Here is a 244,640-nt window from a genome sequence, read left to right as displayed (position 1 = left end):
TTAAGCCAATACTTAAAGCATAACCAACTGATGCAAAATAAAATCTAATACCATACATAGCATCAAGAACACGATTTTCAAAGGAATCCATTTCAAAAGGATAACAAAAAAAATTAAAACAAAACAAAGAAAAATAGCTTGGTTTGGGTTAGAGTTCAGTTTGATTTCTCTCTCTCTAATTCTAGTTTTTGGTTTAGTTTACTTTTCATGCGTTCGTGATAGGTAATGACAATCACATATCAATGAGACTCAATGATAACTTGCATGAGTTATAGATAAGGTATCACTTCTTTTCTCACGGGTGCCTTTTGACCATAGAGGTACACCTCAATGTCAATGTCTCTGATGCGAATTTGACAATACTTTGTGTGAAATGCAACTATACTTTTACTCTATCATATGGCGTTTTTTGTGGCAAACTTGTACCTGAATCCTTTATACACTTAACTTAAATTTCCTAGATTAGGGAAGACTTGTGTTTGCAAGGAATCAATGCAGGTACACAGTCCTAAACTTGTTTAGTGTTAATCTGCAGTGCATCGTGTTTATTATATCATCATCAATCATGTGGAGATTCAAATAGTTCATGCCTAAGGAACAAACAGGTCTTGAAGGGCGCACTATCAATATTGGCAATTTGAAAGTTCACATTCGTATTGCCATTGCTGAGGGCGAATTTTCTTGTGTTTACTTAGCTCGGGATGCAGTACATGGCTCGAAGTAGTATGCATTAAAGCACATCATATGTAACGATGAAGAATCTCCAGAAGTTGCAAGGAAAGAAATATCTGTGATGAAATCTCTTAAAGGATATCCTAATGTTGGCACACTTTATGCACATACAATCTTTGATATGGGGCGGACGAAAGAAGCTCTCCTTGTGATGGAATATTGTGAGAAGTCCCTGGTCAGTGTGCTGGAAAGCAGAGGATCTGGATATTTTGAGGAGAAGCAAGTCCTTGTAATTTTTAGGGATGTCTGCAAGTCAGTCTTTGCCATGCATTGCCAATCACCCCCCATAGCTCATCGGTAAGGATAACAATAATTGGTTAATTTGTTTAGCCTTCATTGTTTCAGTTGATTCTTAGAATCTTTCTTTTGCATTCTTGATGGATTTTCTAGCTGTATGAATCCTCTTTTAAGAAATACCCAACGTGTCATTGTCTAATGCAGCTTTACTGCAAGTATTATTAGGAAGAAGGAAAACAATTATTTGCATTGCAGGGTCGCATAATGCTAGTACATCAGCTAGTTTACTATTTTGTTAAAAATTCCAGCATTAGATTTGCTGAGGTTCAGAAGGCATAAATAGTATTTGATTGAGCTAATTAAGCTATTTTATGTCTGCTTCATTTTTTAGTTAAATAAAGGTACTCTTTATACTGAAATTCTGTGATGATGGAATGGTTTTAATTGCTTGTTTGTTTTTCTTCATTGCGTTCTCTAGAGATTTGAAGGCTAAAAAAATCTTCTCTTAGGGTCTGATGCATTATGGAAATTGCGTGATTTTGGAAGTACCTCTACCAATCACAAGCGGTTTGAGAGGCCTGAAGAAATGGGCATAGAAGAAGACAACATCAGGAAGCACACAACACCGGCCTATAGAGCCCCCGAGGTTGAATGTATATTGTTTTTTTCATGAATAACATGGATCCAAGTGATACAAATATTGATACCTGTCTCTTTCCTTTCTTGAGTTAGATGTGGGATCTGTGTCAGGAGAGAACTCGTAAATGAGAAGGTGGATATTTGTGTAAGTTTTGGATTGTCGGAAATTGGTGTGATAAATCTGAAAAGTTGTAAACAGCTTGACTTTATATTTTTGCCTTATGGGATTAAGCTCTTGAAAATTTAGGTAGGGGCTGAAGCTAATTTTGCTAATTTTGTTGTTCTGTAGGCCCTTGGGTGTCTTCTTTTCCGCATATGCTACTTCAAGTCTTCATTTGACGGGGAATTGAAGCTACAAGTTCTAAATGGGAATGCTTTCAAGGCATAGGTTGGATGGCAAAAAGACAAGCGATATGCCAGTGCAATTCTATGGATCATGAGTTCGATTCCTCCCCTGCGTATGCACAACGCGCAGCCTGCGATTTACCTCCCTTTGTGTAATCGAGAACACGACCACAAGGGGCTGCGCAAGGATAGTCATCCCAAGTTCTAAATGGGAACTATTGCGTACCAGAATTACCGAGATATAGCCCATCCATTACAGATCTACGAAGAGATATGCTTCAATCTTCACCAGATTCTCGACCTGACATCATGCAGGCAAGCGCTTTGCTTGATTGGCCATTCATCTCCATGAATTTAGGTTAGTTTTAGATTGTAACTATTCTAGCAATGGTAGGGTCCTCAAACCATCTGTATGCCTGCTGACACCCTTTATCTTCTGTTTGGTGGCAGGTGTGGTTTCATTGCCTTTATTGATTGCTTATAACCCTACTTTTAAGTTCAAGCATTTTGATACTTATAGGTTATTCATCAGGAATTCAAAAGCCTGCTAATAAAACTAATCCAATGCCCAGTAGAAGTCCACCACCCTCACCATCTACAGAAACTACTTGGAGTTCATCATCACCAGTTAATAATTCTAGGGCCAGTGGAGGTGGGGGTGCACTTGGTGCTTTTTGGTCCACTCAGCATGCCAAGGACTCATTTAGTGCAGAGGACAAAGTAGCAGTTAAATTTGATGAAGAACCAAGAAAACAAAACACAACAAGACTAGAGCAGCAAAATTTTTAGCCATGATGCTAGCCCATCAAAAGAGGAGAAGATTCGCTCCCAGCCTGTCACAAAAACAGTGCATGCAAACTCTGTTAACAGAGCCAGTGATAGCTTGTCACAGGACTTTGGAATAAATTTTTTTATGGATGATTCAGGCCAGGCTACTGGAAGGCCCAAAGCATCAAAATCGAATTCTGAGAGCACAAATGCTTTTCAAAATGAGGCATTCAACTGCTTTGTTGCTGATTTTGATACCAATTATCTTAGCCCTGGAATCAGCAGTAAAAATTCAGGGAAGGAAGAAGAGCTGGAGGCTGAGGTAGAAAGGCTGAAAGAACAACTGAAGCAAGCTAACATTGAGAAGGCTAAAAATAACCTCCAAATATGAAAAGCTTTCTGCCATTTGCTGATCGCAGAGGCAGGAGATACAAGAGCTTAAGCAAGCTCTGGGAGCTAGAACTTCACCAAACAGAGGAGTTTCAAAAGATAAAACATCTCCTGGAGTTCAACCTTCTGCGACCATGCAGGCATGTTATACTTGTCTACTCATGGTTCATCTTCTCAAAATTTTTCTTTGCGTCTTATCTGGTGATCGTTTTTATTCTTTTTTCAGCAGAGAGAGAAAATTGAAGGAACAGTTTGGGAACTTCAACAAAGATTTTTTGACAGCAATACCCCGAGTCCAGAATGTAAGCCATGGAATGCTTTCACCGAAGATGCCGAGCCACAAAAAATGTCAACAGATAGTACTCCCAAATCTGTTAGGACGAGGAATGGTCACCAGAACAAACAGGCTACTCCAGCAGTCCAGAGGCAGACTCATGGGGTTTTGGAACCGACAACTTTACAGCAGTTTCCACAGCTTCCTCCCAGATGCCTGTATCAAGTAAGGAATTAAAAACTTCTCAGCGCTATGGTGAGTTGAAGAATGTAAAGAGTGAATCAGTTTTCCAACCTGCTGGCTGGGCTGGTTTCTGATGTGCATGGTGGGCAAAATAAAGGTATTTTGGCCTGATCTGTTACTACTTTTGCTTACTGCTTGAAGTATGACGATAGAAGGAAAAAAGATGGGATGGATGTATATGGCTTTATGAGCTTGTTTTGTATGGCGCCAACTACTTTTTCTGTAGATTTGGCTATGAAATAGAATACTATTGTCGGCTTCTTCAGATTAGTTACTGGGTGAAAAAGCTTACAAATTTCTTGTATGTTTGTGTTCACCAATCCGAAAATAAAATGATACATATTTTTCCTACTGAGTTGCTCCTAGGTTGATAGCATTTATGATTTTGTATATGCTTCTGATCTAACCTTTCGCCTATTCCCTTGTCTTCATCTCTTCTTTTCCTTTTTTTTTTTTTTCCTTGAAACAAGAAGGGGAAGGACGTTTGGCTGTGTTTGAAGGATTAAATTAACATCAATGGATTATGTAACAGTTTGTATTATGTAAGCCTGAATCTTAATAAATTATTAGCTAGATTTAGGAAATTAAGTTTGGTGGCCATTAAAGGATTTTAGCTTATAGAAGGTATGTTATCTTAATAGCAATTGTGCAGGGCCAATATCATATCATGAACTTCTAGGCTTTTTCTCAGGTATGAATTCTTTGTTCTTGGATAAACTTTGCTTTCTTGCGAGTCAAGTTGGCTTCTTTGTTATGAAATAGAACACTATTGTTGGCTTCTTTTGAGAAATACCCAACGTGTCATTGTCTAATGCAGCTTTGGAACACCGGCCTATAGAGCCCCCGAGGGTGAATGTATATTTTTTTAAGAATAACAATGATCAAAGTGATATTAATATTGATACCTGTCTTCTTCCCTTATCTTGAATTAGATGTGGGATCTGTTCAGGAGAGAACTCATAAATGAGAAGGTGGACATTTGGGTAAGTTTTGGATTGTCAGAAATTGGTGTGATAGATCTGAAAATAGCTTGACTTTATCTTTTTGCGTTATGGGATTAAGCTTTTGAAAATTTAGGTAGGGACTGAAGCTAATTTTGTTGTTCTCTAGGCCCTTGGGTGTCTTCTTTTCCGCATATGCTACTTCAAGTCAGCATTTGCCAATGAATCGAAGCTACAAGTTCTATATGGGAACTATCGCATACCAGAGTTACCGAAATATAGCCCATCCATTACAGATCTAATAAGAGATATGCTTCAATCTTCACCAGACGCTCGACTCGACATCACGCAGGCAAGCGCTTTGCTTGATTGGCCATTCATCTCCATGAACTTAGGTTAGTTTTAGATTGTAACTATTCTAGCAATGGTAGGTCCTCAGACCATCCGTATGCCTGCTGATACCCTTTGTCTTCTGCTTGGTGGCCAGTGTGGTTTCGTGTTATTGATTTATTACCAGATGGATTACAGAAGTCATTGTCTGACAGACCACCAGAGATGCATCAACCACGTGCTGACATTCAAGAAGGTGAGACATCATAGCTCCAATTTGTAAAGGGAGATTTTACCATTATCAAAACAATACAATAGGTTAGTATTAAAAACAATAGCGGAAGGTTAGTATTAAAAATAATAGCGGAAGATTTACAAAACAATAGGTTAGTGCAAGATTAATTGAAATAAGAATCGAACGAAAAATACACAAAATATTAATGAAAAACTCCCTAGCAGTCATGATGGAGGCATTCAAGACTCAGATCTAGGCAATAAAATCACCACTTAAGACAACACCGAGAATAGAATCACCAAGCCTCTACAAAGCCCAAACCCAATCGATTCACCCACCCAAGAGGAAGTGGATGCTCTACATGAAGTGGAGTCCACATAGAAACAAGAATTACAAAGATAAAGTGAGAAGCTGAGAATGGATCAAGATCGCAAAAGCTTACCTCCCAAGGCTCGACCATACTGAATATATAGAGAGGGAAATTGATGAGGTGCGGTCCAAGAATGGCAAGGAGATCACCGCACAAATTAGTAAGGAAACGTCACACAAAGCGGCAAGGAAAGTCGATAAATGAGGAGGGGACATCGGTGCCGACAAGAGAAGAGGGAGAGAGAGAATTGAGTCTCCAAGGGACAAAACATCATATATGACGGAAGCTAGGGCAAGACAAACAAATAAGCTTACATAAGTAATGGGCTGGGCTTCTCATTTCTTGAGCAAATGGGCTAATGGCCCAATTTCTATTTTGGGTTGTCAATAAGTGGTGATAAGGGTTATACTTCAATCATGGGCCGAAACCTATAAAAATTAGACCCACCTGAAACATCTTCATCGCCTTAGCCTTATTGGGAAACACAAAACCAACAAAAACTAAGGGCCTGTTCTCTGTGCCGTTTTCGGCCCGTTTTGAGTTTTCAATTTCTCAAAACACTGAAAATGCGTTTACTTTGTTATTTTCAAAAACGCATTTTCGAAAACAAGAAAAAAATTTGTAAAGGAAACCCAAAACAACATTTTGTTGTTTTGGGTGTTTTCAGTGAAAACCCACCCAAAACACTAAAACGCGTCCCCTCTCCCCACTGTGCAAACTCACTTCAAAGACCAGATTTATCCTCTCTCCTCTCTTTTCCCATATTCTCTTCTGGCTGTCGACCTCATCTCTTCCCTTTTGCTCGTCGACTGCCACTGCCATCGCCATCACCGCCACCGCCACTGCAACCATAGCTGTCGATCGCCACCGCTATTGCAACCCCTTGCATCGCATCCCCCGTCGACCGCCCCTAGTCTCCTTTCTCTTCTCTTCTGGCCCGCCACCGCCACCGCCATCGCCATCACCGCCGTTGACCGCTTCCACGACCATCGCCGCAAACCCTTGCATCGCGTCCGCCGTCGACTGCCCCCATATCTTTTCTTCTCTCTTTTTTTCTGGCCCGCCATCGCCATCACCGCCGTCGATTGCTTCCGCCACCACCACTACAACCATTACCGTCGACAGCCCCCCATCGCAAACTCTTGCAAGCCGTCCGACTTCATCGCCCCCAACCGTCCGACATCACCGCCCCTTATCGCAGATTGCAAACCCTTCTGCAATTTGATTTTCTGTGTTTTGTTTTGTTTTGTTTTATTTTATTTGAATATTAAACTAAAAATGTAAAATGATTTTTTTTATATTAATTTTTTTAAAGATATATTTTTAAGATTTTGGATTATACCTATGATAAATTAATATTATGTTATTTTGTAATTTTAGTCATTTATTAATAGATGTTTAAAATTTGTTATTAGATTTTAATGTTTAAAGTCTGATATTTTTAAAGATTTTAATTTTTTTTGTTATTTTGTTATTAGTTATCAATTGTATTATAGGTTAAAGTCTTTTGAATTAAATTTATAATTTATTAATAAATATTTATAATTTGCTTTGAATCAAATTTATTAAATAAAATATCATAAAATATTTTTTTTCAAAATCTCGAAGAGAACGCGTTTTTTAATTTTTAGTTTTAAGAAACATTTTTTCAGAATGACAAAAAGAATGCATTTTCAATAATCTCAAAACAGACACTCAAAATACAAAACTGAAAATGAATTCAAAACTCAAAACTTAAAACTGAAACACAAAGAGAACACCACCTAATTGCTTGAACTCCTAAGGATAGACCTCATCCTTGGAAGAATGGTAAAGAGAATGCCTTCCTCTGTTTCTGATCAAGCTGCTCCTTCTTTGATTGAGTTACTCTTGGATTCTCCCGTTCCTAACATGTCTGTTTGGCTTTTATATTAACCCGGCATATTAAATCAACTACCTAAAATTTCTTGGGCAAATAATGGAATTCACTAATGTAAACGTTGTTCTGAATCCTTAAGTGACAGAGGTACGCAGACGTTGGAGGCACTAAGACAGTAAATTGATGTCCAGAGACGTCTATACGAACAATTGGAGGTTTGCAGCTGTTTTTCCTTCTTTCTGAACCATGGATCCGAAGAAAATTATGATTGTCTTTCCCTTTAATACTTCAACATTTCTGTTTGCTTTGGATGGTTCAGGGTCAAAGAAGTTTACAGTTGCGGATTGAAGAGCAAGGAAAGCAGTTGAAGGAGGTGTTCAATCACCCTACGAGAAAAAATAAAACCTCAATTCATGATGCCAAAGATACAGTTGAATCAAAGTCATCTACATCATCGAGACCATTCGAGAACTTGTCAGACAATTGTAAACTGATAAATTATGTGAAAGACCCTCACGGGGCTTAATTCCTTTTTTACACTGTGTAGTCTCTCAATTGTTGAAATTGTTGTTGGCAACTAAACAATAAGTTGCAATCTCACATACTTCTTGTGAAAAATTTATTGCAAATGATTGAAGTGTGGCACCATAGTTTACCGTAAAATACTTCATCTTCAAGAGAAAAAATTGTAACAGTTGAAGAACAGGGTTATGACGCAACGTGCACTGTCTCTTCAAACATCTAAGGCTAATTTAAGCTAAACCCAACAAGAAAGATCAGGAAAAGTTCATTTTGCTTCAAGTGGATGACATGTATTCTTAGCACAAGAATTGTCTTTGTCATTTAGGAATTTTTCTTGAACTGTAAGTTGAATAGAGAGAAGTTGAGTTGAGCCTGCAACTCTCAAAGTATTTGGTAATTAGGCATCTCGTTGCAATTCTGTATTCTCAAAGGCCCAGTGTCTTAGCTGAGCTGAAATTATGATCGTCTTCATGTATTCTTGCAATCATGCTTCTTAAGGCTAAATCCAAGAGCACGGCGAATTTTCCTGGAAAAGGGTGGAAAAGGAGTGAAAGTTTGAAGGTTTTGGCAATGGTCGGTTGCATATCTTTCAAACCCCCAACTCTTCTAACCCATTATTGCATCAAAGTTTCTGTTCTTCGCTGTAATGAGTATTTTTCCCCCCTTTTTGCAACTTTTATTAACTAATCATCTATACCTTTTATTTACCGGCTTTCTTCGATACAGATTCATAAGAAAATTGTAGCTTCAGCTTGAAGAACAAACAAGAGGGAGGTATCATAATTAATCACATTCTACCATTCTGATGTGGAAGAATTCTGAAATGGCCATTTTGTGTCAAAATTTCAGTTTGTACTCAGAAAAAAGGCGTACTTATGTGCTAACAAGCAATCCTCAAGGGCAAAAAGAAAAGGTAACTGAATTGAATTCATCTGCAAGTCTTAACACATAGGTACAAAATCTTGTAAAAGAATTCAATCCTTTCCTCATTGTTTTTACTCCCATTGATTCCAAACAATACAATCACAGAAAAAAAAAAGAAAATGCGATACAGCCAGTGCTTGTAAGAGGGGTTTCTATCAAATTGAAGGAGAAATTAAAAGAACAGAAACCCAAAAGAAAAGGGGGAAAAATGGAGTGAGGTCTCATCCAAAACTGGATGAAGATGAATATATGAGAAGTAAAACAATTTGAAACCCGAGAATTTTCCCCGAAAAAGAAGTGGAAACTGTTACCCAGAAAAACATGAACAAACTACATCAACTTGTAGTAACAGTTCCTCCCAGAGAGAAGAATCTGATAGCCCTTGCCACAGGGACACTTGATGTGGATGATCAAGCAATTCCCAGCTCTCTCCACACTCACAGCTTCCTCATTTTCTTTCTCGGATTCATCCTGCAATTGCAAAGAAGCAAAAATTTTCATCAATTAACAGTCCAATCAATAAAGGAAGAGTCCAATACATATATGTGCGCGCGCGCGCGCGCATTTAATCTTCAAGAATGGAGAAGCTTAATTATATCTTGGCTCAACGAACACGAGAAACAGACCTTTGCGGCGCCGCCCACTGCAACTCCAGAGCCACCATCTTCTTCATCTTCCTCTTCTTCTGCGCGCAGGACTTCAGTCCACCACTGGCTCATCTCTTTCATGCGATCCTTCATTCTCTTATACCTCTGCAGAGACCCAACAAATTCAGAGATATATATAAACAGAAACGCTAAAAAATGGAGGTCTTTTGACTTCTTACCCGGTCGGCAGAGGAGTTAGGGTCCGAGACGGATCGCCGGAGAGCCTGCGGGGAGAAAGTTGTCTTCGCCGGCGACTGGGTAACTGCCGAAGTATTATTAATCTTGGCGTTTTCCGGCGAGAAAGGGTTCAAGATAGAACCCGCGGGCCCGGAAATTTCATTTCCGGGGGAGTTGATGGGGTCGGAGACGGAGCGCCGCAGAGTCGGCGGCGGCGGGGTGGTGGAGTCCCAGACCATCGGAGAATAGGGCGGAAGAGGAATCTTGGTGAACCCACGGAGGCGGTGGCCGGAGGAAGGATGGAGAGTGATTTTCTTGGAGTTGGGCTGCAGGGGAGAGGAAGACGACGGTGTGGGTCTCTTCATGGCTCCGCCGCAGGGGTTGCATTGATCGACGGAAGGGACTACGGCGTCCGCCGCGGCGGCGGAGGAGAAGCTGGTGAGGCGGAGCTTAGAGAGGAGATTGACTGCGTCGCCGGTTCCTGTGCCGGTGTCCAAGCCGCCGGCTTCCTCGGTTTCTTGGAAGTCCATCGCCGGTTCTCGGTCGTTAATTTCAGCGCTCGGAAACTTCTGTGTTCTGTTCAATAATGAGAGATGGCGGTATTATTTGCAAAATTTCACCTTTTATGGTCGTTGGGAGTTTTATTTTTCAGCTTGTTTCACTTTACGCCCCCATCTTGTGAATACTACATTTAGGCCCTAAATGTAGTATTTATTTGCAAATATACCGCCATCTCTCATTATTGAACAGAACACAGAAGTTTCCGAGCGCTGAAATTAACGACCGAGAACCGGCGATGGACTTCCAAGAAACCGAGGAAGCCGGCGGCTTGGACACAGGCACCGGAACCGGCGACGCAGTCAATCTCCTCTCTAAGCTCCGCCTCACCAGCTTCTCCTCCGCCGCCGCGGCGGACGCCGTAGTCCCTTCCGTCGATCAATGCAACCCCTGCGGCGGAGCCATGAAGAGACCCACGCCGTCGTCTTCCTCTCCCCTGCAGCCCAACTCCAAGAAAATCACACTCCATCCTTCCTCCGGCCACCGCCTCCGTGGGTTCACCAAGATTCCTCTTCCGCCCTATTCTCCGATGGTCTGGGACTCCACCACCCCGCCGCCGCCGACTCTGCGGCGCTCCGCCTCCGACCCCATCAACTCCCCCGGAAATGAAATTTCCGGGCCCGCGGGTTCTATCTTGAACCCTTTCTCGCCGGAAAACGCCAAGATTAATAATACTTCGGCAGTTACCCAGTCGCCGGCGAAGGCAACTTTCTCCCCGCAGGCTCTCCGGCGATCCGTCTCGGACCCTAACTCCTCTGCCGACCGGGTAAGAAGTCAAAAGACTTCCATTTTTTAGCGTTTCTGTTTATATATATCTCTGAATTTGTTGGGTCTCTGCAGAGGTACAAGAGAATGAAGGATCGCATGAAAGAGATGAACCAGTGGTGGACTGAAGTCCTGCGCGCAGAAGAAGAGGAAGATGAAGAAGATGGTGGCTCTGGAGTTGCAGTGGGCGGCGCCGCAAAGGTCTGTTTCTCGTGTTCGTTGAGCCAAGATATAATTAAGCTTCTCCATTCTTGAAGATTAAATGCGCGCGCGCGCGCGCACATATATGTATTGGACTCTTCCTTTATTGATTGGACTGTTAATTGATGAAAATTTTTGCTTCTTTGCAATTGCAGGATGAATCCGAGACAGAAAATGAGGAAGCTGTGAGTGTGGAGAGAGCTGGGAATTGCTTGATCATCCACATCAAGTGTCCCTGTGGCAAGGGCTATCAGATTCTTCTCTCTGGGAGGAACTGTTACTACAAGTTGATGTAGTTTGTTCATGTTTTTCTGCGTAGCAGTTTCCACTTCTTTTTCGGGGAAAATTCTCGGGTTTCAAATTGTTTTCCTTCTCATATATTCATCTTCATCCAGTTTTGGATGAGACCTCACTCCATTTTCCCCCCTTTTTCTTTTGGGTTTCTGTTCTTTTAATGTCTCCTTCAATTTGATAGAAACCCCTCTTACAAGCACTGGCTGTATCGCATTTTCTTTTTCTTTCTGTGATTGTATTCGTTTGGCATCAATGGGAGTAAAAACAATGAGGAAAGGATTGAATTCTTTTACAAGATTTTGTACCTATGTGTTAGACTTGCAGATGAATTCAATTCAGTTACCTTTTCTTTTTGCCTTTGAAGATTGCTTGTTAGCACGTAAGTATGCCTTTTTTCCGAGTACAAACTGAAATTTTGACACAAAATGGCCATTTCAGAATTCTTCCACATTGGAATGGTAGAATGTGATTAATTTTGATACCTCCCTCTTGTTTGTTCTTCAAGCTGAAGCTGCGGTTTTCTTATGAATCTGTATTGAAGAAAGCCGGTAAATAAAGGTATAGATAAATTAACAAAATTTGCAAAAAGTGGGGAAAAAATACTCAGTGACAGTGAAAAACAGTAACTTTGATGCAATACTGGGTTATAAGAGTTGGGGGTTTGAAAGCTATGCAACAGACCATTGCCAAAACCTTCAAACTTTCATTCCCTTTCCACCCTTTTCCAGGAAAATTCAGAGTGTTCTCGGATTTAGCCTTAAGAAGCATGATTGCAAGAATACAACCCTGAAAACGATCGTAATTTCAACTCAGCTAAGACACTGGACCTTTGAGAATACAGAATTGCAACAAGATGACTAATTACCGAATACTTTGAAAGTTGCTGGCTCAACTCAACTTCTTTCTATTCAACTTACAGTTCAAGAAAAAATCCTAAATGACAGTGATAATTCTTATGCTGGGAATAGCATGTCATCCACTCGAAGCAAAATGGCTTTTTCTTGATCTTTCTTGTTGGGTTTAGCTTAAACTGGCCCTTGGATGTTTGAAGAGACAGTGCACGTTGCTTCATAACCCTGTTCTTCTTCAACTATTACAATTTTTTCTCTAGAAGATGAAGAATCTCAGGGTAAACTGTGGTACCATACTTCCAGTCATTTGCAATAAATTTTTCACAACAAATATGTGAGATTGCAACTTATTGTTTAGTTGCCAACAACAATTTCAATAATTGAGAGACTACCCAATGCAAAAAAAGGAATTAAGCCCCGTGAGGGTCTTTCACATAATTTATCAGTTCACAATTGTCTGATAAGTTCTCGAATGATCTCAATGATGTAGATGATTTTGATTCGACTGTATCTTTGGCATCATGAATTGAGGTCTTATTTTTTCCCATATGGTGATTGAACATCTCCTTCAACTGCTTTCCGTGCTCTTCAATCTGCAACTGTAAATTTCTTTGACCCTGAACCAGACAAAGCAAACAGAAATGTTGAAGTATTAAAGGGAAAGACGATCATAGTTTTCTTTGGATACATGGTTCAGAAAGAAGGAAAAACAGCTGCAAACCTCCAATTGTTCGTATAGGCGTCTCTGGACATCAATTTGCTGTCTTAGTGCCTCCAATATCTGCGTGCCTCTGTCATTTAAGGATAGAGAACAACGTTTACATTAGTGAATTCCATTATTTGCCCAAGAAATTTTAGGTAGTTGATTTAATATGCCGGGTTACTATAAAAGCCAAACAGACATGTTAGGAACAGGAGAATCCAAGAGTAACTGAATCAAAGGGGGAGTAGCTTGATCAGAGACGGAAGAAGGCATTCTCGTTACCATTCTTCCAAGGATGAGGCCTATCCTCAGGAGTTCAAGCAATTAGTTTTGATAATGGTAAAGTCTGCAGCTTGATCAGAAACGGAGAAAGGCATTCTCTTTACCATTCTTCCAAGGATGAGGCCTATCCTCAGGAGTTCAAGAAATTTTTTTTGATAATGGTAAAAGATTTTGACATCTCTGATTGCATCAATCCAAACAATGTGCAGCTTACATTTTTGGATCAAGTTGTGGCATTGAATGTAGGCAATCTGTCCTCTCGATTTTCTCTGCACAGATAACAGATCATGCAATCATTTAATAAAACATAAAAAAAAAAATGATAGATGTGTTTTAAGCATCACAAAGCAGTTTTTCTTGGAAAGAAAGCCTCAATGCGCAAGCCACAGACTTATTGATAACATTCCAAAAATATTTATTCTGCTCAGCAATGAATCATTTTGCTATTTTATTATGGACCAGACAGCAACATCTACTTCTCAAAGCAAAAAGGTAGCAGAGTAAAAGTGGATTTTGTTTGGTTTATGACAAATGCTATTGATACTTCACGCAGAGCAGTCATTTATATCAACTCATTGCTGTGAAAAGATGAAAAAGAGGAAAGAAGAACTCAATTTACTAAGCATGGTTACATTTGTATCTCATGAAAATTGTCAGATAAGATCTGTAGTACAAGGAGGAGCACTTTTAATTATGAAGATAAGTTCAACAGGCCATAGCAGAGATATGACAAGAATTTACCTTCAGTAGATCCTGGTATGTGCTTTGTTGTGCGAAACTTCTGAAACAAGAAAGAAAGAATCAACAACAGATAAACGTATAAAATGAGGATTGATGTAAATGATATCCAAATTCAAGTACATAACATGAAAACCTGCAAATGGCTTTTCACATGAAAGATGGTCAATCCCTTGGCATTCATTAGCTTAAGGATCCTCTTAGGAGTTGCCTCTGAAGACAATCAACAACCAAAATATCAAAAAACTCGTAAATACCTCTTCAACTTGAAGAATATTACCGCTATGCTTACTTTCAGCACCCCCAAGGCGATTTACGCATTCCACAAACTGCTCGTGAAGAGCTTGATTCCAACGAATGCGGGATTTGTTTGGGATTGCTGCACTTGAGGATGCAGAATTACAGGGGGAAAGAGAGAATGCATTAAAATGATCTTGTAGCTGCTTCTCTGGATGAAAATGCATAGTTGGCTCCATAGAGCTGACCTGATTGAATCCAATCTGTAATGAAATTATATGTCAAATAGCTCACGCTCCAAAGCAAAAACTCCTAAATAGTTCTGAAGAAAAAGAATCCTAAATAGGAAAAAGCACCATGTAAATAAATCGCATAAGAGAGTTCGAAAAACTCACCCTGTGATTCTGATGTCCCTGAAAACTGAGACAGAGCTGCCTCTGGTTTGGCATGGCATTCATGGGTGCACAGTTACGTTTCAGGAGCATTAACAATTTCCTATCCGGCAAATCTTCAAGAGCAGCAAGGACAGAATTCTTGGAAGATGTATATCTCTGCTTGTTACCAGAACTGAATTCTACAGGCGACTGCAAGGTCGAGCAATTGTGAAGATTGGAATAGTTTTGCCATGCTGAATCAACTTTCAAAGTTTGACATGATGGGGAAATTGAGCTCAGCATGTTTGACACTTGAAAGCATGGAGTTGCCGGTCCAAATTGGTTGGCAATGGTACCGGATAATTCATCAGTGCCAATTCTTGGTTGGCTTGAACTTTCCTTGAGGGCCCATAACTTAGGCTGCTGAGAGGAAAAATTTTCAGTGGAGAATCTTGATATTCCCTCCATGTAATTGTTCAAGATCCATGGTTTTGATCCTGGACCCTGATCTCCTGACTCATAATTTTTAGATAGCTAAAAATTTCAGGAATGTAATACAAAGACAGCAGCAAGAAAATAACAATAAGTCAGTTTTCAAGCAAGCAGAACTTAGTCGTCTTTGTTTCCAGAATTTGTTGATTATCAGGACTGAAGTAGCTTTTTCACTTCTTTCATGGAGGACAATAGTGGCTGCTAAAACTAGTGAGGCATGAAGAAGATAACCAATGAAATAAAGAATTGGAATATCTGTAGCTAGGAAGGAGGATCTCTCCTAATTGCACAAGCCTCTATCTGGCAATTTGAATGTATGAGCAAACTCAAGAAGGCTATTAATAATATGACAGATGGATAGAGATGAACAATGATAGGTTGATACGCCCAAAGTCAATTATATTTGGGCAACTGGAGAATGTAAATTCTTCCTGATGGAGACATATGCAACTCAGAAAAGAAAAAAAGAAAGAAAAAGTGATTCCAGCAAGAAGAATGATATTTCTACAAAATTTTTGTATATAGAATACCACCAAAATAATGTATTACTAGTATTTTTGTAATTGAAAATCAACATGATTGATTATATTTGTATGGTGATATCTTTAATTATTTATACCAAGAATGGGTTTATAATTTGTCCCGAACAATAAAGATTGCCACTATCATGGTCCTCTATCAACAGGAGGGTAGAAACATGGTGTTCTTCTGAAATTTCTATGACATGAGTGCAAAGTTATCATTAAGGTGCCTTGTGGGCCTGCAACATTTGAAGTAGCCCTTGAAACTGCATTGTTTCTTGTAGCTATTTCTCCCTTTTTCAGCTTCAACACTTTCCCTCAGTTGGACAAGTTTAACTTGCTACAAATTTATCTTTGTCATGTGCAAAGTATACACATTACATAGCCAAAATCAGAACCAAGAACTCTTTCTGATTAGCTGACTCAGAAAAAGGTGAACTGCAATTTTTTTTTTTTTTTTTTTAAGACTTAGAATGCATCTGCGGCCCACGAAACTCAAATTTGAGACCTTAACGACCTATCACTAAGCTATCACCCCGATAAAGTGAAGTGCAATTTCTTGAAAGACCTTTTATTTCCAATTACTTTGTAGTATTACCTACCATCCAAGTAAATAAATCAAAGGTAAAATATAGAGCTAATCGTGGAAAGCCCAAACAGGGAGTGGGCAAGAAGTGTACGCGGCTAAAGTGCATGATTGTGAATAGCAGCAACCTCCACAAGGATTCGATATTTACAAAAGGCCCTCTCGTTGGCATTAAAACAAACACGTACTGGCCATTATGAATTCATTAATAATAATAATAAATAAATAAAACATTGTTTTGGTCGGTTGGTTGCATTCTTGTGGGGTTTAGCATCAAACTGACCTTTGGGTTCGCGAAGTGACGCAGCCCATTATCTTGAAGAGAGCACTTTGGTATCTTTTTCCTTCGATCACTACAACTCTTGCATCCAAACAAAATAGTTGGAGCCTTGGGAGGGAAAGCTAATAATTACTCAGCCAAACACAACCTAACTTGCGACTTTGTGAGATACACTATGCATGATTGGTAAATTTATTATTCGATTATTGTAATTTTTTCAATTGATAAAATAAAAATAAACTAAAGATTCAACTTCAATGAGTAACAACAAAAGCAATAAATTGATATTTGGTTGCTCATTTTTTTGAGTTTTAAAATAAAGAAAAGCATCCTTATGATTTTATTTTAAAATAAAGAGAGTAAGCCAATGTTAATTAGAGGTAACCAAAAGTTATTCAACACCATGTTAAGTTTATGAAAGTAAAAACTAAAGAATAGAAAGTTTTTGAGATAAATTTTAACATTTGAGGTCTTGTGCAATTTTTTTTTCTCTTTCAAATAACCATTTGTGTTAAAGTCAAGCTATCAAAAACACTATAATATAGTATTATATATATATTTTACTTCAACTCCTAAAGTTTCATGTAGTTTAAATTTGCAAAATGTTTTGAGTCTTAAAGACAAGGACATTATTTTGATAAATTTATTTATTGTGTTAAACTATAAACTAACAAAAGGCACTATTATTAATAATAAAAAAAAGCAAAATTTCAAATAAATTATTGTATTTTAACTCAGGAGCTTAACCAACTATTGCACTCTAAAAATAAGCAAAAAAAAGTCATCATACTTTTATACACGAGATCAAATTAGCCACCATTTGAGACCCATATAAGGCTTTCTAATTTTAAATTTGGGATTCAATTTGGGCATTTGAGACTCTGTAAAATTCTTTTAATTGAAGATAGAATTTCGACGCGACGTTATATAATTAAAATGCCATCTCACCTTAAGATGATATTTACCGTAATTACTAATGTGAGCCCTTATAAATACAATTGCCCGTTTGATCATTTTTGAAGTATAATGACTACTTTGACCCTAAATATAAAAATACAATGATTTATTTAGCGCCTATTAAAATATAATCGTAAATTTAACCCTAAAACCAAACTATAGTAACTTATTTGGCGCTTCACCCAAAAATAAAATAGAAAGATTTCAAATGTTAATTTTAAATTATTCCAAGGGAAACTTGCTGGAATTTTTGTTGAACTAAATTTGACTGGCATGAAAGCAAAGTTTATCCAAGAACAAAAATTCATACCTGAGAAAAAGCCTAGAAGTTCATGATATGATATTGGCCCTGCACAATTGCTATTAATCTTTTAATGGCCACCAAACTTAATTTCCGAAATCTAACTAATAATCCAATAAGATTCAGGCTTACATAATACAAACTGTTACATAATGCATTGAAGTTAATTTAATCCTTCAAACACAGCCAAACGTCCGTCCCCTTCTTGTATCAAGAGAGAAAAAAAAAAAAGGAAAAGAAGAGATGAAGACAAGGGAATAGGCGTAAGGTTAGATCAGAAGCATGTACAAAATCATAAATGCTATCAACCTGGGAGCAACTCAGTAGGAAAAATATGTATCATTTTATTTTCTGATTGGTGAACACAAACATATAGGAAATTTGTAAGCTTTTTCACCCAGTAACTAATCTGAAGAAGCCAACACAATAGTGTTCTATTTCATAGCCAAATCTACATAAAAAGTAGTTGGCGCCATACAAAACAAGCTCATAAAGCCATATACATCCATCCCATCTTTTTTCCTTCCATCGTCATACTTCAAGTAGTAAGCAAAAGTAGTAATAGATCAGGCCAAAATACCTTTATTTTGCCCACCATGCACATCAGAAACCAGCCCAGCCAGCAGGTTGGGAAACTGATTCACCCTTTACATTCTTCAACTCACCATAGCGCTGAGAAGTTTTTAATTCCTTACTTGATACAGGCATCTGGGAGGAAGCTGTGGGAACTGCTGTAAAGTTGTCGGTTCCAAAATCCCATGAGTCTGAGACTGCTGGAGTAGCCTGTTTGTTCTGGTGACCATTCCTCGTCCTAACAGATTTGGGAGTACTATCTGTTGACATTTTTTGTGGCTTGGCATCTTCCGTGAAAGCATTCCATGGCTTAGATTCTGGACTCGGGGTATTGCTGTCAAAAAATCTTTGTTGAAGTTCCCAAACTGTTCCTTCAATTTTCTCTCTCTGCTGAAAAGAGAATAAAAACAATCACCAGATAAGATGCAAAGAAAAATTTTGAGAAGATGAACCTTGAGTGGACAAGTATAACATGCCTGCATGGTCGCAGAAGGTTGAACTCCAGGAGATGTTTTATCTTTTGAAACTCCCCTGTTTGGTGAAGTTCTAGCTCCCAGGGCTTGCTTAAGCTCTTGTATCTCCTGCCTCTGCGATCGGCAAATGGCAGAAAGCTTTTCATATTTGGAGGTTATTTCAGCCTTCTCAATGTTAGCTTGCTTCAGTTGTTCTTTCAGCCTTTCTACCTCAGCCTCCAGCTCTTCTTCCTTCCCTGAATTTTTACTGCTGATTACAGGGCTAAGTTTATTGGTATCAAAATCAGCAACAAAGGAGTTGAATGCCTCATTTTGAAAAGCATTTGTGCTCTCAGAATTCGATTTTGATGATTTGGGCCTTCCAGCAGCCTGGCCTGAATCATCCTTAAAAAAATTTATTCCAAAGTCCTGGGACGAGCTATCACCGGCTCTGTTAACAGAGTTTGCATGCACTGTTTTTGTGACAGGATGGGAGCGATTCTTCTCCTCTTTTGATGGGCTAGCATCATGGCTAAAAATTTGCTGCTCTAGTCTTGTTGTGTTCTGTTTACTTGGTTCTTCATCAAATTTAACTGCTACTTTGTCCTCTGCACTAAATGAGTCCTTGGCATGCTGAGTGGACCAAAAAGCACCAAGTGCGCCCCCACCTCCACTGGCCCTAGAATTATTAACTGGTGATGATGATGAACTCCAAGTAGTTTCTGTAGATGGTGGGGGTGGTGGACTTCGACGGGGCATTGGATTAGTTTTATTAGCAGGCTTTTGAATTCCTGATGAATAATGTATAAGTATCAAAATGCTTGAACTTAAAGTAGGGTTATAAGCAATCAATTAAGGCAATGAAATTTTGGGTTTGTCTATTAATTTCTACAGAACAGTAGAATTGTTTAATTAAATTAGGCATTTTGCTATCAGAGATTTCCATTTTCTGACATGATAAACATATGATATTTAGGTTAGCCTTTCCTTTTTATTGTTAATGCAGAAAACCTGTAATAAAGCAGCGATGTCTCACCTTCGTGAATGTCAGCACCTGGTTGATGCATCTCCGGTGATCTGTCAGGCAATGGCTTCTGTAATCCATCTGGTAATAAATCATTAACACGAAACCACACCTGACACCAAACAGAAGATAAAGGGTATCAGCAGGCATGCAGATGGTTTGAGGACCTACCATTGCTAGAATAGTTACAATCTAAAACTAACCTAAATTCATGGAGATGAATGGCCAATCAAGCAAAGCGCTTGCCTGCGTGATGTCGGGTCGAGCATCTGGTGAAGATTGAAGCATATCTCTTATTAGATCTGTAATGGATGAGCTATATTTTGGTAATTCTGGTATGCGATAGTTCCCATTTAGAACTTGTAGCTTCGATTCCCCGTCAAATGCCGACTTGAAGTAGCATATGCGGAAAAGAAGACACCCAAGGGCCTAAGAACAACAAAATTAGCAAAATTAGCTTCAGTCCCTACCTAAATTTTCAAAAGCTTAATCCCATAAGACAAAAAGATAAAGTCAAGCTGTTTTCAGTTTTACCACACCAATTTCTGACAATCCAAAACTTACCCAAATGTCCACCTTCTCATTTATGAGTTCTCTCCTGAACAGATCCCACATCTAATTCAAGAAAGGGAAAAAGACAGGTATCAGTATTTATATCACTTTGATCCTTGTTATTCATAAAAAAAAATACACATCCAACCTCAGGGGCTCTATAGGCCGGTGTTGTGTGCTTCCTGATATTGTCTTCTTCTATGCCCATTTCTTCAGGCCTCTCAAACCGCTTGTGATTGGTAGAGGTACTTCCAAAATCACACAATTTCCATAATCCATCAGACCCCAAGAGAAGATTTTCAGCCTTCAAATCTCTAGAGAACGCAATGAAGAAAAAACAAACAAGAAATTAAAACCATAACATCATCACAGAATTTCAAAATATAACGAGTAGCTTTATTTAACTAAAAAAGGAAGCAGACATAAAATAACTTAATTAGCTCAATCAAATACTATTTATGCCTTTTGAACCTGAGCAAATCTAATGCTGGAATTTTTAACAAAATAGGAAACTAGCTGAGGTACTAGCATTATGCAACCCTGCAATGCAAATAATTGTTTTCCTTCTTCCTAATAATACTTGCAGTAAAGCTGCATTAGACAATGCCACGTTGGGTATTTCTCAAAAGAGGACTCATACAGCCAGAAAATCCATCAAGAATGCAAAAGAAGAAAGATTCTAAGAATCTACTGAAACAATGAAGGCTAAACAAATTAACCAATTATTGTTATCCTTACCGATGAGCAATGGGTGGTGATTGGCAATGCATGGCAAAGACTGCATTGCAGACATCCCTAAAAATTACAAGGACTTGCTTCTCCTCAAAATATCCAGATCCTTTGCTTTCCAGCACACTGACCAGGGACTTCTCACAATATTCCATCACAAGGAGAGCTTCTTTTGTCCGCCCCATATCAAAGATAGCATGTGCATAAAGTGTGACAACATTAGGATGTCCTTTGAGAGATTTCATCACAGATATTTCTTTCCTTACAACTTCTAGAGATTCTTCATCATTACATATAATGTGCTTTAATGCATACTGCTTCGAGCCATGTACTGCATCCCGAGCTAAGTAAACACAAGAAAATCCACCCTCAGCAATGGCATTGCGAATATGAACTTTCAAATTGCCAATATCGACAGTGCGCCCTTCAAGACCTGTTTGTTCCTTAGGCATGAACGGTTTGAATCTCCACATGATTGATGATGATATAATAAACACAATGAACTGCAGATTAACACTAAACAAGTTAAGAACTATATACCCAGATTGATTCCAGCCAAAGTTGCAAAAAAGTACTAATAAGCTAACAATTTATAACATGGTTTGCACATTCAAAAACAGGGCTTATTTTCATTAGTCTTTACAGATCTGCAAAGTTAACAATCCAAAACAGTCCCAAAGGTGTTTTCACAGTTATTTCTTTACAGGATTGAGGCCAAGTTGTGGTAGCAGCAGTAAGGTTACCCCGTTGATTTGAGTTGTAGAAACAGCCTCTTTGCAAAAAAGATAAATACATAAATAAAACAAAGGAAAGGCCAAATACGATCCTTCCCCAACCCTTGTAAAACAGGGAACCTTGTGCACTAGAGATTTCCGAACTCTTTAAAAGGATTTCTTAGGAGCTTAAATAAAAAATAATGAACTAAATTCTAAAAAGAGTAGATTATTGGAGAACAAAACTTTAAAAAAGTGTCATGTTCTCTAAGAATGTGTTTCTATTTAATTACTTTCAAGAAAGAAACTATTCTATAGTATCATTTGATAGATAATTTTAGTAAGGAATTGCATTAGAAAAATCTTACATTTAATGATAGTCTATACCCACCTACTCCTATTACACCAAATCATATAATAGTTGCATATCACATTCTCATTCCCATTCCATGTACCAAGAAGCAATATGCTTTATGGGTAACATAGGTTTGACTAATTGAATTTGTTTAAGAAATTTTAAATATTATGAGCTGGATCTTAATTTCTCATGGTGCCATCAAAGAGTAAACTCTAAGGATTACTAATCAAGAACTGCAAGACTTCAAGGTTTTGGACCGAATCTAAAATATAGCGGCCACTTTTAGAGTGTGTGCCAGTCACAAACACTTGCAAGTGGCAATTGTGGCGGATTACACTCTTGACAGAAATAAGTTGATTCCCCGACAATAAATTCTGAACTTTTAAGCATATGGCGGACATACCCTGAGCTTTCTTGGACGCATTTCCACATTCCAATACAGGAAGGGATACAATAGAAAAAAGAGTCCATTTATACAAGAACATTTCTCAGATAAAAATATGTAAGAGTTTTGTTAGGGTTTCAACTGCCAGCCGATGGATAAGGAGAACTGGAGTACTTATCCGGTATCAGTTCCAATCTTGCAGGGATCAGCTTTACCTGCTTCAATGCTTGCTCTTAATCCTCTCCACGACAGGACATATAAATACTAATTTACACAACAAGATATGCTTACCCACATTTGCTAATGGTGAATACAATAGATATACTCGCTCTACAATTAAAGTAGTAGCATCATACAAAAAAAGACTTAATCAAGCGCAGATCCATATAAAGAATGCCTCAGTTCTAACATTCACGCGAGATAGACATCCAAGATTTACTCGTATCCAGATCGAACGAATACAAGAACAACCAAGCCACCAAATAACAACATCAATAAAATCAAAATTCGTTTCAAAACTAAAGATCTGAGATCCACAAGCAAAATCCACGTCAAATTAGGTATCTAAAAACTACGAGTTCAAACCAGTACTGACAATCAAGCTCGAAGACCAAGGCAAGATCAAGATCAAGATCCGGGACTTCTTATACATACATTTATCAGAAAATTGAATTAATTCCGGGGCTAGCCAAGATTGCGTACCTGCTACAGAACCGAGCACCAATCAATAAACAAGCGAGAGTATGAAATCAAGAAGCCCAATTAAAGCTCCTAGGATTCGCCCAAAAGCCTTGTCGGCAGGCGAGAGATCTGAGAAAAAGCCTTTCGGCGCGGCGAGATCTGAGAAAAAGTGAAGTTATCTTCTCTGAGCTCTCGACTCGTCGCTTGGAGGGGACGATCAACCTTCTTGGAGAGAGAGAGAGAGAGAGAGAGAGAGAGGGGGGATGAGGAGCGTTGATTGCTTCATCCGGCTTTGATGTATATATATAGAGAGAGGTGGATATGATAGAGGGCACGTTGCTTTTGGGCCCCTATTCAATTGAAAACTCAGCCCTACCTGATTTTAATTCAGATTAATAAATTGGATAAAGATAATTACAGGGAGTATTTTTTTTACATTTGAAAAAATATTGTGAATATTTTTTTATTTCAATATTACATCACACTTTTTTCTTTATTATTAATTAATCTCAATTAAATATTTTAAAATCATCAAAATACTCTTATATATTAAAAATCCTTATTTTTCTCCTCTTCTTTCTCCATCATTTTTGACTCGCATCCACACAAAGTCTTAAGTTGAGTTTTCTTTGTTATTTTTAAATTATTTTTAATTTTTAATTTTTTAAAACAATAAAAATTCGTTTACTTTATTATTTTTAAAAACAAGAAATTTTTTTATAAAAAAACCTCAAAACAACAAAATATTATTTTAATTATTTTCAACCAAAACAATCTATAAATCCAAAACATGAAAAACACAATGTATTTTTCATGTTTTGCCTCTAAAAAGGAAAAAGAAAAAAAAGAAAAGAATAAAGAAACAAAATTTATTCTTAAATTTTAAAAATAAAATTATATATTTATTTAAAATTTAAAAAATATAATATATTTATATTATAATTAAAATTTCGAGATAACATATAATATATTATTAAGTATATTACACATATTATGTATAATAATATTTAATATAAATTATCATTTAGTAATTTATTAATTAAATTTATTATTTTATTTTAATAGTAAAATTTTATTAAAAAGAGTTAATTTTATCATTTAATAATTAAATTTATTAAATAAAATATTATAAAATATTTTTTTCTCAAAATTTTAAAGTAAACGCGATTTCTAATGATACAATCTTATAATTTATAATCACATTATATAATATTAGTTTACGTTTTTAATTTTTATTTTAATACTTCCTATTTATAATCATATTATGATGACACTTGTTATTTTTTTCAAGTTAATTTATTTATTTATTCAAAATTAAATAGTTTTAATTTTTTGGATAATTAAATTTATTTAGTAAAATATCATTAAAATTTTATTTTTACAATTTCAAAAAGAACACATTTTCTAGTTTTCTGTTTTGAGAAATAGTTTTTTAAAATGACAAAGAAAACAAATTTTCTATTTTTTGAAAATAGACTACCAAAATAAAAAATTAAAAATAAATTAAAAACTCAAAATTAAAAATTAAAAAAAAAAAAGAACACAACCTTATTTTTTTCTTTCGTTTTTGATCAAATGTTAATGATAGGTTCTCTTTTATTTTTATCAAACATCAACGACATATTCTTTTTTCTCCCACTTTTTCTTTTGTTCCCCTTCTTTCTTCCTCATTTCCAAAAGCAATTTTTTAGTTTGGGAGCATTGTGAATCTCATTGAGTGTGGATTGAATCTAATCAACGTGGATGTAATCCCTTCACCCCATGCATTGTCATCTCAATAAATTTCTCTCTCTTGTTCTTTCCTTTATTTTGTTTTGGGTTTTATCAAACCTAGATGTATATAGAGTTGACAATTTCTCTCATTTTCTTTATGTTTTGTGTTTGTTGTGTTAGATATAAGTCCTTAAGAACAGTTATAGTGACACAAAGGACTTTATCTTCTAATTCTTTAAATTTAATTTAACTGCAAGTTTTATGTTTAATTTAAATTGCAATATAGTTTGAATTAAGCATATAAATGTTCTTCAGTATAATAAATAGTGGATACCATTCTTAAATGTTAAGAATAGTCGTGACGGTTAATCCACAGTATGTTCTGCTATAAATGAGTTTCTAGTCATAGAGTTTCTGACCTGGATATTAGCAACTCGAAAAGGCCGATACATCATCTTGCTCATTGTTCTGTATAAGATACTGAAAAATAAAGTTAATGAGATATAAAAGGAAGATAAGTAGGTACTCGTTATAGGAACGAGTTTACTGAACGTGACTGTTAACATTGAATTACATGGGTCTTATCTCACGTGTCAATAATTAAATGTTAATTACGAATTTGTAAATGGTCATTAGACCTGAGATGACATGGATATCCGTGTGTTGGTGGATTAGAATATCAAGAATATTATATGGTTGTTTTAATCAGGGACAACCATGCGTATCTACACTACAACAAAACAATCTTTTCGCTATAATTTTGTTAAAATGTTAACATTTTGCTACGAAACTATTAACTTGTAGACAATTCAAAGGAGTTAAAATTTTTTCCACTAAGTATAGTTTTTAGCTATGAAAATTTTAACTACGCTATAAATTTCATAGCTAAAAGTTAATATTTTGCTACATAATTATTAAATTATAGATAATTTAAATGAGCTAAATTTTTTACCACAAAATATAATATTTTAATACCAAAGTTTTATCTACGATCCTAAATTGCGCAACTAAAAAATAAGATTTTGCTAGAAAATTATTAAATTGTAGTTAAATGATAAGTTTAATTTTTTTAAATTAAAAATAATGAAAATTAAAAAATATAAAAAAATGAGCCGGGAACATTTGGTGGCACAAAATTTTCACTATGCAAACTCTAAATATTAGCCTCCAAACACTTGAGTTTTTATTGTAGTGCAAACTCTCCCTCTCGTGCAAACCCACTCCAGAAGGCAGAAGCCTTCGAGTCAAATCCTTAGGGCAACCCAGTTCCGTTTGTCAATTCTCGTCAAATCCAAATCCTTAGAGTAACTCACGCTGCGATTCTGTACGTAAGCCCACTCCAAAGCTTCAATCCCAGCAAAGAACAACCTTTATCCCCGCCAAATCCAAAGCCTTCAATCCTAGTGAAGAACAATCTTCATCCTTGCCTAATCCAAAGCCTTCAATACCAGTAAAGAACCAACCCTTCATCCCCACCAAATGCAAAATTTTAATCTCATTGTAGGGAATCTATTTATTCCCTAAGACAAACCCACGACGCGACAATTTGGTAGTTCAAACACCTCTGGTACATCAATCTGGTCAATGAAGAATCAACCCTTCATCCCTGCCAAATCCAAAACCTCATTGCAAGGATGTCAATCTATTTCTTTTCCTAAATTGGTTTTGCCCTTATTGTTTGGATTCATTGGTTATATTTTTACTGTACAACACACCATATGTTTGATAAAATGCCTAATAAGTGATTTGACCACTGTAACGCCCCGCTTTCTCGAGCGCGTTACAACTTGGGACAATTTCGGAACAATAAAATTTTTCTTTCAAACACTAAAGCTAAACCACATCATTCCTTGAATCCGTCCCAGAATTCCCATACATTAATCTCGAAAGAGAATCATTATACACATCAAATGCGGAAGCAAAGATCGAAACCTGATATCTTAACATTAATCATAAATAAATTCAACATTCCTCAAAACGTTCAGAATTCAAAGTAGCAGAACTTAAATACATGGGCTACATAACATACATTTTATTCTTCATGCACCCTGCTAAGTGCCATTTCATACCTCATTTATCATTGAATCTGCTACAATTTCTACCTGGAACGTTTGAATATTCCAGGGGTAAAACCCAAGTTAGATGATGAATAATCTAAGTAAGGGTACATAATGTTATGTCATGTGTGTATGCAATATCTTACCTCGTAGGTGTCAACTACACCCCTCATGCTACCTACCATTTTTGCAGCCATCTCTTTCGAAGCCGGGGTGTATGGGTGCACCCTTGGTAAATCATCGGTGCCAGTTCGTACTCCCTACGGCCTCAAATGCGTGTGGTCAATGATATCAACATGTATTTATGCATTTCATAATCATACCATGGATGTAGTCTACGTGTTGGGTACATATCATAGTATGTCAATATGATGAAAGCATTCTCGAAGATAAACATTTATAATCGTACTAAGCTTGAAACGGTACACTTACAAATCAAGCATTTTCCATAAAATTAAATTCAGTTGGGAAGTACCACTTACCTTCTCAAGCTTATCGGGCTACCTCGATATCCGTGTCTTACCTCGTGCATCACCTCGATTTGCGTGCCAACTTCAAAATTTGCACCAATAACTTCAACTTAAACCTCAAAACATCCTAATCACCATAGGTATTTAAATAAATATTAAAACCTATTTTTTCATAATTTCTGGCATTTTCTTTAATTTACTTTCTATTTCTTCCTAATTTTCCTCAATAAATCCAAACTAAATATTTCTGAAATATTTTCTCAAATATTTCATTACGACAATTCATAAAATAATATTCTTGAATTTTTGAAATTTTCTAAGAAATTTTACTCACCTTAACTTAGCATCTCTGACTTCCTCTGTATGCGTGCCATATTCTCGAAATGCGTCCCCGAACCCTTTTTCTTGCTAAAATCTCCAGGATATTACTGAAATATAGAATTTTTCTAGATTTTTTTCTACTTATTTCATATTTTTTCCTCTATTTCTTTTCTTTTCTTCCTTTTTCTTCTTTTCTTTTCTTTTTCTTCCTTCTTCCCATTCATCTTCTCCTTCCTCTACTCCTTCTGCAACCCACGAATAGCCACTTCTTCCTTCCTTTATTTTTTTTTTCTCTTTCTTTCTTTTCTTTTTCCTTCTCTTCTTCTTCTTCTTCTTCTTCTTCATTCATTCTCTGCAACTGTCGCGCGAACCAGTCTTCATCTGCCGCTGCTCACCGCGATCCCAGCCTTGCCGTCGCCTGCTCAGGCCTCCACTGGCCTGGCCGCCCTCGCCGCCACGCATGCTGGCACCCCGCGAGCTGACTGCACTCTCACTCTGCAATTAAAACACAATAAAAACAAATCATAATAAAACTTATATATATATTTTTTATTTTAGTGAGAGGTTTATACTCGTCAGTGTACGAGTGCAGTTGTAGTTCAAATTTAAATTTATATTTTCTGGATGAATTCAGGTCGTCCACTGAGAGATTTATTTATGGCAAAAGAAAAAGAATGTCACACACACGCACATGCATTTAGACAAATTGACAACAAGGTTTTTTATGGGTTTTTTTTAGACAACAGATACTAGAAAATAAAGTAAGGCAGCAATTGAAATAAACATTAAACGTAAAAATATGAATTTGGATAGTGCTTGATTTAAGACAATTTCAGTACCAACTCGTTGATTTCCAAATTTTAGCATAAAAGATTAGCAACATTAATTTAATTTCAAATATGAGGGTTTGTTATTAAATGCAATTAGAGATGATGATAGTTCTAGTTTAAGCAATCCCATACATGATATGCGGGATTCTAATTTAAGCAACTACCATAAATCTAATTGCAATTAATATACAAAACAACTAAATTAATCATCCGGGTTTGGGTATGATAGCGTTTCCAGTTCTAGTAACTCTCATACATGGCATGAAAGCTCTAAGTTAGGCTTACGCTCCAATCCAAACCTAGTGATTTCTTAATAATTAAGACACACTCATACTGAAATTTAAATTAATGTTACTCATTTAAAGCGCAGCTTTCTTTGGGAATCATTGGCGTTGAATACTGTCATTGCCTTAACCCAAGATTAGATTTAGCTATTCATCTCCATTTATAAATTAATCGACAAGAATTTAAATGACATAATTTGAATAACATAATTTAAATGACGGGAATTAAAATAGTAGAAACTAACCGGCCATTTAGGCGGTGAACATTTAAATGACAAGAATTAAAATTACAAAAATTTAAAGGCATAAACTAACCGGCCATTTAGGCGGTGAATAATTAAATGACAAGAATTAAAATTGCAGAAATTTAAAGGCATAAATTAACCGGCCATTTAGGCGGTGAATAATAAAGTAATAATAAATGACATAAGAATTTAAAAGAAGAAAGGAAGTAAGTAAGATCACAAGAGAGAATACTAAAGAAAAGGGGAAAGAACAAGAACAATTCTCAAAGAGAGAATTATAAGGAAACAACTAAACTTTGATTCAAGAATAATAATCACACTTATAAATGCAATCAAGTGAGCTATTTATAGGCCACAAGATGCAATACAAACCGCACAATTTCAATTATTCAATCAGACATAATTATATTTAATGGGCACTCACACACTTAAAGTTAAATGGATTTTAGCTATAATACACACCTAATATTAAATGGATTTTAGCTAAAATACATACCTAATAAAACACTCATAAAGTTAAATGGATTTTAGCTATAATATCCACCTAATAGTTAAATGGATTTTAGCTAAAAAATATACCTAATAAAGCTCTCACATAAAAAAATAAAAATAGATTTCTATAAATTGGTTTTTAATCTTCATTAGGATTAAAAATAATCCTTGGGCCTTCTCCAAATAATATCTTCCATGGGTTGCTTAAATTGGGCCTTAATTCTTTATGGGCTTGAATTCTTCATGGGTTTGAATTCTTCATGGACTTTAATTTTTCATGGGCTTGATTTCTTCATGGATTTGAATTTTTCATGGACTTTAAGTCTTCATGGGCTTGAATTCTTCATGCTTAAAAAAAAAATAATTTAATGTTATTAATAAATTATATATTATATATATGTATTACACATGGCACATATATATATATTAGATTATATTATATATATATATTACATGCATGCATATAATGATGTATATGTATTATATATAATTTTATATATTATTATTATTATTATTAAATTTTACTTTAAAATTTCATTTCATTCATTTTTCAATTTAAACTTGCATATAACCATAAAATATATATTAATATCTAATTTAAACCATTTTTAAGATCAAAAGAAATGTGTAATTATAACATAATTTTTACAAAATTAACCACTAATCACGAGCCGCTGGCCGTGGTTGGTTGCTTTTTGTTGGTTGCGGCCATGGCTGCCATGGCCATAGCCCACCTCCCTTCCAGCTTTCTCTCTCTCTCTCTCTCTCCCTTGCTTTGATGCTCTCGGCCACAATTCTCTACAACTCTTATTCTGATCTCTCTTGCTGCTTCTCCATTGACCAAGATTCCTGCCAATTTATAGGCAGCCATTGCGTGTATGTATATATATATATTGTACATTATTAATTACATAATCCCTTAAATCTTGCTGCCAATCTTCCTTAAATCTAGCTGCAATTATCGTCCTCAAATCCTGCTGATATTATCTTCCAATTTGTAGCCACAATCTAGGCCATTAAAGCTTCACAGAAGCTGGCCATCCATTCACGCCCACTAGCCATTCACGCCCACACTATATATATAATTATATACTACACTATAATTGAGAAATTACACAATTACATCTCAAATTTTGTCTCTATTACACTTGAGCAATTCCTTAATTACAATTATGCCCTTAAACCTTAAATTAATTTGCATTATAATACCGAAAATTCACAATTAATAACTTAAATTTTACTTGATATAGACGATTTTGCCCCAATATCGACACCGGGCCATCGATTGATCCCGAAACTACTGAAGGGTTGATCCTTACGCAAAACTGGAGCCCCCTTAGGGTTCCGTTGATTTTTTGAAAGTCCCCTACGACAATTCGATTTTACAGCCTAAATAACAGTTGTATTTTAGCTGTACCGAAAATTGTTCTCAATCCGATTTCTTTTGATACCATAAATCCTATCTCGGGATGCTCATTAATACCATATCATTTTCTTTAGATAATTTCACTCCGAGACATTCCCTGCAGTCGATTTGGTACTTATAACTGCTATCAATTCAATTTTTTAATATTCTAAATGCATCGAAATTACTTGGCAACATCATACGAACATGGGGTATTACATTCTCCCCTCCTTACAAAAATTTCGTCCTCGAAATTTGCCATATGTCCTAAATCTCAAAATTTCATTCTTGAAATTAACACCTGACTGACCGAATAATTAGGGAAGATTCTACCTCATTTTCTTATCTCAAATAATCCTGCTAAAGCTATTTACAGTGATCTTATCTCTAGGACAACTATACCGTCTATAACCATCTCTTAATCACCAGACCTCTAGCATGTATATCTTATTCGAAACTTAAGAACACCATCATACATATAAATCAGAACCCTTGGGCTGACCATGCCCATTAATCCCTAGACAAGTACACTTGTCAACCATGCATACCCTTCAAATCACAACTGCATAACTTGGTCATTGGGCCACGAATCTTAACCTAAACTCATATCCAAGTCGGTACACACATCATTATAATGAGCCCGCGGCTCTCATATCCAAAACATCAATTCTTAATTTGCTTTTACTAAATCATCCAATCTAATTCTTGTAGGTATTCATCGCTCGATATAACCTTGACTTTCCTTCTATTGCCCACAATCATCTTCTAATTATGTCATATAACTATTTCCTTAAGAAATCTTTATAACTTACTGATAGATTATATTTGTCTCCAATTTTCCCTCCGTAACTTAACTTTTAATATCAATCGAAATCTAACGTTGTCTTCCAAATCTAGCAATATTAATATCTATTCACCCATAACTCAAATAAGTCATCGCATTCTTCAAAGTGAACCTCAAATAACATTTTATATCGTCAATTTAACCATTTGATCCTCTAATTTCTTGAATTAATCATCGAGTGATAATATTTCATATCAACCGACTCTAAATATGCTCAATCCTTTTCGGAGCTAATTACTCAGGTTACCGACCTTTGCTTGAACCAACCTTTACTCAAAACATTTGGCTCGTCTCCTGAAACCTACCGGGATATCTGACTTTTCAGAACTTTTGATCCTCGACCTTGATTTCACGTTCCCGACACGGAGCCTCATGCTCTCATCATTTCTTTCTCGATTTGCTCACGACCTAGCAAGCAAATCTCAGTCTCAACATCTATCATGACGTTCCCTAACATTGTCCTCAATGTTTCTCATGCGTCTCCCTATCTGAGGAGTACACCAATATATCCTCGATAAACACAATCACTAAAGCGTCTTCAATGTAGATGGTACTTTGGTCAAATCATCAAATCATGATTCTATTGCCGATTTTCGGAATGCCGATTTCCCTCGATCGCACATCAATCTTGGAAATATCTCAGCCTCTTGCAGTTGTTTTATAATTCATCAAGTTTGAGGTAAAGATATCGACTCTTAATTATCACCATTTTCAAACCCCGATAATTTACGTCCTCAATCAAGCTATTTATAGTTAAGCATCTAATAACCTCAAGCTATTAGAAATAATCCCAATAAATGTTTCAAGAGCACATTCTGATATTTCTCTCATTTCCTCAACTTGCTCACGGTTTTTCATTAACCACAAGTGCTCGTACCACATATTGACAGGCCCTTATTTTCATAACTTACTTACATCACTTTAGTGATCATCTAGCTACACATCTCCCGATTTGCCCATCAGAGTTATCTAGACTAACCGTTTAGCCTAACAGGAGTTCCATTCTCCCAAAATTGAAAATTCTAGTTCTCCAATAGATCTTTATTAAGAACGCGGCATTTCCTATTACAATCTGACACCCTAGCATATTTGTCATTATCTGTATCCCTCAAGCACGCCAAAGGTTCTCAAAGACATCTATTCGTAACCATCTCGCTAACTAGAATGGGTAGGTACTTACGTCTCCCATGGTACTCCAATCCTTAGGAAAATTCCTCGAAAATGCCAAATTGATTCATCTTTGAAGATCGCTATTCAGATCATACTACCTGGTTCCAATTATCTTCCGAGAACTCTATTTCCTTGCAATTATGGCTCTCAATCCACTATTTATCATGGCGCTTTCGAGTTCTCTTTGTCGGGTCGATCACCGACAACTTTACTTGATTCCGCAAGTCTATTTGACACACTAAACCATAGTCACAACCTCCATTGACTAGGTCTCCTTATCATTCCTTTAGGGTTGATATGACATATCAAGCAACTCTTTCATTTTTCGGTACCCGAACTCTACTTTGAACCGAGGTTTCCATCTCACTACTCATCGTCAAAGTTTTAGACTAGCCATGGTCCATTACCTGAAATCTCATTTATCGAGAATCCACTGACTCTCGCATCCCGTTCTTCAGATCCAGTTGTCTATCATGATCTCACTAGATACCGAGGTATTCTACTTCTTAAGCTTCGCACTGTTCGTCATGTCACCCACTCCCAAGATGACCGCGAACCCCGATACAATTCTTTAAATATGACACTCAGTCCATATTCAATCCATTTAATTTCAGGTTAATTCCCTAGGCTTCCGGGCTTAATCAATCACAGCTAGTGGCATACCTTGCATCCTAGACCATTGGAAGTTAGACCCCACACATTATTAGGATTTCTTGTCCCATTTTTGTGAGTCGCATCGGTTGCACCACCGTCACCTTATCAATTGGTGCAACTCTTACGTCATCACTTGGCCATCTTCGGCCTCTTAACCAAATTCGTTGGATCCCTGATCTTTACATCTGATTACCGAGACACTAAATGATCCTTGAAAATATTTATCATTTGATCCTAACTCTTTAACTAGGCTATGTCACATCAGACTAATTATTCTTGATTTTAATCATCCTTGATAACCATCAGTTATCTTATCTTTCATTGTACGAATTCTGACTAACGACCTCAAATCAACATTCTCTAGATCTCTCAAATCCATAATCATGGTTACCGAGTCAACCTTACACCCGAATCATATCATTGGATCCTAACTTCAATAGCTAGATCATTGTATTAGCTTCTATCAAGCTTTACTATTCATCATGAATAGTAATCGTATACTGGAATAGTGTTTGTACGTGAATAGTATACCAGGTAAGTTCCCAGGAAAGAGAGGTGGGTCACAAATGGACACACTTAAATACCAAGTATTTTCTTAGCCAGTATTTCCTTAGCCAGAACTTTCCTAGACATGTACTTCCACTACACAACACTTAAATCCAGTAACCTCTAAGCTTTCAACCGACAATCCCCAAATTTTCAAATAGGGATCTCGTTTTACGATCCATGAATTTCTTTCCCTTAAGCCTCTACTTGGGGGTCCTACTAACTGATTCTGTCAACATCGGATCCTTCCAATTCGCTCTTCCCTAATTTCCAAATAGGGTTTAACTCTAATTTCAACTATATCCGAGTCACTTAGGGCTTCCAATAAACTTAAGCTCTGATACCAACTGTAACGCCCCGCTTTCCAGAGCGCGTTATAACTTGGGACAATTTCGGGACAATAAAATTTTTCTTTCAAACACTAAAGCTAAACCACATCATTCCTCGAATCCGTCCCAGAATTCCCATGCATTAATCTCGAAAGAGAATCATTATACACATCAAATGCGGAAGCAAAGATCGAAACCTGATATCTTAACATTAATCATAAATAAATTCAACATTCCTCAAAATGTTTAGAATTTAAAGTAACAGAACTTAAATACATGGGCTACATAACATACATTTTATTCTTCATGCACCCTGCTAAGTGCCATTTCATGCCTCATTTATCCTCGAATCTACTACAATCTCCACCTGGAACGTTTAAATATTCCAAGGACAAAACCCAAGTTAGATGATGAACCATCTAAGTAAGGGTACATAATGCTATGTCATGTGTGTATGCAATGTCTTATCTCGTAGGTGTCAACTGGACCCCTCATGCTACCTACTATTTTTGTGGCCACTTCTTTTAAAGCTGGGGTGTATGAGTGCACCCTTGGTAAATCATCGGTGCCAATTCGTACTCCCTATGACCTCAAATGCGTGCAATCAATGATATCAACGTGTATTTATGCATTTCATAATCATGTCATGGATGCAGTCTACGTGTTGGGTACATATCATAGTATGTCAATATGATGAAAGCAATCTCGAAGATAAACATTTATAATCGTACTAAGCTTGAAATGGTACACTTACAAATCAAGCATTTTCCATAAAGCTAAATCCAGTTGGAAAGTACCACTTACCTTCTCAAACTTATCGGGCTACCTCGACATTCGTGTCTTGCCTTGCGCATCACCTCGATTTGCGTGCCAACCTCAAAATTTGCACCAATCACTTCAACTTAAACCTCAAAGCATCCTAATCACCATAGGTATTTAAATAAATATTAAAACCTATTTTTCCATAATTTCTGGCATTTTCTTTAATTTACTTTCTATTTCTTCCTAATTTTCCTCAATAAATCAAAACTAAATATTTCTGAAATATTTCATTAAGAAAATTCATAAAATAATATTCTTGAATTTTTGAAATTTTCTAAGAAATTTTACTCACCTTAACTTAGCATCTCTGACTTCCTCGGTATGCGTGCCATATTCTCAAAATGCGTGCCCGAACCGTTTTCCTTACTAAAATCTCTGGGATATTACTGAAATATAATTTCCTATTTTTTGGAATTTTTCTAGAATTTTTTCTATTTATTTTCTATTTTTTCCTTTATTTCTTTTCTTTTCTTCCTTTTTCTTATTTTCTTTTTCTTCCTTCTTCCTATTCATCTTCTCATTTCTCTACTCCTTCTGCAACCCACGAACAGCCACTTCTTCCTTCGTTTATTATTATTTTTTTCTTTCTTTCTTTTCTTCTTCCTTCTCTTCTTCTTCCTTCCTTCTTTGCAACTGCCGCGCGAACCAGCCTTCACCGGCCACTGCCCGTTGCAATCCCAGCCTTGCCGTCGCCTGCTCCGGCCTTGCCGCCCTCGCCGCCACGCATGCTGGCACCCCGCGAGCCACTGGCCGTGGCTGGTTGCTCCTTGCTGGTTGCGGCCATGGCTGCCATGGCCGCGACCCACCTTCCTTTCAGCTCTCTCTCTCTCTCTCTCCCCCTTACTTTGATGCTCTCGGCCACAATTCTCTGCAACTCTCATTCTGATCTCTCTCGCTGCTTCTCCATTGGCCAAGATTGCTGCCAATTTATAGGCAGCCGTTGCGTGTATGTATATATATATATTGTACATCATTAATTACATAATCCCTTAAATCTTGCTGCCAATTTTCCTTAAATCCAGCTGTAATTATCTTCCTCAAATCCTGCTGATATTATCTTCTAATTTGCAGCCACAATCTAGGCCATTAAAGTTTCATAGAAGCTGGCCATCCATTCACGCCCATTGGCCATTCACGCCCACACGCGCACACACTATATATATAATTATATACTACACTGTAATAGAGAAATTACACGATTACATCTCAAATTTCATCTCTATTACACTTGAGCAATTCTTTAATTACAATTATGCCCTTAGACCTTAAATTAATTTGCATTATAATACCAAAAATCCACAATTAATAACTTAAATTTTACTTGATATAGACGATTTTGCCCCAGTATCGACACCAGGCCATCGATTGATCTCGAAACCACTGAAGGGTTGATTCTTAAGCAAAATCGGAGCCCTCCTAGGGTTCCATTGATTTTTTGGAAGTCCCCTACGATAATTCGATTTTACAGCCTAAATGACAGCTGTATTTTAGCTGTACCGAAAATTGTTCCCGATCCGATTTCTTTTAATACCATAAATCCTATCTCGGGATGCTCATTAATTCCATATCATTTTCTTTTGATAATTTCACTTCGAGACATTCCTTACAGTTGATTCGGTACTTATAATTGCTATCAATTCAATTTTTCAATATTCTAAATGCATCGAAATTACGTGGCAACCTCATACGAACATGGGGTATTACAACCCCTCTTGTACATTTTGTGTACAAGAGTTTAGTTAATTTAATACTCTGTGTGAGTACGTGTATATATATACAAACACATGCATATTCCATCAAATCAGTGACACATGGGGTATGTGCATTAGACATGGAATCTATCACTTCGAGATATTCGATAAGGATATCCTATGTGATCCAGTAATCACTTGATGATAAATCATTGACCGAGATAATATGACGATGAAATATGTGTTCCATAAAGGTTGTGTCATATTAGTCAAGATTGATTTTGAATTTGGTCATATGACGAAATTAAGAGATTTGACCTACTAGTCATGATCTCGTATCTTATCGGGATATAGGATGATAGATGGACCTTATTGCATGGCATCATAGTGTAAGGTTCACATTACCTGTTTCACTTTAAATTAAGTAATCATAACAAATTAGTAGATGTCACTCATGATTTACGAGAGTTAATAATTGATTAATTCTCGTTGTCAATTTAATTCTGAACCCAGAAAGTCTCACTCAATAAGAAATCTTTTTAAAGAGAAAATGACAATTTAGTAATTATGGAATTACTAAATAATGGTGCAATTATTTATTAAATAAATAAGGATAATTAAATGATTAATATGTTAATTATTTAATTATCAAGTCGGACTGGGCTTCTTATTAACACATCAAGCCCGGTCCAATTGCACTTAGGTTTTCTAAGGTTTGCTTATAAATAGGATATTAAGCCCTTGAATCCCACACACAACGCAATCAATTGTATCCAAATCAAACGAAAATTTTAGAGAAATTTCTATGTCATTTTCTCTTAAAGTCTCTTGGAGTCTTGGTAATTTCGAGTGGACTGACTTGGCATCTCACACGTGAAAGATTATATGGTGGGTTATTTGCAACAAATTTTCGTTTTCGTCTTGAGATAACTTTTTGTTTATGTGTTCGATTTCTAAATTGTATGTTTTGAAAAACGTGGTACCTTTAAAATCAAATTTTGTTTCTGCTGCGTATGATCAGATAATAATTTTCTAATAGTGGTATCAGAGCCATCATTTTTCAAACTTATGGTTTTGTTTGTGTGATTGTTGGACATTGATTTCGTGTCTAGAAAATCAAAACTGTTTATATATATATATGTGATATATATGGTTTTGGAGTTTGTTGGAAATTAAGAAAAATTAAAAAAGGTAAATAGTTTGCAAGAGGAAGATGATGATGTGGACAGATTGCTGCTACAAGTCATCACTATTGGTGGCGAGAGGGACAACATCGCTACCATCGTCGCCAGCGATGGCGATTTAGGAGGCACCAGAAGTGATGATCGGCTCCATTGGAAAACCGATGACCAAGGATAAGCCACGCTATTGGGCAATGCGACTGCTATTGTTGTTGTTATTGATGGCGATAGTAATGGTGACTGCTGGTGATAACCGACGAAGGTGAGGTAGCCGCTAGGCGACCACCGGATGGGGAGCCATTGCCTGGGGCAGTGGGATGTGGGCACACGACACAAGTATGGTCCATGGCTGCCTTGTGTGGCATGCACACTGATGGGTGTTGAATCCAACAAATAATACATTCTTGCTCTTAAAAATGTAAATTATAATAATGATGAGTAAGGTCGTATCCATAGGGATTGATTAGATTTATTCCTTTGAAAAATTAAAATAAATAGAAGAAACAATTAGGGGGGGGGGGGTTTAAAATGTGGATCTAAACAACTAAAAACAAAATTATTATTCTAAATTAATAAGGCAAATCATAATGTAAAAAGATTAAAGTAATCAATGGAAATACTTTCGGTAGAAGGGATTTATCCACCAATGGTTATGATACTGATAATTGATACTAAAGTCACTAATTTTTCTTGAATACTTGGCCTTAGAAGGAACAACAAACTCTGTTCATTCAATGTTTCCTTTAATTCTTAGTTAATTAAAACAAACTCTTCAATTAACCCTTACCTTTAAAAAACCCTAGAACATGCTCTTTAGAATTTAATTCAAAGGCATCATTAAACTTTGTGGAAACAAGATCAAATTTGAATAGTGAACACACAAGCTCAGTTTATTTAATTTAGCACATGTACTCCCTAGGAATTGAACGAAAACTTGTCCATAATCATCAACCCTAGTTGCTACTTATGAAAGAAAGACCAAACAATTAAGGATTTGGTATTCAAGCTAGCAATTGATCATGCACTAAGAATTGAGTAGCGGTCGTCTATGCAATCAAAACACACAATCATAAACATTAAAATTAGAAGATACATGAATATTCAAGAGAAAATCAAATTGCAAATAAACTCAAAAAGATCTCACAGTGTTCTTCACCATGGCTTCAAAATATCCTTCTACTGAAAAATCAAAGTTTAGCCACACATAATGAGAGAAAGTACACAAAAAAAAAAAATAATATGAATGATGCTTCTTTCTCCTCTTGGATGTGGTTCTCTGCCTCTTTTTCTTCCTGAACGTTCCCTCTTTCTCTAACTTGGTTCAAGACCTTGAATAGCCTCCCACAAAGAATCCAAATCAACAAAGAATTAGGGTTTCCTAGACTCCTGTAACTTATGAGCCCATTTTGGGTAAGATAAAAAGCTTTTTGGGCTTCGAACCCTCTTAAGAATTTTATTTCAGAATGTGTAGATGAATTTAGGATTTTGAATTACTCAATTTGGACATCAGAAGCTCAAGTTATGTCATTTTAAAGATTCAGTGTTCGTGTAGAATTCTAATCTGATTAAGATTTGGCCTAGCTTTTTGGCCCTAACGTTGAAGCAATATTTGGAGGCCCAAACGAATTTAGATTTGAACAAATATTACCATTTTGGAAAGCCCAATAAGTCCTCTACAAAAGATTTGAAGACCTCATTCATGTTCTTGAACTCTAGCATGGTCAAAATTTTGCAAGAAGCCAAAAAAGTCAAAATATTAAAAAACTAAATTTTTCTAAGTAAAAGCCCAATTTATTCTAACCTATCCAAAATTGCCTTAACCATAAAAATAAACATAAATCAACACAATAAAGCATAAAGCTTACCCAAAAGATCATATGTAAGGGAAATAAATATATGAAATTATGTACTCATCAAATTCCCCCACACTTAACTTTTGCTTGCCCTTAAGCAAAATTAGACTCACAACAAAATCAAGAAATCCCAAATTCGTAAAATCTCGACCCATGACATCATATTTACTACAAACCAAGAACTTAAGTGACATGTCATGACAATCTGAAAATCACAAGACAAGATAAACTTATTCTATCATGGCAATCTTATCCAAAAGTGAGCATAACAAGATTCGTTAAAAAATTTTCCACAAATTTAAAAATCTGAAATTTCAAAAAACAACTCCTTCTCATGCAATTCTCAATTGAACATTAACTCATAAGTAAAAGGCAAACACTATCAAACTAAAGAGAACTAAGCACACTCACATCATGTTTGCATATCCATACACACTTTTTAATCAAATTTATAGACTTTGCAACCAACATAAGTGATTTATGCTTTACCAAACCTAAAATAATCCCCCTGTCTCCTACTACAAACAAGGTAGCAAATGAGTTTTTTTTTTTTTTTGTGTGTGCAAATAAACAAGTGTATTTTATGCTTCATCTCGTTCATATTTTCCTTTTTTTCTGCAAATAAATGAGTGCATTTTATGCTCCATCTCGTTCATATTCTCCTTATTTACTTAAACCTTATTTAGGACTAGAAGTAGAGGGAACAATCTCAAGAATGATACAACATTCACCACTCGTGCCAATCATATCATCCACAAAAATTTTTAAGACATATGTACTTTAATGTTACTATGACACAAATGTGCATAATCCAATTTAATGAGATATTGCTCAACTTTAACTCAAGAATCACGCTGAAAGATAAATCACACAAGAGTTCATCATGTTTTCATAAAAACAACAAAATTGAAGGGTGCCAAATTTGCATTCTCACTCTCAAACTTGATCAACCATGATAAAATCCACTTATGCAGCAAGTTATCTCAACTAAAATATGCTTGAATCCTCATTTTTAATCAATCACAACTTATAGCAAATATGACCTCCAAAATTCTCGAGAGAAAGAATTATCCAAGACACACAAAACACACTAAAAATGACGCATGAAAATTACAAAGAACACCCATGAAAATGAAACCTAAGTCCTCCCCCCACACTAAAATCTTACATGACACCCAATGTAAGCCCGTCATGCAAAGAAGAGTAAAACTAAACACACAAAGAATAAAGGAAAATGATAGAGTACAAATCTGATTGTGGTTCTTAAACCACACTTGGGTTGCCTCCCAAGAAGAGCATTTAGTTAACACTACAAGAAAAATAGGTTTTAGTGATGAAATTTAGTGACGGAATTTTTGTCGCTAATTTTTTAAAATATTTTTTTAATTTAACGACGGAAAACCCGTCACTAAATTTAGCAATGGAAATTTTGTCGTTAAAAAATAAAAAATTTAAAATTTAGCAACGGGACCAATCTTGTCGCTAAAAAAAAATTAAATAAAAAATTCAAATTTAGTGACGGGTCAAATCTGTTGCTAAAAAATAAAAAAAATTAAATACAAAAATTAAAAGTTAGCCCCCATCGCTAAAAAATAAAAAAAATTAAGTAAAAAAATTCAAATTTAGCGATGGGGTCAAACCCATGGCTAAAAAATTAAAAAAATAAAATAAATTATTCAAATTTAATGATGGGGTCAACCAATCGCTAAAAAATAAAAAAAATTAAATAAAAAAAAATTAAAACTTAGTGACGGGACCAGTCTCGTCGCTAAAAAATAAAAAAAATTAAAATTTAGCAATGGGGTAAAAAATAAAAAATTAAAAAAAATTCAAATTTAGCAATAGGATCAAACCCGCTGTTAAAAAATAAAATAAATAATTCAAATTTAGTGATTAGGTCAACCCTCGTTGCTAAAAAATAGAAAAAAATTAAGTAAAAAAATTAAAATTTAGTGACGGGGCCAACCCCGTCGCTAAAAAATAAAAAAATAATTTAAATTTAGCTATGGGGTTACCCGTCAGTAAAAAATAAAAAAAGTTAAAAATTTAATTAAAAATTTTACATTTAAACATACATAATAATTTTTACTAACATTAATATTAGTAAAAATTAAACTAATATTTTTTTAAATATATTACAAATTAATAAATTTTTATTTGAATTAATAATGAAATAAAATTAAAATTTATATTTCCTTTACTATCATTAATATTAAAATTAATATCATTAAATAAGTTTGAGAAATTTTGGTGTATAAATATAATTCTGAAATATTTGAAAGAGAATTTTTAATTGAGTATTCTTTTGATATCAAAATTCCAAGTATCTCCTTAGTCAAGTATATCTTTCTCTCAATTGACCAATGTATTTTTGTTAATCGAGTATCTATATATGTTAGTCGAGTAAAAATTGGATGGAATCTAGCTAAGTCTCTAATCTTAAATGTAATCGAGTATCAAATATTTGTATTCAAGTGAATGCTTTTATTATTTGAGTTAGCTTAGCCCTGTAATTGAGTGCCTAATGCTTACATTCATAATATGCATATGGTTTATAACAAATTCGACTATTATTGGTCAAATCAAATAAATTGTGAGTGTGTGCAGGTTTCAATGCTAAATACTAGAGCCTTAAGCTTCTATTTAAGGTTAAGTTCTTCAAAGAGGTCATTGCTGTTGAGATAGTCGATGAGTGGGAAAGCTTAAAGCTATTGTGAAAGCATTGCAAGTCGAATCTTGTCTTAACACAGCTAGCAAATTCTAGTCGAGCAAAAGCTCACTACTTGAGTGATAGTGCTTCATATATTCATTCTTCTTCACTCAAAGTAATTATCTAGTAATGTTCTTATGTAAATATTTTATACCAAATACTAGTTTAAAAGAGTTGAGTGTTTTATTCATTTATTCATGTAATTCTTTTTTGTTGAAGAGAATTTTTTGTATCATTGTATATCTTATATTTCTCTCTTGATAAATCTTTTCACAATTCTTTATGTAACTCTCATAAAGGTTATGCATGCACCTTGAAAGGTAATATCTTAGTTGTGACTAAGCCAAGTGTGAAAAAGTCTCATGTAAAAGGTTACTGCTAAGCCCATAAAAGCATGAGTTTTTACTTAGCTTGTGAAAAATGGACATTACTGTTTAGCCCGTAAAAGTGGAGGCTTTAGTTAAAACTATAAAAATTGCGTATGGCTTGTAGTTGATTCCTTAAAAACTAAATTTCTTAGTGGATGTTTTTTAATTTTTTAATGAGGAACTAAGATAGTGGACTAGGTAGTTGGCTGAACCACTCTAAAATTGTTGTGTTTATGTTGCTTGTTTTCATCCTTTTACATAATTATTCTTCATTTACCATGCAAATGTTCTTATACATATTTACAACTCATAGCATTATCTTTTCAACTATCACTCAAATGCTTTTTTGTTTGGAATCATCTAAAAATTATATTCTTTCACATCTTCGTAATGGTTTCTCTTATTCCTTCCTTTAAATGTTGCACTTCATTGTTTTATAAATATAAATATTTTATGTTTAGAATAAGTTTTTCATTTGACATTACACAAAACATTCTTTTTATCCTTTGCAATGTATTCTCTCTTTTTGTCTCAATTATCATTAAGCATTATTGTTTCAATTTAGATGTCATGCACAAAAGTTTTTCATATATCAGTTTTTCATTGCTTGCATAAAAAGTCTTTCAAACATTAATTTTCATTACATACATAAAAGTTTTTCAAATCTATTTATATATATTCTTATTCCTCAAATACATACTTTGATTTTGTGTATTTCAAAATGTCTATTACTATTACAAAAGAGTTTTCTTGAATCTCTTACTTACATATATACATTCTTATATTAATATTTTCATATACATTAAATGATTAAAGTTACTTTAATTAATCTTATTGAAAAATATTTTACATTCATGCATATTATATTCATTGTTGCAAATGTTTATAGTTTAAGAAAAATGTTATCATCAAATAACTTTACTACATCATATTTCAAAATACTTTCAATATTTTCAAAAAGTATCTAAAACACCCAATTCACCCCCCTCTTTTTGGGTGATCTTTCAATAATCTTTGTAGTTCCTTTTCCAATGCCTGTCTTTGTCGCAGTAGAAACACTTTCTCTTGTCAGCAACAGTTTTACCCTTCTTCTTACTTATTCCTTTGGATGCCCTCGGTGCTTGAGTTTCATTTTTCTTACCTTTCCTTTTCTTAGTCTTACTAGAAGAGGTAACAACCATCACAACACTCGTCTTCAAATTACCTTGCGCCATATTAAGCATGTTCAACAGCTCGGATGAAGTGCACTTTATCTTATTCATATAGAAGTTTGAAATGAAACTTCCAAATGAATCTAGTAAAGATTAAAAAATCAAATCAATTTGAAGGTCAACATTAAGCTTAACCTCCAGATCCTTCAACTTTTCAATCAGGGAGATCTTTGAGAATATGTTCTCCAATAGATCCTCCTGGTGTCATCTTTGACTTAAAAAGTGCATTCGATATCTCATATCTGGCTGTATAACTCTGTTCACCATACAAATATTGCTAGTGAGTGATCATCATATGGGTCTCAGCCATCTTCTCATGCTAATGTTGCGACTCATTACTCATAGAGCGAGGCAAGGATATAACTCCTAGTGATGAGATCATCATCTCGCCACTTATTAAAAATATAATGCTCCTCTTGAGTAACCTGTTCAGTTGACTGCATGGGAACAGGCTCATACAGGAAAAAAGTAATCCTCTCCAAATTGAAAATAATTTTCAAATTTCGAAGCTAATAATTGAAATTTGGTCCATTTAAGTGATTAGTGTCAAGAATTTTTGCAAGTGGATTAATTAAAACCATTGATGTATCTGCAAAAAATAAATAGATTGTTAGATTTCTTGTATTTCTTAACTATTTGATTTTACTCTTTAAATCAAACAGTACCTCCCACTAATTTTTCAAATTCCTTACTCCCAATGAAGGAAAAAACAAATTCACGTTGGTATGAATTCCAGCGGATATTTGGATTTTTATTAAACTTATTACTTCTCACACAATAGATTCTTGGAATAATAATTTTAATAGGTAGACAATTCTTGTCTAATACATCTCATGTATGGCCCAAATGTTATACTTCAGCTCCCAATCCAATAAACCTCACATTATAGTTTCTTGGCAATTGAACATGGTTAAATCATACCATCACGCTAAAAAGTTTACAGAGTTGAATATCGATCCCCTCACATTTATAGATTCTTAGGTCACGATATTTGTGCATCCTTATCACATAAAATATTATATAAAAATTAAAACATTTTATCTAATGTGCAACCCCTATATTTTCATAACTAATTAACGCACGAATAAAAAATGTCTCAATTTCTACCGTGATGGAGAGCCCTGATTAGATTGTCTTAATTCTTAAGGTTTAATTGGATATAATTTAATTTTATAATTATGGGAGATTTTTGGTCTTTAATTATTTGGTTTCACTTTTCACATGCAACATTTTTTTTTTTCCCGTACATCAACTATATACATAAAATATTGCATAAAATAGTCGATATGATCATGAACTCAAACATGCATACCAGGCGCAATTCTAGCCATTGGAATGTGCGGTGCATAAAAAGAAATGCATATAACTATTACAGGCATAACCATTTTACATAGGGCTTTTGTTTCCTTGATTGTTTCGCCATCAACGACTTCACTTCAAGTCTTGCCTTGATCGATATAAATCTCTCGCTTTATATTTACTATAAACTACTTTTACAATGAAATCAAAAGTTAAATTATTTTACAATCGTCAATGAAAAAAAAGGGTGAACCCCCAGCACTAAGGTTGTCAAATAAAATAATCAACACATCCACATAATACATATATCATTCATATAGTGTCATAAGTTCATGACCAATACCGATATACAACAAGACATTCATAACATGCTATTAACAATTAAAAGTATATTAAAATGATTATATGATTCTTGGACATAGGCATAACAATTTATACCTTCCACTTTTGACACTACAGAAAAATTGATATTTTGCTGCGATTTTTAAAATCGTTGCAAAACATGGTATTTGCGGCAATTTATAAACTGTCGCAAAATACATTTTTTGCGACAATTTCTTTAACATTAATTTGTGAGATTTTTAAAAAACCATCACAAAATTTAAAATTTTAATTTTAAAATTGAATGTTGTGGCGATTTTCAAAAAATCACCGTTAAATTTAGAAAATAATTTAATAATTAAAAAATAAAATTAAATTAACATATGAAGTGGTAAAAAATCGCCACAAAATTTATTAATTTAATCATTAAAAATTAAATGTTGCGGTGATTTTTGAAAAATTGATCAAAAATTTAGAAAATAATTTAATAATTAAAAAATTAAATTAAATTACATTTGAGACGGTTAAGAACTACCTCAAAATTTATTAATTTAATCATTAAAAAATTAAATTTTGTGGCCATTTTTAAAAAATTAAATTAAATTATCATTTGTGGTGGTTTTGAAGAATCGCAGCAAAATTTTAGAAAATAATCTAATATTTATATTAAAAATGTATAAAATTTTGATAATTTATAAAATGAAATTTAAAAAAAAATATGTTAACTCTTCTTTTTATTTTTAATCAATTAAATTATTTTTAATTTATTCTATTATTCTTTTAAAAAATATATTTTTAATTTAATCAATTAATTAATTTTTTAATTTATATTAAAAAATATAAAATGTAATTCTAGAAAATAGTGGTTGGAGTAGTATATAATTAATATGCACAGGTATATAACAAGGAGGCTTTACAAATCGACTAGTTTCGCATGTGTATGGTAGGTTATGGGATTTAAACTGGGGAAGGCAGCAACTAGAATAAATTCCAGCATTGCCACGTGGCGAGCGGACATGCGGCCACGTGGCACACATGGCAGCAAGGCAAGCAGTCGCGGGTGCACAGGTAGCCAGATGAGAGGCATGGCCCGCGCGTGCAAGGCACAACAGAAAGCCATGCTTGCATGCGCATGGCAAAAATAGCGGCAATTTCAGAACTGCTGATAAAATTCAATGATTTTAGCAGTGGTTCTGAAATCGTCGCTAAATGTTACCAACCGCTGCAAAATCTATTATTTCGCAGTAGTTCTTAAACAATTGCAAAAAATATAACTTTACGACAGTTACTCCAACGATTGTTGAAAATTCTCTAAATGTTTTGCGACAATTTTGAAAATCACTTAGAATCCAATTTTTTTGTAATGTGAATGTGGGCAATGTGGCAACAGTTACAACAATGGCCATAACAGATTAGGGTTAGACGTTATCTACCACTCATGTGGTGTGGTCCAGCAACAATGGGGCCAATCATGTTGGACTGAATATATAGAAACGTATTGGTCTGGTCCAATTTGGCTTGTCTGTAACGATTTGTGTGGAGATAGGGTGTGATTAGTTGCTTGCATGGTGTGTCATGCAACGTGTTAATATTATCATAGTAATTTCATTTTACAAATAAGATAAATAAAAATAATAAAACTAGTTTATATCTCGTGGGGCATCATTCTAAACATTGTTTCTATATTTTTAGGACTCGTGTTTACTTAATTTAATTTCAAAAAATACTTTATTTAGATAAAAAATAATATTTGTTGACACATTATTAATTAATTAGTGGATAATTTTATCCTATCAAAATAATATTATGTTATCCCATCAAGCTAAAGACAATTTTATCCTTCTATATAAAACTCAAAAGTCTGTCACTACCACCATTATCCCCACCACTCCCATTGCCATTGTCATTGTCCTCATCTTTTGTTTCTTTCTTACCCTTCACTCACGGTCGGCTTTAAGGGAAGGCAACCAAGGCAGTTGCCTTGGGCCCCCCACCAAGGCCAGTCCTGCTCTTGTTGGGATGGGCTCATCACATATTATATATATATATAATATTAAATAATATTAGGGGCCTAAAATGTTATAGCCCATATAAAATTTTATTTAGGATCCTTAACTTCTGAGGGCCAGCCCTGCCTTTACTCTATCTCAATTGATGAATCAACCGATTTGTTAAGCCCAATAAAGGTTCCAACAACTCAGCCACATTGTTGTAGTTTTTTTTATTTTTTTTTATTTTAACATAATTATAATCCATATAATCATATGAAAATATAATAATTATATAATATAATTTGATTTTTAAAAAATATAATATAATTATATAAATAATCATGTGAATATATATATTAATATGCATAATTATATATCTATTATTATTGTAAAAGCAAACACCACATTTAATGTTGTCATTTTTTTAACTCTGTCAAACTTTGATAATTTCAAAAATACCCTTCAATAATTTTGAAAATAAAAAATAATTATATTGAAAAGGTTTTTTAGTCATGATCTCCAATATCACTACATCAAATTTTGTATTTATTTAGATTTTGTTTACAAAACTAAATATCGTGCAACTTCTCATTATTATCAGATAAATCTTCATTTGAAACTTATTCATTTAGGTAGTGTTTACTAATCAAGATATGGATTCGAAAAAGTGAGATATGAAAATTATTTCAGATAAAAGTGTTCTTTATTATATTTATCTGTTAATTATTGAAAAAGAAGTCACATAACTTTTTATTTGAGATTTTTCAAATAAATTTATCTCTCTTCTCTTCAAATAAATTTATTTTAGATCTTATAGATAAAAAAAAAAAATGATCCATATATCTCTAATGCATTCTAAAAAAATTAACAAATAATCCGATAAAAATCTCGAAATGCTTCCCATTCTATATTTTGGTTCAAAAAATATTCCAATCTCATCTTATTCATTTTAACAAACGCTACATTAGGTAGGATTTGTTAACCAATATATGGACTGGAAAAAATGAGATATGAGAAGCATTATAAACAAAAATGATTTCTATTATTATATTTGTTAAATTTATCTAACAACCTTTGAAATAGAAGTCACGTGACTTCTTATTTGGGATTGTTCAAAAAAATTTATCTCCCCCCCTTCTAGATAAGTTTATCTTGAATCTTACAAATAAGAAAAAAAAAATAATTCATATGTCCTTCAATGTATTCTAAAAAATTTAATAAATAGTTTGATAAAAATTTTAGAATATTTTTCAATCATATTTTGGCCATTTCATATCTTGATTTAGATAATATTTTAAGCTTATCTTTCTCATTTTAATAAATGCTACCTCAATATTTTAAATAAGTAAATCTATCATTTGGTGTTACCAATAAGTTTTGGTGTAAAACGCCACTGTCATGCAACTCTCATAGGTTTTTTGTTGTCTTTATTCAAAATCTCTTAGTTAATTCTCTTTATTCAAATGCTGTTATTGATAAAATTTGAACCCAAACGAGAGAGAGAGATCAATGATTTGATGTATTACTCTACAACGATATGTTTGTTTGTCAAAGTTATGAGAGAAAATAAAATAGATGATTAAGAAATAAGGAGAATAAAACTGTGAAGAGAGGGCCGAGAGAATCAAAAAATTTAAAGAGAAGTTTTAAAAAGTTAAATAGTGAAAGAAATTAATAATGTAAAAATTAAAATGCTAAGTTTTCAAGTGATTTCAAATAAATTTGGTACAAAAATAAATACATACGTCCATGTATGAATTACACACACAACACTTGTGCCCACAAGCATTCAAGAGTGTAGAATACTGTAAGATCGTAGGTTCGATTTTATTTTTGTGTGGGACTATACTGAAGGGAATCACTAGTACGGAAGTATAGACAAAAATAAAAATTTCACCGTGTATCAAATACATGCAATAAAATATAATATACACGCCATACATGCATTGAATATTTAACCAACATGCATATTCAACAATTGAATACATAAAAAAATGCATGCATGTTGTCCGATATAAGGTTGGGGTACATAAACTATTTCTGTATTGAGACCATGTCCACCTCACGTTATGGTGGTCATAATCTGTCCACACCTAGTATGTAGTAAGGTATTTGTAATATCTAGAGAATTCTAAAAGACTTAAGAGTAAATTATCTTGAAGCAAAAATGGAATTTACAGATAAATTGAGGTTATAGGGTAATTTCTTACTGATATGAATGACCGAATCAACTGCAAGGAGTGCCCTGGAGCTGAGATGATAAAGTAAAATGATATAGTATTAACAAGTATTTCGAGGCATGATTTGTGACATTGAAAGAAATTGAATCAGAAGAAATTTTCGGTACAGTTAAAATACAACTGCGATTTAGGTTGAAAAATCGAATAATTGTAGGGGATTTCTAGGAAATCAACGGAACTTTGAGGAGGTTCATATTCGGCATTTAGAACAACTCTTCAGTAGTTTCAGGAAGAAACAAAAGGGTTTATGGCCAAAATGAAGATTCAGGCCTAAGTGCAGTTTCTCAAAATTACCAGAGGGAGGTCAAAATAGTATTTTTTCAGAATTTTCGAGAATGAAATGGAAATTGTAGGACTTGAGGGTCTCAATGGAAATTATGGAAAGTTTAGGGGCTTCGTGAAAATGGGTCAAAGCATAAGAGACAAATCAGGTGGGGCAAAAGTGTAATTTTGCAAAGTTGAGGAGGAAGCAAGCCAGCCATGGCCGACTAGCTAATGCAGCGTGTGTGTGAAAAAACATACCAAAATAAACCTTTGAAAGAGCAAACTTCAATGGCTAAAACTTGGCTTTCAAAAAGATGCAAAAACAAGACTGTTTTGCTAAGAAAACCCAAATATGTTGAAATTTGATTGAGAAAAACTTGATTACAACCTCTAACTTCTAGATATATTTATAGTGTTTGGCTAATTCAAATCCATCTAATATTTGTAAACAAAATCCAACTAGAATCCTAATAGAAATAAATCCTAACTAAAAGTCAACTAGAATTCTAATAAAAATAAAACCCTAATCAAATATGAAATAGAATCATAAATCAAGTAGAAACATAAAATAGAATCTTAAATCAAGTAAAATCCTAAAATATATGAAGTATTAAAATACTATTTACTACTATTTCAGTGCTATTGTTTTGGCGCTATTGTTTTAGTTTAGTCGGGTCGACCTTGGGCCTGGTTTTGATTGGTGACCACATCATTTACCTCTACTTGAGAAAAAATTCAACCTCAAATTTTGATTCGGGTAGGACAAATCCACGTTCGACAAGTACAAAGAGAGATTAGCCACATTGAATGTTTAGAAATACCCATATGATTAGATAAATCCACAACATAAGCATTATCATTGGTCTTCTTTGGAATCTTGTAAGGATAATATTTTTTTGGCTTGAACTTATTTTGCTTTTCTGTTGGAATCTGTTCATTTTTCAAGAATATCATGACTTCATCTCCAACCTCAAATATCTTGTGCTTCCTAAGCTTGTCAGCTATCATTTTGTATTTCTTATTTGTGTAACTTTTGCTTGACATCTTCTTGAACTGCTTGAACTTTTCTGCTAAGGGAACATAAGCAAAGACATTCCTTCCTCTCTTAGCCCTATCTTCGTTGGCATGGGTCCAACCATCACCATGTTTGTTGCCCTCTACCTCCATTGTATTATTACTGTTAGATTGAGGACGTTGAACATTCCATCTTAAGCGCTTCTCTAATCTGGTAGATCTTATCATATGTCCTCCTTTCATCAGCTTTCTTGATTTTGACTCCTCGATAGCTTCCGAATTCATTTGTAGATTTTTCTTGCCTGGAGAAGCATTCTTTTGCAACTTGACGTAGCGTGTAACGCGTGTGTGAAAAAAACATACCAAAATAAACTCTTGAAAGAGCAAACTTCAATGGCCGAAGCTTAGCTTTCAAGAAGACGCAAAAACAAGACTGTTTTGCTAAGAAAACCCAAATAGGTTGCTGAAATTTGATTGATTAAAACTTGATTACAAACTCTAGATCCTAGGCATATTTATAGTATTTAGCTAATCCAAATCCATTTAATATTTGTAAAGAAAATCCAACTAAAATTCTTATAGAAATAAATCCTAATCCAACATGAAGTAGAATCCCAAATCAAGTAAAATTCTAAAAACTTAAGAAGTATTAAAATAACATAAAGTAGAATCCTAAACCAAGTAGAATTCTAAAACTTAAGAAGTATTAAAATATTGTTCTGGCGTGGTCGGGTTGGCTTTGGGCCGGATCTTGATTGGTGACCGCATCATTCACCTCCATTTGAGAAGAATTCGTCCTCAAATTATGATTTGGGTATGACAACTCAACGTCCGGCAACTACAAAGAAAGATTAACAACATTGAATGTTTTGAAAATACCCATATGATTTGGCAAATCCACGACATAAGCATTATCATTGATCTTCTTTGTAATCTTGTAAGGACCATACTTCTTTTGCTTGAGCTTGTTCTGTTGTCCTGTAGGAATCCATTCCTTCTTCAAGAATATCATGACTTCATCTCCAACCGCAAATATCTTATGCTTCCTATGCTTGTCAGCTGCTGCCTTGTACTTCTTATTCGCCTCGTGCAACTTTTGCTTGACATCTTCCTGAACTACTTGAACGTGTTCAGCTAAGTCACTAGCTGCAACACTGAAACCTGGTACCTTTGGCAATTTTACCAAATCCAATGCATGATTAGGAACTTTCATGTATACGATAGAGAATGGTGATCTTCCTGTTGAGCTATGCACGGCGTTGTTGTAGGCAAATTCTGCTTGAGCTATGACTAGGTCCCATTGTCTTAGCTTGTCTTTGCAAACACTGAGAATCAAATTTCCTAAGGTACAATTCACCACCTCTGTCCGTCCATCAGTCTGGGGATATGCTGTGTTACTGAAATTCAAAGATGAATCGAACATTCTCCACAAGGTAATCCAGAAGTGACTCAAAAACCTTGTATCAAGATCCGAAGTAATAGTTTTAGGGACTCGATGTAGTCTAACAATCTCCTTGAAAAACAGTTTGGTTGTAACTATTGCATCTGCCGTCTTCTTGGATGGGAGAAAGTGTGCCATCTTGGAAAACCTGTCAACCACTACAAAAATAGAATCCATACCTCATTGGGTTTGCGTTAGACCCAACACGAAGTCCATAAACAAATCTTCCCAAATAGCATTAGGAACAGGCAATGGCATGTAGAGACTGGTGTTAGAAGAGTGCCCCTTAGCTGTTTGACATATATAACACCTCGCCACAATAATAGAAACATCTCTCCTTGCTCTTGGCCAATAATACCTTCCCATAACAGCTTCAATAGTCTTGTCTTTGCCAAGATACCCTGCTAAACCACCACCATGCAAATCCCGAATAATTTTCCCACGAAGAGATATGCAAGGGATGCACAACTGATTTCCCTTCATGAGAAACCCATCATGCACATAGAAATCTCCTGATGGTTGCTGAGACATGCATTGTTCCCACACATGTTTGAAATTCTCGTCTATCGCATATAATTCTTTCAAGCACTCAAACCCAACAATCTCAACACCCACACGCCTACTCAAAGCGTCCGCCACTCGATTATGCTGTCTCGACTTATGTACAATTTTATATGGAAATTTATCAATAAAAGCATACCATCTAGCATACATATCACTCCTTAATTGCCTTTGGCTACTCAAGTACTTAAGAGCTTGGTGATCCGTGTAAAGAACAAATTCTTTGGCAATCAAGTAATATTCCCATGTCTTAAGAGCCCTCACTACTGCATAAAACTCCTTATCATAAGTAGACCACTTTCTTCTGGCTTCACACAACTTCTCACTGAAAAATGCAATTGGTCTCTTCTCTTGGGACAACACAGCATCTATACCCACTCCACTCGCATCACACGCAACCTCAAACAATTTGTCAAAGCTTGGCAAAGCTAAGACAGGAGCGGTACATAATTTCTCTTTTATCAAGGTGAAACTTTGCTCTTGTTCTTCACCCCAATGAAACTTTCCTTTCTTTAAACACTCAGTAATTGGAGCCACAATACTACTAAAATGTTTGATAAACCGCCTATAGAAAGTTGCTAACCCATGGAAACTTCGCACATCACTAACATTTTTAGGGGTTGGCCACTCCCTAATAGCTCGCACTTTTTCCTCATCTACCTTTACGCCTCTTTGCTTATAACAAAGCCCAAGAACAACAAGCTCTCACTCATAAAAGTACACTTCTTCAAATTAGCATAAAGTTTGTTTTCCCTCAACACACTCAACACCTCTCAAATATGCCCCTCATGCTCATTAATAGACTTACTGTATATCAAAATATCATCAAAATACACCACAACAAATTTACCAATGAAAGGGCATAATATTTGGTTCATTAGTCTCATGAAAGTGCTTGGTGCATTGGTTAGTCCAAAGGGCATGACTAACCACTCAAACAACCCATCTCTCGTCTTGAAAGCTGTCTTCCACTCTTCTCCAGGTCGAATTCTGATTTGATAATAACCACTTCTAAGATCAATTTTGGTAAAAATCACAGCCCCATCAAGTTGATCAAGCATGTCGTTGAGCCTAGGAATTGGAAATTTGTACCCAATAGTAATTTTGTTGATGGCTCTACTATTAACACACATCCTCCAACTCCCATCTTTCTTTGGTGTCAATAATGCTGGCACTACACATGGACTCATGCTAGTCTGAATGTGCCCTTTTCTCAACAATTCCTTTACCTGCTCACGCAAAATCTCATTCTCCTTAAGAATCATCCGTAGTGTGGTAGGTTAGGCAAGCTAGCACCAAGAACCAAGTCAATGTGGTGTTGAATATCTCTCATAGGAGGTAGCTCATTAGGCAATTCCTCAGGAACCACATCATGAAATTCCTTCAACAATGCCTGCACCTCCACTGGAATTTGATTCACCTTCAGTGGCTCACTCACACTCTCTCCCTTGATAACCAATAAGTGAACCTCTCGAATATCCTTACACTCCCTCACAAACTCAGTGTGTTTATGTGTAATGGTAAGAAAATTTTGTTGAGCCAAATTGCTCTAATCAACCTATTGTGTATTTTGATGTTTAACAAAACATAATTTTAGTAAAACTATTTTTGGTATAGTTAAAACCCCTAATGGATTTTTGATATTTGTTAAGTATTATAGTATTTTGTGTATCAAAATGAACTAAGAAATGCTATTTGATTCTAAGTAGAATATTAGCACTATAAGGGAACATATAAGAAAATGTTTTCCTTTTGGAAAACTAACTCCCGGTATTTTCATAGCTAGTATTCATTATTGTGAAAATGATTTGTAATGAATTTATGCTATGTATTGTATTATCAAAGCAAATCTTATTTTTCTGAAATCTGGACTGAGAGTCGACTCCCGGTGAGGGACAGTCGACTGTAAGTCTATGGAAGTCGATTGTGGATGTGCATCAGTCGATATAGCCGAGCCTTGTTTATGCAGAGTCGAGGTAGCCGAGAGTGGGTTTTAGCTAGTCGACTGTCGAGTCGACTTTAAGCCAATGAGAGTCGACTGTGGGTGTCGCAGAGTCGACTGTCAGTTAGAGCAGTCGACTGCCAGACTGCAACGGTCGGATTTTTGGAGCCGTTGCAAGTCGTTTTGGGAGCCTCATTATAAATATCAAGAGAAGAAATCTGGAGAAGGCTAATGCTCTACCATTTCCTATCTTCCTAAAGCACACCCAAGCTCTCAAGCACTCAATCAAAGCAATCCAAGGTCCAATGAGCTTCAAAGATCTATCCATTGGAGCCTCAAGGCAAAGAAGAAGTTTTCTTCTTATTGGTAACTTGTATCATTTCATTTTGCCTTGTATATTGATCTTGTATTGATATCTATTGTAGTCCAAGTGTGTTGGACATAGGATTGATTTGTTTGTATTAAATTGTGGATTGTGAGTGGCATCCTAGAGCCCAAGCAATCTAGGTGTATTATTGTGTTGTAATAGTTTTCGGGGTAAGCTAAGGGAAAACCTCGGGGTGTACAAGTTTGCTAGGTGATCTTGTGTGGAAACCTAGTGGTGGTTTTAGTGGAACCTCAAGTGTCGGTTTGACCTTGAGAGAATGGAGTAGGTGTTGGATACACCGAACCACTATATATCTTGTGTTTATATTGTGGTTGTTTGTGTATTTATATTGCTATCATTTCCAAACAACATATATATTTATAACAAGTGTATTTTGTGTATAAGTAAATCTCAAGAGTTTTAAAAAGGAAAGAATCAATTCAATAAGTTTTAATCACTCAATTCACCCCCCTTTTGAATGGCCATTGTGTGTGTCAAGGGACCAACAATTGGTATCAGAGCGGGTTCTACAATATTTGTGATCATCAATCTCAAATCTTAGGATAGATCTTAAAATGGCCTCATATGTATCTAATGGTATTGTTGAGGGAACTTCTCCCTCCCGTCCCCCATTCCTTGATGGAACCAATTATAGCTATTGGAAAATGAGGATGGAATCCTATATCTTTTTAATTAGTTATCTATTGTGGAAACTTGTTAGGGATGGTTTTACATTATCTAAGGAAGAAGAAAAAGATTGGACTGAAGAAGATATAAATAATCTTGAAATGGACCATAGGGTCAAATATATATTGTTTTGTTCTATATTGCCTAGTGAGTATGAACAAATCTCTTCATGCTCCACATCTCATGAAATATGAAAAAAATTAGAAGTTATGTATGAAGGGACCGATCAAGTTAAGGATACTAGAATAAATCTTTTGATGTCCCAATATGAAGGGTTCAAATTATTAGCCAATGAGACCATTAGTGATATGAATGCTAGATTTCAAAAATTGGTTAACTCTCTAAAGATGCTTGGCAAGGTTATCCCCGAAAGTGATCAAGTAAAGAAAATACGTAGGTCACTTAGCATAGATTGGCAACCTATGGTTACCGCTATCACTCAAGCCAAAGATCTTGGAGTCTTGAAAATGGAAGAGCTCATTGGGAATCTCTTAACCCATGAGTTAGTTCTTAATCAAATGAAAGAACCCATAAAGAAGATAAAGAATATAGCTTTAAAAACTAAATTTTCAACTAGTAGTGAAAGTAAGTCTTCTAGTGAAAATGATGAAGATTTAATTCTTCTAGAAAAGACATTAAAGAGCTTAATGAAAAAGCAAAGTAAGGGTAGTAAGAAATCGCTTCCTACTTGCTACAATTGCTAAGAAGTTGGGCATTATAAAGAAATAAAGTAGAATCCTAAATCAAGTAGAATTCTAAAAACTTAAGAAGTATTAAAATAATATAAAGTAGAATTCTAAACCAAGTAGAATTTTAAAACTTAAGAAGTATTAAAATATTATTCCGGTGTGGTCGAATCGGCTTTGGGCCGGATCTTGATTGGTGATCACATCACAACTATTTTGAATATAAGCTTATTTCATGACTACCAGTAGTCTCTCCATCACTTAAAATATTGATGCTTGTATCCTCCTTTGGTCCAGGTACTTGATCAGCTATAGTGGTAGTTGCTACAACATTCTTAGTTTCGGAATCTAATTCTAGATTAATATCGAAAGCAATTGAGCTACCCAAGTTAACTAATCTGGGAGATCCAACACCCTTATCCACAAAGAGACCCATTTGACCATCTTGCTTTTGCAATCACAAAAGTGAATATGTTCCTATTGCCTTCGATTCAATCATGCTAGAGCCTGAATAAACTGTAGAAGGATCTGCTACCATGGTCTCCATCTCTTTCACAGTCGCAAGCCGATCAGAAGAAACACCGCCATCCTTGGAGTGCGAAGCAATGCTTGAGCCCTCGGGACTAGAAAATACCCCAGTATAAGTCAATAACTTTGGACTTTCTGTCATGTTAGCAGCATAAATCAGACTTAAGTTTGCAAACGTTGAGATTGTTGGGACAACATAATGTTCGAGATCAAGCTTCAAACTCAACGAAAAACCATTTTTTAGTTTATACTCATCGTTTCCTCAATGGTTGTGTTGCTGCGCATTTCTCCTAACCCCTTTACCGCTAGGGTTGGCTATCATATGACCAAGATCATTCTCATTGTCGCTATCATCCATCATTGGTCTTCTAGGATTAATGAGGATAAGATTAATGGTTGGTCTTCTCGGTTTAACATAACCAGCTTGATTCACGCCATTAGTCTGATTCCAATTATCCTTAACTCATTGTAAAACGCCCAATTGGTTGCGGATTCGCTCCAATTGCTGCTCCATTGTACGAATTATTTTTCATTGTTTTTCGATTGCTCTCCAAACCGCGAGCAGCTCTCGATCACCATCACGAGGCTGGTTGCTACTGTTACCTTCAAGATTAGCCATCTGATTGGTTGATGAACCGCTTTGATACTACCTGACACAGCGTGTAGTGCGTGTGTGAAAAAATACACCAAAATAAACCCTTGAAAGAGCAAACTTCAATGGCCGAAGCTTGACTTTCAAGAAGACGCAAAAACAATACTGTTTTACTAAGAAAATCCAAATAGGTTGCTGAAATTTGATTGAGAAAAACTTGATTACAACCCCTAACTTCTAGGTATATTTATAATGTTTAGCTAATCCAGATCCATCTAATATTTGTAAACAAAATCCAACTAGAATCCTAATAAAAATAAATTATAAGTAAAAGTCAACTAAAATCCTAATAGAAATAAAACCCTAATCAAACATGAAATAGAATCTTAAATCAAGTAGAAACATGAAATAGAATCCTAAATCAAGTAGAAACATGAAATAGAATCCTAAACCAAGTAGAATCTTAAAATATATGAAGTATTAAAATACTATTTACTACTATTTCAGTGCTATTGTTTCGGCGCTATTGTTCTGGTTTAGTCGGGTCGACCTTGGGCCGGGTTTTGATTGGTGACCGCATCACCAGCCTCTTCTGGTCGTCGACCAACGCCTACCGACCAGTGAGGTTTCGAGGAAATGGGTTGGGCATGCTCTAGTGTCAAGTTTGGGCAAACATTGGCCAAGATGATGGTCGAATTTTGGAGATTTTCAACCAAGCTTTCGGTCGAATTTTGAAAGCAACGCAATCTAGTTTTGTGGTCGGTTTTAGCCACGATTAGGTCGATCCAGGGGAGGTAGAATCCTCTGCGGGGTCAGTTTGACAAGCCTTGAGCATTTGGAAGCTCAGGGTTGCCTATAAATAGAGATGATCGAATGTGTTAAAAAATTAAACTCTCAGATTTGAGAGTTCAGGAATAAATTGAGGGCAAAGGATAAGAGGTTTTTGTTCCCTATGTCTAGAGGATCATTCCTATGAAATTTGAGCAATTTTCATTGAAAGATGAGAGAGTTATAAAGTTTCGACGAAAAATCGAGTTGAGCAGTCAAAAAATGGCTCCAATCGACCTATTTGAAGCTATAATCCAATAGATGATGAAGAGAGGAAGGCATAGGTTCAAACGGGAGGTAAAACGAAGCTTAAACAAAGGAGATATAGCCAAAAAAACAAGGCAGATCGTAGTTTGTTCGGCGTGCTGGAGGATGAAGACGACCGACGCGTGCAATGCACGTGCCAGCCAGGCCCTGCGAGTGGGGCGCGTGGAGCACCTTGTGGGGGCGCGTGAGGGCACGTCTGGGCTCAAAAAAATATGAAAAAAAATTGCTAGATTCCTATAAAATCGAGACCTAGAAGGTTGTGCAAAAAGTTTTGGTTTTAGCCTTCCTGGTTTCTCAATTTTCGCAACAACCAGTCTCATTTTGCGTGCAAATGAAGCTTCGAGGTAAGTTATGGAATTTTTTTTTGAAGTTCTTAGAATATTATAAATTATTGTGAAAAAATATTGGAGAAAATAGTTAAAGAGGTATTTATTTGAAATTTTAGAAGGGAAAATGAGAGAAAATGAAGGAAAAATAAGAAATTGAAGTATTGATTCTTTGGGTGAATAAATATGATTTATAGGATTATTGTGCTCGAGATAAAGTGATTTGTGCAACTTTTGAGGTTTGGCACCAAAATCAGGGCAGTGCGCGTTTTTCAAGATATTTCAAACTTCGCGCTAAATGCGAGTGATTTTGTCTCCAAAACTTATATATGATATAATTGTTTATTATGCATGATATTTATGAAAGTCATGATCATTTTGTCATATTGCATGGAAAGTTGTGATATTTGCAGGGCACGATGTTATTAGCATATTAATACTCGTGCATGGGATTGAGATGTTGCCCCGATAGTGTAACCGTAATTTCCCAAGGGCAATTGGTGGAACAACGTTAGGATTATCCTGAAAAAGATCGGGATTTTGCCTAGGGTTTCGTGTCGGGCTGGGTGGCCAGAGAAATTACACTAGGGCATATATTGTTCATGTATTTGCATCTTGTATTCATGTATCTGTTTTTAAACCCTCACTAGAAGATTCATCTTCTAATTGAGTTATGTCCCTAGAATATTCAAACGTTCAAATTGAGACTTGCAACTTAGGCAAGGAGGTGGTTGAGATATGACGGCACGGGGTGACGTATCCCATGGATTCAACATGTTATTTCGGTATTTTGTTTGTTCATGGAGATCCGGATATGTTTCAGATGAGTTAGAAATGGCAATATATATTTGAGGTATCATTTGATTGCACCTAAGGTGTTTAGTTGTTATCTCGGGAAACGAGTATCCATGTATTTAACTTTTGAAAATGTGAGGTAATGGTACGAATTCTTATGATGATTAAAGTGAATTTGATTATGTACTATATCAGGTTTCGATTATTACTTCCGCATTTGTAATGATATGTTGGGGGTTTTCTCTTTGGAATATGGTACTTGAGGTTTAAGAAATGTATTTTGGAAAGAGAATATGTATTTATATGATGGGACCCAGATAGTGACAAGCTCGAGAAAAGCAGAGTGTAACAGTTGGTATTAGAGCTAAAGTTTATTTGGAAGCCTTAAGTGACTCTGATACAGTTGGTATCAGAGGGAAAGTTTATTTGGAGACTTATGAGAAGTCTGACTTGGAGACTAAGGGGATCCAATATTTGGAACCAATTAATAGAAACCCCAAGTGGAGGCTTGGGGAAAAAGAGTCTGATGGTTCGTAAAGAAAGAAATCCCTATTTAAAGATTCGAGGATTGATGGTTGAAGTCTTAGAGATTGTTGATTTGAGGATCTAACCTTGTTAAGCGATAGAATGACTAGTCGAAATAATCTAGCTATGAGAGTTAGGATCCAATGATATGATTCGGGTGTAAGGATGAGTCGATAACCATGATTATGGATCCGAGAGATTTAGAGATTGTTAATTTGAGGTCATTAGTCGAAATCCTTATGATGAATGATGTGATAACTTGCGGTTATCGAGGATGATCGAATCGTGAATGATTAGTTAGATATGACATGTCTTAACTAATGAGTTCGGATTAGATGATAAGTATTTTCGAGGATCATTTAGTATCTCAGAAATAAGATGTGTAGATTAAGGATCCAAGGGATTGGATCAAGTGAGAGACCAAATGTGGTCAAATGATAGTGTAATAGTCAAGCCAATTGATGAGACAATAGTGGTGCAACTGATATGACTCGCAAGGACAAGATAAGGAACCCTAGTAGTGTGGCGACACTACTAGTTAAGTGTTTCGAGTGACAGATTTGGATCTAGGGACCCACGTGCATATGGCTGATGGATGGCTTGCAATAAGGTGTGAGAGACCCGTCGACCAAAGCATCATAACAGACTGCTTGGGAGATGATTAGATGTTGAAGATCTTGAGCAACATAGTAGGGTTTGTACCTTGTAGGGGGTTCGAGTCCCAATGGTTTAGGATGCGAGGTGTGCCACTAGTTGAGGTTGAAAGAGGCCAGAAGACTAGGGAATCAACCCGAAATGAGATGGATTAAATATGGATTGTGTGTCCTATTTAAAGAATTGCATTGGGGTTCACGGTCATCTTGGGAGTGGGTGACACGATGAACAATGCGAGGATCGAGGAGTAGAATACCTCGGTATCTATTATAGCAATGGGATCATGAGATGGTCGTGTGCCTCACTTGAATCTTCTGTTTAAGAATCTTGTTCTCAAGATGTTAAGACTGTGTGACAGGATTATCTGGAGAGTTTATGAATAAAGATAAACTTGTTTTTTATTAATATATACAAATATATAACAAATGTATTTATTACAAGTCTGTTAGATGTCATCCAAATTTAGTATTAGGGCATACACTATTAATAACGAGGGTGTGGACGCGTATGCGGTAGCCCAAAGTAACCCTTACTCAGGGTGTTGTTGCATACTTGTGCACCCATGCGCGAGCATGCCAAGCCATGCGCAGAGGGCCCCCGTTAGGCCATGCCACCCCTGAGTGACCCCCACCCGAGGATTTGAGATGGTTGCTCGGGTGGCCACGTGGCGTAACCTCCTATCTCTGATTCCTTTATTTTTTTTTTTGTCGATCTATTCTGTATCTTTTATTTTGTGGGCCATATGAATTTGTAATTTTATAATAGCATAAAAATTACTAAAATTATATGGTTACTTGCCATTTTCCTGTTCATTCCGTGCGACTCTTATTTCTTAATAAACCCTAGCGATCTTCTGCTTTTCTGCAAATCTTAACCTTTATCTCTCTCCCCCCCCCCCCCCAGATGAATGAAGCGGAAGAAACACCTTTGACGAACCCAAATCCCAGAAAATCAGTGCCCGTTTGCGAAGAGCGCAAATCAAACCTTTCAAAGTACAAATGCCCAGGTTGTTGGTATGCTCTTGCAGCCTCCAGTGCGTTAAAGGCCACAAGCGACGTACCTGCTGTATGGGCAAGCGCCAACAGACTACTAAATTCGTTCCTCTCTCCCAGTTCAACGATAATGTGCTACTCTACAACAGCTGCAATACCTGGATTGCATGGCCCATGTTTGGCATGAAAACATCATTGTTCTCGGCTACGATGAAGTCAAGGGCAGCCATAAAGGAAGCTTTGTTTCCAAATGGCTCAAGTTCCCCAGGCAAGGCAAGATCTTCCTTGTTGTATAAATGAGGAAATTCTGTCATTAGCGGTAGCAAGGCTTCTTTCCCTCCCAATGGTTTACCACCAGCCCAGTATATTCTTGAGCTCTTCGGAGCTCCCAAGGCCTTGAGCAGTTTATACAATAAAGTGAATACCATCTTAATTACTACATATCACAAGAATTAATTGAGAAAGAGGCAATAAGAACAACAACAAAATGTACGAGAATTTGGTTATGAAGCTTACCTTGTAATTTCTTATGCATTCAAGGGGCAGAGCCCTGCAAGCTTTCTATGTTGGACGAAATTCAAATTTGAAGATCGTTTATGAAGGATAAGGCCATCCGACTGTGTAGATTGAATTGTTGTAACTTATAATTTAAAGTTTGAATGTGTATGTTTAGACTAGTCTTGCTGTATGGCTCAGAATGTTGGGCAGTCAAATACTGGCATGAGCAAAAGACGAGTGTAGCGGAGATGAGAATGTTAAGATGGATGTGCGGCCATATAAGAAAGGATAAAATTAGAAATGAAGTTATTCGTAATAAGATAGGAGTAGTGCCAATCGAGAAGAAGATGAGAGAGACTAGACTAAGATGGTTTGGTCATGTGAGAAGGAGACCAAGAGACGCTCCAATGAGGAGAGTTGATGAAATTGAACAATTAGTCAAAAAAAGAGGTAGAGGCAGACCCAAGAAGACTTTAGGAGAGATATTAAAGTTTGATATGAAGTGTATGGATTTAAATGAAGATATGACAAAAGACAGAAATACATGAAAGTCTAGAATTCATGTAACTGACCCCACATAGTGGGATAAAGGCTGGATATGTTGTTGTTGTTGTGTATGTTTAAATTTTAGGTTATCTCTATAATTTAGGAGATATAATTTCATATGTTTTAGGAGATAGAATATCCTATCTCATCTCCTATTTTCTAGGAGAAAAGATAAGGATAAGTAGAGTATTCAATTTCTTGTTCTCGGCTCATTTAGAATTAATCAAGCATTATTTTTTTTTTCTTGCTTGTTTCATGGTATGAAAGACTAAGTTAAGCCTAAAGTAGTTTTTTTTTTTTTTTCTACTGTTTGTTTTTTCCCTTTTCGAAAAGATCATGGCTGGTGCAAACCAAAACCCTACCCTTACAAAAACTTCAACCACCAATTCCCCAAGTGCTGTTCACCATTCAGCTCCTTCTCAATCCTTTCCTAACATGTCCAGCCATTTAATCGACAATCACCCACTATAAATTACTCACCATAAGTTAAATGAGAGTAATTTTAGGGAGTGGTTTCAATCAGTTTTATTAGTGATCAATGGCAAAAAATAAGCAAGATATTTGACTGGTGTGACTCCAGCTCCTTCGCCAACAAACGCCTCTTATAGCATATGGGAGGCAGAAAATTCAACCATCACGGTATGGTTGATAAATTCCATGGGGACTAGGATTGAAAGGACATACCTCTTCTACAAAACAGCCAAGGAGATTTGGGACTCAATGCAAGAGATGTATTCAGATTTGGAGAATTCATCTCAAAGCTTTGAGGTAAGGTCAGCCATAAGGAACATTAAATAAGGTAATCTAAGTGTTACAGATTATTTTAATACTTTGGTAGAGTTATGGCATGAGATGGATTTGTTTTATACTATTACTTGGGAGAGTGCTGCTGATAGTGTTAAATACAACAAGATGATTGAAACGAATTGAACTCATTGAACTCCAGCAATCGGCAATTGCTGTAGAACTTGGAACGAATTGAACTCAAGTCAATTCAGTTCCAGCGATTCCGACAAAGAATTACCTCTCAACTTGAAAATTTAGGAGGTATTGATCGGTCAAGGAAAGCGTGTATGTGACCAAGTCTGTGATGGGTGATTACTAGAAGTGTTTCCGATCTAAACTGGAAGGAATTCTGGATCAGATTGCTAGCAGCGATAAGAGCAACAGATTTCGGCTACTGCAATTGCAATTCAAGAAGGCGATTTACCTTAATTGCAACACCGTAGCTGAGATCCAGAATCAAAGCACGTCTAAAGCAGCTAGCCTAAGAGGTGAGTTCCTTTGATCAATTATATACTCAGAATTGAGACGTAGCGAAGGCGTGGTGGTTTAGGCGATACAGGCTTAAGTGGATCTTAAGTGGGGTGAGAAGTGCCGCCACTATATGTGACCGAGTTGCGACGGCAGGTGCGATCGAAACGGTCTAGAGGAGAATTCCGCAAGTAGCGATTCTCAATTGACTTGATTTCAGTTGTGATTCCCAACTCAGATTGGGAAGTGGTGAGAAGTGAAACTGCGTAATTAGAGCCATTGCAATCACTATCGGATTTTGGAGAATTTGATTTGGAGCATGTTTAGCAGTAAGAATTGAGGTTGTTAAACTGAAAGCAACCATTGCAGGGCTGAATTAGATTTCAGGGATTAAGGATTGCTAAATTTTAATACAAGGAAGAGTTTCCGAAGGGATCCATAGAGGCTGATCAAGAGGCTGTTACAGGGTGCAATTTCAAGAAATTGAACTGAAGAGATGGCCGAAGGACTAATTGCTGCAACAAAGGAAATTAAGGACCTCCGTAGGAAGTTGGACCATTTGTTAATCCTGTGTTCACCTAAATTTCAGACTGCTAATCGGACTTTATCAACCTCAATTTCAAGTGTTGATTTGCCTACTATTGCTCCATTGGCTATTTCGGTGTTTGACAAGGATAGGCTAAAATGGTGGATCTGACAATGTAAACGGGTGTTCTACCAACATCAAGTAGTTGAAAAGGAGAAGGTAAAAATGGTTGCAGCTAATCTGAGTGGAATTTCATATGTGTGGTTCTAGAATTGGAGCTGGGGAAGGGTGGAATTGAGCTGGCCGCAGTTTGTAATTGGCTTGTGTAACCGGTTTGGAGAAAGGACCAAAACTTATATTATCAATGGAGCTTCTAAGCTTGTTAAGCTAGAGATGCAAGAAGCTGGTGAGGAAGAAAAAGAAACGGAATAAGGGATTGAAGAATTGGGGGATGGCAGTCCAATGGTTGGCAACATCTCAAGCACCCCAACTGGTACTGAGAATTCAAATTCTAAAACCCTCAATATGACACCGTTGGAGGAGGTAACTGTTGAGGATGAAGCTGAGATGTTTACTAGCAATCCGGGAGGCAAAGATCTTGGAATGAAAACGACCACAATAGCCTTAGATTGTGGAGATCTTAAATCTATTTCTCTTGAAGGAATAGGAATGGAAGGAGTTATTAAATTACCTATTATGGATCAGGTAACTCCAACTGAGAAATCAGTCAATTGGGAGGAAACTTGTGCTTTAATCGAAGTGGATAACCAATGGAGGGCAGTTCAAGAATGGTTAGAGGTTAAGGGAGGATGCTTGCATGAAATTGATTACACTAAAACCTTCTAACAGTATGTTTTTGATTTAGAGCAATTGAGGATGCAGAAGGATAAAGTGAAACAAGATGAAAGGAAGAAAAGGAAGGGATTTTTTGTTGAAGCAACCGAGACTCTTGTTGTTTTGCTTACTCATGTTTCCATTGGTGTAGCAGCAAGACATACTGTTGTTGCTGCTGAGGAGAAAGAAAAAAGAAAGCAAAAGAGAAGGAAAAAACAAGATAAAAAGAAGGAAAAGTGAAAAAGAAACCAATGGGTGAAGACGAGCATTGGATGAAGAAACAATGGCTTGGTTGTAATAAGTTTCTTAGAGACAAGAAACCCTTCAAGGAGAGGGGAATGTCACAACTCATGGGTAGTTAGAAGGGCATTATTGTAATAAGGTTGTAGTAATTAGTAGGAGGTATTTTGTGAGTTGTTAAGAGCACATGAGTGCTATTTTTCAGATTTCATTTACTATTGAATAGCTTATAAATAGGGCCTAAAATGTAGAGAAAGGCATGTTGATGAATGAAGTGAATTCTTATCTCCCTAATTTTCTCTCCATCTCGTTTCCTCTCTAATCTCTCCCTCTCTTTCTCTTTTGATTTCTCTTTCCCTCCTTTAAGTCTATCATCCAGTTTCTCTCCCAAATTCCAATCACAACCCTAGGTAACCCTAGGAATGCGATAATATTTTTCTCATGACCTAACCAATTACTTGCTTGACCATGGGATTTTACACCAAAGCTCTTGCTCCTACACAGCACAACAAAATGGTATGGTCGAACGAAAAAATAGGCATATCTTAGAAGTTGCAAGAGCAATGATGTTCACAACCCATGTCCCTCATTCATACTGGGGGGAGGCGGTTCTTACATCAGCTTTCCTTATAAACTGTCTACCCTCCAAGACCTTGAACTTCAAAACCCCCATTGATACCCTTTGTACCTTATATCCTCATGCTCATTTTCTCCAATCTCTTGCGCCTAAAGTGTTTGGTTGTGTTCTTATGTTCATAATCATAGTCCTTCTCGTACTAAGCTTGATCCCAAGGCCCTAAAATGCCTCTTCATTGGTTATTCTCCTACCCAAAAAGAATACAAGTGTTACAGCCCTATGAACCGAAAATACTATATTTCCTCCGATGTTACATTCTATGAGGATATTCCCTATTATCAGTCCAACTCATCTATGGATCTTCCCACTGATCCACTTCCAACTCCCACTCTTTAACTGTCAGTGTATTCTCAAAGGGGAGAAATTATTAAAACCTTTAATAACACACTAACAGTGAAATCCCCTCCTACTATAGCAGGTATAGCTCCAGCTAACCCTAAATTAACTCCTGATCCTGAATTAACCACTAATTCTAACACAATAGTATTTGGCCATTGTTCTGGTCAGAACAATACCAAACCAGCTGACCCTTTGTTTGTTTATTCCCGACGACCAAAAGACCAAACTAAGCTGCAGCAGTGTCAATCATCTCTACCAACAGCTATTGGTCCTTCAAAAGATATCTACAGGACTGAAGAATAATGTTTAGAGGACAGCCCTGAAACAAGGGAAACTCTCAACAATGAGCATGACACTAGCAGTGATGCAGCACCTGAGGACAGGCTGGATTGGGCAAAATACCCACCGAAAAGGGGTAAGGTACTGTGCAAAATACCCACTGAAAAATCATTTGACCTATGCTAAGTTGTCTCCTAAATTCAGAGGGTTTATTGCCAAAGTTGATAGTATAGTTATTCCAAAAGATATCCAAGGAGCAATGCAGGATCCTAAATGGAAAGCAACGGTTATGGAAGAAATGAAGGCCCTGGTGGGAAATGGCACTTGGAAAATAGTGACCTTTAGACAAAAAGATAATTGGATACCGATGGGTATTTACTGTGAAGCATAATGCTGATGGTAGTGTTGAAAGGTATAAAGCCCGGTTGATGGCCCAAGGGTTCACTCAAACATATGGGATAGATTATGAGGAGACATTTGCACTTGTGGCTAAATTGAATTCTATCCGGGTAATCCTTTCTATTGTAGTAAATTTAGATTGGCCATTGTTTCAGTTTGATATTAAGAATGCATTTCTTAATGGGGACTTAGATGAGAAAATATATATGAGGATCCCACTTGGTTTTGAAGAGGTGGCTGGCATAGGAAATGTGTGCAAGCTAAGAAAATCTCTATATGGATTAAAGCAGTCACCTAGAGTATAGTTCAAAAAATTCAGCATGTCCTTAATTCAATTTGGGTATCAACAGGGACAAGTTGATCATACTTTGTCTGTGAAAACCATAGAATATGGGAAGAAATCTATTCTAATTATTTATGTTGATAATATCATTGTAACATGTGATGATCTACAAGAAATTGAAGCCTTAAAAGGGAAGCTGAAGGCAGAATTTGAAGTCAAAGATCTCGGGCTTATGAAATACTTCTTGGGTATGGAAGTGGCTAGAAGTGAAGAAGGGTTATTTGTATCACAAATGAAGTACACCCTGCATTTACTAAAAGACACCGGGATGTTGGCATGCAGACCTACTGGCACTTCACTAAACAAGGGCTGGAAATTAAGAGAAACAGAAGGTGATATTCTGGTAGACAAAGAAAGGTACCAACACTTGGTGGGAAGGTTGATTTATTTGTCTTTGACTAGGCCTGACATTGCCTATGCAGTAAGTAAAATAAGTCAATATATGCACTCACCCACACAAAGACATATGGATGCAGTATTTCATGTACTAAGGTATTTTAAAGGAACACTTGGAAAAGGATTAATGTTTCGAAAAATAAAGGAAAAAGGAATTGAAGAATTTGTGGATGCAGATTGGGCAGGTTCAAATGAGGACAACAAGTCAACAACGGGATATTGTACCAAAGTATGGGGAAATGTGATAACATGGAGAAGCAAAAAACAATCAATGGTGGCCCACAGTAGTGCTGAGGCAGAATTTCGAGTGATAACTCAAGGAATATGTGAAGTGATATGATTAGAGAGGCTATTGAAGGACCTAAAGATACCCTTGGCTCAACCTACAAGGGTATACAATGATATTAAGTCGACAATAAGCATAGTAAAGAATCTTGTCCAACATGATTGCATGAAACATGTGACGATAGATAGAAGTTTTATAAAATGAGAAATTGAAGGAGGGATAGTCTTGTCTTATATTCCCACCAAAGATCAAGTAGTAGATGTGTTCACAAAGGCTATGGTGGACCGAGGTTCGAATTTCTGATTGGCAAGTTGGGAATGAGGTGCATCTACTCCACAGTTTAAGGGGGAGTGTTAGATGAAATTCAAAATTGAAGATTGTTTATAAAGAATAAGGCCATTCGGCCGTGTAAATTGAATTGTTGTAACTTATAATTTAAAGTTTGAATGTGTATGTTTAAATGTTATGTTATCTCTATAATTTAGGAGATAGAATATCCTATCTCATCTCTTATTTTTTAGGAGAAAAGATAAGGATAGGTAGAGTATTTAACTTCTTATTCTCGGCTCATTTAGAATTAATCAAGCATTATTTTTTTTCTTGCTTGTTTCATTCTATCATGGTAACTCATGTTTGATTTTGAAGTTAAGAGCTCAGGCCGTAGCTTCCTCTCATTCATTTCAATCTCATCATACTTGTGACTCAAATCGGGAAGGCAACCCGTCCTCACCCACACATCCTTCTCCATTCGTAGATGAAGAGCAAGATAAGGACCTTTGCTCCGCATCCTCTCCGTGAACTTGTTACCAAAGTCTAAAATTGGTGGGGGCAAACCTCAGTGCCTGAAACGCAACCTATGATAAAAAGAAAAAAAAAAAAAAGCTTGTAGTCAACATACTAATTAAGGAATCAAATAAAGAGCAACAACCTTTATAGATAAAGGTGTGATTAAAAATTAAAAGCAATTAGGGCTCATGAATGAAGGGACAAATATACCTTGCGCCTAAGCTTCTGAAGATCAGATGGGAGATCTTTAGAAAATCTTGAATCCAAACCACGTAAGAGCAGAACCCCCTCTCTCCTAAGCTGCAGAACCAACAGAAATAGCATCAGCAAAGATTCATCATGACACAGGTCAGACTACCCAGCTGGGCATATACAACGATAACAATCAGAAGCCTTAACCGCACTACGCTCCTTGGTGGAATGGACAACCATTGGGCACGTACTTCCAAAATATTTCAAAACAATCAGTAGCTTTTTCATAGCCTTATGGCAGCAAGTAAGTCAAAAATTAAAAGAAAAAGGCCTACTGTCTGTGGCAGTGCACACAAGTGAAAATAAGATCCTTCAGCCAAATTATTAGTCCAAAATATATAAAGGATTGATTGAACTTAAAATGAGCTACACCCATCTGAACAATTTGAACTTCCAAGTTCTTTCTGCCCTATTTATTTGGTACTATAACAATTAAACAGACATATAAACACTAAACCAAATTCCAGCCTTGCAAAATACAATCACAGGAACTTTGCCTTTGTTTATTATACACCAAAAGAAATTAAGCACTGTCTTGCTTATCTAGAAGTGATCAAGCACATATATGGCAATGTTTCATACCCGTCTAAGGTAATCAGCTCGAATCCATTGAGGGGTGACATTGAATGGCACCTGTTTCTCCTCTACCGGCCTTGACATCAAGTGTGTGGATGGCAGTGATGAAACTATGCGCACATCATCGGCAAGCACTTTCTTGAAGTGATCCAAATCAAATATATCTGAAAATTCACTGCAAAAAATGGGGAACAAAAGCAGAAACAACAAACAGTAAGCCTCCAAAATTTTTCATAATTTTCAATACCAAGAGCAGCAAAACAAAGAAAATAATAAAGCATCATGTCAATTTGAAATGGGAAAATCTGGCATTAGGATTTTTTTGAGTTTAACTCTTGATTATATTCTTCTCTTCGACAGATAGCTCTGTCCATCCGGCAACCATATAATTCATTGTTTTGGGTCACTTGTTTCTTCTAACCCCCCAAAAAATAAAAAATAAAAATCAAAGATCGTGCAAACCTTTCATCGCCACAAACGACGTTGACTTGCAAGACGGGAACAACCAGAGCAGCCCCAAGAATTCTGGCGATCACCACAGCGTCAACAATCTGATTCCTCGCTGGTTCATCCCGCCCGAGACCACCACCATCAGATACCGCGTTCTATCCTTCACAATCTCGCCGCTCCATTTTCTGTACGCCTTGCTGAAATCCAAACACGGCCTGTACCCCGACCCATCCGGCTGCTCCCAGAACTCACTCTCCTCCTGTTCTTCTTCTCGTTCCTCAACGACATGATTCTCACTCTTTGCCGCAACAGCAAGCTGCGACCTCGAAAAGCCATTTGACGAGGCCGAACACGGGGCATCGAGATCGAGTTTGGGCCACAGCATGAGCATCCCGAGAAATGCTCAGAGAAAGAGAGAGAAGAGCCAAAGCCTAGGGTTCTTGAGGACATTGCGCTTGGTCATGGAGGACTTCTTAGGAGACAGAAGCAGGGACTGGAGAGAGGAAGAGGATAGAGAGGTGATTATCTGAGAGGGAACGGAGATGTAAGCTTGTTGCTGCTTCCATTTCGCCATTGCAGAGAGAGAGAGAGAGAGAGAGGCACGATCACCAAGAGGCCGACGATTTGACTATGGTGGTGTCCGGACCTTTCATGAGGCCCATGGGGCGGTTGCCTCAGGGCCCATTAAAATTTGGCTATTTGGGGCCCATAAATTGGAAACCCCCTTTTTGGTAAGGGCCCAATCGCCCAGCCGCACACGGTCTACCCCCTCCCCCTCTGCAGAGCTTTGCGTTCGCCCCTGCCCTTCTCCCTCTCTCGCTTCCGCTTTCGCTGCCCTCTCTCGCTCCGTCACTCCCTCTGTCGCCCTCGTCCTCGCGCCCCGACCTCGCCGGCTGTGGCTCGCCCTCGCTCTTGCCTCTAGCTGCCTCTCTCTCCTCTCGCTGCTCCGTCGCCCTTCGCCCTCGCCGGGTTCGCCCTCTCGTTCTCGCGCCTCTTGCTGCTCGGTCGGCGGTAGCTCGCCCTCGCCGGCTCGCCTCGCCCTCGTGGCCGGTCACCGGTGGATCGCTCTCCGTCGCTCACTGCCTCAGATTCAGTCTTTGAAGCAGATTTGCTTCTTAGAAGAAGCTCTAACTCCAGTCTCCAGAATCCAGATCTGCTTAGCTTCAACTTCCAGCGGTTAGTTTCTCCTTCATTTCGTTTCGTTTCGTTTATGATACATTCGGAGATTTTGATTATTGGATAGCTTGCCTATGTCTATCAGTCTATTTTATTGATGTTGGTTGAATTTGGCAAATTTAATTTTATTGATCTCGTCATTTCGATTAATACTTGATTATGTAAACTTGATTGATATTTTTACCTCCGCAAGTAGTTTTTAATTAATAATTTAGAAAATTTTCAATTTTATTGATTGATATGGTATAAATATTTTTTTTATATTTTATTATAAAAAATCTCAGGTACGGCACCCCCAAATGGATGAAGCGGAAGAAACACCTTCGACGAACCCAAATCCCAGACAATCAGTTCCCGTCTGCGAAGAGTGCAAATCAAACCCTTCAAAGTACAAATGCCCAGGTTGTTCGGTACGCTCTTGCAGCCTTCAGTGCGTAAAAGGCCACAAGCGACGTACCGGCTGTATGGGCAAGCGCCAACAGACTACTGAATTCGTTCCTCTCTCCCAGTTCAACGATAATGTGCTACTCTCCGGTAATTTTGCTTCCTTCTATCCCCTCAATCCGATAACTAGATTCGTGCTTTAGTAACCCTTCTCGTCATTACGCGGTATTTGTTCCCTCGTTGTTGTGGAAAGGGTTTATGTCTTGCGTTTCGTTGGGTTTTAATGTTTACGGCTTTGTTACTGTTCCTAAGACTGTTTTGTCTTCTGAGGCTGGAAAAACATGGACAACATACACAACATAGTGACATTATTTTTATTACAACCAACTTCGAAAATATAAAAGGTCCTGAATTTATGAGAATGGGATCATGTTATATGAAGACGATATTGTGCTCAAAGTTCGCATTGCATTTTTTTTGAACTGAAAACGGACAGGAAAACTGAAAAGTGATTTCAGAACGCAATCAATGAGATTAATCAGGTAGATTTGGTTTTTGCTAAATTGAGTTGGACCTCTTATCACTTTTGAATGCGTTGCCATGGTTTTAAGGGTCTTGTGTAATTTTATGTTGTGGTCGGGTGCAGGTCCTCAAGCACAGGCTGATCCAGCTGAATTCTTAATATTTTTGGAACGGATTGTAGTTTTATTGACGAATTTTATATATATTTCTCCAAATTTTAAGTATATTTTCCCAAAATGTGGGAATTTTTTAAATGGTGGCTGCTTCTCAGTAAGATACTTTATGTTCCGGTCCATATATTTTGGGATGGGATTTTGATTTATCTGTACATTTGTTTGTGGGCACTTCTTAATTTGCTTCAGGGACAATCTGTTGTGTTTTTCCAAATTTTTAATCCTTTTGTGGGCACTTCTTTTAAAACAAAACCTTCAAATTTTTAATCCTTTTGCTTCAGGGAAAATCTGCCGTATTTGTGGGATTTTGATATATATATATATATACACACACCCTCTGGCAATTTGAAGCTTTTGTAATTTTCAATCTGTTTACCAGTTAGATATTCTTGTTAAATTGCAATTCTGAGGTCTTTGGAAAATTGTTTATGGGCAGATTACAATATGCTTGAGGATGTTAAGAGGGTAGCTGAGTCTGCTCAGAGATTGAGACTCAAGTTGTGTACCTATTCCCATTTTAGGCTTCCGTTCCCTCTGAAAAGCCTTCGTAGTGCCGCAGCAGCTCGGAGGACAAAGCTCTTGTTTCTTCCTGGTGGAATGTCAAGGAGAGAGGCTAACCGATCTTATTACAACAACAGGTCATTGTTTAGTTCACGAGGGGCTTCTACAATAGAAATATTATATAGAAGATTAGTTCTTTCTAGGTTCATATATTCGCTTAATGCTTTTATGTGTTGAAATTTTTCATTCTGGGTTTCAGTAGGTACAATAATTTATGGACTTAATATGTTGTGGTTATATTAGTTCCTTCTCATTAACAACTTAACTGTGTTAAAGTGTCTTTAGTAGCTAGATGGTTTCTAATGAAGGTGTCTTTCTGAAAATTACTACTTGGCAAATGTGGTGATCCTTCTCATGGAAACTTAATAACTTGGCAAATGTAGTGGGTCATGTAGCTTTATTTATCTTAGTTTGTCAATGGAATTTATTGCTTAGCCGTAGTGATCCAGTACATCAATTTATATGATCAATTCAAAGCATATTGGCACAAGACATCCAACACAGGAGCTCTTCTTAACGTCACATCCACTTTGTGGTATGTCTATTATTGTCTTATATGTATAATATTTATATATATATATATATGTAGATAGACATTGTCAGGATCTCAGGTCCTGGTCAGGGAATTTCTCCTCTGGGGTTAGGAAAGAGGGAGGGAGAGAGAGAGAGAGAGAGGAGAAACAAGGAAGTTCCAAGAAAAGTTGAAAGGGAGAAAAGAGAGTATCAATTGGTTATGAAATTTGTCCCCTTCCATTATTGAATAGGGAGCTCTTATACAGCCCCTTCCTCGCCAATCCTTGGAGGTTACAAGCTTAACCATCTGTTGGTTACATCCTCTAATAGACTAACAACTTACTAAACCCTCCCAACTGCCTACTAACTACTTAACTACCTACTGTTACAATCTACAGCATTTAGTTTCAACCATAGGAAGTAAAATATAATTTGACCCCATGATCCCGTAGGATCCTGACAATTGAACCCCCCCCCCCCCCCCCCCCTGTTTAACTTTCTTGCCCTCAAGAAAGAGAGAAGCCAGCTAGCTCCTTTTTCTAATCTGCCATGTTGATTAACCCGAGTTGTTGACTATTACTCCCATTCTTCTTTAGTGGCTTGCAAAGAAAACAGCTGTGCCACCTAGTTCAGCCTTGATTTTAACAGTCTTCCTCAACCTCTTCCTAGTTATTATCTTGCACACCCCATTGTCCACGCTCCCCATTCAAGGTACTTGCCTTCCATCTTTCGTGATCATTACTTCCAGCTTGTTGAAATCGAAGCTGATGGGACTAATGGTCTACATCCAATCAACTCCGAACGCCACATCATAACCTTCAAGCTTCAATAGTCATAAATCTGTCAAGAATGCTTTTCCTTGCATTTCCCAACGAAAATTCATACAAGCTATCCTACTTACCATTTTTCCCCATTTTCAACTGTTACTATCAATAGCTGCACCCTTGCGGTCGTACACCTCAGCTTCTTTGCATATAAAGTTGTGCATACTTCCACTATCGATCAGAACCATCAATTTTTGATTTCTCGCCTTCCCTTCCATCTTGATAGTCTTACTATTCACTAGTCCCCTTAATGCATGCAAGGTGATCGCTCCATCCTCTGCTTCTTTTGTGACAACCTCTTCCTCATGTGGAACGTCATTAGACGTGAGCTTTTCTTCACCTCCTTCCAACATTAGCAGTTGTTTTTTACACTAATGCCCGGTACGTACCAATCTCCACACTTGTAACACTAGCCAGCCTGTCTCATTGCTCAAAGATCTCGAATTGACCTTGATGGATTTTCCATTGTCACAAGCGAAATAGCATTGCCCTTCATGTTTTGGCCAAATTTCCCTGCTTCCTTACCCTCACGATTGAAGGCCATTTAATGTCACGACCCCAAGGAACCCCAAGGATATATTAGTAATACATGTCATGTGTTTTCCTTATTAGTTGCATTTTATGTTGTTGTTGTTAGCATCTTCAATTATAAGCCTATAAATAGGCTTGAGTAGTTAGAGAAAGGGCTTAATGAATGATTTGAATCTCAATTTCCTCTCTCAATACTCTCCCATGGCTTTTCTCTCTCTCTCCCTCAATTCTGTTATGTTCTTCCTTCCCTCCCTTTCTGCTCTCCCTTCCTCTTAATTCTTATCCAAATTCCTTCCTAAACCCTAGGGTCATGACATTTGGTATCAGAGACGTCGTTCCTCGGTTGTGATTTCAATCAATCGAGACGCTAGGCTACAAAATCTGCTCTAGGCTGCTTCATGAGTCCCAGTGACGAAACTAGGGTGAAGTGGAAGAGGAAATAATGATTGCTGAACATCAGAGTGCGGTTCAGTCTGGGGGAAATTTTTGGCTGACTTGATTGAGTTAATCAAGTCCAAAATGGAGGCGAAGCGGATCCAGATCTCAATGGATCTAAGTGAAGCAGATTTCAGCGATTGTGAGCCAAGGCAGAGATAAGTGAAATTTCGGTAATTATGGATCCCGGTGATTGGCGAGTGGTTAAGGCACGGCGTGGAAGTAAGTCCAGCGGTCTTGAATTTGTAGTGATGACAAGAAGACGCAAGCGAGTTTGACAATCGGCAAAACCGTAGCGTTAGGTTCGGAAATTGAAGGCTGTCTTGGCTACGGACGCAAAGCAGGAGGGCGACTGTGAGAAATAAGTTCTTGCGGACTGTAGGCTCTGATTGGCAATTCAATTGCGGATTAGAGGTACTAAATTTGGAAGAATAGGAAGCCGAGCCGCAACGAATTTGATACAGAACGGAAGGATCGGATCTACATGTGTGGCCATATGCAATTGATTTCAGTGACAAACTCAGACTGGATAGGAAGAGGAGTTACACAGCGGAAGTTGCTTCAGAAGCGAGATAGTGGACGGTGATTGGGTGGCGATCAAGAATTACTTAGATCCGGTGAGTAAGTAGTGAAGGCGCCACAATCCTTGGCAGTAGGTTTGGGAGTTGAGCAGTGAATTCCGACGATATACAGTAAGTTTTTACAGAGATTGGCATCATTCTGGGACTCGTTCCTGATAGTCTTGTTTGACATTTTGTATTTCCATGCACGGTGGCCGAGTGATTCCGACTCCGCTGGGGCTAGCCTTAAATCAGTTTGATTTCAGCAAACTCACTTCATGTGATTGAGGTGAAAGGCAGGAGCGGTCGGGTTCGAAAATAGTAGACGAAGCAGATTATTAGAATGCGGAATTGCAGCAACTGATTCTCAGCTACTGCATCGTTACGCAAGCTTTGCGGCTTGGAATTGGGATGGTCAAACCACCGTAGGTGACGAAATGGATTGGGTAGTGATTCTTGAAATTCCGGCAAATTCAAGAAGTTCAACGAAGAAGAATCGGACCTGAAGATTGTTCTTGGTGGCGACTAAGATCAAGTGATTATTGAAGGCAGCAGCAACAGCTGAATTTTGGAGCTAGGGAATATAAGGTCACACAGAAGGCAATGACCCACAGCTGGGAGGATAATGCAGCCAACAAAGCAAACATGCGTTGGGGACTAGCTGCCTCTCAAGAAAAAGTGCAGAGAGACTTGGAGAGGCATCAGAAGATGATGGAGCAACATGTCCAGCGGGTCAACAACATGTTCAACATGTTGTCACCAAATTTTCCTCCCCGGGCTGCTGATCCAAGTGTGCCCAAACATGGCACCCTTCCTATGACCTATGGCTTGCAAGAGGCAAGGGAACTACAGGCCTTGAAACCGGAAATTCAAGTAAGATGTTCATCTTCCCACACTTCCAATCACACTCCAATGTCTAGGGAAGGGGAGATCAGGTGGACTGATCTCGCTGGAAATTTACATGACCAATTTGGGATGAAAAAGAACATGATTAAGGTGACTAAGGAGTTCAACAAATTAATTCAGGAGGGATCGGTGACAGATTACTGGGATAGATTTGAGGAGTTAAGGTCCCTATTGTGGAGTGATCAACCAACTCTAACGGAGCACTATTCTGTATCAAGATTTATTAGTGGTTTGAAGGACAAACTGATGTCAATGGTCAGAATAATGATGCCGACAACTGTGAAAGAGGCAGTCGAGAGAGCAAGGCTGCAGGAACTCGCTTTGGAAGCCATTTTTAGAAAGCAAGAGTTGCAGCCTAATAGTTATATTAAGGGCAGCCAACTGGTTGAGGGAGCTTCTAAGACTGCAAATTATGACCAGCAGGAATCTGAGGAAAATTTGGAGTTGGACCGGCCAATTAAAACTGAAAACTCCAGCAATAAAGAGAGATCGGACATGGATATTAGCGAAAATTACAGCTTATATTTGCAGAAAATGAATGGAGTAACTTCGGAATATGAGGATGACGTTGTTGATAGGTTCCATGCCAATGATGAAAGACAGCCACGCAACGAGGACTTGGACTAAAGGAAGAAGCAGGAGGTTGAGGACTTGCACAATCCTACAGCTGTTGTGAGTGATCGTCTTGCTGTTACTTCAAAGGGTGCTTTAATTAAAGTTAATGGCCATTGGAGTACAATTCAAGGTTGGTTAGAGATTAACGGAGGCTGCTTGTGCTTGGAAGAAATTTCTGTTGAGGGGAACAAAATTCTTGTTGTTTTGTTAATTCCTCTTTCAGTTGGAGAGCTGCAACGCCGATTTAGATTTTGGCCTTTAACGAAGTTGGAATTCCTTTCTATGATTGGAAATGATATGGTTGTAGCTATAATGGATCAATTGGAAGCATTCTCAATGGAAATTAGGATGAGGGGGATGGCTGGACTTGCTGTTGCAGCAAGTCATAGTACTAATGTTTTTGAAGGAAAAGACACGAAAAGGCAAAAGAAAAAGAAGATACGAGATAAGCACAAGAAAAGGCGAAGAAGAAACAAGATTGCTAGGGCTGGAATCGGCTAAGGAATGGGGTCAACAACTATGAATTCTTGGGGACAAGAATTATTTGAAGGGGTGGGGATTGTCATGACCCCAAGGAACCCGAAGGATATATTAGTAATATATGTCATGTGTTTTTCTTATTAGTTGCATTTTATGTTGTTGTTGTTAGCATCTTCAATTGTAAGCCTATAAATAGGCTTGAGTAGTTAGAGAAAGGGCTTAATGAATGATTTGAATCTCAATTCCCTCTCTCAATACTCTCCCATGGCTTTTCTCTCTCTCTCCCTCAATTCTGTTATGTTCTTCCTTCCCTCCCTTTCTACTCTCCCTTCCTCTTAATTCTTATCCGAATTCCTTCCTAAACCCTATCTAAACCCTAGGGTCATGACATTTAATTGCTGCAAAAAGAAAGCTATTGTTTCTTCATCAAGGCTTCCACCAACATCTCCTATAGCCTAGCACCTCCAGCCGCCTCCTCAATCGATTTTGGTTGTTGCATCTTAACTGCTAACCTAAGTTCATCATTCAGGCTGCTAATGAAACTTGAAACAAAATAAGCCTCGGTTGACTCCAGATTCATCGTACGCATAATAGACTTAAGTTCTTCAAATTTCTCTTCCACAACATCTGTCAAATTCCGATCCTCGAACTTGGTACAAAATTCCTCAACGAAATCTGACCAATTGCTGCCTTCCTGCGACTCATACCAATCTTGAAACTAGGAGTCAGCCACGTTGTTCAAGTAAGTTGCCGCCAATGTGATCTTTTGGAGCTCCAGAGTTTGATAGAGAACAAAGAGCTTTTCACACTGTCAGATCCACCATCATGGATTTTGTCCTTCGAACATAGGCAAATCCAATTTTAGCATGGGAAATTGAGGATGGAATGGTGCAATTTGTGTTCCAGGTCTCCTGTTTGTTGTCCCTTCCTTGAATACCTCTCCTGCTGCTACTATTTCTGCTTCTAACTCCACCATTTCTACCACCCTTGGGCCTAGTCCTCACCTTAATAGTATCGGTTCCCATCGTTCCTTTAGGGGAAAATGAGGGGATAGTTGTACCTGATTTTGTCTTGCGAACATGAGCATGAAGCTCTGTATCTGCTCTCGAACTTCTTGGATCTGGCTTGTCACGTCCTCTTGCATATGCGAGAGCGCTTGATTGATACGACCCTAGGGTTTGGCTAGGGTTTAGGAAGTAAATTGGTAAGAATGTGGGAAAGAAAAAGCAAAAAGGGAGGGAAAGGGAGAACAGAGCAGAAAGAATTGTGAGAGAAGAGAGAAAGCCGAGGCAGAGCTAGGAGAATTGAGTGAGGGAAATGAAATTCAATTGTTATTCAAATCATGCCTTCCTCTAACTATGCCAACCTCTTTATAGGCTTACAATTGAAGAGAATAACAGAAAATACAACCAACTAACTACTTTAACAGCCTTGCTAACTGTTTATATAAGAATTAGTTATTCTCGCCTAACTTCTAAACTTATACAGTTAGCTCTAATAACTTATAGACAGTGGATTTCCCCCCAATTATAATCATATCCCTAGGGTCGTGACATTGATCCAGCTTCCGATTAATTTCTTCGTCGATAGCTTTGATCTTTCCTTATATGTCTGACACCACTGCATTAACTTGTTGAAGTTGCGCCTCCATCTACTTCATTCATGTTCCATCCGCCATTGTTTCTGTTTGAATCAATTAGCCATCTGCCAAGGCTCAATCTTTGGTCCATTGTCTTGAAGATAGAACAACAAGCGTCTTCTGTTACCCAATCACTTCTCTGAAATGCCTCTTGAATCTGCCTTGCTTTCTTTGTTCAACTCCAAGATCCGATCGAAACTGCTGGTCTTGCTCGCCTTCAATATCGTACCCAATTGAAATTGACGGAGTTCTTGAATCAGCAAAGTTGTCTGTCGGAAATTCTTGGTCTGCCTACTCCAAGATCCGATCAAAGCTGCTGGTCTTGCTCGTCTAATAGTACCGAACCCAATTGAAATTGACAGTTCTTGAATCAGCGAAATTGTTTGTTGGAAATTCCTGGTTTGCTTCTTCTTCGTGTTTTGGATAAGAGTTGCCACAATTCCGACCTTGAATCGATCAGAATTTTACCCATAGATTAACCGTTCTGATACCAATTTGTCAATTGTCAGGACCTCAGGTCCTAGCAGGGAATTTCTCCTCCGGCGAGGGAAATTAGGGTTAGGAGAGAGAGAGGGAGAGGCAAAACAGGGAAGTTTCGAGAGAAGTCGAGAGGGAGAAAAGAGAGTATCAATTGGTTATGAAATTCCCCCCCCTTCCATTATTGAATAGGGAGCTCTTATACAGCCCCTTCCCCACCAATCCTTGGAGGTTACAAGCTTAACCGTTTGTTGGTTACATCCTCCAACAGACTAACAGCTTACTACACCCTCCCAACTGCCTACTAACTACTTATCTACCTACCGTTACAATCTACAGCATTTAGTTACAAACATAGGAAGCAAAAAACAATTTTACCCCATGATCCTGTAGGATCCTGATTCCTGACAGACATACATAATATGCATATATCTTAACCTATTTGCATGTTGTTCTTTTTGTTAGCTTCCCTAATAAGTGGTGAGCGGTGTCTAGCCTTTGGTCCCACTAATTAAAAAAATCACATTCTTGCATTTCTTGATTTATTAAAAATAAAAAAAAAATATTTGCCTTGATTGTTGATTGATCTCAGCATATTTGGTAGGAATGTGTTATACGCATTTGTGGAGTGATTGTGTTATCAAATCTAGCACGCCTACTGGTGCAATGGGATCAACCAATTAGACTATTTTGTTCAATAAATAGCCCATATGCTACAATATGTTTAATGGACACCAGTTTGGTTGGACCATATAGTTGTCTCTGAATAAGAAATAGGAGCTCAAATTGCTGCATTGGTTTATGGGTACGAGACATATGTCTATGAAACAAGTCGGAAATAATCTAAATGCTTAATTGAATTCTATGAAATCAGTGGGAAAATATATACAAGTTATCTCCTAAAAGTTCTCCTATAATTTAGGAGAAGATTAGGATTATCAAACTCCTAGAAACTAGATAATCTATCTCTAAAACTTAGGAAATAAATTTAAACTCTACGACAAACTTTACAACTTAAAAATACAAACTTTTAAATATCAACAATCCATTGACTTAATCTCTTTCTTTTAATTTTAAATCTCCTTGGGAACTGCTCATCCAACCGTCTAGAATTATGAGTCACTCTCTAGAATCAGGTATAGGAAATACAGTGACAATTGTTCTCCTATAAACCATACTTTATGAACAATTAACTTATTGCTAGGTCCTCTTTCCCTTAGTACAAATGAGTGAAATCTCTGATACGAAGTTACTATCACAATGCTTTGAGTGCAAGGGTTTTTATCACTTCTCTGTTAATTGCCCCACATAACCTAATTATGGAAGATAATATAAAGGAGTAAAATGGAGGACACCTAGATGAACAAAATAATGAACACAATATTGATCGGATAGCTGATTTAGACGATGATTGTGATTATGTAGCTGAGGAAGTAATAAAAGAAAAAAGAATCGCATATCATTAACCCTAAAGACTTTGAGGAATTAATAATGAGAGAATTTATTGTAGTAGGTTAGGAAAATCCTAAGGATGCTCCAATGGTACTGCTGACAGAAGCTTATTTGGTACCTAAGAAAGTTGCCACTAAGAATTTCCCATATCACATTTCCCCATTGAATGATGTTCAATATGCAATTGATTTCGTCCTACAAGTGATCCTTCATAATTCATCTCACCATAATTGAATCCCATTTGATGTCCTAGGCTAAATAAAGTAAGCAACTTGAAGATGATGTTAAAACTTAGTATTGAAGGTTATATCATGATTCAACTTAGTTTAGAGTGATTTCCTCTTAGATCCATTTTCACAATACAAGCTGATAGTGCTTGCCTTTTAAACTTTTAGGGCTGGTTGGTCCAAGATGTTTTCATTAATATACCCTATGACTTTAGGTTTAGCTCTATATTTAATGTTAAGGACTTTGTTGTATATAAAGACCACTCTACTCCTTTCAATGATCCTTTTGTTGACCATATCACTAACCTTGGTCCAAAGCTTAAAGTCCCATTACAGTTGCCTTTTTATTAAGCACACAAAGATAAATTGACACTATTTTAGCTAAGCTTTTTTAGGAAAAATTGAAAATGACATATTTAGCATTCCTTGTTCATTAGGTGAATCTCCCAAATTTGGACTGCGTTGAGTTATGAAAGAGGACTTGCAACAACTTGACCCCAATCTATTGGAGTTATACAGGAGTTTGCGAGATCTCTGATCTCTCATGGCAATAACATGTTTTTCATACTCTATGCAAGTCATTGTTGATGACTATGCTCAATCAGTAGTGACATGAGTATATGGTGGGGCAGTAGTAGGCCATATAACTACTTTTCTTATGGTTTAGTAATTGAGTAGTGAGAGTCCACATTGCTTGAGGGTTAGTTTTTTTTCCTACCAAGGGAGATTCATAAGAAATTTGATATAATTGTGATTTAGATTTTAGATTTTTTTAGCTTTTATTTTTCATATATCTGTTTGGATGATTCTAACTTGGAAATTTATATCTTTTAGTTAAACACTGTAGCCTACAAATAAGCATTTGTGGTATAATCAAAATTGTTGATTTGGAATAATTCTCTCTCCTAGGTCTCGTTGCTCTCTATTTATTCCCTTCTTCCCTGCTTGATTTATTCTATTCTCTCTCTGTTTTCCTTCTCTTTCTTTCCTAATTTAATTCCTGGGACAACAAGGATTTGCCTTTAATTAAGAAAGAGAAGAAAATGCAGAGGTCTAGAAGTTTGGGAGGAAAAAAAGGACAGAAATCAATAATATTAATTTGGCAAGGAGAGAAAAATTGATAATATTATTCCAACTCAGCAACTTAATCCTGATTATAATTATAAGCTCTACAAGGTAGTCAAGGGTGAAAGCAGCCCTTAAGGCACTATGATATTCATATTGGTTGAGGCGCTAAGTGAGGTTTTAAATCAATAAAAAAATTGATAATAAACATATTTAGCTTAAAAAAGACAATCAAATAATGCTTATTACCATAAAACATCTAAAACGTATGTAGAAATATTAGATAATAATAATAAAACATGATTGTTAACAAAGTTTTCGTCATATGAAAACAATATTAATATTAACATTTATAAACCCTTAAAACAACAAACAGACAATATTTATTAAAAAAACTCAAAACAGAACTGAACGGTGGAAGCAGCAAATACCCTGTGGACCTAAACCACCAGAGAAGACCAGATTTTTGGTCAAGATGAGAGGAGGGAAGGCCACCAGACCAGAGTCTCACATTGTGAGCCTGCAGGTGAAGAGCAGTCACCGGAACTGTGGTTCATGTGCTCAGGCTGGCTTGTGATGTGATGACTCCAACAGATTTCCGATGACTGCTTTCTACCTTGCCTCACTCAAATATACTTGATGGTGGCCTTTACAACTATAGAAAAGTAAGATAAATTGAAGAAATTGAAGGAGAGTTACAGTGCTTTGTGTTGGTTTATCCTAATAGCAGATAAACTGGCTTGAGTTTACTTTTCTCTACTTGATTTCTCATTTTTACTCTTCCTATTGGATTTTTTGGGACATTTCGTATGCCTTCTCTGACTTTTAGAGACGATGATCTTTCATTTTCAAATCTTTTTTTGGTTTTTTTCCTTTGCTACAGCCTAGGCAAGCACCTGAGGGCCTCAATGCCTCATCAGAGGCACTCACCTGAGTAAAGGAGCCTTGCTTGGCAGTATGCGTGGTGCCTCCATGGTGCCTTGCATTGCCCAAGCACCTAGGCGAGTGCCTCTCTTGTTTTACTCTATTTGCTAATAAGGTTTTTAAGTGTTTAGATAAAATGTGCAATAAGCTGTCAGTTATATAGTAGTCTTTTGTAAAGGAAAAGCTTATAAGCTGTTAGAACTGTTAAAATGACCAAAAGAAGACAAATCATTGTTTTAACAAATAAAGTTATTTGAATACAATTTTGAGTTAAGTTTAATTAATTATCCTGTGAGGCAAATTATAGCATAATTTAGGTTTGGAATAATAATTTGATATTTAATTAATAAATTTGTTACAAAATTTTAACTACACGTGTGATATGTTAATTTAAATTATAAAAATAAATGTTCGAGAAAGCAATGAAAATGTTATAAAATATAAAATATCAAGTCAGAACATATCAAATTAACAATTTAAAGAAAATAGTAATCATTCTTGACTACTTTCTATAGCTATAGCATCATTCTATGCCATCCAATGAGCATCATTTTGGTCCACAACATTGTCCACATAATTGTGAGAAGATGCTTTGGGTTGGGGGGAGGGGCATAGCTTTCATTCTTAGTTGTATGGAATGCATTATCAACAACACCTTTCTTCCTTACATAATTATGGATTGCCATAGTTGCAAAAACTATTTCCCATTGAGTGTCAAAGCTAAGATAGGATCTATCTCCAAAAATTAGAAATTGAGCCTTCCACACTCCAAAAATTTGCTCAAGAATATTTTTTGCATGAAGAATATATGTATTTGAATTTCTCCATGAATCCTCTTATGCACAAAATTGTGGTGTTCTAGCACAACGAAAATCTTCTAGGCATATTTGCACCATATAAATGGTATATCTTGTCATCATAGCAACCTAGCTTTCACATGGGTACCATCAAGAGCTTTAATACAATTCTAGAAAATAATGTATGATATTATGAAATTAATATGTGAACCAATAAAAATGTGATTGCTAGATGAACAAATATCGTTGAAAATATTTTGTTTCTAAAGTAAATTGTATTTACTTTAAAGAAAGGCAAATATCATGTGTAATCCCATGAAATTGGGATTATTTGAAAGCAAGTGTTTTATTAGAAAAATGAAATTTCGAGGAAGATTGGTATCTAAATAGTCTCAAAAATTGATCGAATCGACTGCAGGGAGTGCCCTGGAGCCGAGATGTCAAAGGAAAATGATATGGCAGTAATGAGTATTTTGGCGCATGATTTATGGCATCGAAAGAAACTGAATCAAGAACGATTTTCAGTATGGCTAAAATGCAGCTGTCATTTAGGCTGCAAAATCGAATTATCACAGGAGACTTTTGAGAGGTCAATGGAACCCCAGGGAGGTTCGTATTTAGTATGTAGAATAACCTTTTAGTGGTTTCAAGAAGAAACAAAATGGTTTATGGCCAAAACGAAAATTCAGCCCTAAGTGCAATTTTTCGAAATTGCCAGAGGGAGGTTGAAACGATATTTTTTCGGAATTTTGGGGGGTCAAATGAAAGTTTTAGGACTTGAGGAACTTAAATGCAATTATGCAAAGTTGAGGGGCTTTGTGAAAATGGGTCAAAATAAGAAAGCCAAAGTTGAGGGGCCAAAGTGCAATTTTAAGAAAACCGCCAAGCAGCCATGGTCGACCAGCCCATCCCGTCGCCAAATTCGGCCACGGGAGACTCAAGGAAGTGGTTGAGAGGCCTCAGGATAAAGCCAAGACAAGTTTCTTAGCCGACAAACGACCTAAAACTCGTCGGAATCGGGCCAACTTTCGACCAAAAGTGGTCGAAAGTTTGGCCACTGAGATAGCAAAATTGGAGCCCTTTTGATGGGTTTGGACCAACTTGGGGGAGGTAGAGGCTCCTAAGGGGGTCGATTTAAGCGGCCAAAGAGGTTTCAAAGCTCGGATTTGTCTATAAATAAAGCTTGAATGGCCGAGGGTTTCAAAGAGTTGGAGCTTCAAATCGAGGCCATTTTAGAACGAATTAAGGTTCCAAAATAAGGGGCTTTTGTTGCCCATGAGGTGAGGATTCGATCTAGAGCATTTGAGGCATTTTTGTAGTGGTTTGATGGCATTTTGAAGCTTCGCCAGAGAAGGAGGTGGGCGATCTGGCTGAGCCTTTGATCAGAAGATCGGAGGCCTTCCAGTTGTCCTTTTGAGCATCAAGACCCACCATGGTGATCGACTGAGGAAAAGGAAGAAGATGGCATCGGTTTCTAGAAGCTCCGGTGTGTCGTCACCGGAGAAGACTACTGGCGCATGGTCTTCATGCGCAGCCAGTCGTTCTAGCGCGTGGGGGCAGGGGCGTGGGAAGTCCGAAAAATTAGGAAAAAAATGTAGAAAAATAAGTTATGGGGGTTTGTGCAAAAACTTTTTAGGGTTTGCCTTCCTGATGTCTCAGTTTTTGCACCAACCACATTTCTTGTATGGTTCAGAATGCTTGACATTTAAGTACTAACATGTGCAAAATACAATTGTAATTTAGACGAGGATGTCATGGTGGATGTGGTCAATGGTCGTACAAGGAAAAGACAAAATATACGAGATTATATATAATAAGGTTACAGTGATGCTTATAGAAGATAAGATACGAGAAATGCAAGTGGGATGATTTAGACATGTGAAAACAAGATCGACCAAAAAACAACACCTATGAGGCAGTTGGACTCAATGGAGGAAGTTTGTAGCCAAAAAAAACAAAACAAAACAAAAAACTTATTGAGAACCCTTGGAACATTTTTAGAGGATGAAAACCCTTAAACATGACATGCAATATTATGTCTTTACAGATGATATGACCATGACAAAGATGATTGGATATTTAAAATTCATGTAGCTGACCCCCTTCATAGTAATTTTAAAGCTTGTGATTGTTGGTTTGGGGGAGGGGGGGGGGGAAACAGGTAGTTTTTTCATTCATTTACGTTTTATGATATTGGTTACTGTACTCCTGAATGTTAATAAGTGTCAGTGTTGGTCTACTGCCATTTTTACAAACCTTTGAGGAGGTCAATGATAGGGGCATGAGATATCATATAAGGGGGGGAAATTTTAAGATAATTTTCTTCCAAACAAAACTCTTAATGAATTTAATGTTATGGAAGAATTGAAATTGTTTGATCAATAGATTTTTTGACAACTTCAAATTTGTGCACAGAATAAAAGGGGCATCCCAATTGGACAAAGCTTCCCACTTTGCAGGGGTTAGGGGAGGGTTGTTTCTGTATGCCATCTTACTCTTGCTTTGTAAAGAGATTGTTTTTACCGCTCAAACTCATGACCTTCTATTCACAATGAAACAACCCTTGCTAGTGAGGCTTGCCCTCAAGTTCTTGCACAGAATGATCTAGAAAAGTCTATAATTACAGGATTTTCTTTGGTGCTTCTCGATTGTGTATTAAACATTTCATTTTTGAACCTTGTTGATAAGTTGAACTCATTCTTTTGGTGATTAGGGATTAGGCTGGGTCTTTGTGCTAAGTATATTTTGTATTCTATTATATTCTGAAATAAATTCCCTAGTCTATGGAGCTGCCTTTTTTGCCAAATTTGTTTTTTGTTATTACAATTTTGGCTTAGTGCTTTATTCTCCTCTGTTGAAATCCCTTGTGTTGGCCTAGGACTGAGAATATATTGGGACTAAGAAATTGTCAATTTCTATGTTACAGGAAGAAACTTATCTGTTGGACAGTTGAGTGGCGATTTCATTCGACTGATGTTGTATTGATTGACCATGGGTGAGTTATCTTTTAAGTTGAAAATTTGAAGAATTCTATGCCTTTTTTTATTTTAGGGTTTAGGGTTGGCATACAGGTTCAAAGGCCTAATACAATTCATTTTGTTGCAGAGTAGATGAAAATACAAGTCTCTGCTCTCTGATTGAGAAACATTTGAGGCCTGGTCCATGGAATCATCCTCTAAGGCAATTCTGTGAGGAGCCACTGGATTCTCTCAAATTTTTCATCCGCAAATATCCCAAGGTCACCCTTTCTTTTCCCTGGTTGATGTTTAATGTTTGTTTGATCTGTGTGTTTCAATATGGTACAATAGTATGAAGTATAAGTAGTTCATTGTATTGGACCATAATTTTCCAGAATATGTGGATTCACTACCTTTTGACATATCTACAAAAAACTCATCTTTCAAGAAGTGTCTTGGGCAATCTTTAGCCGACATACACCAGCACTGAAATCAGTTTGTGAGATAGTATTTAGACTTGGGCTAAACTTAAAATCAGGTAACTCAACCAAAACTGATCTAGCTTTCAGTCTTGCAGTAACTTGTATTGAATGTGAGTTGCTTTTCATTGGTTTGGATTGTATCTCTTGGGCTCCCCTCCTGTCCTACCTTCATAACTGAAAAGGAAAAAAGGAAGACCAATTCCAACATTCGTATGCTGAAGTATATGTTTGCCCATCGTACAATAATTAAGTGTTTGGTTCAATTGCCTATAAGCAACTCTTTTGGCGTTGAATATGCAAGTGAATGTCTGTAATCAATGTCCTTGGGGCTTGTGCAGTGGCAGAGCCATAGTGTTGCCTGTGGGATCAATTAACCCCACTGAAATTTATTTTTCCTTTTAACACATATATATAATTTAAAATTAATTATAAACTTTATAGTTTGACCCCACTGAAAAACAAAAAATTTTAATTGACCCAACTCATTAAACAGTTATGAAAAGAAACTTATAAATTTTTTTATACAAACATATAGTGTTCGTATAAAAAAGATGCCAGATGAGTGGAGGAAGAGTACTTTGGTCCCTATATATAAGAACAAAGGAGATGTTCAAAATTGTGAAAATTACAGAGGAATTAAGTTAATGAGCCATACCATGAAACTCTGGGAGAGAGTAATAGAGCATAGGCTCAAAAAAAAAACAGAGGTCTCAGAAAATCAGTTTGGTTTCAGGTCCGGTAGGTCAACAATGGAAGCTATATACCTACTGAGGCACCTAATGGAAAGGTATCGGGATCATCAGAAGGACCTACATATAGTGTTTATAGATCTAGAAAAGGCCTATGATAGGGTCCCTAGAGAAGTATTATGGAGGGTTTTAGAGAATAAAGGAGTTCGAATAACCTATATACAAGCCCTTAAGGACATGTATCATGGTGCAGAGACAAGGGTCAGAACATGCGGAGGGGATACTGAACCGTTTAAAATTACAATAGGATTGCATCAAGGTTCTGCACTAAGTCCATACTTATTTGCTTTAATAATGGATGAACTCACTAAAGATATTCAGGCAGAGGTGCCATGGTGTATGCTATTTGCAGACGACATAGTGTTGGTGGATGAAACAAAATGAGTGAACACTAAGCTTGAGTTATGGAGAAACAATTTAGAATCTAAGGGATTTAAATTGAGCAGAAAGAAAACAGAATATATGGAATGTAAATTTAGTAAGAATGCAAAAGTGGAGGATGTTATAATAAAATTGGAAGACCAAATCTTACAAAGAAAAGACTATTTTCGATATTTGGGATCAGTGATTCAAAAAGACGGAGAAATTCACGAGGATGTCACACATAGAATTAAGGCAGGTTGGCTAAAATGGAGAAATGCATTGGGGGTGTTATGTGATGGTAAAATCCCATTAAAATTCTATAGGACAGTTATAAGACCAGTTTTGTTGTACGACTCAGAATGTTGGGTAGTCAAATACCAACATGAGCAAAAGACGAGTGTAGCGGAGATGAGGATGTTAAGATGGATGTGCGGCCATACAAGAAAAGATAAAATTAGAAATAAAGTTATTCGTAATAAGATAGGAGTAGTGCCAATAGAGGAGAAAATGAAAGAGACTAGACTAAGATGGTTTGGTCATGTGAGAAGGAGACCAAGAGACGCTCATGTGAGGAGAATTGATGAAATGGAACAATTAATCAAAAAAAGAGAGAGAGGCAGACCTAAGAAGACTTTGAGGGAGACATTAAAGTTTGATATGAAATGTATGGATCTCAATGAAGATATGACAAAAAAATAGAAATATATGGAAGTCTAGAATTCATGTAGCCGACCCCACATAGTGAGATAAAGACTGGATATGTTGTTGTTTATATAGTATAATATAAAAAATATATGCAAAATATAACCTAATATAAAGAGTATCACACAAAGAAATAATACAACTATTCAATTAGAAAAATTCTCTCTCTCTCTCTCTCTCTCTCTCTCTCTCTATATATATATATATATATAAACATGTGGTGGGCCCCTTTTCTTTCTCTCCAACTCAAATCCCTTTCCCAAATCCTAAAAAATATTTTCTTTCTTCTCACTTCTTCCCCATTGCTTACAATCATACACTTTATATTTGGTAAGCAAACTTTGGACATTTGAAATTATGAATTTGTTTGTTCCATCACCAAATTGAGTTCTTTAAGTTTTTTAGTTCACTGTCATCTCACATTTGAATTAGTTTATTCTTTTATTTTTTTCATCATATAATTTTTTTAGTTCTTTAGTTAAATTTCTATATTTGTGTTAAATAATGGACAACTTTGTCCAATAGTGAACCGTCATTTATTCATGACAATGATCAAGAACCTTTCAAGAAACCCAGTGATGAAGTTGACCCCACTGAGCCAAAATCCTGGCTCCACCACTGCTTGTGTAGGCCCCTCTATCCTTAGGGCTTAAACAACTAAATTTTTCCTTGGCTTGCAGTATATTTCAATCTGCATCTATTATCTGTTGGGATGTTCCTAATTCATCTAACTGATAGAAGTTTTGGCTTTCATTTTGTTTTAGGGCCCAAAAGCCCCTTTCAGGGAGTTGGACATAGGGGCCCCAATACGCCAACAGCTGGCCAATTTAGTTATTTTGGAGTATCCTGTTATCCATGCTTTCCTTTCCTCAGACCATCATGATTTTGAAGTTATTAAGGAAGTTAAGCCTCGCAAAGCTAAGGTTGAGGAGCGTATTAGCAATAGTTGTGCAAGTCCAAAGGGCGTGACCTTCCAGGAGGAAGAAATACAAGATGATGGTTCTTTGAATACTCAGGTGTTGGATCTTATGAAGAATGCTAAACCTGATCATGTATTGCAGATCTCTCATCAGGACAAAGGAACAGAAAGGGAACTAGATAGCAAATTTGGCATACCGTCATTGGAAAAGACTGCTCAAGGTACCGAACTAGTGTCAAACAATGATGCATATATTCATAAAGGTCAAGATAGCATACAGTCTGGCTTCAGGACCAACGACCCTGAAGTGCTTGCGGACATGGATTTGGATTTTGATTTTGAGCAAGGGTTGATTGATGCCTACTCAGATATTATTGCTCAAACAAATCCTGACGATTTTCTTGATTTTGAAAGTGTGTTTCCTGAAGATACGGAATTGCAGGAAATAAGAGATCACCCAGATTCAAGTGGTGTCTGCTCAGTAAAAGAGGAGTTGGAGGAAGGGGAGATACCTTGACTTTTGAGTACCGTATGCTATACTGGTTTTGGACGGAATAATTTCTAATTATAGTCCTAAAAGGTGCATCTATGAACTTCTTTATGAAGTTCAGTTTAGTTGGATGGGCGGCATCGCTATGTGAATGTTGCAATGGCTATGGAGCCGTGTTCTCGCAAGCTCCAGTTATATATGTCATCACAACACACTGCTTCCTGTTAACTATGGAAAGGCTAGGCGCGTTGATAGTAATCTATCCTTCTTGAGGGGTGCATCAGTAGTTCCATTTGCCATTTTTGTCCACACGCCAATCATAATAGCCGGCTGAGAAGATATTTGGATCTCTCGGAGCACTTCTGTTTATCTGCATTTTGATATCTCATAGCACTTCTGTTATCTTCTTGTTGCTGGGAATAGTGTTGTTTGTGATAATGTCCAAAAATGATAAATTATTGGCAAGTGTGAGTGATGCTTGATGCTTCTAATGGGAAGAAGCATTTTCTATTGGGTATTTCATTGGAATGGGTATTATTGTGTCCAAAATGATTAAAATGCTTTTTTAATTTGTTGACAGAAACGCCAGATGATGCTTCTCCAGTGAGAACATCTTTTTATTGGGTATTTCATTAGAACGGATAATTAGATAGATCACTACTTATATTATAAGTATCACTCTTATATTTTTACAAATAGTATTAATTTCATTTGAGATTAACAAATTAAATTGAATTATTATTTTACTTTTATATTTAAATCATTTTCTGTCTCCCCTTTTCTTTTTCTCTATCCTCTTCTTCCCTCCCTCTCTCCATTCCAAACTAGAGGTGGATGAGGATGAAGATTGGTGCAGCTGATAAATCTCTTTCTCCCTCTGAACCTTTGAAGGAAGGGTTCAAAGCTTTGAACCTAATTTAATTTGGGTTTGAAGTTGCGAAAACCTAGTCTATTGGCAATGATGAAGATCAATGTCATTGGTAACGAACTCACAACCACCATGAAATCGCCTTCTCTATGTCTTCTTTAAACAAATCAAATATGGGTTAGTGGTTCAATTGTTCAATTTTAAGGATGAAGGATCTGGGTGAGTGATTCTTGAAATCAAGCCACAAGCCTGGTTTTGGGTTCCATTCATTCTTAAAACTAGGTTTATATCAAGCCATTTGAATTTAAAATAGATGAATTTTTTCATCGAGGTTTGAACTGGATGAAGAAACTCATATTATTCTTGAATTTAAAATTAATAGAGTAATGAAGAAAGTAAATAAACAATAATTTTTCTTTTTTAGTAAAATCGAGTGTTGAACATGTTTAGAATCGTGTAATTTCTTTTTTTATAAAATTGAGTGTTGGACACGTTTAAAATAGTGTTAGTTGTTGTGTTCATGTTCAACACACTACATAAACAAAGACATGAACATCCACCCCCACCCCCACACCCTCTTTTTTGACGTGTCCAAACCTCTTAGGTAATATTTGTTAACAAAAATATGCGTCGAAAAAAAGTAGAATATAGAAAATATTACAAATAAAAGTATTTTTCATTGTATTTGTTAAATTTATCTGACAACCATTAAAAAATAAATCACGTGACTTCTTACTTAGAATTATTTAGATAAATTTATTTTAAACCTTACAAATAAGAAAAATGATCCATATGTCTCATAATGCATTCCAAAAAATTTAACAAACAGTCTAATAAAAGTGTTGGAATGTTTCTCAATCTTATCTTGATCATTTCATATCTTAGTTTAGAAAATATTCTAACTTTATCTTATACAACTTTATTTTGCTCATTTTAACAAACGTTACTAGAAAAAAAACTCTTTATCATATTTAAGAATGTTTCCTATAATATAAATGATATATTTAGATATCATTTAACCCCTCTAATTATATATTTTTTTATTTAGGCATTCAAACTTTTTATTCTTTAAAAACACTCAATACACTTGCAAATTCAAGTCAATTGCACCTTTAAATTTTTTGTTATTTTAATTACATCATTAAATTATGTAATTTAGAATCAATTTCACATCTCGACAAATTTATTAAAAATAATAAATTCAGATGTATAATTAAAATAATAAAAAATTTAGAAATACAATTGATTTAAAATTATGCAATTCAGAAATGTGTTTAAAATAATAAAATATTTAAATAAAAAATATAAATACATAAACTAAAATATATAATTGAACATTTATATTTCATCAAACATACGCACATAATTTACATGGGTCGCGCTATTCGTACAGAAAGGGTTCATATAATCCCTTTATAGACGCGATAAATTGCAATATATCGCGATTTGTTCACCCCCTTCTCTCTCTCTCTCCCTTTCTCGCTGCCCGCCTCGCCCTTACCTGGAACCTCGCCGCTGCCTAGCCCTCATCTGCAACCTTATCGCCTCCCGTCTCTTCTACTGCCTCGCCTCCTCGTCGCCTCCAGGCCCCTCGTCTCTGCGCCTTGCCGCCTCACCTTCTCATCGCTGTAACCTCCAGCAACCAGCAACCACCCAAACCAATCGAGGTGCAGCGGGTGGCGACGATCGACACTCGGAGAGAGTAATAGAGAGGCACAAAGGCAAGCGCAAGAGAGAGACAGATGAAAGAAGAGTAGAGACGAGGCGAAAGAGAGATAGTGTGTTGGATTGAACAAATCAAGGGTAATTTAATCATTTCATAATTCTGTAAAGCTATATATAGACTTCGTTCTGTACAAATAGTTTTATCCAATTCACATTGTATATTAGTGCCCTCAATATTATAAAATATTTTTTTTAAAAAAAGCCATAAAATATCTACGTCGCTTTAGAGCATCCGAACGTCCCACTGCCAACAGATATTCCACTTTGAGAAGGCCACGTCATCAAAACATCCTATCCAATTATTTAACACCACCCACCCTTATGAATACACCGTAGAATATATATTTCAATTATTATAATTTTATATTTTTTTATTTAAACGTTCGAATTTTTTTATTATTTTAAAAATACATTTAAATTTATAATTTTAAGTGAATTATACCCTTAAATATTTTTATTATATCCCTAAACTATATAATTTCGACTTAATTACACGTCTCGATAAATTTATTGAGAACAATGAATTCAAGAGTATAATCAAAATAATACAAATTTAAAGATAAATTGATTCAAAATTACATAATTTAAATATGTACTTAAAATAATAAAATATTTAAATAAAAAACGTACCAATAAAGAAACTAAAATATATACTTGGTCTTAACCAAACTCCTGGTTCAATTATTGCATGCTATTCACGTGGTTGGATAAATTTTAAGCAAAATGTTACATTCACACTTCTAATTATATTTTGTATTAATAGTTAGATATTAATTAGTGATTATTTATATTATATAATTTTAAAATTATTATCTTTTAACAATATCTGATCGTTTGTATCCTTGATTTTAATAAAAGAAGTAAATTGTAGGTAAAGATTTTGTCTCACTGTTCAGATAAGGAATCGAACTCAGAATCTACTGATGTGACTCTTAACTTATTGTAATTTAAAGGTTAGGATATTTATATTATAATCTTATATTTATTGAATCATTAACTGAGTCGCTGTTAGAGTCAACAAGAGTAAATGAGATTTTTAAGATATGGTATATGGAATATAAATTAATTATGGAGTTAGAATCAGATGCATTCGACCACACCGCACTTGGAAGGACTGCGATGAGGACGACAATGCGATGTGGACGACAACGGGGTCATGGTGATTGCTTCTTTCGTGTTTAGCCACTACTACTATGAGTATTGGGCAGGAAAACGGGGACCAAGCAATCATTGAAGAAGCTGTAGATCAGACTGAGATGGATGAGTGAAAGAAAATTCAGGCCTATGCCTGGAAGAGACCAACAGCATCAGCCATGGCTTCAGCAACTCCTCTCTGCTTCTTCTTCCTCCTCCTGAACTCGGCCTGCACTTTCGCTTCCGCTGCGGCCGGAAAAATGAGCCGTCAGTCGGCGAAGCTCGATCGCAGCAGTTTTCCGGCCGGTTTCGTGTTCGGCTCAGGATCCTCTTCGTACCAGGTTGGGTTTTCTGGAGGAAAAATGGAATGTAATTTGATATCCATCTGTTTACATACATTTCAAAGAAACTTGTACGCTCTTGATCTTGTTGTTATCTTCTTAGGTTGAAGGAGCAGCCTCTGAGTTTGGGAGAGGGCCAAGCATCTGGGACACCTTCACGCACAATGAACCAGGTTTCTCTAATTTTCGCTGTCTTTCCTTCTTTCGGCTTTCTATTTTGCCCTAACTTGGCTGCTGATCTTTGAGGCCTCAATGGCAGACAAAATAGCGGACCGCAGTACAGGGGATGTTGCAGATGGGTTTTATTATCATTATAAGGTGGAATTAGTTGTAGTTAATCAATTAATTACTTCCATTGCAGTGTGAATGGAAATGGATATAGGAGGATTCCTCTTGTTTGGTTTGGAATGGAATATAAATTGATGGAAAGTGAATCTATTCATTTCCATCCAAATGCGTACTTTTTGTCTCCTGCGAATTGGGAGAGAATGCATGGAAAACTAACTTTTGTGTTTTGACAATATTATATTAACTTTAATGGTTTTCTAACACTTGTTTGGAATGAATTAATTTGAAATGTAGAATTCATTTATAAGTGAGTTCTACATAAAATCATGTTTGGAATGACACAATTTAAAACAGGGAATTCAATTGAATTCTACAAATTTATATTCGGAATAACTACATAATTGAAATTTCATTTGCTCTTATTCTTTGAAATACCCTTGATTGTAGTAACCTATTTGGGGAAAAGAAAGGTGATTACGGGATATTTTTTTCCACAAAACTTATTTGTGGGCAAATATGGAATTTATTTGCAAATTGAATTTCTAGTTATCAGTTTGAATTTCTAATATGGGATATCTTCAATTTGCAAATTGAATTTCTAGAATTGAAATGAACATTTTTTTCACTCAAAACAGGGTGTAAAAGTTCAAATTTGTCCTTGACTTTATCACACTCTATAATGGTCATTTGTTGGTTAATATCCTTCAATTCCATCCATTTCCATTTTTCTCCCAAACAAGGAGAAAATTTTCCCATTTCTTTCCAACCCTACTCCCAAATGAGAGAAAAGATTTTACATTCTATTCCACTCTTTTTATCCCATAACGATCTCTCTCTCAAACAAAGCCTAAGAAATAGGAGATTTTTGGTACTGCAAAGTTTGTATTCTTTTTGACAAAGTTGAATGGATGAATGTGGTTCAGGAAGACATAGCTCAGATGAAAGCAATTGGATTCGATGCTTTTAGATTCTCCATCTCATGGTCCAGAATATTTCCTAGTAAGATTCTTTCCTTACATATGTAGTTCAGATGAGAACAATTTGCCACAGAACACTTAAATATCTGAAACACAAGCACCTGGATTTTTCTAATCTTCTCTTGTTATCTTCTTCCTCATTTTTGCCCCCTGCCTTTTGCTTTTGCTTTTGACAGAGGGAAAACTTAGTGGTGGAGTCAATCCTTTGGGTGTCCAATTCTACAATGATCTCATTGACAACATCTTGTTGAATGGTGATTATCAGACTAATTACAATAATTTCTTGAGTTTCTTTGTTCCAAATGATCTTGCACTGATTACGTCTATTCTGTGAAGGCCTAAAACCTTATGTAACACTGTTTCATTGGGATCTTCCGCAAGCTCTAGATAATGAATATGGTGGATTCTTAAGCCACATGATCATGTGAGTTCAACTTATAATCAACAAAAGCACTTCATTTCCGAATCACTGAATTGATATGAACGTACCTGTAATCAAACAGGAATGATTACCTAGACTATGTCGATTTTTGCTTCAAAACTTATGGTGATCGAGTGAAGTACTGGTTCACTGTGAATGAGCCTTACGAGTTTAGTGCACTTGGATATGCAAAAGGCATCTATGCACCTGGTAGATGTTCTAACTATGTGGGAAATTGCACGTTAGGAAATTCAGCAACTGAGCCCTATATTGTTGGCCACCACCTTGTCCTCTCCCATGCAGCTGCTGTAAGATTGTACAGGGAAAAATACAAGGTTTGTCTTATTCCATGCTATGTTTGAGACTCTTGAGTGAAATAATTAACATGGTATCTGCCAACAGAAAAACATAATCAATTTGAGTTACTCCCATCCCATGACATTATTAACCCTGAGGGAGATATTACCAAATCATGTTCCTCCATACACTTAGAAGAGTTGTTAGACACAAAGCTCTCTCGAAAATATAAGAAGAAATAAAGGAAAGGTGTGTTGAGTAAAATTGTAGGTAGCTAGTGAAAATGCAGAAGAATGCTTATTTATTTCTTTCCATGTCCTATAAAATATTTATTTAATTTCAAATGGATTGTTGTCCTTCATTTTGCAGCATAGATGAATCTGTGATCACTTATGAACTCAAGAATGTTTTCATTTATCAAAGTTTGATGTCAACAGGCTTCTCAAAAAGGCCAAATTGGAGTTACACTATCAAGCAAGTGGTATGAGCCATTTTCTAATGATAATGTGAGCCAGAAGGCTGCTTTGAGAGCTGTTGACTTTGTTCTGGGATGGTAAGAGTAGCAGAGTATTGTCTCTTCCATCCCTGTTTTTAAGCTTGATCTTAGCAAGTGATCATATTTACTTGAAACGTGGAGGCTGCTTGTTTATATTATTAATTGATAACAATCAAAATGTTTAAAAGGTAGTAACATTATTTACGTTGTACATTCCGATATCATATACTTTGCCAAAGAACATGACATATTTTTCTTGAACTGTATAGGTTTTTACACCCAATAACTTATGGTAATTATCCACAAAGCATGCAGTCTCTTGTTGGGAATCGACTGCCAAAATTCACCAAGAAAGAAACTCAAATGCTCAAGGAATCTTTTGATTTCCTCGGAATAAATTACTATAGTTCATACTATGCAGCTGATGTCAGGGTTATCAATACTTCTGCCCTAAGCATGACAACTGATAACCATATCATAGAATACAGTAAGCTCAAAGAATGCCACTTGGAGACATAAGTCGTAAACCTTTTTAGTTTTTTTTATTTCAAATTTGACACCTTTCTATCTCTCTTCATGCTTTCTAAGCATATTTATTTGTTGCTTTCTGCAGTGACCAAAAATGGTGTTCCAATTGGTAAACCGGTAATCATCTGCATTTCTCTCTTGCGAACATCTTCCAAATTTCATTTTGCTGATATGCTTATAGAGATTACGATATGATAATGCTGAACATTTTCGCATTCATTTTCTTTGTAGACTGATTTAGACTGGTTGTACATATATCCTGACGGACTTCGAAAGCTTCTGCTGTTCATAAAAGATAATTATGGTAATCCAACTATTATTGTTACTGAAAATGGTAAGTTAATATTATTCTTTATTTCTTTTCTTTTTTCAATTTAATTGAACCCTTGAATCCTATATGTATGGAGTCTTTGAACAGTTGATTCTATCAATATTTGCAAAAAATTAAAACCATTTCCTATTCTTCTGTAGGGCTTGCAGAAGTAAAAAATAGCTCGGCACCAGTTGGTAAATCTTTGAAGGATGAGCTTAGGATCCATTGTTACCATGAACATCTAAAATGTCTTTTGAAAGCTATCAAGTAAGTATACCAAATACATGCTAAATGTCAAGCAAACTTAATATTCTTGTGCAGAAAATGCAAACCATAAGATAAATAGCTAGAATCCTTTGATCATTAAAAGAAAAGAAAAAAAAAATACCAACTCAACACTTGGAAGCCACAACAAAAATTGAAAAATTCAACTGTATAGTGCCTGTTCCTTTTGCAACGTTACAACATGGAGAAATTAAGGTTCATTTTGGTGGTGGATAGTATGAGTCTATTGCAGACAATTGGTAGTAAGTAGAAATTATAAGGTTGCTCTTTTGTTACTAAAAGTTTGTGACTTCTAGTTATAGAAACATTTTTTGTTTAGAAACACCTCCATCGTGGTAGTCTAGCGATTGGGGAGGTACTCCTCCCTGTTGTTGGTCAAGAGATTGAATCATGGTATCCTTAAACATGGACTCGCTTCCAATCGTAGACCTGACCATACAGGACAAGTATAAGGGCCCACATTGTGTACTGTGGTGGGACTAGGGTGACAGGTTCACCTTCACAGGTAGTGACTATGGCTCAAACTAGACATTCTATAATAAGAGAGGACGTTACTACGTTGATCACTTCACCTCTCTTTTTTATTTAGGAAAAAAAAAAAGGAGTGTGATTGGATGCAAAAACGATTTTTGCTACCCTTATCAGGGAGCCTCGTACACTTGGGATACTCCCTCTTTGCTTTTATGGTAACATGAAATATTTAGACTTTTTTTAAGTGTTAATGCAAGAATTTCCCCATCATTTTCATACTAACTCCTTCATAAGTTTTTGCTTTTCATAGCATTACCCTGAATCGAAACAATATTTGCAACTTTTGCAGAGAGGGCGCGGATGTGAGAGGGTACTTTATATGGTCATTTATTGACAATTTTGAGTGGTGCTTGGGTTATAATGCTAGATTTGGCATCACTTACGTGGATTATAAGGGTGGATTGAGAAGATACCTCAAAGACTCAGCCATTTGGTTCAGCGAGTTCCTTCAAGGGAGGATTGATGCACTCTTTAGGCCTTCTACATTTGGGTTACCAGATGATCAATCTTCTACTTCTCTCCTTCATGCAAATAAATAGACGAATAATGTTATTTGTACATAAGGCAAATTATAGTTGGGTTTACACAATGATATTCTCGTGATAAATTGAGGACTTATCGTGATAAATTCACGATATTCTCTTCTCTCCTCTCCTCTCTCTCATCTTCCCCCTCCAATAACTGCACCTCTCTCTCCCTTTTCCCCTTCACCACTGTCTCTCATAGCCTTTATCTCGCCGCTGCCTTGTCACCCGCCGCCGCTACTACTTGGCCTTGCTGACACCTCCCCTTTTGTCTGGCCAACTGCTGCCTCGCCTCTCACTTGACCGACCGTCGCCGCTCGCCACCTGCTGCATCCTTGCCTAGCCACCTCGCCTCTCGCGGCCTGGCAAGACATCAACTGTCGGGCAGGCGAGGTAGCGGCGAAGGCAAGGCAACGAGCGGTGGTGGGCGGCGCTGAAGGGGGAGGAGAAGAGAGAGAGAGAGAGAGAGAGAAAGAGGGGATGGAGGAGAGAGGGGAGAGAAAGGGGTAAAATAGTCATTGAGATAAGAGAGAAATGGACAAAATAGTCTTTTCAAGTTACCTATAAAACCACCTGTAAAAGACCTTCTATACAAATAGCATAATCCTAAATAGACACCCTTTATTTGTTAATATTATTATTTAATACAAGATTACCTTGGTTGTGTTGTGAAACAATTCCTAAGTGATTTTAACTAAGGTAGTGTTTGTTAACCAAAATATGGGTCAGAAAAAGTAGAATATAGAAAATATTTTAGACAAAAATATTTTTTATTATATTTGTTAAATTTATCTAAAATTCCACTAGTTTGAGATTTTGCAAACAAATTTATCCCTCCCTTCTTAGAGAAATTTATTTGGGATTATACAAATAAGAGAAAATGACTTATATGTCATCGTCTCATAAAACCCTCACCCTTGTTCATATTCTTGTTTTTTATAACACCCCGCTCTCCTAGGGCATTAGATAACTTGAGACTTCAAAGATACATTTTTTTTTTTCCAACAGAAACTCAACATATAAATCATTCCCCGACAATCTCAACACATCTTCTCAATACATCAACTTAGAATCATTAATAAACTAAAACAGGTAAATCACCTCAAATGCAGAAGCTAGATCAAAACCTCAATAGAACGTAATCGAAACCACTTTATTCATAACACAAAACCGAACCAATGTTTAACATGATATCGTCAAAAGGTAAAACATAATTGACAACGACATACTATAAACTATCCACTGATCGTCGTCACTCATCGGCAATCCCTTTTCCTTTCGCATCGCTGTCTTTACCTGGAACGTTTGAATATTCCAGAGACATAGTCCATATTAGATGATGAATCATCTAAGTGAGAGTTCAAAACACGTTTTCATGAATGTATGCAAGATATGAACAAACCGACACAACCCAACAAGCCTTAGCTCAAGAAAATCCCACATAGTGCTTAACCTAACCACGGGGAAGGAGCAATCTCTCTAAAGGCAACATCACCATACCGACACATTAACACAACACGGTCCTAACTTAAAAGGGACAAGGTCAACGCATCTCCCCAACACCTCGGGAACAATCGTTATCACTCCCGGCCTAAGAGAGTCACATCAACGCAGGAACCCGGCTCACCACAATCACGTCAGAGATTACGTTCCCACTCAAAAGCATCTAGAAACCACTACCCAATCCCAACTCAAATTCCATATGGACCACCAGTCATCCTAGTGCAACTTCCTTGGCCATACGGCCCGGCACGGTAACCAATGCGATTATCCTGGCATGCACACCGGCACAAGATACCCTTAAACATTATTCCGGCAATACCCTTGGAGAATTACGATTACATTATCCAGACATCCCAGGCTGACATTCCATATGAATAATACAAAACGCATGACAATGCCACATATCACAACTCAATGCATCATATAAATAACATTTTATAAAATACAATACACATGTACAAAACATTTAGGGACGAACCTCTCTCATGAAACCAACCGTCTCTGGTTACCATTTGCATGCAATAAAATCATTTTGCATGAAATCATAACATATTTAGGTAGCACAAATACCAAATTTTAGGGTAGAAACACCCACAATAAATCAAGTTTTGGGGGCGAATACTCAGCTCGAACGTATTTGGAATGCCTCGATCATCGTGCATGACCTCGATTTGTGTGTCACACCTCAAATACCCATACTTATACTCAACCTCAAGCCACGGTACTCCCTAGAGATCATATTTATTTAAAGGAACATCAAAATTCATTTTTTCTTAATTTTTCATAATTTCCTTTATTTTTCTCTTAGTTTTCACCTTGATAATTCTAAAATAATTATCTCCTCAATCATTTTTCTTAAATTTTTCAACATGATAATTCCTAAAATAATTTAACAAAAATATACAAAGAAAATTTCGTATTTACCCATGTCCCACGCGCCCAGCGCTTGTCTACGCGTGAAAGGTAGCACGTGCAAGCCACGCGTCAATCGTCTTCCTCAAATTCGACCCCCAGTGACTACTTCGATGATCAATCTGATTCCACCCCCTTAAAGCCCTCGCTTAGTCAATCCCAGTGGCACCTTTGGATGCCTGAAATGTCACCGGAAAAAGTCCCAAATGGCCGGTTGCAGGTCTGGTCTTGGCATCCGCCTCGCATCTCCGGCGAGCTTCGAAACTTAATGAAAATCCTCCCAAAAGCTCTAGAATTCTTCCCCTTGATGCAATGACACACCTAAACGCGACCAATTTGATGCAAAAATGTTGAAACTCTCAACCCCTTTTTATAGCAAAAAATTGACCATCTTTCGACTAATCACCGGCCAAGACTTGGCCCCCAAGCCTCTAAGCGTCGTATACAACCTTCCCTAGCCCTCCATCGGTCGTCCCATCACTATAAATAGCCTCCACGTGCAGTGGCAGTGCGACGGTCATTTTCTTGCAGCGTTCACACTGCGGTTTGGTTAATTACACTTTGGCCCTCTAGTTTTTTCCAATTTCGATTTGCCCCTATCCTTGAGGCCCCTGATTTTTCTAACGATACCACTAAGGCCTACAAGTTTTGTACTCTTTATTTCATCCTTGAAATTTTTGAAAAACTATCATTTTGACCTCTTTCGAACAGAATTAGTAAATTATACTTTGGCCCAGTTGATCGTTTTAACCCTAAATCCCTTCATTTCAACCTGAAATCGCTTGAGGGTTGTTTCATATATAAAATCTAAGTTCTCATAACACTCTGTTGACTTTTCAGATGTTTTTTACGTTGATTCGATTTTTCAATCTGATCTATAGCTGTACCGAAAATCGTTCTCAATCTAATTTCTTTTGATACCTAAAATCATGCCTTGATTCACTTGTCAGTACTATTCTATTTTCCTTAAATATCTAGAGTTCGAGGTACTCCTTCGGTTGATTTGGTTTCTTAAAACTGTGATAGTATACCCTAATAGCCTTATTCTTTCGAAAATTTTACTTATGTCTTTCGTAAAATTCCATTTATAACCTCAAGCATTTCTCGGATATTACATCTTCCTTTCTTTTCTTTTCTTTTCTTTTTTCATTTTTCTATTTTGTCTGTCGTTGTTGCCTCCGTTATGGCCAACTTTGCCTACCATCGTTGCCTCTGCACAAACGTGGCTTACTTTGCTTACCATTATCGCCTTTGCTTCAGCCTGTTTTGTCTGTCTATCATTGTCACCTCTATTATAGCTTGTTTTGTCTATCGTCGTTGTCTTTGTTGTAAACAATTTTGAATAAATTTGGAAATAGAGATATTTTGATTAAAAATTTTTATCTTAGTATTTTTTATACGTATTTTAACAAATATATGAAATGAAAAAAATATAATTTTTAATATATTTTAAAAAATTTAACAAACAGTCTGATAAAAATCTTAAAATATTTTCTAATCTTATTTTGATATTTTATATCTTAGTTTAAAATTTATTTTAATTTTATTTTAATATAATTTTATTTTATTTATTTTAACCAACATTATCTAAATAAATTATGTATATATAATATTTTTTTATTATTTATATATATTTTTATATAAAATTATTATCTTACTTGCGTAAAATAATCATTTGGGGGCGATGGGCCCACAGACCACCTCCTGTTAGTCCAATATCAAATCTCTATTTTTATAATCTCATCTCTTCCTATTAGTTCTTAACTTTGCAGTTGGCGGCGTAACATGTGCTAGTTTGATCAGATTCGAAAAAAATAAACTGATATTTGTAAGTAAGCGAGTTCACAAACGTTATTGTCCCACTTCCATTTTATAGAGTTGCGCCAACTGGGTGCCAGCCCTGTGGACGGACTAGCATGTCGTGACAATGACAGGCTCTTGTAATACGCGTATATATACAGTGATGTTTGAAAATTAAAAATAAATAAAATGAAATAGATTTACATTATTTGAAAATACACTATCTTTATTATATTTTAATTAATATTATTATCTAGATATAATAATAAATTTTATATATTAAAAAATGGTCTTCAAATCGATACATTCTCACGAGAAATAACATTGCCAAAGAATGCAAGATAGGAATCTTTCTACAATGTCAGATAGGTTAACAGACAGACTTATAGAATAGAGATTAAAACATTAAAATATCTTCACTCACATTATATTAAAAAAATTGTAATGTAATGTAGGTAAAGACATTTTAGTCTTTTTGCCTCTATTCGTCTGTCTCTTAAGAATTTTTCTGCAAGATAGTGTCATGAATCTTCAAATTTATGAAAAATCTCACAAGACTATTGACAATTTTCTTGATAGTCTCCCAAAAATCATTGAGAATTCTTGTTGGACAATTTTTCGGGTTTTGAGATATTTTTCTCTTTATAAACTTTAGGTTTTGTCTTCTTTAGGCCTTTTTGAATCTTTATGTCTTAATTTATGATACATCAATTAATATTAGTATTATTTATATATGTATATATAGCAATGATGTTAGGGTAATAAATTTATTTAATTATTTATGAAAATGAATTGTTTTGAGATAATTTTTAAAAATTAAGATGACTGTACCGTTAGATGAAATTTATTCAATTTACCAAAATGAACGTAAGTACAACCGGAGCAGCGGAAAGTTTCTGGTGGAAGCTGAGCAAGCACAGGACAGGCTGTCACACGTTAAGGACGTGGAATAACGGCTAGTCAAATTAATATTTATTTCTCTTCGCTTGCAGTGCTTCCCAGAATATTGTTACTGTGGTTTGACCAATTTGCCCCTCCATGAAAAAAAAAAGAAAATGTTCATTAATGCCTTGATTTTTTAAGATAAATTATAGTCAATGATTTAATAAAATAAAAATATTCATGACATTTTAAAATTAATATTTAATATTTTTTTTAATTTTACAACTATAATTATATTTTTTCTATCATTATTAATATGACAAAAATGTTCTTCTACTTTTCTATCATTCTCTATCCATTATCTTCTTTTATTTAGGTAACGTTTATTAAAATAAATAAAATAATATTATATTAAATTAAAATTAAAATACTTTTCGTATCAAAATATGGAATGATCGAAATAAGATTATAAAATATTTTAATATTTATATCAGATTATTTGTTTTTTTTTTAAATATACTAAGAATAACGTTTTTATAAGATAGAGCATGTAAGTCATTTTTTTTATCTGTAAAATTTTAAATAAGAAGTCATATGATTTTCTTTTTCAGTAAATCACTAAAATTAGCAAACACAATAAAAAGTATTTTTGTATATAATATTTTTCATATTTTATTTTTTTCAATTCATATTTTATTTAACAAATACTACCTTAGTGAATTGGTTAAGATTGGACGATTTGTCTATTTTTTTATTTAATAATAATTTAATTATGATCAAACAAAAGAGAGATCGATAAATAATCAGATTTTGGATAATTGGAGAGAAAAAATTGAGAGTATTTTTATTATATTAAAATTTTATTATACACCATTTTTAAATTTTATTTTCAAATGTTTTAAAAATGACAAATTTCAAAAGTAATGTTTGGTTGACTATAAATAAATACAAGAGTCGTTCGACAAGACCTAACGGGCTTATCGAGCAGTTTACAGAAAGGGAGCAAAAAGACAATTTTGCCCCGACCACTACTGCTCGCTCATCTCCCTTCCATGGTTGTCGCCTCGCTACCTCGCCCTTGTCGCCTTGTTGCCCTTGCCTCGTCTCTGTCGCCACGCCACGTCTCGCCTCACTGCATTTTCAAATATGCAGCGATGGTCGACGAGGCGAGGCGATGGATGATGGGCACGAGGTGAGGGCGATGGCCATGGAAGGGAGACAAGTGAGCAGAGAGAGAGCAGTAGTGGCCCACTTTATAAATTTACAAAATAAACAGGGCAAAATCGTTTTTTTATCCCCTTTAAGTAATCGGTAAGCCCATTAGGCACTCTAGACTTTTTTTTTAGGTGTTATATATCTTTTGGAAAAATGTTATTAATATATTTTTGTATATATTTTAAATTATATAAATATGTATTAATAATAAAAAAAATTATTATGAGATGCATAAAGGCGCGTTTGAGACGATGGGTAGTTGATGCATTAGAAACGGAAAGACGAGTAGACTTGTCCGCGTCATTAGCAAACGCGTAATGACGCCACTTCGCGTTCCCGCCGCCCAATAGCATGGTTTGGTCTCTGTGTCTCTTGAAACTTTCCGAGAAAGCCAAACCCAAAGCCAGGAAACTTGAAATAGCTTTGCCAATTGCCACCACCATAGTCAAGTCGTCGGCCTCTTGGCTTGGAAAAGCTTCGTGATAGTGCCTTTGTCTCTCTCTCTCTCTCTGCAATGGCGAAGTGGACGCAACAACAAGCTTACATCTCCGTTCCCTCTCAGATAATCACCTCTCTATCCTCTTCCTCTCTCCAGTCCCTGCTTCTCTCTCCTAAGAAGTCCTCCATGACCAAGCGTAGTTTCCTCAAGAACCCTAGGTTTTGGCTCTTCTCTCTCTTTCTCTGCGCCTTTCTCGGGATGCTCATGCTGTGGCCCAAACTCGATCTTGTTGCCCCGTGTTCGGCCTCGTCAAATGGCTTTTCGAGTTCGCAGCTTGCCGTTGCGGCAAAGAGTGAAAACCATGTCGTTGAGGAACGAGAAGAAGAACAGGAGGAGAGTGAGTTCTGGGAGCAGCCGGATGGGTTGGGGTACAGGCCGTGTTTGGATTTCAGCAAGGAGTACAGAAAATGGAGCGGCGAGATTGTGAAGGATAGAACGCGGTATCTGATGGTGGTGGTCTCGGGCGGGATGAACCAGCAGAGGAATCAGATTGTTGACGCTGTGGTGATCGCCAGAATTCTTGGGGCTGCTCTGGTTGTTCCCGTCTTGCAAGTCAACGTCGTTTGGGGCGATGAAAGGTTTGCACAATCTTTGATTTTTTTTTTTTTTTTTTTTTTTTTTGGGGGGGGGGGGGGGGATTAGAAGAAACAAGTGACCCAAAACAATGAATTACATGGTTGCCGGATGGACAGAGCTATCTATAGAAAAAGCTATGCAAATGATAAACCTATAGAAGAGAAGAATATAATCAAGAGTTAAACTCAAAAAAAATCCTAATGCCGGATTTTCCCATTTCAAATTGACATGATGCTTTAATATTTTCTTTGTTTTGCTGCTCTTGGTATTGAAAATTATGAAAAATTTTGGAGGCTTACTGTTTATTGTTTCTGCTTTTGTTCCCCATTTTTTGCAGTGAATTTTCAGATATATTTGATTTGGATCACTTCAAGAAAGTGCTTGCCGATGATGTGCGCATAGTTTCATCACTGCCATCCACACACTTGATGTCAAGGCCGGTAGAGGAGAAACGGGTGCCATTCAATGTCACCCCTCAATGGATTCGAGCTCATTACCTTAGACGGGTATGAAACATTGCCTTATAAGTGTTTGATCACTTCTGAATTCTAGATAAGCAATACAGTGCTTAATTTCTTTTAGTGTATAATAAACAAAGGCAAAGTTCCTGTGATTGTATTTTGCAAGGCTGGAATTTGGTTTAGTGTTTATATGTCTGTTTAATTGTTATAGTACCAAATAAATAGGGCAGAAAGAACTTGGAAGTTCAAATTGTTCAGATGGGGGTTTAGCTCATTTTAAGCTCAATCAATCCTTTATATATTTTGGACTAATAATTTGGTTGAAGGATCTTATTTTCACTTGTGTGCACTGCCACACACAGTAGGCCTTTTTCTTTTAATTTATTACTTGCTGTCATAAGGCTATGAAAAAACTACTGATTGTTTTGAAATATTTTGGAAGTATATGCCCAACGGTGGTCGATTCCACCTATCTGGATAGTGGGGTCAAGGCTTGTGATTGTTATTGTTGTATATGCCCAGCTGGGTAGTCTGACTAGTGTCATGATGAATCTTGCTGATGCTATTTCTGTTGGTTCTGCAGCTTAGGAGAGACGGGGTTCTGCTCTTACGTGGTTTGGATTCAAGACTTTCTAAAGATCTCCCATCTGATCTTCAGAAGCTTAGGTGCAAGGTATATTTGTCCCTTCATTCATGAGCCCTAATTGCTTTTAATTTTTAATCACACCTTTATCTATAAAGGTTGTTGCTCTTTATTTGATTCCTTAATTAGTATGCTGACTACAAGCTTTTTTTGATCATAGGTTGCGTTTCAGGCACTGAGGTTTGCCCCACCAATCTTAGACTTTGGTAACAAGCTCACGGAGAGGATGCGGAGCAAAGGTCCTTATGTTGCTCTTCATCTACGAATGGAGAAGGATGTGTGGGTGAGGACGGGTTGTGTTCCCGGTTTGAGTCACAAGTATGATGAGATGGTAATGAATGAGAGGAAGCTACGGCCTGAACTCTTAACTTCAAAATCAAACATGAGTTACCATGATAGAAAGCTCGCAGGGCTCTGCCCCTTGAATGCACAAGAAGTTACAAGGTAAGCTTCATAACCAAATACTCCTACATTTTGCTGCTGTTCTTATTGCCTCTTTCTCAACTAATTCTTGTAATGTGTAGTAATTAAGATGGTATTCACTTTATTGTATAGACTGCTTAAGGCCTTGGGAGCTCCGAAGAGCTCAAGAATATACTGGGCTGGTGGTAAACCATTGGGAGGGAAAGAAGCCTTGCTACCGCTAATGACTGAATTTCCTCATTTGTACAACAAGGAAGATCTTGCCTTGCCCGGGGAACTCGAGCCATTTGCAAACAAAGCTTCCTTTATGGCTGCCCTTGACTTCATCGTAGCCGAGAACAGTGATGTTTTCATGCCGTCTCATGGTGGAAACATGGGCCATGCAATCCAGGTATTGCAGCTGTTGCCATCATTATTTCAATTGCATCTTGTTGGTAATGATAGCTAGCAAAATGGCAGCTGAGCATGACAAATTCCCAGTGATGCCAAACCGCATGTTTTATGGGCATTAATTTCAATTTGAATATAGCTTTACAGAAGAAGCTAAAACCGTAAATGGAAATGATCTGCTAGCTAGAGTTTATATAACCGACAACACATGGTGGGATGAAGTCATGATCTGTTGTTTTGTTAGTTTAGATTATAGTTTGCCTATAACGTTGCTTTGTCCATATTGTTGGCTTTGATTAGGATAGATGGATAACGGCCTGAGCAACTGTTGTAACGGCTTGATCTCTGTTGTCAATGCAGGGACATCGAGCCTACGCTGGGCACAAGAAGTACATAACCCCGAACAAAAGACAGATGCTCCCATACTTCATGAGTGATTCTCTCCCGGAATCAGAGTTCAACCAGATTATAAGGGACTTGCACCGGGAAGCCTTTGGGCAGCCGGATCTCAGGACCAGCAAAGCTGGAAGGGATGTTACCAAGTTTCCCATCCCTGAATGTATGTGCAATGATCGGAATAGACGGAATACCTCATGATTCAACTCCGATGGTCTTCCCTTTGGATGAGATGATGTTAGAACAGCTTTCCATGAGGAAACCAGTTCGAGGTTGAGCTTGAGCTTGTTCTTGTTGAGAGCAGAAAGTCCTCCTATCTCTGGAAATGCTTCCGGGGCCGGAGCCAGTTTTGCAGGTTTAGACTCCATCATATACCCTGTGCAAGTGAAAATTATTTTATAGATTCATTTATTGGTTCTTTAGATGGGGAGGGAGGGGGATTCTGGACAGGAATTTTAGAGATTGTTTCCATGTTTTTGATTCATTCTTTATAATGCTGAGCAGCCAAAAAAATTCAGTTGGTATATATACACATGCAAATGCAAGTGTAAATATTTTCCTCTTATGAATTTCTACTTTTTGGAGCGTTGTTATCTCCATTCTCAATTGGTTTGGGTTGCTTTAATTTCCACACATCCTTGTAAATCTGATAGAATTTGATTTTTTCTATGTTTAAACTCATTCTTTGCACTGTTGTTGTGCTGTGAGATGAGACCCAATTAAATGTGTAGATGCAAACTGAACTTTAAGAGTATTCTCATCTCTATTCTTCTTGACATTCTTTTGCATGGCTTTTCTACTGCAACTTTGCATAGACGAACTAATTTAATTAGGCAGTGTTTCTTAAAATAAGTAAGATGAGATTAGAATATTTTTTGAATTAAGATATGAAATTGTCAAAATAAGATTGAAAAATATTTCAAGATTTCTATCAAATTGTTTGTTAAATTTTTTAAAATACAATAGATGACTTATGTGTTATTTTTTTTTATTTTTAAATTCTCATATAAATTTATTTCTCTCTAGATAAAAGATAAATTTATTTAAATAATTTTAAATAAGAAATCATGAGTTCTTTTTAATAGATTACTATTTAAATTTAATAAATAAAGTGAAAAATATTTTTATTTGAAATAGTTTTTATATTTTATTTTTTTAATTCATATTTTGATTAATAAATATTATCTTAATATAAAAAAACACGCAATTGATTGTGGACGTGGTTTCAGATAAAAGTAAAATAATTATTTTTATTTTATTTTGAAGTTTTAAAAATTAAAAAAATAAATTTGTATAAGATTGACCTCATTTCATGAAATTAGCTTACTAATCACAGCTTACTAATAAGTTACCAAAGTATTTAGATAAAATAGCTTACTTATTGAAGAAATTTTTTGAATAACATTTTATCACGAGCGCCTTCACTTATTGATTGCACAGTGCGATGAAGAAGGTAAATCCAGAAAACTTAATGGCTCTTGATTTCGATCCCGGCAGTATGCAAACGTGACAGCGTGGCACCAAACAGAAGTCGCCAAAATCATCAGCCTATGCCCTTGGGGGTTTAGTGAAGGTTTAGTAAAGGAAAATTTGATATTTATTTGATTAGTATCAACTTATTTTGCGTTACTTTTTTTATCAGATAAAGACAAAAAAAAGTTATAAGATACTAGCTTTAAGACATGTTTGATTATAATTTTATTTTTAATTTTTTATTATTGTTACTAAAATTTTGATACAATACAAAAAATGAGAATTAAACTTGCACTCAAAGTTCATAGGAAGTAAATTATCGAAAAATCTCAAGTTATAAGCTGTAAATTATCAAAAAATCTCAAGTTATGAGTTGTTCATGACATATAAAATAGGCAAAAAATACGAAATTTAAGTTACAAAAGAACTTAAATTTAAAGTTCTTTTGACTAAAACTTTATTTAAGCTATATTACCTTCTAATGCGAGCCATTTTTCTTTTTAAAATTTGAATAGTAAAGAATAATTTTCACATCTAATATGTTAAGAAAGTGTATAATTACTTTCTTAAATTTTGTGAAAATCATATTTTTACCCAGAGATGGAAAAAATTATTTTCATCTAATAAAAATATGAACCAAATTTTTGTCTGGATAAATTTATCCTTAAAACAATAATAAATTTGCAATTACGACGCTTTGAATTTTTGGTATTATGTTATTTTGGTATATATTTATTTAAATGTGATATTTTGAATTATTAATACTTAATTAATATTTATTATGCATATGAAATTTCAATTTTATGTTAGAATAGTATCATTGGGAACACATTAACGTTGTTTTTCCGAAATTTTAGTTCATATTTTCTTATCAATGTTACTATCCATAAATGAGATTGTTGGAATCACATTTCTCAGAATTTAATCAATGATAAAAGCACAAAATGCTACCTAACTATTGAATACCATAAGTAATTAATAAAGCATTTGAGAAGTAAAAATACATTTATACGTTGAGAAAGAATAATTCATATTGTCAAATCGTGATTTCAAAAAATTAGTGGTCAGTATGATTTGATAATTTTAAAAATTGCCCAAAATAGTTTTGTTATTGCCAAGATATAATAATAAATTTATTTGATGGGAGACATTGTCATCAAGTCGTCGAAATATGCAATGAATAAAACAATCAAAGGGCACAAGAGGGTTCTTACGCAAATATTTCGATACTTAAATCAGACACTGAGAATGAGAAAAACCAAATAACAATATTTACACTAGTATCAGAGATGTACCTTTTCTAAAATGAATATCTGCCTATTTATAGACAAGCATGAATTAATCTAAAGTAGACTAGGATTAGAATTCTTATAGATAACGTTTATCTTGATTATTCTCAATCTAGTTGGAATTAAGATTGTTATGAATTATGTTTATTTTTCCTTTTTAGGGATATAATTTCTTATGGATTAATCATTTATCATTTTTCCCGAAAATATTTTCGAATATTGGAGTTATTTAGTTTACACGTTGTGTGGAACCCCCCACATTTAGGGAATATTTTGGTGACAATGTTTCCCGGGGGAGCAAGGAAACTCCCCCACAGAGCTGTGTGCATGCTTACCTATAGGCTCATTGGGCAGGGCATTTTCCATTGGGCCCTGAGATGCTACCCGCAACTCCTTCTGTTAGGTTAAGGGATTATCCCCCGCGGCCTTTTCTGTTGGGTTGTGGGGTTACCTCTCGCGACTTCTTCTGTTGGGCTACCCCCACAGCTTTTTCTGTTGGGCCGAAGGATTACCCCCATGGATTCTTCTGCCTAGCCGTAGGAGGTGCACCCGACAACTTTTTTTGCTAGGCCATAGGTTACCTCTTGCAACTTCTTCTGCTTGGCCGTGGGGAACCTCTCGATGCTTCTTTTGCTAGGCTATAGGGTTACCCTCATGGATTTTTTTGCTTGGTTACGGGGTTACCCCTCACAGCTTCTTCTACTTGGCCACGGGGTACCCCCGTTGCTTTTTCTACTAGGCTGTAGGGTGTTCCTCGCAGCTTTTTCTATTGGGCAGCAGGGTTACGCCTCCCACCCCGACTTCTTTTGCTAAGCTGCTAGGTGCCCCCCGCAGCCACTTTATCTGGGCTATGGACCCTCGTAACTGCCTTAGCTAGACCGTAAGGGCACCATCGCGACCGTCTAAGTTGGGTTAGCCTATTTGTTAATTTTTATGTTACATCATGTCATATCAATTGCTTCCGACTCTTTCATTTGGGATTCTCTAATGGAAGAGTATACTGTGTTATGGACATTTTTACTTTTGTTGCATTAAGCGTTTCAAGCTTTAAGGTTGTTTTTTCTTGTCTTAAGCTTTTATGCTTTCGCACTTTAGTTCTTTAAATAATATGCCTTAGATCACTCTCGTGCATTCCCTGCTTCAATATGTTAGGTTCAAATAGCAATGATACCAACACCAAGAGGGGGGTGAATTGAGTTGTTTTAAAATTTTGATTGAACTTGAAAATCCTTTGATGAAAAAAGAGATTTTAGTGAAAGTGAGGATTAATGAAATGTTTGGAACAATAAATGAAACAAAGAACATAAGCAAATAAAAGGCACAACGATATATAGTGATTCAACTTAAACCAAGTCTAATCCACTACCTTAGCTCATCACTGATGATTTTTCAATCAATCCACTAAAAACCTTCTATCTCTCCGGATAGGCCCTCTAGCAACAAGCTAAGAAGATACAATCTCTTGCTTAACCAAATAAACCCTCTAGCACTAAGGTAGGTATTTCAATCCCTTACTTCAATAAACAAGTCATCTAGCACAACAAGCTAGGAAGTTTACAAAGTAGTACAAGATAAGAGAGGATCTAAGAGTTATCGCTCTTAGTTACAAATTTTCTCAATAATACAACAAGGCTTGAAGATAAATTTACAAAGATAAGCACAAAGTCTTTTGAAGAGAAATAAAATCACTAATGAAACACACAATAGAGTAAGCACTTGGAAGCTTATAATGTAATCTCTTGGGATGTTTAGATTCATCCATTTGATCTCCATTTATAGTGCATCTCGAGCCCATTCAAAAATATAGCCGTTGGAGAGTTGAATAGAGGAGAATCTAGCCGTTGGAAGCTGTCTGCGACATAAACTGTCGACATTTGATGAAAAACTATTGACAGTATTTAAGAACTGTCAATATTTTTTATGCAAGAGTTGTTTACATTTAGATACAGAGAGCAAGATTTGAAACTGTCTACATTTTAACATAAATTGTCGACAATTTTATGAACTGTCGACATCTTGAAACAAACTGTCGACAGTTTGTCCAAATAAAAAATCATTGAAATTCAGATGCTATAAAATTAACTTTGCTTGATGATACAATCCACAACATGTATACATAACAACTTATTTATATGTCTCCTCATTTTGTTTTATTTATATTTTACCTTCTATTTACTTTAATACATAAATGTAAATAAGAAAGTACTCCTTATTTGAATTCAATAAAAATATCTAAAAAATTAAAAATCAAAACAATAAGAAAGTAGAATTTTCATTTTAGCAAATTCAGGATTTAACAATTTCATCACTCCCAAAATACATACCTTTTATTTCTTGAAAAAATTATTAAAAATAATTTTAATAACAATGAATATTAGATATCAAAATACCGGGAGATAATTTTTCAAAATGAAAATATTTTCATATATGTTTTCTTATAATGTACTAATTTTCCAGACTTAGAAAAAATTATAAATAATTTGATTTTCATTTTCGCATAGGTACTTGAAATTGATTTTTGTTGAAAACTATAAACTTGACTCATGACTTGGGGATCAAAACCAACAAAACCAAATGTTGTTTTTCATCATCAAAATTAATCACAAGAATATAAAACATCACAATAAACTCTTGTAATTTGTGATCTATACATATTCTCCTCGGGTCTTGCCAACCACATAGGTTGGCATTAAGATGGAAGGACTGTTAGTGTATGTCCTACAGTTTAAGTATTAAGTTGTACTTGATACATTAAGATATGATATATTTGTTGATTAATATATCTAGTTGTTTCATATTCATGTTATCTATTGGCAAGTTTTGTCTTTTGTATTATTTATTCATTCAGTAATTACTTAAATACAAGATGTCTAAAGACAAAGTCCCTAGGTTTACTTTGTGTAGAAATGAATTGAGGTGTGACTTCAATTGTAAGGTCTTTGATACACTTAAGAGTATAACCTTAAACATGTCCTTAGTTAAAAGTGTCATTGAGATGAGACATCAATGACACAAAGAGACCGGTGTGTGTTATGTTGTTACTATTAGGAAAGGTACTAGTTGATCTTATAGACTACAGGTATGGGATACCTAAGCTAATACACGGATGCTTGTTGGTGAGTACAATTTCACTGGATAGTGACTTGATCAAAAGGATTCCTTATAGATCTTCCAAGAGTGTCTAAGCAAACCTTTAGTGGCGGTTGTGCACGTGATCCTACTTGAGGTCACCACCGTGTCTTGCATGTTTATTCATATGCTTTGACACTGTTAAGGAAGTATCTCAATGAGGGGTGTGAGTACAACAATGATTGGGTATGCCATGAAGCATGTGAAGGTTGTGTGTGAGCTAAGACAGAATTCATTGACCCCTAATTCGGGGAGATATGTCTCATGGGCCCTCTGGGAAAAATATAGCTTGTAAGTATATGGCCATAAGAGGATAGAGATCCTATGAAACTATACTTTCTCAGAACCGAAGAAATATTATAATCAGGCACTGAATGGGGATTGACGCACAATCCATGTCCCTACTTGATTGAGACACTTTAAACCGATGAAGGGATTGAATTCCATGAGAAAACCATCACTAAAAGATAGTGATCATAAATTGATCCTTCTACTAATTGGGAGTCATGATGGATTGCTAAACTCCACTCATGGTCTATGGCTTTATTCAATAAAGTCATGGCTAACATATGTAGAAGCATAATGGGTCACACGCAATATGGGTTTGCAATTACAAGGTAATGGCGGGCTCGATTGGGATTGAAAAATCCTAACGTGGAGCTATAATTCTTAAATATTAATAGTTAATCTTAAATATTAATAGTTAATATTTTAATTAAGTTTGTCATAATTCATTTGAAACCCTAGTTGGACTAGGCTACTCAAATTAAGGGCTTGGGTCTTTTAATTAAGTTTATCATAATTCACCTAAAACCCTAGTTGGACTAGGCTACCCAAATTAAGGGCTTGGGTCTTAGTGGATTGTTATTTAATTAATATATAGGCTTATTTATGAAACTAACCTAAGGACATTGGGTGGATTAAGGAGCTTAATGTGTTATTTTAAAGTGTTTAAAACTAAGGCCCAATGGGTTGTTTTAAAGTGTTTAAAACATAAAACTTAAGAAGGAGAATAAAAGGAAAAGTCCAATTCTATGTTTTAAAGGGTTTAAAACATGGGATTAAAATACGATGTAGCCCAAAACCTCAATTAGGGTTTTGTGCCTAAGGGTTATAAATAATCCTTATGTGGTTCATTTTGTAACGAATTGTGTGCCTCTCTTAACCATTAATGTCCTTTGACTTGCATGAGAGAAAGCTCATTTGCTGCCCTCTTGAGCTAGCACTCTTCCGTCCTTAGGGAAGTCGTCCCCTTCAAGGTTCTTGGATTGCAAGCTCGCATGGATACCGTAAGAGGCCGGACACTTGAACGCCTTCGTGATCACCCTTTTTTGGGATTCGATCTTCACGTCATGAGGTAATCCTTTGCCTTTTATCTATAATTTGTTTCCTTTGTTGAGATCCTTAAGGTATTTACAGTTAAAAAATTTTATTTTCTGTTGTGTTGTGATTCGTAAATACCTTCAAGGACAATGTTCAATAGCACCATACCTCGATTCTATAGATGAACTATAGTATAACAAATAATCATTTTGAATAAAATCCTTCTTGTCACGAACTCCTTAGTTTCAACATAGGGAAGGCTAGGCTCAAATCAATAATTGATGAGGATTTTGTAATCATTATGAGTGTGCTAATTAAGGTTGGAGTTAAGAACTCACACTTGGTCCTCCACCCGTTGTTAGTATTGGACATGTTTGTTATATGAAATATAGGTTTAGTTTACTGTAGCCAATTACCCTTATGGACTTTTAGGGAAGAGTTCTTAGGGCCAAACCGTTAAAGATGAATGAACTTTAGGCAAAGTGTCTCAACTTTTAGTCCTAGTTAGATCACTAGATTGCATTTAGGTGATGGCGTAAGTGAGGTTGGGATGAAGTATGGGCGTTATGTAATGTGTCTCCCTAGTCTGTTGTGGGCGACTTGTTCCATCATAGGACTTTCCATTGAGGGAGATTGCATTGCTGCTCCTCTATCTTTTGGCTTTGAGGAGTCATCGCACCAACTCCCTACTCCTTTATAAACATGGAACCGACGTATGCTTGTTCCCCTACTCTTTAGTTTTTTGCTGACAATAAACTTGCATTTTTACATTTTTTTTTGTCTTAATTCGATCTCATGCATTTTGCATTTTTTGACTTTAGGTTATGCTTGATCATTCATGCACATCTATCGCTTTGATTTTGGGTTATCCCATACCTTTTTTGTGCTTTTAACGTTTTCAACCTATAATCTAATTTCACGCATTCTACACCATTGACGCTAGGTTTTTCTTTTATCATTCTAGAGATCTTTGTGTTTTCTTTGATTTCTTGAATCGTTTTCATGCTTTTTACGCATTAGTTTTCAGATCATTCTAGCGCATTGGCATTTCAGTTTCTAAACCATTTTCTATGTTTTAATTCTCGAATTGTTCTTGCGCTTCGATTCTTTGACCATTCTTGTACTTTTATGCTTCAATTTTTAGATCGTTCTCCTAAGGTGAGTTATGTGGATTCCTTTACAAGCTTTTTGTTGTTTTACTTTTGTATACTTAGTTTTGACGATGAAAAATAATATTTTTTTTAATCTCTATGTCATGAATCAAGGTTGTGGTTTTCAACATAAATTAATTTCAATATCAAGTATTACTTTGTGAGAATGAAAACTAAATGAATTTCAAGTATCGAGATTTCAAAGTCATTTTTTCTAAGTCTGAAAAGTTAGCACCTTATAAGGAGACATATATGAAAATGTTTTCTTTTTAGAAACCTAACTCCCGGTATTTTAATAGCTAACATTCATTAGTGATAAAATTATTTTTAACGAATTTTTCAAAAAATAGAAAGTGTATATCTTTAAGGTGGTAAAATCGCAAAATCCTAAATTTGTACTAAAACCCAAATTCTACTTTCTTATTCTTATGGATTTTGATTTTCTAGATATTTTTATTGAATCCAAATAGGGGGTACTTTCTTATTTATATTTATGTATTAAAGTAAATGGAAGGTAAAATATAAATTAAACAAAATGAAGATGCCACGTATTTTAAGTGAGTTTAAAATACCCCATATATAATACCCTATATTTTCGTGAAGATACTACGTATTTTAAGTGAGTTTAAAATACCGAAAAATATGTTTGAAATAGAAATAAGTGACCAAATCAGTCGTAAGGAATGCCCTAGAGCTTAGATACCTGAGGACAAAGATATATTTTTTACGAGCGTCTCGATGCGAGATTTATAACGCTGAAAGAAATTAAATCAGAGACGGTTTTTCGGTTAAGCTAAGTTGTAGCCTAAAATAGCTGAATGATGGTAAGGGGTTTCGAGAAATCGTACATATCGAGTAATTTTGAGTTATTAAGTTTGAAATTTTAAGTATCTCGATAAATTTGATGTTTGAGGGTGTAATTGTAATTAGAGAATTATCCAACCGAAATAAGGATAAAATTAAGAGCCTATGTGGTAAAATATTAAAGTTGAGGACTTAAAATAAGGGCCAAAATGTTATTTAGGAGAAGTTGGGGGAATAAGCTTGGATTTCAAAAGTTAAATTCATTCTAGTTTTGGATTTCAAAAGCCATTCAATTATATCTTTGAGTCTTTAGAGTCCATGACTTAGATTGTGACAAGTGGCATAATGTGATTGGTTGAAGAAATCTGTAAATAGGCACCATGGGTTGTTTTCAAATCATTTCAAGCAAGTTTGAGAGTTGAGGCACTCTAAGAGGAGGAGCTTTCTCTAGAGAGAGAAGAGGAAGTTCGGCAAGAAGGCGAGAAGAAATCGAAAGAAAAGTCGAGGAGAACGAGCCTCGTCGGAGTTACGAGCCTTTACTGGAATTCGCCAAAATCAGTCAGAAAAAAGCGAGGTAAGTTCTTTTTTTTTTTAAATAATCCTATAGAGGGGGAAGATAGGGTCACGTAGGTTCAAACAGGTGTCGAATCGGAGTTAAAACGAGGGAGATATGGCCAAAATACGAAAACGACGCAATGCTGTCTGAATCTGATAGGCAGCGCGTGAGATACACGCGCCGGAAGTGGCTACGCGTGAAGGTGCATGGGCCACCTTCCCAGGGTGCGTGAGGGCGAGTGAAAGGTCCTTTTTCCATGAAATTTTTCAGTTATGCCCCTACTTAAATGCCCCTCAACCCTATGTAAAAATATTTGAGGTTAGGTTTATCAAAACGTGTGTTTTCTGCAGAAACCTAGGCCGTTTGCTGTGAAATTATACTATCCAAGAGATAAACCAACAAGGTGAGACTCCTATACTCCAAATCCTATTTTTTATTCTCTTATGAGAGACTTCTATTGTATGAGACGTGTTTCGTGAAGTTCTTATACGTAAACTCTTGTTATTCTCTTACGTGAAATCATGTTGCATATATGAAATGTATTTTTCTGAAAAATATATGCTATTGACTTTTTAACTGTTGCATTTATAAAATTTGTGTGGCCATACTGTTGTACCTATTTTTTGTTGGCCCAGGGCAAAAGTTGAATATCTCCCGAGAGGCACTATGGGTGCGCCATCGAGAAAGCTCTCGTGGGGAAGACGGTGAGCCTAAGGAACAACGGATGTGGTGCTTGCATGAGTGCTATGAGGTCGAGCCGAAATGACACGGTTAGGGACTTCCTGAGAAGCGCTATGCGTGCGCCATTGAGAAAGCTTCGTTGGAGGAGGCTAATGTGTTCATGAGGCACTTTGAAGTAGTTCTCGTTGTCTTCTCATACATTTTATACCCGATCATGCATTGATATAAACTGTTTTGGAGTTTCTCACTAGAAGATTCATCTTCTAATTGAACTATGTACCTGGAATATTCAAACGTTCCAGATTTGACAAGCAGCACAAAGGGAAAGAAGGTAGTGGAAGAATAAGCTTAATTTATTGTCTGTAGCAAGTTTAGAATATCTTTATTTATGTGTGAACCTATGTTTAAGGCGTTCAGTTATCACTTGCGAGAGATGATATCCATGTAATACATTTTGTAGATGTCTTGAACAATTTTATTTATGATAAATAAAGCATTATGATTGTGAACCATATCAGGTTCAATCTAGCTTCCGCATTTGAAATTTTAACACCTGTCTTAGCTATTCGATTATTGGGTTTGTTAAGTTAAGAATGTGAAAATTAGGGTTTTTGAGATATTGTGTGATGTATGATAGTGATTGTGACATGAAAAAATTTTATATTCCCGAAATCTTAAGTTATAACACGCTCAAGAAATTTGGGGTGTTACAGTTGGTATCAGAGCGAACCTAAGGAAAAGTTCGCATGTGGTTAGATGAGTAAAGTCACCATAAGTTTTGGGAATTAGGTTAGGATTTTTGAAATATTTAGTAGCATACTCTTGTTGCTTATTCAATTTGAATTGTGTCATGCCATGATAATTTAATAGATCGCCCTGTCTTCTTGCTAAATGGTGAATACAAGAAGGAACATGCGTGAGAGAGGCAATGGCGAAGAAAGCAACACCAACCCGCACCTAGGAGGTGGTGTGGAAGGTCAAAGAGATACACGAGCCAACCTCGATGAATGCCGAATTGATCTGATCGAGAGAATCCTAGAAGGCATGGCTGGGTAAATTTTGGAGTTATAGCCCGAGCAAAGAAGAGTAGATGCCTTGGAGAGGTATCTACGACAAAACCCGCCAGTGTTTCGAGGAAAATCGGCAGATGACCCCGCAATCAGTGAATACTGGAATATCATTTTGAGTGCCTTTGATTTTCTTTGGCACTTCCTTTCTTTATCTATAATGTATTTAGGAAATAAGAGAATCCTATTTTCTAGTTCTTTGAGAAAGAGGGGGATGTGATCGAGTTTCTTGAGGGTTCAATGTAATCTCAAAACTTCATTCTTATGCCTATCAACTAGGGACTAAATCGAACACTAATTTCTTTAAAGTTGATGGCATTGTCATTTGTGGGGCTATGTTGTAATACCCACAAATTTTGTACTTAGGTGTAACTTTTATTGGGGGTAAAAGTGTAAATTTTCAAAGTTATTGGGGACAAAAGTGTAATTTTTCAAAATTATGGGGACTAAGTATAATTTTTGAAACCTAAGGACTTGAGGGAAAGGGGCCAAATTGAAAAAGGGCAAAAGCTGAAGGACTAAAATGCAATAAGTAGTATGAACACACTGCAAGTTGCCAGCAACTGCACTGTGGTTACCGACAACAGATGTCAAATCAACGTTCGAGAAGGGGTTTAGGGCCATTATGGCGTAGGGTAAGGCCACCAATGCATGGGAGCCACTAGATTGGCCAGAAAAATAGCCAGAATCGACTATAAATAGAGGGTTGTTGGCCGAGGGTTTCATCAAAAATTTTAATGAAAAATCTGGGCATTTGGGGAAAAATTGAAGAAAATAGATAAGGGACTTTTGTTCTCCAAGTGAATGAGAGAATTTCTAGGCAGTTTGAGGAATTTTGGTGTAGTTTTGAAGGTGTTTCAAAGCCTCACTAGAAAATCGGGTACTCGCCTGAGTCGAGGATTAATCGGCCAAATCGAGGGGGTTTTGGCCAAATTTGTTGTCAAGGGGTCCATTATGTTTAGAAGAGAGAATAGAGTAAGAAAGAGGAAGAAAAACACGCAAAAACCAGTGGCTAGTAGCGAGAGGGCAATTGGAGAAGATGATCAGAGAAAGTGTGTAAAGGTAAGAAAAAAAGAAAAATAGAGAAAAAATGGCATATCATTATTTGTGTCATCCATGTTGACCATGGTGAGATAAAATGTTGCCTTAATAGCGTGACTTTCATTTTCCCTATGTGAGTTTTACTAGAATGATCGTAGAAGTATCCCATGCCGTGTGTGATTGCCGATATAACTATCAAGGGTTCTGTGCTGGGGCTAGAATGCTAACAAAAAGCTATCCTAAGGACTATGTTGATTCATGTCCATGCATCATGCACTCAAGAAAAATTATTTTCAAACCCTCATTTAGAAGATTCATCTTCTAATTTGGACTTTGTCCTTAGAATATTTAATGTTCCAAGTGAGACGAGCAGTGGGAAAGGAAAGAAGATTGATAAGATGTGATTGTACTGGAAGTCATGTAATAAGTCCTACACTCGTACTCGGATAAGTTGTGAGAATTTTGATAGGTGGCATATTACAACTATTATTATGTTAAATTTGTCTACCGGATAGTGTAATTTCTATGTTTATTGAGAACAATATTGTACTGTTTAATTTAATTTGCAATTACAATATTCATTTAGGTTTCGATTTTGCTTCCCCAAGTATTAAATTTACCATTCCTCAGTTTATCTCTTGAAATGCTAAATATCTAACTTATCTTGAAAACTAGATTTACCTAGATTTTAACGGTTCTAGGAAATATATACAATCCACCATAGTAATTTAAATGTTACAAATAATTTTTTCACACTTGAACACAAATAAGTAATTAAGAACAAATTATACAATACAATAATATTTAAATAAATAAATAAATTTGTAATCTCAAATGAAAAAGTTCAGATTTGTCGTAAAAGACTTGAAAAACTTTTCTCCTCTTGCCTTGTGACTCTTCGGTGGATGTACAATAATACTTCAAAAGTCTCGGATTGGTTGGGATGTTTTGCTTGAGAGTGTTTGAGAGCTTTTGGGTGATTTGGATATATAATGGAAGTACTTAGATGCTCAAAAATTGAATTTGGGGGGTATTTATAAGCATTTTAGCCACTAAAAAAATGGTTAATATGAAGTTTGAAATTGAAAAATGTTTAGGCTTTCTCAAACAATAAGAAAACATGTCTCATCTTTAATTCAAAATAAATTTATTTTTTGTATGAATAAAAGAAAACATGTCTAAAAATAATTCTTTTTTAATTCAAAATTTGAAAATTTAAATATAAACTTTTGAAACATAAATAATTAATAAAAGAAAACATGTCTAAAAACAATTCTCCTTTAATTCAAAATAAATTTACTTTTTATATGAGTAAAAAATATTTATATCATAAAAATATTTTTATTAATCATCAAAACTTAATTAATATGAGCAAGTTGGCTCAACATTCTCCCATTTTTTTATGATGACAAAAAACATGATTTATGAGGTGATTAATGCAATAAAATATTTTTTAGCTCCCCATTAGTTTTATACTATAAGCTCTCCCTTTCAAAAATACTAATAGCATAAAAATGTTTTAGATATAGCTTAATATATAAAATAATTTTTAAGAGTTTTAAAGACCAAACATGATTACCAAATCTGATTGCCTTAATTACACCTGCTTGATGTCTTATCTCTCAGATATACTATTTCCTCACATACACGAAAAAATATCATAATACATTTTTCTGCCCCATACAAAAATAATATGCAATCCACACTCTCATACATACAATTTCTCATCTCATAACATCTTATTCGTCTCCCCCTTTTTTTCATAATAAAAAAGACATTGTTAACGAAGAAAATAAAGATTTAAACAATACAGTCCATGAAATAAATTTATCAAGAATAATTCACATAAATAATATGATAAATAATGAACAAAGAGTACTGAAAATATAGATGCAATGTTAAGTATCAAAAACAATACGTCATATCTATCATGGAATTTCGTTCTAACCATTCCAACCATAGATCTATGATTACACAACATAGAATATATCTACAAAGAAAGCAATCATAGAATAGTCAAGTGGTACATTAGCATTACAGAATCTACAAAGTAGTAATCTAAGTTATCCATATTGATAGCTTTGGATTTCGCCGATACTCAGTGCTGATGATGGTTGCCGAACTCGACGGATCCAAGTTCATCGATATCATCTGGAAATGGCCATTGTCTGCTGCTAGTTTCGACTGGGTAAGATTGCCAACTAGCCTCTTGGAAATAAGGAAACGATACATTTTCTTCTTGAATGACTGGGTTTTCAAAATTCCAGATAGGGTTTGGATCATTCACGAAGAAAGATTCATTGTTATAGTATGGGTTTGAATTGGTTTCTAGGTGAAACCAATTTTGAACATTGAGAGGGTTTGCAAATAGTAATTGCTCCAATAAAGGTAGATGAAATTGAAGATCGACGACCTGTTGTTGGAGGGAAAGAAATGTAGGATATACAACCATAAATAGGATCTTGAAAGCCTAGCTTGAGCTTCATATAAGAATGTAGCGACAACCCCATAATGGTCACTAACCGGAAGCTAGTCTAGTAGCTTTGAGGCATTACTGGCACAAAAAACCTTATGGATAGCTGTAAAATCAGTAGGTCCTTCATGGCAGAACAAATGGGCAAAGGCGTATGATTGGGTACATTTTCTTCTTAATATTTTGTAGGTATCACACGGAGAATCGGGTCCTGACATGATCTTCTAGTTGATTTGTTTTATTATTATTATTATTTTTTAATCAGTAACTTATCACTATGTTTAGGGTTTTGATTAATAGGGGTGAGAGAGCAAGAGGGCGAGGGTGAGAGCAAGATAGATGTGATAGAGTGAGAAAGGGGGGTCAATGAGCAAATCAATGAGAGGCAGGGGATTTGGGGGTTAGTGAGCAGGTCGCGGGCGGCGGCGACAGTAATAAGGATGCAGATGGCTGTAGATGCAACGGACGCCATGGGCGACAGATTTGAAGGCCAGGTCTAATGAGATCTGGGTAGATCTGTAGGAGATAGGGAGGAAGTTTGGAAATTCACAGGGGGTTAAAGGTGAAGGTTTGGAGGATTTGGGGTCTGGGGATAAAGGAGCTCACCGTGAAACCCTAACAAGAACAACCAAACACAAGATAGAAAAAAATGAACAACGAAGAACTGTGGATCTGAGAACAATGAAAAAAAAAAACAAATAGAGACTTACCGTGGATCTGATCGGCTACACGACAGAGAGGCAACGACGAACGAGGGAGACATCGAAGATGAGCGACGAAGAGGACATCGGTGGCGAGGGTGACGAAAGAGAGAGAGAGAGAGAGAGAGAGAGAGAACATAAAGAGGATTCGGGTGAGATGAGGAAAAGAGTGAGAGCTATAAGGGTTTGATTTTTTTTAATTTAATTTAATTAATTAATTAATTAATTTTTTTAACAAAAACGAATTTTGCACAATAAATTTTTCCCACTTGAATATTCTAAGCTATCCAAATGGATTTATTATCCCTAATTCCCTTCTAATTTATTCTTGAAAATTCATTATGTTCCAAATATAAAAAATCTTTTGATTTTGGAACTAATTTCTAATCTTCATTTTTCTTGCACAACATTGATCCAAAATTCATTTTCTAAGGCTTGATGCATGCAAGTTGGCTCAATCATTAGATATGAAGTCCACATTGTAAAACATATAGTCCTTACACCTTGACTTGGTTCTTCAATTATTTGATCTATTGGATGATCTTGCACAAATTTATAATTCTTAGGAAGCATACCTAAATCATCATCGTCTTAGAGAGACAATTTTATCATCTAATTCTCTTAGCTTTCTTTTTAACGATTTGAAAATTTTTATCATTTGAAAACAAAAGCAAAACCCAGTAATCCTAGAGAAATTTTCTACTATAACATATAATGTTTTTTCACCCAAACTTCTAGTTTGTGTGGGTTTAAATAGATCTAAGTGTAAAGTTGTAAATGCTTACTGATTGATATTTCACTCATAAATTTAGACTCTACTTTGCTTATATTAATAGCAAGCATCACATAAAATTTCTTCACTGATTTTCATTTTAGGAAACCTGACAATTAAATCAAAACTTTCTTGATTAGGTTTGGATTTGCATGACCTAATATATTTTTTATACCACAAAAATAATATGCTTATTCTTTACTATTTGACATTATTTCTAGAAGGCGACATACCTTCTTTCTTTAGGAGTGAGATCTGTAGATCTCTCCCACTAGTCATGTGTGATGAGCATCCACTATCCATATACAATTTGTTTCCATTGTGATCCTCACGCACATCTACATATTTGATAAGATCACATTTTAGGTTTGGACATCCATCTATGGACGGGTCTCTTGAATCTTTCTTCATTGGAATCAAATGATTTATTATTTTTTATATATGTGGATGAGGAGCAATATTTAACTTGCTCATTGTTTGTATTACCCCTTTGGGTATCCACATTTGTACTATATTGTTTCTCTTAGCTTAGGGTCTCCATCTAGGTTGTTTTCATTCTCTTTTAGGTGTTTTGTACCTTGATTTGGGTTTTGAATTTTTCTTTAAAATTAATGTGGCTAAACTTTTTTCTATGGCTTTCTTTTCTACTAATAATTTATTATTTTGAGTTTTCAATATTTTATTTTTTTTCAAAATTAATTAATTGATCTTTTAATTTATCTTCATTTTCTTTCTTGAGTTCTTGTGATTTTTCTTTTAAATTCTTTATTTCACTCTTCAATTTTTCATTTTCTTCTTTATGATTCTTCTTAATTGTTTTTACTTCTTTCTTAATAGATATATTTTATATATAGTTCTTCATATGCTTTTTGTAATTCTTTTGACTCTAAGTTATCTTCTTCTTCTTCATCTTCTTCTATAGCCATAAAACATTTCTCTTCATTTACTCTTAGAGTCGAGATTTTCTTATCTTCATTTATTTTACTTAATATTAATTCATGAGTTAGAAGTGTTCCTATTAATTCTTCTATTTTTAATTCTTTTAAATTTTTAGCTTGAGAAATAATGGTCACTAAATGCTGCCAAGCTACTATTAGAGATTTGAGAAATTTCTTAATTTGATCCTTTTTCTGAAATTATTTTTCATAACATTTTAATATTGTTTATAATCTTTTGAAATCTGCCATTCATATCACTAATATTTTCATTTTGAAGTAGTTCAAATTCTCCATATTGTAACATTAAGAGATTAATCCTAATATCTTTTACTTCATCAATACCTTCATATACTACTAATTTTCTCCAAATTTCATGTGATGTAGAACAAGCAAATAATTTTTCATATTCACTAGGAAGGATTGAACAAAAAATTATGTATTTAGCTTTATGATCCATTTGGTATTTTTTAATATCTTATTCGGTCCATTTATCTTCTTTAGTTAAAGTTGTGACAAAATCATCTCTAACTATTTTTCACAAATAATAATCTATTGAAAATAAATATGACTCCATCCTCATTTTCCAATAAGCAAAATTTGTGTCATCAAATAATGGTGTTCCAGAGGGTGAGGGTCCTTTGGCTATTACTTGGTTGGTGAATGCGACCATCTAGATATCTTCTAAGTTAAAGTGTAAATTAAGAGTTTAACTATTTTAGAAGTCTGCTTTGATACTAATTGTTAGTCCCTTAAGATATGGCTACTCAAGAGAGAGGTGAATTGAGTGTTTAAATTTTTTTTCCTTTTAATAAATATTATTGATTAATTATTTTCTCTAAGAATATATATAAATTATTTTCTTTTAATTAAATTTTAGTTATTTAATTTTAAACAAATTAAGATTTTATAACTATGTATATGTAAGTTTGAGATTAATAAATTGCAAGCCACAATATATAGTAAAAATTAATAAATGAGGCACAGAACAATTTATAGTGGTTCGGTATCTCCACATACACCTACTCTACTCTCCTAAGGTCTTAACCACCCTTGGGGTTCCACTAATCTCACCAAAATTTTCACACTATCTCACATTGAAAACTAAATACACTCCTAGATTATAATGGGTTCTAGGAAAACCACCAACACTAAGATTTTCTCCCTAGCTTACCTTAGAAACTAGATTCACCTAGATTTTAACGGTTCTAGAAACCTATACAATCCACAATAGTAATTTAAATGTTACAAATAATTTTTCCACACTTGAACACAAATAAGCAATTAAGAACAAATTATACAAGGCAATAATATTTAAATAAATAAATAAATTTGTAGTCTCAAATGGAAAAGTTCAGATTTGTCGTAAAAAAGTTGAAGAAATTTTCTCCTCTTACCTTGTGGCTCTTCGGTGGATGTGCAATAATACTTCGAGAGTCTCGAATTGCTTGGATGTTTTGTTTGAGAGTGTTTGAGAGTTTCGGGTGCTTTGGATATCAAATGAAAGTACTTAGATGCTTAAAAAATGAGTTTGAGAGGGTATTTATAAGTATTTTAGCCACTAAAGAAATGATTAATATAAAGTTTGAAATTTAAAAAATATTTAGAGTTTCTCAAACAATAAGAAAACATGTCTTACCTTTAATTCAAAATAAATTTACTTTTTGCATAAGAAATCAAGATTTGAAAATTCAAATATAAGCTTTTGAGATATAAATTATTAAAATAAGAAAACATGTCTAAAAGCAATCTCCTTTAATTTAAAATAAATTTACTTTTTGTATAAGTAAGAGAAAATATGTCTAAAAATAATTCTTCTTTAATTCAAAATTTGAAATTTCAAATAAAAACTTTTGAGACATAAATAATTAAAACAAAAATACATGTCTAAAAACAATTATCCTTTAATTCAAAATAAATTTACTTTTTGTATGAGTAAAAAAATATTTATATCATAAAAATATTTTTGTTAATTATCAAAACATAATTAATATGAGCAAGTTGGCTCAACATGATATTTTGAGAATTTGGAGATGGTATTACAAGAAATATATATATATATATAACTCTTGAAATAGTAACACGCTTTGGAAGGACAGGTTATTACATATGTTTTGCAATAAGCCAGTGACTTTCTCACAGCGCTTGCATTCCTTTTTTATGTTGGTGTAGCAAAACTTCATATTTCACCCATGGTACCACTGAAAAAGTCTACCCATATGGGTTTGTGTATTCCGTGGGACAAATGTCTTGAAGGTTCTGGAGGTAAATTTCCTGGTTAGCCATGGGTGTGAAATCTTAGTTGGACCTAGGTATGAAATCCCAATGGGTCCTGAAGGTGAGCACTTGGCTGACTATGAAACTGTGCCCCTGATCGGCCTTGAGGGTGAACTCCAAACTGGTTTTGGGGCATTTTGCCCCCAACTAACCCCAATGAGGGACTTTCAATAGGCCCTGAGGGTGAGCACTTGACTGGCCTTGAGGTTGTGCCCCCAATTTCCCTTGTGGAGGAGCTTCCAACATGTCCTTGGGGATGAGCTTTTGGAGGGCCATGAGGCTACACCCCCAACTGCCCCTGGGGAGGAGCCTTCAACGAGCCCTAGGGGTGAGCTCTTGGGGGGCCCTAAGGCTGCGCCCTCGATTATCCCTGGGGAGGAGCCCTCTATGACCCTTGTAACTGAACCTTTATTCCATCTTGTTACTATTGATTAGTGATACTCATGGTCCGAGTCGTTGCATACTTATTGCTTGGCTTTTTGTACGAGTTCTCACAAACGACGCCAATTATTGTTGCCAAGATACAACAATAAATTTATTTGATAGGAAACATTGTCGTCAAGCCTCTTGAGTCTGCAAGAAATAAAACAGTTAGAGGGCTCAGGAGAATTCTCGCGCAAACACTCTAATACTTAAGTAGGGTATTAAGAAAGATAAAAAGTTTGAGAGCAGTATTTACATTAGTATTAGAGAAGTACTTCAAAGTAGACCAGGATTATGATTTTTGTAGATAACACATATCCTGATTATTTTCAATTTAGTTGGGATTATGATTGTTATAGATGATGTTTATTTTACCTTTTGGGGGATATAGTTTCTTATGAATGTTTGTCTATCCTTTTTCTAAAAATATTTTTGAATGTTGGAGTTATCTAGTTTACTTGTTGTGTGAGACCCCCCGCATTCGAGGAATATTTTGATGGTGGTGTTGTTTGAAAGAGCAAGAAAACTCCCCCACAGAGCTATGCACATGCTTACCCATAGGCTTTTTGGGGGTTGTAGGGCCTCTTCCATTGGGCCTCAAAGTGCCACTCGTGGCTCCTTTTGTTGGGTTACGATGCTACCCCTGCCACTTCTTTTGATGGGCCACGAGGTTACCCTCACTTCTTCTTTTACTTAGTCGCCAGGGTGCCTCATGCGGCTTTCCTTGTTGGACCACGAGGTTATTGATGTTTTACTCTTGTATTTAGTTTTGATGATGAAAAATATCAAATGGTTTTATTTTCTAAATCAAAGTATATGATTTGGAAACAAAAATCAATTTCAAGTGCTTTGTTAAAATGAAAATCAAATTATCTATAATTTTCTATAGATGGAGATTTGCTCAAACAAGTTTTAAGGTTTAAAAAGAATCTCCTAAATGATTTTTCAAATGGTAAATGAAGCAAAATGTTTCAAAAGCAAAACACCATGTTGCTCCAATTATCCTATTGTGTACTTTGATGTTTAATTTCTAAGTCTAGAAGATTAGAGCATTATAAGGAGACATATCAAAAATGTTTTCATTTTGAAAAATTATCTTCCGGTATTTTGATAACTAATATTCATTGCTGTTAAAATGATTTTTAATGAATTTTTAATAAATAGAAGGTATTTATTTTGAGAGTGGTAAAAATGCTAAATCACGAATTTGTATTAAAACCAAAATTCTATTTTCTTATTGTTATGGATTTTAATTTTTTATATATTTTTATTGAATCCAAATAGGGGTACTTTTTTATTTACATTTATATATTGAAGTAAGTGGAAGGTAAAATATAAATTAAAGAAAATGTGGACATTTACTTCAATCTGTCGATTACATGCTTTTAATTTGTCGACTAACCCTTCAATCTGTCAACTAATGCCTTCACTTTATTGACTAACAGAATAAATGAATTGCATCTGTTAACTAAATTCTTGTATCTGTCGACTAAGTCTTTATTTTAATTAGCAACTGTTGACTAATGTAACACCTTGCTTTTCTCTTATCGAGCGTGTCACTATGCTGGGGCCCAAAGTATACATAATTTATTTTTTTCTTTCTTTCCCGGTATATAACTTAAACCTTAAGTACCGAGTTCCGAACAAAACCCCCAGCAAATCATTAAAAAATGTGGAAGCGATAATTGAAACCTGATATGGTACATAATCAAATCACTTTATTTGTAATATAAGAATTCATACCATAATTAATATCATATCCTCAATATTGAAATACATAAATACATGGAGATTTCATAATATTCTAATAAGGCTAATCATCAATAAAGCATCAGCTAAAACATCTCCGAGACAGTTCGCTGAATCATCGGCCACGCCATCACGTGCCGTCATATCTCAACCTGCTCCTTGCCCTAACTGCAAGTCTAAAACTGGAACGTGGAATGTTCTAGGGGCATAACCCATTAGAAGATAAAACTTCTAGTGATGGTCCAAAACATATATATGAATGCATGATGCAATAACATGAACAACATTTGCCCTTAGTGTAACTTCCCTGACCCACAAGCCTGGCTAGGAATCCTAGGCAAATCCCGAACCTCTATAGGATAAGCCTAACGTTATTCCCTCAACGCCCTTGGGGAATTACGGCTACACTCTGGGGACGACATCCCATTCCCATGCACAAATATTAACGTAACAATAATATCGTGCCATGTAATTATCACGACTTTTCATGCAGTATGACAAAATAAATCATATCTTTCGTAAATATTATGCATAGCAAGGAAATCATATCATATATGAGTTATGGGGATAAAATCACTCACCTTTGCCCTAAAGATCAAGACACCTTGAAAAGCATGCGTCGCCTCAATATGCGTGCCCGCCTTGATTTTCGTGCAAACTCTCAAAAGTTGCACCAATCACATCATCTTGATCTCCTCAATCATAAAATAATATTTAATCACTAAATCTCCTCAATATTCTATTTTTCCTTCATTTTCTTTCATTTTTCCTTTCCGAAAATTTCAATAAATACCTCGAGACTATTTTCTCAAATCTAATTTCACAACAATTCATAATATGCCATAAACTTCAAAGAAAAATACTGGACTTACCTAGATGGTGCGTTTTCACGTAAAACGAGATTCTTTGGCTATAAAACCGAGACATCGAGAACCCGAACTTCAAAACTTTTTGCATAGACCTCCATAAAATATTTTTATAGATTTTTAGGAATTTTTTTTAGATTTTTCTAGCTACTCACGCTCCCCCACGCGCTGGCGCGTGGGCTGCGCGTGCTGACCAGCGCGTGTGGCCCATGCGCCGGTCATCTTCCCCGGCGCCGGCCATGCCGGCGATTTAAGGTGACTCCACCGGCTGAAAGCCCTCTTCCAGTCGATCCATTTGGCACTGATCTTGGCTCGAAAGAGCACGGCAAGGTGCCCAATCGGGCGTTTGAAGTCTCGGCTAGCCGCCCGCCTCCCTCTTTCCGGCGAAGCTCGAATCGCCATCAAACGGCCATGAAAATGGCTCTAACTCTCCAGAAATCTTCTACCTCTCATGGGCTTTAAAAGCCCCTTATTCTTGAGCCTCAATTCGTTCAAAATCGTGGCCAATTTGAAACTCAAAATCTCACAATTTTCGGCCACCATTGAACACCTATCAAACGAGCACCAAAATGCTCCAAATTTTCCAGAATTCTTCTTCAAGCCATGGGAAACAAAAGTCCCATGGTCTTGACTCTCAATTCGTTCTATAAAACGACCGATTTGAAGCTTCTTTCTCCCCCATTTTCGGCCACTTTGAATGCCTATTTATAGGCGAAATCGATGCTCCAAATGCCTGGGATCGACTAGCCCATTACCATATGAGGGTTTACCTACCCTAGATCGACCTTCAAGCGGCTTTAACCAACTAAAATAGCCATTTGCAGGCTTTGATAAAAAACGATCGAACTTTCGGTCGCTTTTCTTCTATTTCTGGCCACCATGATGGCTGTTATGGGCCAAGCCCTTTACCAAAAGTTATCCTCGACCAACCCTCATGCCATCCCTATGGCCAAAGTCGGTGATTGAAAGGGCTGGTCGGCCATGGCTGCTCCAATTTTTAGAAATTCCACTTTTGCCCTCCAACTTTGATTTATTGCATTTTTGCCTCTTTTCTCAAGCCTTTGAACTTTCTTTCATTTCCATTAGGACCCTCATGTTCTAAAACTCAACTTCCTCTTTTCAAGATTCCAAAAAATCATTCTTTCGACCTCCCTCTGACAGATTCGGTAGATCTTAAGAATTGCACTTTGGCCCGAATTTTCGTTTTGGCCTCAAACCCTTTTGTTCATTCCTGAAACCTCTGAAGGATTGTTCCTCATGAAAAACCAAAGTCTCCTCAGTCTCCCGTTGACTTCCAAGAAGTCGTCTATAACGATTCGGTATTGCAGCCTAATTGATAGCTGCTATTTTACTGTACTGAAAACTGTTTCCGATCTGATTTCTTTCTAGACCATAAATCCTATCTCGGGTTGCTTGTTAATGCCACATCATTTTATTTTGGCATCTCGGCTCCAGGGACACTCCTGACAGTCGATTTGGTCAATTTTGCGGGCTATTCAGATACCAATTTTCTCTGAAATCTCATTTCTTTAATAAATTGCTTATTTTTAATTAATCCAAATTTATCGGGTATTACATCTAACCCACCTTATCTATCGACAGATTGATTCGCAGAAAGCCTCTAAAGGTTAGTTTTTCAAATCCCAACGGTTACAAACGGTTAGTTTTCTCTTAGATTTTTTTGGATGGCTATAAATACAAGTCATGGATAATCTAGAGAATGCTAATGGATGAAAATGAAGTAAAGTGATATTTCTACAAGCTCTAAAGTGTTAATTCATTGTTTTGTGCTTCATTGTTGTATTTTACTCTTCAAAACTTTGCACTCAAACTTTGTAAATTATCTTTCAAGCCTTGTTTTATTTTGAGAGATTATTGTAACTAAAAGATTTATCTTTTATATTATCTCTTATTATTCAACTCTTGTATTTCCTACCTTGCGTAACTAGAGAGCCTATTTATGTAAATAGGAGGTTGTAATTCTTAATATTGAACTAGTGGGTGTACTTGAGGTCAAGTAGGAGGTTATAGTGAATTGGTTTGCAAAATTCTTAACGAGAAGTTAAGTTAGTGAATTAGGCTTGGCTTAAGCCTAACCACTATAAATCATTGATGTTCTCTTGTGCTTATGTTCTTTGTTTTTTTATATTTTCAAACATATCTATATTCTTCACTTAATTCATATATTTAACCTTTCATTGAAAAATATTTCATATTTTTCAATCTTGTGTTCTCCATTGTCAAGACGAGATTGTCTTTATACAGTTAATACTTCATCATGCCATTTCAAGATCTTAAGGTTTAACGAAGTCGTGATTTTCATAAACAACATCTCTTTTTTATCAAAAGAATTTTTAAGAAAAAAAATTTATATACCAATTCACTCATCTTTTTGTTTGTGTCATAATATTTCAAATCTAATAGTTATTGCGTGTGCTTTCTTCTACTCGGCGTAGAGGGTGCCCCTTGCAACATCTTCTGTTAGGCCATGGGCCTTTGTAGCTACCTTGGTTAGACTGCAGGGCACCCCTACAGCCGTCTTTGTTGGGCTACGAGCCCTTAGTCATTATTGTTGGCTCAACGTATTTGTTAAATTTTATTTTGTATCATGCCATAACAAGTTTGATTTGAGTCTTGTCTTTTGGTAAATTGCAAAAATGAATGGTCACAGTAAAACAAAGTTTTTTTTTTAATTACGGTTTAGATTTTTATTTAGTCATAGAATTATATATTTTAATTGATTATTAAATAAAATATCAAAATCACAATATTAGATTATAGATAATACTATTTTTTTTACAGTTATTACTATTACCTGATAAATTTCAATATTTTTATGAATTGAAGTATTTTTATATATTAACATATTTAAAATTGAATAATTTGTATTTTTTTATTTATTTATGTCCAAACCACAATGCCATGGTTTTGATGTTTTCAAACGTATAGTTATTTGGAAGTTGGCTGGGCCAAGGGAGGCCCAGAACGCAGGACCCAAACAAGACAGGCCGAAGCCCAACTTCCATCTCTCCAAAATCCCACCGCCAGAGGGCTTCTTTCACGGAAAAGGTACATTTTCGATCCCTCAGCACAGCCATCGCTAGAACCTTCCTCCTCTTCCTCACTCCTCTTCTTCTTCCCTGAAGGCCTCCGATTGTTAGGGTTTATTCGGGGTTTAACGGAGATTTGGGGGCATAAAACCTCGCGAATCCTAACTGCGTCTCTCTGTTCACGTAATTGAATCCTCGAGACGACTTCAATGGTCCACTCAAATGGCGCCAGGCTCGCCTGCTGGCTCGCTCGCCGCCACCGGATTCCTGTAATCGCCGCCCTTTCTCTCCATCTACTGATGCATATACAGTTTGTATGTATGTGTAATGTGTGTGTAAAGTCAGTTGTGGTTAATTGCTGCAGTTGTATGAGTTGTCGTTGGGAGGGGGCTGCAGGACGTACGGCTCGGCGGTGTCCAACCAGCCTAGGGTTCACGCTGGTTATGCTTCAAGGAGTGGTATGCGGTATTGGTGTCTTTGCTAGATGCTAACGCCCTTTCTGTTTTTTGTTCTTAGATTGAATTTGATTCTGTGTTGGTTCTTTTGGTTGGAAATGCAGTTAATGATGCGAACCGGTTGCCGCTCGGAGCATTGAAATGGAATTTGGGGGCTGGCATAGCGAGGGCCATTCATGGCACTGGTATCGTTTATTTATTTATTGATATTTTGTTTTTAAGCAAAGCATGTTTGTCCCAATACTCATTTTTATGCGCCTTCTAGGTATAGCTTGTTTCTTTTTATGAAAGTAAAACAGTAGAAAATTTGAAAAATGTGTCTAGAAGTTAGGTTGCACGGCAATGGAAACGGAAGACATACAATATGAAGACAAATACGATATAAAATGAAAATGAGAAAATGGTTTTTTTCAAAAAAATAGAAAACTAAAATGCAGGAGAAATAAACAAAAATAGGGCCTTTTTGTTTATATAATTTTTAATATAGAAAATTATAGAAAATAGTTATTCAATATAAAAATGAACATAAATTTCATAATTACATTCAAACAAATTCCAGAAACAAATTCTGAAAAAAATTAAAAATTTTGAGTTAGAGACAGGATTTTTTCCATCTCTAACCTTTTCGTGGATGGAAATGCTTTTTCAATATTTTTCTAATATTATGAAACTGGCACGAATTGTTTTTGAAATTGTAGACACAGCTCAGAAAAGTTTTTTGGCGTTTTGGAAACGTCAAAATGGCACCCTTGAAACATTTCTGTGCATCATAGTCTAGAAGGGTACTCTCAGTGGGCAACGGATACTTATACTTATCTCTAACTTTTTCAAAGAAATTGAGTTGTCACTTGTCATACTCAACATGCCAATTCTTTTTTCAAACCTTTTTGACAATAAATAAGACATTTTTTGACTACGAACCTAGTTAGCTTTGACATTCTATGGTATGCTGAAGCATATTGATTTTTTCTTTGATCAGCATACATGGCAGCAAAAGATTATTACGATACACTTGGCGTTAGTAGGAATGCAACTGCATCTGAAATCAAGAAAGCTTATTATGGGGTATGTGCTTGCCTCATTTCTTGCATTCACGTCTCCCATCTGAAAATCTACAACTATGCTAGATTGTTCAATTTGTTGTACATAACCCATTAGCATTGTTGTTTCACTTCCAAACAAAGGTCATAGAAGTTTCTCCTTTGTATCACCTTATTTTATAAGCTTGTAATTCATACTCTTCATAAATTTTCAGCTTGCAAAGCAGCTGCATCCAGATACAAATAAAAGTGATCCTGAAGCTGAAAAAAAATTTCAAGAAGTTCAGAAGGCATATGAGGTACTTATGAGCTTTGCAAGTTTTTGGCACTGGAATGTTGATAGCCATGCATGTAATGACCTTACAGATTTTTTGTTTGTGTTATTTTAGGTGTTGAAAGATGAAGAGAAACGTGTGCAGTATGATCAGGTCTCAAGAATAACTTATTTACTTATGTACTTCTAGTGTGCTAAACAATGTTGTACAATCAATTTAAAATATGCAAATCAAAAGTTGTATAGAATTTATTTAAAATCTATCCATAAACTCAAGAATATATATTGATATAGGAATATTTGACATTGTGTGTCTATTATTATCATTATTATTCTTTTGTCGTGTAGCTTTGCACTAGATGATGGTTTATTGTCAAGATCAAATCGAACAATTTATCGATAAATCTAACTCAACTTGGTCGGAATTGCTTCATTCCTTCTACTTATCACCTTAAATTTGAGTTGTACAGTTCCTCGTTCTCCTTTATTCATCAACACAGATATACCATTGGGCTGGGCACCTTAATTGGTTGTCATGCTCCTTTACTATATCATGCCTATTGCCTCTATCTCATCTCATATTGCCTAAATCCTTTTGAGTGGACCATGAGTTTCTCTCTTCTTGCCTTAAATGAAGTGTTCTCTCGGTCCATCATCTATTTCATTTGAATTTAATAGAATGGTCATGGACTATAAAGCATGGACACTTTCTAGGGGTTGCCATATTAGCGTCGTAAGTGTGTCAAACACTCTTAACATGCCTCTGACATTTACCAAACACGCCCACTTGACGTGTTTGACGCTTTCTTATAATCTATTAAAAGGATATAGGAGGGGACACACATAGGACTCGTGCGCCTATGCAAGCACTTGCAGGATGCACATGTCCTTTACTGGGACACTTCAAAAACTAAAAGTAAGGTTTTATTTTTTACTCTTTAGTTTTACGACTTGGCAATTGCATGTGTTTTTTTTTTTTTTTATGGTTACATGTTTTGATTACATGACTATTCAGTTTTCATATCGTTCATGGTTCTATTCTCTAGCTCTTCAAACATTGATTGGATTGTAAAGGATGAAGACGACTGATCTGTGAGTTGATTGATAATTAGATTAGAGTTATTCATTTGGAATTTTGACTTATGAATTTTAAATGCATATTTGTGAGTCATAATATGGTTTTATACTTTATTATTCTTTAAAAATATAAAAAAATTATATTATTAATTTACGTATCTCAACTGTGTTGTGTCCTACTTTTTTGAAAAATGTCTTTTTGTGTGTCCCATGTCTTGTGTCTGTGTCTATGCTTCGTAGGTCATGGATGTCCATTGGCAATGGACTGAAGTGATTCTTAGAGAGAAGTTTTGGGCATCTTGTAGTAATAATAGTGGATGTGGATCACCCAGTTAATTTGTCTGTAGGCCCCCCTTTAGATAACTTGAGGGGCCAACCTGCCTCTATCTAATTATGGAAGTATCTACTTAAGCTTAACTAGGAAACTAGGATGTTAAAGTAATGTATTCATGTATGGATAGTATTGTTATGGGCCTACAAAAATTGAATTAGATGTTGAAACTTGAATTGTTTGTTAGGACCCGAGGGTATTATTGAAATTTCTGTTATAAAAGTAGCCACATGGCCACTTGCATGTAAGTAGTTAGAGAGGAGCCTCACAGTTATGATCATATGTTGTGGGAAGAGCCTATATAAGGCCATGTATTGGAGGATAGGAGTTATCCGGTTTGAATGATAATCTCTTTCCCTCTAAATTGAATTCTTCTCTCTTTTCCTTTTCCCTCCAAACTCTCTCTCTCTCGTCTTCTAAACTCACGGTAACTTCAAGTCTCTCCTCGTAGACTTTACAATTGGTATTAGAGCCAATCATCCTCAGTTGTGATTTCGAGCGCGGTAGTCAATTCAGTTGGTAGGATTGAGGCGAAGTGATCGGAGACAGAGATGGTAGAAGGAACTCGATTGGAGAATCGCCTTGAAGTAATGGAGTTCGAAATGACTCAAACTCAGGAAGTAGTAGCACAAAGCAGGGAAGAGACTAGGGCGATCCGCGATGAATTAAGGGAGGAGATGACATCTTCTCGAGAAGGAGCTTAGAGAGAATTGGCGAGGCAGAGGGAGGTGTTAGATCAGCATGCTCTTCGCTCTCCCTCAATTTCGATTGTTGCTGGAATTTCCTCCCTGATCAGTTCTGAAAGTTGGCATGGCGAGAGCGGGAATTCTTCCTCGATCCCAAGGAGTCCTAGAAATGGGGGATTCATCATAAGAGGGCACTATAGAATCGGTAAGAGAATTCAATTCTCGTCGTTCTCACCAAGGCTCTATGCCGAGGTTGGAGATTCCTTTCTTCGAAGGATCCAAGCCTAGGTGGTGAATTTGGAGGTGTGAGAGGTTCTTTCAGTTCTATCAAATCGCTAAAAATTAGCAGATCAATCTGGCCACAACCTATCTAAATGATATGGCTGAGGCTTGGTTTCAAGGGTGGTATAGATCAAGGGGAATGGAGGCTAGATGGATAGATTTTGCGGAAGAATTGTGTATTCACTTAGGGGAACGAAATAGGCGGATGTGATAGAGGAGTTTAATAAACTCAAAAAGGAAGGGTTGGTGGCCAAATATCAGGAGAAGTTTGAGGAGTTAGGAGCGTTGATGTGGAGTGCTCAACCAACTCTCACTGATTAGTACTTCGTATCCAACTTCATTAGTGGCCTCAAGGATGAGTTGAGGTCCATGATAAAAATGATGATGCTGACAATAGTTAGGCAAGCGACAAAAAAGGCTAGGTAGCAAGAATTGACGTTGGAGGCGATATTTAAAAGGAATAAGGTGGCTGCTAGACTAATGCCAATTCCTAATTACCTTACAAGAGGGAATAACAAACCGTTATTATTGGGAGGGCCTTATGGGGGTCCTAAGGTTAGCTTTCTGCCTTCTCGTGCTACAACCATGGAACAGAGGCGACTTATGGGGTTGTGTTTTAAATGTGGTGAGAAGTATCATGCTGGGCACTAGTGCAAGAGGTAGCTCCTTAACATGGAAGGGGAGGAGGAGCCTAGTGCAGACGGTCTAGAGGAGGAGGTGACTTAAGAGGCAGTTGGACTAGTGAGGGAGGAAGAAACAGAGCATCGGGGAGGAGAAATTTCCTTCCATGCTTTGAAAGGAGGGCCTACAGGTTAAATCATAAAGGTGCAAGGCTAGGTGGGACAAAAGAGGTTATTAGTATTGATCAATATTGGTAGCACCCATAACTTCTTAAATGAAGCTACTGCCATGGAATTGAAGTGCAGATTAACAGCTACAACTCCTCTCTCGGTGACAGTGGCTAACGGGAGTAAGATGTATAGCCATAAAAGGTGTGAAGGGTTCTGTTGGGAGATGCCAGGGCATGCCTTCCAAGCTGACCTGGGGGTGCTGGAATTAGGCGGTTGTGACATAGAGGGTGGATTGGATGAAGACTGTTAGTCCTCTCACCTTTGACTTCAATAAACTAGAAGTCACCGTGGAAAGGGGAAATTCTAAGTTCATTTTGAAAGGGACCATGGAGCACGGAGAATGCAAATGGATAAGGGGAGAGAAACTACAAAGATGGATGAAGAGTAAAGGGGGTCAGATAACCCAATTGTATTCAATCCACTCACTGGAAGAGCATGAACCAGAGGGCAGGGATATAGAAAGTAATCTCCTATGGAAAGGAAGCTGGGCACTACTCTATTCCACCACTTAGGTACCACTTCCGAATAGCTTAACTTTACTGTTAAAGGAATTTCAGGATCTCTTTATTGAACCTCACACCTTACCACCCCAAAGAACCTCAGACCATTCGATATTCCTTAAACCCCACTCTGAAGCAGTGAACTTGAGAGCCTATAGATACTCTCCCATACAAAATGCAGAGATTAAAAAACAAGTGGCTAGCATGCTCTCCTCAACCATTATGCGCCCTAGCCAACGCCCCTTTGCATCCCCCGTCTTACTCATGAAAAAAAAGGATGGGACGTGGAGGTTTTGTGTTGACTACTATCAACTCAACTCCAATACCATCAAAACAAATTCCCTATACCCCTCATTGATGACCTTTTAGATGAGTTCCATGAGGCCAAAATCTTTTCTAAATTGGACCTAAGATTCGGATATCATCAAATCCGGATGTCACCCCCTGATATACATAAGACAACCTCTTTCGTACTCATCAAGGACTATACGAATTTATGGTGATGCCTTTTGGGCTCACCAATGCACCAACTACCTTTCAGGCCTTGATGAACCAAGTATTTCAGCCTTACAAAAGGAAATTCATCATAGTTTTCTTTGATGATATCCTTGTATATAGCCAAGACTTTAACCAACATGTAACCCACCTAAAAATGAAATTTGAGGTCCTTAATTCTAACAAACTGTATGTTAAGCTATCCAAGTGTACATTTGCTCAAAAAGAGGTGGAGTACTTAGGCCACATTATCTCAGTGGAATGGGTGAGGATCGACCCTCAAAAGATTGTAGCTATGATTGAGTGGCCTAGACCATAGTCAGTAAGGGAGCTAATGGGGTTCCTAGGTTTGATAGGATATTACAGGAAGTTTGTGCAGAATTATGGGTTCATTAGCAAGCCCCTTACAAAGCTCCTTAAGAAAGACAGTTTTCAGTGGAACTCCCGGGTAGAGGATGCCTTTTTGACCCTCAAGCGAGCCATGATGGAGGCCCCTGTGCTAGCCCTCATAGATTTCTCCAAGAAGTTTGTGGTAGAGACAGACGCAAGTGACAAAGGAATCGGGGCTGTGTTAATGCAGGAGGGGAGACCCCTAGCTTACATGAGTCATACACTAGCTCCTAGGCATTTGGGTTTGAGTGTGTATGATAAGGAGTTATTGGCAGTATTGGGGGTTGTTAACAACTGGAGGCACTACTTGGAAGCCAACCCTTTTATAATTAAAATCGACCACGGGAGTGTGCAATTTTTATCCCAGCAAAAATTGCACACTCAGCTACAGAGAAAAGGGGTCTCAAAACTGATGGGGCTGGATTATTCCATTGAGTATCGAAGAGGAAAGGAAAATGTAGTGGTAGATGCTCTATCGAGGAAGGAAGAGGTTGGACAATGTCAAGCAATATCGGTAGTAATTCCAGAGTGGATGAAAGAAGTGGCTGGAAGCTATGAGCAGACGTTATGGATCAGAGACCTAATGGCAAGTCTGGCAGTGCAGTCATCAGGACCTTCAGGGTACACCCTTACTAATGGGCTGATGCGGTTCAAGGGAAGAGTGGTGGTGGGTGATGACGAAGCATTGAGGAAGAGGATACTAACGACCTTACATGAATCACCAATGGGAGGACATTCAGACATCAAGGCAACCTACCACAAAGCGAGACACTTATTTTTTTGGCCAAGACAAAAAAAGGAAGTAATGAACTTTGTCTTATCATGTTCAGTCTATCAGAGTGTAAGCATGAGAATGTATCCTACCCAGGTCTTCTACAACCCCTAGAAATTCTAGAGCAGGCATGGGAGGGAGTATCCATGGACTTTGTTGAAGGATTACTGTTGTGCCCAGAAAATCAAGAGCAAGAAAAATGAGATTTTTTAAAGAAAAAATAAAAAGGCTCTCGGTGGTGTGCCACAAGCCCACTTGCGGCGAAGGGCTTGCCGCAAGGGCCTTGCAGTAGTGTGTCCGGAGCCACCTTTGCGATAACGACCTTGCGGCAAAGACTTGATTGCAGCTGCACACCTCGTGTATGGCTCGTTCAACAAGCGACACGTGTCATCATTATGCATTCTTGAGAATCGCGCCCTATAAATACCCAGCTATAGGACATGAAAAAGACTTTCGGTTTTGGTAAAATTTCAACACATTGACTGCATTTTCACGGTTTTCGGGAATAGTTATCTGGATCTGGTACTGACTTAGGCATTGGAGGGTCGTCGCGGGCGAGGATTCCTGCAAGCCTTCTAACATATTTTTGAGCATCAACAGGGTCATATCCTTGCAGTGAACAAATCCTTGCGATGAGACCTTGTGGTGAAGTTAAATCCTTGCGATGAGACCTTGCGGCGAGATTTTGTGGCGAAGTCAAATCCTTGTGGCGAGACCTTGTGGCGAAGTCAAATCATTGCGATGAGACCTTGTGGCGAAGGTAAATTCTTGCGGCGAGACCTTGTGGCGAAGGTAAATTCTTGTGGTAAAGTCAAATCCTTGCAACGAGACCCTTGTGGCGAAGGCAAGATTCTTGCGGTGAGATAGATCCTTGTGGCAAATACCCTTGCAGCGAGCATCCTTGCAACAACTTCTCTCACGACAACCTCACTTCACCAGACATTGAGCTCAAGTGGACCCCAAACTATAAAATTTAATTGTTGTATTTTTGGCAACAACAATTTCCCACAAACGGCGCCAAATTGTTGTTGTTAAAAATACAACAATTAAATTTTATGATGTGGGGTTTGCTCGAGCTCGGTGTCTGGTGAAGTGAATGAAGAGGAAGGAGGAGTAGTAGAACCCCAAGCTATTCTGGATAGAAGGGTATTATATTAGGGCTTAGTGCCCTTGACTTAGCTGCTGGTGAGATGGACACAGAAAGACCCCAACCACACGACATGGGAGTACCTATCGGAGTTACTCGATCAATTCCCATGAGCTACAGGGTTGCTTTAAATTTTTGGGGACAAGAATTGTTTATAGGGGTGGGGAAATGTTAGGGCTCGAGGGTATTATTGAAACATGGCCACTTGCATGTAAGTAGTTAGAGAGGAGCCTCACAGTTATGATCATATGCCATGGGAAGAGCCTATATAAGGCCAGTATTGGAGGATGGGAGTTATTCGGTTTGAATGATAATCTCTTTCCCTCTAAATTGAATTCTTCTCTCTTTTTTCTTTTCCCTCCAAATTCTCTCTCTCTCTCGTCTTCTAAACTCACGATAACTTCAAGTCTCTCCTCGGAGACTTGACACTATTGAAGTCGAACCTTCAACCTATGGGATGTAAATTGAAAAATCAATGGCTAAGAAAGGAGAAATTGGATTGGAGAATAGACTTTTTGGGTTTATTCATAGCCTCATTCTTTTTTTTTTTTTTCCCATTTATTTGTTATTAGGATTTATTTAACAACATATCAAGCTCTAATTTCACTAGGTGGGGTCACCTACATGGGTTCTAGATCATCAATCATCTCTATTTATGGTTGTATCTTCTGTGAGGTCATTATAACATAGGAGAGGGAATGATGAACTGTATGGATGACTATTCAATAAGTTCTAATAGTAGTAAATTAGATTGTACATTGAGGCACAAATGTGCTTGGAGCCCAAGGGGTGAGCCTCTTTGATGTGAGGCAGACCTTTATTAAAAAACTGATCTGCCGATGTTTCCTGAGGAGAGTAGTGCATTACAGCTGGGATGATGGGCGGCAGGTACCCAAACAGAGCTTCGAAAGGAGTTCTCTTATGTGCAGTATGATAGTTGGTGTTATACCACCATTGGGCTAGAGATACCCAACGACTCCAGCTTCTGGGTTTGGATACACACAAGCATCTAAGGTAAGTCTCGAGACATTGGTTGACTCTTTTAGTCTGCCCGTCAATTTTCGGATGGTAGGCCGAAGAAAGATGCAGCTTAGTGCCGAGCCCTTGAAATAGTGACTTCCAAAACTGACTTGTAAATACTTTATCACGATCAGAAACTATTGCCTTAGGCAACCCATGGACTTTGAATACTGAATCCATTAGTTTACATGCTATTTCCGTGGCTGTGAAGGGGTAGGCCAACGTGAGGAAGTAGTTGAATTTAGTTAACTTGTCTACTACCACCAAAAGAGTGTTAGCACCTTCAGATTTTGGTAAGCCTTTGATGAAGTTCATTGAGATTAGTTCCCAGGCTTGTGAGGGTATTTCCAAGGGTTGAAGGAGGCCTGGATAAGGAATTTGCTCATGTTTGCACCGTTGACAAGTAGTGCATGCCGTAACAAATCTGGTGACATCTTTTTTAAGGCCCTTCCAGTAAAAAAGTTGTCTTACCCGCTGGTAAGTTACGTTGAGCCCAGAATGCCCCCTTATGGGGGAGTCATGCAAGCTTTGAAGTATCTTCTTCTTCAACAATTCATCTTCCCCAATCACCATCCTGTTCTGGAACCTCAATAATCCCCCTTTTAATTGGTAGTTAGGATCATCAGTGGTATGTGTGGAAAGCTTGATAAGTAGCTCTTTGATCTAGGGGGTTTGATCATAACTATGGGTAATGTCTTGCACCCAATCTGCCACCACCGTCGAAATGGCCTGACAAGCGGATGGCACATCTCTCCGGGACAGAGCATCAGCTGCCTTGTTTTCCTTCCCTTTCGATATAAGATGGTGAAGTCATAGCCCATGAGTTTGGTTATTCCCTTCCTCTGTAACTGGTTGTGTACCTGTTGTTGGGCTAAGAATTTGAGGCTCTCGTGGTCCGTCTTAATGGTGAATCTGTTGCCCTCCAAGTAGTATCTCCATTTCTCCACTGCCATTAGAACTGCCAACAACTCCTTGTCATATATACTTAAGCCCTGATGTCGAGGGGCCAATGTGTGACTTAAATAAGCCATTGGTCGCCCTCCTTGGCTCAGCATTGCCTCTATACCGGTGTCACAAGCATTCGTTTCCAAAATAAACTCCTTGGAGAAATCGGGTAGAGCCTAGTGTTGGGGCTTGCGACATGGCCGCTTTGAGGGATTCAAAGGCGTCCTCTACTTCTAGGCCCCAACCAAAATTATTCTTCTTAAGCAGCGTGGTCAGGGGTTTGCTAATTATTCCATACCCTTTTATGAAGCGCCTGTAATAACCGGTTAGGCCGAGGAAGCCTCTTAGTTCCTTCAGGGTTCTTGGCCGGGGCCAGGCCTTCATAGCTTCAATTTTGTGAGGATCAGTACTAACTCCTTGGCCAGATATAATATGACCCAAGTATTCAACCTGCCTTTTTGCAAATGAGCATTTAGACCTTTTCACATACAGCTGATGGAATCTAAGGATCTGAAACGCCAGCTTGAGGTGGGATAGATGCTGGTTTAAGGTAGTGCTGTATATGAGGATGTCATCGAAAAAAACCAGCACGAATTTGTGTAAATAGGGAACAAAAATGTGGTTCATCAATGCTTGGAAGGTTGTAGGCGCATTGGTGAGGCCGAAAGGCATTACCAAGAATTCATAATGCCATTGATGGGTTTTAAAGGCTGTCTTAGGACAATTGGCTAAGTTCATTCGGATTTGGTGGTATCCGGAGGTCAAGTCAAGCTTAGAAAAAATGGATGTGCCTGTTAATTCGTCTAGGAGGTCTTCAATAATAGGTATAGGGAATTGGTTCTTAATAGTTAATGAGTTGAGTTGCCTACAATCCACACAAAACCTCCAAGTGCCATCTTTCTTTTTCACTAGGAGGACTGGCGAGGCATATGGACTTTGGCTTGGTTGGATCAAATTTCTGGACAACATTTCTCCTATGAGTTTTTCTATTTCAGCCTTTTGTATGGGAGAATATCGATAGGCCTTTAGATTGACTGGTTCATTGTTGGGTTTAAGGTGAATGGAATGGTCAAGGACTCGATGGGGTGGCAACGTTTGGGGAGTGGCAAACAGATCCTCAAATTCCATCAACAGATTATGGATTGGTAAAGGGAAGTGTACCTTACTATCCTCTATTGCAAGGCAGAGTCCCTTGGTGCAGCAAACTTCGGTTCTTCCGCTGACATTAACCCCACGTCCACCGCATAAATGGAATGTAGCTGTCCCACGGTGGTACTCCCCTGTTCCAGCAATTTTTGAATTCGTCTCCCTGAAACAACCCTACAATCCCCTATTTCTTGACTCCCATGTAAGGTGACTTGTTGGCCCTTCAAGTTAAAGGTTACTTCCAGAGTGTTAAAGTCGAATATTAAGGGGCTCATTGTCTTCATCCAGTCTACCCCCAATACAACATGGCACCCACCCAACTTGAGTATTCTCAGATCTGCCGAGAATTCTTGTCCACTCATTAGCCACTTGAAACTCACACATCTGAGTTGGCTGACCATCCTGGTCCCGTCAGCTATTAGTACTGACAGTGGGGGAGTCTCATGGAGGTTGCACTGTAGGTTGTGGGTTGTAGTCTCATCTAAGAAACTATGTGTGCTGCCATTGTCTATCAACACGACTATCTTCCTTTTCCGGGCCACCCCTGTCACCTTTACGACTCTACTAGCTGTTTGGCCCTGCAAGGCGTGCATTGAAATCTCACCACCTTCTTTTCCTCAGGCATTCCCTCATTTCTGTCCGTATCCGCTTCCTCCTCCTCGACTTCCTCCTGACCTTCCATAGTAAGTAGGAGTTTCTTACATTGGTGGTCTTGTCCATACTTTTCACCACAACGAAGCATAGTCTAGTTGTCTCTTTTGGTCCACCGTGAGATTTTTGGGCTGGGTCACAAGGTGGAGAACCTTACTGGTAGGTCCTCCTCGCGGACTTTGGAAATTACCTCCCCTGTGATATCCCCCATAGGTGTGATCCTCCCTGTTGTTTTTGGACTACAACTTATGTCTCCTAGCAAACGTTTCCATCGAAAGCTTGTGCAATCGAGCTTGTTCAGCTGCTTGTGCCACCGTGGTGGGGTATAACATCTTAACCGTCGGTCTAATTAACTCATCCAACCTGCTGATAAAGCTCGAAACAAAGTACTCCAGGTAAGGCTACGACAATGATAGCAAGGACCTTAATTCTTCAAATCTAGTTTGGTATTTCTCCACTGTTCCATTCTGTTTTAATTTGTTAAACTCCTCGATTACATCCGATCTGGTCTTCTCTCCAAACCTTCTACACAATTGGTTAACAAACTCTAGCCAACTCAAATCCGACCTGCCATGACTCCAATTTTGGAACCAAGCATCCGCCACATCATCTAAGTAGGAAGCAGCCATACATACCTTATCACCCTCTGCGATTCGATCTTGATAAAACATGCGTTCACATATGCGTATCCACCACCTCGGCCTGTCCTGATCGAAGGCCGGAATCTCCATCCTTAGCCCCGGTTGAGTGGAATTGATACCCCCATAACCCCTTTGATGTGCTCCTTCCCCTGCTTCCGTTGGTTCTTGAGGTCGCAGTCTATTCACCGGTGCAGTCAGTATTGGTGCCGACGTTGACCGTGGGGGAAAATCTGTTGGCAAACTGACATTTGGTTGCCGAGCAAACATGCTCAGAGCTGCCGTCAGTTGCTGGCTGAGACCCGAGAATTCTTCTCGTAGTCCGGTCATGGCCTTATCTAACGCAGCTGTGTAATCCGCTCTACTTCGGTGGATCTCTTCCTGTGTATTCCGAATTCCTAACTCCAGCTTCTCCAATCTATTGTCTACCTGTTCCTGGTGTTGTCGCAATCCCAACTCGATCACGTCCAGTCCGATCTCCATCTGTTTCGCTCGCGTTCCGTCGGCCATCCTATTTGCTAGGTTGCGGGCTCTGATACCAATTTGTCAAGCTCAGAATCTGTTGAAGGGTTTCCTTCCGTAATTCTAGAAGGAATGGTTTAGGCGGGAAGAATTGAGAAGGAGAAATTGAGAGAGAGAGAGAGATTGAGAGGGGGCGAGAGAAACGTGAATGAGAATGAGAGGGAAAGGAATCTGTGGAATAATCCTCACATGAATTCCCCATCCTCAGCTTATCTTCATTTATAGGAGAATTACATAGCTAGGTGCGGCAGTCAGGAAACAGCCCATGCGCGCCATTTGAATTAGCAGCTATAGGGTTATTACAATTCTGCCATTACTCCTCTAATTTCAGTTATACCCTGGTCTATGACATAATGGAGCCTACACTAATGGTAATGGTTCAGTGATAGGCTCACAATTTCATAGCTCTCTAGATCAGTTTATTCCTTCACAATCCTCTTAGTTTATTTCTCCTCAATCATCTCTTTTTGATCCAACCTGGTTTGTGGACTCAGGAGCCACAAATCATATTACTTCAAGCCTGAATAATTTGTCTCTTCACTCACCTTATCATGGTGGAGAAAAAGTCACTATAGGCAATGGTAAGCATTTGCCAATTACTCATGTTGGTTCAGGCGTGTTAAGTACTACTACAAATTATTTTCTTTGTATCCCTAATGTTCTTCATGTACCTAGTATACATAAAAATCTTCTTAGTGTTTCTCAACTCACTAGAGATCATAATGTGGTGGTTGAATTTCATTCTAATGTCTGTTTTATTAAGGACAAAGGATCTGGAGCAATTTTTCTACGGGGACATCTTAAGGATGGGCTATATCAACTAGTTCCAGTATCTTGCTTCGCTGCAACCAGCACTCCAGACCACTCCCTAGAGCCATTTTCAGTTCCTTCAGCTGTTAGCTCATCTAATTCGTGCAATACTATCAGAACATGTAAAGGACAATATTCATTTGTTCATGGATTGTCAAAAGATGTTTGTGTAGCTCAAAACACTAGTAGTTGCCAAGATTGGCACAATAGATTGGGTCATCCTTCTTTGAATGTACTACAAAAAGTATTGAATAAAATTGGAATTTCTTGTTCATATTCTAGTTTGTCTTTTTTGTGATTCTTGCAAAATAGGTAAGTTGCATCAACTTCCTTTTGCTTCTCATAAGATTATTGCTGTTCGTCCCTTACAATTTGTTTATTCTGATATCTGGGGACCAGCACCTATGTTGTCTATGGGAGGTTTTCGATATTATATCATTTTTGTAGATGCTTATACTAGATACACTTGGTTATATCGTTAAAACTCAAATCTGATGTCTTGTCAGTGTTTAGTACCTTTCATAAACTAGCAGAAAATCAATTTCAAATCAAACTTCAAGCCTTGCAAACAGATAATGGGGGGGAATATCGTGCCTGTCTACCCTATCTTCATAACAATGGCATTCAGCCTAGGTTTACATGCCCTCACACTCATCAACAAAATAGGATTGCTGAAAGAAAGTATAGGCATATAGCTGACAACATAGGTGGTTACAAAGGTTCATGTGATCAATCTTCTACCTTCCACCGCTATTCAATCTCAGGTTCCTTTTGAATTGTTATATCAAAAACCTCCTAACTATCATTTGATCAAGCCTTTTGGCTGTGCATGTTTTCCATTGCTCCGACCATATAACAAACAAAAGTTTGAGTTTCACGATCAAGTGTATCTTTATTGGATATAGTTCCATTCAAGCTGGTTACAAATGTCTACATCCATCTGGTCGCATCTACACTACTCAGCATGTTCAGTTTAATGAACAAGACTTTCCTTATTTGTCTATCTTTTCTTCATCTCCCGATACTGCTAAATTGTCTACAAATTTCAAGTTTCACAGTCCTACTACAGAGTTTCTTCATCCTATTGTTTCTCCTCCTATTGTTTCTTCTTCTTCTTTTGATCAGTGCCCCGTAGTTGCTCCTTCTCCGCGTCTAGTTCTGAATACATCAGACAATTTGCCTTTTGCCACCACACCATCTTCTTTGCCTTTTACACCTCCTACTCCACCTATCTCAAAGATTTCTAAAATTAAAGCTCCTCCAACCCCATCAGTTCACCCTATGCTTACTCGGTTTAAGTCCAGACAACTTGTTCACAACTATCCTTATGCTTTAGTGAGCTCACTTGAGCCAACATCTGTTAGTGAGGCTCTTTTAGACTCACGATGGGTTAAAGCCATGGAAGAAGAATACAATGCATTACAAAAGAATCACACTTGGGAGTTGGTTCCCTATACTGTTGATATGAATCTGGTTGGAAGCAAATGGATTTTCCGGGTAAAGTTTAAACTTGATGGGTCTGTTTTAAAGTATAAAGCTAGGCTAGTTGCCAAAGGTTTCCTACAAAATCTAGGTATCGACCATGTTGAAACGTTTAGTCCAGTGGTTAAGGCACCTATAATTCGGGTTTTGTTTTCTCTAGCTATGTCTTTTGGTTGGGAAATTCAGCAAGTGGATGTGAATAATGCATTTTTGAATGGTGATTTAGCTGAAACAGTCTATATGGCACAACCAGAAGGGTTTGTGAATGTTTCTGTCATGAACCTAGGGTTCATAACGGATTGAAATGGACAATCGGAAAGATCCAATTGAATTAAGGTCAAGAGCATAATGTATTAGAGGGAAAATTGAAGAAGAATGGGCTGGGCTCGAATTTGCCTTGCCTTCCACTTCACAACTTGCCTGCTGCAATGATTCCCTATACTTGCTGGAATCGGCTGGGCTCGAATCTGCCTTGCCTTTCACGTTCGGCCTCAACTATCAGCCCAAGCTCATCTCTGTTAGGAAATTGCTCAATGGGTAGTTTCGATCGTGGTGGTGATCCTCCGATGGCTTGGAATCAGTTGACCCATGTCTCCACTCTTAATTAACCCTCCTTCGTGATTGAGTCCTGCCCAACTCGACTGGTTTGTAATTTCGATTGGTGAGATGTCCACCTCGTCCTCCCAAACTTTGTGATTCACCGAAAGGCTACCTCGGCTAATGGCAACAATTGATACGACCACAACACCAAATCCTTCCTCTATTTCGATCGCTAATCTCTGCCCGCAATGGGTACGACCGCAACACCACGCCCACTCCAATTTGTGATCACTTCTAATTCCTAAATCACCAGACTCACTGCTAGTTTAAATCGCGACACCCACTGCAAAATAGCGATCACTTTGGTAATGGTCGTGACACCTTCTTTGAGTGATTGTGTTGCACCCACGGATTTTTTTTCTGGAATTGAGGATCGATTACTGTGGAAGGAGGTTGAGGACCGTCGCTAAGATACAACGGCCAAGATCGCCTCTAGATGTTGGCAACACTCTGAGTTTCACAACCGAGCGTCACTACTGACTTCGCCTCCAAAAATCGACAATACTTCCAATCAGTTCCTTCGACTCAACCACCAGAATCTTAGTCGAAGTCACTCCTCTTACTTCTCCTTCAGATCCAAGCTGTCACTTAACTCTTCGTGCATCGGAATTAATTCCGAGATTCAATGGTCGTCTTCGTCTTCAAAACTTGGACAGTAGTGTCTCTGATCTTCCAATCACTCAAGTACCACCGGAATTCAGCGAACTCTGCTCGTTGAATATTAATAGGATTTGATGGAATCACAGCCAAGTATCGTTGGCTCTGATACCATTTGTCATGAACCTAGGGTTCATAACGAACTGAAATGGACAATCGGAAAGATCTGGTTGAATTAAGGTCAAGAGCAGAATGTATTAGAGGGAAAATTGAAGAAGAATGGGGGTGAAATTAGAGAGAAAATGAGGGAGAGCAGAATAGAGAAATGAGAGGGAGATTTGAGAAAATTCTTAGAGAGAGAATGAGAGTTTTCAATTATCAATTCAATCATAATCCCTTCCTACAGCCGAGGCAATATATATAGCCTCACTTAGCTATCAAACAAAGCTCTCTAACCAACTAAGCTACAAGACAAAAAAGGAAAATAACAGAATAATAACACCCATGTGTTATAACCGAATTACAAAAATACCCCTAAGTGTAATTTTAACTCAATTACAGCTTTACCCCTATAATATCCAAGGTCGTGACAGTTTCAAAACCCACTCATGTTTGCCGTTTGATAAAATCCTTATACGGATTGAAACAAGCTCCTCGAGCTTGGTATAATAAGCTGACATAAGCCTTAATTAGCTGGGGTTTTGTTCGGTCAGTTGCAGATGCTTCTTTGTTCAATAAAACGAACAGTTGATTATGTGTTGTTTGTGCTTGTATATGTTGATGATATACTTCTTATTGGTTCTAGTTCTGCTGCTCTTTAGGCTTGCATTCATGATCTTGATTGTCAATTTGCCTTGAAAACTCTAGGAGCTGTCAACTATTTCCTAGGGTTTGAAGCCTACAGGAATACAGGTGGTCTTTATTTTACTCAATCTAAATATGTTGTGGATTTATTGAAGAAGGCTGGTATGGAAGATTGTAAGCCGTGTGACACACCTATGAATGCTAGACTTTCCTTAACTAATGAAGGAGAAGATCTTCTTAATTCAGCTCTCTATCGGACCATTATAGGCTCACTACAATACTTGAAATATACAAGACTTGATATTGCATTTGTTGTTAATAAGTTGAGTCAGTTTTCCTCCAAACCTAAGAGTCAACACTGGTTGCCTTGCAAGAGATTGCTTCGGTATATAAAGGGGGACAGCTGGTCTTGGTTTGTTTTTCTCATCCACACCTGGAAATTTGGTCTAACCGGTTTTTACCGATGCTGATCATGCTGGGTGTAAAGTCACTAGAAGGAATACTAGTGGGTTTTTTGTGTATCTTGGTCAAAACCTTATTGTTTGGGGTTCTAAAAAGCAATCAGTCGTTGCACGATCTGCAGGGGAAGCTGAGTATAGATCTGTTGCTTTGGGTGTGATGGAACTTCTATGGCTTAAATCTTTGTTTGTGGAGTTGGGTTATCCAATTGTTAGCACTCCAGTTCTGTGGTGTGATAATTTAGCAGCCAAAAGCGTGGCTGAAAATCCTGTTTTCCACTCAAGAACGAAGCATGTTGGTGTTGATGTGCATTTTGTTAGGGAAAAGGTTGAAAATGGTGAAATAGAAATTCGCTATGTCCCTACATCTGAACAGGTAGCTGATAGTCTGACCAAGAGTTTACCTAGAGACATATTTCAGATGTTATGTAGCAAACTCAGGGTTGCTTGGTCCCCTGATAGTACTGGTGAACAAAGATGTAAAGCAATGACAGTATTTCACAGAAATTTTTATCTTAAAGAGCCGCTGAAGGAGCATGGTTTGAAGGGGAGTGTTGAAGAGAATGTGCTGTTCAGGTAGCATTTTGTTATGTTTTGCTTCTATTTTCAGTCTAGTTTATGTTGCTGTTGCGTTAGTTTGTATTTGAGGCGGTAGCTCTTCTTTCAGTTATAAAGCTGTATATATATACAGCTTATGTAATGTATTCAGCATCTGATTTTTCATTTGAGAATAAAAACTTCAGCACTGACCTCTCTCTCTCTCTCTCTCTCTCTCTAGCCTCGATCTCTAATCTCTATGTCCTAGGGTTTATCTTTTACAGTTACAAATATTACAAAAAAACCAATAAACAATTAGAAGAAAGAAAAACAAAAAATTGTTTTATTGTTACATAAAAATAACATGAAAAATTCATTGAAACTTGAAACAGAAAGAAAAAGAAAATCAGTGAAAAAGAAAACACAAACACAGATGAACAAAAGAAATAGCTAAAATTAAATGATAGTAAGCAACCAACAACAAAAGATCATTGAAACTATAAACAGAAAAAGAATCCAGAAGCAAGTCACTGGAAAGAAAATCAGTGAAAGAAACAAAGAAAGAAAATCATTGAAACAGGTTACCAAACAGTGAACTGAGTGAGTGAACAATGAACAACCAACTCAAAAACTCGATAAAACACAAACAAAAACAAAAAATGAAAGAATAGTTGTTAGAGGTGTTTGCCTACCTTCAGCATCACTCCCTGTGAAAAGAAGTTGTCAGAGGTAAGCTCCACATGCCCTGTTGCGGGTGTGACAAATCTGCAGACCTCCAACCACCATCAGCAGGCTCGCTTCTCTCTGGTCTATGTGCATGTGCTTTCATATTGGCCTGAAAAAAAAAAAAAAAAAAAGACTGCAATGACAAATCAAGTTAAACCTTTAAAAAAAATGTTACAGGCAGAAGTGTGTGTGTGGGTGTGTATGTATGTTATAGGCTCAAGGAGCACCTGAGGCGTGCAGCTTAGTGCCTCGGCAGGTGCCTCACCTCAACTATGCAGAGGCACCCATATGCGCTGAGTGCTTTTGACAAGTATGATCTTCCCTCATGCTGTTAAGTGCCTTTTTAGGATGGCTCACACTATGGCCAATGTTTAAGGTTTCTTTCTTGGGCAATCCTGTCCAGGAGTTGAACGCTTAGTGCTAATTTGATTGGACCTGTACTTGGAATCGCCATCCAGTCATGATAATTATAACACAACTTTATGCATCTGAAATTATAGGAAACCACCGAGTACAACTTTTTTATTAAGGATAAGTACAGAAAATAAGTGCTTAAGACCATGAAGCTATTGTTTTGTGAAGAAAAAGAGAGAGTGCGTCTCTCTCTCTCTGGTTTCCCTATATTGTTGGCACTTCTTCTGCATGTACAGACATCTTGGATAAGTTACATGTGCTTATACTTCGGGTTTTGGTTCATTCAATTTAACTCTTTGACATATAGGCTTTTGATGTAAAATTGAGAAGATATACTTGTTTCATGGTGTTATTTTTGTGAGATCAATTGCTCTTTCCATTTGCATCTTGGGAGGCCAGCCTAGGATAGTTCTTATGAAATGATATGTTGTAAAATGCTAATTTATCCACTGTTATATTAGTTGACACTGATTGCTTTATACCATAGCTTTGTTATGTATTGCTCACAAAAATTTTCTGTTAAGTTCTTCTCTTCTCTTGTTTATTTTTATACTCAAAAGACATATTCTTGCAGCTTGGACATGATGCTTACGAAAGCACTGTTAATGGTGGAGGCATGAATGGCGGTCAATGGGGCCCTGACTTCAATCCATTTGCTGACATTTTCAATTCTGAAAACGTAAGTATTATCCTGTTGGCATCAACTTTGCCCTGATACAGGGCAGTATGCTAAGATGTCAGGGGTGTTAAATTTACATAATACTGATTCTGGTTCTGAATTTGATAGCCTAAGAAATTAAGATGAACAAAGAAAAGAAGTGCAGAAGGTAAGGCATATGGTTAACAGAACACATTGATGTCAGTGACATAGTAAGTAATAGCTTATGTAGCCAAGTTATTGGATTCTGGTGACTACAGTTTTGATCTTTGAACAAGCACATAAATTCTAGTGTCCTATGAATGAGGGAACCTTCAAAATGGGTGCCTTATCCATTTTTGTCGAACTACATACCTGTTAGGTAACTTTAAAATGTGCCAAATATGCTACATGATTTGTCCAGAGGTAATGATTTATTGTGGCATGTCAAATGACAGTGATTTAGTTGACTTTGGTTTTACCTAGTGTTGAATCTAGGACCAATTATTCACACAAGAACTATCTCTTTTTCACAGACAACACTCACCTGATAGAAAACAGTAATAGAATAATAGAAATCAGAACAAAACACAGCAATAACAGAAAGATAAAAGAGACAAGAAAACTTATCCTGGTTCGGGCAAAAATTTGCCTTACATCCTGCCAGAAGCCGTTGACAGAATCCACTAGAGATGAATCCAGAATACAACACTCCCTCTCCGTTCTCTCTCGCACACACTTAGGCTAAGAATCAATAGCCTCCCTCCTGAGAATACAAGGACCGAGCCTTAGCTTTCTCTCAATTCTCTAACACCTGTGTGCGAATACAATAGAATAGAATAAATGCTGAGATGATCGACCAGAACCTATCCGCCTCTATTTATAACTGATAGAGGCGGTTACAAACTAGGGACTAATAATACAAATAAGAAGAAATAGAGGACTTCCGGAACTAATTCCAAGAATCTTAGTTTACATTTTAACTCATTAAAACATAAAATACAATCATATTTCTAACTCTATTTAAAATCCTTCACTGAGACTGCTGCTAACTATTGCAAATCTTAACACCTAGAAGTTTGAAATTTAAGTAGTTAGTCTTGTAGCTTTTTTTTTTCAATGAGTCAGTTTTAATTGTTGCTGAATGCAATTTTTTTATTAGATTATGATATTTACTATTTTTGAATTTATGCTTTTTTTAATATTGAAATTGTATTGTAAATTTTGTATAATTAATAAATATATGTAGCTATAATTTGTATCCGTTCCCATGTTTCTTTGCCAATGATGTTGTTTTTTTCACTTTTAGTTGGCTGATGATTATGCCCCTTGCCTTTGTTTTTCCTGTTGAATTGGGGTTTATGCTATATATTTATCATTATTCACTATTATGGCCATTGGGTCTAGGAGGCTAGAAAGATTGATGGGCCTTTTCTTTTGTTTTCCCCATCTTGAGGTAAGAGAGTGGTTGAGGAGTTTGAATGCCATTTGGTGAAACCAGTGATAATTTGTCTTCCTATTTAAAGAAACCTCGCCCGGGGGAGGGGAGGGGAGGGTGTTGAGGTTTGGGGATTAGATTATTGCATGGGGGCACTACTGGTTAATGGATGGAGGTCTATAGGGGAATGTGGGGGGTTTGAGGAAGAGGGTGGTGGTAGAGAAATTTGGGCTTAGTGGGGAAAGGTGGTTTTATGTGTCAAGGGGGAAATCTTTTGGGGTGATGGTGTGGAATGCATTTTAAGGGTGAAGGGAGAGCTTTCAATGTAGGAATTTATGGTTGGGAATGGTCATAGGGTGCTCATTTAGAAGGATGCGTTATGTGGTCGGACTTTGTGTGAGGAGTTTTCCTTGAGTGGTTATATGGTTCAATGTGTAGGGATGTTTCCATGGTAGACTATTGATTCTCTTTGGTGAAAGGGGCTTGTCTAGTAATGCCTTCTCTTTGCCTTAGTGCTTTAGCGGTAGATTGCTTCTTCTCTTTGGTGGTGGGAGCTTGCCTGTCCAGTGGTATTTTCATGTACCTAGGGTTCAACTTAGGGTTTAAGAGATAATTGGAAGGAATTAGGGGGAGATAATTGGAAGGAATGGGAGGGAATTAGGGAATAACAGAAACAGTGAGAGAGATTAGGGAGAATTGAGAGAGATTGAAATCGGATTTCATTCAATAATATTTTTGTATGTTTTGAATTAAATTGGATCAGCCTTATATACTGATCCGATAGCTAAGGTTTGGCACAAATAGGGCTGCCAAATATTCAAATCAAGTACAGTTGATGGTAGTTGTTTTTTAGGTACAAATCACTACAACTACAATACAACTAAAAAGAAATTCATCTATTATCTAATTACTACTATCATCTATGTCCTTGGGTCATGACAGGTATCTTCATAAGTTTCTCTCTTTTTTTGCCTTATTGGGCAAAAGTTTGACTTCCCACCAAATAAGTTAGAAAAAAGACCAATGGTGAGAGAGAAAGGAAAGTAGAAGTAAGTGGAGGGAGAAGAAGATGATAGGGGAAAGACTAGGGAGAAGAAGGGAAGAAGAAAGGTGAGGTGGAGAATATCAAGTAATAAGTTTATTGCAATATCCCATCGTTTTATTGTTTATATCAATAATCTCTATTTGTAGATTAAAAACCCTAGAACTAGGACTCTTTCACATTAATTGTAGAGGAATAAAAATAATAATGTATATTATATAAAATGTATAGAAAATGTATGAGAGTATGCTAAGTACCCTAATTACAATAATACCCCTTACCATAAGACTTGTACACTCCAACACTCCCCCTCAAGTTAGAGCATATATATTCAACATGCCTACCTTGGTACAAATGTCAGTCACACAAGAACTTCTTAATGACTTAGTGAGTAAATCAACCAACTGATCATTGGGGCCCACTAATGTCGTAGCAACATCCCTAGGAAACATCTTTTCTCTAATAAAATGACAATCAGTTGTAATGTGCTTGGTTCTCTCTTGGACTACAAGATTTGAAGCAATGTGCATAGTAGCCTGATTGTCACATTTCAACTGCATAGACTAGATCTTAATCACTTCTAACTCCTCAATTAATTGTTTCAGTCATAGTAACTCACAAGTTGTTAGGGCCATTACCCTATATTAAGCTTTTGCATTGGATCTAGTAACAATACTTTGTTTCTTACTATTTTAAGAGACTAAATTGTCTCCAACGAATGCACATTATCCAGATGTGGATTGTCTGTTTGTGGGAGATCCTGCCCAATCTACATTAGCATGTCCCATAGTCTGGCTATGTCCACGATCTTGATACATCACACCATGGATGAAGGCACCTTTAATATATCAAAGAATATGAATCGCTGCATACCGGTGATTGTCACAAAGTGAATTTAGTAATTGACTTATCACACACAATAAATGAAATATTAGTACATGTGACTATGAGATAACTAAGCTTACAACTAATTGACAATAGCGACAAGTCCTAGAAACAAGCTCCCCTTGTCTCGAAAGCAACTTCATATTTGGGTTCGCTAGAGTCTCTATAGGCTTACATCCAAACATGCTTATCTCCTCAAGCATATCCAATGCATACTTTATTGAGAAATATAAATTCCCCGCTTTGACCAAGCCACCTCAATACTAAAAAATATTTCAGGAAACCAAAAACCCTTGGTTTGAAATTGTCATTGAAGGTGAGCTTTCAACTTAGTGATACGAACATCATTATTCACTATAATAACTATATCATGAATGCATTCACTAAGAGAATATGACAACCAAACTGAGAGCAATAAAAGACAGAATAATCAACTCCAGAGCTAACTCAAACTCTAGAACAATTGAATTGAATCTACCAAATAAAGCTTGAGGAGATTGCTTTTATTTCATAGTTGACACACTAGGCTAGACTCCCCCTAAGCAACAACCTCAGGAGGTTGTTCCATATGCACTTCCTCCTTTAAATCACCGTGAAGGAAATCATTCTTGTTATTGAGCTGATGGAGAGGTTAATGAAACATAGCAACAACTAAGAAGAAGAGATGAACAGAGGAGATTCACAACAACAGTAGAAAAGGTGTCCTCATAATCAAGGCCAAAAATTTGAGTATACCCTTTGGCTACAAGGCAAGCCTTAAGGCGATCAATGTGGCCAACATTTCTTCAACCATAGCATCTCGCCATCTTGGACAAGTAGGATTTTTGTAACAGTCTTAGGAAGAAAGACAAAAGATAAAGAAGAGATAAAAACAAAATACCCATGAGATAAAGAGTGATAACTAACGAAATTGGAAATCAAATGCTCAGTATTGCAAGTATGAGTACCTTTACGAAGAGCAATAGACAAGTCAAGATCAGGAGCAACAGGAGAGATTAGAGGTGGAAGGGCCAATTGACCTGAGGGATGAGTTTGGCAAGGGCTTCATGGGTCTGTTAATGACAGGCCTGCTAGTGGGTCCACATGTCGAGAACATGCTGATAACTTTGAAGATTAGGGTGATCAAGGTGAGATGAGATGAAGGTGGAGAAGAAAAGGGAATATTAGGAAAGGGAAGAGGCAAAGGTAGGTTAGGTAACATAGGCTCGAATGATGTGGAAGAGGGAGGACAATAAGGAGAGAACTTGAAAAAGATAACATGTGCAAAAACAAAGTAGTGAGCCAACTTAGAGGAACAACATCAATACCCCTTTTGAGGCCGTGAATAACCAAGGAAAATAGATTTGAGAGAACGAGCTACCATCTTATCACAACTAGGGGCAAGTTGATGAAGACAACAAATACACCCTAAGCTATGGGGAGGGAGAGAATACAAGCCAACTTAAGGAAAAAGAATGTGTCAATCCCCAAGAATTGGGGATGGACAATTACGGGAGTCAGATGGTTAGAACGAGAAAGAGAGAGAGAACGAGAAAGAAAAGGACAGGAGACAATGGAAAGAGAAGACTTGTATTATTCTGGATACCCTTTTCTTCCCACAGCTGTAGGTCTCTTATAGAGCCTCCAAGAACATAACAAGGAATATGCTAACTAATCGTAACAACAATGAGGGAGGTTGTCCCCAAGACTTTACCCTTGAGGTCGTGACAATCCCCTCCCGTTCAAACAATTCTTGTCCCCAAGAATTTACAGTGACGACTATAGTTCAACCAATCCCTTCTTTCAATATTTGCTGCCTCCTTTTCTCCTCTTACTCTAGCAGTGTTCACAGCCTCTAGCCATTCTGCCGCTGCCTCGGCCCTTCCTTCAAACACAACAGTTTGTATAGAATGCATTTGTGATTTCTCCCCAATGATCGCCTTGCACTCACCCGTTTCCTCATGGAAAACATCTTCTTCTTCTTCTTTTTCATCCAGTCCTTCCATGTTTAGTAGTAGTCTTTTGCATTGGTGGCTTGGCCAAAAGTTGTCTCCGCATTTATAGCACGATCCTATCTACCTCCTTTGCTTTGGCATACGGTTTTTGACTGTGTTAAGATTAGTGTTAACCTTGGGAATTGCTTCCCATCGCTGATTGGTGGGAGGATCATTACTCAACGACACCAACAGTAGACTCTTGTAACTTTGCCTTCTCAGTTGCATGTTTCACCGTTATAGGCATCATCATCTTAACCATTGATCTTAATTTCTCCCTCAATCCACTAATAAAACTGGACACCAAGTATTGTTCCGTTAATCTTGGTTGCACAGTACACACAATTGATCTTAACTCCTCAAATTTAGCTTGATACTCCACCACTGACCCTTCTTGTTTTAATTTGCTGAACTCCTCAATTACATCAGTCATACTTCTTTCTCCAAATCGTTCGCACAACCCCTCTATCAATTTTGCCCAGTTCCTATTATTTCCCTCATCTTGGATCCATCCTTGATATCGAGAATGGGTCGTATCATTTAAGTAGGCCTCAACCAAGTTAACCTTTTGTTCTTTCGACACCATATAGAATTGGAAGAATCTTTCGAACCTTCGAATCCACCATCTTGGTTTCATTCCATCAAACATTAGAATTTGCAATCTTGGCATAGGTGGGTGATTACTAGAGAAGGGTTGGACGTTCCTAACCCACGCCTCTTGCTCCGCCGGTTGATCCTCCACTTCAAGAACTCCCTGAGTTCTTGGAACACTGCCTTGGTGCGACAGAATTGGATCAAAAGCCTGTCGTGGAGGGAAATCTAAGGACAACCGAAACTAGGGCAATGAGGACAACATGTTGAACACGGTGTTGAGCCTCTGCCCGTATTGCTCCATGGGCTCTTTACACTACTCCAAGGCCTCCCTATTCTTCTCTGACTCCTCCCTTAGTGTTTCCCTTATCACTGCCATGTCTTCCCTTTTTTGGATCAACGCTTCCTGGGTTTGCAACATCCCAAATTCTAAAGCTTCCATCCTTACTTCCAATTGCTCCCTTCTGGTGCCCTTCGCCATCCTTCAATCAAATTGAAAACTCGGTCTTGATCGCCTTTCTTGCTTTGAGGAGTTGCTGTCAGTCAATTGTCGGCCTTGCTTTCGAGTTACACCTTAAGATCGCCGGCCTCACTGACCTTCCTGTGTCTGCTTCTTACAACCACTTCCGTCATTGCTTGCTTTGTCTCGAATCAAACAATCGCACCTTTAAGATCGCCTACTAATAGCTTCTAAATTCATTGGAATCCTTCGTCGTAGTTACAATGTAGTAGCTATGAACCGTCACCTTCCTAATTTCAACTTCTTGAGCCTTCAAGTTCGCCTACTATCAGCTTCTAAATTCATTGGAATCCTCCGCCTTAGTTACAATGCAGTAGCTATGAACTGTCTCCTTCCTTACTCGCTAGAATCTCAAGTTGCAATCGCTGGGATACATGCTCTCAGCTTTAATCAAGATCAAATCTTGAACATGCGCCCTTTCGCACCTTCCTTCGCGCTGAAATCCTAGTGCAATCGTTGGGGTTCCCACTCGCCTTGACCTGTTTTTTGCTTCGCCTTCAAGCGACGAACAAGAAGTGCCAAAATTCATAGGCGACAACTGCCTCACATCAGTTGCCCATGATAATCGCACACCCAATCATTGTCCAATGATTGTTAGAATTCACCTAAAATCTTGAATCGTTCTTGGTTTCGTTTGGACTCGAATCAGAATGCTGCTTCGACTAATAGCAGAGGAACAACCTCCTTTTACTATGACTCAATCAGTCCCTGATCGATACTCGTTCACCTTTGTTGTGGCTTCCTGAACACTGGAAATCGCCTGGCTCGTCGGAATTTGTTGCACTGAATCGCCTTGGTCAATTGCTAAAACTTTCAGATCACAGTTGAGAAGTTGAGAATTGTCAGCTCTGATACCACAAATGTCAAGCCCCAAGAATTGGGGATGAACAATATGAGAGAGAGAGAGAGAGAGAGAGAGAGGACTTGTATTATTCTCGATACCCCTTTCTTCCCACAGCCGTAGGTCTCTTATAGAGCCTCCAACAGCATAACAACTTCTTCTAACAACATAACAACAAGGAATATGCTAACTAATCGTAACATCAAAGAAGTAGGATATTGTACAGTTACCTAATCCCCTAATCACTTAACCCCCTAGCTGATTGTTAATTGTTGGTAATATTTACTGATTTACCCTTGGGGTCGTGATAGAATGGAATGAGGAACTTGGTTATTGAGGGACAGAGGAGGGCATTCGGTTAATTAAGTAGCATGTTGTTAAGACGTCATCATCCTAATATTGTAGAGGAATGTGCATATGGATAAGGAGTGCGCGTGCAGTCTCAATTATATGATGTTTCATTAAATATAACCATGTAGCGTGGGAAAAATCATCAGTGAAGGTTACAAATTAACGATATCCTTATTTTGCCATATGTTAGAATAGATAATTGAAAAAGGAGAACTAACATTGACTTGGCTTTGGAAAAAACTATGACTATGTTTCCCAAGTTGGAAAGACTCACACTCTAAAGTAGGAAGATGAAATAGATTGGGAACCATCTTCTTGAGATGAGATAGAGACAAGTGCCCTAGTTGGCAATGGATATGTAGTGGTGAAGCAGTAGTCATGTAGGCCCTAGTGAGGTAGGATGAGACATATAGTAAAGTCCCTAAGATTCATGCCCTGTGTCGGTCATGTGTCTGGTGCTCCAATCTCGAACAAAAATAGAATTAGAAAAAATTTTGTTACCCTGGATCGAGGCTTGAGAACCATCAATAAAGGTAATAGTATGTAAAGGCCCAAGGCGTGAAGATGTGAGAAGAGTGAGCAATTACCAAACATATCATTGGTAGGATTCGAGTCAAAGATCCATGACTAAGAGATGATAAGGACTTCGTAAAACAAGTAGCTTGATTACTAGTGTGAGCAAGGGATGTGATAGGTGAAGTGACCTATTGTGCTACCAAGAATTGAGCATACTCTTCCTTAAAACAAGCAGTGGGAGTACTAGTGTTAGCTATTTGAGGTGGGCAACCGTGTAAGCTATAGTAGGTCTCTCGAAGATGACCAATACGATTGCAATAGGAGCATTGGGGACGAGTACCCCTGCCATGGTGACTACCACCTGAGTTAACTCCACAATTAGGAGGGGAATTGGCTTGAGCAATGGCAATGGCAGAGTGGCCTCTAGGTAGAGAGGGGCTATGATCAACACGAACTGAAGAGGCTCAAAGTAATCGAGCAAATACCTTTATCAAAGGTGGAAGAGAGGCATTGCTTAGAATTTGTGTTTTAATTGGCTCAAGCTCTGGCCAAATCCCATGGAGACGGAGAACGATAAACGTTAATCTTGTTGCCTTTTCATATCAGCATCAAATTTTATTAGTTCATTAAAATCAGTAATGGAAGCCCGGAGCTTACTAAGATAGGTGGTTGTGTCTAAGTCATTATGTCGAAGATGAAATAGAGCACCAATCACATCATATATATGAGTGATGTCACTTGTATACAGCTCATGGGCACAAGTCCATAGGGCACTACACTCACGAAGAGATTGAAAAATAGGCATCTAAGTGGGCTTAACAGTCTGCCACATCAGACTAAGTAACTGCACATCCACCTTTTGCCAAAGAGAGCGATTATTCTCGGGAACGGTTGAGATGGTATGTGTTAAATGATCTTCAAGTCCATGCCCAAGAAACCAAATTTCCACTGCTGCAGACCATGCAAAATAATTGTTCCCATTCAAATTTTCCATGGTAATAACTGGCGTATTCGAGAATTGGGTAATGGTAACAGTTGATGTTGATGAGATAGGTGTGGATGGAGACTGGAGTTGACGAAGAGATGACGATGATTACAAACCCTAATCTGATAATCAGCGAGAGAGCCAAAAATTAAGTCTGAAAATTGCCTAGAAAGCAAGGGATTGCAAACTTGCAAGCAGATTTGCAGTTGCGAATCAGATCTGCAAGTCTTCAGACCATCGGAAGGCACAGCGAACAGAGCGGTGAGCAGCCCCGGTAAAGTTGATGGCATTGGAGCAGCAAAGTAGATCTGCAGGCTGGAAGCAGTCGGGTGAGCAGCATCGGTGAGGAGATCGACGCCAATGAAGTCGACAGTATTGGTGAGCAACAAGGCAAATTGCAGGCGTGACGCACTGGGAGTTGTGGAGAGAAGCACTGGTGAGGTCGACCACAACAGTACTAGTTAGGGTTAGGGGTTTGGCTCTAATACCATGTGGAGGAATAAAATAATAATGTAATTCTCTAAAATGTATAGACAAGGTATATACAAGAGTGTACTAAGTACCCTAATTACAATAATACCCCTTGCTATAAATTTATGCACTTAAAACATTAATCCTGTAACAAAATCTATTAAAATTTGAAATTCAAAATCCTAATAGTAGCATAATAAGATAAATGGTGGGCTAAGCTTGATGCCTGCGCCGACTTCCCAAAAAGGGGAAGAGCTTGGTATCATTGAAAATATTGTTTACCATTGTACAACTTCAGTGTTAAAACCGAACACTGATATTTTGCCCAACACTCACTCAATGCTCACCAAATCAATCACGACCCATTCACAGAATAGAAAGTAAAGAAACAACAGAATTTAACAGAGAACAGAAAATCAAACCACAAGATGATGCACAATGATTTATCCTGGTTTATGCCATAGAAATGGCACTACATCCAGCACTCCATCGAGAGAACAATCCACTAAAGAAATCCAGAAATCAGTACGAGATATCACTCACTCGCCTTTTCTTTATCTCTCGAGTACAATACTCACAAAAAGACTCCAAGAACTATTCTAATCACAACTCTCTCTCTTTTCTCACTGCACTCGAATAAGAGAATGGAATGATAGAATGATTGATTGATTATCGTTGCTGGTCGCCTTGCCCTCCTATTTATAAACTAAAAGGGCGGACCTTCCTTGGGGAAATAACAGACTATTACAAAGTCTAAAATACCCCTAACAATTGCAGTTAATTACAGATAAATCCTGCACTATAAATGCCATCCGATCATCCTCATAATCTCCTCTGATTTCTTCTAGACCTCCAGCATACTAACCTGGGAAAAACATCAACATTCAGCATAGCCAGTTTAAGCTTTTGCAATTTCTTTTCAGTTTCCAGTAATTCATGTGTTAAATTTGAGGAATCTGTCCAATGAGCAAAAAAATGCTGAAGTTCTAAAATTCCTAGTGAAAGCAATCTGCTTATAAAAAATAATATCAACCTTATCTTCATGTGTAATGAAAGGATAATTGTAATGGAACGTTGCGATCTAGATCGAGGTCACTAAATAGTTCAACAAAAGGATCATCTTGAGAAGTAAAATGGCCTTTATATGCAACAAGTTCCATATAATTAAATAGAGTTAAACAAAAGTTAGGTGGTATATCAATAAGAAATGCAGTTGGTCCAACTAGCTTTAAAATTGTAAACACAGCACTACAAACTTGTTATTTGGAAAGGATCCTAGAGGAAACCACTCTGGTTTAAGTAGTAGAGGGTATCAAGGAATGGATAAATTCTAGATGACCTGTATTCTTTTGGTGCACCTGCAGGAAATGGGAAGCCAATTTTATTGAACATTAGAACAGTGTTTTGAGTTGGTAAATTTTAGAGGAGTGGTAGAAGAATGCTACAAGAAATAATCGTGGACTCCTTCCTTGGCCAGTGTATATTTTTGGTGTAAGTTGGGACATGTTCTCTTATGGGAGGCAATTCTAGTTTGAGAAACCCCATGACATTACTTGGTAGAAATGGTGAGGGTGCTCCTTTGTGATTGGTGTCACAATCCTAGGCGTAAGTCAGTAACTGTCACCCGGAAGTTAACCACTTGTATTACTGTTAGCTCGGGGGTTAAGTGGTTAGGGGGTTAGCTAACTGTACAACGGCCTATTTCCTTTGTTGTTATGTTAATTAGCATATTCTCTTTGCTGTTATGTTGTTAGAGGTCAGGCTCTATAGGAGACCTGCTGATATGGGAAGGAAGTATCATTGAGAATAATACCAAACTCTTCCCTTTCAATTTGCTCTCTTATCTTTCTCTCCTTCTCTTTCTCTTTCTTGCATTCTGTTCTATTCAATCACCGGAGTACCAGAATTGTTCGCCCCAATTTAGGGGCTTGACAATTGGAAGCTCAAGGGTTTGCATTGTGGAAACAGCCTCTTTGCAAAAAATACATGGGGAAGGCTGTGCTCAAATATGAGTCTTGCAATGCTCCAGGCCTTGTGCACTAGGGCGACCGTTTAGGATAGTGTTGGAAAGATTAATATGAAATTCTCGGTTTTCTCTCTTATGGCAGAGAATTAGTGGATAAAGGAGATAAGAGAAGTTAATGGGATGAGGTGATAAGGTTGTTAGGAGATAAGAGAAGATTTCAAGATTAAAGGGATAAGGCAGTGTGAAGAAAATAAAACTCCAGCAATTCCTGCAATTTAAATTTCTTAATTCAAATCTGTAAATCTGTTTCTGTTTTTTAGGAGATAGTTGTTTCTATTTTTTAGGAGATGGTTTAGATGGTCATGTATATATATATATATATATCCCATTTCACTGAAATATCAAGCAAGTTTTCCGAGTATTTCAGCTTATTTCTCCCTTTTTTTTTTTCATCTTTTGTTCAGATAGAAATAAGAGAGAAAACAATAAGCTTAATCTTTAATAGGGGTACTTTTCTGGTTTTGATTGCTTCATCAGAGGCAAAGGAGGAGAGGAGGATGTCCAAAAGAGGATACTCCCTATGCGAACAATGAATCTGAAATGACATACAAATGTAATAAGGATGTGACTAAAGAGGAAACCAGACACCCTTGTGAACATACAGATAAATCTATTCTACTGCTAGAATACCATCTTGATTGAAGAAGTGATCAAATGAACTGTTTTTATTGAAATGGTTGATGATTTGACAATAAGATGGCTTAGTTGGAGTCTTTATATGCATGTACATTTTTGCTCTACGCTTGATTGTGCATGGCCAAAAGGAAGAATGAATTGCCTTTTTATTTCCGAATGTATCCCCACCTCTTCCCTGTTGTAATTTACTGCTTTTGCGTTTGGTTTACTTATTCTTATTGCTGATCATTTTACTCGATTTTCCTCAGACTTTTAAGTGGATGTTAAATATGATCTCAATTCAGGATCAGTTTATTGTAATTACATTCTGCATCTCTATACAATTTTTTTTTCTTCCCCTTGTAGGATTAGCACATTTACTGAAATCAGGGTTCAGGTGTTTGTTGTGGCAAGTTAGAAAAGAAGATGCATGCTATTATTATTGGTATAAAAAATTTTCTTTTGCATTTGGTGTGCCTGCCTTTTATCATTATCCTAGGTTTTCAGGTTTTCTTCCCTTGCATTTGGGGTATGTTGTTATATTCCATAATGTTATAGTTAAAATAGAATTTGTCCCTCTAGATATCCTCCTTCAATCTTGAGGTTCAGGGACAATCATTGTTTATGGCTATGTCTCCAATCTTGATCTCTCTTTCAGATTTAGCCAACCTTCCCAGACTCTGTCCCGGTTTATTGCTTGTTTCTCATAATTGACTTTTGGATCTTAATTGTCTCTTTCCATGTCTATGTTGTGGCATTCTCTACAATGGATACCAGATCTTCGGCAAAATCTTCAATCGGGACTTAGGTGGACGAGATGTCAAGGTTTGTTGTCTTATCTGTTCGCCTTGGTCTTATGCTATAGATTCATTATTTGATGAACTTTTGATTTTGCATGTGGCATTCATAGGTTTCAGTTGAACTATCCTTTATGGAAGCTGTTCAAGGATGCACGAAAACTCTGACATTCCAAACTGAATTGCCTTGTGAGGCTTGTGGTATGGCATTATTCTCTGATTTGATTTGGCACAATTTTATTTTTCTTATTTTAGAATCTCATTTTAATTGGAAATACTTTTGTTGGTTTCTTCCTCTTTTCTAACTAAATCGTAATTTAGTATGATCAAAGCTTCATTGGAAAATTGATTATTAGATTTTTGTCTTTTCAGGTGGAGCTGGTGTTCCTCCTGGCACCAGACCTGAAACTTGCCGGACCTGTAGAGGCTCAGGCATGGTCTGTTTTATCAGTATTTTGTTCTTAATGTTAATTTTTGCACAGTGAATATTTTCTGTAGATAAAGTTTGGTCTGTCCTAATCTCAGATAAGCAAGGTAACTGGCCCATTCAGGGTCCAGGTTTCCTGTTCTTACTGTCATGGCACTGGGAAAATTGTTAAGGTATAGTACAGCTTTTTTTTTTAAAAAAAAATTATGAATGCATCTTTTTACTATTTTGCTTGTTAATTTCTTTGCTTCCCTGCCACATCAAGGGAGGCTATGAATGTATCTTTGTGTGCCTCTGTGTGTGTTCAACTTGGGCCTGTTTGGTATTGTTGTGCTTATATAGCACAATTGCTTTTATTAGAAAAAAGGTAGCAAAACAGTTTTGGTTAAGAACAACTTTGCTTATAAAGCACAGGTAAAACTTCTAAAATGTAGGTTAAGTTGCTAGCAAAAGCAGGGACTCCTTGCTTTAAATTAAAGCAAAACAATTTATAAGGTCTCCATTATTTCTAAAAAGAAATAGACAATTTTACCCTTTACTTTTGAACATATTTACATATATGGAAAAAGTCATTATTTATTTATTTTATTTCAAGCCTATCCGATATTTTTTATTTTAATCAATTCCAAATTCATTCATTTATTTATCTATGTGGATATATAAAAATTATAAAAAAATGCCAACAGAATGATGTGGTAGTCATGCTTTTGTAAATATAAATCAATTTTGAAAGTGTTTTCTTTTCAGTGTATAGTTATGAATGAGTTATTTCATTTTGTGTAGAATTTTTATTTCAATATTACTGTGTGTGTATATGTTGAATGTTAGGAGAAGCATGCAATATAAGATGATCGATATTGTTTGGAACACCATTGCATTTAATTTGACAAGAAATAGTGTGTTTTGAGAAGAAATGTGAACATAAATTTTTAATTTTTTTTGTGTAATAGAGAAGACGTTTTTCTACTATTTTGTTTAGTTATCCAACAAGTACTTTGAGGTTATAATTTTATAATGTTCTTTTGGATACTATAAATAGTTTGACATAAAATATTTGTTTAAAATGCTTGTTTAATATACTATTGTTTTTTTAGTCATTTGTCATGAACCAGGGTTGGATTGGCAATTGGAAGGATCTGATTGAGTAGAACTGAAAACAAAATGATTGGAGAGGGAAATGGGACATAAATGGGGGAAGAATTTAGAGGGAAATGAGGAAGAATTGCATAAGGGAACGAGAGGGAGAATGAGAGAGAATTCTAGAGAAAAAAATGAGAGATTCAATATTAATTCAAGCATAAAATCTTCCATCCTCAACTGTGGCTTATATATAGCCTAACAGCCTTCCACTTGTACCCATGTGCAATGTAACAAACAACCCAACTGCCTAGTAGCTAAAGACAAAGCCCTATAACAAAAAATACAAAGGAAATGTAAACTCCTACTATTATATTTACTAATCTATCCTTAGGAAATCCTTAGGGTCATGACAATTCCCCCCTCCTTGAGAGAGTTCTTGTCCCCAAGAACTTGCAACAAGTAGCCATTGCTTCATCCAATTCCCGCCTTCTCTATTTAATTTATCTTCCTTTCTTTCTTTCTCCTTCTAGGCCTTTTCGTTTTCTTCGTTCTGAGGTGTCCAAGATCAATCCCAATAGTAATTTAGCCTAGAACTTCAATAGGAGCATCTTGATAGAGTTCAAGTTCAATACACTCACCTTCTACAATAGCTGTCCAATCAAGATTGGTTTCCACTCTAAGAGCACAATTAGCCATTGGTTCATCCCACTCTAAGTAGATAACAACTTGGATTTTCTAGCTGGAGCAAGAACCAATAGAGCAGTTGTACTTTTGTTCCTCACTACCAAATTTTTGACTTCGTCAGCTATCTTCCGTTGCTTCCCACCAATTACTAGTTGTTCTTGAAATTCCTTACCCAATCCACACACCTTCACAACGTTAGAAGATGTTTCCACCAGGGATACATGCCCATTCATGCCATTTCCAGTGATAGTAAGGGACTCAATCTTCTTTGCCAACCAAAAACTACCTTAATATTGCAACTCACCAACTAGAATTTGAACAATTACAATAGCAGGAAACTCCTTCTCCCGAGTTGTTTCCTGATCATTGTCGTTCACCCCATATTTATCTTCCATAATTTTCTCCTCCAATGTTGTTTCCGTGTCCATCCCTGCAATTGCCCTTCCTGTCTGAACATATTGATTACATTGGGAGGGATGAGAATGTTCCACAGATTCTCCAATGGCTAAAACTTGGCCTCTATCAAGATCCTCACCCCCCACATGATTTAAAGCCAAATTCTAAACCGGGATACCCCCCAGTCCTCCAACCCATGTACTAACCACTAAGGGTAATGTGTCAGCCTTGACTTCCTTTGTCACTTCATTAAATACTTCCCCACTTTCCTTTTCCAGCCTTTTAGTAGGTGTATCCTAAGTTATTATTTCTTCTTCTAACTTCTCAATCACAGCAGTGAAATTTCTCTACAATTCCAAAAATTCCTTGTTGCCTCCTATTATCATCCGATTAACTACATCATTCAGCTCTAGTTTTGGACTTCCGTGATTATCATTTGGAACATCCCCATCAAGAACTTCTTTTTCAAAGGAATCGGAGTGTTCCTTTAATTCTCCTTTTGCCCAATCACCCTAAATCAAACCTTCGAAAGTGCTACTGCTGCCGCCAGCACTACCATTACAATCACATTCCTCGTCAATTTTGCTTAAATTAGAACACTTCTTCTGCCCAAAATTGGAGGTAAACAATGAATCCGTTTCTCGCCATCTTGACTTCTCTTTCGGCTACTCCATTTTAAGGAATTCCTCTTTGTTAAGACTTTCGTGATAATCCTTAGAATTTTGCGCGAAAGCTATAATGATACTTCTTAGTTAGTATCATCGTAAACTCCTGCAACTGCTCATGTCCTTGCTCGTATCATGTACCGCACTTCTTGTTTTCTTGTCTAATTGGTTGATCCCCTTCTCATGTTTCTAGTTGTTTCCAGCTGAAAATGCAGCCTTCTTCTGCTACCATTGAGACTCCATTTGTCTCATGCATGAACTGCTTCCCATAGGTCGACTTCTCACCAACAAAACACTGCAAAGACCAAGGAGTAGAAGTCCTATACATTGAATCCCTCATCTCCCTTTGATATCTGCTACCCAGCAAGCACCTAGGATAAACGATTGCCTCTCAACACTCCATGGCTTTCAATTTCTCAGCAAAATGAGCCACCTGCCTTCCAATTCGACTCAAGACTCAATGCTAAGGTCGCTTATGTCAGTAGTCACCAAAGAAACTGTTGTAAACTCGCCTATGTCGTCCTCAATTCAACAGAATAATTGGACTCCAAATCCTCCTCACTTAATTTACTAGAATTTCGCCCAAATCGTCGGAATTCACCACTATAATCACTTGTATCTACTTCCACTATCAATAGAAGTATATATTTGCCGGAGTTGAAATCACAACCAAAGTGACTCACGATCGCCCCAATCGACGCTTCCTTCTCGTGCAATCATCGATTAGTGTCGTCACCTACTGTTAATCGTCAATCCACACTTCCCAGTCGATCATTGTGGGTAGTTGTCGGAACTTCCAGTTCCGTTGAATTCACCAGACTTTGGAATTCGCTGCTCAATCAATTCACTGGAGTTGCTGAAAACACTGTCGGACCCACCAGGCCAAGTTGCCTTCAAGCCTTCTCAACTTAGATCTTAACTACGGAAACTGATTTCTCTGCCTTCAACTCAAATCAAAATTGCAGTCAAAGAACAGCTGCTGCCCAATCATCGTCCAAGGCTCCCAGCCCAATTTGCGATTGCTTTTGATTTCAAAATCACCAGAACTCACTGTTAGTTCAACTGCTACACTCACTCTCGAGTCCAAATCTCAACACCCACTGTATCGAGACACTCTAGAGTCCAACCCACAGCATCGTGGTCAACGTCGACACCTATTGTGGATTGGTGTCCATCGCGGCTACAGAATTTTATCGGAATTCAGTTGGATCCGTCGGGCTTGCTCGTCCTCAATTCTGAATTTGCTACTGGATCTGCTTTGCCTAACAACCAACATGTACTCGCTTGGGCCATTGGAATTGGTTTCGCTTTCACACGCTGGTTGATAACTTTTGTTGAATTAGTGGTCCAAAATTCCCAGTCGATCGCGGAAATCACTGTCGGTCACTATAGATTAGCAATCTCCAAATCTGATCACTCACTTCGAGTTGCCTGCAAGTTGAAACGATATGTGGTCATCAATCCCTGTGCCTTCTTCGTTTTGCTCCGTTACTGTCCTTCAAAGTCGTCTCACTTAGTTCTGAGGAACACCTCGCTTGGTGTCGATCTGTCCTTGGTTCCTTAGGAATCATATCAAACTTGTTGGCCAATCAGTTTGGTTGAAGCTCCTTGACAATTTGCTCGTATCACTAGAATTTCACACTACGAGCTGATCAGCTCTCTTAGCCAAATCGCTATATCTGTCTCAATTCACTACTAAAATTGATGGATTCACAATCGAAGAACGATGCTCTGATACCATTTGTTATAAACCTAGGGTTCATAATAGGGTTGGATTGTCAATCAGAAGGATCTGATTGAATAGAACTGAGAACATGATGATTGGAGAGGGAAATGGGACAAAAATGGGGGAAGAATTTAGAGGAAAATGAGGGAGAATGGGAGAGAATTCTAAAGAGAAAAATGAGAGATTCGATGTCAATTCAAGCATAAAATCTTCCATCCTCAACTGTGGCTTATATATAGCCTAACAGCCTCCCACTTGCACCCATGTGCAATGTAATAAACAGCCCAACTGCCTAGTAGCTAAAGACAAAGGCCTATAACAAAAAATACAAAGGGAATGTGAAATCCTACTATTATATTTACTAATATATCCTTGGGAAATCCTTAGGGTCATGACATCATTTTACACATGTATAACACAACATTAAATATTAACCAAACACTTAATATTTTCTTTTAAAATCAATGAACAAAATATTGTACTTGGTCACCAAACTCTACTCTTATAAACATTGTTTTCACATCACGACGCAACAAACCACAACGTAACAGAATACAACAATGCCAAACAGTCCATTAATGCATGTTAGCCTGACCATAAGTTGTGGGCATTGATTTCTGAATAGAAACTGAATATATAAAATAAACCATTATAGACATGCTTTTGATGGCTTGGACCTGGATCTCAATCAATTAGGGAGGATTAGCATAAAATAAGGAGAGAGAGTTCTTAACTACCGGCAACCCTGTTGGAAGTGGTACTATGTTTCTGTTGAAATTTAGAGGGGAGAAAACTGCTTTTTTAATGGTTGCTCTACAATTCACTGACAAGGAACTTCAATGCATGCCCAAATCTTCTTTTGGATTATACATTCTATAATGTAGCAATAATGTCACAGTTGTTACGATATCCAATAACTGTCTGATGATTTGCTATGTACCAAGATCAACATATAACTTCTCATCCCTAGGTGGTCTGGCATGTCAAAAAATTCCATCATAAGGCCTTTTATTGGGAGAGTCGTCTCTGACAGATTTTATGTTCTGACTAGTACTTAGTTTTTGAACTTGTTGAAATATAATGATGGCCATGTAGGGTTATTATTATTTATGCACTTTCAAGTTTGTTAGATTGATTTATTGATGCAGTAATGTATACGCCCTTATTAGTATACTTAAGCTTTGTGGTTCAAATGCAGAGCTTTTGCAAGTCTTGTAATGGGGAGAAAGTTGTGAGAGGACCAAAGACAGTTAAGCTGGATATTATGCCAGGTATTTTGAATGTTTTAGAGGAACATGATTATAGTTGTGAAAGGCTCATTATATTGGAGAACTAGGACTTCTCTTGGTGGTTTAATTTTTTTTGTAATGTCTGTAGTTATTTCAGAATTAAATAGAACCATTTCCAGAGATGTAGAGACATTCTTTTTTGAAATATTGATGTGATCACTAATAGGAGTTTAATACATTTTAAGGTGAAAGCCATGAAGGATCAATATTTTTGTTTTCCTGTCTTGTTTTAATCATCTTAGATCTGAAAACATTTTGTCAATATCTTGTAAAAACATTTGCAAGCAGTAAGGAAATTTTTGAAGCAAAAACTAAGGAAATGTGTGCACAAGCTTACCTAATTCAAATTGTTTATAAGCTTCCAAACTAGAAATCCTATGATAATTGACACAAAGGTGAACAATGTCCAAGATTTCATGTCCTTTGGGTAAGAAAAGTTAATGACTGTTTTGTAAGTTTCTTACAACGTTAGATTAAGGTTCTTGTTCTGTGTAATCTAAGATTTCGCCTCACTAATTCAAACACGCAACCCTTAAGAATACACAGATAGTACTCCACTCATGGTACAATAAGTAAACAAATAACAGATATAACAAAAAATGAAAACAACAGTATAAACTATACACACAAAGACACATAAGTTTATCTTGGTTCATTTCCCTTGGTGGAAACCTACATCCAGACTGCCTTAGGCCTCTTCTCCACTATCTTGACACAAGAACGATTACATGTATTGTAGAACACTCTCTCACAACCCTATCCCTAGCCAATACAAAGTTAACTCAAGATTACAAAGCACTTGGCAGCTTTTCTCTCACATAGCACATACTCGCATAGCTCTCTCAAGATAGAATGAAAACAGAATGATTCAAAAAGAGACCCCCCGACCCCCTATTTATAGAACATAAGGGGCAAACCAAACAAGACATGATCGGTCGTTACAATAGGGCCGTTACAACTAGCCAACATTCTAGAAGAAACAACTAGGTAAATACTAAATACATCCCTGACATAAATACCCTCTCGAGACACTAATCTAATACAAATGTTTCAACAAAATTCTTCGCCCATTTGAGTTAGATTAGGCTTCCTCGAGACTTCACAACTATCTGCACCCTCCCATACTACCATGCTACCCTTTTTAATCAGCATTTGGAATAATCTGCAATATCTTCATGCAATGCCTTAGCTTCGCGATAGGTACAACTTTAGTAAATATGTCAGCTACATTCTCTTCACCTGAAACTTTGGTTAGAAATACATCTTGCTTTTCAATTATTTCCCTAATAAAGTGGTGCCTAACATCTATATGCTTAGTCCTTTCATGATGTGCTTGATTTTTAGACAAATGAATGGCACTTTGATTATCACACATCAAAGTTGCCTTGACATCTATCCCTAGGAGCTCACTAACTAGACCTTTAAGCTACATAACTTCCTTGATAGCTTTCGATACAATTATGTATTCAACTTTGATGGTAGATAATGCCACCACATATTGGAGACTAGACTTCCAATTGATTGTAGAGTTCCACAACTTAAACACATACCTTGATGTGGATCTCCTCTTATCTAAATTAGCAACATAATCTGCATCCGAGAACCGTAGGATACTAGCTTGATCTCCTATATTAGCTCCACCATAAGACAAGATGTTCTTAGATGATCCCTTTAGGTATTTAAATACTCACTTCACTGCATTCCAATGGGATTTTTCTAGGTTTTCCATAAACCGACTTACTACACTCATTGCATGAGCTAAGTCGGGTCGAGTGCATACCACTACTATACACTAAACTTCCCACCGCACTCAAGAATGGAATATTTTCCATTTCCATATACTTTCCTCATTCTTTGGGGATTGATCCGAGGACAACTTTAAATGAGAGGCAAATGGCACATTCACAACCTTAGCATTTGCCATTCCAAACCTAGATAACAGCTTTGCTAGATAGTATTTCTGAGATAGGAAAATTCTCCTTTGCTGTTTGTCTCTAGAGATTTCTATCCCTAGAATTTTCTTTGCCTCACCTAGTTCCTTCATCTCAAATTCAGATTTAAGTCTTAGCTTTAATAGCTGGATCTCTTGCTCGGATTGACTTGCTATAAGCATGTCATCCACATAGAGAAGCAAATATATAGAGATGCTAGGTGAGACATGTTCAAAGTAAACACATCAATCATAGGAACTTCTAAGATACCCTTTCTTCAACATAACAGTATCAAATTTCCTATACCATTGCCTTGGAGACTGCTTAAGTCCATAAAGGGATTTCCTAAGGAAACACACCTTCTCCACATTTCCTTTAGCCTCATAGCCTTTAGGCTGATCCATTAAAATTCTCTCATCTAAGTCTCCATGAAGGAAGGCTGTTGTTACATCCATTTGCTCCAATTTTAGGTTTAAATGAGCAGTGATGGCCAACAACCCTCTTATTGAGGCATGTCTCACAACAGGTGAGAAAATTTAATTGAAATCTATTCCCAGTACTCGAGTAAAACCCTTTGCAACCAACTTAGCCTTGTTCCTAGGTTTAGAGTTGTTTCCAGCACCTTCCTTGATTTTATACAGCCATTTACAGCCCACTATACGTTGTCCTTCAGGCTTATCAACCAGATCCCAAGTCTGGTTCTTCCTAAGAGATGCTATTTCTGACTTCGTGGCTTCTATCCACTTTTTAGAGTCTCTAGAGGCCACTGCCTCTTCATAGGTGAGGGGTTCATCGCCTACACTTTTTGTCGCACTAATAAGGGCATATGCTACTAAATCTGAGTAGCCAAATCGTTGGGGAGGCCTTCGGGTCCTAGGCTGCCTATTCCTTGCTACACTATATTTAGAAGGGTCTGGCTAGTCCCTTAGGCTAGAGTCTGCATTACTTCCTCCTTCACTCTCCTCATATTGAGTTGAGTCCTGGTCCTGATCCCCTTCTTGGACCTGTTCATTCAGGTCCTGATTTACAACTAACAAACATTCTAGAAGAAACAACCAGGTAAATACCGAATACACCCTTGACATATATGCCCTCCCGAGACTGTCTAGCTAATCTAATACAAATGTTTCAACGTTCTCTTTTTTCTCTTGTTATTTTTACTTTCTTGTCACTACAACTTGAGATATTTTTGTCTTCTCAATTGTTTTCTTTTTACTGAAAAAAGACTTGTGTAACCTTATTAGATATTCCTATTAGGGTAGAAAGCTGGTTGTTCTGGAATCATTTACACTTCTTCTCTGAGTTTTGGCATGTTTTAATATGTTTTATCTTAGGCATCTGAATATCAGTTTTCCACCAACATTTCCACTGCTTTGATTAAAGAACATGCTATAATCTATTCCTTTCAGCATAGTCCTCTGATTCAACTTGGTCAAGAAATTCCTAATACCTCTCATTTGCTTATCACAGGAAAATGGCTAAAAACTCCTGTTTTATTAATCTTGAATTGGTGTTGGAGAAAAAGATAAAGAAGGAAGTAGGCTCTATGCACCTTTATATGTACAGAAACACTCTCGTCAGGAAAAATACAAATACAGATAAAATTAACATGACAAGATAAATGAGTTTAGGATTGTGAATTCTTTTGTATTTTGATCAATATTATTACATACATCCATATTATGCATGCATTATCGATAAGGACAGAACTCTATTTTTGAATTACCAAACTCATAAGATTTATATATTCCTGATCATTCCCTATTAGGAAACTGTAATACTCATTTCTCATGATGGGCATAAATCTGGCAGAGGTTAGCAAATAGGTGGGGATATATTCATGTTTCAATAGGTACATGAATTGCCCACATTGCAGAATATCACCACCTGCAGTGTACACTGTTATATCATCTTCCTACAAGCAAAATTTTCACCCTATTTCAGTTCAATCATCATGGTTTAGCTAGATATGATTGGTCAACCTGGCCTGTGTCATTTCTATTAGTGACACAGAAATCTCATAGACGTATTATAGAAAGAATAGAAACAATGATTGCCAAGTTGGTTAATTAATTGGTCATATAAACAATAGATGAAAAAATGAATCGATTACATAAAAATTATCAAAAGAACATAATAACAATGTGGTCTTTGATGCATTTATAAATCAAAATTACTTGATCATGTACCATGATTCATTATGATGTGAAGTCGTTTCAGTATAAGCAATGGACTGATCATACAAAGAAATCACATAGAACTCTTACTCATGTAATTTTTGGCTTCCACACTCCTATGATACTTTTGGGGTAAATTGCACCTAGACCCCCTGTGGTTTAGAAATAACTCTAGAGGTCCTTGTAGTTTAAGCTTTTTGCTCAGGCACTTCTTTTGTTACAAATTCTATTACTTAAACCTTTATTAAGTTAATTAAATGATAATTAACTAAGATTAAAACTAAATTTAACCAAACAAAACAAGAAAATCTTAAACAAAAAATTAAGGAAGAGCAACACTGAAGAATAAGAACCTGCTCTTTGGCAAAGGTTGCTAGCGAAGGGCCTTCTTGTTGCCAACGATACCTTTTTCGTCATCTCTGCCAATCGCGGACTGATACCTACCACTACCACTACTCTCTCTCTCTCTCTCTCTCTCTCTCTCTGTGGCACTGCCGCAAGCACTCTCTCTACCTTGCATTGCCTCATGCTAAATGCATCTCTTCGATTGACTACCGATTGCCTCTATTCTCTTCGATCTCCTGGTCTTCTCTCTTTCATCATCTTCTCTCTTTGTCTCTACCTCACCTCCTATTTCTGTCCATGTTGTCCGTCCTTGCCACGCCCTGCCGATATTGCCACCGTCTTTGCCTCCCTCTATTCTGCTTCTTCACCATCTTTGATCTTTGACAACTAGAGCTTGGGTCACAGTATCACCATTGGTTCTCACTATCATTGCCCAAATCAACTCGCTGTCCTTGCCCATATTTGCTCCACCCTCATTGTTGCACTAGAAGTTGACCTCCACTAGCCGTCTTTGTGCATCCCCCCCCCCCCCCCCCCCTTCTCTCACTTTTCCAGTTGGTGGTTCATTGGTGATGGGTTTCATCCAACATTGCCCACTGCTAGTGAACTATTGGCAATTGGAACCGTCACTGATGGTTTTCAAGTGGTTGGCAATGGATTTCTTAATTTTTTTTCTTTTTTGATATTTTATTTTTATTATTAAATTTAGGTTAATCTGGTTTAATTACAATTTAATTAACAGCGTTATTGACAAAAAGGGGTCTATGAGCAAAAATTGCAAACCATAAGGACTAGTAGTCATTTTTAAACCACAGGGGGGTGTCTGTGCAAACAATCCAAACAACGGGGGTCTGAGGGCAATTTACCCCAAACTTCTGGGTATCAAGAATGCAGGGAGATGGCATTATGGTTTTTTGACATGTTTTTGCGGTATTCTGCAGGATGAAAAGACCACAGTACTTTATTATTGTGTTGTTAGATGGTTGGAGGGCCTTTTAGAGGATATGGCCATGGATAAAGATGGCTGGAGATGTAGAATTCATGTAACTGACCTCACCCAGCAGGATTAAGGCTTGTGATTGTTGTTGTTGTTGCTAAATGTTGGAAACATCCATGTATTCATGGTCATATATCTCTGTGTATTAAAGGGTATTCATCCTGTGAATCTAAGAGGTAGAATTGTAGCTGATGCTTTGAATTTAGTTGAGAGTTCATGATGGCCCAATATGCCTCTATTGTACTTGAGTGCTTTTTGTGGCTCGTATGGGTGGGAGGAATCTGTTGTTTTCTGATGCAGTTATCATCTTTTTTTTTTTGTAAGTTTTTATTTTTATTTTTTTCTACATACTATTCTGTCGTTCAGTGTTCATGCTTCATCTGCAGGAGTGGATGATAATGAAACTCTAAAGGTGTATAGGAGTGGTGGGGCAGATCCTGATGGCAGTCAACCTGGTGATCTTTATGTTACTATCAAGGTATCTTATAGAAGTTCTACAATTGCTCCACTGTTATTATGTTTTGATATGTTATAGGTAGCATGTATAACTTTTTCACTGCATGGAATTGATGACAATATTTCTGACAGGTCCGGGAAGATCCTGTTTTCCGACGAGAAGGGCCAGACGTTCATGTGGATGCTGTCTTGAGTATTACTCAGGTAATTATTTTCTTATTAATGCTTGATTGTCTGATTTTTATTGATAATGCCAATAGGCATCTAGTTACTGAATTGAACCGCCCTATGGTCGTTCCAGAAGTGTTAATTCAAAGCATTGTGCTTCTTGCCAGTGCATCTAAGCTATTCATTTTGATTGGAGCATGATGCGAATCATTTTATGTTGTGTTAGGATTGGGAGCACTGGCAGCCTTGTAATCCTCACTAGAAACTGATCAAACACCCCTCAACACTCTCTCAATTCACCCGGCCAACATACAACCAACACAACAGATAATAAAGAACAAAAATAAAAGCATAAACAGAACAAGAAAGACAATCAAACCACATGAGGAGACGCCAGTTTTTATCCTGGTTCATGCTACGTAAATAGCACTACATCCAGCCTTGAAACCACCACCGAGCAGCCTTCTTTATTGATGGATAATAGTACAAGGCTTTCCCTCTTTCTCTCTCCCAGGATACAAGCTTTCCCAAGAATATACAAGACTATTCTAACCCATAGCCTTCTCTCTCTCTTGGCTCTCATGAAAACAGAAAGAGAACATGCGATGTTTAGACCCTCAGCCCCCCTGCCGTATTTATAGAAAATAGGGTGATATTTCCTAGGGCTGGTTATGACATTACTGGATTTGCCCTCCACTAATAACTAATATTACAAGAGTGCCACCCGCCTGTCAACTACCCCATAACCTGCATACAAAACACTGCACATAATCCTATCACTAACTCGAGACAATATTCAACATGGTGCATTAATTACTGGAATGTGGTGTTAAAAATTTTGATCCAGCTCTTTCATATCCATTCCAAGATTTCCAGGAACGGACCATCTCTGTGATTCCAGTACTGGAGGGTGGATTTACCATGGATATCCTATCTTTGAAGAGGAAGAAAAAAGAAATTAAGTTCATATCTCTTACTTAGAGCAACTTCAAGATAAAATTAACCTGTCAAATTGTAAATGAAATTGACGTGGGTCAGGCATTCATCTTCTTGAATTCTTTAAACATATTACTTTGCAAGTTTTACTTAGCCTTAAATTGGTTCGATTGCCTGGTTTCTTAGACAATTGCTAAGAAAGAGTGACCCCATCTGTACAGGCATTTTGTACAATTAGTTAAATCTGTTTTTCCCCAGTGTTTTTTCAGTTTTTTTGTCTGCCGAAACCTTTCAAGTTCACATTTCAGGGAGACTTTAATAAGATAATTAATGTATGTCAATGAATTACACTTTTGCAGGCAGTTTTAGGTGGTACCATCCAGGTCCCAACGCTAACGGGAGATGTTGTTCTTAAGGTTTGTTTTGAAGATATTATTTCTAGTTGTAGCACAAATTTCAGTTTCCTATGCATCTAGATTTGTTTGTAATGCTCAGTGGAAGAAATCTCTTGGTCTCTGGTTTGCAGGTTCGCCCTGGTACCCAACCTGGTCAAAAGGTGGTTTTGAAGAAAAAAGGTATGAATTATATCCAAAAGTAATGCAGTTGTTATCTTTCCTCTGGTAGTTTATGTTTTCATGCTGTTAAATGCTAAGAGGGACGGTGTCACTTTATTATCTGAAAATAAGGAAAAGGAAAAAAATGAAGTGCCGTTCCTCTTTGAATCTTTCAATATGGGGATCTAGCATTTTTGTGTAGTTATATGAACTCATCTACATACATCATGCATTCTATTTTAGAAAATACTATTTGAACAGTATCTTGAATATGCAACATATATGCAACAAGTACAAATATGAAGTCGGATGTAACTGCTGGAAGTCCTGAAAGCATTTCTGTTTAATAAGAAATCTGAACAGACATGCAGTTGAGTGGTTTCTATAGTTCATTTGCAATGGTGCAACTATTGCCAAGCTGGGAAGCATGAATATGGACAGGGCGCAGCATAACATGGTTCAAAAAATAAAATATAGGACACAACACAATAAAACATGTCAAATAATAAATTATTGTTTTCGTACATATGCGTAAAAATATCTCACATTTTAAATAATAGAAAATGAATATGATTAAAAATTCTTAATATATATTACAGAAAACTGTTTTTTTTCTAAGCTTTGGAAGAGAGGGGCCTGTTCAGTTGTAGAAAACATTTTCTATTTTCTAACTTCAATTTTCTATTGAATAATTGAATCTCCCATTAGAAAATAGAAAACTCAGCTTTCTAATTTTTTTTAACTTTATACTATGAATTAGAAAACATCTTTCTTGATGTTTGGAAATGAATGTTATTGCTCTTTGAAACACAAAATGTTAAGGACATTAGTTATAAAAATTGGAGTTGAAAACTAATAAATGTTTTCCATGTCCAACAGTTAAATGACATAAGAACAATCTTATAAAAATAAAAATAATGTAGATTTATAATTAACACAAATGTCCCTCAAGTTCCTACTATTGTGTCTGATAGTTAAAGAATAAAATAAAATCTAATCATATACATTTGGATGAGTGTCCGAAATATACTTGGAAGCATTCTTTGAGTGTCATGTCCAGCACAATACCTGATCTTCAAAGGAGTGTCCATGCTTCTTAGCTGCCAAGACAACTTGAAAAGTGCTCCTATATTATTTAAACTGAACATTAAAATCCTACTGAACTATGGAGCCTTTGTCAAGTTGAACTGCTTTTTATGATTGCTTATACCATAGATGCATTTTGTGGAAATCTGGTTTCCTAGTTCTCGGACTAATGAATAATTTGCTGATGACTACTGTAACAACAGTTGAAGGTGGACACTGATAAACCACTCAATTTATGGCCAAATACTTGCAAAATCTCATCTAGAAATAGATTCTGTGCCTCTTAACTACAGCACCTTGAATACCAACAAGCTGTGGGTCTACAACAGCAAACAAAAATAGTAAGAGAACTCAGAACCTAAAACCTCACTTTCCATAATTTGATTAAAAAATTTAGGGGATAGGGATAATTACACTGACCTCCTATGAGGTTAAGTGAAGTTACATGAGGTAGTCCTGTTTTCTTGGGAAATGATAAAGATCTCTCTTGACTTTTGAAAACTCATAACACTTTGCCTCTCACTGTTAACTGCTATTAATTTTTTGGAAATACCTAAAATGCCCTCATCTCTCTCTCTCTCACACACACATGCGCGCGCGCACATCAACAAAGACATTGAAGGCCATCTCCTTCCTCCTGTCTCTCTTCCATCTCTTTCTTTCTTGCTCTCAATGAACCCACCATCACAGTGATGGGGCTCACCAGTCTGAACCCCATTGCTGCAATGGGGTACCATGGGGTTTGCTAGCAATATATATACAAATATATTTATTTTCATATATATATATATATCTGTATAGTTTTTAGTTTATATATGCAGAAAATTTTAGGGAGAGGAGATGATCTCATTCATCTGTCTAATCAGAATATATATACAGAATACTATGCCTTCTAGTTTCCTATTCTGAGATTTATGTACACTTAATGAGGAAGTTACAGCTACACTAAATTAGGAAACTTACAGCTAGTTTTGAGAGTGATTTATTCTCCCCTCAGTGATCAAGGGAAAATAGCAGAGGAATCTGTTCATTCTGTCAGTCTAAAGAAGTCCTAGATATTTGAAAGAGAAAGAAAACTTAACTGCTTGCTTTATCTTGTGGTCAATGGAAAAAGAAAAAGGAGGGGCATACAGCAGTTAGTGGGAGGAGCTTGAACTGACAGCAGCTGTTGTAGTTGACTAGTTGTCCAGCAGCAACGGAAAAAGAAGCTGATACATAGCAGTTCTGATATCAATCAGATTTGTAAAATTTGTTCATTTACTCTGGCAATCAAGGGTCTCTATTAGTTCATCTTATCACATGATCAAACTATCTTAATTGTGCCTCACATATCTTATTTTCGATAGGAGCCACTCTTGACTTAACTACAAATATCCTCATCTATAATTTTATCTTTTATTGGATGACTACACATCCATCATAACATCCTTATCTCTACACTGCACTCATATTTTGCACGTCGGTGTTTTGTTGCCCAACGTTCTATGGATCAAATAGAAACATATGACTATACAAATTTTCTCATGCAAAAACAAATTTATTTTTGCCCTGTCTGGCCACATTGTGTCCCGTTTTGGGTTTTGGAATGGCTAATGTTGAGTTAACCATGTCATAATCATTTTGTCTTTCAAGTCTAATAACTATGTGCCCCGTATTAGCCCTTTCATGACTATCTTTTCATGGCTCATGAAACGGTTCTGTTAATGCTGCAAGGGAGGCCATTCCTAGCCTAAGAAAAGGTAGGAACCTTAGTTGTTCCAGTCCTTCCTCCATGGGTCAAGGTCATGGAAAAATCTTGGAGAGTGCTGAATGTGATATGGGGCAGTGCCTATTTGGGACCTATACATTTCTATACAAAGTTTCCAGCTTCTGTTTGGCAAAGCTTGATTCCGCTAAACATGGAGCTGAGTTAATAAAAGTCAAGTTTTAGAATGAGTGAATTTGGTATGGAGGGACCTAGATAAACCTTTTGACCTAAATATTAGTGCCAATAACAAATAAACTTCTTCATTATCCCTTGATCCTCTTCCATTTAACTTTCTGGAAACCAGTTTACACCAAATGGTGGATTTCACAGACGGTAGAGGATGTAATGGTGAATTTCATCTATGTTAATAGGATGTTTCATGGCAATGAAGAGCATGTCCCATCACAATTGGACTAGAATGAACTGAGATGAAGGTGCATTGGGAAATCAAGACAGTCAGAACCTTATGATTGAAAAGACTGGCACTTGCCTTGATCTTCGATGATTGTCTATGGAGCCATGATTACTGTGGGGCTGGACCCCCCACCATACAAGAGTTGTACCCCCAATAGATCTGCCACCATGCAATTCAAAAATCTCCTTCAACATTAGCAGATTTTGGCTTGGCAACTATTCCCCATTTTTTTCTTTCATACTCCAACTTGTGTGGAGCGTATGGCTGTTGCCTTTGTTTATAGTCAATTTTCTGATTGTTCCTTGTCCTTGTATTCTATTCTAAAGACAAGTAATTAATTGGATGGCTGGCTCATCCACTGTCTTCTCTGAAAATATCTGTGACCAAGTCTACTTCAAGGGCTGGATGAATCATTGTTGTTATATATATTCCCTTGCAGGATGGATATAAATTTCAATTATATATGTTCCCAATAAATTGTGTAGTTGTATTTCTGCTGCTTCTAAGCTACACAGAGTCCCTCGTGTTGCCATAACTTGGCATTCAACACCCGTGCAGTTTTCCATCTATTATTTTTTGGATGAAATTTCCGAGGATAGTAGGCACAACTCAATCTTATGGCCACGTATAGTATACAAGAGGTTCAAATTTAGTTTTAGGCTAAGGGGTGGCTAGAAATTTGATGTGAGGTCTTGCTTGGCAGCATTTGCAGAGTATGACAGCATAGGAAAGAAAGAAATAAGAGAAAGCAGGCATGCAGTCCATTGATTTTTCCACCAATTAATATATCTATGCACACTTGTTTCACCTTTCATTTGCATGCTTCCTAAGTATATTGAATAATTGTTTGGCTGTGTATCATATATCCATATAGTGTGGTTAAGGCTTGATACATTGTTGTTGTCTTTTTATTTTCTGCCTTTAAATGTTTGCGTTCTTAAGATTTTTCCCCCACTCTTCTCTACAGGGATAAAGACAAGGAGCTCTTACTCATTTGGTGATCAATATGTGCATTTCAACGTTAGCATCCCAAGGTAGGTTCTTCTTCTCAACAATCATGTTAGCATCGTTTGAGCGAGGTCATGATGCCTGATCATTGACGGGTTATCTTGTGCAGTAATTTGACGCCGAGACAGCGTGAACTAATCGAGGAGTTTGCCAAAGAAGAGCAAGGGGAAGAAGACAAGAGTGCTGCAGCTGGAGCATCTGCTTAAGGTAAATGCCTCCCACCATTTAAAGCCATCCTTAACCAGGTGAGAAGAAAAAAATTATTTGTTGGGAAACCACCTATTCCTTGGCTAGGCAATTTTGTACGAGTACGTAGGTTCAGATTTGACCTTTCTTAATGAGGTCTGTAATATCTCTTTTAACTCCTATATGAAGGACATTTTATCAATTGAGTGTGGACGACCAAATTAGTAGGGGCATTAGTGATGTACATATAATATACATGTGTTATGTTATCCAAAGTATTCTTTAAACTATAATCATCTTGCTCTGCCCTAATTTTATTTTAGAAATTATACGCCTTAAGTGATCATGAAGCTGCCTTTTTGGGAATCTGGAGAGAATCAATATCCGGGAATCTTCCACACAGCAATGTAAAGCTACAATTATCTCCATCCCCAAAGGTTTTATGTGTGTCTATGTCCGGATGCAAGTCCTAAGAAATGGCGGGGCTGTATTAATTCTAACATCGAGTAGTGTCTATGCATGGCCGTGTCCCACGCATGACCATTATACCTATGTTCTGGTTAAAGATTTCCCTCAATTTTCTAAGCTCAGTATGTTGATAAAACCTAATGTTCAATCATATATACATATATATATATATTAATAAATTCCCTTAATTGCTTCATAATCTTTGCTCATTCATTGGACTCGATGGACCAATAGTTCTTGGCCTACTCCAAGCAAAGAAGAGAAGCTTTGATACGAAGTTTTAGGTAGTGGTCGTCATTATACTACCTTCGCCATCTGGGTGGGATTTGTAATATTTACCCAACCCTACTGGTATCTAAGAAATCAGATATGCGCGGGACAGGTAATGATTTTAAACTTTTTATCCAACAGAATGGATATGGACCTAAAAAAAAAAACTTTTGAATGGATTCAGGTAAGCGGACGAGTGCAAAGCTCTAATTCTAGTGAGTGCATTATTGTGTATATAAACCTAGGCTCAAGCTGAAGGCTAAAGCTAGTTTCTGGTTATTAGCCAGTTGACGTCCAAACCTAACCAAATGCAAAATCAACGTTTTACAATCCTAAACTAACAGCTAAATAATCCCAGATTTTAAGAGAAACTGTATGTGTAAATTCTTTTATTTAAATCGTGCGAATAGATATTTGATGAATTTATTTCGCCAATGAGGAAACAGGATGACAATAACCATGTTAGTAGGACACAATTATAGGTGGACGTATTAAAGAATAAAAGATGAAATGGCAAAGAACAGACAGGAAAACTGAATATAAAGACGAAAAGGGCAACATATGTAGAAAGGTTCCTTTCCGGATGAATTAACTGTTTCTACAGATAAAAATGACCCTAAGGGTTGATAACGGCACGGCACGGCACGGCACAGCTACAAAATTAAAATTACATTTTTGCCATTTTGATTATTATTATTTGTAAGCTTCTTCTTCCTACCTGAGTAAAAATACGAAGCTCTCTTTGCCATCAAAAATTTGACCAGCCACTTTCTGGTCCAAATATATTTCGATCTCACAGTTCAATTATTTTAAAAACATAACACAATTTTTATATCACTACCAAAGCATATGTCTCCTCATCAAATCTTCCGAGAACCTCCCGCTCAAACCAGTTGGAAAGGTTGGTTGGTTTATCTTACCCCTTCACCTTGGGAGGGAACCCATTCTGCAATTCCACCAATCAAGCTGCAGCGACTTTGGTCTTCGTTTTCTGCTTCTTGGCATCCAATGCAGACAAGCCTGTGCCCAATCCGACGGGGGCCGGATCTTGATGCTTTTTAGTGGAGGAGGATTCATCCTCTGGTCCGCTTGAAGGAAGACCGTTAGCTGCTTCTTTCTTCTCTTCAACAGCAGCTTCTGGATTGTTGGTGGCAGCATCTGGTGTCATCCCCGAGTTGATTATGTTTAGGAGCTGAGTGAGTGGGGGGAAGGCCGGCACAGGAACTCCGTGAGGGCGGATTAAGAGGCCCCTTGCTGCAGCCTTCTTTCTCGCCTCTGCTGCAGCTCTGGCTGCTCTTTCATCAACTCCCCTACCTCGGGGAAGAGCCTCTCCAAGAATTGCTGCATTGAATTTGTTTGCACTGGCGGCACCTGAACTTCCGGGTCCTCCAGTAGTAGACAGTGCATGGATTATGTCCGGATGTGCCTGTCAACAAAAATTCACCTTCAGATCATCCAACTTCAAATGAAATAATTGAAAATTTAAGGACAAGAATTAAGACGAGATGACGACTGACAGGAATCCAGAAGAAATGGTCAAAAGCATTTCAATGTATAGTATTTTATCTAAATCCTTGTGAAGTGGACGACCCGGTTCAATGGGATACATAATACCCCCCCCTCGGTGATTCAGGATGACGAGTTAGCAGAACAACTAACTGTTCATTGGAAAGACACGAAGGAATTACTGCACGTGTCAAGAGAATAACTCTATGGCAAATGATATTTACAAATAAATCTATTTGAACTTGTAATACAACTTTAAATTTGTTCCTAAACTGGACTTTTTTGCGTAGATACCTACCAGGACCGTTTGTTCAATTATTTTCCAAAAGGCTAGTACATACGGAAAACAATTTCTTAGTTTTTATCTTTAAAGATAACTATATTCCTGTGCCTACATGAAAAAGATATTATTCGCTGACATATCCCCACTAAGTCTTGTCTTTATTTATTTGAATAATCGTGTGTTGACAAGGCCCAATTTCTCCAATATCACTAACTATCCAAAGCAATTAGACCCAAAAAAAGGTCGGGGAAAGGCATAGTATTTGAATATGAGCTTCATATCACCCAAAAGAACCCTTAAATCTAGGCCCAGTCATTATATAGTTAATCCTAACTACTTGGTCATGTCAAAATGAAGGCCCACGTGACATCCATAGCTAACACACAACAGATGTTAGACAGATATGCTAACACTACATTTGGGTATGATTTTTTTTTTTTTTTTTCCAAACACTATGTTGGCTACACATGAGAAGTTAAAGTGCAATCTATGAAAGCAGCAGCAAGGGAAAGGAAGACACCTTAGAATAAGCCGCTGTGACAATTTCCAACAAAATTAGGACATGACATAACAAATACATGTCAAATAAAAAATATTGTATAAAACCTCACATTCTACACACAGCAAACGACAATAGTCATATAAGTTTTAATCACACTAGGAAATAAATGTGATTACAAAGTCTAAAGTACATTTTCTAGAAAATAATTATTATAGAGTTCTGAAATTCAAGATCCTCAAAATTAAAAAGCTCATGGAATAGAGGACAAATAAATGTAAAACTAAATTCTCTATTTCATAATTTATTTTTAACTTATAATCTGGTTCTAATTAACTCATGGGCGCATACAAGATCTTTGGCATGCACAAGTGTCGATCATGTGCCCATACAGTCATCCCTTCGTTAAAGGATTAAAGTAAAAGATAACATTTTGACTAGTGTCTAATATGGATTTCTAACTGTCCCATGAGTGTTGCCATACAACATAGGTGTCTCATATGATACTCATAGTAAAGGTGTCTCTTCCCCGTAGGGATGCATGCCCAAGAAAATAATGGAGGGAGCCTAAACCTCCTGGTTAAAACTAAGCCAGCCAATAATAATGCTAAAATCCAAACAGGGTGAATATTGACTTATCATTCTACACCCTTAATTTTCTCCTAAGAACAGTTTTTTTTTTTATCTAAAATATAGCCTAGATTCAGGGAAAAATAGACAGAAGATAAAGGTCATCCAGGGGATTTTAAAATAATCATGATGAAAAAAAACATCTCAGCTTCAATGTTTCTGCTTGGATATATTACCACCACTCAGCAAGATCCAGGGCCTGTCTTTTCAACATATTTGATGTTCCCAACCACCCATCTTACAGTAAGATTTTCCACACTAAGGACAATAAAAGGGACAAAATGAGTAAACATTCAGAATATACCTTGAGGAGATCAATAGCCTTTTGAGCAGAAGATGCATTTAGAGCTTGACCTTTCTGCTTTTGTGCATTCATCTGTCAGCACAGGATTGATATTAAGAAAAAGTAAAGCTATGCTTAAAAGAATTTGGTGAATAAAAGATGCTCAACATCTTATAGTTACCTGCAATTCACGAATCTTAAATGTATTCATCCAGTTCTGGGAATCACGTGTTCGAGAATCATCCTCTCCAAGTTGTCTAACAAGTATGTCATATGTCTTCTTTTCATGCTGTCATAGTGACGGTTTATTTGAGTACCATAAAGGCACAAATTTCCATCAACATCCATGAATTAGGTGGAAAAAATAATACTAAGATACATGCCTGGTGAGAGAGTTTGAAAGCGCCCATGCAGTTGAAAGCGATGGCCAAAGCATGATAGCATACAGCAGTCTGAATATGTTCTTCACCTAGGAGCCTCTCATTCTTTTTTAATGCTTCTTGCAAATACCTAAGAGCGGTATTCATCTTCCCAATATCTTGGTACATCATTGCAACATTTATAAAAGTTGCAGCCACATCAGGGTGATCAGGTCCAGATGACAAACCAAGGAGGAGTAATGCCCGGGACATGTGGCGAAGTGCAAGTTCAGTCTGGTTAAGACCATGGTAGAAAAGAGCCATATTGCCATAGCTGCACTGGGCAACAGATCAAGTGAGCCATGGATAGCTATCAAGAACATTTTTATTCTTACATAATCTGTGAGATATCAGAACCCAGAAGGAAATATAACTTTTAAATTTTTAGTATTTTTAACAAGTATAATATCAATAATTTTTGTAACTAAAATTAAAAGGTTTAAAATCTTTGTTAATTTGTAGTAATAACCACAATGATGGTTAGATATTTAAACACAAAGGAAAACTTTATTGTTGCTGTGATGTCCATAGAGAGCTTTAACACTAAAACACAATAAATGATATGAAGCCAAAGAATTGATGCCTGTGAGCAGTATCGGGATGGTCCAGGCCAAGGCAGCGCTCATTTATAATAAGTTCCTTATGCTGCTGCATTATTGCTCCAGCCATATCTCCAGCATGATACAGAACCATGGCAAGGTATCTAATAAAGAAAATCATTAGATCAGTTAATATGAGCAGGAATACTTGGAGCAACTTCAATTTCAAAGTTACTATAACAAGTAAATGATTTCAGTTTCAAAAAATCAGTAATCAATTCACAGATAATTGTTTTCCACAGTAACATGTCTGCAGAGTCAAAACAAACAATGCACCAAGAACTTTCCTAATAATCTCACACTATTGTTGTACAAAAAGGTAACATCTACTATACTGGTGTTGTAAGCTGTACACTTGATAACAACCAACCAAATAGAAATAAGACTTGTATAATTTCTGACTGCTAACTTGACTTTTTGTTTAACAAAAGAGGTTAAACAAAGCCCAAGTGATATCAATCAGCTACAAAATGCCAAGCAAAAGCAGCAGTGTTGCTATTTTGTGAAAAATTTTAAGTAATAAGATAAAAACTAAAAACATTGGGCACCAATAAGTTTAGTTGAGGATGATTACCGACAACAGTTAGCAACCTCCCGATGCATTGGACCAGTCACCTATTCATCAGAAATTGTTATTAGGCCACATATCAATAAAAAAATAAATGGAAGAAAGAACCGGAAACCATACCTGCTGAAGTATTGTGAATGCTTCAGAAAATAATGCATAGGCCTCACTGAGCATTCCCTGAAATGGGAGTGACAAAGGAATAAATGACCAGATGTCCAGCTACTAGATGAGGGAAATAAAAAACTTTTGCAGTTACAAGTTCCCTATAAGCATTTGCTTGAAGAAATTATGGTCAACCCCATGCGCGCGTGCCGGGGGGGTGTGGGGGGGGGTGCAAGGGCAATACTGCTATTATTGCCTTGTGATTATAATATAGTTTCTTAACTATATCATAAAAGTAGTAATATAGATTTGTTGAATATAATTCTGTATAAGAATTTAACAAATGTAGGACTTTTTCTAGTCCCTAGCATAGACATTGCTTCATCTCCAGTCCATATCAAATATGGAATTTGTTTCAAATTCTTCTGCAGGTAACCACTCAATTTTCATTAAAATAATTAATTTCCTAATCTTTTAACAGTTTTTTTAAATATTCCTGCTTATATCAGATTTATGATCAGAAAGAACAGTTCACACCTCAGCCAACTGAATTTTTCCTGTTTCCACAAGATCCTTAGCTTCTGAAGATACTGGAATAGAATGCTTGACTACGGGTTGGACATTTAAAATATCTGATGTTTGGAATGGAGCTGCAACATCAAGTTCATATTTGCGAGCTGCAATGGTAATGCCAACCTGTCAAGGAGGCGAAACGCAAACATCATGTAAATCATAGCAAAATCCAAACAACCATCAGCCCAAACAAGACTGCTACAAAGAAGCTAATAGATAGCTTATTACAAATTGAACCACAGTTCACAAACTTGTAGCAGCAACCTTAAACTTACTTGAACCTGAAGTTACTACATACCCAATAAAAATTTTATACATTAGCCTCCTAGGTAACTAAATAAACCATCTACAGCTGTCCTTGGGGCTTAGGGGACATACCTTATGATGGGTTTCCCATGGTCATTTGGATCTAATAAAAGCATTAGAGATGGTGCAATTCCTAAATAAAAGAGCTATCAAAATGCATATTGCCATACTGAGGTTTCACTAACATGTATCCACTTTGTTTTCGCCAGGATAAAGGGGGAGGTGTGGGGGGAAGTGAACAAACTAACAATCCTCCATGGATGAGAACATTTGAGACCCCTATCTGCTAAGGTTCACAATGAAGGAGATAAGACCCAGCTCCAACCCCAGCCCCAATATGGTGCAGTAGGTAGAAACTCTCTGAACCCAGTCTCATGTCACATGACTACAACTGCATTATTCCGCTTCCACATCCCCCCTTCCTCCCGGGGCAAAGAGGCTATTTCCACAACTTGGATCCGTAAGCTTTCCAATCACAAAGGAGCAAGCAACCTTTTTATTGCTACCGAGACAATATGTCACATTCAGTGCATCCACTCACTAGACTGATTGAACTAAAATTCAGGACAAATGACAATCTTTTGGAATAAAAACAAGCAATGAGTTTCAACTTTTAGCAAAAGACACTCATATAAGTGGTAGACAGATTTCCCAATGCAATAATTTACATTTAGCAAGCAACATTCCCTTCAAATGCTTAAGGAAATTCCTGTATATTAAAACACTCAAGCTACTGATGAGTTGCTTTTTTTTTTTTTTTTTAATGTGATTTCCTATTTCATTCCAGAATAACCAACAGAATTTTCTTGATACAGTTTCACAGCCATTCCTGAACAGCCAAACTCTTAAAGCATAAGGAATTTTATGTTTTTTCTTTTTCGTTTTTTTTATCATGAGTGGTAAGGCATACTACATCATAGAGATGATAAATAGTATGAAACTAAAACATTATGAAATCTGAGGGAAGGATTATGAAATCCGAGGGAAGGATTATGAAACTACAAATTTATGGCATGAACAACAGTTCAGAGAATAGGGAACATAATTGGGGAAAAACACACCGAGCATCAAATGGAAAGAATATAGAAATACATAAAAGTTTTTCATATCATTACGAACTGAGACCTGCACCCAGGAAAAGGTAAAAAAAACAAAAGAAAAAAATACCTAGAGATGGGGCACAAGAGGGTTTCCAAGTCAAAAACAAATTAGAGAGAGATGAATCAAAAACTACCTTTTGACAAAGATTCCGTATGACAGACATTTTCTTCACCCGTGATCTTGCGTCCTCTGGCAACTCAAACTGAACAAGAGAGAATGAAAGTCCCATCACAAGCTAAAACTCAAGATCATCAAAGGTCAAATTCAGGGGTAAAGCAGTGAATTTGTTCAATCTTATGGAGTACCTGGTATTTGATTTTTGCAAATTCTAGGATGTCAAACCACAAACTATCAGATGTAATACTCAATGATGATGACTGTTTCTTTCTTGCAGGTCCTTTGTTTTTCCACTTTGAATTTGCCCTAGATGATTTGGCAGAAGCTTGATGCCCAGCCTGATCCTGTATGGTTGACATAAATTCCAATGTTCAAGTTCATTTTCTAGAGACAATCTATAATCCTAATTAAATGTTCATGTTAAAAAAAAAAAAAAAAAGCACTAAAAACTAGGACTTTACTTTAGTTCCAGTATTTATCAATTATTTGGAATATATGACACCTTAATCCTTGTCAAAAAAGGACAGTACACACATATAGGAAAACTTTTTTCTCATCATGCAAACAATGCATGCACAATTTAGGGACCTTGAGGTCTAAAACTAGCAGAGAATATAGCACAATTAAAAACAAATACAAATGGATCAGGAATGATGTAATTCACATCCACATTTGTGTACCTTCCTTTGTGTTCTGGTCTGCATGCTGTTAGGAGTACCTTTCATAGAAGTAGTTTGGCAGTTTCCAAAGAAACAGTTGAAAAAATGTGAAATTGAAGATCCAAGATCATGATCCTCTGAATCTCTCAAGACATCCTGTACAACAAAAAGGGTGACAGTAAATGTATATAACCCTTTATGAACTTTGAATCAGTTTTAGGTGTCAACATGTGCTCAGCACATGTTAAAGTCATCATTTTGGCCATGTCAGTATTTAATTAGAAAAAAAAAAGATTATTGTAATTTTTATTGAAGTTATGAGGCCCTAAAAGTTACTGATGTTCACTAAAAGGTCCAAATTTAATCTAAGTGAAAAAAAGTTCACAAACCATGTGACAATCTCGAGACAACCTGGGGATAATGAGAGAATAATAATGCATTAGAATTTCTTTTTCTATCTATTTCCTAGGTTATGTTCAGATGCCTGGAGGTCCAGAATTCACGCAACAGACCCCACCTAGAGGGAATAAGTCTTGCAACTGTTTGTTGTTTCTGGGTTATGTTCAATAAGATGGTTTATATCTTCCGTACACAAAGCTAGCTCGATAGAAAACCAAGTGATATGCATCAGATAGTCTTGACTTCCCCCCCCCCAAAAAAAGAAAAAGAGTAAAACATCATTATCAGACAAGGGATCACCAAGCACAAGGCTAGAGTAGTATAAAGCAATGGTATATTTTGAGACATCCAACAAGCAAACCAGGCAATAATAATTCAGGAGGATTCTAAGGGCTGCCTCAAAATATCAAAGTATGAAATGAAGTGGATCAAGAGAATTATCCCCTCCCAGATGTCTAGGTTGGCATTTGCATAATAACAGTTCTACAATAAATTGACGCAGGATACAATTTTAGGCTCCAAAAAATCAGCAAATGCAAAAGCAAAAAGAATAGAAATTACAGCTTGAGATATAAAAGGTAGCCATTCGATAGATTTCTGTTCTTTTTATAGTTATCGGTTTTGGTTTTCATGTTTTTGTGAGTTTCTATTTTCACTTCAAAAAATGAAAACTTAACGTCTTTGATAATTAATCTGTATTGTTTTTACTTTGGTTTTGAGTTTTTCCCTGATTCATTCTTCTTCTTCCACTTCTCCACTGCCGGTGGGAGTTGCTGCAGAAAAAGAACAAAAAAAGAGAGAGAAGAGAGAAGAAGATGAAGAGAGAAACAGAGAAGGGGAGAACAGAGAAGTCCTCTGGAGATGGATGGCCAGTGAGTTTACCAGACAAAATGGAACGGAGAGTTTTCCCAACAAAAGGGGTGATCTATGATTTCCAGTCATGGGACAGAGAAAGCCAATCATGGGAAGAGAGATCTGTGGGGAGGGTAAGGGAGGGAAAGGAAATGAAATAAAATAGAAATTGTGGTGTTTCCTATTATTTTTACTTATTTTTCAAATGTCTGATAAGCCACCCATTATTTTTACTTATTCCAAGGAGAACAATCTGTTGCACGTGACAAAGAGGCACAGGTGGAAGGATTCAGTTACATCCAGCAGGCGCAAGTGGCATGATTCAGTTGGCAGAGAGAGAGGGAGGAAGCATCGGAGGCAGAGGAAGAGTATAAATAACAGGCAAAACAAGTGGGCATCCAGAAAATCGAGAGAAGATTGGGACAGTAGCAAGGCCTCTTGAAAGCCTAGCAATATTTGTATGTCAATTCTGTTTTCATTCCATTGGTGAAATCTATCAATATTGGTATCAGAGCAGAACGTGAATCTGGTGCTGGGAAAAATGGTGGTGATGGGAAAATTTCAGTAGAAGATGGAGAAGTATTTGGCTACCCAGGTTGAGAAAGGGGAAGGAAAAGGAGACACTGCCTATGATGGAAAAAGCTCTGGCGAGGTCATCCAAATTGGAGTTGACGTCAGGAAGGATAGAAGGGAGTTGTGGGAATACACCAACGCATGAATTCCACGGTCGGAGGCTCGAATTACCTGTATTTGAAGGAGAAAATTCTGATGGGTTGGTGTTTAGAGCTGAGAGGTATTTTTCGATGAACGCCATGTTCGAGATGGAGAAAGTAGAGGCAGCCGCCATCTGTTTCGATGGCGATGCCCTGGCTTGGTATCAATGGGCTGATGGACGGAGACCCTTTAGCAATTGGTATGAATTGAAGATGTTACAGGAGAGGTTTCGTTCATCCTAAGAAGGAACAGTGTGAAAAATTCTTGGCACTCAAACAGGAAGGATCCGTCAAAGAGTACCGGAGATCCTTCGAGGAGCTTGCTTCACCGCTGCAGAATTTGCCGGAGCAGCTGCTCGAGGGAATCTTCATTAATGGGCTGAAGCCTGAAATTAGAGCAGAAGTTAGTCTCCTTAAACCAGGGGGCTTGGGCTGTATTATGGAAACAGCCCAACGAGTTGAAGATAGAAATGAATTATTGAAAGTGGATCACAATGCAACTGGCCCAATACGCAGTCGTGGCCCGACAGCTGGGTTTCCATATACACAAACGGGGCTCCACAATTCAACAAACCCAGCCCCAAATTCAACCCCCAAATCACTGCCGATCACTGCAATTAGAACCCCCAACCCAGCCTAAATTACCAGCACCTTTCCGATGACTAACTGATGCGGAATTGCAGACCAAAAGAAAGAAAGGGTTATGTTATCGGTGTGATGAAAAATACACCATTGGGCATCAGTGTAAGAACCGAGAGTTGCAAGTGTTGGTGGTGCATGAAGAGATGGGTGAAGAGATAGACATGGAGGGTGAGGGGGATGGGGAGGTGGAAGAAGTGCCAGGGGGTGACAGTGGAACTATCTATAAACTCGGTGGTTGGTCTTACCACTCCCAAAACCATGAAAATCCGTGGCAAGATTGGAACCTGGGATGTCATAGTGCTAATTGATTGCGAAGCCATGCACAATTTCATTTCATCAGACTTGGTTCAGCAATTGAGCATACCAAGGACAGAAACTAATAGCTATGGGGTGTTGATGGGAACAGGGTTGACGGTGAAAGGAGCAGGAATATGCCGTGGGGTGCTTCTAGTATTGCAGAATCTGGAGATTGTGGCGGATTTCTTACCTCTAGAATTGGGGAGTTCAGATGTGATTTTAAGCATGCAATGACTAGAGACACTAGGCAGGATGCAAGTAAATTGGAAATCACTCACTATGAAGTTCCAAGTGGGAGGGGTAGCAGCAACTTTGCATGGGGACCCGAGCCTATGTACCACAAAAATATCACTGAACTCAATGCTGAAGGTGGTGCGGGAACAAGGGGGAGGAGTGCTCTTGGAGTTTGGGAAATATTGCAGTTCCCGAAAGTGGAGGACAGAAAGAAATCCCAGCAGCCATCAAGGGTGTAATACAGCAATATCCTTCAGTTTTTTTGAGTCTGGTCTTCCCCCTCATCGGACTCGGGATCACACTATTACTTTGCAGTCCAGGGTTGCTCCAGTGAGTGTATGTACTTATCGATATCCTCGCGCAAAAGAATGAGATCGAGAAATTGGTGAGAGAGATGCTTGGAGCAGGTATCATTCAGCCTAGTGTTAGCCCTTTCTCAAGTCCTGTTTTATTGGTGAAGAAGGATAGTAGCTGGAAGTTTTGTGTTGATTACTGGGCATTTAATTGGGTCACTATTGCTGATAAATTCCCAATTCTCGTGGTCTATGAGTTGTTGGATGAACTACATGGGGCAACAATCTTCTTTAAGTTAGACTTGAAGTCGGGATATCATCAAATCCGAGTCAGGCATGACAATGTGCCTAAAACCGCCTTTCGTGCACATGAAGGACACTACGAGTTCCTCGTCATGCCTTTTGGCTTGACAAATGCCCTTGCTACCTTTCAAGCATTAATGAACGAGGTATTCCGGGAACACCTTCAAAAATTCATTCTGGCCTTCTTGATGACATACTAATTTACAATCAGACACTTAGTGAGCACAAAGAGCATCTTAGCCGAGCACTGCAATTGTTGGAAAGTCACCAGTTGTATGTGAATGAAAAAAAAATTGTTGTTTTGGGCAGCATGAAATTGAATATCTTGGACACATTATTTCTGGGAAGGGGGTTGCAGCAGATGGGGCAAAAATTGAGGTGATGAAGAATTGGCCAAGCCCTGGGTCACTGAGAAAGCTACGGGATTCCTCAGCCTAGATGGTTACCATAGACTGTTTGTGCAAGGGTATGGGATTGTTGGCAAAACCACTCACTGAGCAACTAAAGAAAGATAATTTCAGATGGAATGACAAGGCAGAAGAGGCGTTTTAGAAATTAAAAATGGCTATGACCACGGTTTCGGTGCTAGCCTTACCAGACTTCTTGCAACAGTTTGTGTTAGAGACTGATGGTTCAAGAATCGGATTAGGGGTTGTTCTGATGCAGAATGAACGGCCCATTGCTTATTATAGCAGGGTCGGCCCAAGGGATTGGGGGGCCCTAGGCCATTATTTATTTAGGAGCCCTTTAAAAAGTAATAAAAAAATTTCTTTTATTTTAAATTTTTTATAATTATTTCTCTCTTTCTTTTCAATTATCAATTAAAAATAAACAAATTTTGGACAACAACCACCTTTATGGGTAACAGGCAAGGCTGATTTTGAAAACTTTTTGGGGCCCCTCTTTTTTGAGGGCCCTAGGCCTAAGCCTTAGTGGCCTTGCCCTTGAACCGTGTTGGAGAGATTACTTGAGCTTTTTGTTCATATTGCTTACTCTTATGTTGTTTCTATTATGTATTTACTAAGTGTATGCTATTAATATGCGGTAAGGCGGTGTCTATTTTAGTGGTTAGGCACGACTGTATATAAGCTCGATAAGCTTTCATTGTAGGTTGTTGGGAAACATTTTATTTAGTTTCTAAGAAGTAAAATTCTTAGATCGTTTTCTTCTTCTTTCGTGTGCCCTAGATTTTTGTTGCCCTAACCTTCTTTACATGGTATCAGAGCCTGCGACTTGCGTCAATGGCCTCGAACCTTGATCGGTCTGATTTCTCAGCTATGGCGAAGGCGTTCAGCTTTATACCTATTAAGTTAGACTCGAGTAACTATAGTTTTTGGAAAGCACAGATTCTCGCAACCATTCGCGCCTTCGACTTCTTGCCGTTTCTGAACAAGTCACCTTCTCTTCCTAAATATGTGTTAGACTCAACTGGTGATGGTGAAGCTTCAGTGATTAACATGGAGTATATGAATTGGATGCGATAGAACCAGTTGTTGCTCAGCAGGTTGTTTTCTACCATTGACAAGGAGGTGCTTGCACAGGTGATTCAATGCAAATCATCTGCCGAGATATGGTATGCCCTTTAAAGCTTGCATTCTCGTCAAATCATAGCAAAATCTTTTCAATTGAAGCAAGAACTAAGGTCTGTTAAAACGGATTCAATGTCTATTAATGATTACATTCTGAAAATTAAGACGATTGGTCATTCTCTAGCTGCTATTGGTGAATCTTTGAGTGATAAAGATCTATTACTTGCAATTCTAAATGGATTAGATCACAAATATGAAACTGTAATAAGCTTGATCACGTATCAAATGGACGAGATCGATTTAGAAAAGTGCAGCACTTATTGTTAATGCATGAGCAACGATTGAACTCTAAAAATACTGCACAGTCTATGGTGAATTTTGAATCTGTTATGCATGCTCCTGTTAATGTGAATATGACTTTTGTTGCATTAAGTAATGGTAGCAATGCTAGAGGAGGTTTTGTACAGAGAGGTGGGGGGGGGTGGGGGGGTTACAAAGGTGGAAGAGGTCGTGGTAGGGCATCAAATAGGTGAGTCTATTGTCAATTATGTGAAAAACCAGGGCACCTTGTTGATAAATGCTACTGTAGGTTTGAAAAAAATTTCCAAAGGAATACTGGTGGTCAAAATTTTCAGACAGTTCCCTCTGCTGATCCTAGGGCACATGCTGCCTTCACTGATTCTAATGAGCCCTACATGACTGATATAGGTTCTTCACAAGGAGTCACCTCATATGGCCATTTTTCTCAGCCTTTAGAAAATTTGTCTCACACAACTTTGCCCGATCACTCGTGGTTTGTTGATTCTGGGGCAACAAACCACATCGCTTCAAACCTCAACAACTTGTTATTGCATGCACCTTACAACGGATGTGACATGGTCTCCGTTGGTAATGGTAAGCAATTGTCTATATCTAATGTTGGTCTTGGACAGCTATTTACCCACATTAAACCTCCTTTTGTTATTACTTTGCCTCGAGTTCTTCATGTTCCTACTACGAAGAAAAATTTAATCAGTGTATCACAACTTACTAATAATCATAACGTGATTGTTGAATTTCATTCAAATGTGTGTTTGATTAAGGACAAGAATACAGGGTTGGTGCTGCTTCGAGGACATCTTAGGGATGGTCTCTATCAATTGGTTCCTGCTTTTGATTAAGCTACCAGCATCCCTGAGCACACTGTCAAATCTACTCAGCCAGTGTCTCTTGCTGCAACACTTGCTTTGAATAAATGTCCTTTTTTTTTTTTTTTTTTTTCTGAATGTTGTAAAAGACAACTTCCATTTAGTCATGGACTATCTCCTAGTGTTTGTTTAGCCCAATACAACAAGACATGCCAGCAATGGCATGCTCAGTTAGGTCATCCTACATACAATGTATTGAAATTGATTCTTAATAAGATCAAAATTCCATGTTCTCCTTTAGCTCTTTCATTCTGTGATTCTTGTAAACTTGGCAAACATCATCAACTTCCGTTTGTCATTCATGATATTACAACAGAGAGACCTTTATAATTGATATACTCTGATGTATGGGGTCCTTTTCCTATTGTTTCTATTAAAGGGTTCAGATATTACATTATCTTTGTTGATGCCTATTCAAGGTTCAAATGGCTATATCCATTGAAATTAAAATAAGATGCTTTTCCTACCTTTATCAGTTTTCATAAACTTGCTGAAAACCAATACCAAACCAAGCTTAAAGCTATCCAAACTGATAATTGGCGCCCCGGGGGGGGGGGGGGGGGGGGGATTTCGAGCCTTTTTGCCTTATCTACAAAGTCATGGAATACGGCCTAGGTTTTTATGTCCTTACACTCACCAGCAAAATGGTGTAGCTGAAAGAAAAAATAAACATGTAGTTGAGATTGGTCTTACTTTGCTCGCTCATTCTCACATGCCGTTAAAATTTTGGGAAGAAGCATTTCAAACTGCAGTTTTTGTTATTAACATGCTGCCATCCTCTTCATTGAAGTTTCGTACCCCCTTTGAGCTTATCTATGGTAAAACACCTAATTACCTATTGTTACAACCTTTTGGATGTGCTTGTTTTCCTTACTTGAGACCTTATAACAAGCACAAGTTTGACTTTCATACCCACAAGTGCATATTTCTTGGATATAGCCATACTCAAGGAGGTTACATTTGTTTGCATCATTCCGGAAAAATTTATATCTCCAGACATGTGAGTTTCAATCCGGATGAGTTTTCGTTTCTTATTCTATTCTCTTCTTCATCCTCTACTTCATCTCTGTCTAGTCCAGACAGCTCCTCTACGTTGATTTTCTAATCTCTTCTTTCTTCTTTTTCTTCCACCTCTTTTAGTCCTCGAGTAGTACAGTCTTCTATTCCTCCTGAGTCTGCACACACTTCTTCAAGTTCTGGTCATTCCTCATCTCTTCAGCCTTTACAGTCTATCACTCCCAGAATGTCAGTTCCTGTCCCTAAATACAAAATTGCTCCAGCTCCCTCAATTCATCCCATGATCACCAAGTCCAAGACTAGACATCTTTTGATCACCTCTCCTCAAGCCTTGGTGAGTTCCTTATAACCTAACATAGTTCATGAGGCCTTATTAGACTCACAATGGATTAAAGCTATGGAAGAGAAGTTTTTAACTCTGCAGAAAAATAATACATAGGAGCTTGTTCAATTTCCTAATGATATGAATCTGATTAGGTGTAAATGGGCATTCAAAATTAAATACAACTCTGATGGAACTGTTCTAAAATATTAAGCTCACCTAGTTGCAAAAGGTTTTCTTCAAAATCCGAACATTGATTATGCTGAAACATTTAGCTCTGTTGTTAAAGCACCTACTCTTAAGAGTGTTGTTTTCTTTAGTAGTGACCTTTGGATGGGATATACAACAGGTTGATATAAATAATGCATTTCTAAATAGTGATCTTGAAGAGAAAGTGTTCATGTCTCAGCCCGAGGGGTTTATTAGTTCTACATATCCTTCTCGTGTAAACAGGTTGAAAAAGTCTCTTTATGGACTGAGAAAAGCCCCTAGAGCTTGGTACACAAAGTTAAGGAATGCTCTTCAATCTTGGGGTTTCTTAAGGGCTATCTCAGATGCTTCGTTGTTCATCAAATGAACATCTACCTTTTTCATCTTTATTTTAGTGTATGTTGATGATATATTGATTACAGGCTCGGATTCTGCTACTCTACAAGCTTGTATACGTGATCTTGATACCCATTTTGCTCTAAAGACCCTAGGTTCGGTTAATTACTTCCTAGGGTTTGAGACATATAGAGATAGCAATGGTCTCTATCTTACTCAGTCAAAGTATGTGTTAGACCTGTTAAAGAAGGTTGCCATGACAGATTGTAATCCTTGTGACACCCCAGTTAATATTGTTGTATCTCTAACTGATGAAGGTGAATTGTTTGCTAATCCATACTTGTATCGGACACTGGTTGGGTCACTGCAATACCTTACTTATACAAGGCCAGTCATAGCCTTTGGAGTGAATAAGCTTAGTCAATTTTTGGCTCACCCTAAGCAACAACACTAGTTGGCTTGTAAAAGGCTGTTGCGGTATCTTAAGGGTACAATTGATCTGGGTCTCTTCTTTTCACCTTCTTCGACAGATTTACCCCTTACTATTTTAACGGATGCCAATCATGCTAATTGTAAGGTGTCTAGGCAATCAACTAGTGGGGTGTGTGTATTTCTTGGTGATAATCTAATTGTTTGGAGTTCAAAGAAATAATCAATGGTTGTTCGGTCTATTGGGGAGGCTGAATATAGGACTATTGCTCAGGGGGTGACAGAGGTGTTATGGCTAAAATCCTTATTTGGTGAGCAGGGCTATTCGTGTGTTCATACTCCAATCATTTGGAGTGATAATCAAGCAATCAAGAGTATTGCTGAGAATCCAATTTTTCATGCCTGTACAAAACATATTGAGATAGATATTCATTTTGTTCGTGAGAAGGTGGAGAAGAATGAAGTAGAGATCAGATATGTGTCTACCACTCATCAAATATCAAATGTGTTTACTAAAGGATTACCGAGGAGCAAGTTCAAGTTTTTGGTTGACAAGTTGCATGTGCAGCAGTCTCCCGTTGTTGTTGATTCCCGAGGATTAACTGCTAGAAGAATGCTCAAAGGGAAGTCTACTTTGAGGGGGAATGTTGGAGAGATTACTTGAGCTTTCTGTTCATATTGTTTACTGGTATGTTGTTTCTATTATGTATTTACTAAGTGTATGTTGTTAATATGCAGTAAGGCAGTGTCTGTTATAGTGGTTAGGCGCGACTATATATAAGCTCGATGAGCTTTCATTGTAGGTTGTTGGGAAACATTTTATTCAGTTTCTAAGAAGTAAAATTCTGAGATCGTTTTCTTCTTCTTTCGTGTGCCCTAGATTTTTGTTTCCCTAACCTTCTTTACAAGTCAGCCCTGTATTATAGTCACAATATAAGTAGCCAAGGTAAATGCAAGTCCATTTATGAACACAAGTTAATGGCTATAGTCTTTGACGTTCAAAAATGGCGCCATTACCTGATAGGCAGGCATTTCATAGTGTGCACCGATCAGCGAAGCCTCAAATATTTATTGGAACAGAGGGTGGTTGACATGGATCATCAGAAATGGTTGGTGAAATTAATGAGTTATGATTTTGAAATTCACTACCGACCTGGCCGGGAGAACAAGGCCGCAGATGCATTATCAAGAATGGAAGCTCAAATTCGTTTATATTCTCTCAGCCTCCCCAGTGCAATTCAGTTGCAAGACTTGGCTCAAGAGGTAGCTACTAGCATGGAGTTGGGAAAAATAGTGGAAAACCTGGATATTCGCTTGTGCAAGGCAAATTACTCTATAAAGGCAGGTTAGTCATTCCTAAAGAATAACCACTTATACAATTAATTCTGCAAGAATGCCATGATGGAAAGATTGGAGGACATTCAAGGATCTTAAAAACTTACAAACGCATTGCCGCCATGGTATATTGGTCTAGGATGAAGAAAGATATTCATAATTATGTGACTCGATGTCTTGTTTTCCAACAGAACAAGTACTTGGCACTATCTCCAGGTGGACTGCTACAGCCCTTGCCACTACCAGAAGGTGTATGGAAGAGTTGACCATGGATTTCATTAAGGGGCTACCAAAATCTGGAGGGGTGGGCACTATTATGGTAGTAGTGGACTGTTTGAGTAAGTATGCACATTTTGTTGGTCTCAAACACCCATTCACTGCCCAAGTAGTTGTTGCTGTTTTTGTTAGAGAGGTGGTGCGATTGCATGGCGTTCCAAAATCTATTGTGTCGAATAGAGATAATATCTTTATGAGTCACTTTTGGACAAAACTATTCCGCTTACAAGGGACAAAATTAAAGCATAGTACAGCTTATCACCCTCAGACCAATGGCCAAATGGAGGTGGTGAATAGAGGGATCGAAACCTACTTGCGTTACTTCACTTCGGATAAGCCCAAGGACTGGTATAATTAGCTTCAATGGGCTGAGTTCTGGTACAATTCCTCTTATCACTCTTCTTCCTAGTTTACCCCATTTAAGATTGTGTATGGACGTGACCCACCCCCATTGCTGAGGTTTGAAAAGGGATCGAACAGTGGTCTCTACTGTTGAACAAGAATTGCTTGAGAGAGATCAGATTTTTGATGAATTAAAAAGTCATTTATTACGAGCACAGCAGCGAATGAAAAATGAAGCAGATAAACATCATCAGGATGTACAGTTTGAAGTTGGGAATTGGTTTATTTGAAGTTGCATCCTTATAGTGCAGGTCCTTGGCTAAGAAACCCAATGACCAATGAAAAGCTCACTCCCCGGTTTTATGGCCCTTTTGAAATTCAGGCTCACATTGGACCAGTTGCTTACAAACTTCAGTTACCACCCAAAGCCAACATCCATCTTGTTTTCCATGTGTCTCAACTTTGTAAGGCATTGGGAGGCTCCCAAGTAGCTACTGAGTTTCCATCACAAATCACCGAGGAACTGGAACTTTTGGCTGAACCTGAAGCGGTGCTGGGAATGTGCCCTGGGGGAACTAACTCTAGTGATGGAATGGAGGCGCTCATTCAATGGAACGGCTTGCCTTCATTTGACACAACATGGGAACCTTATGGTCTAGTGCAGCAACAATTTCGGGCGCAAGAATGGAGAACAAGAATGTCAGATCCTTGATCTGACAAGGGGAAGTTCTCTCTGACCTGAGAGGGAATTCGCAGGAATTGGGGAGAAGAATGTAGAATAGGGAGAGAGAAATAGAAAGAGAGAAAAAGACGAGAAGTTTTAGAGGGAAATTCAGACTTCAATTCTCAAAACATGCCTCCTCAGAGAGTTGGCCCGATCTCTTATTCAGCCTCAACTTGGGATTGGCGCCAAAACCGTTGCCAAGCCCCTTCTAGAACCAGCCAAGTGGCCTAACCGTCTACTTACAACTTGCACTGCTTGGAACCTTCTACCAGCAGGCTAATTCCCTCCAAAATTACAATAATAGCTATGCATAGCAACAAAGTAAAAGATAACAAAAAAATTAAAGGTCCAGTCTCGGTACATGACAAATGGAGAACAATATGTTGCACGTGACAGAGGCACAGGTGGAAGGATTCAGTTACATCCAGCAGGCGCAAGTGGCATGATTCAGTTGGCAGAGAGAGAGGGAGGAAGCATCAGAGGCAGAGGAAGAGTATAAATAACAGGCTAAACAAGGAAGTGGGCATCCAGAAAATAGAGTGAAGATTGGGAGAGTAGCAAGGCCTCTCGAAAGCCTGGCAATATTTGTATTTCAATTCTGTTTCATTCCATTGGTGAAATCTATCAATGTCCTATTTAAAAAAACCAAAAAAATAAGTAACCAAATATAATTTTCTATTTATTGCTCCAGAATTTTCAAAATGAAAGACCAACCAAACAGACATTAAGTGAATCAAGCATCATTCCTCTGTGAGAAGATTTAAGAATTAAATAATCATCCATGAAGTGGAACAATGTTCACCTTGATGATGTGCTTTGCAGACCTGACCACAATTTCATTGATACAAAGATCCCACAGATGAGGCAAGTGTTTAGTACCCTCAGCAACCTGGAGAAGCAGTTCAAACAATGCCAAAAGCAGAATGTTAATATAAAGGCCAGACAGTGCTACGCTTGACATTGAAAACTGCAATTGTAGGCTTCCAATTCAGGCTAAGCAAACTGGTTGCTTTCTCACAATTCTTTTTGACTGAAAACCCAATTCAAGACAATGAATGGAATTCTCAAGTAGGTAATCACCTTCCCAATATAACGAACATTAATACCATGAGCATGGAGTGCTTCAGTCAATGTCTGCCCATCCATTGGTGAAACTTCAAGCGTACAAAGATCTTGAATGAATTTTGGAAACACGACATCTCTAAGATAGACACTTGCTTTCCTAACATTTTCTTCATCAGCAGCAATCTCCTGATGAATGCCCAGGACATAAAAAATAAAGTATGAAATGAGGATAACCTTAAATAAAACCAGAAGGAAATATTCAAAAGGCAGATACAATACTTGCCTCTTCATTGCCAGCTAATTTAAATTCCGTAAAGACATTAGGATTGAAAGATATCTCCTCACTTGTGTCACCATTATCAGCAGGTATCGGACCACTTTCTTGGACAGATTCATGTTTATCTTCTTTAGGCACATCCTGTAAAATTCAATAACGTGAGATGCACAAACCACAAATCTAACATTGTATTGCTACCATTTGAAAATTTAAAGTTTTAATCATCATCAAGAACACCAGTACACATTTAAATTACAGAGGCTAAAGAAAAAGGCATAAGTTTTTTTCGAAAAATACCCCAGATCTTTTGTACTCCTTAAATGACCATACTCATTACAAACCTGAGATACAATAGATTAATTTGGCTCAACCTTTAAAGGAATACACCAGCTCTAAGAGTTAGAACAAGAAAACTAAATAAGGATATAGAAAGAATGAACCATTTGGCTTTAGAAATAGAAGTTAACGTCATGCTAGCTTGATTTCCTTATTGCCATTGCTACAGGGTATCAAAATCTTATACTTATCAAACATATGCATCAACAGACACTAGAAATCGTAAACCTCCAGGGCCCTGAATGTAATGCCATCAACCACCTTAAAAATTATTATCATCAATTCATCATCAACTGGACCTTACCCGAACCAAGTTAGGGTTGCTGCACAACATTCATATTATCAATTGACTTCTAAAAGTCCCATTAACAATACAAATCCATGTAAAAGAACAACATGGCAAAATTTTATGCAGTATGCTCTTCTCGACACAACCCTCTAGCAAGGAATGATGATATAAAGTTCCAACACTAGCTCAGGGTGAAAACGTTTCACAAGATGGTGGTGAATGAAGATAATTGATATGGTCATGTTCCATCACATGGTTTATATAGTGAAATCAATTTGTAAAACATGGAAACATGGCTAAATTCTTCTAAAAGGCAATTTAATATGATCATTTTACAATTTCATCAAATTCTAAAAGCACTGCAACAAGCATCATAGTTGTCAATGCCAAAACAGGCAAGATCCGAATTTGTCATTGGTATGGTATGGTATGGTATTGGTACTGAATGGTATTGGGTACCATTTCGGATTTATCAATAAAATAACTTAATAATGTATAATATATATTATATATTATTGGTATTGTGAATATATGAATAATAGATAAACTTCACTCATAAAATTAAGAATTTTAACAAAAGAAAGATACTAAACCATCTAAAAATGTCAAATTATATAAAAAGTAACACCTAATTGTAAGAGCATGAAGAAAAGAAAAACTGAAGAGAGAGAATCAAATTCTGGAGACTGAATTAGAATAATAGGAAATAAAATGAGATCAGTGAGTTTACAAACTATTCAGCTGATCAACTAACAAACTAACTACTATGCCAGCTGTTGTAATAAACAGAGCACTTTCAGTGCTTTCTGTTTGTAACAGAATAAACTGACTGCCACATAGAGTGGAAATAAACTGCCTAACTATTAACGTCTTCTCTCTCTTCTTGCTCTTTCCTTCGTATAAGCAATAATACTAACCTTAACACTAATAAAATAATTTATAATTTTTTATAGTAGAATTTAGAAGTTCAACAAAACAATATGATACAAAGTAAAATATATGAAATATATATATTTGATATCATGATATAAATATACTATGTTTTTCTACAAAAAAATGATTACAAAATGTATATTTTAGGCATATATATGAAATATGCATAATTTAAATTACACACACACACACACACATATATATATATATATAAAGAGAGAGAGAGAGAGAGAGAGAGAGCTACAAGATGCAGAATCGCCTCTTTGGTCCTAAGCTGCAACAGGCCTAGGATGCAGGACGTGTGTCAGGAAAGGAAAATTTCATCTGAAATCATGAAAGAATTTGTATCCACTTACATATGGTACTGGGGTCATACCAGCCACTACTGCCAATACCAACTGGTAAATTAGCAAAAACAAAATATAAAATATTTTACCCTGGATTTTGTATGAATCAAGATTGACAAGTAATGCAACAAGTTAAGAATCATTGAGAATGCAGTTAGTATTGTACATAATAGAGCTAGTTAGATTCTATGTTGTCAATAGTTTGTGTGCTGTACATACTTGTAACTAGTGGGTATATATATACCTGAACCTAACTGAATACAGAATTAGAGATCTGGGTTTTTCCTCCATTCATTCTCTTTCTTTCACTCTACCTCTTCTCTCTGAATACAGGTATAAAAAGTAGACATGCTTTAAGGAACAAATTTTCAATTTGTTTCCATCAAATTGACCACAATGTTTTCACTTCCTTCTTGAATGGTACCAATTAATTGGAAAATCAAAATCCAATTTTTTCAATTAAACATTCCAAAAGAATTTCTTTTTTTCATAATACAAGTGAAAATATGAAAATTAATTACAAGAATACAATTGAGAGTAGAAAAAAATATTAAGATATATATTAAAAAAGTTCAACTAAATGTAAAGGAGAAAAAAAGGAAATAAATTGGGCATTATTTAATATCAACCTTTGCTATTTTTTTTATTATCAAACTTTCTTTTCCATTTTCATCATAATGCTGATAAATAACATTGGTAACAATCGCAAAATTGCTCTTTTGTGAGTGAAAAGTCATAGGTTCATGTCGAATACAGTCACTTTGCAGAAACGAGGAAAATGTTACCTACAAAAATGACTGTCACAAAGCAAGGAGCCTCGTGCACTAGAATGCTCTTATTTCTGTAAAAACTTACCACCTAGGTTTTTTGTGAACTTTATTCCAAAACTATCAAGTAACAAGTTTTAGCTCAAAATTTTTAGTATTCATTGCCTTAGTTAAATTTTATCCTTAATGCTGTTAATAAAGAAAATATTGAGCATGTCTCATAAGTACAAATAAGCAAGCCTTGGTAGCAACATTAAAGCTGTTCTCCCATGATTGAAAGGTCATGGGTACAAGTTTTGTAGACAACCTACTAGCAAAGCAAGAGCAAGGTTGATAACAAAAATGACTCTCCCTAGACGCACACAAAGCAAGGAGCCTCATGCATCAAGGACGCCCTTTTATTTTATTAACTCCCAAACATAAAATATTATAGTATTTGCTTACAAATTATGTCATACTTATCATCATTGTTGTAAATTTTATTTAGTCCAAATCATATTCACAAGTAAAAATACAGGTCCTGTGATTGAATTTACTTTCAAATTATTTCAGATAAGAGAAGGAAACTTATTAAGAAGAAAATGAAAGAGAAGGTAAGGAAAAAAGAAAACAAAGCATCCCCAACCTGATGGATGCAGACAAAATAAAGAAAAAAGGAAACAGTATACACCCGAAAAACAACAAATTACAATACAAAAGAAGCCTAATCTAGTTGCATAACCAAGAGGCACAAACCTCCAAAACAACCAGAAGCTATGCTCCACAAAGAAGGAAGATAGACAACCTTGACCAGAGGAAATCAGTTGAAAGCTATGTCTCCAACAGGTGTACATTCCTAGAGAGAATCTTACTATCTATCATCCCTCTTAGTTTTCTACTCTCTGTCAGATACATCAACACTTTTATCTTAAAATACAAAATTACTTCAGATGAAGTCCGGGGTGTCGCTGACTATACCAACCTCAACCCATCACATCCACCCCATTTTTTTCTCACATCCATTTCTCTCTACTCTCCTTCCCCTCTACCATTCCAACTCTCCTTATATTTGATATGAAAATAGAAGGGCCAATCCTGTCCATGCTTGTAGAGGAAAGACATTCCAATTTCCAACAACCATTGCAATCTCATATAGCAAATAAAGGAAAAGGATAACAGGAAGTATAAGCAGCATAAGAAACTAATCTTAGAGGATTAAAATGAAGCTGATTACACTATTGATTAACACTAAGCACTGCATAATCAGTTTACCTAAAAAGGAAAAGGAGAGGAGTTCTCCACATACCCAAGCAATCCCTTGGAGCCTTATATGTTATGCTAAACTGACGTCATCAGGAACATTTTTTAAAAAATGACACCTCTTACCTTGTCCAAGGTTGTGATTTCCATATCAGCCTTAGTTATTGACTGTTCTTCAGAACTATCAACTTTTGAAGAATTAGTAGCTCCAGGAAGCTCACCCTCTGGTTTGCGACTATTTTTTGACCTCTCTGCCAATTCAGCCTTCACACAGGAAGCCATTCCCAACATTATAAAAGACAGTAGTAATATATGGCAAAAGGAGGTAAGAAAAAAATACTGAGACAACTATAGGTCACAGTTTACCTGGCAAAAGGTCGAAATGAATTCAGGTCTCAAAATACAAAATCTGGAACCAGGTCCTATATAGTTTGCATCACGAGGAGTGACTCTCATCAAGTCCAAGAGATAATGCCTGAGCTTCAGAAGGCATAAATGAAGTGTTAAAGCATAGTAACACATAATGTTTATATGGTCAAGCATAACATTAGTTTACTGTTGTCCAGTTGCAAATTTAAAACACATACACAGATAGGTAAAGCATTAAAATAAAGGACATAAATAATGAGAACTCCTACTATATCAATGCTAGCCTTCACAATGCACCAAAAAAGCAGGAAAAAAAAAGAAGAATACCACTTCTCCTTCTGTTAGTTAAAACTTCAAAATCGAAGCTTCTAAGTGATAGCAATGTTAAACTTTTAAGATTAGGAGCACTAGGATCTTCTCAATTCAACTCCAATCTCACACACTCTCCCACTTGAATTGAATTCCAACAACAGAAATAAGAAAACAGTATATAAATCATTCAAAGATAAGGGAAAGAAACAACCAAACTACAACAAGAGACAAACACAATTTATCCTGGTTCAGGCTGTGAAAACAGCCCTACATCCAGCCTCGGTCCGAGAGCAATTCCACTAGAAATCTTGAAGAAATCAGTACACAAGAAACCCTCTCTATCTCGCTCACGAGTACAATCCTCTATGGAGATTACAAAGAACTAACTGCTCTAGCCTTTCCTCTCACAATTTCACTGCACTCATACACAATCAGAGAATAAAGATGAATGATGATCTCATGCGACTGCCCATGCCCTTTATCTATAAAGGATTTGGGCGGAAAATACAAGGGTGTTTAAAAACCCAACACAAAGTCTATACTACCCTTACATAACCGTTTTAATTAGAACTAACCTAACTAACTCATTGTCGATTATATCACCAATCTAACTAACTGGTTTCTTCTGATTCTTCTTGATCTTCTAGAATGTACTCAATGCAAAACTTCAACACAAACTTTGCAGTACAGGTTTAGGCACGCAGTATCAGATTGAAAGAGAGGGGGAGGGGGGGCTAAATAAGGGTATAAAAACAAATCCTAACAAAAAAATAAGGCATACGAACAAACTCCACCAGATGGTAACAAATTGTAGATGGTAATCACCTGTCATCACTACCAACAATACCCTTACATTCCACAGGTGCAGCTAGTTTGAAAACATTTCCAGACCCATCAAAGACTGTATGCTCCTTCAAATGGAGGCGTTTGGCCGCATCCAATACCTACAAGTAACATGAGGGTTAGAGTTTATAACAGAAGCAGAAAGGAAAACAGAAAAATCAGTAGAACAGGATCTTAAACAAGTCATAAAATTAGGCCAAGAAATAATAAGTATAGCACCACAAACATAGCACAGAAACCAGGCTGAGTCATCAAAAATATATTACCAAATAAAGACAAAGCTTTAGACATAACACCCTATTATGAGCATATCCTTAACCTCAAGCTCAGATGGAAGAATTTTTAGAACTTTGTGATTATGCAAATTAACTACTTCAGGTTTCAGTGTCTTAGGCACTCCCAAAAGGGCAAACATAGACAACCAGGTGATATGGAAAAATATTGTCAAGAGAATACCACAATAAGTTGGAAGTGGCACTTGGTATTGACTCCTAGATACCATAAAATATATCTGGCCCCCAACACAAATTTGAATCTGCAAATTCGAAAGTTCAGCTCTAGAGGAAAGGTCCACATTGAAAGATTGATAAAGAGGGTTATGGTCAATGAGAGCACAAACTTGTGGTGTGTTATGAATGATGGAAATAATGTTCTTGGTTTAAAGGCTAATAATTCCAAAACCAGAACAGGAAAAATGACAAGATGAGGGTGAAGATAAACTGCAAAATGTTGAAAGGGAAAAAGGACTGAGGCAGGGCATAAGACAAGTAAGATACTTTCTAAATTAAGATTTACTTTTTGGTACCCAACCATCTGAACTCAACAGGCTTCAAATATTAACACCTGGCATTATTAATATCATTGATCCCTTCACTATTTATGTTCATTTCCTTTCTTTTAGTTAACATCTGCCATCAGAGAATGTCGCATAGACTACCAGGTCAAGCTTTGACACCATCAACTTAGTAAGATTTAAAGAGGGTTATGCTTTACAAGTAGGCATGTCCACTCTGGAACAAGTTGGCACGTCCACCCTGGAACATGGCATACTATCATAGAAAACCAGTAAATTTTACTTACCCCAAGAGGATTTTCAAAGTCGTGGCATTTGCGTCAATATAGTTTCTTCTGAATATATATAATCAAATATAATGAGCTGGCATCTACTGGAAGGTGGAGTTTTGGTAGGACACAAGTAAAAATGGCCATCACATCCAAAGACCAGTGTTTTAACATTATCAATTTGTAGTAAAACCAATGTTATTAAAACCAGACAGGACTGGCCGGAGTAACTGGCAACTGGTCTGGAACGTGACTAAAACCAGCCGATTTTAACATGAACTGGCATTCAAACTGGCAACTGGAAGACCCAAACCAGTTAGACTGCCCCCTCCACCAAATTCCCTTGCCCCAAAATCAGAAGAAAAACCTCATTTAACACAAAAAAACCTCATTTAATTCCCTTAGTGATATAGTCTACTTTCTTCTTTGCCTCTCAACGTATTCACCATTTTGAAGCATTGATTCTTTAGGGGGGAAGCATGCTATTTTCCTTCTTCAATGGTGGCAATTGGATCAGATCTTTAAGTGATTTTCGTATCTTCTTCATCTTCAACCATAGCAGTAGGCTCAGATTTTTTTCGGCTCAGATCTTATGACTCAGGTCTTCTTCTTCAATGGAGCAGCATGTTCTTCTCTCTCTCTCTCTCTCTCTCTCTCTCTCTCTCTCTCATTATGCTTTAACAGGTGCTTTGCACAATGAACCACAGAGCAAAGCCCAAGGCTTTACTTGTAGTTTCAGTATTTGTCTATGTATAGATAAATTACTGTCTTTTCACTTCATAAGCAAGGAAGGCCCTGGTTGCAGGTCGTAGTGTTCGTCTTTTCATTTTTTATATGAAATTTTAAATTTGTCTTTAGCTTTACCATATTTGTATTTTGAATTGTAACATTATAAATATATATTATTCATATATAACTGTTAGTGGTTTAGTGTTTAGTGTCGACATTTATCTAGGTTTTACAACTTTACAATGTATAATAAATTAATATGTGAAGTTGTGAACTGTTAGTGCCCTAGTGGCTGTGACTTAGATTATATATAGACATGTGAAGTTGCAACTTGCAAACATGAGAAATAGATATCATCGCATGAAATATATATATTTCATAAAAATTAAAAAAAAAAATTGGTCTGACCCCAGTCCAACAGTTGAATCATGAAGCTCTCCTCCTTTTGGTTTGATGCCCAGTTTGGTTCTTAACATTAAGTGAAAGCATATAGTATTACTTTACAAGATCTCTAATTGTTCGGAAAAAAAAATTACCCTAGAAATACTTTTTACTGTAATAGTAATTTATACAAGTCTACCCCTGTTTGTACTACATTTTAAAACACACGACATACCAACAAAGTATCAAGCCTCAACTCCACTACATAGGAAAACACATGGCATACCATAGACAATCAACATCTGCATGACACCACAGATTTGCCAATATTGCTTATAAGACTAAATAAAAGTGGTTTTGGTACATATTTCTCATGTTCGAGGAACATAACAAACAACTTAAACAACCTTGTGTTCTTCTCCATCATAAAAATGAAATTTCGCATCACTTCTCTAATTTATGAAAGTTTGCATCATTAAAGGTTGAGTATTTTAAGAGAGAGCTGACAATATGCAACTGCAAATAGACCCACAACATAACAAGTCAAAATGCCATATCCATCCTCCATAAAAATTGGGGGGAAATTGAAAAGAGAATAGAGAAAAGAGTAAGGGATTTTGATCTTTGTGAGGGGATCAACCTCCATATTAGCCAAGGCTTTGAACTGTGTTAATTGCTTGAAAAATAAGCCAAAGGCAATTACATATAAGTAGAGTTCCCTTAGTCAATTAGGATTTGTATTCCTTAATTAACTAGGATCTCTAATAAAAAAGCAAAGCAACTTAGTATCTAATCTCTTAATTTAACAAAATATAATCAAAGATAACTAATCTAAACTAATCTCTAAAATTAAGGAACTTTATCATGATTAACTAGGATTTGTAATCTAAAATTAAAATGCCGGAAAATAATCAAATCCCTAACACCTTACCTTCAAATGAAAATCTTCATTCCAACAAATCTTTTTCCCATTGTCAACAGAACCATACAGAAGGGACTCTGATTTATCACCTTGAAGGATGCCTGGTAAAACACTCTACAAGATAAATAGAGGTGGGGTCAAATAGGCATATATAAAGATAAGTGGTCCCAAAGCTAAAACACACACACACAAAGAAGCTAGAAAAGCAGAAAACCAACAGCCATTAAGAAGATAAGGGCTGAAACATACAGCCAGAAATGAAGGTCGTCAGCGATGCAACAGAAATAAGAAATTATGCAAAAAAAATAAATGCAGTAACCCGCCAACTTCTCTGTGTATTTGAGAATCAATAATGTGAATGGCATGATTGTGTGCCAATTATCAGGTATGCATCAGAACTGAGACACAGCACCCTGATACTCAAGTAAAATATTAAGAAGTGCTTTGCAAACTAAGCTAGTAGAGACCATATAATTTTATGTAATTCCATTATCAAGAAATTCAAAGTTCAGGTTCCACCCACACCTGCAGCATTACTCTACCCCCTATAAAGAGTCATAGAAATGAAATAGAGAACACAACACAGCCTTCAAAAAAATAAACTTTGTTTCTTTTTACTGTTTTCTTAATAAGTACACATTATTCATAATAAAGACAATCTCATAGGGAATTACAAACCTGAGCCACAACTCTATGACCCCTGTAGTCAATAATTGCCATGGCAAGATTATACAACCCAGGTACATCGGCTTCTTGGTATGCCTTTGTTCCCTTTAGATCATTGTTTGCAGACGCATATGTTGCTTGCTCACTTTCAGCCATCTGTGACTCGGCAGGAATTTCAGAAGCCAAATCCACACCACAATTGGAATCATCTGTATTATGCCCATTGACTTTGTGTCCACTGGAAACAGCAGCATCTCCATGTGGTGACATATTGGAAGTCTTCTCAGACAAATGCTGCAATGAAGAAGTGCTCTCAATCTTTGAATTAATATCTGATGAGTGCTTCCTTGACAGCTGCTCAAGGTCCGCATCCACAGCAAAACTGAAGAATATGTTGTTGTGAACATACCTGGAAAATGGAACAGAAGAATATGTCAAACGTAGCAAATGCTGAATGTTCGAGAAGCATTGAGCAAAAACATGACTTATTTCATCTATGCTACATGTCATTAAATGACTGACAACTCAAAAATTTACAGTTCAAGTCAAACTAAACTTTTGTTCCCGCAAAACATGACTCTTTATACTTTCAGCATGAAGTTATATTAATGAGAAGCAGGATTATTAAGCAAAAAAACAGAGAGGAAGTGATGACACAATCCACAAGTTGATTCCAAGTTCTCACATATCTATCGCATTTTTTCCTTGTTCTTTCTTTTTCTGTCTTGATTTTTAACAATCTACCCATGATTAACACCATCAAGATCTCCTTATAAAGAAATATTAGAATATTACAAGGGAAAAAAGGAAGTGAATAAAAAAGACATGTAAAGCAATATCTCAAGGGACAGTAGTACACATTCAGAAGATTACAGAAAAGTGAAGCAAAATCAATAGAAGAGGAAGAACTGAAAACCCAAATGACTAGTTGATTGACTAGATAGCACTATGTCCACGCATCCATCAGGAAAAGGATGTTGAACATCAGTTTATCACCAGGATGAGGAACTAAACCAAACAAGAAAGATACAAGTGTCCACAAGCACGGACAATGTGTATAGAAAACTAAGTAAAATATAAATAAACCATTCCAAACGGTTGTGCTGCTGACAAGGGAAATGACAAACTACAAAAAGGAAATTCTACACCTAACCACAGTACATTGCATTCAGCAAGAAAAATCAGTAAAATAATCTGGGATATTTAACAAACTACCACAGCTTTCAGCTCATAGGTACAATAACCAGCTTATATGTAAGAATAGTTCTTGATACAATACAGCAAAGATAACTAATTTGAAAAGACAGTGTACAAACACACATTATCAGCATTAACACCGAAAGGTGGGCCCAGTAAACAAGAAGCCTGCATTACAGGCTCTAGGGAAGGTCAATTATATGCAGCCTTACCCTTACTCAGCAAAAAAGCTGTTTCCTAACTTGAAATATCATTGTTTATTGCCATTCTACTAATGGTGCTCAAGGGTTTTTAATCACACTTTCTGAACAATCACTTGAAAAAGATGGAACAGCTACAAAAAAAATAGCACTATTTCCAAATTGTACTGACATGTGAAAGCATTCTGGATCAGTTGGATTAATTGGTGGTATACATCTACTGATAACTCCAGTTGCACCACTAATTGCTGCATCAACAAAATCAGAAGTAACTTTGTAAAGAGCTCTATCCCGCAAGATCCTGCAATGAAACTCTCCAATGTAAGTGAAAAGATTAATAGAAGACAATTATAACTGTCCTGAGTAATAAAATAGATTTTATAATACACCTTTCTTGAGGACTCGTGTGTGGAAATTCCCTACAGGACTGCAATTCTTCATTCCAATCTCTTTGCATGCCGATTAGCTCACTTCCAAAAGACAGTGTCAATGCATTCTCTGCTCTAGCTGCATCACGCTTGTGATCTGAAAGCCAAAAGAAGAATAAAAAGTAACTAGTGATAGCTTCAGGACCTAGATACATTGCCCTAAGAAACATAAGCAATATTTAACAAGAATAATTCATAGAACAGAAATATTGAAGGATTAATCAAAAGAAAACCCTCACTCATACAAGTGAAGGATTTCTGCAGTTTGACATATGCTAAACCAAAATATCAAAATCATCAAGTCCCAAAATGTTCATATCAATTCCCAGCATAAAAGCATCAGTTGACATATGCTCTTAACAGCAGAAAAGCACCAGTTTTCAAGCCAAATTCCCAGTTTTTCAATGTTTCATGTCTATGGTTAACACATAATCTAGAAATTAAGAGGAAAAAATATCAAATTCCTATGTTTTGCAACTTATGAGCCAAACCAAAATGTTTTCACCTTTTCAATCTGAAGTCCATTGCCAGACTGGAAATATTTAAATAAGTTCCTTACTACTGAACTTACCAGGAACAGGATACAGTCCTAGCCATGAATTTGGAGGTAACAGAGATTGGACATTCTCAAAAGGGTGAGCAGAGGCCTTCCGCTCCAAAATTTCCCGAAAAGCTTTAATATACACACAAAAAAAAAAAAAAAGATGAAAATTATTTGATGACGAGCAATTAGAGTATGTAGATCCCATAAGGAATATGGCAGCTCTAACAATGTTTTGTTACCTTTCTTGAACTTTGGGTTAATCTTCTGCAAGAGTCCAATAAGGGTGGCTGACTCAGAAGCTGCCTTGCTTGGCTTTGGGTCAAGAACACTCCCTGTGCTTGAGTTTACATAAAACATTTTTGTTGTTCCCGTAATACAAAATTTATTCCCGTCCAATGTTACTACATCCAAATAAATCAAATCCCCAACAAGCCTGGAGGGAAACCAAGAATATGGATTGTAACTATATTTTTTCCCCATAAAAAAAAACTACATTTTTCAAATACAAAGCAGCAACAAGTGCTTTATGGACAAAGGAATAACAATTTCAAAGCAGGAGATGACTGACCTCCGATAGCTTGGAGGAGGATTGAACGAAGAGAACACTATACTCTCCATGCATTTGGTCTCTTTAGAAGATGATGACAACAAATTAGTAAGTGAACTAGTCACATCCTCCATGAAACCCAAATTATCAAGCTCTGGGACCTCAGTTTTCACAGAATCTAGATCACAGAAAATTCCAGAATAAGGTTTGTTCTTACATTACGATAGGAATGCTAAGTATGGAGAACTACAAACTAAATAGAAAAGGAAGGAAATAAATCCAAAAATATAGATTTAAAATTCAAACCTCCTGAATTTGCAGCTGTACTTTTCCCTGTTTCATGCTGTAGAGCAAGTGACGTTGACAAAGAGGAATGCAGAGTTGAAAGAGACAGCAGTTCTCTTGTGCGGTGAACATGAGCCCTAATAGATCTATCATCATATAGTGCTGCATAGTTGATTTCAAGTTAGATAACAAATTATAACTAAATAATTAAATGTGCAAATGCACAGAGGCCTTAATTTGCACCTCACTTTTCACTTCTTGCAACCATCCTGTGGAAAAGTACCTAAATTACCTAATATAAATTTTTGGATGCAAGAACAGAATAGTGTGAGCAAAAAGAATCAACCTCTGTGTTTGCACATATCACTTGAAAAGACAACCAAGCAATTTACTTGCAGCTTACCAGGAACCATCTCCAAGGAGCAATCACCAGTTGTAATGTCAGCAACCTCAGAAATTTCATTGTAATCTTCTAGTGGATGAACTGTCTCATCCTTTGTGTGCAGTAATAAATCATAGCATGTGAAGTAACAGGTCTCTGGCGCGTCAAGGAGGAATTGTCTCACATCCATAACAGAATCTCCAGGGCTCAACTGTGAGTGAAAAATCAAATCAGAGATTTTTCAGTATTGTGAATTAAAGATGAAAAACATAATATAATGTCCTCTTTCAATAAAATGCAATCCTGAGACTATGTTATATATATATATATATATATAGAAATGGTAGAAAGAAAGTTGGTAAAAAGAAAGTTTTGCAGTTAGCCAGTTAGAACTGCAAATGGAGTACCAAAGGCAGCTCCTAGTTGAAGAACTCATATATAATTCTCATTCTGCAATCAATTAAATAAAGGGTTAAATTAATATAAATAGAACACTGAATAAAGTTAGCTCACTTGCAGCTCAAGCTTCTCACCGCCTTGCGTTTTGACAGAAACAGGGTAGAGGTGAATTTCCCCTGCATCCGCAGAAATTCCAAGATTAGGAATGTATAAGTAGCATATCTTAGAAAACTCAAAGCACAAATTCATACACTATGATCATTAGTCTTTAATTAAACAAATTAGGAGATAACAAGAATAAGCTTCTGCTGACTCAATATGCTCTCAGTTCACTTAATGGTAATATGAAAAAGAAAGTAAGACCATCAGTTGCTACAGAGGAAAATCAAGTTCAGGCACAAGGATGCAGAGAGACTTATTATTTCAGCTAGCAGCCCAAAAGTAAATGATTTTTAGATTTGCAATGAATAATAGTCTTCTAGTTTTTGAACAAATAAAAAACTAATTGGTTGAATGATTGTGATTGTTGGATCTTCCTGATGTATGAAAAAAATAATCAAGAATAGGGAAATAGATTCTTCATGTGAAGTGCCACTGATACAAAAAACTCTTATCAAAATGATTAGGAGTTCATTTCTCTAGAGAACAAATCCCAAGGCACAGACAATTAGATAGTTATTTGATGCTGAACCAAGCAAATCTAAGGGCATGGAAGGAGCATGCTACAGATACAAAACAAAATCTTCACCTTCCTTATAGAAACAACATTGAGGACAGATTCAAATACAGACACATCACAGCAAGGAGGGGAATAGAAGGCAAGAAGAATAATAGAGATGAAAAAAAAGCCCCCCACTAAACAGAAATAGGACTTTAGAAAAGAAAAAAAAAATGTGTCCCTAGTGCATGAGGCTCCCTGTCTTCTGAAGGTCAGATGAGAGTTGTTTTTGTATGCAACCTTACCATTACTTAGCAAAGAGGTTTCTACAACTCAAACCCATGGCCTTCCGTTCACAAATGAGCAAGCTTATAGATGTTATCTACATTGCACCAAAATGGAAATGGGGTATGAAACGAACGCGAAAAGATTATTGTCTAAAATAACTGGATCAATGTTCAGGAAACAAAAAAGTCATTCCTTTAATCTTGTATGTCCTTGTAATTGGCTCATTTTTTATTTTCAAAAATTACAAAAAAGAAACCCAAAAACATCTTTTTGGAAGTCTCCCTAAAGTTTCTGCATATTTTATAAATTAGGAGGAAACTTTTAGAGTTTCCAAAACGTTTCCTAGAGTTTCTGAAAACTTTCAGCTTCCAAAACATGCCCAAAACGGGAATGCTGCTCTTTACAAGGTTTCCATGTTTCGTGGGTTGCTGTCAAAGCTCACTCTCACAAGTAAAAGTTGAAATTGGACACATTTAATGAGTTCGTAATTGAGTGTTGATGGTTAATTACCTACAATTAAATACAAAACCTAAATAAAAAGAGTTTGGTTCTAAGAAAAATAGAGTTCACTTCTTAGTGAATGTTGAGTGTGCTAAGTGGAATATAGTTCTCGATGATAACCTTTAAGTGCTAAACCCAAATCAAGAATTACCTGTTTTCATAAACCAATACATGATATTTCACTGCTAAGATCCAATGTACCTTATTATAAAAAACGTCATACAATAGTCTTAATTTTAAAGTAACAATCTAAGTGAATAAAGAATATCAGTCACCAAAAAGATGTCTTTCCTCCTTCAAACTAAAAGGTGAGCAATATGCAGTCCAAAACCTAATGAACAAAACCATACAACTTTGTTCTCCTTTCCCTTTGTGTTCTATACTTTGTTGACCTCTAAATCCTTTGTACAAGGTTTTTTTTTTTTTTTTTTTTTCTATTAAGAAAGATCCATTTTAACTTCTTATCTACTTTAAACTTATCATTTGCAACCACAATACCTTTTCTTCCATGAACATTCAACCTAAACATCCAAAAGAACACCGAAAAATCACTTGAATTATCGTTTGAATTTTTTAAAGCAAACAAACAGACAAGAATGCTTTTAACTTCTCCTCTAATAATTCCAAAAATGTAACACTTTTTACCCTTGCAATAACTAAAGCATCAACTGTAAACACTCTTGCCTCCATGCCAAGTCACATACCCATCCAAAAAAGAAAGGGAACACAAGAAGGAAAATAAAACAATGATGACAAAAACACAAACCTTCCTAATGTTGAATCTTCACCCTTGTTCTTTACCGCAAATTAGAAATATTTTTCTATAGATAAAAAAACATCCTGAAGGGCCTAAACCCCAAAAGAAAAGAAAAAAAAAAATCACTAAAGGGCACTAAGGGGTGGAATACATGTTTGAATGGTGCTAGAATACTACCAGAAACAAAGCCAACTACAGACCTTGTGTCCCCTTTGATTATAATTCTGAAAGCTAATCTCTGATTGAGTGAAACGCATTCAATAAACTAATTTCAGAAACTCATTTTAGAAAATATGTCCCAATATGCTATACTTTTAATAAACAAAAAAAGCATCCTTGTGAGAATCAACCTGGTAAGAAAAACCTACACAAAATTATGATATTTCCCATTTTTTCCCTCAAAAGGAGAAACATATGGACAGCAAGAAAAATGCCCTCTGAGATCCTACATTCCAAGAAAAAATCCAAAATGAACATTTGCATGTTGAAGTCTCTATATTTTCCAGAACGTACAAGGAGATTAATGCATTCATTAATTGCTTCTAATTATAATTATCATTACCATTTGTGTTGATGAGGAATGTTGGATGTTTTTCTTCTTCTAAATTTGTTGTGTACTCTTAAATGCATATACAGGTGCCCACAAGAGCAAGTGTGTGCATGAATATAAGCATTTGCATATGAATGCATGTAAGTTGTTCAGATAGACCTGTTATGGATACACACGAAAGGGCTAGGCACTTCCCTGAGTGTGCTTCATTTTGTGTGTTTCAACCACACAGTATGATAACAAGACTTTGTTCCCCCTTCTTAAGCATGTAAAGGCTGAAGCACATGTTTCATTCCTTCTCTTGGAGAGTACGACAGATGTACAGAAGTCATGATGGAGCTTATCTAATAAAAACACTGTCTATGTATTATGCATTCTTATGAAGCTATGCATAGCTTATAGTTACTTGCAATTTTAAGAATCACCTTGATGCAGCATTCAAGCACTGTCTCCAGCAGGCCAACAGAATAAACCAATTTGATTGGATTTGACGCATTACACGGTATGGAATTTCAGAATTCTAAAGACTTAGTAATAACAAGAGTAATAACTGTAGGATGGAGATCATCAACAATGTAGTAAGCTTTTACACAGTCGATACAATACAGGGAAAGGAAAATCAAGAAAACTGAGATCACCTTGCTTAGCCTGATTCTCCGAATTTGCATTTTCTGACTGCTTTATTTCCAATTCAGCCCCAGTTGATTCAGTCACGGCCACATTCCCGTTAGCCTCAGCTTTGGATGCCCCTGAAGAACTTAAGTTATCTTTTGGACCATCAGACAAGACTGCTGGTTCTGAAGAACTCGTAGTACTATGAGATCCTTTCTTCCTCCCCTTATTCGATTTTCCAGCCATTTGAAGCTCTTGATTACAGCCAACCTTAAGCTCTAAGCAGAAAATGACAAAACAACAACAATGAATTTCAAGTAAAAAGGTATAAGCTCGCAAGAAGGATACCAAATACTTGCATCACAATAAGCATTTCATTCAAAACTCCAAAAGGAAACACTCTCCTCCCCTTTCTCTTTCACATAAAATCAAGCAAATTATGATCCAGTACGCCGTTGCAACAGCCTTATTTCAATTTCATACTAAATACAAGCATCCATGGATATATATCAAAACAACTCGTAAAAAGACGACCAAAAGTCAAAAAAATACTCGAAACCTATATCATTGTTCATGCAACAAAAACATCCAAGACGGATGAAAGTGAAGAAAACTAAGATTAAGCAGATACTCCGCACGCCGCAATTACGGTCGACTCCGAAACATCGATAAAGAGCAAGTAAGGCCACACAAACACTGCAGACAAACAGAAACAAACAGGCGCAGATATATAGAAATAGAGTGTAATACCGCTTCGGAAAGGCTTCAATCGCAACTCACCTGTATGATTAACTGATTAACAGAGATATAGCATACATAAAGACGCAAGCGTATCTATTATATGTCTCCGTGGAAAGAGAGACAGAGAGAGAGAGAGAAGAAGAAGAAGAAGAAAAAGGGAAGTAGCTGAGGGCGGAGAGACGGCGGAAGGCCTCTCCTTCCTATTTGATTGCGCTGCAGCTGCTGCTCTCTTCGTAGAGAGAGAGAGAGAGAGAGAGAGAAAATTTGGGATTCGATGATTTCATCAAAACCATGGTGGGCTTGGGCCTGGTTTTAGCAAGCTTCACATGCCCTAGCATCCAATCTGATTTTTTTTATTTTTTTATTCCTTTTAAAGATAAATCAATCTATATTTAAAATGCATGTGACTCAATTTACCTAACCACAATAATACTTTCCATTTCATCAAAACCACAATAATCAATCTATACTCATGATTATTCTCATTATTGTTTTCTTTCTTCCTCGGATATTCACTCCACCTCATCTTATTTTATCTTAATTTTAAAGTAAATTAAAATGTGTTTAAAATTAAATTTATCAAAATTGACAATTTAATTCGATTCAATTTAGAGACTCGTCGGTTATTTTGGTTTAACTACAATTTTGCTCACCTCTATTTACTTTTATCTGTTTGCATTTTGTTATTTTTTTTAGCTTTTTCAAGATTAACTATTTGACTGGTTCAGTTCGATTTTTGAAAAAAATTTAATTTATATGATTTAAGCAATTTGATCGGTTTGAGTATTGCTTACATTATACTTATCATTTATCGATTATAAATATATTGTTAGTGAAACTAATAACATTTTCAAATAGCTCATTTGCTAAAGTTATTAGGGTAAATTATTTTTTATATATAATAATAAAATTTAGATGTTAGAGAATCGTGTTTAACCTATCAAGACTTTGTAAAAAAAAATATAATCAAAGTAGACAAAATATTTTTTATACAAATACTTTGATGACTAAGTCAAATTTCATATTTAAAAGAGTTAATATTTGTTATGATTAATAGACTGTTCAGTGGCAGAGTCTCTAAGAGAGCATTTGGTACAGGAGAAATTTTTAAATTTTTAAAATTTATAATTTCTGATAATGTTCTTTAAAATCTTTAATTTTTAGGATTTACACAATTCCATATTTGATTAGATTTAAACATTCTCAGAAATGTTGGGTATTTTTTTTTTTAGGAATCTTATATATTCTTATATTTGGTTTAAATGCAACATTTCTCGAAATTCATTTTTTTTTTTTCAAAATTACCCTTATTTGATTTTGTATTTAAAAATGATAAATTTCTTATAGTTTATAAAATATTAGGATCCACAACCTTTTAGAAAGTCAAAAAATATCACTTTTTTACACAATATCTATATATATGCGTGTGTGTATATATATATTTTGTAAGAAGAAAATTATGGCAAAAATAATTGTGAAATAGCTATGGATTTATAAGAGGGTAAGAGATGTTTTTGACTTTTTATTTGTTAAAAACTTTTCTAAGTCCATGAGAACCTGTTATACGCTATTCTTGCATTACCTCTTTATGTGCCAGGTTTAGTCCAATGGACCAGCCCAATCACCCAGAGCTCGAAAAATCCCGGCAACCTCGTCAAACGAAATCCATACACCACCGAAACTCGAAGCCCGTAAAGCAAGCACCTTGCGAGCTCCTAATAAAACCCCTAGCGAGCTTTCGACGATTGACTAACGGGCTCGCTATAAAACCCTCAATTCGCTGTACCACCTGGGTCGCTGGCCTAAAACCATTAGCTTGCATAAGTGGTAAAACTGCTGAGAAGTCAGAGGTAGGGACTATTCACTTTACCTGCAACAGCCCATGCCCCTCGTAATGAGAATCTCACTCCTGATTTTGTGTAGACGATAAGGGCAGTTTGTCCCATATTATACAATCATTGTATTTCTTTATGTTATCTAAATTGTAAAAGCCCATCAGTATAAATAAGAATCATAGATATCATGAGGGGTAGGGACAGAGTGAATAATCAGATACCGCCATTCTGAAGGAATAATCAGAGTGCGGTCGTGAAGTAGGTATCGTTTTGACCGAACCACGTAAAAATTCTGATATCGATTCATGTCCGAGATCTTTATTTTCTTCTTCTTGGCACTTTGTACTTACTCACCGCGGCCCAAAAACGAATAAGGGTCGGCTGAAATTGAACGTCAACAGAACCCAAGATTCCCAACCTCCCATGGAAATTTTTTTGCGAAAAAATTGATTAAAAATAAATCCTAAAAATATTTTTTTTTTCAAATTTTTATTTAAAAAAAATCGTATCAAATATAGGAATGTAGATTTTCAACTTAGCATTCCCAAAAATCTAAAAATTTATCTTATACTATATGTCCACTAAGAGACTTTCAAGTCTCCTAAGGCCTCATTCAGCAGCTTTCATTTCCTTTAAACTCTGACTTTGATTTTTTAATTAATTAATAATTTTATTACAAAGATATATTTTAAAATTATTAAATTATAGAATTATAATTAAACTACATATATTTATTTATTTTAATATTATCATATATTTGAGTTTTGTCTGCAAGTTGTGAGTTTTATCTTATTGAATTTCAGTTGACTCTAATTTTGGAAACCGAGCATATGCAATGGATGCACAATTCAACTTTAAGAAATTCATACTACTTATTCTAATAACTAATAGTTAATTGAATAAAAGAATAAAAGTATGTTCAAAATACCAATACATAGAAACATGCAATGAACATGGCAGCAATGAGCAATATTTTGGTTAATTTAAAATAATCATATTAAGTTAGTCAAAATTATCGATTTTGTTCAATTCTAGTTGTAAATTAATTCAATTCAGTTTTTATAATACCCCAAAAATTTAGAGAAAAGTAGTATATATCGATGATAAGTAATAAAGAAAATAATACCAGTCGGATACTTTTTGGGCTGAATGTAGGCAAAGAACTCTAGGGTTAAGCGTGTTTGAGCTGCAAAAGCTCAAGAATAGGTGACCCCCTTGGGAAGTTCGCGTAGGCCCATTAGGGTAAGTTGTTTCGGTCCTTCCTACCGCTCGATACAGGATGTTACAGGTGGTATCAGAGCCGATCTCGAGCCTCTGAGTGCGGTGGTGGGGCAAACCTTAGCGAGAAAGTTGAGTCCCTAAGGAGAGGGTGCGTGTAGACACCTTAGGCGAATCCCACATCGGTCATGCAAAGGGGGAAGATCTGGGACCGTTTGTAAGGTCGCATGACGAAGACGTCATGTGCTCAAGGGGGGAAAATGTAATACCCCGAGAGCCCAGAGAAGAGTAGTATATATGGAGGATAAGTAAAAAAAGAAATAACACCAACTGTATATCTTTTGTGTTGAATGTAAGAAAAGAACTCCAGGATTAAGCGTGCTTGAGCTATGAAAGCTCAAGGATGACCCTGAGAAGTTCGCGTAGACCCATTAGGATAAGTTGTTCCGATTCTTCCTATCGCTCGATACGAGATATTACAATTTTTAAACTTGATAATTTTACTTATTTCAATTCGATTTGATTTTTATATTGAAAAAAATCAAAATAACTGAATCAACTAAAATGTTAAAAACGACATCACTTTTGCACTTTATTATTTTAATTTTTAATTTTTTTGGATTTTCTAATTGGTTCAATTTTTTTGATTTGAAAATTTAATGATTCAGTTCGATTCAATTTTTGACACAAGTTCAGTCTGTTTGACTTGGCCAATTCGACTGATTTGGTAACCGAACCGATCAAATGTTCATCCCTAATTTTAATTTAGTTTTGTTTATTTTAAGTTTATTCTATTATTTAATATTATAAATAATAATGTAATCAAATTGAAAAAAAAGTTAGTTTTTTGTTTAAATTTTAAACTTTAATAAATAAAAAATGTGTCAAAAAATATGAACATATGGTAATTTTAATTTTTAATTAGTTTTTTTGCTTATATTTTAAGTTTATTCTAATATCTAATAATAATAAATAATTATAATTAAATAAAAAATGTTAATTTATTCTTGATATGTCTTGCAAATAGCTAACAATTCGGATATGGAACCGACCCAGATGACAGATTCGGATCAAAATCTACGAATCAACATCCAGATCAAGTGTATATTTAAATAGGCCAAAATTAATAATACAACGGAAGAGCAGCAAAATAGTAAAAACAAAGCAAAGTAAGGACTAAGTGGCCACCACATCACGACCGAGAGGTCACTCGCTCAAGAAGGTCCAAGAGCACATGTAATACACAAACAAACAGCAAGTGCAATCCATGCATATATATATAATATAATAATAATTATAAAGGAATTGGAGGTGGAAGCAAGACACAAGCAGCAAGCCATGGAAGAAGCAATACACGTGAAGGCCACAATTGAAGCAAGCATGCATGCATGAGAATTAATAAACAATTGGAGCCTCAAGCCTTGGAGCAAATTGAGGACGGAATAAGTGGCCGATTGTGGCCAAATGAGTGTTGAGCTTGCATGACCGAGTGGCCACTCGGTCATATGTCACCGCCTTGCATTTTATAATGCAAATTAATCTTCCAAGGCTCACCTTCTTTAAATCTTCCAAGACCTCTCGCTCACACGTGGCTACCTTGCATTTTATAATACAAATTAATCTTCCAAAGCTCATCTTCTTTAAATCTTCAAAGACCACTCGGCAGAGCCCGTCCTTGATTTTCAAGGCCCAAAGTAAATTTTATCAAGTATATCCCTTTATACAAATTAAATAAAAAAAATAAAAATTATTTTCTAATTAATTTTATTAAAATTATAAGAATTTACAAAAAATAAGAAAGAATAATTTGGGATCTCATTAAAATCTTGTTTGGGGAAAATCCAATGGGATAAAACCCCAAACGAAGGAAAAAGAGTACCATGTATTGTAAACATTGCATTAAAAAATAAAAACTACATATTTGAGTCTACATGCTTCCTCCCGAATCTTCGTAAGTATTTCTTGATTTGATCAATCTTTCTTTCATCTAGAGGTGTCAAAAAATATCGAAAACAAGTGAACCAGATCAAATTGGACCGAATCGTGCATTTTAAATTGGTTCTATGGTTCAATTGTTAGGTTCTGATTCTAAAAAATTAAGAATCGATATATTTGATTTGGTTACTAATTTTTTTTTTCAAACCATTGTTCGAAGCTAACGGAACCGATATTATACTTACATATATTATAATTTTTTTGGTATATATATATATATACATATATGCATAAATAGTATCACTTCTTAAGAAACTAGTGAGATTTATGAATTCTTTTATTTCTAGGCTTTTATACGCTATTACTATACTAAATGGCCGATGTAATCTCATTTGATGAGATAGTCTATGAATTATTTTGTTTTACTTTTACTTCAAGACTTAAAGTATTAATGAAGTTATAGGTTTATTTTAATTAACAAATTTGTTTGTAATTTCATATTGTGTGAAAATGTTTAGAAGCTAAATGTTAATTGGATAGAACCGAAACCGGTCTGGTGTGATGGATTGGTCATGGTTTAGTTTTATATATGTAATGGTTCAATTATGATTCTTATTTTTTCGGAACCGTTAAAAATGATTCGGCCAATGGATTCTTATAAAACTGGACCAATCCAAACCGTTGACACCCCTACTTTGATCCTCCATAATTAATCGAAGCAAAAACAATCATCACATGTACCTACAAAATAAAAACAACAATGAAATCTTCTTTTGATAGGGTACATGCGGCAACTTCTTTTGTTAATTTTTTTAAAATTTTTTATACACATATATAGATAGGTTTAAAAAAAAAATTGGGACCCCCTTAGTTGTGGGCCCTAGGCTCTAGCCCTGGTAGCCCTGGCCCAGGGTCGGCTCTGCCACTTCGTCATGACGGAGTGGCCTCTCCGTCACAAAGATCCTTTACCACCGAGAGTCTCCCCTGAAGCCAACGGATCCTCCCGAGACATTCCTTGAATCGAATATGCCATGAAATTCTAAGATTTCACATAATATGCCAAGAATATGTTAGGAATATATCTAAAATATGCCACCTAGGAAACCTAGGATGGTTGTCACGTGTCCTCATCTCCCTTCTTTATAAATAAGAGGCTCGCCTCATTTCTCAAGTACATTCATTTCGATACTCAAAATCAATTTTTGCGCTTAAGCACTTGAAAATTAACTTAAGTATAGTCTCTTGTGCCCCTAATCGTTTGTTTGTCTTGGCAGGCTCTCAGTCATTTAGAGCCTCTCAGTCATCAGACGCCTTTCATTCATCAGCAAGCCATTATTTCTCTAGGCCACCTAATCATTTTAGCCTCCTGATCATTTGCCTCAAGGTCTCCTAATCATCCTTGCACACGAACATTAAAATTGCCTTTCTCATGTTACAAATTCATTGTTGTATTTTGTCAACAACAATTCTAATATCTAATAAATAATTAAAATAATAAAATAGAGAAAAATGTTATTGTTATAGCATTCAAAAAAAGTAAGGAAAAAGAATTAAAATAAAAGGAGAAATTCTTTATGAATAATCAAACATTATTATGGGGTGCCCTAAAAAATCTAAAAATCCCAAATTCGAAGAAGTATTTTGCATAAGCTCGGATGGCCCCAGAGAGTCTCCCAGACAAGAGTCCCCCAGAGCCTTCGGAGAGTATTCGAGAGTATCAAGCCTCAGCATGCTTACCCCGAAGACTCACCTTGAGTCTCCCAGGCCTAACTCACCAGGTGGCTCCGAAGAGTCTTCGAACCCACATGAAGGATACTCATCGGGGCACTTTTACCCCGAAGATACCTCTAGGCCTTCCAGCCTCACCCAATGCATCTTTCCCGAAGAGTCAATAGACTCTCGTTTGTGGACCCCACCAAGTGTTTATAAGTACCCTATTAGAAAGTGACTCAAAATTGATAAGTTTGTTTGTCAACAAATTTGTAGATCTATTGACTAATGGGTAGAAAATTGGAGAAAAGATCGATAGGGCACTTAAGTTTACCAACCAGTAGTATATGTTGTTTATACTCTGTCCTAATAGTTTTTTCTCTTTCCTTGAAGTTAACATCTATTTCCTCTATAAATAAAGGCAGAGCATGCGAGAAGAGTAGAGGCGTTCCTGATTTTTCCATGATTTTTCTTTGTGTGTGTATCATTGTAACTGAGAAAGGGATTAAGTGTTATGTGTGAGTTTTGAGAGTACTTGGAAGAGCTTGTATATTTTTGTAAGTTCTTGATAGTGAGGGTTTCTGGTAAGTCTTCTTGTAATCGTGTACCTATCTTAGTGGATTGACTAGGGGTAGAACCCCTGCCATGAGTAGGATTCGATTAGAATCTGAACACGTAAATGCCTGAGTACTTTGTGTGTGTTTGTTGTGTGTGTGCCATGGTTTTCTTTTTCGTGTTCTTGTTTTTCAATTCAATTCTTGCAAACAATAGGTCTACGGAAAAGTCTAAAGCAATCAATAGGCAGCATAACATACTCTCATGTTTCATGGTTAACGAACCTTTTTTATCAAACCTTCTTGAAACCATAGTCTCGAAAACTTAAGACTCTAGACCTTATACAACCTATCGAGAGCCTACTCCCCCCAAGACCTATATTGGACATACCACATACACACATGTCTACATACATTTGTATCCCATCTTCAAACATCAGAGCTTGACTTAGGCATTGAAGGGCTCGCGTGGGGAAGATTCACGTGTACCTTTTAATTGTCTTTGTGTTGCAGATATCATTGAAGCTAGTTCCTGAAGACCCTACGGACCTTTTTGGAATGCCGAAGAGGGAAGGAGTACTTGTTCATTTGTTCCAAAAGCCGTAAAGATTGATTTCCTTCGCTATGATGGGAAGAATGATCCTATTGTCTCGTTATTCAATGCAAAGTAGTTCTTTTAACTACATGAGACTCCTATACCTGATTGAGTTGCCTTGGCATCATTCCATCTAGATGGAGATGCTCATCTGTGGTATCAATTATTAAAGCAAGAATTGGGCACAATTACATGGGAAGAGTTTGGAGATGGGACAAACTCACGATATGGGTCTAATCAATATACGAATTTCTTTGTTGAATTAACTTGTTTACAACAAATTGATTCAATTCAAGATTACCAAGGGAAATTTGAGAAATTGTTAACTAAGGCAGGGTCTTTGGAATAAGCTAGACAAGTCAGTTGCTTTGTAGGAGGCCTTCGTGAAACCATACAAACTGATGTTAGAGCCAATGAACCACAAACTCTATCATCAATTATTGGGTTAGTAAGGTTGTTTGAAGCCAGAGATATAAGTCAATGTTAGAACACTCAACATTTTCCTCATGCTACACTTGCAATGAGTCCAAATTCAGGGATAATTCCTGTTAAAAGAATGATTCCTGAGGAGTTAAATGAAAGAAGTCACAAGGGGTTGCTTCAAATGCAATGAGAAATTTGGTCCTGGACATGTTTGCAAGATGTTGAGATAGAGGAAGGGCCAACCGAGGCACCACTTCAAGAAGACTTAGAAATTTCACTTCATGCCATTATAGGAACCCAAACTCCAAAAACCATAAGGGTTTGTGGATATCTAAATTGCAAACCATCCATGGTTCTAATTGATTCAGGTAGCACTCATAACTTCATTAATGAGCACATAGTAAGAAATGTTAGTCTTCACTCAATTCTCGATTGTAATTTAGAGGTGATGGCGACTTTGGGTGAGAAATTATTGAGCCCAGGTAAGTGCAAATGTACTTAACTAATTATGCAAGATTATCCTATTCGAATTGATTTTTTTTTACTTTCATTGGAAGGATGTGAAGTTGTTATGGGGACTCAATGGTTATGCGCACTAGAAACAATTGAATGGGATTTTTCTCAGTTGCTAATGAAATTTGTGTTGAATGGCAAGAACATTATTTTTCGTGAGTTGTCAAGCACTGCAAACATGGAGGTCAATGCCCTTAAAATACATGCCAAGCACAACAAAAATTGCATCCATAAATAGCCCAGATTTTGCAAAAATATAGTGGGGTGCTGACTGAACCAAAGGGGCTGCCCCCTCCCCCCCCCAAATGAGTTCTTGATCACAAGATCCCTTTGCAGCTTGGTCATGGACGAATTTCAAGGAAACCATATCACTATCCTCACTTCCAGAAGGAAAAAAATGAGAAGATTATTTTTGAGATGCTCTCCACAGGTATAATTCAACATAGTAACAGTCCATACTCTTCTCTGGTTATTTTAGTTAAAAAACAAGATGGTTCATGGAATATGTGTGTTGATTATAGGGCTTTGAACCAAATAACCATCAAAGATAAATTTCCTATACCGGTTATTGATGAGCTCCTAGATGAATTACTTGGTGCTTAAGTGTTCTCCAAGTTAGACTTACAATCAGGATACCACCAAATTTAGATGCATTATGAAGATATGGAAAAAATCACGTTCATAACTCATTAAGGACATTACGAGTTTCTTGTGACACCCTTCGATTTTATGAATGCCCCATCCATATTTCAAGCTCTCGTGAATAAGGTATTTTGTGATTATTTAAGAAAGTTTGTTTTACTTTTCTTCGATGACATATTGATTTACAACAAGGGGTGGAAGGAGCATGTAAACCATTTGAATGTAGTCTTTTCCATTTTACAAGCCCATGAGTTGTAAGTAAAACTTGAAAAATGTTAGTTTGGCCAAAGGGAAGTTAAGTACCTCGACCATTTAATTACTAACAAGGAAGTTGTTGTAGATCTAGAGAAAATTGTGACCATGCTCACATGGCCCAAGCCTTAAACACTTAAGGCACTTCGAGAATTCTTGGGGTTAACCAATTACTACTGTAAATTCATTTAGAACTATGTGAAGATAGTTGCTCCACTTACTCAAATGCTCAAGAAGGATTTATTCAGGTGGGATAAGTCATCTTCAAAAGCATTCATCATACTCAAGGAAGTTATGACTCATGCACAAGAACTTTCATTGTGGAGTGTGACGCCTCAAGAACTAGAATAGGGGCAATGCTTATGCAGGATCGACCAATTGCTTTATTCAGCCATGCTCTTCAAGGTAAACATCTTTTGTTATCCACTTATGATAAAGAGATGTTGATGCTGGTGTTAGTAGTCAAAAGATGGAGTTCTTACTTGTTGGGAAGAAAGTTTGTTGTGAGAACCGATCACCAAAGTTTGAAGCATTTGTGGACCCAAAAGATCACAATAATAGCTCAACAACAGTGGTTGTACAAGCTGATAGGGTTCGATTTCATAGTAGAATACAAGAGTGGGAGAAAAAATGTGGTGGTTGATATCCTTTTTGGGAGGTATGAGAAAGAACCAAAGAAACTGTGTGTAATTTCAACAGTGGTGCCAAGCTAGTTAGACACAATTAAACAGGAAACAAAGGCCAACTCGGAACTACAAGTTGTAGTAAAGCATGTAAAGAGTGGGAAAGCCATTGGACCTAGGAAATTTCAAGATGATGTCTTATTTTTCAAAGATAGAATATATTTCCCAGCTGATTCTCCTTTGATTCCTATTATACTAGATCAATTCCATGGCAATACACATGAAGGTTTTGTCAAGGCGTAAAGAGTTGGCTCAAATTTTTATTGGATGGGCATGAGACAAGCAATCAGGAACTTCATAAAAAAATGTGATACATGTCAACGAATAAGGTGGAACAATTAGCACTAGTAGGACTTCTCCAACCTCTTCCCATTCCAGAGCAAATTTGGAAAGACATATCAATGGACTTCATTGAAAGCCTTCCATTATCGAATGGTAAATCATCCATACTTGTTGTAGTTGATTGCTGATCAAAGTATGCTCAATTCATCAAATCTTCAAGTTGCATGGCATCCCTCGTTCAATTGTTTATGAACAAGACTTATTATTCACTAATCTATTATGGCAAGAGCTTTTTCGCCTATAGGGAATGGCTTTCAATCTTAGTTCAAGTTACCATCCTCAAACAAATAGCCAAATCGAGGTGGTGAATAGAATCTTGAAAATGTACATGCGTTGTTTATCTAGCTCATAACCAAGACATCGGACTAAATGGCTTACATGGGCAAACTATTGTTATAACACTAGTTGGCACTTAACGGTCAAAAGCACACCCTTTGAACTGGTATATAAACGACCATCTCCCTTTCTATTATCTTATGTTCTAGGAACGGCTAGAGTAGTAACTATCGATGATGATCTTAAGAGTCGAGATAGAGTTATCCAGGTTGCTCGCGACAATATTAAAAAACACAAGGATGAATGAAGCAAGTTTATGATTCAAAGCATCGTGAGGAGGAGTTTTCAATAAGAGACTGGGTCTATCTTAAACTTTAGCCTTATAGATAGTTGTCATTGGCAAGGAGACAAATTTTGAAACTTTTTGCCAAATTCTACGACCCTTTTAAAGTGTTGCAGTGAATTGGTAAGGTTACCTATAAATTAGAATTGCCAGAGTCTTCCAAAATACATCATGAGTTCCATGTTTCCTTATTAAAGGAAAAGGTTGGGACGTTGCCAGTTCAAACTCAACTACCCACCATGGATCCTATGGAAGAAAAATTGCTTTCCGTACCACAAGTGATTTTGGACAGACGAGTAAAGGGGAAATGACAACAAGTCTTGGTTCATTGGCAAGGGTTGTCACCAGTAGATGCAACTTGGGAAGGTCGTGAGTTTATGAAGAAGCAATTTCCAGATATCAGCCTTGAGGACAAAGCTAAAATTTAGGGAGAGGGAGTTGTTAAGAGGCACATATTTATTTCTTTTTTCTTTGTTTTTGAATGGATCTTGTTTTGAATAAGTCAATCTAGTTGTTCTGCAATTAGGATTGTGTAGATGTGGGATTCCTTATTTTGTGAGAATAGTTATATGCTTTCCTTTTGTTTAGAACTTATTGTAGTTTTTTTTTGCCTATATATAGGCACAACTAATAAAAGCAGGATATCTCTCAATTTATTTTTCAAATTAGTTCTTTTTGAACATTGGAGATTTCTACTCCCTCAAATGAGTTGAAAATATATAATTTTATCTTCTTAACTCAAAATAGGTAGAGGAAAGAGTATTGTGCCCTCCTCAACTGTACCACTTGGAAACAAATACCTATTTGTATCATATAGGTTGAACACTTTTGGCTGTTCGAATTATAGGTTCAAACACTTCGTACGTTGATAATGAGTTCAACTTTGTTTTTATTGCGTCTTTTCCATTTTAACCAATCAATTATATGTTAAAATTCTTTAACAATTTTTTTGTTCAAGATCCTTATTACTTTTGGTAATATTTATACCTGTTGTATAAACAAACTTATCATTTATGATAATATTATTTCTATCTCACATCGTCTCATAATTAATTAAGATCTCATAATTTTCAAGTGTTTGTATTTCTTCTAAAGATAAACTCTTTTCAAGAGTATTAGTTTGTTATTTTGTGGGAATATTTTCTTCAAGAGTATGTGAATTAGATAAATTCTCTTTAAAAGTGGTTATACTCCGTTTGACTCTTTTTCAAAAAAATTTATCTTTTGAACCAATAGGTCTATCACTCTTTTGGAGTGTCCATGTATCATCTGCTACTATACTCTTTGATTGTCGTATAAGGACATCAATATTTTCAAGAACATTTGTAACTGATGTAAATGATTTCATTACTTTCTTCGTATAAATGAATGCATCTGGCAATTGGTTTGGAACACTTTATAAGTAGATAGTCTTGAACTCTCAATTCATATTGATTAGTACATGGAACAAATTTAGATAAAGTATGTAACACCCCATTTTCCAAGTGTGTTATAACTTGGGATAATTCTGGGATAATAATTTTTTTTTTCAAAACTAATGTTAAACCATATCATTTATCATATCCATCACAAAATTTCTATTCTTCTATCTTGAAAGAGAATTATCATAAACATCAAATGCAGAAGCTAAGAATCAAACCTTAATTTTAACATTAACTAATAATAAGGTTATACATCATCACTCTTCAAAACATTCAGAATTCAAAGTAGCAGAACTTTAAATACATAGGCAACATAAATGTATAACCATTACATCATACACTTTTGCTAAGTGCCATTACATGCCTCTTTCATCATCGTTTCTGCTACAATCTCCATATGAAACGTTTAAATATTCTAGGGACAAATTCCAAGTTAGATGATGAATCATCTAAGTAAGGGAACAATTACATATTTCGTGCATGTATGCAAAACGCAACCTATCATCATTCCTTTCGTTTGAATCGACCGCACCCAACTGCTACTCTTTATTTTTACAGCCTCCTTATCAGGGCGAGGTGTATGGGGGCACCCTTGGCAGAACAGCGGTGCCAGTCCCTAATCTCAAACCCATGCGATGTATGATCAATAATATCTTCGTGAACATATGCATATTTCATCATCATGACGTGTAAATATACTCTACATGATGTATAACATAACAAAACATGTCAACATGATAAAACCATTTACATAAAATTGGGTTTATGGTCAGACCACTTACCTTGAACATATCTCAGAATATCATGATTCTTGTGACAAGCTTTTAATGTACTCAATTCAGAACCTCAACGTACTCTGGCCATCATATTTATTCAAGGATATCAATATTCTATTTTTTTAATTTCCTCTATTTCTTTATATTTTCCTTAATAATTTCACACTAAGTAATTCCTCAAACATTTTCTCAATTTTTCCACTACCATAATTCATAAAAATAATTTATGAGAAAAATCACTCACCTTGACTCAACCTCTCAGGCTTTCTCGATATGCATGTCTTGACCTCAAAATGCATGCTTGGACAATTTCTGGGCTTCGACATGCTCCTCTATCTCCAAATTAATTTCTAGATTTTTTTAGAATTTTTGAAAGCTTTTTCCTATTTTCCCTATTTTTTTCTTTTTTTCTCTATTTCTTCTATTTTATTTTATTTTCTTTTTTCTTTCTTTTCTTCTTCCTACACGTGAACATCCCTTGTGCACCAGTTGCTGCTCTGTCGACTACCTCCGCGCCTGTCGACCGCTGCTGCCCCTACTCCGCTGTCACACCGCCCAATTGTTGCAGCTTGCGGCTATGGCTGTTGCCTGCTACAACGGCCCATTCCAGCCGCTTCCAACCACTAAACACTAGCCTTTGGCCGACCACATTTGCTGCCAAGCTCTCTCTCTTGATTTCCTTCCAGCTCTCGGCCACTATCTTCTCTGCAAACTCTCTACTTCCTTCACTTCTCATTTCTTCCCATCTCTCCATCCAATTGATTCCCTATTTATAATCGATGCACCGCCTCATCACCAATTCCCTTTCCTTGGCCATCCCTTCTTGCGTATATAACACACAATTTGTAGAAAACGTAACCATTAAGTGTCATGGTATGGCCATCACATACACACGCGCACAGGCACACACAATATATATATATATAACTATATATTACACCATAATATAAGAGAATTTACATATTTAAACCCCAAATTTCATTCTTAATCCCTCTCTAAGCATTGCACAATTGCAATTACACCCTCATACATAAATTTGATTCAGATTCAAAAATCGAAATTCCAAAATTAATAACTCAAAGTTATTCGATAAGATCGATTTCATCTCAACGCTTTCACATGACCTTTGTTTCATCCCAAAACTATCTCAGGGTTGATCCTTGCATAAAACTAAAGCCCTCTTAGGGTTCTGTTGACTTCTTGGAAGTCCCATACGACAATTCAATTTTTCAACCTGAATTATAGCTGTACCGAAAATAGTTTCGATTCCGATTTCTTTTAATACCATAAATCCTATCTCGGAATGCTTGTCAATCATAGATCATTTTCCTCAGATATTTAAGTTTTAAGGTATTCCCTACAGTTAATTCAATATCTCATAATTGTGAAAAATTATATTATAACCCCAATTTATCTAAAAATTCCACTTATGGCCCAAGATAAATTATACTTGAGTCATTTTAGAAATTCTTGGGTATTAAAAAGTAGAAGTATTCCATATGATTTTACGTACGTTTTCATATTATTCTTTTCTGCCCTAATGCTAGAAATATTGTCTTATAAAAGTGACAATCAACAAAATGTGTCTTGAAAACATTTCCTACCAATTATTGAAGATATCTAATTACAGATTGAGAATCAAATCTAATGTAAATTCCAAATTTACACAGAGGGCCCATCATTATTCATTGTGGGAATGCAATAAGGACATATATACAACACAATCAAAAATTCATAAATGATAAATCTTTAGTTGATGACTAAAAAGTTGTGATGGGGAATATTCGTAATAGAATATAAGTCGAACATGACCTAAAGATACAACATGTAATATGGCACGACCCCAAACAAACATTAATAGTTCAGATTTAATGAGTAATGATATAGCAAAGGGATGCTTAATAAAGGATTCAGTTAAACCATTGGTACGTGAACACGTGGTATATGATGCTCTATATCAATACCTATTGATATGCAATAGTCATCAAAACTTTTAAAAGTGAATTCACTAGCATTATATTAAGATAAATAATCTTAATTGGGTAATTTGGGAATTGCGCCCTCAATCAAATTAATTGAACAAAAAGTCTACCAAATGCAATATTGCATATAAACAACAACAAAAAAAAAACATGTGACCATTTAGTAGATGCATTAATGATATATTATACACATAAAAGTAACAAAAATGAGCCACATTTGGATGAATAGGTCCATATATATCCACATAAATTCATTATAAAAGACTCAGAGATATATGAGCAACTTTTAGGGGTGATGGTCTAATGACCAATTTGCCTTGCGAGCAAACAACACATGTATATTTGTTGGATAAAAGAATATTTTGGTTCTTTAATGGATATCTATGTGTATTTTTAATTATTCAAACCACCTTTATAAATCTTGGATGCCCCCAAACAATCATGTCAAAACATAAATGTATTTGCATCAAAACACTTTTGGTGCAAAAACATTTGACTTAATTTATTTAATAGTTATATAATATAACCCTAAATGACACGATGAGAGTCTTTATAATACATTCTTCCATAACTAATTAGGATTATTATCTTAATAATTATTCAAAACATATCTATTTCCTTATGAAGTATTTAATATTTTTTCTAGAACTAATTAGGATTAATCAAGAAATAACATATATGTGGGTGTATAGTTCTTAAATCTATAAAGACTTGTGCTAATAACGTGTTATAAAACTCGAAAAAATAGAGGAAAAAATGAAGGCAAAAAAAATCTTTATTAATAGATTTCTTAATCTCTTAAATAATCAATCCAAAATGAATAATAGGGTGACTATTTATTTATAATGGTTTAACTTCTCATATACGGTCAATATTAATAGTAATCCTATAGTTATAATAAAAAAAAATTACTCTTTTTAAGTGATTATCAATTAAGATAAATTATTCACAATAAGTTAAACATCAATTAGAAAATGTTAGGTTCTTTTAGCAAAGAACTATTTGTTTTTCATTTGAATTTTAAACTTATTTTAATATATATAGATATAAAAAATAAGTGTAGGGGCTATTTTAGAATATAGAAGTTGCAAAAGGGCATTATGGGAATTGAAAAAGACTTCATCACACAAAAGGTATTTGCTTATTTAATAGAATAGATAGATTATAATGTATCTATTGAAAATATTTTTACCATTAAGACTCACTTAATTTGAGTTGGGAAGGTTGAATACAACCCCTCACCAAAAATAGTTAGGTGGTAGTTTTGAGTTAATTAGAAATTATTCAATATGCCTATTTTATCATTTTAAAAAAATTTATACAAAATTTAATAGAATGAAGATCAATTTTAGTTGATTTTCAAAAATAGGCAAATTGAAGCATAGAATAGAATAGGCAAATAGGAAAATTGAATAGGTATACAAAATTTATATACAGGCATTGAATAGAATGGAACCTGTTCAAATTTATATATATAAATTTTGTAAAATAGGCATAGAATAGAATAAAAAATATTATATATTTAAAATCAATTTATGATACTCATACACCATCTCTAGCATCACCATTATGAGCCTTAATGGACAAGGGGTGGACAAAAAGAAATCTTTTATAATTCTTTTCCACATAGGTCGTTAGACAAATCAGTAATTTGATTATTTTGTTACGACTCAAGTATACATTACATACCGTACGCAATTTTTAGTAAAGTTATAGAGCTCCCTTTGTTGATCATTATTAAATAATATTGATGACGTATTTTCTCTACTTCATTGACCCATTAACAAATCCATGCTTTCTTTCTTTACATTTTTTTTTTTTTGTAGTTGAAATGTAACACCCCACTTTGTTAGGCATGCTATTATTTTGGAAAATTTAGAAATATTTTAAACTTGCATTATTTCATGAATTTTCCCTTTTAGTCTATTAACTATAATTAAGATGACAAATCAGAGTTTTATGTAGAATACAGTCTAAATTGAATGTTATTGAGATGTAACATCGAAAAATTAAATTTTAAATTAATAATCCAAATCCTTACATCTCGTGTTTCAATATTTAGATAAATTAATAATACTAAACTTTATATCGAAAGATGATTCTAACTACGAAATTAGAAAGAGAAAATTATTTTCCATTGTCTATCTTCTCTTTCTTTTTTGAAGCTTTTGGATCACTTGTCGATATATTTGAATATACTTAATTAAGTGATGAATCATCTAGTGACATCTCAAAAATATAATTTTTAGTGCATATAGTTCAACACATGATATGCATTCACTATATACACTTAATTATGACCAACACAGTAATAATCATTCTTTATTGAATATTAAGTGAACCTATACCATTTGGTTCAGGTTTGCCAATCGTCTTCTTGATAACATAATCTATCTTCGTTTATTCGTTAAGTCATAATGAGTAATGATATGACTGTATATGCATGCACAAATAAATTGGGTTTTAATAAAATAAACATAAACTTCATATTGCATAAATTTCAAGGATGTAGTGCAATTTATGGCAAATAAACAACCACATATACAATAAAATATAAATTGCAAGATTTTTGT

General features: G+C 36.6%; 9 protein-coding genes, 1 long non-coding RNA gene and 2 pseudogenes across 17 annotated transcripts; 7 read left to right on the top strand and 5 right to left on the bottom strand.

The window, feature by feature from the left end:
* Positions 1–565: 565 nt before the first annotated feature.
* On the top strand, positions 566–3,952 carry LOC127787202 (uncharacterized; annotated as a pseudogene).
* Positions 3,953–8,783: 4,831 nt separating this feature from the next.
* LOC127787057 (uncharacterized) lies at positions 8,784–10,205 on the bottom strand. Its single transcript, XM_052314905.1, has 3 exons — positions 9,635–10,205; positions 9,435–9,560; positions 8,784–9,279 (listed from the first exon to the last, which is right to left on the bottom strand). The coding sequence occupies exons 1-3, from the start codon at positions 10,160–10,162 to the stop codon at positions 9,139–9,141; spliced, it is 795 nt and encodes a 264-aa protein (XP_052170865.1). The 5' UTR covers positions 10,163–10,205; the 3' UTR covers positions 8,784–9,138.
* A 174-nt stretch (positions 10,206–10,379) lies between these two features.
* LOC127786847 (uncharacterized) lies at positions 10,380–11,810 on the top strand. Its single transcript, XM_052314543.1, has 3 exons — positions 10,380–10,956; positions 11,031–11,156; positions 11,312–11,810. Exons 1-3 carry the CDS (start codon positions 10,429–10,431, stop codon positions 11,450–11,452), a joined length of 795 nt encoding a protein of 264 aa, XP_052170503.1. The 5' UTR covers positions 10,380–10,428; the 3' UTR covers positions 11,453–11,810.
* A 303-nt stretch (positions 11,811–12,113) lies between these two features.
* Positions 12,114–17,757, bottom strand: LOC127786846 (myb family transcription factor PHL5-like). 3 transcript variants are annotated; one of them, XM_052314539.1, is made up of 8 exons: positions 16,518–17,757; positions 14,657–15,147; positions 14,317–14,524; positions 14,153–14,237; positions 14,028–14,068; positions 13,501–13,555; positions 13,023–13,092; positions 12,118–12,918 (listed from the first exon to the last, which is right to left on the bottom strand). In XM_052314539.1, exons 2-8 carry the CDS (start codon positions 15,101–15,103, stop codon positions 12,712–12,714), a joined length of 1,113 nt encoding a protein of 370 aa, XP_052170499.1. In that variant the 5' UTR covers positions 15,104–15,147; positions 16,518–17,757; the 3' UTR covers positions 12,118–12,711. The 3 variants fall into 3 exon arrangements, with proteins under 3 accessions (XP_052170502.1, XP_052170499.1, XP_052170501.1); XM_052314542.1 differs by lacking the exon at positions 16,518–17,757 and having other exon boundaries at positions 12,114–12,918; positions 14,317–14,509; positions 14,657–16,511; XM_052314541.1 differs by lacking the exon at positions 16,518–17,757 and having other exon boundaries at positions 12,122–12,918; positions 14,028–14,067; positions 14,161–14,237; positions 14,657–16,509.
* A 339-nt stretch (positions 17,758–18,096) lies between these two features.
* Positions 18,097–23,516, bottom strand: LOC127786845 (uncharacterized). Of its 2 annotated transcripts, none has more exons than XM_052314537.1 (8): positions 23,261–23,516; positions 21,112–21,605; positions 20,522–20,687; positions 20,386–20,436; positions 20,068–20,250; positions 19,834–19,933; positions 18,822–19,588; positions 18,097–18,735 (listed from the first exon to the last, which is right to left on the bottom strand). In XM_052314537.1, exons 2-8 carry the CDS (start codon positions 21,573–21,575, stop codon positions 18,376–18,378), a joined length of 2,091 nt encoding a protein of 696 aa, XP_052170497.1. In that variant the 5' UTR covers positions 21,576–21,605; positions 23,261–23,516; the 3' UTR covers positions 18,097–18,375. The 2 variants fall into 2 exon arrangements, with proteins under 2 accessions (XP_052170497.1, XP_052170498.1); XM_052314538.1 differs by having other exon boundaries at positions 18,580–18,728; positions 18,818–19,588.
* Positions 23,517–28,145: 4,629 nt separating this feature from the next.
* Positions 28,146–71,999, bottom strand: LOC127787614 (O-fucosyltransferase 20-like; annotated as a pseudogene).
* Positions 72,000–72,118: 119 nt separating this feature from the next.
* Positions 72,119–92,836, top strand: LOC127787030 (uncharacterized). Its single transcript, XM_052314868.1, has 6 exons — positions 72,119–72,572; positions 72,857–73,106; positions 74,088–74,289; positions 88,584–88,652; positions 88,763–88,895; positions 91,675–92,836. Exons 2-6 carry the CDS (start codon positions 72,872–72,874, stop codon positions 92,344–92,346), a joined length of 1,311 nt encoding a protein of 436 aa, XP_052170828.1. The 5' UTR covers positions 72,119–72,572; positions 72,857–72,871; the 3' UTR covers positions 92,347–92,836.
* Positions 92,837–96,098: 3,262 nt separating this feature from the next.
* On the top strand, positions 96,099–101,172 carry LOC127786615 (beta-glucosidase 17-like). Of its 2 annotated transcripts, XM_052314119.1 has the most exons (13): positions 96,099–96,387; positions 96,491–96,560; positions 96,647–96,705; positions 97,599–97,674; positions 97,829–97,906; positions 97,989–98,076; positions 98,156–98,408; positions 98,808–98,923; positions 99,136–99,353; positions 99,480–99,511; positions 99,626–99,728; positions 99,866–99,974; positions 100,813–101,172. In XM_052314119.1, the coding sequence occupies exons 1-13, from the start codon at positions 96,226–96,228 to the stop codon at positions 101,060–101,062; spliced, it is 1,614 nt and encodes a 537-aa protein (XP_052170079.1). In that variant the 5' UTR covers positions 96,099–96,225; the 3' UTR covers positions 101,063–101,172. The 2 variants fall into 2 exon arrangements, with proteins under 2 accessions (XP_052170079.1, XP_052170081.1); XM_052314121.1 differs by lacking the exon at positions 96,647–96,705 and having other exon boundaries at positions 96,315–96,387.
* Positions 101,173–107,802: 6,630 nt separating this feature from the next.
* On the top strand, positions 107,803–111,523 carry LOC127786616 (O-fucosyltransferase 20-like). Its single transcript, XM_052314122.1, has 6 exons — positions 107,803–108,436; positions 108,772–108,940; positions 109,479–109,568; positions 109,699–109,982; positions 110,094–110,352; positions 110,712–111,523. The coding sequence occupies exons 1-6, from the start codon at positions 107,874–107,876 to the stop codon at positions 110,946–110,948; spliced, it is 1,602 nt and encodes a 533-aa protein (XP_052170082.1). The 5' UTR covers positions 107,803–107,873; the 3' UTR covers positions 110,949–111,523.
* A 24,984-nt stretch (positions 111,524–136,507) lies between these two features.
* LOC127814133 (chaperone protein dnaJ GFA2, mitochondrial) lies at positions 136,508–188,777 on the top strand. 3 transcript variants are annotated; one of them, XM_052355410.1, is made up of 19 exons: positions 136,508–136,776; positions 136,872–136,965; positions 137,064–137,147; positions 137,942–138,027; positions 138,218–138,301; positions 138,392–138,430; positions 156,732–156,836; positions 169,826–169,873; positions 169,959–170,046; positions 170,218–170,282; positions 170,371–170,445; positions 176,022–176,094; positions 181,949–182,040; positions 182,151–182,222; positions 183,482–183,538; positions 183,649–183,697; positions 187,892–187,958; positions 188,042–188,139; positions 188,442–188,777. In XM_052355410.1, the coding sequence occupies exons 1-18, from the start codon at positions 136,717–136,719 to the stop codon at positions 188,136–188,138; spliced, it is 1,335 nt and encodes a 444-aa protein (XP_052211370.1). In that variant the 5' UTR covers positions 136,508–136,716; the 3' UTR covers position 188,139; positions 188,442–188,777. The 3 variants fall into 3 exon arrangements, with proteins under 3 accessions (XP_052211370.1, XP_052211371.1, XP_052211369.1); XM_052355411.1 differs by lacking the exon at positions 188,442–188,777 and having other exon boundaries at positions 137,067–137,147; positions 188,042–188,387; XM_052355409.1 differs by lacking the exon at positions 188,442–188,777 and having other exon boundaries at positions 188,042–188,387.
* Positions 161,671–167,097, top strand: LOC127814134 (uncharacterized). The gene is made up of 2 exons (XR_008026289.1): positions 161,671–165,129; positions 165,617–167,097. It is a non-coding gene; the product is annotated as an uncharacterized LOC127814134 (long non-coding RNA).
* Positions 188,778–189,418: 641 nt separating the features above from the next.
* Positions 189,419–226,837, bottom strand: LOC127814124 (clustered mitochondria protein). Of its 2 annotated transcripts, none has more exons than XM_052355400.1 (29): positions 226,577–226,837; positions 225,853–226,104; positions 222,575–222,636; positions 222,083–222,272; positions 221,701–221,841; positions 221,416–221,572; positions 221,087–221,280; positions 220,875–220,976; positions 220,265–220,400; positions 220,048–220,176; positions 218,491–218,887; positions 217,822–217,926; positions 214,701–214,819; positions 213,561–213,669; positions 213,321–213,458; positions 209,290–209,424; positions 209,022–209,192; positions 208,744–208,830; positions 196,523–196,657; positions 196,031–196,186; positions 195,859–195,927; positions 194,283–194,441; positions 193,764–193,820; positions 193,650–193,690; positions 193,060–193,179; positions 192,441–192,750; positions 192,239–192,346; positions 192,079–192,150; positions 189,419–190,282 (listed from the first exon to the last, which is right to left on the bottom strand). In XM_052355400.1, the coding sequence occupies exons 2-29, from the start codon at positions 226,070–226,072 to the stop codon at positions 189,818–189,820; spliced, it is 4,284 nt and encodes a 1,427-aa protein (XP_052211360.1). In that variant the 5' UTR covers positions 226,073–226,104; positions 226,577–226,837; the 3' UTR covers positions 189,419–189,817. The 2 variants fall into 2 exon arrangements, with proteins under 2 accessions (XP_052211360.1, XP_052211359.1); XM_052355399.1 differs by having other exon boundaries at positions 226,607–226,837.
* Between the last annotated feature and the right edge of the window lie 17,803 nt (positions 226,838–244,640).

The sequence above is a fragment of the Diospyros lotus genome, chromosome 12 (assembly GCF_014633365.1).
Source record: "Diospyros lotus cultivar Yz01 chromosome 12, ASM1463336v1, whole genome shotgun sequence".
In the NCBI taxonomy this organism is placed as follows: Eukaryota; Viridiplantae; Streptophyta; class Magnoliopsida; order Ericales; family Ebenaceae; genus Diospyros; species Diospyros lotus.
The sequence above is the reverse complement of the archived record's forward strand: the minus strand, read 5'-3'. Positions and strand labels throughout refer to the sequence as shown.

Coding starts and splice junctions, on each gene's coding strand:
- LOC127786846 (XM_052314539.1), bottom strand. CDS start 15,103: ATGGAGGGAATATCAAGATTCTCCACTGAAAATTTTTCCTCTCAGCAG. Junction 14,238..14,316: donor TCGCCTTGGGGGTGCTGAAA/GTAAGCATAGCG, acceptor GATTGTCTTCAG/AGGCAACTCCTAAGAGGATC. Junction 12,919..13,022: donor GCCTATACGAACAATTGGAG/GTTTGCAGCTGT, acceptor TGTCTGGTTCAG/GGTCAAAGAAATTTACAGTT.
- LOC127814124 (XM_052355400.1), bottom strand. CDS start 226,072: ATGGCTGGAAAATCGAATAAGGGGAGGAAGAAAGGATCTCATAGTACT. Junction 209,193..209,289: donor AATTAGCTGGCAATGAAGAG/GCAAGTATTGTA, acceptor GGCATTCATCAG/GAGATTGCTGCTGATGAAGA. Junction 192,151..192,238: donor TTAAGATTCGTGAATTGCAG/GTAACTATAAGA, acceptor CTGTGCTGACAG/ATGAATGCACAAAAGCAGAA.
- LOC127814133 (XM_052355410.1), top strand. CDS start 136,717: ATGGTCCACTCAAATGGCGCCAGGCTCGCCTGCTGGCTCGCTCGCCGC. Junction 138,028..138,217: donor TCAAGAAAGCTTATTATGGG/GTATGTGCTTGC, acceptor ATAAATTTTCAG/CTTGCAAAGCAGCTGCATCC. Junction 156,837..169,825: donor ACATTTTCAATTCTGAAAAC/GTAAGTATTATC, acceptor AATGGATACCAG/ATCTTCGGCAAAATCTTCAA.
- LOC127787057 (XM_052314905.1), bottom strand. CDS start 10,162: ATGGACTTCCAAGAAACCGAGGAAGCCGGCGGCTTGGACACCGGCACA. Junction 9,561..9,634: donor CTAACTCCTCTGCCGACCGG/GTAAGAAGTCAA, acceptor GGGTCTCTGCAG/AGGTATAAGAGAATGAAGGA. Junction 9,280..9,434: donor CAGTGGGCGGCGCCGCAAAG/GTCTGTTTCTCG, acceptor TTGCAATTGCAG/GATGAATCCGAGAAAGAAAA.
- LOC127786845 (XM_052314537.1), bottom strand. CDS start 21,575: ATGTGGAGATTCAAACCGTTCATGCCTAAGGAACAAACAGGTCTTGAA. Junction 20,251..20,385: donor ATGAGAAGGTGGACATTTGG/GTAAGTTTTGGA, acceptor TGTTGTTCTTAG/GCCCTTGGGTGTCTTCTTTT. Junction 19,589..19,833: donor AGGTGCTGACATTCACGAAG/GTGAGACATCGC, acceptor ATTATTCATCAG/GAATTCAAAAGCCTGCTAAT.
- LOC127786847 (XM_052314543.1), top strand. CDS start 10,429: ATGGACTTCCAAGAAACCGAGGAAGCCGGCGGCTTGGACACAGGCACC. Junction 10,957..11,030: donor CTAACTCCTCTGCCGACCGG/GTAAGAAGTCAA, acceptor GGGTCTCTGCAG/AGGTACAAGAGAATGAAGGA. Junction 11,157..11,311: donor CAGTGGGCGGCGCCGCAAAG/GTCTGTTTCTCG, acceptor TTGCAATTGCAG/GATGAATCCGAGACAGAAAA.
- LOC127786615 (XM_052314119.1), top strand. CDS start 96,226: ATGGCTTCAGCAACTCCTCTCTGCTTCTTCTTCCTCCTCCTGAACTCG. Junction 99,729..99,865: donor TATTATTGTTACTGAAAATG/GTAAGTTAATAT, acceptor ATTCTTCTGTAG/GGCTTGCAGAAGTAAAAAAT. Junction 99,975..100,812: donor TGTCTTTTGAAAGCTATCAA/GTAAGTATACCA, acceptor CAACTTTTGCAG/AGAGGGCGCGGATGTGAGAG.
- LOC127786616 (XM_052314122.1), top strand. CDS start 107,874: ATGGCGAAGTGGACGCAACAACAAGCTTACATCTCCGTTCCCTCTCAG. Junction 108,941..109,478: donor GAGCTCATTACCTTAGACGG/GTATGAAACATT, acceptor TTGGTTCTGCAG/CTTAGGAGAGACGGGGTTCT. Junction 110,353..110,711: donor ACATGGGCCATGCAATCCAG/GTATTGCAGCTG, acceptor TTGTCAATGCAG/GGACATCGAGCCTACGCTGG.
- LOC127787030 (XM_052314868.1), top strand. CDS start 72,872: ATGGATGAAGCGGAAGAAACACCTTCGACGAACCCAAATCCCAGACAA. Junction 73,107..74,087: donor CGATAATGTGCTACTCTCCG/GTAATTTTGCTT, acceptor GTTTATGGGCAG/ATTACAATATGCTTGAGGAT. Junction 88,896..91,674: donor TCATCCGCAAATATCCCAAG/GTCACCCTTTCT, acceptor ATTTTGTTTTAG/GGCCCAAAAGCCCCTTTCAG.